Below are 288,358 nucleotides of genomic sequence, written 5' to 3' on the forward strand. Positions count from 1 at the left end.
AGCCTGCTTCTCCCTCTGCCTATGTCTCTGCCTCTCTCTCTCTCTCTCTCTCTATCATAAATAAATTAAAAATTAAAAAAAAAAAAATTCAAGAGGAGCAGAAACAGTATAAAGATGGAAAGGTTCAACTTAGGCTGTCAGAAGTCCTGTGTACAGCCAGGAATATACTGTGCAGAGAAGACCAGGTAAGACAAAGAGATTTAGAAGTCATTAATACGACAGGCAGCAAGAGTTCTTAATTACTGTGTACTTTCTATGTGCACGTACTGTGTGAAGCATTCATTTATTCATCAAAACCTGATGAAGAGAAAAATGATCCTCATGTTACAAGTAAGTAGTAACTTAACTAAACTGAAATAATTTGCGCCAGGTTAAAAAACTAGGAAGTGGCAAAGCTAATCTTCAAAGGCAGGTTTGACACCCAAGTCTATATTCTCAAACACTTAACCTTCCTTCTACCTAAAATGTACATGGTGAAAAGGCCAATACAGACCCTCGGAGAACACCAATGTCTCTGAGTAGTTAGGTCTTCCGGTAAATCTAAGTACAACTCCAGAAAGACCACACCATAGGATGAAGACTGCTCTCTTCTTTGTTTCAGAGAAAGCCTGATAGTTTATCTTACCTTATATGATGACACTCTGTCTCAACTCACTCAATCCTGAAAAGTGCCACTAAAAATTCATCTGGATCTATGACTGTGGTTAAACAAATGATGATTTTGATAGTTATTGTTTTATTGTAAATAATCTTTCATCCAGAGTAAGCAGCTATTTTTTAGCTAGAAAGCCTAATTTCTTTGTACTTAACCTAATAAGGATTTGACTTCAACTAAAGTTTCTCCAAACACACACAAATGCCAATGACCATTTGGTAACGGTACAGTAGGAACTTACCCACACGCTGCAGAGCTAGGCGTTGGTGTGGAGACTTCAAATACACACTGTAATTTTTTTCTTGGCTACCGATTTCTTTTTCATAGGGTCCACTGTCCCTAAAGGATGGATATGAATTATGGATATGAATGTGGAAAGATGGAAAGGGAACAGAGTTGGAGAGAAGTGGTACAACGAGTACCACGGAGTAGAGGCAGCTTCATACACAGTAGTCAGGGGACGTGGGTCTCGCTGCCCCTTCAACACCATTCACTGAATGACTGGGGTAATTTTCTACTTGTTTTATAAAAATGGGGCCAATAATAGAAGCTACATCATAGGTTTGGTGTGAGGACTAAGTAATATATTAAAGCAGGCAGTGTACTCTGGTATAACGTCATCAATAAGGTTGAAAGTTACTAGAAAAAAATTAAGAGGCTGTTCTGTCCAACTAGACTGTCGTTTAAACTTAAAACTTAAACTGTTCTAAAAAATTGTGAGAATAACATAACTTGTCGCTAAAGCCAATCTAATTTTACCGAGAGAGGCTCAGTGGATTGGCTACCGGAGGCCACCATTTCTTTTTCCATCCTAATCCTCTTTAACTTAGTTCTTTCAAAAGTGAAAGGTTTCTCTGAGGATGCAGTATACATGGTCACTCCTATTTAGCAAAACCAAAAAGATAAACAGGTTAGTGTTGACTCAGCCCATCATCTATGGGAAACCAGAATCTAAGAAAACAAACCTTATTATTATTTGTCAAAATCTGGTGGCAAAGGCTTTAGAAAAGGAACATGCAATGTTGGCAGAGTGTGGGTAAAGAGGCTATTTCAGACCAGACTGATAAAATTTTCTGGAGCAATTTAGCAGTGCACATCAAAGGTCTTTAAAAAGATGCTTAGGTTTTGGGCACCTGGCTAGCTCGGTCAGTAGAACATATGACTCTTGATCTTATAAGTTAAAGCCCCATAGTGAAGGTAGAGTTTACTTAAAAAAAAAAAAAAAAAAAAAAAAAACCTTATGTTTTCATCCAGTAATTTGGCCCCCAAACTTAGGAACAATACATTAAATTATTAATACAGAAACCAGAAAAATCAGAAAATAACAATAGCAATAACAATAGGACTTAGAAAAATATAAACTGAAATCGATAAAATGGCAATAAGTATATAACTATCAATAATTACTTTAAATGTAAACAGTCTGAAGTCTTTTAAGCAAAAAGATTAATCTTTTTATCTTTTAATCAAAAGACTTCAGAGTGGCTGAGTGTCAGATAAAAAAAACAAGACCCAAATTTATGCTGTCTATAAGAGATTCACTTCAATGTAAGATAGACACAGATTGAAAGTGAGGGTATAAAAATATCTTCCATGTAAAAATAAACCAAAAGAAAACTGAAGTAGTAATACTTATATGAAACAGAATAGACTTTAAAATAAAGACAATAAAAATAAATAAATAAATAAAATAAAGACAATAAAAAAAGACATAGAAGGGCATTATATCATGATAAGTGGGTCAATCCAACAAGATGACATAATATTTACAAATAAAATTACGCACCCTACACAAGAGCATCTAAATTTATAAAGCAGATATTAACAGACCTAAAGGGAAAGAAAGACAAAACAATACAATGCAACATGATAATAGTAGAACATCAATGAATAGATCATCCAGACAGAAAATCATTAAGTAAACACTGGCTTTAAACAAAACATTAGACCAGATGAACTTACTGGATATATACAGAGCATTCCCAAAGCAGCAGCAAACATGTTCTTCTCAAGTGCACATGAACCATTCTCCAGGATAGATCATATGTTAAGGTCACAAAAACAATTCTTAATAAATTTAAGAGAACAATTCAATTCATATCAAGCATCTTTTCCAACTACAAGGATATAAAACTAAAAACCAGTTATAAGAATAAAACTGAAAATTCACATGCAACTGTGGACAACCAATGTGCCGATAAGGAAATCAAAGGAGAAATCAAAAATTTATTAAGTTAAACAAAAATGCGAATGCAACACACCAATACAAACATAAAATAACAAACCTTTAGCTAGACTTCTAAAGAAAAAATGAGGGCTCACACAAAATCAGAAGACTTTACAAAGATACCTCAGAAATGCAAAGGATGTTAAGAGACTATTATAAACAATTATATGCAAATAAAATGGACACTCTAGAAGAAATGGATAAATTCCTAGTGACATACAACCTGCCAAGAATGAATCATGAAAAAAATAGAAGATCTGAATAGACTGATTACTAATAAGGAGATTTAATCAGTGACTGAGACCTCCAACAAATCAGTCTAGGACCACCACATGGCTTTATGGGTGAATGCTACCTAACATTCTAAGAATTAGTATCAATCATTCTCAAACTCTTCAAAAAAAACCTAAAAAGTAAAGAATGATTCCAAACTCATTTTATGAGGCCAGCATTACCCTAACAAATATCAAATAAGGACATCACAAGGAAAGAAAATTACAGGACAATGTCCCTGATAAACATAAATGCAGAAGTCATCAAAAAATACTAGGAAACCAAATTTAACTATACATTAAAAGAATCATACACCATGATCAAGTGGGATTTATTCCAGGGATGCAAGGATGGTTCAGCAACCACAAATCAATTTCATATACCCCATAACAAAATGAATGATAAAAATCATATGGTCATCTTAATATATACAGAAAAAGCATTTCACAAAATTCAACATACATTTATGATAAAAACTCTCAACAAAGTATAGAAGCAACATACCCTCTATAATAAAAATGATACTATGACAAGGTGATACGTGACAAGCCCACAGCAAACATCATACACAATAGTGAAAAGCTGAAAACTTTTTCTCTAAGTTCAGGAACAAGACAAGGATGCCACTCTCACCATTTTTATTCAAAACGGTATTGGAAGTCTTAGCCAAAGCAAGAAGGTAAGAAAAAGACCGAAAGCTATCCAAATTGGAAAGGAAGAAATAATACTGTCACTATATGTGGATTACATAATTTTATACATAGAAAACCCTGAAGACATCACCAAAAAAAAAAAAAAAAAAAAAGCTAGAATAAATGAACTCAGTAAAATCGCAGGATACAAAGTTAACATTCAAAGGATCTGTTGTATTTCTAGACACAACTATCTATCACAAAAAGAAATTATGAAAACAATCCCATTTACAATTGCATCAAAAAGAATAAAATAAGACACGAAAGAAATAAGAGATGACACAGATGGAAAGATATTCTCTGCTCATGGATTAGAAGAATAATGCAAAAATGTCCATATTACTCGAAGCCATCTACAGATTCAATCCAATCCCCACCAAAATTCAAATGAAATTTTTCAAAGAAATAAAATAATATGAAAGTCTGTATGGAACCACAAAAGATTGAATAACCAAAGAAAACTCAAGAACAAAATTGGAAGCATCACACTCCCCAATTTCAAATTATATTACAAAGCTATAATAATCAAAACTGTATGGTATTAGCATAAAAGCAGACAGATCAACAGAACACAACAGAGAACCCAGAAAGAACAGTGTCTTCAATAAACAGTGCTGGGAAAACTGGACAGTCACATGCAAAAGAATGAATGCAAACCACTATTTCCTACCATACACAAAAATTAATGGATTAGAGAATGGAATGTAAGACCTGAAACCATAAACTCCTAGAAGGAAACATAGGTGGTCAGCTCCTTCACATTGATCTTCGCAATGTATGAATCTGACTTTAAAAGCAAAGGCAACAAAAGCAAAAATAAATAAATGAGACTACATCAAACTAAAAAGCCTGTGCACAGCAAAGGAAATCATCAACAAAACGAAAAGACAACTTACTGAATGGGAGAAAATATCTCCAATATGTGCATTTGAAATGCTGGGATATTATTCAGCCCCTGCCCCAAATGGAATCTTGCCATTGCAACGTGATGGAGCTGGAGGGCATTATGCTAAGAGAAATAAGTCAGAGAAAGACAAATACTGTATGATCTCATTTATATGCAGAACCTTAAAAAAAATTTTTTTTTTCCAAAACAAAATGAACAATAAAACCTAAGCTCATAGATAAAACAGAATGGTGGTTGCCAGAGGTGGGAGGTGGGATTGGGGGTGGGTGAAATGGGTAGAGGGAGTCAAAAGGTACAAAAGTCCAGTATTACTAGAAGTCAGTCTTGGGGATGTAATGTACTGCATGGTGACTACAGTTAATACTATACTGCATATTTTAAAGCTGCTGAGAGAGTAAATCTTAAAAGTCCTCATAAGTTTTGTTAACTATGTATGGTGATGGACGGTAATTAGCGATTATTTTTACAAATGCTGAATCATTATGTTGTATACTTGAAAGTATTTTAATGTTGTCAATTAAACTTCAATAAAAATTAAATTAAAAAATAACATGAAAAGTGCATATAAAGGTCCCTATACAGGTATTACATGTTCTAAAAATATACTCAGAATATGAAAACATATAGTCATATTATAGTTGAAAAAAGATTACAAGCCACTTAAATTCTCCTTTTAAAATCCTTCTTTTAAAAGTAACAGGAAACCAACTCAAGATAGCAGGAAGAGGGACGCCTGGGGGCTCAGCCGTTGAGCGTCTGCCCTCAGCTTAGTGCGAGATCTCCAGATCCGGGGATCAAGTCCCGCATCAGGCTCTTCTCCCGAGGGGAGGGGAGCCTGCTTCTCCCTCTGCCTGTGTCTCCGCCTCTCTTTCTCTGTGTCTCTCATGAATAAATAAATAAAATATTAAAAAAAAAAAGAAACTATACTAAGAGTATTATTGGAATAATGGGATGAAAGATGAGTGAGCTGCTGGGCTTCATACAGGAAATGGAAAGCTACTAGGATATTCTTTATGTGCTTCATCCTTGTGCACTTTTGTCATTTGATGAGCCAAGTGTAAGTCCGCTATGGCTAGATGACATCTTTGTCCTAGCGTGATCTTAAGGAGCCCAAAGAAATGAGGCTTGTGAATGCAAGATAAATACCCCCACAGGACCTATTCAAGAATGTGGAAACATATTTTTTTAATTTTAGGATAAAAGTTGTCTTCCTAGAAAATTAATAGAAACATGTAAGCCAAATTTTAACAGCAGTTATTTATTGGTATAAAATTTTGAGGAACTTTATCTTCTTTTGCTTATAAATATTTTCTATAATTTATGTTGAGGGATATGTTAATTTCATAATTAAAAATCAATCTTAGAAGCTAAACTATCAGGCCATTACGAGATAATGCTAAATGAGGGAAAACAGGATTTAAAAATCCACACTGTTGAGAGGGCGGGGCCAGATGGCAGAGAGTAGGGTCCCCAGTCCCCTGTCCCATCAACTTACCTAGATAACTTTTAAATCAGCCTGAAAACCTACGGATTCGACCTGAGATCTAAAGAGAGAACAGCTGGACCTGCAGAGAGAAGGGTCTGCGCCTCTAACCCGCTAGGAAGGCGGAAACAAAAATGAACCCAGTGGGGGCGGGCCCAGCCCCGAATTCCTCCTGGAGGGAAAAGCTCTTGCCAGGGGTGGGGCACCCGGGCGAGCACGGTCAAGGGTGGGGGCGCCGGCGGGGACTCGGGAAGAAGCCGGCCGGTCAGGGGGGCCCTGGAGCCCAGGGCGCCGGGGGACACAGCCGGGATCCTGTGCTCCCCCGGGTCCGGCGGAGGCTGGGAGGACCCAGGGCAGCGCGGATGCTCCCCTGCCGGCGCCCTGAGCTCTGCAGGTCAGTGCCCCACGCCCCGGAGCACCCAGGCCCCTGCGGACCCGGAGCTGCGGGAGTTCCTCCGGGACCTGACTCCAGAGCTGGAGGGCTGGCTGCCGCCAGTGTGGTTGTCCCTCCTGGTGTCACCCTGTGCCTGGGATGGAGCTGGGCCACCAGGGAACAGAGGCCTCATGGGGTCAACAGCTCCCACTGAGCCGTGCACCTGGTGGGGGGGGGGGGGACAGCTCCCCCAGGTGCACACACCTGAGCATCAGCACAGCAGCCCCTCCCCCAGAGACCAGCTGGAAGGGCGGGAAAGGGCAAGTTCTGGACAGAGCAGCGCTGGAGAGCTCCAGGGGACGTTGAGGGTCTTAAGGTATATAGAACCAGAGGGTGCCTCTTTTTTTTTTTTTTCTTCCTTTTTCCAGTAAACTTGTTTTTCTTTTTTTTTTTTTTTTTTTTTTTTTTTAAACTTGTTTTTCTATCAGACTGTAAATTTCCAATTTTTTCCTTTTCCCACCTTAACTACAATATTTCACCACCTCTTCATTTTTAAGATTCTTCCATTTTGAGTTTCATACTTCTACAATTACAGGTCCTAGATATATTTTCCACTCTCAGATTCCCTTGAACATATTCAACTTAATTTTGGGAGATATACAAGATATGATTTTTTTGTTGTTTTTTTGTTTTCTCTGCCTCATTTTGTTCTACAATGGCAGACATTAATACCTTCTAAACATGAACAGCATGCACTCTGAACCAAGTGGTTTGCTGTGCTCATTCAGTGAGATTCCTCATTCCCATTCAGCCCCCCTCTTTTATCTCGTTTATGTTTTGGTGGTCACTGCTGGGGCTCTCTACAAGTATTGCTGGTTTATATAAATTTGGGACTGAGCATCTTCTAACATACAGAACTTAATATACTGAGAAACAAGAGGATAACCGTCTAGGACCCCTCAGGTAGACTACATTCTCCCTCCACTACAACTTCCTCATCACAACCATCTCCCAGTCCCCCCCACTTTTTCCTTTCTTTTCTCTTCTTCTTTAGGATTCCTGGCCTTTTATTTTTTACTACTATGTTTTAAAATTTGTTTTTCACTTCAGTGGCCCTTTTGTATCATTTCGTTTTGATCTTTGTTTTCAATTTCTGGTCTCTGACCTCATCAGAAGGTCGTGGTTGATATTCTTGACTCAGCCCGCTCATACAGCTACTGTGCACTGAGCAAAATGACGAAAAGGAAGAATTCACCACAAAGAAAGAAGCAGAAACAGTGCTCTCTGCCACAGAGTTACAGAATATGGATTACAATTCAATGTAAGAAAGCCAATTCAGAAGCACAATTATAAAGCTACTGGTGGCTCTGGAAAAAAGCATAAAGGATTCAAGAGACTTCATGACTGCAGAATTTAGATCTAATCAGGCTGAAATTTAAAATCAATGAAATGAGATGCAATCCAAAATGGATGTCCTAACAACAAAGGTTAATAAGGTAGAAGAAAGAGTGAGTGACCTAGAAGACAAGTTGATAGCAAAGAAGGAAGCTGAGGAAAAAAGAGAAAAACAATTAAAAGACCATGAGGAAAGGTTAAGGGAAATAAATGACAGCCTCAGAAGGAAAAATCTATGTATAATTGGGGTTCCAGAGGGTGCTGAGAGGGACAGAGGACCAGAAAGCTATTTGAACAAATCATAGCTGAGAACTTCCCTAATTTGGGAGGGAAACAGGTATTCAGATCCAGGAGATAGACAGGTCCCCCCCAAAATCAATAAAAACCATTCAACACCTCGACATTTAATACTGAAACTTGCAAATTCCAAAGATAAAGAGAAAATCCTTAAAGCAGCAAGAGACAAGAGATCCCTAACTACTATGGGGAGAAATATTAGATTAACAGCAGCCCTCTCCACAGAGACCTGGCAGGCCAGAAAGGGCTGGCAGGATATATTCCGGGTCCTAAATGAGAAGAACATGCAGCCAAGAATACTCTATCCAGCAAGGCTCTCATTCAGGATAGAAGGAGAGATAAAGAGCTTCCCAGATAGGCAGAAACTGAAAGAATATGTGACCACCAAACCAGCTCTGCAAGACATATTAAGGGGGACCCTATAAAAGAAGGAAGTCCAAAGAAATAATCCACAAAAACAGGGACTGAAGAGGTATTATGATGACACTAAATTCATATAGTTACTCTGAACATGAATGGGCTACATGATCCCATCAAAAGACGCAGGGTTTCAGACTGGATAAAAAAGCAAGACCCAGGGCAGCCTGGGTGGCTCAGCGGTTTAGCGCCACCTTCAGCCCGGGGCCTGATCCTGGAGACCTGGGATCGAGTCCCACGTCAGGCTCCCTGCATGGAGCCCGCTTCTCCCTCTGCCTGTGTCTCTGCCTCTCTCCCTCTGTGTCTCTCATGAATAAATAAATAACATCTTTAAAAAAAAAAAAAAAAAAGCAAGACCCGTCTATTTGTTGTCTACAAGAGATTCATTTAAGACCTAAGGACACCTCCAGCCTGAAAATGGAAGGTTGAAGAACCATTTACCATGCAAATGGTCCTCAAAAGAAAGCAGGGGTAGCAATCCTCGTAGCAGATAAATTGAAGTTTATCCCAAAGACTGTAGTAAGAGACAAAGAGGGACACTGTATCATACTTAAAGGATCTATCCAACAACAGGACCTAACAATCATGAATATTTATGCCCCTAATGTGGGAGCTGCCAAGTATATCAATCAATTAATAACCACAGTAAACATACTTAGATAATAATACACTTATACCAGTAAACTTCAACACGGCACTTTCTGCAAACGACAGATCTTCTGAGCACATCTCCAAAGAAACAAGAGCTTTAAATGATACACTGGACCAGATGGATTTCACAGATATCTACAGAACTTTACATCCAACGCAACTGAATACACATTCTTCTCAAGTGCACATGAACTTTCTCCAGAATAGACCACGTATTGGGTCACAAATCAGGTCTCAACCACTACCAAAAGACTTGGATTCTCCCCTGCATATTTTCAGACCATAATGCTTTGAAACTTGAACTCAATCACAAGAAGAAATTTGGAAGAAACTCAAACACGTGGAGGTTTAAGAGCACCATGCTAAAAGATGAAAGGGTCAACCAGGAAATTAGAGAAGAATTAAAAAGATTCAGGGAAATGAATGAAAAATGAAGATACAACCATTCAAAATCTTTGGGATACAGCAAAAGCTGTCCTGAGAGGGAAATACATCACAATACAAGCCTCCCTCAAGAAATTGGAAAAAACTCAAATATACAAGCTAACCTTGTACTTAATGGAATGGAGAAAGAACAGCAAATAAAGCTTACACCAAGCAGAAGAAGAGAGTTAATAAAGATTTGAGCAGAACTCAATGAAATAGACACCAAAAGAACTGCAGAACAGATCAATAAAACCAGGAGTTGGTCCTTTGAAAGAATTCATAAGACAGATAAACCAGTAGCCAGCCTTATTAAAAACAAAAGAGAAAAGACTCTAATTAATAAAATCATGAATGAGAGAGGACAGATCACAACCAATACCAAGGAAATACAAACAATTTTAAAAATATATTATGAGCAGCTATATGCCAATAAATTAGGCAATCCAGAAGAAATGGATGCATTTGTGGAAAACCACAAACTACCAAAACTGGAACAGGAAGAAATAGAAAACATGAACAGGCCGATAACCAGGGAGGAAATTGAAGCGGTCATCAAAAACCTCCCAAGACATGAAAGTCCAGGGCCAGATGGCTTCCCAGGGGAATTCTACCAAACGTTTAAAGAAGAAATAATACCTATTCTACTAAAGCTGTTCTGAAAGATGGAAAGGGATGGAATATTTCCAAACCGTTCTATGAGGCCAGCATCACCTTAATTCCAAAACCAGACAAAGACCCCACCAAAAAGGAGAATTATAGACCAATATCCCTGATGGACACAGATGCAAAAATTCTCAACAAGATACTAACCAACAGGATCCAACAGTACATTAAGAAGATTATTCACCATGACCAAGTGGGATTTATCCCCGGGATGTAAGGCTGGTTCAACACTCATAAAACAATCAATGTGATAGATCATATCAACAAGAGAAAAAACAAGAACCATATGATCCTCTCAAAAGATGCAGAGAAAGCATTTGACAAAATGCAGCATCCATTCCTGATCAAAACTCTTCAGAGTGTAGGTATACAGGGAACATTCCTCAGCATCTTAAAAGCCAGCTACGAAAAGCCCACAGCCAATATCATTCTCAATGGGGAAACAGTGAGAGTTTCTCCCCTAAGATCAGAAACAGGACAGGGATGTCCACTCTCACCACTGCTATTCAGCATAATACTAGAAGTCCTAGCCTCAGCAATCACACAACAAAAAGAAATAAAAGGCATTCCAATTGGCAAAGAAGTCAATCTCTCCCTCTTCGCAGATGACATGATACTGTACCTAGAAAACCCAAAAGACTCCACCCCAAGATTGCTAGAACTCATACAGCAATTCGGCAGTGTGGCAGGATACAAAATCAATGCCCAGAAATCAGTGGCATTTCTATACACTAACAATGAGACTGAAGGAAGAGAAATTAAGGAGTCAATACCATTTACAATTGCACCCAAAAGCAGAAGATACCTAGGAATAAACCTAACCAAAGAGATAAAGGATCTATACCCTAAAAACTATAGAACATTGGGACGCCTGGTGGCTCGGCGGTTGAGCACCTGCCTTCAGCCCAGGGCGTGATCCTGGGGTCCCGGGATCAAGTCTCACGTCGGGCTCCCTGCATGGATCCTGCTTCTCCCTCTGCCTGTGTTCTCTGCCTCTCTGTGTCTCTCATGAATGAATAAATAGAATCTTTAAAAAAAAACAAAAAAAAAAAAACACTTCTGAAAGAAATTGAGGAAGACACAAAGAGATGGAAAAATATTCCATGCTCATGGATTGAAAGAATTAATATTGTGAAAATGTCAATGCTACCCAGGGCAACTTACACATTTAATGCAATCCCTATCAAAATTCCATGGACTTTCTTCAGAGAGTTGGAACAAATCATCTTAAGATTTGTGTGGAATCAGAAAAGACCCCGAATAGCCAGGGGAATATTAATAAAGAAAACCAGAGCTGGGGGCATCACAATGCCAGATTTCAAGTTGTACTACAAAGCCGTGATCATCAAGACAGTGTGGTACTGGCACAAAAACAGACACATAGATCAATGGAACAGAATAGAGAATCCAGAAGTGGACCCTCAACTCTATGGTCAATTAATATTTGACAAAGCAGGAAAGACTATCCACTGGAAAAAGGTCAGTCTCTTCAATAAATGGTGCTGGGAAAATTGGACCGCCACATGCAGAAGAATGAAACTAGACCATTCTCTTACACCACATACAAAGATAAACTCAAAATGGATGAAAGCTCTAAATGTAAGACAAGAATCCATCAAAATCCTAGAGAAGAACACAGGCAACAGCCCTTTTGACCTTGGCCACAGCAACTTCTTGCAAGATACATCTAGGAAGGCAAGGGAAACAAAAGCAAAAATGAATTATTGGGACTTCATCAAGATCAAAAGCTTCTGCACAGCAAAAGAAACAGTCAACAAACCTAAAAGACAACCTACAGAATGGGAGAAGATACTTGCAAATGATCTATCAGATAAAGGACTAGTATCCAAGATCTATAAAGAACTTATGAAACTCAACAGCAAAGAAACAAACAATCCAATCATGAAATGGGCAGAAGACATGAACAGAAATCTCACAGAGGAAGACATAGACATGGCCAACAAGCACATGAGAAAATGCTCCGCATCACTGGCCATCAGGGAAATACAAATCAAAACCACAATGAGATCCCACCTCACACCAGTGAGAAGGGTGAAAATTAACAAGACAGGAAACCACAACTGTTGGAGAGGATGTGGAGAAAGGGGAACCTTCTTGCACTGTTGGTGGGAATGTGAACTGGTGCAGCCACCCTGGAAATCTGTGTGGAGGTTCCTCAAAGAGTTAAAAATTGAACTGTCCTACGACCCAGCAATTGCACTGCTGGAGATTTACCCCAAAGATATAGATGCAGTGAAACGGCAGGACACCTGCACCCCGATGTTTATAGCAGCAATGTCCACAATAGCCAAACTGTGGAGGGAGCCTCGGTGTCCATCGAAACATGAATGCATAAGGAAGCTGTGGTCTATGTATACAATGGAATATTACTCAGCCATCAGAAACAACAAATACCCACCATTTGCTTCAATGTGGATGGACCTGGAGGGTATTATGCTGAGTGAAGTAAGTCAATCGGAGAAGGACAAACATTGTATGGTCTTATTCATTTGGGGAATATAAAAAATAGTGAAAGGGATTAAAGGGGAAAGGAGAGAAAATGAGTGGGAAATATCACAGAGGGAGACAGCACATGAGAGACACCTAACTCTGGGAAATGAACAAGGGGTAGTGAAAGGGGAGGTGGGCGGGGGAATGGGGTGACTGGGTGACAGGCACTGAGGGGGTTACTTGGCGGGATGAGCACTGGGTGTTATGCTATATGTTGACAAATCGAACTCCAATAAAAAAATATACAAAAATATCCACACTGTTTATATCCCTTATTTCTAAAAAATTATGCATAGAAAAAGGATGGTAAAATACAGTAAAACATTAGCAGTGATATCCCTAAATGATAGAATTATATATTATTTTTTTCTCATTGATTGTTTTCCAATTGTCCTCTAACAGGTATATGTGACTTGCAAACTAGTAACAATTAGTTTGAGGAATGTGTATGACCAGTGGACTGAGTTTTTTTTTTTTTTTTTTTTTTGGACTGAGTTTTTGTGTGGAGTATCATACTACAGGAAATACTATGATGACCAGATAAAAGACAGTGATTTGGGGATGAAGAAATAGCTGAAGAATACTATAAACTGCCACCTGTAACAACTACTCACAACTAGAATTTATCCTGAGAATCACTGGCCTACAAAATATTAAATGAGTTCTGGAAGAATTCTAGGATTACATGTAAGGGCTATCAACAACTAAAGAATTAAAAAATAAAATTTCCATACTATGATTCTACAAATTGTAACTGTAGAGAAAATAATTTCATGGTAATCTTATACAAGTGTATGAAATTTTACTAGGTTGAAGAGGATGTCCTATTGGAGAAAAGATAAAATTGGTTTTAGTGGCAGGAAGGTTTTAACTACACCAATTAGCCATACAAAGCCCAGAAAGATAGCTGATGGGTTGCCTGGCTGGCTCAGTCTGCAGAGCATGCAACTCTTAATCTCAGGCTCCTAAATTCAAGCCCCACATGAGTTGTAGTGATCACTGAATAAAAAAAATTAAAGAAAACTTAAAATAAATTAAAGAAAAGTAAGCTGAAAAACAAATCGATTTAGATAAACATAAAATTTAACACTCACTGCACTGCTCCATGGTGGCTCCCATCTCCCTTGCCATTTGAAAACATAAAGAGTGCTAAAGAAAATTTTACACATTGAAGGCTTTGTCTTACCAAAACCACAAAGTTAAACTATAAATATGAAACCAACACAAAGGGTAAGAACACTAGAGAAGAGTCTTTCCCTATTTTCCCAGAATCTTTAAAGATTTAAATTAAATTAAATTTTTAAATTAATCTTTAAATTAAATTAATCTTTAAATTAAAGACTTAAATTAAAAATATACTAATTACCTAGTATAGATTGGTGGCAACGTCTGGCTTAGAAAATTTCTACAGATTTCTTTCTAGCTCTCTATGTACTGTGATAAGGCCCTAAAGTAAGGTTTGCAAACAATCGTCAATACAAATAGCATGCAGTTTTATAAAGTGTATCCGAAAATTCTAGTGGAAATACTTCACTTTCTAAAATATTGACCATTGAGATTTAACTTTTTAGTTTAATAAACAAGTATTTAAAACAACTCTAATGTTTTACAATATATTATTCTACTCTAAATAAATGTATATTATGGTGCTTGAAAATCTATCAAAGTAAGGCATTTTTTAAATTCTTAACCATCAATTATTTTTACATTAACTACTTTTATTTCACTTCTAAAGGTCTTAATCACATAGAATCAAAAAATCTCTCTACACATTTTTCTTAAAGGAAAAATGGAAGGAAATACAGTGAAATGGTGTCTGACGGCCACGGTAATTGTAACAGGGGAAAAATGTGCAAAACTGTAACAAACTCTCATATAAACAGTCTAAACATAGATTTTTACCAATAAAGGCATAAAATTAAATGCTAATATGTCAGCATTTTCAGAAAAAGATATAGCAGTAAGTATAAAAGTATTATGCTAGTACAAATAAATTACAGAAACTAATAAACTCAATTTAACAGATTCCCTGGAAATGTAAATCATATATTAGCTCAACATGATTTACAGAAGATATATCCAATTAAAATCCACTCACTGTTTAGATAACACCCAGAAAATTTTAAATGCTGTTCCTATTTTAACTTAACAGTATTTCTTAAAATAAGATTCACATGAACATTTAAGATTTTTACATCCTCTTTAGATAACCAAGTGAAAAATCCAACAATACACAAATAGGTACTCTCATCGGTACATAAAACACAATGACAGGTAGCTAGGTTAGGAACTAGAACACAAGTCTAAGCTAATCAATACAATACTAGTACAGAGCATCCATTTTAACCCCCAAGGAAAAACCTGAGCCACAAAACAGGTTTTCCAGTTTGAACCTCCCAAACTTCTAGATAATATGTATATTTTCACCTTAAAGTGATCAAAATATATGAGGGAAGCTCATGTTCCACCACCTAAAAGGTCTAATAAAAAAAAATGTCATTTTATGCTGTTCAGTTTTAAATGAAGTCTTTTATATTATTTATTTTATTCAGCACATGATAGAGCTATACAGACTCTTTAAAAATCAAAGGTGAAATTTCTATATACATTAAACCCACAGCATAATCTCTAACTCTGAAATGCTAATATAGGTTTTTAAAATTAGACAAACTAACATCCAGTAAACAGCATTTTATTTTATGACACTCTGTGTTAATACAATAAATATACAAAACTTCCAAACCACTGAAAACATGCAACATTAGAGGGACAGATGGAGAGCATTTATATAGAACCATGACGCTCACTATGATGGCAGCGCAGTATTATTCATTGACAAAATATACAAACATCCCTAGATAAATAATCCAAGTCCCAAATTACAAATCACTGAGCAATCATTTTCCAGTGTTCAAATTTTAGTTTGAAATAAAACAGCCACAACTTAATATATTGCAAACTGAAAAAGGACACGAATGCTTACAACAATGAAGACCATTTCATGACTATGATACTGGGTCATGTTAGTATTAAATATAAAAAATTAACAAATGTCAATCTCTTGCTGGAAAATGTGACCATTTACTATTGTTAGAAGAACAGTGAATATTAAGAATTTAAAATCCCTATGCCTTATCAAACTGTTAGTATTGCCATCATTTTAATGCACATTTATGTTTTTAAAAAACAATTCTCTCATAAGCTTGTATTAACCCAAGAAACTGGATTTTAAAACATCTTCCCCACCCACACACAAAAAGGTACTGTTGGTTTTAATTATTTGCTATTTAACAAAGCCACCTTTGGGGATTTCTGCAAGACAGAGAGAAGCCCTCCTATTCTTGAAGGAAAGTATCTCAGTATTTTTCAAGTCTCTATATTCATTTGTAGTTGAAAGAAAAAAAGAAATGGACTTGAAATATAAATTAATGATGAACATAAGCATTGTATTTTGTGGTTAATGTTTTGAATGTCTGTTAAATACACACTCATAAAGCACACTGTGATAAAACAGATTTTCAGTAAGATTATAGAATCTGAAAAACTTGAACTGGCTTATTTGTTTGAGAAAGTAGGGAGATTATCACTGATCAGAAATATTCATAAAAACAGCTTTAAATTCATATTCTAAATCCTATTTTAATCAGAATAAAAGAAATATCTTCCAAGTATATTACTTCAATATATCCCAACTAAATCAAATGTAAACACTATCTAGATGAACCAAAGCTTCCCTCATAGTGAGAACTCATCATCCCACCCCCAATATGAAATTCATTTATCTCCAGATTTGGGGAAAAGAATGAAAGTGACTTAACCATTTATGTGCCCATTTGATTCTTTTTAGAAAGGATCTGCAGTCTCAAATAATATAATCCAATAGACTATCCTTACTTAAAGTCAAGTTGAAGAAATCACTGATTATTCTGCAATCGTAAATTAGCTAACAACTTCCAAAACATAGTATATAATGACTTTACAAATGTCTTTGGGTCATTTAATCACTATTAAAAATGATTTAAAGTTTCAAACCAAGTATACCTTAAGAATGAAATGCTATGCTGCATAGTAACAATTTTAATGTGGTTATATTTATAATTAATGCGTTTAACTGTATTTGTATTTTCTTGCTGGGTGCAGGTTAAATATTTTTTCTATTGCTGAAAAATTTTAATGTATTCAGTCTGTCTCAAAAATTGAAAGACTGAAGTGCATTAGGGATTCAAGTATATGTGAAACAACAGCGTCTTTTTATTTTTAATCCCACTACAGCTGAGAGGCTAAAAGAAAAATCCCTGAAATACTGTATGTTCTTTTTGGACAAGGAGTTAGTCTAGACTTTAATGCCTCTGTTAAAAATTACACACACACTCCTCAAAAAAGAGCTGCCAAACACAATCTCAATTCAGTTAAAATGAGTAGCCACAAGAATATACCAAAGTTTCCATACAGTAATATTCTACTATGAAACGAATACTGAAAATTAAAAAAAAAAAACAGTATTATCATCACTACATTCTATTCCATTGATTATCTACCCTTTTTTGGATAATGCACTGCATATTATGTTCTCAAATTGCATCCCAATAAATTTTTATTTAAAAGAAACTAATGCAGAAAACCACTTCTTTGATTCTACCAGCAACTCCCTAATCTTAAAACCATAAGCAGTGCAGAAGCCAAAATACAAATTATTTTAAGAAATGTGGTGCCCATGCAAGATCAGAGATTGATATCAAAATATCAACTACTCTAAAAAGAAAAAAAGGAACAAAAATAAAAGGATAAATTTACATGATCTACTACAAAATGCACACAGGCTCTTCACTGGTGACTAAAACTGCTAAAAAGCAAGCCAATTTTAACACCCCTAAGTCCCTGATGGCCTATTTCTTCCAATATAAATGTGGAAAACAGAATGAAATATCATCTTAATGCTCCAATATGTAATCCTTTAAGTCTAAGATTCTTGAAAGAAAGACTGCAGCTAGTACTAAATGCATTTTTAATCATAAGTATCATATTAATTTCAGTGTGTCACCACTGAAATAATTTGCTGAACATTCATCCCCCAAAAAATATGGAGAATATTTATTTAGCATGTGATTTTTTTTTCTGCAGGGGGCGCCAAAATATTAAACTGCTAGGTAAATAATAAGACAAGGAAGTTTTTCTGGTTTTAGCCCATGCACAAGTGAACAGGAAATATACATGCCATGTGTACTGTGTTTTGAACATAAAAATATTTATAGAATACAGTAACTGGAGAAAAAGTACAGTCAGAAGATACCAGTGTATTGTTGGAGGGTTCTCTAAATCTGGTTACCCTTGAAAGCATTCTGGGCTGCACTAGTTGCTGCACTTGAAGCTGCATTTGCAGCTGCAGTCTGGACAGTTTTGTTGGACATCACACCTGTTGCAAATTCTTGTTGGGCTTTCTCAAAACTAGCACCTGTTGTGCGGTATAGTCCGTGTACCTATGGAGGCACAAAAAAGTGGGACAAAGTAAGTGGTAATCTATACATTCATTTTCAGCAACTCTTCAATTAATCTCAATTTTACGCAGAGATAAAATAGACTATAGCCATGATTCCTAAGGTCAAGAACATCAGCCATGACACCAGTACACAATCTTGTATTTAAATATTTTCCTAACAAAGACACTTCCATTTTATCTCCAAAGCACAAGAGATACTTATGTTTATGCTAAACCAACTGTAAAAACTTCTTAACCAAAAGCAAAAGGCTATGTTTCCTGCTGTTCCTACTTATTTATTACAGAGAATGGTTTAAATATAAGAAGAGATATTCAGACTTTGATATATTAATTGACTACCTTAGACAATTCGGAGAGAATAATACCTTATCTATTTCTATGTTGGCTACATATAAACCACTAACCTTATTATAATCAAATGCTATCATTTTATCATTTAATGTACCAAATACTATTTATATTCTTAGAGATGCTGCTGCTATCCTCTCTCACTCCATATACCATTTTACTTTTTGTGTATGGTCAAGTCCTAAAGGATTTACAAAGGAAAAGTTTTGGGAACTGTCAACCCATACTGATTTATCACTTAAATCTTCGGGATTTATTTGCAAGAGCAAGGTTCAAAAATAACTCTATTAGCATAAGTTTCAAGATGCATAAACTATGAAGTGCACCAATACATAACATCAGCCAATTTAATAGACATTTGAGAAAAGAAGTAATAAAACAAATTAGATGTTTATTTATTACATGCTTACAAACTTAGGGGGAGGGAGGAAGAGATAGAAAGGGAACTTATACTACATTTTGATGAGGTCTAAATAAAGCCGGCCTTGAATGCAATCAAAGCAGATCTGGAAGATTGGGACAGTGCACCCAAGTCAGTCTTCTTCCCAGTCCTGTATAGGTAGAGACTGATTACTTGTGGAATAAATATGGAGTAAGGAAACATAGAATGTGTCAAAGATTTTTAAGTCAAGCTTGGATACTGGGAAGTTGTTTCAAGAAGACAGAATAGAAAATATAGGTTGGTTTAGAGGGGAAATGAGATGCTAAGTTCTAAATATTCATATATTCCACAAATGTCTACTGGATACCTGCTCTAGACCTGCTACAGCAGGCAGCTGAAGATTTAGTCTGGACCTCAACGGAGGAATGGGCAGGAAACGGACTTGAAAAGCAATGGCACAGCAATGGTAGCTGCAACTCTAACATAAATGAAATGGTCCATGGAGGGAAAAAAAAGGGTCAAGTACCAAAGACTGTTAAGATACCAGTATTTAAGAGATACCCACAACAACAGGAATAATTAAAAGAGAAACGGGAAAAGCCAGAGACTTTTCACAGATGCCTAGGGAAGAAAGCCACATTAAGGAATGAAGAGCTGCCCAGGGTGAAGATAAAAATACTCCAACAGCCCTGATTTCTTCTAACACAGTGGCGAAAGCAAATGCCATTTTATAGTGGAACAAAGTGTAAAAGGGTCAGGGAGAGGAAGAGAGTGCTAACAAGTACACTTTAGGTAAACCCTAAAGTTCTATTCTTCTAGTACTAGAGCCCTATCATAATTTAATTCTTTTAATACTTTGAGACAATGATGAGAAAATGACTTTTTCACATGTTGGTTAACTGAACATTAAAATGTAATGCATAGTCTCACAAAGCAGGTAGGCAAAATAAAGGTAGGTGTGTACACAGTACTCAATAGTACAAATCTATATAGACTCAGAGAGCCACCTAGAGGGAAAAGATTACATATGTATTCAGTGCATAATGCTCAAATACTGTATGAAACCCATTAGATCCATGTGAAAAGAATGATTCTTTGATCAGTGCTCCAACATGACAGGCTAATTTTAAGTATCACTATCTTGAAAAGCCCATCATTTCCCTGCTGTGTTTCAGAGTGGTATCTATTGATAGCTCATATTCCTTATGAAAACAAGGACAAAGCTTTACAATAAAATATTACAATTTTTAAAAAGTAGACAGCTTAAATACTTGCTATCTCTTCCAGTTATAAATATTGCATTAACCTAAATATTTTGTTCTAGGAGCAACAACAGAAAGAACACTAGATTTGGTATCTACTTACTCCACTACTTTCTACCCAGCTGGTCACCACTCGAAACCTCAAGTTTAGAACACCTGGGTGGCTCAGTCAGTTGGGCATCTGCCTTTGGCTTGGGTCATGATCACAGAGTCCCAGGATTAAAACCCCAGGGCTCCTCACTCACCAAGGAGTCTGCTTCTCCCTCTGATCCTCCCCACTCTCATGTTCTCTCTTTCACTGTTTCTCTCTCAAATTAATAAATCTTAAAAAAAAAAAAAAAAACCTCAAGTTTACTTCCCCTGAAACAAGTATTTGTTGCCCTGTCTCGCAGAGTTTTTCTAAGGATCAAATGAGAATTATGTAAATATTTAATATGTAAAATGTAATAAAAATTAATTTTTTAAAAACTGTAGAAGTGTCACAGCCAAGATACAGCTCCAGAAGGAATCTTGCTTTCTTAATGTATCTTCAAAAATATATCAGTGTATACTGTGCTGTTATATGACACAAAAATTATATACTATATACTATGGAAAGTAAAGAACCATGGTACAGTACTTAAACAAAATAATCCCAAACATGTATTTCCATTAAAGCTTAAAGAATACAATTTCAAGAAATGATGCTTTTATTAGTATAAGATGCCTGTTATACCAAAATTATTTTAACTTTTTTAAAACTGGGGAAAAAAACAAAGATGAATTTTTGAAATTTCGATTTTTGAGTTTTTTTTTTTTTTTTTTGATTTTTAAGTTTTTAAAAAAAAACTTATGGATCTCTTAGCCTAACATTTTCAATTAAACATTTCCTATAAGCCATCTGTGAACTGTCTATAGATCTGGGTCAGATACCTCTTCTGTAACCTCCTGATTAATACTCTAGTTTCACACTATTGAAATCCCACTCATCTTTAAAGGCCTATCTCATATACTGCTGTCCTCTTTCTGCCTGACCAAGTTGTGGCTCTCCCTATTGTGAGCACCTCCAATACCTTGTACATCTTTTATGGATATATACCATGCTTTTTTCATTTGTAGGGTTTGTAGGTATACATTTCCACTCATTGTTATATCCCATTAGATAGACATAGTAACTTGCTAAGGTACCTGTCTTGCTCTGTCCCAGAGCATGCAACTCTTATATATATTTTTTTTTTTAACTCTTTTTAAATTTAATTTTATTTATTTATTCATGAGAGACACAGATAGAGAGGCAGAGACACAGGCAGAGGGAGAAGCAGGCTCCATGCAGGGAGCCCAACACAGGACTCGATCCCGGGTCTCCAGGTCAGGCCCTGGGCTAAAGGTGGCACTAAACCACTGAGCCACCTGGGCTGCCCGAGCATGCAACTTTTGATCTTGGGATCACGAGTTCAAGCTCCATACTGGGTGTAGAGCTTACTTTAAAACAACAACAATAGGGCATAGTGACTTGTTGTAGAAGCCACTATATAATTAATTGTTTATCTATTAGGGACTTTTTTCTTTCTTTTTTTTTTTTTTTTTTTTTTGATCCCTGGGATTCCTGGGTGGCTCAGCGGTTTAGCGCCTGCCTTCAGCCCAGCGCGTAATCCTGGAGACGTCGGGCTCCCTGCATGGAGCCTGCTTCTCCCTCTGCCTGCGTCTCTGCCTTTCTTCCTCTCTGTGTCTCTCATGAATAAATAAGTAAAATTAAAAAAAAAAATTTTTTTTTGAACCCTGCTTGGGATCCATTCCATATATACATATATTTTTATTCAGTGAGCCCAATGTGGGACTCGATCCCGGGTCTCCAGGATCATGCCCTGGGCTGAAGGTAGGTACTAAACCACTGAGCCACCCGGGCTGCCCTCTATTAGGGATTAAACAAATGGCCCAAATGCTCTAGCAGACTGTATCTGTGTAACAAAGTAAATTGCTTAGTTTATAATTACTTTACAGGTTGTTTTAAAAGTGAACATAACCAGGGAACTTTAAACTGACATCAATAGATAGGATCATTCAGGCAGAAAATCAATCAATCAATCAAGGAAGGAGTGGCTTTGAAGGACACATTAGGCTAAATGGACTTAATAGACATACACAGAACACCACATCAAAAACAGCAGAACACACATTCTTTTAAACTACACATGGAACACTGTCCAGGACAGATCACATACTAAGCCATTAAACTCCATAAATTTAAGAAGACTAAAATTACATTGAGTATCTTTCCTGACCACAATGATATTAAACTAAAATCAATTACAAGGAAAAAACTAGACAAAAACACAAATACAAAGAGGCTAAACAACAGGTTACCAAACAACCAATGGGCCAACAAAGGCATCAGAGAGGGGAAATAAATACATTTGGACAAATGAAAATGGAAACCCGACAGTTCAAAATCTTTGAGACAAAGCAAAAGACGACCTCAGAAAAAAGTTTAAAGCAATATGAGCAACCTCCAGGAAACTAGAATAATCTCAAACAATCTAACCTTACACCTAAAGGTACTAAAAACCAACCAAACAACACCCACTGTAAGTAGAAGCAAAGACATAATAAAGATCATAATGGAAACAGACAAAGTAGAGACAAAAACAGAAAAAAAATTAATGAAACTAAAAACCAGTTCTTTTAAAAGATAAACAAAATTGATAGATAAATCTTTACAGATACATCAAGCAAAAAAAAGAGGACTCAAAATCCGAAATAAAAAAGGACAAATTATATCCAACACTACAGAAATACAAAGGATTACAAGAGACTACTATGAAAAATTATATATCAACAAACTGGACAACCCAGATGAAATGGATAAATTCCTAAAAACATACAAACCTTCCAAGACTAAATCAGGAATAAATAGAAAATCTGAACAGACTAAGTACTAGTAACAAAACTGAATCAATAACACAAAAAACTCCCAACGAACAAAAGTTGAGGACTGGGTGGCTTCACTGGTGAGTTTTACCAAACATTTAAAGAACAGCTAATTAATACCTATTCTTCTCAAACTAGTCCAAAATATTGAGGAGAAGAAATGCTTCCACATTCATTCTATGAGGCCAGCATTACTCATTTAGTATCCCAAATCAAAGACACTGAAAAAGGAAAGGGAGAAAGGAAAGGAGAAAGGAAAGGAAACAGGAAAGGAAAGGAAACAGGAAAGGAAAGGAAACAGGAAAGGAAAGGAAAAAGGAAAGGAAAGGAAAAAGGAAGGGAAAGGAAAGGAAAAAGGAAAGGGAAGGAAAAAGGGAAGGGAAGGAAAAAGGGAAGGGAAGGAAAAAGGGAAGGGGAGGAAAAAGGGAAGGGAAGGAAAAAGGAAAGGGAAGGAAAAAGGGAAGGGAAGGATAAAGGGAAGGGAAGGAAAAAGGGAAAGGAAGGAAAAAGGGAAGGGAAGGAAAAAGGGAAGGGAAGGATAAAGGGAAGGGAAGGAAAAAGGGAAAGGAAGGAAAAAGGGAAGGGAAGGAAAAAGGGAAGGGAAGGGAGAAAGAGAAAGGAAGAGAGAAAGAAAGAAAGAAAGAGAGAAAGAGAGAAAGAGGGAAAGAAGAAAGAAAGAAAGAAAGAAAGAAAGAAAGAAAGAAAGAAAGAAAGAAAGAAAGAAAGAAAGAAAGAAAATAAACTAATTAATTCCAGGCCAATATCCCTGATGAACACATATGCAACAATCCTCAAAATAATTAGCAAACCAAATTCAACAATACATTTAAAGGATTATTCACCATGATCAAGTGAGATTTATTCTAGAGATGAAACATGGTTCAAGGTCTTCAAATCAATCAACATGATACACCAGATTAGCAAAATGAATGATTAAGAATCACATCATCATCTCAATAGATGTAGAAAAATCACTTCACAAAATTCAGCTTCATGATAAAAACTCTCAACAAAGTGGGTAAAGAGAAAGCATACTTCAACATGATAAAGTCCATATATGACAAACCCTCAGCTAACATACTCAGTGATGAAAAAGTGAAAGCTTTTCCTCTAAGATGAGGAATAAGACAAGAATGTCCACTCCTGCCTTTTTTTATTCAACATGGTACTGAAAGTCTTAGTCACAAAAATCAGACAAGGGAAAAAAAAAAGGCATCCACATCGGTAAGGAAGAAATTAACTCTGTCACTATTCACAGATAACATGATAATATTCCTAAAGATTCCGTCAAAAAAACTGAATTCGGTAAAGTTGCAAGACGGAAAATTAATATACAGAAATCTATACACTAACAATAAACTAGAAGAAAGAGAATTATGAAAGTAATTCCATTTACAAATACATCAAAAAAAGAAGAAGAAATACCTAGGAATAAACTTAACCAAGGAAGTAAAAGACCCATATAATAAAAACTATAAAACACTGATGAAATGAACTGATTATGATAGAAAGTAATGGAAAGATATATCATGCTCATGGAGTCAAAGAATATTGTTAAAATGCTCAAACTTTCCAAAGTAATTTACAGATTTAATGCAATCTCAGAATTTTTCAGAAAACTAGAATAATCCTAAAATTTATACAGAACCACAAAAGACCACAAATAGCCAAAGCAATCTTGACAAAGAACAACAAAGACAAAAGTATCACAATTCCAGATTCAAGCTCTACTACAAACCTATGGTAATCAAAACAGTACAATACTGGCACAAAGAGAGACACACAGAATAATGGAACATCATACAGAGCCTAGAAATAAACCCATTCTTATATGCTTAATTAATCTGTGACAAAGGAGGTTAAGAATATACAGTGAGGGAAAGACCTTCTCTTCAATAAATGGTACTGGGAAAACTGGACAGCTATATACATAAGAATGAAACTGGACCATACATAAAAATAAATTCAAAATAGATTAAACACATAATGTAAGACTTGAAGCCATAAAACTCCTAAAAGAAAACATAGGCAGTAAACTCTTGGACATTAATTTTAGCTATATTTTTTTGGATATATCTCCTCATACAAGTGTAACAAAAGCAAAAACAAACAACTGGGACTACATCAAACTAAAAAGCTTTTTGCCAGTGAAGGAAACCATCAACAAAATGAAAAGGTAATACATACTGAATGGGAGAAGATATGTGCAAGTGATACAAATGATAAGAGACTAATATCCAAAATATATAAAGAATCAATACAACTTAAAAAACCAAATAACAGGGATCCCTGGGTGGCGCAGCGGTTTGGTGCCTGCCTTTGGCCCAAGGTGCTATCCTGGAGACCCGGGATCGAATCCCACGTCGGGCTCCCGGTGCATGGAGCCTGCTTCTCCCTCTGCCTATGTCTCTGCCTGCCTCTCTCTCTCTCTCTCTCTCTCTCTCTCACTATCATAAATAAATAAAAATTTAAAAAAAAAACAAATAACAATTAAAAAATGGGAAGAACTTGAATAGACATTTTCCCAAAGACAACATACAAATAGCCAACAGCTATGTGAAAAGATGTTCAATATCACTAATCGTCAGGGAAATGCAAATCAAAACCACAATGAGATACCACTTCACACCAGTCAAAATGGCTATCCTCAAAAAGACAAGACATAACAAGTGTTGGCAAAAATGTGGGGAAAAGGGAACCTTCCTGCGCTGCTGGTAGGCATGTAAACTGGTATAGCAACTACGGAAAACAGTATGGAGATTCCTCAAAAAACTAAAAATAGAAGTACCGTATGATACTGACAGTCATTCCACTTCTGGTTGTTTACCCCAAAATTTGAAAAGATATATGCATGCCTATGTTTGTTGCATATTATTTACAATAGCCAAGATATAAAAGAAATCTAAGTATCTGCTGATAAATGAATAAAGATGTGAGAGATATATATATATATAAAAACACAATGTAATATTACTCAGTCAAGAGAAGATTGCAATCTTGCCATTTTCAACAACATGGATGAACCCAGAAGGTATTATGCTAAATGAATTAAGTCAGAGAAAGACAAATGCCATATGATTTCACTTACATGCAGAATCTAAAAAACAAAATACATGAGCAAACAACAAAAAAAAAAAACAGAGACTCATAAATACAGAGAACAAATTGATGGTTGCTGGGGTCCTGGGAGAGGTGGTACAGAAGTGAAAGGATGGGCAAAATACATGAAGGGGATTAAGAGTACAAATTTCCAGTCACAAAATAAGTATGTGTAACTTTGTATGCTGACAGAGGGTAACGATACTTATCATGGAAAGTACTTCATAATATTTACCTTTTTTAAAAAAAGACTTTATTTATTTATTTATTCATGAGAGACACGGAGAGAGAGAGAGGCAGAGACACAGGCAAAGGGAAAAGCAGGCTCCATGCAGAGACCCCGATGCAGGACTCAATCCCACGGGGGACTCCAGGATCACGCCCTGGGCCAAAGGCAGGAGCTTAACCGCTGAGCCACCCAGGGATCTCCATGGAAGATAATCTTAAGTAGGCATCACATCCAGTTCGGAGCCCAGTGTGGGGGGCTCAAACTCACAACCCTGAAAATCATGACCTAAGCCAAAATCAAGAGTTCAGTATTTAACCAACTGAGCCACCCAGGAGCCCCCTAATGTTTACAAATGTCAAATCACTATTTGTACACCTGAAACTAATATAATACTGTATGTCAACTATAATTCAGTTAATAAAAAGTAAAAAGTATTTAGAACAAAAATTTTTAATGTCCTCAACATACTGTTTAAAAATATGACTATGCTTATTTATATTTATTTATATTTATAAATATTTATTATATTAATTTATATTTATTTCATTGATTATAAGTTTCAATGTTGAGTGCTCTCTCTTCTTTATGATTTAAGTATATATTAATATATATGATTTTATACAGATGATTAGATATAAATAACTGTAGTGAGTAAGTTTAGAAGATAGTATAATCTATTTGTGAAAACTGAATTTTTATGTAATCATATGTACCATATTGAAGTAATTTCAGTTTTGGAAAAAAACTAAAAATTAAAAGTGATCATAGTATATTTCACACCTACTAGGATGGTATGAAATATACTATGGAAAATATAGCATATGTTTCCATAGTATATTGGAAAATATACTATATAAAATATATAAATATAGTAAAATATAGTATATTGCTATATTGCTGATTGGGATGCAAAACAGTATGGCCACTGTAGAAAAGTTTGGTAGTTTCTCAAAAAACTAAACATAGAATTACCATTTGACTACCAAGCAATTCGTCTTAAGTATATACCCAAAAGAATTCAAAGCAAAGGGACTAGCACAGGCTCTTGTACACCAATATTCAGCGTAGCATTATTTACAATAGCCAAAAGGTAGAAACAACCCAAGTACACATCCACAGATTAATAAAAGCAATATAATATATACGTGCAGAATATTTAGCTATAAAAAAGAGTGAAATTATGATACATACAACATGGATGAACCCTAAAAACTTTATGCTAAGTGAAATAATCCAGACACAAAAGGAAAATATCCAAAAATTCCACTTATATGGAATATCTATAATAGGCAAATTCATTGGGGGCAGAAAGTAGATTAGAGCTTGCCAAGCAGGGTGTAGGGGGAAATGGAGGGCTATTGCTATATGACTGCAAAGTGCTGCTTGGCATGATAAAGTTTGGGAAATAATGGTTACAGTTACATAACAGAGTGAATATAATTAATGCCACTGAATTGTATACTTAAAGATGATTAAAATGGCAAATTTTATATATATTTTGCCACAATTTGAAAAAATAATGTAATATCAAAAACAATGAACTGCGTGCTTAAAATGGATAAATTACATATGATTATCACTCAACATAAGTTGTTAAAAATGAACATATAAAGATTAGATAAAAATGTGTACAGCATTATAAATACTACCAGAGCTAACAAATTTGAACATGCCTAAGTAAAGATGATTTACAATAATTTAGACATATTAATCTTGATTTGGGATGTATTAAGTAAGCTTAGTACTTACAGAAAAGAATAACAAAATAAAAGTAGGGGGCAGTCAGAAAAAAATGAACATACTAAGAATACCACTTGAGGACAGGGTATAAAATACTTGCTCAGAGTGTCAATTTTTCTAGGGTCTCAAAAATATTACTGTACCTACTGTGTGTCCTCTGAATGAAGAAAACAAGCATGTGGACCCACATTTAATGCAGGCAATGTGAATCATATGAAATTGATTCATAATCAGGAAAATTTGTAGTGCTGGATGATTCAGAGAAAGAGATCGAGAGACAAAGTAAGCATACTATTTGTGACTATAAAAAAAAAGTTACTCGCATCCTGTCCCAGATCCAAATAAAGCAGAAAGAAAGAAAGAAAGAAAGAAAGAAAGAAAGAAAGAAAGAAAGAAAGAAAGAAAGAAAGAAAGAAAGAAAGAAAGAAAGAAAGAAAGAAAGAAAGAAAGAAAGAAAGAAAGAAAGAAAGAAAGAAAGAAAGAAAGAAAGAAAGAAAGGTTTTCAAAGAAAGTGAAAGTATCACTTTCAATCTAAAGAAGACTATTACCCAAATATAAGAGGATATGTTCACAAAGCATTTACTACAAAACACCAATTTAACTAATCAATGAGACTTGTCATTATTCTGGTTCATACACCCAAGTTCTGTACTCTCACACAAAAGTATTTCCAGAATGGATATGCTGTCATTTTCAAAAAATTTCAATCACTTAAGGAAACTTGTTTTTTTAAAAAGTGAAATCAGTTTTTTTCTTTTTTTTAAGATTGTATTTATCTATTTGAGAGAGGGATTGAGAGACACAGGGACAGTGAAGAGAGAAAGCACAAGTAGGGGCAGGGGCAGGGGCAGAGGAGGAAGTCAACTCAGCTGGGATCACAGGAGCCGAAAGCAGATGCTTAACTGACTGATGTACCCAGGTGCCCCTGAAATAAGTTTTCTTCTAAAATTCTCTTGCAATGCTTAAAAAACTACGTTATTAATTACTTTATTACTGTGAACACAAATGTCTATGAACAGTTTTTAAATTTAATGGGAAAAATAATCATTCAAAAGTAAGTCCTAGGGCAGCCCCGGTGACTCAGTGGTTTAGCGCCACCTTTGGCCCAGGGCCTGACCCTGGAGACCTAGGATAGAGTCCCATGTCGGGCTCCCTGCATGGAGCTCGCTTCTCCCTCTGCCTGTGTCTCTGCCTGCCTCTCTCTCTCTCTCTGTCATGAGTAAATGAATAAATTCTTTAAAAAACGAAAGTCCTAAAAAGGAATACAAATTATGTATCATCTGTCTCTTCCATACTAAGTTATTCTGACTCCTATACCAGTACCAACTAAAAGAAAGAAATTTTTGGATTCCTCTGGTATGATCCATTGAAAATACTTCCCCCTTAGTCCAAAATTTACTCAATTCTATTTGTTTACTATAAAAAGACCTTAAAAAAAAAAAAAAAACCTTTTAGAAACAACCTAAGTGAAAGCTTAAGAAATCTATCTGCGAAAGGCAAGAGCTGAACTGTTCCCTTATCTGTGAAGAAATAGATATTCTTGGATTTCAATTTTCCAAATTTCATTTATAAAGTGACAGTAGGAGGAAACAGAGATACACCATAGCATTTACTGGGCACTTTATATAGCAATGATTACTTACTCAATTATGCAAGGCTTCAGAATGCCAAAAGAATTCTTAAAATTGTATTCATTATAATTTAAATAAATATATACCACCGAGCATGTTTAGCTGGGCTGGAGACACAGAGTAGTCTAAAAACATGTGATAATATTCTAGAGGCAAGAAGTGTGCATTTGGGAATTTTGGAGGGCATTAACTGTTTATGAAGAGCCTGACCCCTAGTGGTTAGCAACTATGGCTACATACACACAGAGGAAAGCCAGTTTTAAGCAAGCGTAGAAAAAGAAAATTAAAAATTAGACATTTTTACTGGATCTCAATTTCTATCCACAGTAAGAGAAATCCTTGACACTACAAGTATGAAATGTGAGCCAAAATTATATTTGAGCCTATATTATCCCCATGAATTGTACTTCATAAAATCATACAGAAAATCATCTCATCTAAATTCGTATTTCACTAGAATATGAGATTCAGAGAAGCTCAGGGACTTGTGTTGCATTGACCAACAGTGAACACATATAAAAGTAGTTAACTGGTAACTTCTTCAATTATGGGGCAAAATAATAATAATAAATAATAATAATAATAATAATAATAATAATAATAATGTCAACCAAAGTGGAGTATGCTGCACAATTCCCATATTAATATATTTATTTGGGAAGCAATCGTATTTCTTTTGAATGCCCTGGCATACAATCAGCACAACTAAAAATTTTCCTTTAATGGGCTGGATCTTAAAGAATTAAGTATTGGGGGCAAAGCTACTGGTCAAAGACTTTGGAGTGCTGCACATAGCAGCTGCAGAATAAACACTTTCTCCACACTCAGACTGTATTAATCGTCTGTGCCACATACTCCACCATCGCCACTGGTTAAAATTCCCTCCACATTCTTTCCTCAGCAGATGTGCAGTGTGTTCTAACCTGGTCTCACTACCTTAACCCACTTTCTAGGCTTCATTTACATCAAGAAGTCATTACTTTCCAAGTCTAGAAATCCTGCCTAAAGCTCTTTCCTTTGCTCCCAACTTAAATATCCAAAGCTTACCATGTGTTTATACTTTGGTGCCCCAATGTTATTTTAAACCCTCTGGATTCAATGTTGAAAATAAATTGATGGGCAGCCCGGGTGTCTCAGCGGTTTAGCGCCGCCTTCCACCCAGGGCCTGATCCTGGAGACCTGGAATTGAGTCCCACGTCAGGCTCCCTGCATAAAGCCTGCTTCTCCCTTTGCCTGTGTCTCTGCCCCTCTGTGTGTGTGTGTGTGTGTGTGTGTCCCACATGAATAAATAAAATCTTTAAAAAAAAAAAAAGAAAAGAAATTGATGCCCATATATCTCCTAAATACATAAAATATTTATGTATTTATATAGGCTTCCACCCAATGTGGAACTTGAACTCATGACCCTGTAAGAGTCACATGCCCTAACAACTGAATCAGACAGGTGCCCTGATGCCCATATATCTTTCCTTCTTCTTGTACTCTCTTCCTGAATGACCCACCATCGAAAAAGCCTTCGTGTCTTCCTTGAGTCTTCCCTCAACCTACACTTCCAGGCCCAGGTCCAATCAATCACTAACTGCTCATTTTCCCTTGATATAGTCAAGGGAAGTATCCCTTGAAGTATCACACTGCCACTTCATTAGTTCTGGCCACCACCATGACTCACCGACTTCCTACCTTGTCTCCCAGGCTTCTTTTCTTCCAGTACCATATATCCTGCCCCACAAATGCCAAATCTATTTGAGAATAGTCTTTCTAGAAATTGAGGAAGACACAAAGAGATGGAAAAATATTCCATGCTCATGGATTGGAAGAATTAATATTGTGAAAATGTCAATGCTATCCAGGGAAATTTACACATTTAAAGCAATCCCTATTGAAATACCATGGACTTTCTTCAGAGAGTTGGAACAAATCATCTTAAGATTTGTGTGGAATCAGAAAAGACCCCGAATAGCCAGGGGAATATTAATAAAGAAAACCAGAGCTGGGGGCATCACAATGCCAGATTCAGGTTGTACTACAAAGCTCTGATCATCAAGACAGCGTGGTACTGGCACAAAAACAGACACATAGATCAATGGAACAGAATAGAGAACCCAGAAATGGACCCTCAACTCTATGATCAATTAATATTCGACAAAGCAGGAAAGACTATCCACTGGAAAAAGGTCAGTCTCTTCAATAAATGGTGCTGGGAAAATTGGACCGCCACATGCAGAAGAATGAAACTAGACCATTCTCTTACACCACACACAAAGATAAACTCAAAATGGATGAAAGCTCTAAATGTAAGACAAGAATCCATCAAAATCCTAGAGGAGAACACAGGCAACACCCTTTTTGACCGTGGCCACAGCAACTTCTTGCAAGATACATCTAGGAAGGCAAGGGAAACAAAAGCAAAAATGAATTATTGGGACTTCATCAAGATCAAAAGCTTCTGCACAGCAAAAGAAACAGTCAACAAACCTAAAAGACAACCTACAGAAAGGGAGAAGATACTTGCAAATGATCTATCAGATAAAGGGCTAGTATCCAAGATCTATAAAGAACTTATGAAACTCAACAGCAAAGAAACAAACAATCCAATCATGACATGGGCAGAAGACATGAACAGAAATCTCACAGAGGAAGACACAGACATGGCCAACAAGCACATGAGAAAATGCTCCGCATCACTGGCCATCAGGGAAATACAAATCAAAACCACAATGAGATCCCACCTCACACCAGTGAGAAGGGTGAAAATTAACAAGGCAGGAAACAACAACTGTTGGAGAGGATGTGGAGAAAGGGGAACACTCTTGAACTGTTGGTGGGAATGTGAACTGGTACAGCCGCTCTGGAAAACTGTGTGTAGGTTCCTCAAAGAGTTAAAAATTGAACTGTCCTACGACCCAGCAATTGCACTGCTGGGGATTTACCCCAAAGATATAGATGCAGTGAAATGGCAGGACACCCGCACCCCAATGTTTATAGCAGCAATGTCCACAATAGCCAAACTGTGGAAGGAGCCTCGGTGTCCATCGACAGATGAATGGATAAAGTAGATGTGGTCTATATATACAATGGAATATTACTCAGCCATCAGAAACAACAAATACCCAAAAAAAAAAAAAAAAAAAAAAAAAAAAAGAAACAACAAATACCCACCCACTATTTGCTTCGACGTGGATGGACCTGGAGGGTATTATGCTGAGTGAAGGAAGTCAATCGGAGAAGGACAAACATTGTATGGTCTCATTAATTTATATTAATTATATAAAAAATAGTGAAAGGGATTAAAAGGGAAAGGAGAGAAAATGAGTGGGAAATATCAGAGAGGGAGACAGAACATGAGAGACTCCTAACTCTGGGAAACAAACAAGGGGTAGTGGAAAGCAAGGCAGGCGGGGGGATGGGGTGACTGGGTGATGGGCACCGAGGGGAGCAACTGATGAGATGAGCACTGGGTGTTATGCTATATGTTGACAAATGGAACTCCCAATAAAAATATATACAAAGAAAAAGAGAGAGAGAGAGAGAGAGAGAGAGAGAGAGAGAATAGTCTTTCTAAAACTCGAATTGATCAATTCCATTATTTTCCTCTTGAAACTTCTTCTATGGCTCACCACCACTCTGGAGAAGATCCAAACTTCTTAACAAGTTTTCCCAGCTTACAAGATCCTGCAGAATATATCTTATGTGTGCAGCCTCCTCTTTCCCTGTCCTCCACAAACAACACCCCACATTCCCCCCCCCCCCGCCAATTCACGTACCAGGTTTATTTCCCGTCTATACTGAGCTACTTTTAAATATAGTATATATTTAAATATATAGTTAATATAGTTAATTATATATATATATATATGTATATATATATATAACCCTGAATATAGTTAATTTCTGCAACTAAATATAAAAAAGGCACCCCTTCTACATGGTATCTACTTACCCTCTCCCTTCTCCCAATTCCTTTACTTAGATAGCTAAGATACCATGATGAACAGGAGTTAAGATAATACTTTTAAAAACCTCACTACTAACAAGATCTCCAAAACTTAAGTGTCTCTCCTCTATGATCTCTAGAGAGATCTAGATGTCCCTATAAATAGCCACCAAATCAGTAAATTGTGGTACCTAATCACTTGTTTCTCCTTCACACCAAAAAGTTAGCTCTTTGAACTCATAGTGCAGTACTTGACACATAACTCATCATCATAAATGGTTAACAAATGAATGGAATCTGCAACATATCACAAAACCCTCTACTGTATTCTGAACTTAGGGAATAATTAAAGCAATGTCCAAAGAGATGTTGTCACAGTCAAGTTTCTTTGGCTAGCTATAGTCCTCGGTTATCAATCAAACACTAATCTAGGTGTGCTGTGAAGGTATTTTGTGCATGTGATTACTAATCAGTTGACTTTAAGAAAATCAGAGTGTTCTGAGTTATCTAGGTAGGCCTGATCCAATCAGTTGAAAGACTTAAGAATAGAACTAAGGTTTCTCTGAGGAAGAAGAAAACTCCTACCTGCAACTAGAACTTCTGCTTCTGGTTGAGATTTTCCAACCTTCCCTGACTGTCTATGGATTTCAGACTAACCTAGCAAGCCCCCACAACCACATAAGCCAATTCCTGTCAATAAATCTCTTTGTTCTGTTTCCCTGGTACAACATTGATTGATACAGGCATTTACTAAACAAAAGTAGACACTAAGTCAGATCCTGCAATATAAACTGATAAAGGGGTCAAGAAGATCAGGGAAAAAAAAAAAAAGTTAATTTTAATTGAGAAAGCCCTGTGCTGTGCAACTCATGTTCCCTGTTTCACTTAATCCTCTTCTCAACACTATGGAAGTAGTTACTAGTCCCATTTCTTCCTACATTCAACAAATACTTTGAGTGCCTATCACATACAGTGACTCCAGATGTAAGAAACACAACCCAAAAAAAAGCAGACTAGGTCTCTGCTCTAATGGGGCTTAGAGGATAGGTGATGACACTGAACCTGAGTGGTTACAAAAGCCTGCCTCAGCTCACAAAGCTCTAAGTCAAGGAGCCAGAATTTCAATCTGAGTGTATGGTTCCAAAGCTAAAAGACATGTTCACCCAGAGGAACTTTAACAAGTTGAGTACCCAGAATGTAAGGTATATAAAGTGGCCTGTGTCCCAATGCTGCAGTGAGTAATACCTACAATAAATTCCCCAAGGGAAAAAAAAAAAAAAAAAGAATTACCTGATCCCTAACACATGGGTAATGAGAAAGATTCTGTGAAATAGACATGAAGACTTGAGCTAGATCTTGAAAGAACACTAGCAGGTCTTCAATTGACATAAAAGATGAAACAACCTAGGAGTCAAGAGGCATAGGATGAACATAAACTGGAACAAAGGAATGTAAGTAATATATATAAAGAAACTGAGAAATACAGTTTGACTAGAGGAGAGTCTGGATCCAGAAGCAGTAAAAGGTCAACACTAGCCCTATTTCGTACAACTACTAAAATCCCATTCCCAACCCAGTCCACTTCAAAAATCTTCAGAGTGTTGGGCTTGGTTTTTTGGGGTTTTTTTTTTTGTTTTGTGTTTTGTTTTTTGTTTTTTGTTTTTTTAAAGATTAAGATAGTAACTACATATAAAACTGAAGGAAGTTGGGAGTCTGAGTGACCTAAAAAAAATTTCTGGGCTAGTTGAGGCCAGGAATCAAAAAGAAGAAAAGATGAAAAAGATTCAAAAAAGTATCTAGGAAAGTGACTTAAAAAGTATCAAAACCGGGACGCCTGGGTGGCTCAGCGGTTGAGCATCTGCCTTCAGCCCAGGGCATGATCCTGGAGTCCCGGGATCGAGTCCCACATCAGGCTCCCTGCATGGAGCCTGCCTCTCCCTTTGCCTATGTCTCTGCTTCTCTCTGTGTCTCTCATAAATAAATAAAATCTTAAAAAAAAAAAAAGTATCAAAAGCAGTCAAAGTGCTGACATAAATTTAAACGGAATCATGAGAAAATACTTAGCATTACCAAATTTATAGTAGGGACTTAATAAATGTTCCTTTTTAAAAAACAGCTTCCCTGAGATAAAAATTTGCATAATATACAATTTACTCTTTTAAAGTGTAGAATTAAGTGGGGTTTAATATTTATTCATAGTGTTGTGAGTATATCATGTATAAATCTAATTTCAGAAATTTTCATCACTCCAAAAAGAAATTTTATTTTATTTTATTTTATTTATTTTTTTTTTTTTCAAAAAGAAATTTTATAACCATTAGCAATCCTTCTCCGCCCTACCTCTGGGCGAAGGCAACCACCAATCTACTTTCTATCTCTATAGATTTGCCTGTTTTGGACACTTCATATAAATGAAATCATGTATTATGTGGTCTTAATTAAGTTTCTTGACTATGAATCAGAACTTTTGGAAGAAGAGCTAGTTCTGAGAAGAAACTGATGAGTCGCTAATGCATTACTGCGAGATGATGATACCAATCAACTGGAGATCTAAACACTCACGTTAGGTGCTTAGGTAAGCCAGCAAGTTGATTTTTATACAAAGCATTATGTCTTCCAACTCCAACATTCTAGGTTACCCACAACAGAGAAGAGAAGGAACCCAAAAAACAATGGAAGATACTAACATCTCCAAAGAAAAAGATTATATGGCACAAAAAGCAGAGAGTTGATTGCATTTAGAAGACCTATACTTAGGAGCTGGACAAAGAAATGAGGGAGAAAGAACAGCCTCAAAGGCAGGAGAATCAGCAGACAATTACAAAGTCTGAGGAAAAGGAGCCAATTGTAATATAGAAGACTGCAGAGTTCAAGAAAAAAAGGTAATTGCAAAAGGCTACAGAATTTAGTAACTTTCGGAGGCTGAGTTTTGATAGTACGTGTGAGTAGTTCAGAAAAGAAATAAAAGCTTTTAAAAGAGAGAAAATGAATAGCAAAATATGGGCAGAAAGAACACAGCCTAGGCTTCACAGTTTTGAGAAGAATAAAAGACAAAAGTGTAAGTAAAATATTTCAGGAGTGCAAAGTGTTCTTAAATATAAGGCACAATTATTCTAAGTAAAAAAAAAATTATTATTCTAAGTATTCTTTGTACATATTCTCAAGTTACCAGATAGTAAAAAACAAAGAGAAAACTGTTCTAAGGGATTATCTTCTTTAAAATGAGACCCACCAAAAAATCTTTATCATCTTAAAGCAGAGAGGTTATTCCCAGGGTTTCTAGATCATGTAGAATCTACATGTTTGAACACATGTGGAATATAAAAAATACGTATCCAAGACACAATAAAACTTTATATAAACAAATAAAACCACTGATTTCTCTCTCACTCTATGTAATGATTTTTTTTAAGGCTATAAAAATAACCATGGGAATTTTATAGAGAGAAGTATAGATAAGATAATTGGGCAGTCACTAAAAATTAATTCATGTTATAATCCAGCCCAAACCTGTCACCAGCTTGCTTTATACTCGTAATTCATGTTTTTCAATTTTAAATATATGCAAAACACACATTCCACACAATTTTACTTCTATGTATTAATCAGGATAATATACTTTATATTAAAAAAAAGAAATTTTTTTAAAAACATTTAAGAACATATTTTTTAAAATATTTCATTTATTCATGAAAGACACAGAGAGAGAGGCAGAGACACAGGCAGAGGAAGAAGCAGGCTCTCTGTGGGGAACCCGATGACAGTACTCAATCCCTGGACCCCAGGATCACACCCTGAGTTGAAGGCAGAGGCTCAACCACTGAGCCACTCAGATGTCCCAAGTACATATTTTCTTAAATTCCAAAATATTTTAAATGAGGTAGACTCTTCATCAAAGAAGACCTGAACTAAAAGGATTTTAAAATATTCCCTTTTTACAGAAGTTAAAAATGTGATGAAATTTTCTTTATGCTTAACTTCTAATTGTAAAAAGCTTAATCCTCAGAGAGCACACTTGCATAAGAAGAACAACAAAACAGCCAGAGGTTACACTGAATCAAGAGCAAAATGGGAAAATGGAAACTAAACAGAAAATTATATAAATTTACAGATGTAAAATTCACTTACCTTTTTAAACATAACTAGCGAGATGACTGCTGATGCTGTAAAAAGTGCCGCTATGATTATCATCATGATTCCAACGGGAATACTTTGGTTGAGACCAGTAAGGGATGAAATCCAACCACTAAGAAGTAATTTTTTAAAAAGGTATAATTAGACAAATAAGTGAATGCATGCCTTTTCAAAAATAACATAGCAACCAATACACATTCAGCACTTAAAAGCCAGGTAATATTCACTTCTTTAACTCATTTAATTCTCACAGTTCCATAAGAGAGATGATATTTTAAATCCCTATTTTGCACATCATCCTCTGAGTCAGAGATATTCACTAACTTGCTCAGAGTCACACATCTAAAAAATGACAGTCTAAATTCAAATCCAACACTAAGCACCAAGCCTTAAGTATGTACCACCAGATTTTACTTTTGTTTTTAAATATATGAGCTCATTATTACTTTACGTTCACTTAAATTCTACTTAATTATGGAAGAAAATATTTGCAAACTTCATATCCAACCAACAATTAGCATCCAGAATATATGAAGAACTTTCAAAGCTCAAGAGTTAGAAAAAAAATTCACTTAGAAAATGGGCAAAAAGCATGAAAAGATGTTTCTTCAAGATGATATAAAGAGGCAAATAATCACATAAAAAGATGTTCAACACCATGAGTCACTGGAGAAATACAACTTAAAATCTCAGTGAGGTATCACTATACATCTATCAGAATAGATAAATTTTAAAAAGTGACAACACTAAATGCTGGTCACGAGTGGAGACTGAGTCACTCATTGTTGGTAGGAATGTAAAATGATACAGCCATTCAGAAAAAGTCTGTTAGGTTCTTAAAAATCATTAAACATGCAACTTCGGATGAACCAACAATTATACTCTTGGGTATTTATCACAGAGAAGTGAAAATGGATGTTCACACAAAACTTGTTCATTAATGTTTACAGAGACTTTATTTTATAATAGACTAAAACCAGAAACAGTCCAGAGTCCTTCAACTAGTGAATGTTTAAACAAACTGTGGTATATCCACAATTTTATTCTGGAATAAAAACGAATTAACTACTGATACAATGACCTAGATGAATCTCCAGAGAACTATGCTGAGCACAAAAAGACAAAAGTTACATAGCCTATGGTTCCACTTATATAATATTCTTGAAATGACAAAATAAAATAGAAATGATGAACAGATTAGTGACTGCTGGGGTTAAGAAGGAAATGACAGCAGGACAGAAGTGAATGTGAATGTGCTATAAAAGGGCAACTTTTAAACATAAACAAAAATTTTTAATTTTTTTTTTTTTTAAGATTTTATTTATTTATTCATAGAAACACAGAGAGAGAATGAGAGTCAGAGACACAGGCAGAGGGAGAAGCAGGCTCCATGCTGAGAGCCTGACGTGGGACTTGATCCAGGATCTCCAGGATCATGCCCTGGGCTGAAGGCGGCGCTAAACCGCTGTGCCACCGGGTCTACCCCAAAAATTTTTAATTTTTAAAAGAGGTTGAGGTATCTTAAAACAGGTCATTCTGTATGCCACCTCTCTAGTAGCCTCCTGTGCTATGTAGCCACTACACAATGTTATGCTCGGGGATCCCTGGGTGGCGCAGCGGTTTAGCGTCTGCCTTTGGCCCAGGGCGCGATCCTGGAGACCCCGGATCGAATCCCACGTCGGGCTCCCTACATGGAGCCTGCTTCTCCCTCTGCCTATGTCTCTGCCTCTCTCTGTGACTATCATAAATAAATAAAATTAAAAAAAAAATAAAAAAAACACAATGTTATGCTCAATTTTAACACATTTTTCTAAATTCGTGCTGAAAAACAAATTTCAATTTAATAAGAAAAAACTTGTGCTGTTAACATAAGCAGTATGTTTTTTAAACATTTAAAATATTTCTTTTCCCTCATTTGCCAAAGACTAAACACACTATTTGAAATGATAATGTATGCTTTTTTTTTTTTTTAGAACTGATTTAAAGTATCCATATAAATTCTCTGCATGTATACATGACCATTAGGAGATCACAAAGCTACCAATCGTCTGATTGCCAGTCTCCACTCTGATTCAGAAGTAGCATACTAAATTTAAGTCCTCAATATAGTCTAGTTACCTACTTATTTCATGTATACAGTGGAACAAAGTGGCCTTGTGCATGCTTTTGCTTATAAAAATTCAACTGAATGCAACTCAGTTATAATAGAAGAGAGGGAGAGATAATTTTAGAGATGTGTACTCTTCCACCTACTGTTTCATTCAAGGAATGTTTGCTCCAAAGCATATGAAGTAAGATACCAATCTGCTATTATCTCCTAGCCGAAGTCTAAATAATTTGTTTCTGAGGGTCTAGGAGGGAGCATTGCATTGCATTTTTTAAAGACAAGTATCCATGTGCATGTGTGTGTATTTGTGTGTGTATGGAAATATATGTTTGTATAGCTAAAATAGCACTTTAAACATAATAGCCTTTTCCTTAAAATCCTAGAAGTTCTTTTCTCTCCCTTCCACAATCCTTAGCCCAGCTATTTGATGACTCCTCAAGTCTCCTTTTCACTCTTCCTCTTAGTCCTCTTATACACACATTTAATGTAAACTAGCTATAGTATGCTGTTTTTAAAAATGGCAACATAATTTTCAGTAGAATGATGTGCCCAGAGGTTATGCCTTTGACATTTTTTTAAGCTACAGTTTTTACTATTTTTATTTTTGTTTACTTTTGCTAATCTGCCTTTTCTATGTTAACTATTTTTAGGAAGCCAAAAATAATACAGAGATAAACATATTAAACATATTACTAGATAAACATATTAAAACTAGAGTAATTAAAGTAAATGACTTACCAGTTGCCCCAATTATGAAATCCTGCAGCTTGGAGTACATGAACAGCAAACTGACAAATATAGACGAAGAAGAATACAAAGAATCTGAATGAACTGTCACTCCTTTGGAAAAGGAAAAAAAAAAAAAAGGAAGGGAGAGAAACAAGAGGAAGTGTCATTTTTCTCAATATCTTTATATTCCCATGTTGATATTCAAATACTGAGAAATAAAAATATTTTTAAAAATAACACTGGCAACTATTTAAGGGTATCAAAATAATATATGTGAACCCTTTTTCCAAATACTCAATGATGACACTGTAACTCCAAACTCATTTTTTGTCCTTTCAATTTTCAATGGTATCACAAACATCTTGGCAAAAAGGTTTTTGTTTTCTTTTAAATTACTCAATAGTTTCATTGAGTTTAATTAACATACAGTAAGCTGCAAGTATTTTACATATACATTTTGATAAGTCTGACATATATGCATACCCATGCATCTACTTCAATCAAAATACTAAGCATTTCCCAAAAGTCTCCTTGTGCACCTCAATAATCCCTCCCTTTTCATCCCACCCACTGCTTTGTCACTATAGTTTTCATATTTTAGAATTTTAAATAAATGAGATAATTTATTTATGAACAATAAAGTATATACTTTTTCTTTCAACACAATTATTTTGAGATTAACTCAGGTTGTTGCACATATCAAGACCATTCCTTTTCACTGACTAGTATTCCACTGTACATATATACCACAGTCTGTCAATTCATTGACCTACTGATAACCTTTTAGGTTATTTCTTGTTTTTTCACTATTACAAATAAAGGTGTTATTAATATTAACATTCATGTATAAGTCTTCACATGAATATAAATTTCCTCTTCTCTTGGTTAACTACCTAAAAGTAGAATGGCTAGATCACATAATAGGTATATCCTTCATTTCTAAGAAACTGCCAAACTTTTTTCCAAAGGGGTTATTTCATTTTAAAGTCACAGTGACACTGTAGAAGTATTGCAATTCCTCCACATCTCACCAACACTTGGTATGATCAATCCTTTACATTTTAGCCACTCTAGTAGGTATATAAATGCTATCTCAATTGGTTTGAATTTGGTTGAGCACTTTTTCATTGCCTTTTGCCATCAGTTTATCTTCTATGGTGAACTGTTAAAATCCTTTTCCAAGGTTTTACATGTTTTTTCCTCTTATTGTTAGGTTTTGTGAGTTTGAATATATCAGTTGTTCATCAAATACATGTTTGGCAGGATTTTCTCCCAATCTCCAGGAGAAATTAGCTCTCCAAATTTCTTCCCTTTTTCAAAGTTGTTTTGGTTATTCTAGGCTTTTACATTTCTATATGCCTTTTAGAATCACCTTGTTTACTTCTATAAAACAATCTGCTGGGACTTTTATTGGAATTGCATTGCATTTAAAGATAATTTTGAGATCACATCACTATAATATCAAGTCTTCTCAGCTATTAACAAGGTATATTTCTCCATTTCTATTTTCTAAATAGATGATCAAGTAATCTGCACATAAAGACAGTTTTACTTCTTCCTTTCTAATCTGGATGCCTTTTCTTTGTTTTTCTTGCCTGTTTATATTGGACAGAACTTCCACTAGAATGTTTTATGGAAGTGTTAAGAATGAACATCTTTATCTTATTCTTAACCTTAGGTAGAAAGATTTAGTCTTTCACCATTAAGTATGGTGTTAGCTGTTACAGTTTTTCATAGATATTCTTTATCAAGTCGATAAAGTTCTTTTTTAAAAAAGATTTATTTTAGAGAAAGAGTAAGAGCACACAGCTGGGAGGGGCAGAAGAGAGGGAGTGAGAGTCTCAAGCAGACTCTATGCTTAGAGTGGAGCCCAACACAGGGCTGAATCCCATAACCTTGAGATCACGACGGTAGCCAAAACCAAGAGTCAGTTACTAAACCAACTGCACCACCAGTGGCCCTGCTAAAATTCTTCTAAGTTTAGTGAGTGTTTTCATCATGAGTGACTGAGTGTTGTATTTTATCAAATGCTTCTTCTACATTAAGATAATCATATGGTTTTTCTATTCATAATATGGTAAAATATGCTAATTTTTAGGTGTTAAACCAACCCTGAATTCTTAGAAAAGTTCTACCTACTTGATAATGACATATGTTGGATTTGATTTGTTTGGCAAGATTTTTAACCATCCCAAATTTACTCCATTTTCTTTTCATTGCAGTGACCATTCTAACCCCAAAACACATTTTTAAGGCTCAGCATTTCAACTTTCTCAGTCTCAGAATAAAACTATTTCCTTCACCAGGGATGAAAACAGAAGCCAAAGAAATAAACCTCAACTTTCTTCTCCATACAATGACTTTCCAAGTTTATACATACCACCAAACCAACTTATTGTTTATCTATGAGGACACAGTATCACTTATTTCAAAATTAACACTTGCATAAAAATCTTCAATCCATCAGTCTAGTTCCTCTGGAGCACTCTACTTCAGTAGTTACTTATCTTCTTCCCTAATTTGTCTTCAGTTCTTCCACTAGGATCTTCCCCGTGTATAAACACATAATTCTCATCTTCAACTAGCCCTCCTTTTAATCCTGTCTCCCCTGCTAAATTTCTACCTACTCGATCTTCCTCCTTCCCATCAATAAGAAGTCTTGATTTTCCCCACTTCCCTTCTTCCTATTCACTTCTCAAACCATTGTAACTTGGCGTTTCTTCACCTATTTTTCCAGAGGTACTTCAAAGTCATGGGCAATCTATGAATTTCCAAATCAAATTTCTCAAGTCTCTATTTTTTTTAATGTCATCTCACTAAAGAGCTTTTTTTTTTTAAAGATTTTATTTATTCATGAGAGACACAGAAAGAGAGGCAGAGACATAGCAGATGGAGAAGCACGGTCCGTTCAGGGAGCCAGATGTGGGACTCGATCCTGGGACTCCAGAATCACGCCCTGAGCCAAAGGCAGAAGCTCAACCACTGAGCCACCCAGGCATCCCACTAAAGATCTTTCTTAATCACTCTTTGACTTTGACTTCTATAATATTACTCACTTCTACTTCTGTTTCTTCTCCAATCCCCATTGCTTCTCATCTCTTATCTCAAGATATACCTCCATGTCATACTATAAAATTGTCTTTACAGGAATGCTTCCTAGGTGGTGCTTACATCTTCTAATGTTTGACCCACTGAGAATCGAATGAAGTTCAAATAATGTAACCCAGCATATAAAAATTGCTTCATAATAGAAACTGGAAGAACATGTCTTGTTATCTCAATGCTTTTCTTTATACTATGTATAAAATGCCCAATACCATCCTCTTTTCTGCTTGGCAAACACATACTCAGCTTTTAAGATGAGTCACTAAGTCTACCCCACACTAAAATAGAGGACAATTAGGCTCTACCCCTTAGCAAGAGTAGAATTCACAATTATTATTTAAAATGCTGTAAGAAAGATTTGTCCTTTCAGCTCTGTTTATTAATCACTTGTTTCTATCAGTATGGACTCATGGATATTTATTTTATTCTTTAGGTTAAAATTAAACACTATCATTATTTTGTTGCTAAAACTGTTCCAACTTATTAGCCTTTTAGAATCTGTTTGCTTAAGCACTTGATCTCAATCCCACAACCCTGAGCTGAAATCAAGAGGCAGACACTCAAACCACTGAGCCATCCAGGTGCCCCACATTGCCTCATTTTTAACTTAACAAGCAGTCACTGAAAATATAGCTCTTTATATCAAATTGACATAAAAACATGTGAATCTGACTATGCTGTGAAAACAGTTTTAAGATAGTTATAATCCCTGCCAAAAGCCTAAAAATTAAATTTATATGAAAAAAAATTGAGCTAATCATAGAGTTAAAAAGTATATTAAGTATAAATAACTTCCCATATACCAAAGAGAGGAAGACTCTGTAAAGCATTAATTAATAAACTTGACCAATACAATCATCACATGAATATCAAGTTCATTTGAGATGCTTGAGGTAAGGCTAGAGAGCTATCAAAGTGACAGGTCACCCAGGTGAAGGGCTGTACCAGAGCTAAAATCCAAAGAAGTCCAGGAGAAAAAGACATTATCAGGGGTGTAGGACTTCTATCGGCATCCAGAACCAAAAGGGGTAGATCTTGTATATTGCAAAAGATTAGGAAATAAACTGTATAAATAACCCAGCTTGTATATAGCCATTTTAAGCCAAAGAAGGAAAAGTACAAGTATACTTGGGGAAAAAAACACCCTCAATGATTTAAGCTAAGCAGTTTTAAATTGTAACATGACTCAGTTTATAATCAAGTATTTATGGTATTGTGAATATATATTCATAATAAACCTACCTATATCATCTATTTCTTCATCAGAATCAATCAATAAATAATAAAAGTTTTCTACTACTTGCCATGCTAGCTCTTCCAGATCAAAGTCTACTGGAAAACTGAACCTCAAGCCAGTTTGTTTTGGCTTAATGTCTTCAAATAATATACTAGCAAGTTACAACACACCTTTTCTAAGATTTCTTTGAGAGAGAAAGAGAGAGCACGTGAGCAGGAGAGGGGAAGAAAGAGGGAAGAGAGAATCCCAAGCAGACTTCCACAAAATATAGAGCCCAACCATTGGGCTCAGTCCCACAACCCGTGAGATCATGACCTGAGCTGAAACCAAGAGCTAGACACTCAACTGACTGCACGCCCGGGGGATCCAGAGAGAGAGAATCTTGGGCTCCACACACAGTGGAGCCCCATATGGGGCTCAATCTCGTAACACTGAGATCATGACCTGAATCAAAATCAGGAGTCAGATGCTTAACCGACTGATCCACCAAGGTGCCCTGTTACTACACACCTTTAAACAAAAATGTTCTCCCCCGAATTTCCAGAATAAATTCTAAGAAAATAGATTTATATGATCTTAATAGTTTATTTCACATTACCTATCAGTATCCGAGATATTAATTACAACTACCATTTGGGGAAGCAGAGAAGAAAGGTATTTCATCATTTCAAAAGAGCTAACAAAAATCATACATTTGTAAAATGTATAAGGGAGTTCCCATGATAAGGGAGCACAGTATAACTTAACTAAAATACTAAATGTTTTATGTTCGTTAACTTGACATAGTAGTTAAGAGCATGTAGCTTTAGAGATAGACTTAGGTTTGAATCTAAAATCTCTCACTGAAAGTTGTGTAACTTCAAGCAAAATCTAAGTCTAAATCTGAGCTTTTCTATTTACAAAATGGGAGTAACATGGAATCTACTTTTATATGGATGAACAAGATGTGAAGGGCTTAGCAGGTAATATACAAGCACATAGTAAGTAACCAATAAATGTTACTTGTTGATACCTCTACAGCACTAGTAAAATAATACACTAAAAGTTTTGTTCACAGAATATTCTGGTTACACAAGTGACATTTGGCCTCTGACAAGATCTTCAGCGTTTTGGAGACATGGTAATTTCATTACTACCAAGATAACAAAGTAATACATGAAATTCTTACTGATATAAAGGCAGTAGAATAAAAAGAAACCTACAAAGTACAGCTACTTGCCTTAAGTTATTTTGGTATGCAACACTATCTAAACCAACCTCATTTTCCTTCTAATAATTTTGTGCTGAAATCAATTCTTTCTCCAAGAACAGGTGTTCCACGGATAAGCTTTAAAAGGAAACAGCATAAATCCACCCAAACTGTATATAAAATTTTGCATATGTGTGTTTTTCTTAAAAAGGGGACTCAAAAATTTTAGATTCATAATGCAGTCTGGGCCATAAAAACCATTAAGAAACCACTCACTAGATTAGTCTAAATGAAAAAGCATAGGACTGGGACGAAAGAATCCCTAGACTCCTAGGTTTTGTCTTCCTCCTGTCTGTGCTCTGCCAAGAGCAGAGGCAAATAAAAGGTTCACATGGAATGAAATTTTAAACCGAGACCTGGGTTCAAGGTCTATATCCTCTACATTTAACAGACCCTATATTTTGTAATAATAGCTAACTTATTGAATATTATGTATCAGTGACCATGGCAAACATATGCACTATCCATTTTATGTTTACAACATCCACTGTGAGGTAGGCAATAATACTGACTCCATTTTACTGATGTTTAAAATGATCCAAATGTAGAGCGGGTAATAGAAATGCTGAGACTTGTCTGTGTATCTGTGAAGCTAATATTTTTAACCATGGGATAAATATATCCCTAGGCTATTATTTCAATTCCATTTTGCCCAAGAAAGCCAATTATCTATCAAAAGGATACTGCTCTCCAAATTAAATTAATTTCAAATACTCAATGTAGTGTTTTCTACATAAGGGGAGATTATACATTTTCTTTTCATTTGTAGTAATTTAGATTCTTTAAAACATTCCCTTTTAAGGAGAGCCAGGGAGAATACAACTGACAAAATACTATTTTGTAGCTAATCAGAAAATAAGGATTGATATTTATTAAAACTTTTACTTAAGCAAAAATTTTCCTAGCAACTAAGATCTCACAACTGAATTGCCATTCAATTTAGAAAGCATAAACAGCTAAAATCACCCAGGAGTCAACCATTTAAACAACTTAATACCTTACTTTATAAGGCCTATTATTTCTACACTACAAGTTTCCTATTTAATCTATTTTGAAAAATCCTTTTACCCCAACTATTTCCTTAAGTGTTCACATATATTTAAATTCTAAATCAACTATTTTAATTTCATATCACAAGTTAGTATGTACTGCTTCTTACTTATAGTAAAATTCCATAGAGAAAAATAATACATCTCATGGAGTATTAACCAAAACAAATAACTTTTTTTATTAAATAAATTAAAAACTTTATCACCAATATCAATTCACCTTGAATTTCTTACTAAAGGGGCTTCACTTATTTTAATATAAATGTTTGTTACAAATATATTACATATATTTATATATACATTAATATATGCATATATATCATTCTGTTCTATACCTAAACTACTCTTAATTATACCATATATAAATGTTTCTTTCCTATTTTTGCCATTCAAGGAACAATGCTACTCACCTCATTTGTGTTTTCTTTTAATATCAGGTATGTGCAAAATAACCAGCTTAAAGAAGAATGTAGAACTGATCAAAAGATATTTTAAAAACATCTGTCTCATCAAGCTTAAATTACTTCCATATTTACTGAAAACCTCAACTACTGTAAAGTGCATAGGATTTTTTTAAAAAAGATTTTACATATTTGAGAGAAAGAACAAGAGAGAGCAGGAGCAGGGGGCAGGAAGAGGGAGAAGCAAGGTCCCTGCCAAACAGGGAGACCGACGTGGGGCTTAATCCCAGGACACAGGAGCATGACCTGAGCTGAAGGCAGACATCCTACCAACTGAGCCACCCAGGTGCCACAGTGATAGGGATTTTAAAACTCTACAGCTAACACCACCTTCTGCATCTCAGTGTACACTTGGAAGTACACTTGACCCTTGAACAACACAGGTTTAAATTCCGTAGGCCCACATATACATGGATTTCTTTCAATAAATGTACTGGAATTTTTTTTTGGAGATTTGCATCATTTGAAAACAGACAAACCATGTGGCCTAGAAAGATCAAAAAAAGAAAAAGTTATGTCATGAACACAACTATATGTAGATACTAAGCTATTTTGCGTATTTTATGGTAGTAAATGATAAATCTATTATAATAAGTTATTAAAACTTATGCATACAAACACCTAGACTGTGCATGACATCATTTATAGTCAAGAGACACATATACAAATGTAAAGATGTGGTATTAAATGATAATTGCATATAATTACCTGTAGTACATACTGTACTACTGTAATAGTTGCATACCCACCTCCTGTTGCTATTGTGGTGAGCTCAAGTATTTCCACTATCCACTTAAAATACCATGTGACATTAGTATCTCTGGGTAAGCAGTTCATCTCTCTACTAAGTTGTATATTGCAATAAAAAGTGATCTCTCGTAATTCCTGCATATTTTTCTTTGTGTTTAGTATGATATAATAAACCTTGAATAACACCAGAGGATTCATACAAACTGCCTTTAGTAATCCTAGAAGCGCTTCCTAGAACAGAGAAAAGTCATGACATTTCAAGAACTTGAATTGCTTGATATGTAGCACAAGTTGAGGTCTGTAGCTGTGGTTGCCCACCATTTCAAGATAAATGAATCCAGGGAAAGGACCATTCCATGAAAAGGAAAATCATGAATCCATCACTGCAGCTACACTAGCAGTATGAAGACCTTACACTTTTTGCTAAATACCTCATTATCCTGTACTGAAAATGCAACTTTTATGTGGGTGCAAGAATGCTACAATAAAGGCCTACCTATCTACTCTAATATGATCAAGAATTGAGGCCATTACATGACAACTCAAAGCAAAAGGAAGGTGAAGGATCTAAAGCTGCAGAATTTAATACTAGCAGAGGATGGTTTGATAATTTTAGAAAAAGGTTTGGCTTAAAAAATGTCAAGAAAATAGGAGAAGCAGCTTCTGCCAACCAACAGACAGCAGATGAGATCCCAGATGCTTTTAAAATCATTGAGAGGAAAAGATATTTGTCAGAACAGGTGTTTAAGGCAGATGAAAGTACTCTATTCAAGGGAGAAAAAAAATGCCATAAAAGACATTTATTAGTAAGGAAAAGAAGCGAGCACCAGGATTTAAGGCAGGAAGGGACAGGTTAACTCCATTTGTTTTGTGCAAATGCAGTCAGGTTTATAATTAAGACTTCCCTTATCTATAAAACTTCTAACCTCGAAGCCTTAAAGGGAAAAGGTAAACACCAATTGCCAATCCTTTGGCTATACAACAAGGAGGCCTGGACAATGAGAACTCTTCTTGTGAACTGGTTTTATTGATGCTTTGTCCCTGAAATAAGTAAGTATCTTGCCAGTAAGGGACTGCTTTTTAAAGTTCCTCTGACACTAGACAATGCCCCTGGCCACCCAGAATTCCATGACCTGAATACCAAAGGTGTCAAAGTGGTCTACTTGCCCCCAAATATAACGTCTCTAACTCAGCCTCTAAATCAGGGAGTCATGAAATTTTAAAGTAAAGGCTCATTACACATAGTATTCTATAAAAGCATTTTTTGGGGCACCTGGGTGGCTCAGTCAGTTAAGCATCTGCCTTCGGCTCAGGTCATGATCCCAGTGTCCTGGGATCAAGTCCCACATCAGGCTCCCTGCTCAGCAGGGAGTCTGTTTCTCCCTCTCCTTCTTCCCCTCCCCCTGCTTGTGCTCTCTCTCTCAAATAAATAAACAAAATATTTTTTTAAAAATCATAAAAGCATTGTTGATGCAATGGAAGAGAACCCCAACAGACAGAACATCATGGAAGTCTATAAGGTTTATACCATTTGAAAGTGCCACTGTTGTATAGAAAAAGCCAAGAAAGCTATCAAGCCTGAAACCATAAATTTCTGCTAGAGAAGACTGTGTCCAGGGATGCCTGGGTGGCTCAGCGGGTGAGCATCTGACTTTGGCTCAGGGCATGATCCCAGGTCCTGGGATCGAGTCCCACATCAGGCTCCCTGCAGGGAGCCTGCTTCTGCCTCTGCCTGTGTCTCTGCCTCTCTCTCTGTGTCTCTCATGAATAAACAAAATCCTTTAAAAAAAAAAAAAAAGATGACTGTGTCCAGATGTTGTGCATAACTTCACAGGACTTATGACAGAGCCAATCAAAGAAATCATTAAAGAGACTGTGGAAATGGGGACAAAAAAAAAAAAAAAAGGCAGGGAGGGAAGGAAAGGATTTCAAGATATGGATCATGGAGGAATTCCAGAGCTGATAGACATTACACCAGAGGAATTAACAGAAGATGACCTGATGGAGATGAGTACTTCCAAACCAATACCAGATAATAAGGAAGATAACACAGAAAAAGTGCTAAAAAAATATAGATGTTGGAAAACCTGACAGAAGGGTTCCAATTATTTAAGATTGGTTTTGACTTCTTTTATGACATGACATAGACCCTTCTATGATACTGGCACTAAAACTAATGCAAATGCTGGAAGAAAGACTGGTACCATAATAGAAATATTTTTGAAAAAAAAAAAAAAGAGACATGATAATATAGTTCTGTAAAGTTACACTAACTGTGCCTGCCTCTCTGGTCTCCCCTTTCACCTCCACCACCCCTGAGATAGCAAGACACCCTCCTCATCATCTTCCTCCTCAGTTTACTCAATATGAAGACAAGGAGGATGAAGACCTTTATGGTGACCCATCTCCATTTAACAGATTATTATAAACAATCATGCCATACAATTAATAAAGTTATCTGTTGTGTGTGTGTCTCTTTGTGTGGAAATCTAGTAGCTGTATGGCAAGAACTGTGTGAGACACTTTTGTGTCATCATCGTCACTGCCAGAATAGTAATCATACAGAACATGATAGGCAAGACTTGTATGGAAGTAGACAACCTATTCTTATCCAGGCTTAAGGTGAGTGATATTTAATACAAGATTAATAATATGTTAGGTTTTTTTTTTTCTGTTTTATAACTTTGTTTTCAAAGAACTATTATATCACTGTATATTATGCCTTTCTTATAATTGAATTAACTGCTTATCAGTTGACCACCACAGATAAGTGTTTTTTAATACAGCATTATATGCCAATACAGCATTATGACTATAATATTGTATTCCATAAAGATTTTATGATTCGTTCATTAGTGCATAGACTAGGCTACCATAAAGCAACCATACTGCTACTTCCTCAGTATCAATGCATGAATCATAATACCTATAAATATATAAGAATTTCCTTTTCATTACCTTTTCATTTTTGATTACTTAGTATTAGTAATATATAAAACATCTATAGAGTGTTTTTGTATCATGTGAATCAATATTGATGTAAATACTGACAGATGATTCACCTTAAAAGAGACAATGTAAACTCACGATATCAATAAATACAGTACAGTACTGTAAATGTATTTTCCTTATAAGTTTCTTAATAACATTTTCTTTTTTCTAGCTTACATAACATGCATAACATGCAAAATAAGTGTTAATTTGTTTATGTTATCAGTATGGCTTCTAGTCAACAGTAGGCTATTAGTAGCTAAGTTTTACAAAGTCAAAAGTTACACAGATTTTCAAACTGCACAGTGTCAAAGCAGTTCAAGTTTGTTCAAGGGTCAACTGTACTGATTTACTGTGACATACAAATTATGCCAAACAGCACAAAAGGACATCTTCACAACAGATTTGCCTTTAACATACTTAGCTTATTGAAAGAAGTAACAATAAAATGTTAAAAGAAAAACACAGTGAAAAGAAAACTAAAGTGCTGTTACAACTTCTTAAATACATTTTTAAAAGAATAATTTAAACACCTAAGACTTAAGTTTCCTGTCTAAGAAGAAAGTTTCCTATAACTCTCAAAACCAAAATGTAGGGGCACCTGAGTGGCTCAGTTGGTTAAGTAGCTGCTTCGGCTCAGGTCATGATTCCACGTGGGGCTCCCTGCTCAGCGAGGAGCCTGCTTCTCCCTCACCCTCTGCCTGCCGCTCCCCCTGCTTGCACTCTCTGGCTCTATCTCTGTAAAATAAATAAAATCTTTAAAAACAAAACAAAAAACCAAAATGTAATGGAGAAAGATATAGGATATAGAAAACTGAAAAGAGCATGGTTCTCAACCATAGAATAAAACCAAAGCTGGATAACATGCAAAATCATAGTTGTACCACAACTTATCAAAAGGCAACCAACCAGTTAGAAATCTAACTCAAGGAGAGACAAGAATCCAGCAGTTATATACATGAAGCAGACAGTGAATGACATAAAATCAGGAAAGAACTCAGCAAAAGCTTATAATGTATTACTAAAGCTTGAAAATTGGCCTACGTAATGAACCTCTAGGAGCCAAAAACACAGAAGAATTCAAATCCACGTATATAGCCTTGCTCCATACTTTCCCTAGGTGCTCAGAAGAAAGCCTGGAGGCAAGACTCACTTCAGGTTCAAGTCTGAAAGAAAGGAACAACAGTACCTGTAAATTCCTCTACCTTTTCTCAAAACAAAACACTTAAGTGGAGGAAGAAGAGGAGGAAGAAGAAAGAGAGTACCTACCTCAGGTCAGGTAGAGTTAGAGCATGTAAGGGAAAAAAAATCCTCTAACACTGGAGGAAAAAAAAAAAAAAACACTGGAGGAAAAAGAGGGATATGCCAGAGTCCAAACTATTACAGACATCTTACAGAGTAGAGAGGGGAAGTATCATTGGTAAAACTGAACCGCCCCACCCCACCCCAGAGATAAAGCCTAAGACAGAGGCTGAATCAGAACAACAGAGAATATCCCTTGGTCTTCAACTAGACCCCTACCCTTCTACCACTAGACCAGCAACCAGAAATAGTTTACTCCATTGGGGAAAAAAAGAGTGTGTAGAAGAAAGTCCTTCTCAGACAAAGTGAAGGAGCAGATGTTTAAAAAATGACTCTGGAAAACCAAGCCTCACTCCAGATATAAGGTAACAAAGGAATTCGAAGTCTGTGAGGTATCTAAGGACAACCATACCAACAAAAAAAATTCCCAAACTTCAACCAATTCTTGACTGAATTGCCTGAAATGTCCCCCCATACAGATATACTAAAAGCCAACCAACAGAAAAGACATGCCCATTTCCATATATAAACCCTATTTATCTATTGTCTTTGAAACTTATTCAGTTTTTAATTTTCTTTTCTCTCTTTTTAAGTAATTGTTACATCCATGGGGCTCAAACTCATGACCTGAAGATCAAGAGATGCAAGCTCTGTCTGACTGAGCCAGCCAGGCACCCTGAAACATATCCAGCTTTGACTAAGAAAATTATAAGACATAAAAAGAAACAAGAAAAAATCCAACATACCAACATGAGACAAAGCAATCAAAAGAAACAAACTCAGATATAGTTAGATGTTAGAACTATAAAGAATTTAAATTAACTATGATGAATATGTTCAGGACTGAAGTCAAAAAATCAAAAAGGTAGAAACAGGAGTGAACAAAAGAAGAATCTCAGCATATACATAAGCTATAAAAAAATAACCAAATAGATATGGCAAAAAGAGAAACGTGAAAGCAGACATAAAGAATACCTTTGACAAGCTCATCAACACACTCAAACAGCTGAGAGTGAACTTGTGGAAATTATAAAAATGAAATGCAGAGATAAAAATGAGTGGAGAAAAAAAAATAACAGAGCACCTAAAAGATGTAGGGCAGTATCAAACAGTCCAAATCATGTGTAGTAAGAATTCTGGAAAGAGAAGAAAAAAAAAAACAATTATCTGAAAAATAATAACTGAGAATTTTCCAAAGTTAACAAGAGACTCCAAACCACAGATCCAAGAACATTAGAGAACAGTAAGGATACCAACCAAAACACATACCACCACATACACATATGCACAGCACACACTATCACATTCAAAACGCCCAGAATTAAGGAAAAACTCTTAAATGCAGTAAGAGAAAAACAGGCATTATATACAGCATAAGACACATAAAAAAAAAAAAAGACTAAGAAGTACAGTACAGTAGAACATTTACAAGCCAGAACACAAAATGTGGTTAAAGTACTGAACAAACAAAACTATGAAGAATTCTATGCCTTTAATAAAATGAATGGAAAATAAAGATTTTTTTTCAGACAAAAACTAGAGAACTGGTTACCAGCAGTCCTGTACTAAAAGAAATATTAAAGAGAATTCTTCTGGCAAAATAACTGTGATATGAGACAGAAATGGAGATCTAAATTTTTAAAAATGAAAAGCAAAAAAATGGCATTAATGAAGGCAAATACAAAATTTATTTTTCCTCATTTTTAATTCTTCTAACAGAGAAATAATTCTCTGTAGCAAAAACAACAGCAATGTACTATATGTCCCTAGTATATGTAAAAATAAACTATTTAACAAAAATAGTACAAAGGACGAATAAGAAAATGAGAGTATCCTGTTGGGAGGTCCTTATAGTAAACATAAATTATATTATTTTAGCACATATTCAGATTAATTAAAGATGTATAAGAACTCAGGCATCACTAAAAAAAGATGTAAGAGGTAGAAACAATGAAAAAAAGAAAACAAAATCTTTTTAAAATAATTAATGCAGAGGAAGGCAAAAATGAAAAAGAAACAAAGAACAGCTGGAACAAACAGAAGACAGCTCATAAAAAGAAAGATTTTAATCCAACCAGATCAATTAATGTAAATGACACAAGCATACTAATTAAAAGAGAGAGACTGTCAACTTGGTTGCAAAATCAAAGCCAACTATGTTATCTACCAAAAAGAGATACTTTAAATGTAAACACATTGTAAGAAAAATAAAATAACAAAAAAATATATAACATGCAAACATGAATCAAAAGAAAGCTAGGGTGGTTGTAATATCAGATAAAATAGATTACAGAGAAAGCATTCTTAACAGGGATAAAGAGGGACATTACATAATGATAAAGAAATCAAAGCACAAAGAAAACTTACCATAAATATTTTTACCTAACAAGATGGTATCAAACTACATGAAACAAAAACTAATAGAACTAAAAGAAGAAACACAAAATCCACAATTAATTTCAACCTATCACTCTCAGAAACTAACAGACAAAAAATTATTATGGTTATAGAAGACCAGAACAACACTATCAATCAATATGACCACACCGATATTTACACAACATTCTTCCCATCTGTAGAATATACATTCTTGCAAGTGCACACAAAAAGAGGTGTTCACTTCAGAGTTTTAAAATCCTTAGCACTGCTATATTCTATATGAGTTGTCATAGTAGCTTCTGCACTCAATCTGTTACATGACATGCTATTTTGGTTGAAAATTAAGAAAATGAACTTCATACATATAGTTAGAAAGGGATAACCCTTAAGCTCCCTGAAAGAGACCCAACGGTCTTTACACGACACTTAGAAAAACTACTATGAAAGCTCCATAAAAAGTAACAGGTCAGTTTTCTTCTCCACCTCTCAACACTTAGCTGACACAGACAGACCTTTATAATGAATAGTAAGTTTTTAACTGCCTTCAGTAAAAAATTTCAAGAAATAAGCACTGCTAGTCAATATTCTAAAAAAAATTAACCCAATGAGTAGAGATCATTGAAATACCTGTATTCACCACAAATTAAATGATAACGTAAATGTAACAAAGTAGGAAGGAATACATGAGTCCTATTTAGTCTGAAGGCCTAGGTGAAGAATCTTTGCAACAACCCATTCAAAAGCTTGTAAATATTAAACAATATCGAGTACTAGACATTACTTGTAGACTCTAAAGCACCATGTTCACATACACATGTAAGAAAATATGATAAATAGTAGGTTCTCCCTGCAGATACAGAAAGAATATTATCTTTCCATCAGATAAGTTTAATGTCAAACTTTACTTTGGTGCCAAAAAAGAAAAATTTTCAAAAAAGACCCAGAATAGCCAAAGTAACCTTTAAAAAGAAAAGCAAAGCCGGAGGCATCAAGATTCCAGACTTCAAGTTATATTACAAAGCTGTAGTGATCAAAACAGTATGGTATTGGCATAAAAATAGACACATAGATCAATAGACTAGAAAACCCAGAAATGAACCCACAACTATATGATCAATTAATATTCAACAAAGCAGAAAACAATATCCAATGGGAAAAAACCCATCTCTTCAACAAATGGTATTGAAAAAACTGGACAGCAATATGCAAAAGAATGAAACTGGACATTTTCTTACACCATACACAAAAATAAATTCACAATAAATTTAAGACCTAGAGATGAGATTTAAAACCATAAAAATTCTAGCAGAGAACACAGGCAGTAACCTCTTCGACATCAGGCACAGCAATTTCCTTCTAGATAAGTCTCCTGAGGGAAGGGAAACATAAGCAAAAATAAACTATTGGAACTTCATCAAAATAAAAAGCTTCTGTGCAACTCCTTTTGCTCTACAAATTGCTATGGCTTGAAAGTTGGCCCAAAAAGTAATTCAGCTATTTCTGTTTCCATGGGACAGGATAGGTCTCTGAGGTTCTTCCTACCTGATCTTTTCATCTTAGCCATTGAACTGTTGCTCCTGTCCTGTTTTTATCATGTTTTACTACTCTTTAGCCCATCTTTGTTCACTGCCACCTTCTGTGATTCCACCACTATTTTTATGCATTCCCACTGTTCATGTCTCCCAATTGTCTTGTCAGCACTGCTACTGTCAGGCAGCCAAGTTTGCTCTCTACTTCTATTTGAAGACTAGCATAACCTTCTGAAGTTGGAGGGCGGCCCTAACACTTCCCCCTAAGCTTGACCTCCCCTCTAGCCATCATCTTCTGCACATCGATATCCACAAATTCCTGCCTTCTCCCTCAAGGATAGCTTTACTTTCAGCAATAGAATTCTTCTGAGTATCTCTAAACAGAGGATTCCAGTTCAACTGGTCTTATAGAGAGAAAGGCTTTTATTCCCATTGTCCAGGCATCATCAAACTATGACTCAGGGGCCAAGCTCAATGTCCATCTGTTTTTGTAAATAAACCTTTAGTGGAACACATATATCCACAAAAAAAAAAAGAAAGAAAGAAAGAAAAGCTTCTGCACAGTGAAAGAAGCAATCAACAAAACTAAAAGGCAACCTACAGAATGGGAGAAGATATTTGCAAGTGACATAACTAATAAAGAGTATCCAAAATACATAGAGAACTTATAAAACCCAATACTCCAAAAATGAATAATCCAATTTAAAAATGGGCAGAAGACATGAAGAGGCATTCTCCAAAGAAGACATACAGATGACCAAAAGACATGAAAAAGATGCTCAACATCACTTATCAGGGAAATCCAAGTCAAAGCTACAATTAGGTATCACCTCACATCTGTCAGAATGGCTAAAATCAACAACACAAGCAACAACACGTGGCTGCAAGGATGTGGAGAAAGGGGACCGACCGCTCTTGCACTCTTGGTTGGAACGCAAATTGGTGCAGCCACTCGGGAAAACAGTATAGAGATTCCTCAGAAAGTTAAAAATAGAACTACACTATGATCCAGCAATTACACTACTAGGTATTTACTCAATGAATACCAAAATGAGGGGATATATGCACCCCAACGTTTACAGAAGCATGATCTACATTAGCCAAATTATGGAAACAGCCCAAGTGTCCATTTACTGATGAATGGGTAAAGATGGTGTGTGTGTGTGTGTGTGTGTGTGTGTGTATCACATCTTCCTTACCCATTCATCAGTTAATGGAATAGCAGCCATAAAAAAGAATGAAATATTGCCATTTGCAATGACATGGATGGAACTAAAGAGTTTACTGGTAAGTGAAATAAGTCAGTCAAAGAAAGACAAATACCATATGATTTCACTAATATGTGGAATTTAAGAAACAAAGAACAATGGGTAAAAGAGAGAGAGAGAGAGAGAGAAACCAAGAAACACTCTTAACTACAGAGAACAAACTGATGGTTACCAGAGGGGAGGTAGGTGGGTGGGGGATGGGTGAAATAGGTGATGGGATTGAGGAGTATACTTGGGATAAACACTAGGTATTGTGTAGAAGTGTTGAATCACTATATTGTACACCTGAAACTAATATTACACTGTATGTTAACTGATATTTAAATAAGAATTTTTAAAAATAAATACTCTGTAAGTAGAAAAAAAAGAAAAATTCTCTTTTTCTGGTTACATAGAGAGGATGAAAAAGAATAAGTTAATTACAAAAGGCAGCATTTCAACTTACATTAAACTCAACTGAAAGACTTTAAACAGCATATAATTAATATCAATTACTGAGCTTTGAATATGTTTTTAAGCTTAATATCAACTATAAAGTTATCTTTTTAGAGAAAAAATTAAACTTTTTGGTTCATTCTCTATTAAAATGTTTTTCAAGATGTTAAAATAGTGTTATAGTTCAATTATATTTAGTTTCTAATTACAATGAGCAAAATAATTCAACATAAAAGGTGTAATATCCCCATGTATCCATGGGGATGGATGTAAGAAAAGAAAGCATGTTAGAAAAAAAACAAGACAAAAAAATAAAACAAAAACCCTGACTAATTCCCAGAGACAGCTTACTTTTAATATACTTGGAAGCAGGTTAGAAATAGGCAATCCATCCCACCAAGTAAACATTCATAGTCTGAATGATAAGAGAATACTCAGAGTCTCCTTTACACACAACCCTGGTAACAATAGTAGCCAGATTAAAAGAGTAAAAAACATCACTCTGAAACATTTGTTTCTGAGGAAAATAAATCACTGGAAGGGGAAAAAAGAAAATCACCTACCAACCCAGCACCACATGAATGGAATGAATGGCCCAGCTGTATCCTACTTTACAAAGGCTACTCAAAGGTCCTACTCACACTCAAAAGATCTTCCAATTCACTTCATAGTGCATATTTCTTAAAGTTTTACTTTTTTTATATAATAGTTTAAAGAGTCAAATAGTTCCCCATGGTTGTTTCAAAAAACAAGTTATATTCCACACCCCCACAATTCTTCCACCATCCATTGCCATTCTTGAGATGCAACCATGTTTAATTCTTAACTGATTATTTAGATACTTATCTCCATAACCTTGAACAATATGCTTGTATTACGACTTCTTGATTTTTCATTTGAACATTAAAGAGCAATTTACCATTCCAGAAATAAGGATTTTTCTTTCCTTTAAATCCTTCTTCCCTAACTCTAGCCCTATAGCTATAATTTTGGTCAGATGAGTAGTGTTGAATTTTTATCACTATGTAAATGTCATTCACAGCTGAGACAAGAAATAGAAATTTCTACTCCACACAACCATCTAGATTTCCCTAGAGTTAGCAACTCTCATATATACATATGATATATATATATCAAATACTGATATATATATATATATATCAGTAATTGATCACTAATCTTCCCTTAATTTGTGAAAATATGCTCTTACACATTCAAATTCATTAAGAATTCTATCAATCCTATCTTCTTGAAAATGTTTCTCTTAAAATCTTCTAATCATCTCAAATCTGAATTAATAAATCTCTGGGACAGCTACCAACTTGTCATCTTGAGACCTCTTGTCAACATTATCCTGAGAATAAACTGGGCCTCTCCTGTACCAGAAGTTCATGGTTTATCCTCTCATCTTGGCAGGGATCATTTATTCTAGTAGAGTCCTGAGAAATGATACAGGAAAGGTATACTTTGTGAAATTCTGTTGTCTGTCTTATCTGACAATTTGATAGTTTGAGTATATGATTCCAGGTTAGAAATGATAGATCCTTCAAATTAACAGTACTACACAACTGTCTTCTAGTTTTCAGAAGATTAAGGTCATCTTCTTACAAAGATTAAGGTCATCCTTCTTACAAAATGAGTTGAGGAAATTTTCTAGAAAGTAGAATAAAACAAAATGATGGAAAATACAAAGAAAAAAGATATGAACATTACATTTCCTCAAGAGTTCCAAAATCTGATTAACAAAGCATATTATTTAAAAGAACACAAAGAAAACAAAGGAAAAAATAATCAATGAAACAATACAATAAATTTTCCCAGAATTAAAGTATCTAAGTCTCCAGAGTAAAGGAGTTCAGACAGTGACTAGTGTAATAAATGAAAAAAAATATCTACATCAAGACCCATTTTCATTAAATTTCAGCACACCAAGGATAAAGAGAAAATCTTTGATAATTCCAAGAAAAGGAAAAAAGAAAACGAGCCACATGAAAAGATTAAGAATCAAAATGGTATTGGATTTCTCTATAGAAAAATGATGCTAAAAGCCAAAGGAATGATGCTTCAAAATTCTGAGGGCTATAATTTCCAGCCTACATTCAACCAAACTATAAGCTGAATGTGTGGTAATAAATAAGCATTTCCAGATGTGCTAAGACTCAAAAAAGAAGACTCTCTCTTCTACCCTTTTCTCTGATGAGAATCCACACACAAAAAGATGAATTTAGACCCTTATTCCATCACACAGATACACACACACACACAGAAATGAACTCAAGATAAATAACAGCTTAAACTATAAACCTCTAGAAGAAAATACAAGAGAAAATCTTTATAATCTTGGATTATGTGAAGAGTCTGTAGGTAAGACATTAACAGAACAAGACAGAAAAAAGTGATAAACTACATTAAAATGAGGGTGCCTGGGTGACTCAGTCAGTTAAAGCATCTCCCTTTGGCTCAGGTCATGATCTCCAGGTCCTGGGATCCAGCTTCCTCCTCAGCAGGGAGTATGCCTCTCCCTCTACTCATGGTTGGTCTCTCTCTCTCTCAAATAAATAAAAATGTTTTTAAACTTTTTTTTTTAATTTTTTATTTATTTATTGATAGTCAGAGAGAGAGAGAGAGAGGCAGAGACATAGGCAGAGGGAGAAGCAGGTTCCATGCACCGGGAGCCTGACATGGGATTCGATCCTGGGTCTCCAGGATCGCACCCTGGGCCAAAGGCAGGCGCTAAACCACTGCGCCACCCAGGGATCCCGTTTTTAAAAACTATATTAAGATGGAATGTTTTGTACTTCCTAAGATACCACTAAGAAGCCACAGACTAGAAGAAGGTATCTGCAAATCATATCAAGGACTTGCATCCATAATATATATAACTCTTACAACAGTATAACAAAATAGAAACTTTTGAAACCTAATACTAAGGGCAATAAACCTGAACAGACATTTCAACAAAAACAGCACATATATAGTTAATAAATGGATAAAAAGGTGGTCAACAACATTAGTAACTAGGAAAACACAAATTAAAACCACAATAAAATATTACTACATATGCACCAGAATGACTATAGTAAAAAAGACATAATAAGAATTGTTTGGGCATATGGGTGGCACAGTTGGCTAAACATCCAACTCATGGTTTCACCTCAGGTTGTGATCTCAGGGTAATGGTATCAGTCCCCATGCTCAGCACAGTCTCCTTGAGATTCTCTCTCCCTCCCTCTCCCTCTGCCCCACCCTCCTGTGCACGCGTGTGCTCTCTCTAAAATCAAAACAAAAAAAAACAAAAAGAAAAGAAAGAAAAAAAGGTTTCATAGTGTCTTAAAAACTTAACCATGTTAAGGAAAAGCTACAACTCAATAATACTATCTTTAAGAATCAGCCCAAGAAAAATGAAAACAAGTCCACACAAAAACTCGTCACAAATGTTTCTAACATCATTTATAAAGCCAAATACTGAAAAGAAGACAAATGTCCATTAACTGGTGAATGGATAAATGAATGTGGCACAGCCATACAATAGAATACTATTCGGCAATTAAAAATAAATTCCTTATACATTTTATAAGCTAAATGAACCTTAAAACCATTATTCTAAGTAGACTACATATTCTGATTCCATTTCCATGAAATATCCAGAAAATAGAAATGTTAGAGACAGACAACATATCAGTGGTTATCTGGAGCTAAGAGTAGGAATGGGGATTGATTGCAAATGAAATTCAGGAAAATTTTTAGGGTGATGAAAAAAGTTTTAAACTGATTATGGTGATGGTTATACTACTCTATAAATATACTTAAAAACCACTACAAACAGAACCACAGAGTGATCTAGATACAAAGTGTGCACCTAAACATATCAATAGAATTTCACTAGGGAATATTTAAAAGGTTCATGTATGCATGATAAAATTGAGAAAAAAATAAAATAAATAAAATAAAATAAAATAGAGAAAAACAAAATTAAGAATTAATACATGAGTTTACACTCCCACAAATTAACACAAATAAATTCCCAGAAACATACCAACTACCAAATCTGAATCATGAATATACAGAAAATCTGAACAGACCCATTACTCATAAGGAGATTGAATCAGTAATCAAAAACCTACCAATAAACATAAATCTAGAACAACATGGCTCTACTAGTGAATTCTAACAAACATTTAAAGAAGAATCAATTGATATCAATCCTTCCAAAAAATACCAAACTCTTCCAAAAAAAGAGAAGAACACTTTCAAATGCATTTTATGAGGTCAGAATTACCCTGATACCAAAATCATACAAGTATACTATAAGAAAACTATAGACAATATCTCTGATATTGGGATACACAGGGGCAAAAATTCTTAACAAAAAGTAGTAAACCAAATTCAACTATACATGAAAATAATCATACACCACAATCAAGTGGGATTTATTCCAAGGATGCAAGGATGGTTCAACATCCACATATCAAAGTGATATATCACTTTAACAAAATGAAAGACAAAAATCATATGATTATCTTAATAGTATTTCACAAAATTCAACATATATTTATGATTAACAACTCTCAACAAAGGGGTGCCCGGTTAAGCACTGACTCTTGGTTTCAGCTCAGGTCATGATCTCATGGTTGTGAGATCAGCCCCACTTCATAGTCTGTTTAGAGTCTGCTTGAGACACTCTGCCCCTATTGCTCTGCCTCTCTCTCCCTAAAAATAAATAAACCTTTAAAAAAAAGAACTCTCAACAAGGTGGATATAGAAGGAATATACCTCAACATAATAAAGGTCACATATGACAAGCCCACAGTTAAGAAAATATTTAGCAGTGAAAAGCTGGAAACTTTCCCTCTAAGACAAAGAACAAGAAGGGATCCCCAGTGTCGTCACTTTTATTCAACACAGAATTGGAAGTCCTAGTCAGAAGCATCCACAACAGAAGGAAGAAATAAAACCATCACTGTTTGCAGATCACATAATTTTATATGTAGAAAACCCTACACACTCCACTGAAAAACTGTTAGAAATAATAAATTCGGGCAGCCCGGGTGGCTCAGTGTTTAGCGCCACCTTTAGCCAAGGGCGTGATCCTGGAGACCCAGAATCGAGTCCCATGTCAGGCTCCCTGCATGGAGCCTGCTTCTCCCTCTGCCTGTGTCTCTGCCTGTCTCTTTCTCTCTGTGTCTCTCATGAATAAATATTTTTTTTTAAAAGAAATAATAAATTCAGTAAACTTACAGAATACAAAATCAATACACAAAAATCTCTTGTTTCTCTACATTAACAACAAACTATCAGGGGGAGAAATTAAGATAACAATCTGGGGCGCCTGGATGGCTCAGTCAGTTAAGTGTCTGCCTTTGGCTCAGGTTATGATCCCAAGGTTCTGAGATCAAGCCCCATGTCAGGCTCTCTGCTCAGTAGAGAGTCTGCTTCTCCCTCTCTCTGCCACTCCCTCTGCTTGTGCTCTGTCAAATAAAAAAATAAAATCTTAAAAAAAGAGAGAAAGAAAGTGATCTTATTTACAATTGCATAAAAAAGAATAAAATATCTAGGAATAAATTTAACTTAGAAAGTGAAAGACCCTTACAATGAAAACTCTAAGACAATGATTAAAGAAACTGAAGACACATAAAACTGAAAATACAAATAAATGGAAAGATACATCATGCCTGTAGATTGGAAAAATTAATACTGTCAAATATTAATTTGCTCTACAGCAATCTTAAGATTCAATAAAATCCCTATCAAAATTCAAATGGCATTTTCCACAAAAATAAAACAATCCTAAAATTTGAATAGAACCACAAAAGACCTTTTAAGGTATCACAGGTGTCATAATATCTAATTTCAAACTATTCTTATAAAACTACAGTAATCAAAACAGGACGGTAATAGCATACAAACACACAGATTAATGGAATAGAGAGCCCAGAAACAAACCCATAGCCAATTAATGTACTACACAAAGGAGCCAAATACATACAATGGAAAAGAGTCTCTTCAATAAATGGTTTTGGGAAAACTTGACAGCCACATGGAGAAGAATGAAATTAAACCACTATCTTATACCATACACAAAAATTAACTCAAAATGGATTTAAGACTTGAATGAAACACTTGAAACCATAAAACTCATATTAGAAAACATAGGTAGTAACCTCCCTGACACTGTTCTTGGCACTAATGAGATAGGATGCTAAAAACAAAAGTAACAAAAGCAAAAAAATCAACAAGTGGGACTACCTCAAATAAAAAACTTTGGCATAGCAAAAGAAACCATCAAACAAATGGAGGAGATGGAGGTGTTAACCCAAATGTGGGAATTCTCTCACAATGTGTATGATTATTAAATCATCACATTATACATTTCAAATGTATTATAATTTTGCCAATGATACCTCAATAAAGCTAAAAAAAATGAAGGTGAAATGAATACATTTTGAAACAAAAAAAAAAATCTGAAAATTCAATGCCAACAGACCCATTTAAAAACAAATGAACCACAGGGGCACTTGGATTGCTTAGTTGGTTAGGTGACCAACTCTTGATTTCAGTTCAGGTCATGATCTCAGGGTTGTGGAATCAAGTCCCACATTAAAGATAAGAATGTAATTCATTCTTTCTCTCTTTCTCTCTCTCCCCCCCCCTCCCTCCACCCAATCCCATTCTCACTCAAGTACACACTAATAAATCCTAAAAAAGAGAAAAAATATATAATAAAAAATAGAAATAATCTAAAAGGCAAAGAAAGAAAAATGTATATAACAGATGTTTTATATAGTAAGTACTATAAATAGAAGGCAGATATAAATCCATATAAAATCAGTAATTACATTAAATATAGACAAAAACTCCAATTAAAAAACTAGATTTTCATACTAGACTTTTTAAAGTTTATTTTTCTCTCTCAACACAAAGACCTACATACACCTTAGCATAAATTATGACTTCCTGTAGCTCAGACTGAGGTACCAGAGAACAATGAACTAAAAGCAGCAAAAAAGATAATTTATAACAAATAACAGCTTTATGGATCAAAAGGAAATGACAAAACTTAACATGAAAATAAAACATTAATTCAGCTACCATTTGTTGACAGCTTATAAAACCTAGTATTTTGCATATACTAACTCCAATCCTTTTATCAACTCTGAAAATATTATCCCCTATTTACATTCAACAAACTGAGGCACTGAAGTTTTATACTACATTTTCCTAGGAGCTTAACACTTTTAAGCAGAGAAGCCAGAACTCTTACTCTTTTTCAGCAAAGAAAAATTGTTATTTCCAATTAATAAGTTTTTTTTAACAAAACAAGCTTTTTCAACAAAACACTGCCTCAATGATGACCTAACATCTTAAAGTATTTACATAATTCTTAGTCATTTGCAGAAGCATAAAATTAAGAACAAAGTTACAACCCTTTAAAAATATATAAATGACAAAATGACAATTCCAGATTTAATTTTGATAGCTAATAAACTTAACTTTTAAAAGCACATATACCTGACACTCCTCTACATTGTCCTTCAAATTCAGGTGGAGGGGTAACCATATGAAGGATAAAGTCCTAAAAGTATAACAGCAAACCAGTTTCTTGGCGGAAAACTAAGATAAATCATGTAGAACTGTATTTTACACAGTTTGAAAACCATCTTTTCCTGAATATTCTGGTATTTCAATGGTGCCAATATAAGCAGAGTTTTATCCCCTGACCTCAGAGAAAAATATTTATTAAAAACTTAAATCTTGGGGGATCCCTAGGTGGCGTAGTGGTTTGGCGCCTGCCTTTGGCCCAGGGCGCGATCCTGGAGACCTGGGATCAAATCCCACATCGGGCTCCCGATGTATGGAGCCTGCTTCTCCCTCTGCCGATGTCTCTGCCTCTCTCTCTCTCTCTCTCTCTCTCTCTCTCTCTCTGTGACTATCATAAATAAATAAAAATTAAAAAAAAAAAAAAAAAACCTTAAATCTTGGGAGCACCTGGGGGGCTCAGGTCATGATCCCGGGATCAAGTTCTGCACCATGTCTCTGCCTCTCTATCTCTCATGAATAAATAATTAATAAAATAAAAAATAAAAACTTAAATCCTCATAAAAAGCCTAATTTAAAAATAACTGATCTTATATCTTGAGACACACCACAAGATAGATCACCAATATTAAATTCTTTTGGAATTCAAATATTTTGGGGGTATCCAAATATCACCCAATTTTTGTATATAAATTTTACTAGCCTAAGGTTCAGAAAAGCCTACTTTCAAATCACTTATATTATACATGCAAGTACCATGTCTTCTTTATATCTCCAGCTTAGTATATGGTCATCGTTCAATGAGTGATTCATTTAATCTTAGGGATACTTCACAATTGTAAAGCAGCTGGAAAATATAAGTTATTTATCTTAATATTATTATCTCCCTGAAAGGTTTCAGTGAATTCAATAAGAAACATGCAAATAAAATACTGAAACAGGGCAGCCAGGGTGGCTCAGTGGTTTGGCGCCGCCTTTAGCCCAGGGTGTGATCCCGGAGACCCGGAATCGAGTCCCACGTCGGGCTCCCCGCATGGAGCCTGCTTCTCCCTCTTCCTGTGTCTCTGCCTCTCTCACTCTGTCTCTGTCTCTCTCTCTCTCTGTATCTCATGAATAAATAAATAAAATCTTAAAAAAAAAATAAAAATAATAAAATACTGAAACAGAAACCCAGATGACACTGGAACACCAACTTCTCATGGATAATAACTAATTAAAAATTGATTATTGCGGGGATCCCTGGGTGGCGCAGCGGTTTGGCGCCTGCCTTTGGCCCAGGGCGCGATCCTGGAGTCCCGGGATCGAATCCCACATCGGGCTACCAGTGCATGGAGCCTGCTTCTCCCTCTGCCTGTGTCTCTGCCTCTCTCTCTCTCTCTGTGACTATCATAAATAAATAAAAAAAATTTTTTTAAATTGATTATTGCTAAATAGTCTACCTTTAACACATTTTAAAATTATGTTTATCATTATGATGTGTTATATATGATTATTGGATATAATCACTCAAATGTAGATTTAAGTTTTCCATTGAGCTTTAAAAGTATTATCAGGGATCCCTGGGTGGCGCAGCGGTTTGGCGCCTGCCTTTGGCCCAGGGCGCGATCCCGGAGACCCGGGATCGAATCCCACGTCGGGCTCCCGGTGCATGGAGCCTGCTTCTCCCTCTGCCTATGTCTCTGCCTCTCTCTCTCTCTGTGTGTGTGTGACTATCATAAATAAATAAAAATTTAAAAAAAAAAATAAAAAAAATAAAAGTATTATCAAATAGTTTAATTCAATCTAAAGGCATTTAAGAATTCAGTTAAAACAATTATATTTTTGTTCTCAAATTAGTTAATATAGAAAAAGTTTACACAGCCATCATATTATTAAGCAAATTACAACAAATTCTTTTGTGGTTTTTTTTAATTAAAGATTTTTATTCATTTGAGAGACAGAGTGAGCAGAAACAGGGAGGAGAGACAAAGGGAGAGGGAGAAGCGGACTCCCTGCTGAGCAGGGAGCCCAATGTGGAATTCAATCCCAGGACCCTGAGATCATAACCTGAATCAAAAGTGGACGCTTAATCAACTAAGCCACCAGTGCTCTAAATTACAACAAATTCTTGATAACAAAGTTAACTCTTAACCTTTAAAAAGGAATTTCTTGGGAACCCTGGGTGGCTCAGTGGTTTAGTGCCTGCCTTCCGCCTGGGGCCTGATCCTGGAGGCCCAGGATGGAGTCCCACATCAGGCTCCCTGCATGGAGCCTGCTTCTCCCTCTGCCTCTCTCACTCTATGTGTCTCTCATGAATAAGTAAATAAAATCTTTTAAAAATATATAAATAAATAAATAAAAAGGAATTTCTTGAGATACTGAATTTATTTACTTTTAGTCTGTGAGTCAACAGGGAGGCAAAAGAGATAAACCATATATGGCAATTAAAAATGCAACTCCAGGGATCCCTGAGTGGCGCAGCGGTTTGGCGCCTGCCTTTGGCCCAGGGCGCGATCCTGGAGTCCCGGGATCGAATCCCACATCGGCTCCCGGTGCATGGAGCCTGCTTCTCCCTCTGCCTGTGTCTCTGCCTCTCTCTCTCTCTCTCTCTGTGTGACTATCATAAATAAATAAAAAATAAAAATTTATTTAAAAAAATAAAAAATAAAAAATAAATAAAAAAAAATGCAACTCCAAATGACTAAGATATAACAATTTCCATTGTACTCTAGAAATGAAGACTTCTGATATTTTTATTTATTTTTAGCACTCCACCACAAAGCTAACAGCTATTCTAGACTTGGAATTACCACCATCTACAAGAAAAAAAAAATAAGTTCACTGCACAACTAAAAAGGAAGAATCTGATGAACTTCTCAAACCTAGTACCTCCCCTCTAACTTCTATGTTTACAATGACTAATTTATTCTATCATCAATCCTTGCCATGTTTTTCTTACCACTTACTATCTATATATATGTATATACATACACACACACACACACATATTTTTTTTTCTTTTTTTTAAGGAGGGAGGATGCAGAGGGAGGAGAGAAAAAACTTAAGCAGGCTTCATGCCTAGGACATGAGCTGTGAGCTCAACGTGGAACTCCATCTCAGGATCTCAGGACTCTGAGATCATGATCTGAGCCAAAATCAAAAGTTGGACGCTTAATAGACCGAGCCACCCCTTACTACTTACTAGTCTTTTCTTCAAATCTAGGGGGATATCTGGAGAAATAAAATTCAGTAAATAATTAAATTATCTTATGGCAGAAGAGGCAAATAGACCATTAGCCAGAAAAGAGTAAAACTTCAAAACACCTCAGTGCCCCAGGGGCTCCTTCTCTCCCTTTCTCTGCCCTTCCCTCTGCTTGTGCTCACTCTAAAATAAGTAACTAAATCTTAAAAAAAAAAAAAAAACCTGAAAAAATTTACAAAGCATATTAGCTTCACTCCAGAGTCTGATTAATACAAACTAAATACTTTCAATAATAACTTCTCTCAAGAAACCTGTGAACCTGGCCTAAAAGGCTTTAGCTACTATGTTCAGATGCTTGTTTTCATTTCTTAATCATTGGTCTTGAAACAAAATATAGAACACTTCCATATCCTGAGTCTGTCCTTTCTCAAAGGCAGTAAATCCTACCAAAACTGATCTAAAATAAAGCATTGATATGAATTAGTCTATTTAAAGTCCTATATTTAGTATCAAAAAACACATCCAATGTATCTGTGTTTGAGATTTTCATATTTAAGGGAAAAGCCACCATCAATATAGGTTTAATAAACTACTAGAGACTACAGGAAAGACTGAGGTTCAGAACCACTTGGCAATGTGGATAAAAGAAATGCCAAAGTTACATACTGAGAAGGTATAGTAATGATGTAAAATACTTTAATTTCAACTTTCCCCATTAAATATTATTCCTCTCAGTTCTGCTCTGAACATAGAAACCCAGATAATTAACGTATTTCGGATAAACTCTAAAGGACTGAGATGCAGCTAAAAACTTAGCCTACAGATTAATAATGACAGAAGTAAGAAAATGTTCCACAAAACAATTTTATTTCAACTGGCAAAGAAAGGAAATAAAAGTGACTTCAAGTAATAAAAGGCAGAAATCTGGCTGCTAGTGGTTTGTTTTAGCTACATTAGCCATCGAAGGTTTAAAATCCAAAGTCATTAGCCTTGTGTCACTTTATTTTTTTTTTTAAGATATTATTTATTTGAGAGAGAGCACAAGAATACAAGAGGAGGGGGAGGGTAAGATGCAGAGAAGAAAAGCAGATTCCCTGGTGAAGATAGCCCAGGATCTCAAGATCATGACCTCAGCTGAAGGCAGATGCTTAACCAATTGAGCCACCCAGGTGCCCCCTCATGTCACTTTTAAAGTCTCAAAGACAACCCCATTCCTACTCACCAGCATCATTATAAATATATTAATAATACAATGGAAGTAGGCAGGCAGAAGCTAAAGCCAGATGTTAAAAAAATAAAAAACATTGTGAGCCAGGCTTAGGATAACAAGGAAAAGAGCAGCATTAACCCTCTTCCTAGATCATGGAAAGAGTAAAAGGTCCTTTTTATTCCTCTCGAAGCCACATCCAGAGGGGGCACCTCTCCCCATTCCTTGATAAATAACCTCCATACTCTAATCTAGCCAAAGATTCTGTCCTCCTTTTCTTCCATCCATTTTCTTCTCTTCATTCCAATTCTAATGAATTTAGTTTTCTGTCGTGTGACTTCTTTTCTCTCCAAATTCCTTTATCTTTTCCCTTTTCCTTCTGGGTTTTTTTTCCTCCATCTGTTTACATATCTGGGTTTCTAATTCCACAAGGCAGGCAAACACACTCTGGTTAATCAAATAAATTCTATGTTGAAATGGAAACAACAAAATGTGTCCCTCTAATTTCCCCAATATAACACTTGCACAATACATACCTATTTCCTAGTAATGCTGCTGCCTCTCACTCAGAAGAGCTTAAAAAGTTTAATTACTAACAAATGAGTTTACTAAAAATAAATTGATAAATAATTGAATATATGGACTCATAGAGAACTATTATCTAAATTGGCACTTCCCAACATTTATTTCTTAAAAGCAATAGTCCAACAAGGTGTTCCACAAAAAAAAATAATGGTGTCATGGTCAAATCACAAATTACACTAGGCTCGTAAAAGAATCTAAGAAATCTTGAAGTGAAGAAATTTAACTTTATTATCCAGCTTTTCCCAAACAAACCTAAGCTAATGAGTCCCTTTTTCTGCAACATCTATTAATACCTCACAGAACATGCACTTAGGAAATATTAATCCTAACCACTGATGAAAATATATCATGTAAAATATTACTTAATCTTATAATCTTAATAGTTCTCAAATGTGAGAACTTTTGAAAAGCAAAAATGAATTTACAGAGAAAATAATTAGCCTGCTAGGTGAAATTTACCCTTGGTAGGTTAAAGTGACGCACTTTAAATATCACAAGTATACTGACCTCATCGAGATTCATTTAAGAATTATACTGAAATCGGGCAGCCCAGGTGGCTCAGCGGTTTAGCACCGCCTTCAGCCCAGGGCCTGATCCTGGAGACCCGGGATTGAGTTCCACGTCGGGTTCCCTGCATGGAGCCCACTTCTCCCTCTGCCTGCGTCTCTGCCTCTCTCTTTCTCTCTCTCTCTCATAAATAAAATAAAATAAATAAAATAAATAAAATAGAATAGAATAGAATTATACTGAAATCACCACTTGTGATTTATTTTTTTGAAAGGGAATGAGGAGCAAAATTTTCCCTAATGTCAAGTGTTATCACATGGAATATTCTACAAATATTAAGATATAAGACTATCCTCATTTCTCCTTCATTTATTTTTATGTTTGATCTTCTCAAGTGAGAGAAAAGAATGAGATTTTGTGACTTACAAAACCTAATCACTACATAGACATGTTACATATTTATTGGAATGCATGTTATACAAAATAAAAAATTTTATGAAAATGTGTCAATTTTCCCTTTAAGGTTAATTACCAATTATTTACTTCACAGGTTTTAAAGAGTATATGTTAAAGTACACACATTTTACCTGAAAGCTCCGTAAAGTGGTCTGTACCAACAGACAAATGAACAAGGAGTAAAAAGCAAGAACCACAGGATACTCAATCCAAAATCAACCCCTCTTGTAGGATCAACACAAAACCAAGCCAAGCATCCGAAGATATTTAGAAACAGTGTTACAGCGTGGACTGTGGAATCAAAGAACAAAATAGAAAAGAAACATTTATATTCAATTTATGAATTCATTCAACAAAAATTGTAAATGAAAAAATTCTTCCTAAGAACCAATGTACTCTACCACATTTCCAGTTAGTATCTTTCAAAACATTGCTGTTTCTTACACGTTTGATTTGAAAATAGTATATACAGGAAAGAGTCCTAATACACACCCTGTTTGGCAAAAATTCTTTTGGCCCTCTCCTAATGGGCAACTACCAGAGAAGCGGTGCCTTAGGAGATTCTTCCTGGGGAAGAAAACACCTGATGTGTCTCCTGATCCAAGATCCTGCCAGGAAAAAGAACCAGGTCTTGGAGGGAAAAGATCCCACATTTTGAGTTACCTTTCTGCAGACTAGACCTACAAACCCCCCAGAGTAGACTATACAAGGAGGAGAAAACTGCATTATAACATTTTTAAGCAATAAAATTAACTAGAATCACTGAACTGAAAATACTAACAGTAGCAACTTGAGGGACTATATATAGTCAGTCTCTAAGGATTTCATCTTCTTAAGGTTAACATTTTTTAAAAATGCTGCAATAAAAACGGTATTTTGGTGGAGGATTAAACTTACTTTTAAAGAAAGGAAATAATGCATTTCAGCTGCTGTGGCAGACCTTTCTTTTAATTAACACAGTTAATGGAAAACTCTTTATATGACTCTTTATATGTTGTTAATAATTATATACCCAGAAAGGCCTAAAACAAAAAATCTGAGTATCATCTAACTATACTTTGATCCTAAAGAACTACATTTGCCCATTTTAATTAATAACTTTTTTAAAGGATTTTTTAATAATGTATTCACAGGCTGAATTAAAAGAAATACATTTTTTCAAAAATTTAAATCATATTCAATATAAATTATTAGTACAACAAAAATATACCAACTACTAAATTAAAAATTAATACAAAACTTAGTAAATCCAAACACAAAAATCCCAACTTACATTAAAAACTTTATAATCTTTTCAACTTATTATTAAATAAAACCAGTAATTAACAAAACAAGATCAAAACATACATTAAAGGATGTCTCTAAATTTGCTTTACAAACTAGATAAATATACAAACTCTAGAATAAGAAAAAGGGCACCAGAGGAAGAATAAAATGAAAACATGTGGGTTATAGAGATAAACCACTGAACTAATAAACCTCTACATTTCAATTTTTAGCTATAAAAATACAGGAGCTATTCCATGTTGAAATCTCCATTCCATTCTGTTACACAAAGAAGACTGACTCTTCCTTATTAACTTTATGACCACTAGGATTTCAAACTCTCATGAAGACTAGCTTCCTAAGAAATTTACTTATGATCTTTTGCCTCAAAAAAAGGAATTCTGTCAATGGCTTAAAAACAGATTTCAAAAGACCGTGAAACAGAGTATTATTATTTTTTAACACTAAATAGCATCCAACTGCCTAAAAAAGTTTTACATATTCACAACATTATGATTCAAATTTCAACCTTGAGAGAATTTTTAAAGGTCTATCTTCTAATTTGCCTAAGAAAGAATATATGGGTATGTATATTTAAAGTTCATTAAAAATTCTTTCAACTATTGATAAAAATATCAATTTAATTTTGTGTAATATATTAAAATTTCTTTCTAAATGTTTTCATAGTAATGAAAAACCATGACAATAAGTCATTTATTTCTAGAAAAAAATAAAACGTTCAGGCCTACTTACTAAACAGTCTACTTATACACAGATCAAGAAATATACAGAAAAGCAAGGCACGTGAAATTTGTGATTCTGTGTTGCTGATTTCAATTCCATTACAATCCACTTGGTGGATTCCAGCTATCCATACAACACTAAAGATATTTTTAGGGCATTTTGTTTACATGATTTGTAAGTTGAATGACTCAACTTCATATAAAATTTCAATTGCTTTATTAAAGCACTCAAATCTGTTATCACTGAACCTAAATTTGCAACTATCCCTACAATATTCTTCTTGATAAGCTTTGCATTCCAACACAGACACCTAACATATGCAGATTTTAAACGGTATAATTATCTTCTTTACTAACTGATCTTTAAATGGCTTCTTTTCTTTTTTTTTTTTTTAATTCAAGAATATACTCAAAGAGGTTAAGATTCATTTCACAGTAATAGTTCTAATTGCTTCAGTTCCTTTATCAAGTAAATTATTTCAAGTAAGGTATCTTTGAAAGTATATCTTCATCTTATTTGGGTTTGGTATTTTGTAGGTTGTATATAACATGGAAATCTAGACTCTGGGTTCTGGAGTCAAGCTATCCATTCCAACCCTAATTGTTGTGTATTCTTGAACAAATTACTCCAATTCTCTCTGCTTTGGCTTCCTTATCTATAAAACTAAGTATTATAGTACCTACTTCATAGGGTAGTTAGGAGTTAACAATATCATGTATATAAAGCGATTAGTACTATATCTGGTACAAATAAAGCCTCAATAAATGTTCTCTTTCATTATAATTATTATTAGAGTATGAATAATACTTGCACTTGAATAATAAGCACTTGTTAACTCTGAAATCATTAAGAGGTTGACACTTCTTGAAAATAACTTATTAAAACAATCTCCATTTTATGAAATTTACAAATATCACTGAGCTGGTATTAGATCTTACCTTATCCCAGTACTGTTTTTTAAAATATTGAGATCTCTTTATATATAATTAAGAGATCTGTCAATTCAACCGAATTAAGAAAAACTATATTCTAAACACCTCAGAAAGTTATATATTTATAAAACAAAATAGACCTATTTTGAAACAATTAGCACAAGTAGCCATTCAGTTAAAATTAACCATCTTTTCCATTCAATCTCTATATACTAAATTCCTTATAGAATTTTCTTACAACCCCTATCTCCCCCATCCAAAATATGTTTTTCCACTGAATCAAAGAACTTATACTTAAAATTCCAGGCCAATTTCTTCCCATTAAAAAATAATTTTTACATATACGCATATATGTTGATTAAATAAAATATATAGGTTGTTTACATGTACACATACAAAATCAAAACCTTTAATATTAAAAGTATACAATACTACTTTCACTGGTGATTTAGCAAGATACTAGGTCAACAACAAAATCTCAAAGAGAAACTAAGAGTTAATGTACTTATCCATAAGGAATTGCTACTCACATTGTAAAATAACTTTATATATACGAAGAATGCTCCTAAAAGATTTTGAGGAAAACCGTCTCATTTATTTAGGAGGGGGAAAAAACAGCTCCCTAATTTTATAATAACATGCATAAATTTCTCCATCAAGAATGTATATTACAAATTATCCATTAGTCCAGCAGTTATGCAGGTGAGAAGTCATGACAGCTACACCCTCTAACTAACATACTAACATTAAATGGTGCTGAGACTACTGTTTGGAATAAAAGTAAAACAGAGAATAAGTGGGAATTCTGTGTATGTAGAATAAACTCTTAACAGCTTGACATTTTATTTTAGTATTACATGAGTTGAAATTATTTCAAAACAAGGCAAGTACCACAGCCTAATAAATGTGTGTCCTAATGTTCTATTTAGTAAAATATCCTACATTAACTAGGTACTTCCAATAATAAAAGTACTTATCAACCACTTGAAAGTGAAAAGTAAATTATGCTCAAAGCTCTGAGAAAAATGATATTTTGTAGCCCCTTTAAAAAGTCATAATGCTTTAATAGAATTTTTTAGACAGCCTTCATATGTATAAAAATAGTGCAATTTTTTCAAAACAAATATAACCTAGATAGTATTTTACAACTATTCCTTTTTCCTCAAAAAATACATTATATGTGACAGAGAAGTCCCTTCCTCAAAAGAATGCCAGTTCTCCTTTGTTTTCCTCAGCTTAGATTGTCATATTCAATATAATTTTGCAGTACCTAAATATGTTCCACTCCGAAAATTAAGAGCTATACAAAAAGACCATTTGTGATACTATCCTTGATATCTGAATTCCAAAAAGGAGGGTTTTTAACAATAAAAAAACTCTGTTGAATATACACATTTTATACTCACACATCCACAAGTAGTACATAATCTTTACTGTCTTCTGGAATTCTACAGGAATGTCTACAGAAAAATCCTGGTAAAAACAAGGTCCCACAGGAAAATTGCCAGGAAGAGGTGGCCAATTATTTTTTCTGCCTGCAAATTTTAAAAAAATTATATTAGGACCAATATGTGCTATTCTTATTCTTGGTTTCATAACAAAGAACATTATTTGTTCTTTTAATAGATGTTTTATAAATCAAATACTGTATCTCTACATTCCTATATATGTATAGCTTTGAAAGCTAAGCTTTGCATTTTTAAAAATTTTCCCAAAGTAGGGGCACCTGGCTGGTTCAGTCAACAGAGCATGAGACTCTTGATCTAGGGTTGTGGGTTCAAACTCCATGTTGGGTATAGATTACTTACAAATAAAATCTTAAAAAAAAATTTCCCCAGAGCATCTTTAGAAAACATTAATATATGTACAGCTGATATACAGACACAAAAAAAAAAGAGCACAAAGACATACCCTGTGACTCTACCCTAAAAACAAATCTATTTCTCCAAGTCCTAAGCGTCTGGCTGTCATGTGAATGCCATGCAGTTTTTAAATATCTACAACTTCCTCCTCAGCATCTTAAGTCTTTGAATATAATTCCTAGTCAATGTGAAGAAGGAAGACCAGCGTAAAATCTTCTGAGTTTTCTACTGTTAACTCCATGAAGAAACAACACAATTAACTAATACCAAAGACTCAAATTTGGAAATCTCAAAATCTGACAAAAATAATATTCAAGGGATCCCTGGGTGGCGCAGCGGTTGAGCACCTGCCTTTGGCCCAGGGCGCGATCCTGGAGACCCGGGATCGAATCCCACGTCGGGCTCCCTGCATGGAGCCTGCTTCTCCCTCTGCCTATGTCTCTGCCTCTCTCTCTCTCTCTGTGTGACTATCATGAATAAATAAATAAAATCTTTAAAAAAATAATAATAATATTCAAAATATACATTAAGAAAGCCATAAAACTAGGAGAAAACATGAAACAGGAGAAGGAAGCTAAGGAATTATAACACCTTCAAAAACCTAAAGGAAAAACAAATTCAAACTATGAGGAGGGAAAATGTGTCTACATAAAGACATGAAACTGAAAATAGAGATTGGGAAGTGATGGGAACAATAAAAACACTAAAATTAAAGCAAGAAGTCAAAACATTAAAAACAGAAGGTAAACACAAAAAAAAAAAGGCCACTTCTCATTTTAGAAATTTTTGCCACAATTTTTGAAAATTCGATTTTATATACTTTATATAGACTAAGAAAATTTTACAGTGGAAAACAAGAATGACCTATGTCTGATTCTTTCCAACATGTCTCTGCTATTTATAATTCTTTCCAAATTTTATATTCATTTTTCTTACAAGTCTCATAATATTTGAGAGGAGGAAAGAATAGTAATGTTAGAAGTAGGATCTGAGAACAGAAGTGCCTAGCCATTTATTGGCTAGGGGGCTTTGAGTACCTTAAACTCTTGAAGACTGTAAAATCTGAAGACATCTGTAAAATCTTATGTTTCTTCATAAATTTAAGAGTAGAAATAACAAGAGAATAGCAACTATATCACCCTTCAGAGAACTGTACTAATAATTAAATGAGTTAGTAAGTACTTACATGAATTTCCTACTCTGAATTTCCTACTCTGTTACTATCTTTACTAAAATATCTCCCATAGAGATAACTTATATTAGTCAATACTAAGGACATAGGACAGGTTTTATTACAGGTATTTCAGAAACACTGATCTCAAATAAACCTTTAATTTCTCCTTTTAAGATATTGTCTCCAGTGTCACAAGCAACAAAATGGCCAAGGATAAATGTGTCCTCAGAAGGCCCTAGGCTTACATGCTTTTTTTTTTTTAATAATCTTTGAATATATAAATTTTATTTTTAGTTTTTAAATTTGTTAATTAACACACAGTGTAATATTATTTTTAGGTGTACATTATAATGGTTCAACACTTTCATACAACACCTGATACTCATCACAGCAAAGGTTCTCCTTAACCACCATTCTCACCCACCTCCCCTCTGGTAACCATAGAGTTTATTCTCTATAGTTTTCCACAGTGTTTCTGGATTTGTGTCGCTTTTTGCCCCCTATGATCAGTAGTTTTATTTAATTCCACATATGAGTGAAATCATATGGTATTTTTCATTCTCTGACTTAGGCTTACACAGTCTAAGATATGGAAGAAATAGTTCAGTATATTGTTGTGGACTAAGCCCCGTCATTCCATCACTATCTTAGACATAGTAACAATGACTTGTCTAGCTCTTTATCCCTTCTAGGCCAGACACTGCTACCTTTCTCTAAGATACTCCCTTGAAGTGCCCTTTAGTAGTCACAGTCTGCACAGATTTCATAGCAAATGATCAATTCAGTACTTCTTTCTTTGGCATCACTGAGAAGGCTTCCCAGAGTCATGCCACACATTTTTTTAACATGATTTGGCAGGTATGTTATAGTTTTGAGGACAAGGGCAGATAATTAGAAACTGGGCTGAATAAACAAAAGGTAAGAGTCAAATTTAGGGCACCCTCCCATTGTACTCTTAAAGCTTCAATAGATTCAAAGAGGGCCCAAGTGCAGGATCAAAGACTTCTGGCCAAAATCTAAAATTATCATATGCACATTTACTTCCTGTGTTGATAAAGCTAACATTGTTTTAATCAAAAAACTATGCAAATCAGCCAAGATCAGAGAGCTACAGAGTAACAAGTTGGAAATCTGCTGTCTGATCTTGCTAGAACAGGAAAAAAGGGCATGGCCTTGTCCATAAACCAGAATGACTTAGAGCTAGCATAGGCATAATTTAAGTGTTTCAAAGTTATTTTTATTTCAAATTTCTTTGGATACTACCATGTTGACTGAGATTTTGCATTTCTCGTTCTCGACGATCTAATTCTGCTGCTTTTCTTTCTAGCTCTTCTTGGCGCTTAAGAAGCTCAGCTTGGGCCAAGGCATGTTCCTTAAACAAACAAACAAAATATCAATGCATGAATAGGTTGTCAGAGGTAGAAAATCCTGTAACACTACTATACTATCTACCTTTTTTTAAGTTAATTCATTTTTTAGTCATCTCTACACCCATTATGGGGCTCGAACTCACAATCCCAAGATCAAGAGGCATACAATATTCAAAACTTAATTCAAATGCTCTTCCAAAATACAGGAATTCACTTAAGATTACAGTTTCAAAAGATAATATGGAGATATTTGACTGATTTTGGCTTTTTTGTTATGAAAACTGTCAGTGAGACTATTGGGCATATTAGAACAGAACAAAATTCTATCAGTAAGAGTAATCAGAGTCCTAATTGGGAAAATAAAATCAAAGTGACCTCTGTGCATAAATGAGAATGAAGAACAGAGGGAACAACTGAGGCAAAACAGACAAATGGAGAAATGACCACTGAATTGCCTCTTAAGAATTGGCTTGAACAGTACCTAAGGTTTCCAATGCAAGAATATATAGTATCTTCTATTTTAGAAGACAAGGAGATGAAGGAGGATATGATTAAGAAATTCTGGGGATGCCTGGGTGGCTCAGGAGTTGGGTGTCTGCCTTTGGCTCAGGGCATGATCCTGGGATCAAGTCCCAAATGAGGTTCCCTCTGAGAAGCCTGCTTCTCCTTCTGCCTGTGTCTCTGCCTCTTTCTCTGTGTTTCTCATGAATAAATAAATAAAATCTTAAAAAAAAAAAAAGAAGAAGAAAAAAAAATTCTGGTCTGTAACTCCATCTGCCTTTATGTAATATGAGATATCTTCTTCATCTCCTTTATTCTCATATTTTTGTCATCTGTTACTTCTTACCACTGTCCTTTCCTTAGCCATTACAACTCTTTTCCAATAGTTTCTATTATCCTATCATTGGTTTTATAATAGCACTATGCATTAAACAGTGAAACCAAAGTAACAAAGATTTCCCTCAACAACTGTGCATCAGGAAGATATATGAATTCAACAGCTGCTAATAATACAGTGAAGCAAATATTATAAGCTGAAAAGAGAACTGTATTATAGGGTTGATAAACTAGCTAACCCAAACTCAAAAAGTAAATTAAAAATTAAATAAAGAAAAGAAATCAAGCCAACTTATAAAGAATTCTTTGAAGATGCTATTTATATTGTAATTTCCAATACAAATCTACCCACATAACATGAACTAACCTTTGCAATCTGTGTATAAGCTGGATGTTCCTCCGTTGGTTTCATTATTGCTGGTTGTGTACTGGGGACGTTAGGCATTTTCACAGTGCCTGGTGGAGGCTAGGAAGATTAAGAAAAGGACAAATTATGTAACACAGAGATCCAATTTTAACTTCTTTAAAAAGGCCTAACCCCAACAAAAAGCAAAATGCCAAGAATTCCTCTCTTCCTCCTCTAGTTTGTGGTATAGTGCTGCTTCAGTTCTCCATCTCTATCTCTATTTTCCCAAATTCATTCTTCAACTCTCCTCCCGGATGCTGGATGCCAAGCGTAAAAACACAAAACAAAATCTTTAGGTATTCCTTTTTAGTACAACACAGATAGCACCAAACTGAAGAATTTACATTAAGGTTAACTCTTTCCACTAAAGAAAGGTACATGCCTGGCTAGAAAGATAGCAGAGTAGGAGGAACCTAAGCTCAGCAACTCCCACAGATACAACTAGATTTCCACATCAACAGAAATAATCCAGAAACAGTCCAAGGACTGGCACAACAAACTCCACAACTAGGGATGCCTGGGTGATTCAGTAGTTGAGCATCTGCCTTTGGCTCAGGTTGTGATCCCAGAGTCCTGGGATCAAGTCCTGCATCGGGCTCCTTGCGAGGAGCCTGCTTCTCCCTCTGCCTGTGTCTCTCTCTGCCCCTCTCTCTGCGTAACTGTGTGTCTCTCATGAATAAATAAAATCTTAAAAAAAAAAAAAAAACTCCACACCTAAGGCAAGGAAGAGGCCATATCAAAGAAGGTATGAAGGGTGAAGATGCAGTCTGATAGCAAAAAGGACCACAGTCAGCCTCGGTGAAGAAGGAGCCAGGGGCACAGAAAAGAGCGGAAAACAGACTTTCACACTGGGGAGCCTGCTAACAGGAAGGATGAATCTCCGTAATATCTGCCTTTTAAATTTCATGAGTTCTTAAAACCAGCAGGACTAAACCCAGAATTTTAAAAACCAGCATGCTCAGCTCTGGAAGAGCCCAAAAGATGTTAGGAAACAAGAGTCCCTCATCTTAATGAGACACCATGAAAAATAGCCTATGCAGATGCAGTACAGAACCAGCAGTTTGAAAAATGCCATGGGCAGGTAAGAAGGAGAATAATTTGCACATCTCAGAGCATGGCCTGAGGAGACAGGGATTATGGAAAGATCTCTCCAGGAACAAAGGAGCTGAAAAGGTGACATTTTCCTCCCCTGCCCCTAGCATAAGTAACAGTCACCTAAGGAAACCAGAGCTGTGTGGATACATGCTACTTAACTTGCTTATACCAAGCCCAGCCACCTGTGTTTTGGCAGATCAGCCCTTCCCAGTTATGCGCCCCACCCCCCCCACCCCTCAAATCCTGGTGCTATGGTGTCTCTCCCTGAGAAGACCAGTGCAAACCCAGCCAAAACCACATCTCCTGACCTGCTTATTTTGCAGGACTCAGTTCCAGCAGGGGCAGATATCATTTCACAAGTAGACCACTGCACACCTTGCTACTCAACAATAGGTAAAGAAAGCAACAGCAAATAAATGGACTAAAGGAAAAAGATGCTGAAACTCAACAGAGCACATGCAATACACATGCCCTAAACCACCACCCTGGGGAACAATGACACTGCACTGCAGGGCACTATAATACCTCTTCTTCAAAGGCTATTAAGAGTAAGATAAGTAGCTGACTTCTAACACACAGAAACAGACACAGAGAGTCAAAGTAAGACAGAGTAACATCCTCCAAATCAAAGAAAAACACCAAACCACAGCAATAGACCAAAGAAAAATGAATAAGATATCTGATAGAAAATTTAAAATAGTGATCATAAAGATATTCACTGGACTGGAGAAAAGAGTGGAGGACTTCAGTAAGACCCTTAACATAGAGATTTAAAAAGAACTAGAAGTCAATAATACAATGAGTGAAATTAAAAATACACCTGATAAGAATAAATAGCAGGCTAGATGAAGCCAAAGAATGAATTAGTGATCTGGAAGATAGAGTAATACAAAGTAACCAAGTTGAACAAGGGAAAGAAAGTATGCAAATTGAGAATAGAGAATTCAGCAATTCCATCAAGCATAACAACATCCACATTACAGGGATCTCAGGAGAGAGGCAGAAAATTTATACTAAGAAATAGTAAATGAAAACTTCCCTAATGTGAAGAAGGTAACAGATATCCAGATCCAGGAAGCAGAGATACCCCAAAAACTTCAACCCAAGGAGGTCCACACCAAGACACATAGCAATTAAAATGGCAAAAAGTAGAGATAAAGAAAAAATGTTTAAATCAGCAAGAGAAAAGAAGACCATTACATACAAGGAAAATCACATAAGGCTACAAGCGAATTTTTCAGCAACAACTTTGCAGGCCAGAAAGGAGTGGCATGATACATTCAAACTGCTAAAAGGGAAAAATCTGCAGCCAGAATGCTCTATCCAGTAAGGCTATCATTCAGAATAGAAAGAGAGACAAAGAGCTTCTCAAACAGACCACTAAACCAGCCCTATAAGAAATTTTAAAGAGGACTCTGAGTGGAAACAAAAGATCGTAAGTGAAAGTATGAAAAGTAAAAAACACAAAAGCAGTAAAAATAAGTATTTCTGTAAAAATCATTCAAGAGATTAGTAAAATAAAAGGATATGAAATATGACATTATATACCTAAAAGGTGGGAGGAAGAGGAGTAAAGAATGGGTTTAACCTTAAGCAACCATCAACTTAATATAGACTGCTATATGGAGAAGATGTTACATACAAAGATAATGGTAACCACAAATCAAAACTCAGTAATAAATATACAAATACTAAAGAGAAAGAGATCTAAGCATATCATCAAAGAAAGCCAATGAACCTGAAAGACAGCAAGAATCAGAGAAAATCTATAGAAACAACTACAAAACAAATAACAAAATGGCAATGATTACATATCTATCAATAATTACTTTGAATGTAAATTGACTAAATGTTCCAATCAAAAGACACAGGATGACAGGGTGAATATACAAATAAGACCCATCTATATGTTGCCTACAACAGACTCATTTCAGACCAAAAGGCACCTGCAGATTGAAAGTGAGGGAACAGAAAAACATTTATCATGCAAATAGATGCCAAGGAAAGCCAGGGTAAACAATATTTATATGGACAAAACAAAGAACACAAGAGACAAAGAAGGACATTATGTAATAATAAAGGGGACAATCCAACAATAAGATACGACAATTGTAAGTATTTATGCATCCAACACAGAAGCACCCAAATACATAAAATGGTTAACAAATACAAAGGAACTAATTGATAGTAATACAATAATGGCAATAGTAGGGGGCTTTAACACCCTACTTGCATCCATGAGATACAGAGAGAGAGAGAGGCAGAGACATAGGCAAAGGGAGAAGCAGGCTCCATGCAGGGAGCCCCCAATGTGGGATTCAATCCTGGGACTCCAGGATCACGCCCTGAGCCAAGGCAGATGCTTAACCACTGAGTGACCCAGGCGTCCCTAGGAGCTGGTTCTGTGACAAGATCAACAAAACTGATAAATTAAAGACTCATTACAAAAAAGGGGGAGGAGCTGCCCAAATAAACAAAATTACTAATGAAAGATGAGAAATGACAACCAACACCAAGGAAATACAAACAATTTTAACAGTATATTATGAAAACCTATATGCCAAAAAACTGGACATCTTAAAAAAAATGGATAAATTCCTGGAAATATATAACATGCCAAAAATTAAAGCAGGAAGAAACAGAAAATTTGAAGAGACCAACCTCCAGCAAAGAAATTGAATCAGTAGTCAAAAAACTCCCAAAAACCTAAGTCCAGGACCAGACAACTTCACAGGAAAATTCTACCAAACATTTAAGGATGAGTTAAGACCTATTCTTCTCAAACTTTCCCAAAAAATACAAGAGGAAGGAAGACCTCCAAATTCATTTTATGAGACTGGTATCCCCAATACCAAAACCAGATAAAGAGAACTACAGGCCAGTATCTTTGATGAATATAGATGGGAAAATCCTTAACAAAATATTAACAAATTAAATCCAACAATGTATTTTAAAAAATAATACACCATAATCAAGTGGAATTTACTCCCAGTATGCAAGCGTGGTTCAATAATTACAAATCCATCAGTGTGATACATCACATCAATAGGAGAAATGATAGAAACTATATGATCATTGCAATAGATGCAGAAAAAAGCATTTCAGAAAGTACAATATTCATTCACGGACAAAAACCCTCAACAAGGTAAATCTAGGAAGAACATACCTCAACATAATAAAGGCCTTATACTAAAAACCCACAGCTAATGGGGAAAAACTGAGAGCTCTTCCTCAGGTTAGGAACAAGAAAAGGATGTCCACTCTTACCACTTTCATTCAACATAGTATAGGCAGTCCTAGCCACAGCAATCCTACAATAAAAAGAAATAAAAGGCTGGGGGACCTGGGTGGCTCAGTTAGTTGAGTGTCTGACTCTTATTTTGGTTCAGGTCATGAACCAACCAAGGTTGTGAGATCAGGCCCCAAGTCACACTCCGTTCTCAGTGTAGAGTCAGCTTCTTTTTTTTTTTTTTTAAAACAACTGTTTCCTTTTTTTAAATTTTTTATTTATTTATGATAGTCAGAGAGAGAGAGGCAGAGACACAGGCAGAGGGAGAAGCAGGCTCCATGCACCGGGAGCCTGATGTGGGATTCGATCCCGGGTCTCCAGGATCGCGCCCTGGCCCAAAGGCAGGCGCCAAACCGCTGCGCCACCCAGGGATCCCATAGAGTCAGCTTCTGATTCCTCTCCCTTACCCTGTGTCTCATGTGGATGCATGAGGCCATGTCCATGTTCGTGTTCTTGCACTCTCTCTCTCTTTCTCAAAATAAGTAAAACCTTTAGGGGAAAAAAGGGAAATAAAAGGTATCCAAATTGGTAAGGAAGAAGTAAAACTTTCACTATTTGCAGAGGACATGATACCCTATATAGAAAACCCTAAAGACTCTGCCAAAAACTTACTTAAACTGATAAATGAACTCAGTAAAGCTGCAGGATACAAGTATCAATGTACAGAAATCTGTTGCATTACTCCTTTTTTTTAAGAGAGGGAGAGTGGGAGAAAGGGCAGAGGGAAAGGGAGAGAGAGAATCCTAAATGGGCTCTGGGGGATTATCTCACAACCCTGAGATCATGACATGAGCTGAAATCAAGAGTCAGTCACTCAACCGACTGAGCCACCCAGTGCCCCTGTTGCATTTCTATATACTAATAATGAAGCAGCAGAAAAAAAAAGATTAAGAAGACAATCCCATTTACAATACACCAAAGATACTAAGATACTAAGATACCTAGGAAAGGTAAACAAAGGTTTTTCACCTAAACAAAAAGGTGAAAGAGTTATACTCTGAAAACTATAAAACACTAATAAAAGTAAGTGAAGATGACACACAAAGAAATGGAAAGACATTCCATGCTCATGGATTAGGAGAACAATTATTGTTAAAATGTCTATCCTACCCAAAGCAATCTACACATTTCATGCAATCTCTATCAAAATACCAATAGCATTTTTCACAAAACAATCCTAAAATTTGTATGGAACCACAATGACCTCAAATAACCAAAGCAATCTTGAAAAACAAAACTGGAGTTATTACAATCCCAGATTTCAAGTTATACTATTAAGTGTTAGTAGTTAAAACAGGATCCACTGGCATAAAAACATATAATACATCAATAAAAAGAACACAAAATCCAGAAATAAACCCACAAGTATATGGCTGATTAATCTCTAACAAAGGGGAATGAATATATACAATGGCAAGAAGACAATTTCTCCAATAAATAGTGTTGGGAAACCTGGAGTGCCACATGCAAAAGACTGAAACTGGATCACTTTCTTTCACCATACACAAACTAAACTTAAGATAGATTAAAGATCTAAATATGAGACCTGAAACAGTAAAAATCCTAGAAAATAGCACAGGTAGTAATTATTCTAACATCAGCTAACAATATATTTCTAGATATATCTCCTGAGGCAAAGGAAATAAAAGCGAAAATAAAACACCTGCATCAAAATAAACTTCTGCACAGTGAAGGAAACAATCAAAAAAATTTTTTATTGGAGTTCAATTTGCCAACATATAGCATAACACCCAGTGCTCATCCCGCCAAGTGCCCCCACTCAGTGCCTATCACCCAGTCACCCCAACCCCCCACCCACCTCCCCTTCCCCTTGTTCATTTCCCAGAGTTAGGTGTCTCCCATGTTTTGTCACCCTCACTGATATTTTCACTCATTTTCTCTCCTTTCCCCTGGAGGGTATTATGCTGAGTGACATAAGTCAATCAGAGAAGGACAACCATTATATGATCTCATTCATTTGTGGAATATAAAAAATAGTGAAAGGGAATAAAGAGGAAACAATCAACAAATTTAAAAGGCAATCTATACAATGGGAGAAGATATCTGCAATGACCTCAAATACGTAAAGAATTTATACATCTCAACGCCAAAAAAACAAGTAATCCAATTAAAATGGGTGAAGTCGTTAACAGATACTTCTCTAAAGAAGACATCCAAATGGACAAGAGATACATGAAACAGTGCTCAAAATCACTCATCAGGGAAATGCAAATCAAAACTACAAAGAAACCACCTCACACAGATCAGAATGGCTAAACTCAAAAACACAAAAAACAATGTTGGCAACAATGTGAAGAAAAAGAAACCTTCTTGCACTGTTGGTGGGAATGCAAATTTGTGCTAATTTCCACTGTGGAAAACTGCATGGCAGTTCCTCAAAAAATTAAAAATATAACCACTCTACAATCCAGGAATTAACACTCCTGGGTTATTTACCAAAAATACCTAAGCACTAGTTCAAAGGGATACATGCACCTCTATGTTTACTGCAACATTATTTTCAATAGCCAAATTATGGAAGCAACCCAAGTGTCCATCCATAGATGAAGAGATAAAAATGTATATACATATACATAGACTGCAATATTATTCAACCATGAAAAAGAATGAAATCTTGCCATTTGCAACAACATAGATAGATCAAGAGAATATAATGCTGAGTGAAAGAAGTCAGAAAAAGACAAATACATTATGATCTTATTTGTATGTGGAATTTAAGAAACAAATGAGGGCAGCCCCGGTGGCCCAGCGGTTTAAGCGCCACCTTCAGCCTGGGGTGTGATCCTGGAGACCCAGGATGGAGTCCCACGTCGGGCTCCCTGAATGGAGCCTGCTTCTCCCTCTGCCTCTCTCTCTCTCTCTCTGTCATGAATAAATAAAATCTTAAAAAAAAAAAAAAAAAAAATGAGCAAATGAAAAAAGAAAGATCAACCAAGAAACAGACTCTTTACTATAGAGAACAAACTGATGGTTATCACAGAGGAGGTGGGTAGAAGGATAAGTGAAATAGGGGATGGGGATTAAAGAGTACACTTATCATGATTTTTTTAAAAAATGATATCCCAAAAAAGTAAATAGGAGTGCTTTTGACAGAAATCGATCAATGCCCTTTGAAAGACTAAGAAAGGAGGCTTTAGGGAGATAGAAAATAAACTGCACAACCTCCACTTCCAATGAGGACCAGTAGTATTTGAAAGCAGCTGCAAGATAAAAGAGCAAATAGATATTTACAAGACCATCAAAGGGGAACTGGCCAACTTACTGTATAAATATACCATGCAGTCATCAAAAGGAATGAGTTAGAGATACAGAAGACTGCCTTTTAAATAATAAATGAAATAAAGTGAACTATAGAATGAATGCATATAACTGTTTTTTTGCTTTTATAAATACACACTTGTACACACCCAGAAAAACAGATGGAAGCTCTCAGCAAACTGGTATCAGGGGAATTTGTACATTTCGCTTTATATACTTCTCTATTATTTGCCTCCCCCCTCATAATATACTTTTTTTAAATTAAAAAATTTATTTTTGGGATCCCTGGGTGGCGCAGCGGTTTGGCGCCTGCCTTTGGCCCAGGGCACGGTCCTGGATATCCGGGATCGAATCCCACGTCAGGCTCCCAGTGCATGGAGCCTGCTTCTCCCTCTGCCTGTGTCTCTGCCTCTCTCTCTCTCACTGTGTGCCTATCATAAATAAATAAAGGTTTAAAAAAATTATTTTTAAAGTACTCTTTTAAATGGCCATAGGAGGAGGAAAAGAGAAAGAAAGCACACAAGCAAGCAGCTGCAAAGAGAAGCTCAAAGTTCAGAACTATCAACACCAGAAGACTGCCAACAATGTACCGGGATACTATCCTGACGCAGCAAGTAGCAGTCCTAAAAAGGAAGCCAGGCACAAGAGAAGAAATAACTGAGAATACAACTAATTCTTAAATTCATATGAAAAAGCCAAGGACTAAAAATAGGTCAAAAAATTTTGAGAAAGAGGAGGGCAGATCTATGATATCAAAGCTTATTATAAGGAGATAGTAATTAAGAAGGTGGTACAGATGGCAAAGATACAGAAATCCACCAATGAAGAGAAGGGACACAGAAATAAACCCACACAAATGCAGAAACTTGATACCCAACAGAGGAGACACTCTAAGTCAGTGGAGGAATAACGTAGTAGTCAATAAATGATGCCAGGAAAACTGGCTACCCCGAAATAACAGTTAAACTAAATTTCCTATTTCATATCACACAAAAATAAACTCCAGGTGGATGATCTAAAAGTGAAAAAGCAAAACTTACACGTTTAGGAAAAAATATACGCGAATATTTTTATGAACTTAGGGTACATAAGAGCTTTTGAATGTAAGTGAGCTCTAGAAATTTCTGTGTATTTTGTCTATGATGTATCTCAAGTGCCTAAAACAATGCTTGGAACACAGCAGATCCTCATTAAGTACCTGTTAAATTAAGATTAGAAAAACACACAAACAAGATAGACAAGTTCAACTACAGTATCCGCCGCTTTCTGTAAGTTCCCTTTATATCACTTATAAAGTAACAGCTTTTTTCATAAAATTGAAGAAAATCAGATTTCTTTAGATTAGTGAAAACAGGTACTAATGTAGGTCTTTTGTAAAAGTAGTGTAACATGAAATTTCAGAAAGCACTTTATGCCATTTTGGTTTACGAATAGTTTCATAGGTATGCTCTACTTTTCAAAGTAGGGAGAACCTGTATATTCAAACTTAACAAGTGAAAAGCCAAATCACAGACTAGAGAAAATTGGTTATAATGCATATATAATGCTACCCAAAATACATAAAGAATTGCTACAAATCCACAGAACTATTAACTATTAATAGAAAAATGAGCATAAGATCTGGACAGACAATACAAAGAAAGAAAACAGGAATGGTCAATAAAAATATTAATAGTTCAAACTCACTTGGTAATCAACAAATGAAAAAAATAGTGACATATTTCACAATGATGAGGTTGAAAAACATCAAGTCCAAAATATCAAAATTTGGAATTCCAGTATAAATACAATGACAGCATATATAAAAATTAAAGCATATAACCAAGACAGCATTTCAAAAGCAATGAGAACAGCCAAGATTATCAAAATGGTGCCAAAACAATTATTTAAATAAATGGTTTTTGGGGAAAAATCAGTTTTCTGTACCACACCACAATAAATCTCAAGTGGATATTTTTTTGTTAAACTATTAAAACAGAACATAGCATAGTACATATAATATAGAAAACTTTTTGATCTTGGGTTGGAGCAAAGGTATTCTAAATATTTTAAAGGGATGAGGGGGAAGAAATCATAATGAAAAGGCAATATATCTAGTAAATATTTAGAAGTTAAATGATATAGAATATTTCATAACCACGATTAAAAGGCAAGATCTAATAAGCAACACATGTAATGGTCAATTGGTTAAAACATTTCATTACATACAAATCAATTTTAAAAATGGATGAATATCCATTTTATGTAAGATCTGTATGTATATAAGTTACTGAGAAAGACTACATTTTAAAAAGCCCTTAACAAGCAGCTTACAAAATACATACAAAAAATAAACATATTAAAAATGTTAACCCCTCATTTGTAATCAAAAAAATGTAAGCTTCATCTAATTATTTTTTAGATCATTACTACCATACAATTATCATGTTTTGGAAAAGATGTGGTAAAGTGAGTATTCTTATACATTGATAATGAGTGTATAAATGAGTTTATATAATAATCTTAGAGCTTAATTTAGTATTATGTGCAACAGCCATAGAAGTATTTATATTCTATGACTCACAAATAGCCAGTTTTTTAAAAATATCACAAATAGCCAGTTTAAAAAAAATAATGGCCCTTAAGTCTCACTCTCTTGGTTTAATATGTAGAGACAACAGAACAATGACCATATAAAACGACTAGCAAAGTTAGTGTGGCAGAAAAATCACATAAGAAATTATCCAAAAATTCACCCAAGGTGAAAACTTATTTTAAATTCTTTACTGCTTTAAATAACAAATGAAGCATCAAAGACAATTCATAAGATAAAGATGAAGACTCGATTAGAGCTAATAACTTGATATATGTGAGATGTAGAATAGCAATGAGAAAGATTGGAGAGACACAAATATCTGAGAGCAGTTATATTAATCTAATAGCTATTATGCTAATAATTTCTTCAAATCTGTACATGTTAGCTAGATCACCGTCCTGTTCTGGGATTCAGTATTTTAGCCACCTCAAAACAAGTAAAGCTCTGGCCACAATCTTTAAAGACCTATATTGATGATGGCTTCTAATTCTACTTCAACTTTTCACCTTTGCACATGCAGTAAAAAGAAAACTAATGAAACTATCCACTCAAGACTTCCATTCCTGCAAAGGCATCAATATTGGAAAGGAAGAGGGGATCCCTAGGTGGCTCAGCAGTTTAGCGCCACCTTCAGCCCGGGCCTGATCCCGGGTCCTCAGATGGAGTCCCACATTGTGCTTCCTGCATGGAGCCTGCTTCTCCCTCTGCCTGTGTCTCTGCCTCTCTCTCTCTCTCTCTTCTCCCTCTGCCTGTGTCTCTGCCTCTCTCTCTCTGTGTCTCTCATGAATAAATAAATATTTTTAAAAATTGGAAAGGAAATATAATTATCATTTTTTATTGATCTTACATACATAAAATCCTAAAAGTCTGTCAAAAACTGTTAGAATCAATGATTTCTATAAAGTGGCAGGATACAAAATCAACACAAATAAATCAGTTGCATTCCTTTACATTCATGATGAAGCACTGGAATAAGAAAGCCATACACGGAAGAATCAAAAACAATAAAATAGGGCAGCCTGGGTGGCTCAGCGGTTTAGCGCAGCTTTCAGCCCAGGGTGTGGTCCTAGAGACCCAGGATCCAGTTCAGCCCAGGGTGTGGTCCTAGAGACCCAGGATCCAGTCCCACGTCAGGCTCCCTGCACGGAGCCTACTTCTCCCTCTGCCTGTGTCTCTGCCTCTCTCTCTCTCTCTCTCTCTGTCTCTCATGAATAAATAAATAAAATTTAAAAAAAAATACAATAGGTGATGGGGTAAAAGAGTACACTTATCACGATGAGCCAAACAACGTGTGGAACTGCTGAATATTGCACATCTGAAACTAACATAACACTCTATATTAACTATCCTGGAATTAAAACTTTAAAAACCTCAATTTTTAAAACTTGGCATTTTAACTGGGATTCCATCAATATAAAAATGTTTTGTACAACAAAGGAAACAGTCAACAAAACTAAAAAGCTACAGAATAGAAGATATTTGCAAATGTCTTATCAGATAAAGAGCTAGAATCCAAAATCTATATAAAGAACTCACCAAACTCAACACCAAAAAACAAACAAAAAAACAGTCAAGAAATGGGCAGAAGATGCAAACAGACATTTCTCCAAAGACGACATACAAATGGACAACAGACACATGAAAAAATGTTTGAAATGTAGAGACAACAAATGAAAAAATGACAAATTTGTCAAAAATGACAAATGAAAAACATTTTTCATTTCAAAATACACTCTGGCTCAATATAATTAAGAACATTATAACAATCAAGGTAACACAGTAATATAGAGATTTTTCTATCACCTAATGAGCTCTCTGCACTGAAAATTCTAAAGATGTTTCACTATTAAATAAATAATGCAGAAGATCTCTTCAAGGCTCTGGTCCATGAGTTATCTTTCTGATGCGCAAATATATGTTCTCCTTCCTGATTTTCTTCTATATTCTAAACACACCTATTCAAGAAAATTTCTCCTTGTTTTTTCCTGTTCTCTTCCATCAGTGAACCAATAAAGTGTAAGTTTACTCAGGGTCTAAAGCAATGGTTCTTAATGTGTTTATAGATACCCTGCATCTATAAACCCCTGATACTTTTTGAATATGCAAAATCTGGGGCGCCTGGGTTTGTTGATTAAGCATTTGACTCCTGATTTCAGCTCAGATCATGATCTCAGGGTCCCGCGCCAGGGATCCATGCTCAGAATGGAGTCCGCTTGAGATTTTCTCTCTCCCTCTCCTGCCCCTTCCCCCATCCCCCAGCTTGCTTGCTCACACTCTCTCTCTCAAGCAATAAATAATAAATAAATCTTTTAAAAACGCAGACTCTGGTCCCCACTATGAACACACAGATTCAAAAACTCAAGGGGATGAGGAGAAAAGGTTTACATTTTAAAAGAAGCTATCCAGATGGACTTTTAGAAACCTTGAAATTTGAGAACACCTCTCTAAGGCAACAAAGTTCAAGAGACTGCCAAAAGAAACCTAAAACTTTTGCAACTTTCATTGACTTTTTCAGTCTCTGAGCAGACAGGAACTGACTGTGGCTATGCTTAACATATAGATCCTCTTGTTATGAAGGGTGGTGGAGGGATCCCTGGGTGGCGCAGCGGTTTGGCGCCTGCCTTTGGCCCAGGGCGTGATCCTGGAGACCCAGGATCGAATCCCATATCAGGCTCCCGGTGCATGGAGCCTGCTTCTCCCTCTGCCTATGTCTCTGCCTCTCTCTCTCTCTCTCTCTGTATGACTATCATTAATAAAATAAAAGTTTAAAAAAATAATAAAATAAAATAAAATATGAAGGGTGGTGGAAATTACACATATTAATGTCAGAATCAAGACAAATAGCAATAATTTTATCAGAATAGATAACCATGTTAAAACAAGGCTTTTAAAGATTGGAATACTTGGGGGGAAGAGGTGCCCAATAGGATGAAAGAAGAAATATACATGAATGGGAGTTTCCAAGTAAAGAAAGGCAAATGCAAAATAAATAAATAAATAAATAAATAAATAAATAAATAAATAAATAAATAATAAAGATAAATGAATGGAAGAGGCATGACCATACATATTCATACATACATGAATCAAACATTTATTGATCAACTACAATGTCCAACAGTTAATAGACATTTGAGATACGTTAATGAACAAAACAAGTAGACATCCTATTCTCTTGGAGTTTACATTCTAGCAATGGAAGATAAACAATATACATAATAAATACATTTTAGAGTATCTCAAAAAGCAATACATTTGATGGAACAACAATAACAAAAAACAGGTAAAGGTATCGTGAATAAAGGTTGAGTGGATTTAATTTTATAAAGGTGGTCAGGGAAGTCACTATTTGAGTAAATAAATACTTTATGCAAGTGAAGAAGTCAATCTTGCAGGTGTCTGGGGGAGGACCATCTTAGAAGGAATGAATAAGCCAGTGCAAAGTGAGAAGAATGCCTGACGTATTTAACCAATACCAGTGTGCTGGATATAGGAATACATGAGGGAAAGAGTGTAAAGAGATAAAGAACAGAAAGGTGTTAGGAACCAGATTCTTTTAAGGAGTCTTGATTTTACTAGGAAGAAAATTAAAAGCTACTAAAGAGGGCAGCCCGGGTGGCTCAGCGGTTTAGTGCCTGCCTTCGGCCCAGGGTGTGATCCTGGAGTCCAGGAATCGAGTCCCACATCTGGCTCTCTGCATGGAGCCTGCTTCTCTCTCTGCCTGTGTCTCTGCCCCTCTCTCTGTGTGTCTCTCATGAATAAATAAATAAAATATTTTTAAAAAAATAAAAAATAAAAGCTACTGAAGAGTTAACAGGAGACTGAAATAGTCAACTTTAAGGGATCTCATGATACTGAGTTGAAAAGCACCAAAATGAGGCAAAGGTGGAAGGAGAGAGATTAGCTAGGAAACCACCACTGCAGTAATCCAGGCAAGGGATGATCACATCTCAAGCCAAGTGGTGGCTATGGAGAAAAAGAATCAGATTTTGATGTATTTTTAAGGGAGAGCCAACAGGATTTCCTGAAAGGATGATGTAATATACAAAGAAATGAAAATAGCAAAATTCTACCAAGGTTTTGACCTAAGCAACTAGTAAGACAGAGAAGAGAAAGACTGAAAATGTGTAGGTTGATAAGCAAGGGATTCAGTTCAGTTTTCATTTTGCTGAATTTGCAATTTCTAAGACACTCAGATATGTCTAGTAGGCAGTTGAAAATACAAACCTGGTGTTCATTAGAGAGGTCTGTGCTGCAGATGTAAATCTGGGAGTCACCCACATGTATTTAAAGCTATAGATAGGGGGATCCCTGGGTGGCACAGAGGTTTGGTGCCTGCCTTTGGCCCAGGGCGTGATCCTGGAGACCCGGGATCGAATCCCACGTCGGGCTCCCGGTGCATGGAGCCTGCTTCTCCCTATGCCTATGTCTCTGCCTCTCTCTCTCTCTCTCTCTCTCTGTGACTATCATAAAAATAAAATAAATAAATAAATAAAGCTATAGATAGATAGTAGTTAAAACTATAAAACTGGATGAAATCACCATTAAGTGAGCACAGATGGAGTGGAGAAGCAAAGCCTAATTCCAGGTGCCCTTCAATACTGTGGGTAAAGATGCAGGGTGAAGAGACAAACCAACAAAGGAGACTGAGAAGGAAAAACTTCTTTGCTCTAAGAGCCAAATGAAGAAAATATTCTAAGAATGAGATAATGATCAACTATCAGTGCTGCTGATTAAGATTAAGACTAAAAATTTACCACTGAATTAGCAATGTAGAAGTCAATGGCTACCCTGACAAGTACATTTTGGTGGAGTGTTAAAAACAAAATCCTGGGCAGCCCGCCTGGCTCAGCGGTTTAGCACCTGCCTTCGGCCCAGGGCGTGATCCTGGAGTCCTGGGATTGAGTCCCACAGTCGAACCTTGAAAATACTATGCACAGTGAAAGAAATTAGTCACAGAAGACCACATATTCCATAATTCTATTTATATGAAATGTCCAGAAAGACCAATCTAGAGAACCAGAAAGTAAATTAGTAGTTGCCTACAGCTAGAAAGGGAAGGTATGATATGTGAAGCGACTGCTGAAAGGTCTGACTTTTTAGGGGTGAAACAAAAATATTCTAAAATTAGAATCTGATAATGGTTGACTACACCAGAAAACAGTGGATTATACACCTTAAATGGACATATTAATTTTATCTCAATAAAGCTGTTAAAGTAAATAAATTTTTGAGATTTTTTGTCTAAGATGGGAGAAAACACATATTTTTATGAAGATATGAAAGATCCAGTAGAAGGAAAAAACTAATGATGTAGGAGGTGGCAATTAAGCAAAGTTCTAAGGTGAGAGTGCAAAGAATATAGTGCAGAAATAGAGGAAATGACATTAGACAGAAGCACAGAAAGGTAGCTCATCTACAAATGACAGGATAGCAGAGACTATGGGTATAAACAGTGATAGGTGGATACAGTGATGGGAGTCTGTGAACATTCTCTACTGACTGCTTCCATTTTCTCAGTGAAACAAGCAAGGTCATCATCTGAGAGTGAGCACAGGGGAAGAGACTTTACAGAAGAGGAGAGAGGAAGAAGAAAGTGGACAATTATATGACTAGAATATTCAATATTCTAGTATTCTACTGAGCCAGCCAGTAACTGAAAGTGAGATGGCCTGGCATGCTTTCTCCAGCCATATTTAGCTGCTGGGGCAGGGGCAGAGAGTAGAAGTAAACAAAATTGTGTATAACCAGCACTTGGGTTATAGCCTAGAGATTATGTCAAAGTAAGGGAGAGAAGGGAAGGCAAGGGAATGACTATAACGAATGAATGTGGAATTTAAACGGAGAGGAGAGAAACTGGAGATAGGTAAGTACTATTTCACCTGAGTACTTAAATTAGGAGAGTTTAGTAGGAAGGAAAAGGACAGACAGGTCACATTTCCTGGAGATAAAAGTGTCAGAAAAAAAAAAAAAAAGTGTCAGGATGTGGCAAATAATTAGAGAACTGGTCAATGCATACCAGTTCTCGAGGATAAGTCAATTTTTCTAGTATCTTATTCATTAAATTTTAGAAAGTAGGCCAGGGAACCTACCCACCAAGCCTAACAATTTTTGGTAGGAAAATGAATTTTGAGTTCACACAAAAAATTATTTTGGAAGTCAAGACTACCTTCCATTTTTATAGCATTTTCATTTCAGACTAACCACATTTCAAGTGCTCAACAGCCTTTCATTACACTGTCAACACACTGGCCTAGTCTATATTATAACGTGTCTTGGGACAACTCCTTTCTCTATATTTGTAATATAAAGTGAATATGTAAATTATTACTAAAATATTTCATTGCTGCCTTCAATTTTTAAATACCTTAGTTTTCTTTCAAACATAAAACTAAATATAAAAGGAAACCTAAGTAGGAAACAAAAAACAGTAACTTTTTCTAAATCTCAGTTTATACACTCATTCTGCTGATGGATCTTCTCACTTGACCTTAAATATTTCATCATACCCTTATACAACAATTCAGAAGCTTCGTTTTCATTAATGTATTTCTTTTTCTTCTTTTTTTTTTCACTAATGTATTTCTAAAATAAGTATGAGTATGAGTACCACCAATCAACTAAAACACTACTTGGATGAGTTCTAACATATCACTTAAATCAATTATCCAAATGCACCTAATCTGTTTTGGAAAACAGTCACAACTATTTAAAAAAAAAAAAAAAGTTTCTGATACCATAGAGAAAACAAAGGAATTTTTATTTTTTGGATTATTTCAACTATGATTTCGATTACGTAAAAAAAGTACAGTGGAAAATGCACGTTACAATAATTTGCATTTTCCCTGGTTCTGACACTCTATCAAATCTAAATGTTTTGGGGTTTTTTTTAAGATTTTATTTATTTATTTGACAGACTGAGAGAGCACAAGCAGTGGGAGCATCAGAGGGAGAAGGAAAAGTAGGTTCCCTGTTGAGCAGGGAACCCAATGTGGAGTTCGATCCCAGGACCCCATGATCATGACCTGAGCTGAAGACAGATGCCTGACTGACTGAACCATCCAGGCCCCCCTAAGTGTTTCATTTTAAATTGCCTTGTCCATATTGCCTACATACCTAAATAAGACTATTCTCTTTCAGAAAATCTTTTCTTGACTGCAAAAATTCTGTTTCAAACTATAATTTACACTTTTACGTTTTATTTTTCCTGGATCTATCTTCTTTATATAACTGTTTTAACTTCCAATTAGGTGAGAAATTTTTCATATACCAGGACTGTACCTTCTATTCTTAAGCACCTATCTCTAAAGAAGAACTAGCAAAATGGAAAAGGCAAAAGCTTTACAGATAACAGATGAGTTAGTTAAAACAATTCTGTCACATACTCCCTGGAAAACCTGTGTCTCAGATCCTTTATTAACAAAACAGAAATTTGGGGGATCCCTGGGTGTCTCAGTGGTTTAGCACCACCTTCAGCCCAGGGCATGATCCTGGAGTCCAGGGATCCAGTCCCACATCAGGCTCCCTGCATGGAGCCTGCATCTCCCTCTGCCTGTGTCTCTGCCTCTCTGTCTCTCATGAATAAATAAATAAAATCTTTTTAAAAAAAGAAAACAAATTTTTATAAATCCATTCTGAATTTTGTAAGAATTCAGTAATGACAGGTAAAGCACATGACACAAAGTAGACAACTTGGTAAAGAGTCTAATACTACTGATAAGAATCATCTAAAACTACTTTTAAAAGGTTTACCATAGTTCTTGCTAGTAAAATCTTCAAAAAGTTATATGAAAACATCTCTTCATTCCTCACCAGCAAATATTAAGGAGACTTGTTCCCATCTCTATCCCTACCTGAAATCATATTAAAAGAACTACATGTAGCAGAATAAAATATACCAGCTCTTCTTCTTCTCCCTTTCAACAACAAATGCACTCTTATACATACATTCCTAGCACTAATTTATTGTAAGACTGAATCATATGAAATTGCCATTTTACATGTCAAAATAAAACTATCAACTTATGGCCATCTTCAACGGTTCAATCTGAAATTTACTTGTTCAATGAACACCTCAGTAATAATCCCAGGCTGGTTTATAGTTGCTACATGTAAGCAAAGTCTGTTCAATAAGGGCTTTGAAAAAAGTGAAGTGTAAAAGTTAATTCTTGTTTTAATGCTTTTATTTTGTACACAGTTCTTCCTAACCCCAAAATGTTAATATAAAACATCTTGAATAAATTTCTAAGCTAAAACCTACAATATCTTTGAGAATTATTTTTCGAGTTTATAGAAAAAACACACCAGGAAGAGATGATTGAGTAATGATCATTACACTGATCTGTAAATCCAAGCATACAACTGAAGAACTTCAATATCTTCACCAGAATGACTTATATTCCAAAAACCAACAGTGTTTAATTTAACTAAGACACCTCTTGAGTATAAGAATTACTCTAAATTACACTGTAAGACTCAAAACACAGGAAAAAAAATTATTTGCCAGAGAAATTTGGGGGAAGAATTCTCAACAGAACCTACCTCAATAGTTCTCAAAATTGGTTCAGAATAAAATCACCAAGAGAACTACAACAAAAACCGTAAATGCCCTAATTGTAAAAGAGCAGGGCCCTAATGAAATATGTAATAAAGTTCTGCAGGTGCTTCTAATATGCATCCAGGGTAGATAATCCCTGTTTCTTATGGCTTTATTTTTTCTTCATACATCTACATAAATCAAGACTAAATTTTGAGGAGACGTGGTTGGGAGGATGGGATAAATGGGTAATGCACTTTAAGGAGGGCACGTGATGTGATGAGCACCGGGTATTACACACAACTGATGAATTATTGAAAACTATATCTGAAACTAATGATGTACTGTATGTTGGCAAATTGAATTTAATTTTTTTAAAAAATCTATGAAAAAAAAAGACTAAATTTTGAGGAGAATATATTCCCTAAGCCAAGCAAAATTCCAGAGAGTAGAATGTTTTGTTTTGTAAAAAACCATCACCCCTCCACTACCATGAACACAACACTTATACCGAAAAGCACTTCCATCTCCTGTTCAAAGAACTGTACTAAGACATACTTATTAGAGGAATTAGTAGCAAGGTAGAACATAAAAGAAAATCTGTAGTATTTCACTAGGACCATTATGGTAATATGCAATTATTACTGATATCCCTTTCTGTTTAAAAAAATTTAACTTTCCAAATTATAAATAAAACACTAACAGCTTATTTTAAACAAGTTTAATGAATCAACTAAAAAAGAAATCAGAAAAAAAAAGAAATCAGAAAAAAATACAGAAAAAGAAAAAATGAAAAAGAAATCAGAAATTAGAGAAGAATTAAAAAGATTCATGGAAACTAATGAGAACGAAGATACAACCGTTCAAAAATCTTTGGGATACAGCAAAAGCAGTCCTGAGGGGGAAATACATCGCAATACAAGCATCCATCAAAAAACTGGAAAGAACTCAAATACAAAACCGAACCTTGCATCTAAAGGAGCTGGACAAAGAACAGCAAATAAAACCTACACCCAGCAGAAGAAGAGAGTTAATAAATATTCGAGCAGAACTCAATGAAATAGAGACCAGAAGAACTGTGGAACAGATCAACAAAACCAGGAGTTGGTTCTTTGAAAGGATAAGATAGATAAACCATTAGCCAGCTTTATTAAAAAGAAGAGAGAAAAGACTCAAATTAATAAAATCATGAATGAAAAAGAGATCACACCAATACCAAGGAAATACAAACGATTTCAAAAACTTATTATGAGCAGCTATATGCCAATAAATCAGGCAATCTAGAAGAAATGGACGCATTTCTGGAAAACCACAAACTACCAAAACTGGAACAGGAAGAAATAGAAAACTTGAACAGGACGATAACCAGGGAGGACACTGAAGCAATCATCAAAAATCTCCCAAGACACAAAAGTCCAGGGCCAGATGGCTTCCCTGGGGAAGTCTATCAAACGTTTAAAGAAGAAAACATACCTATTCTACTAAAGCCGTTCGGAAAGATAGAAAGAGATGGAATACTTCCAAACTCGTTCTATGAGGCCAGCAACACCTTAATTCCAAAACCAAAGACCCCACCAAAAAAGGAGAATGATAGACCAATATCCCTGATGGACACAGATGCAAAAATTCTCAACAAGATACTAGCCAATAGGATACAGTACATTAAGAAGATTATTCACCATGACCAAGTGGGATTTATCCCCGGGATGCAAAGCTGGTTCAACACTCGTAAAGCAATCAATGTGATTGATCATACCAACAAGAGAAAAAACAAGAACCATATGATCCTCTCAATAGATGCAGAGAAAGCATTTGACAAAATACAGCATCCATTCCTGATCAAAACTCTTCAGAGCGTAGGGATAGAGGGAACATTCCTCAGCATCTTAAAAGCCAGCTACGAAAAGCCCACAGCCAATATCATTCTCAATGGGGAAACACTGAGAGCCTCTCCCCTAAGATCAGGAACACAACAGGGATGTCCACTCTCACCACTGCTATTCAACATAATACTAGAAGTCCTAGCCTCAGCAATCACACAACAAAAAGAAATAAAAGGCATTCCAATTGGCAAAGAAGTCAAACTCCCCCTCTTCACTGATGACATGATACTGTACCTAGAAAACCCAAAAGATTCCACCCCAGGATGGCTAGAACTCAGACAGCCATTTGGCAGTGTGGCAGGATACAAAATCAATGCCCAGAAGTCAATGGCATTTGTATACACTAACAATGAGACTGAAGGAAGATAAATTAAGGAGTCAATCCCATTTACAATTGCACCCAAGAGCATAAGATACCTAGGAATAAACCTAACCAAAGAGATAAAAGATCTATACCCTAAAAACTACAGAACACTTCTGGAAGAAATAGAGGAAGACACAAAGAGATGGAAAAATATTCCATGCTCATGAAGTGGAAGAATTAATATTGTGAAAATGTCAATGCTACCCAGGGCAACTTACACATTTAATGCAATCCCTGTCAAAATAGCATGAACTTTCTTCAGAGAGTTGGAACAAATCATCTTAAGATTTGTGTGGAACCAGAAAAGACCCCGAATAGCCAGGGGAGTATTAATAAAGAAAACCATAGCTGGGGGCATCACAATTCCAGATTTCAGGTTGTACTACAAAGCCGTGGTCATCAAGACAATGTGGTACTGGCACAAAAACAGACACATAGATCAATGGAACAGAATAGAGAACCCGGAAATGGACCCTCAACTCTATGGTCAACTAATATTTGACAAAGCAGGAAAGACTATCCACTGGAAAAAGGTCAGTCTCTTCAATAAATGGTGCTGGGAAAATTGGACCGTCACATGCAGAAGAATGAAACTAGACCATTCTCTTACACCACACACAAAGATAAACTCAAAATGGATTAAAGATCTAAGGAATCCTTGGGTGGCGCAGTGGTTTGGCGCCTGTCTTTGGCCCAGGGCGTGATCCTGGAGACCCCAGATCGAATCCACATCGGGCTCCCGGTGCATGGAGCCTGCTTCTCCCTCTGCCTGTGTCTCTGCCTCTCTCTCTCTCTCTCTCTCTCTCTCTCTGTGTGTCTCTCATGAATGAATAAATAAAATCTTTATAAAAAAAAAAATCTAAATGTGAGACAAGAATCCATCAAAATCCTAGAGAAGAATACAGGCAACACCCTGTTTAACTTTGGCCACAGCAACTTCTTGCAAGATACATCCAGGAAGGCAAGGGAAACAAAAGCAAAAATGAATTACTGGGACTTCATCAAGATCAAAAGCTTCTGCACAGCAAAAGAAACAGTCAACAAACCTAAAAGACAACCTACAGAATGGGAGAAGATACTTGCAAATGACCTATCAGACAAAGGGCTAGTATCCAAGATCTATAAAGAACTTATGAAACTCAACAGCAAAGAAACAAACAATCCAATCATGAAATGGGCAGAAGACATGAACAGAAATCTCACAGAGGAAGACACAGACATGGCCAACAAGCACATGAGAAAATGCTCCGCATCACTGGCCATCAGGGAAATACAAATCAAAACCACAATGAGATCCCACCTCACACCAGTGAGAAGGGTGAAAATTAACAAGACAGGAAACCACAACTGTTGAAGAGGATGTGGAGAAAGGGGAACCCTCTTGCACTGTTGGTGGAAATGTGAACTGGTGCAGCCACCCTGGAAAACTGTGTGGAGGTTACTCAAAGAGTTAAAAATTGAACTGTCCTTTGACCCAGCAATTGCACTGCTGGGGATTTACCCCAAAAATACAGATGCAGTGAAACGCCAGGACACCTGCACCCCGATGTTCATAGCAGCAATGTCCACAATAGCCAAACTGTGGAAGAGCCTCGGTGTCCACTGAAAGATGAATGGTAAAGAAGATGTGGTCTATGTATACGATGGAATATTACTCAGCCTTTAGAAATGATAAATACCCACCATTTGCTTCGATGTTGATGGAACTGGAGGATATTATGCTGAGTGAAATAAGTCAATCAGAGAAGGATAAACATTATATGGTCTCATTCATTTGGGGAATATAAAAAATAGTGAAAGGTAATAAAGGGGAAAGGAGATAAAATCAGTGAAAATATCAGTGCGGATGACAAAACATGAGAGACACCTAACTCTGGGAAACGAACAAGGGGTAGTGGAAAGGGAGGTGGGCAGAGGGTTGGATTGGCTGGGGGACAAGAACTGAGGGGGGCACTTGGCGGGATGAGCACTGGGTGTTACACTATATGTTGGCAAACTGAACTCCTAAATAAATAAATAAATAAATAGTAAAAAAAATAAAAAAGAAATAACTGAAATATAATTCCTATTTAATTTCAATTTTAACATTTAAAAGTAGTCTAATTAAGAAAATCTTACTGTTCTAGAATCCGAGAATGGATTATATTCATCAAGTCCTGGTGGAACATTTCTTGTCACTTGTGTAACTGATGGGTCCTGGAATAAAATTCAGAGGAAAAAAAGATTACTTATCCTTTAAAGAACAGTTTTTATATTTACAAAGCATCTGCTCTATCTGCACTGTTAGTCACCCAGTGAAGCTAACAGAGAAAAATAAAGATTAACAGATTTACTCAGTCCCATTCCAACAAAGTTGACATTTATACCCACAGCCCTCACATCCTCAACGAAAAAACTAGGTTAGATGCAAATCAGCTGCTATTATTTAAAAAATGAAAACAGCTATGTAGAACCTACTGCGCAAGAGCACCTTAGCAAATCTTGGGCAAACCCACCCATTCTTTCCTTTGGTTCCACAATAAGTTGCTGTTTCTCTCTCACTCTCTCTCTCTCTTTCTCTCTCTCTCTCTTTTTTTTACAATATCCTCCATCAGTTTCTCTACTGCAGATACAAGTACCACATTACAAATCAATGTCATGTACAGACAACATCTAGAGCACCCAAGATTAAGCACCACTTACTTGTATGCTACTCCAATAGTTTCATTTGACTATTTACTTAGTCCTGAACTGTTTCCGCTTTTCCAAGTACATTACCACCGTAGCCCAGTTTTTCAAATCTCTTCATGTTAGGCTTTGAAATAAATAAGTCCCAAAATCCCAGAGAGTTCATCTACTTCTCTTGTGAATGAATGTAAGACACAAACATAATAAACATCTCAACAAAAACCAACTACATAATTAACATAAAAAAGCACTGCAAACTGTAATATAGCCTTGTCAACTTTTATATTCCTAGTCCCAAACTTTGGTATGCATTAGAATCAAAACACAGATTACTGCACCCACCCCCAGGGTTCTAGGATGGGGCAACAGACTCTGTATTTCTAAAAACTTCCCAGGTGATGCTGCTGCTGGTTGGAAAAGCAATGCTCTCTCATCTACATTGTACCTTCTCTAATTCATCTTCGACACATTAATCAAAGTTACTTCTCAAAAATGAAAAGACAACCTTCTCATTTCCCTTCTCCAATACCTCTCGCTCTATTCCTCATCCATTTCAGATTTTTTAGAGGCTCTCCACCAAAACAAAATACAAATTCCTCAAAGTGAGATAAAATACTCTGACCATCTAGTTTAGTCCCTGCCTACCTTTCCAGATTCAACTCTCTCACATGGACCTTTCCCTTGCCAGATCTTCACTCTCTACCAGGTCAAACAAGCTATTACATAAGAGCCTTGAACTTGACAAAAAGCAAAAGATAAGGTTAAATTAAAAGCATAGCACAGACAAAAAATAAAAATTTTAGGTTTGCTCAACAATGAAAAGGAGAGAAGGGAATGAAACCTCTCTATTTCCCAGGGTTCTCTTCCCAAATTTATTCAAAAATGAGAGGAGCAAGGGCACCTGGGTGGCTCAGTCCATTAAGCATCGCCCTTTGGCTCAGGTCATGATTCCAGGGTCCTATGATTGAGCCCTGCATCAAGCTCCCTGTTCAGCGAGAGCTCTCTCTCTCAAATATATAAATAAAAATCTTTAAAAAAAAAAAAAATGAGTAGCAGGAATGTGTGCCTCGGGGACAAAATTAATAGAAACATGAATATTTTAATTCAAGTTTTCAAGTTGGCACTGCTGTAGTTATCTTATTAACATAGAAGTGACTGGCTCAGTCAATGGAACATGCAACTCTTGATCTCAGCCCCATGTTGGGTGCAGAGATATTTAACTTAAAGAAGAAATTGGTTTTAAAGAGACTCTTCAAGATAGCCTAGCAATCTTCTCTTCTGTAAAGACTCATTCTGAGGAATACTTCATATGCTATTAAAATTTCTGATACCCAAGACATTACATCCCAGGCTTAGTGCTTCCACAGAGCTTAGCATTTATTTCCCTGAATCATAATGATCTTCGTACAAGTTCCTTTTCCGAATTAGGATGTTACATCTCTAAATACAAAAAAATACATAAACAGGTCATTTTTATTTAATCATACATGCCTGGTAATACTACTTGAGTGATTATTACCACTCCCAAAGAGAAAAAAAAACCTAAAAAGTAATTCATCAGAATAGTAGCACCAGAAATAACCAAGAAATACTTCCTGAAAAAAAAATGTACATAAATATGAAGCTAGTTCAAAAATTTACGTGAGAAAATGTTGATCTCACTCATAAGGGAAATACTAATTAAAACTACCCTGACACAACCATTTCCCACCTATCAGATTAGCAAAAATCTTCAAGTCTAACATAGTCTAGTGACAAAGGTGTAAGGAAATAAGAGTTCTCAAACATTACGAATGGGAAGAGAAATTGTTACAACCTCTATGGAGGGACAGTTGGTAATAGCTAGGAAAATCATATCTACATTTATACTTTGACCCACATCTCACTTCTAGGAATTTATTCCTATGATGTACTGACAAAATACTATTTATAATGGAAGACTGGAAAAAACCTAAATGTCTATCAATAGAATATAGTTGAATAAACTATGGTATATGTACATGATAAAGTACTATACAGCTGGGTATTACACAGTTGTAAAATACTATAAGAAAATCTGTACACTACTAGGGAATGAGTGAAAACCCTGCAAAATATAAATGTTACCTCTTATTCAAAGAAAAAAATTAACATGTGCTTACTTAAATGTTTAACAGGATAAAACAAACAACTCCAGGCGTGCCCAGATGGCTCCAGTCTGAAGAACATGCAACTCTTGATCTCAGGGCTCTAAGCTGGAGTCCAGTGTTGGGTGTAGAGGTTACTTAAGTAAAATCTCTTTTTTTTTTTTTTAAGATTTTATTTTTTTATTCATGAGAGACAGAGAGAGAGAGAGAGGCAGAGACACAGGCAGAGGGAGAAGCAGGCTCCACGCAGGGAGCCCGATGTGGGACTTGATCCCGGGTCTCCAGGATCATGCCCTGGGCTGAAGGCAGCACCAAACCACTGAGCCACCCGGGCTGCCTACTTAAGTAAAATTTTTAAAAAAAAAATTTTTAAATAAAAAATGAAGTAACTTAAAAAATCCAAAACCTAGTAAGAATGATTACCTATGGGGAGATGAAGAGAATAGTGATAAGAGAACACAGGCTTGGAAGATGGACTGCTGAACATACCTTGTTTTAACTTTTACTTTGGAACCATGAAAATATTATATAATTTTTTAAAAAGTAAAATGTAGAGTGAGAAAGATGGATCATGGTTAGCCAACATTCATGCCATCAATGTCTTCTTTCAACGCTAGTTATGTACGAATCCAATGAGTCCCAATTCTCAGTGTATTAATATATAATATACATAGCAAATTATCAAGTGTCCTTAAATTCACATTAAACTTTTTTAAAGTTCTACATAAGGTATAATAGCTCCAAAGAGATACAGAATGAAATCATTCTTCCAATTTTCCACTTTTAACTACAATAACAGAAATGTACTTGGTTTCCTTCTAGATCCTAAAAGGGTTTAATACAGCCTGAGAGTTAACTGGCAGTTTAACAAAATCATTGTATCAAGTTAACTGAGTTCACTTCTAGTTGTTCTGGAATTTCTCCTTAATGAAGTATTAGGTGACAAAGCAGTGGACTATGTACAGGATTTGCCAAGAATGATTTAGGAAGATAAAGAATTGCTATCTCTGAATTATTACATAATTAACATTTCAAATCAGTTTTAATAAGCAAATAGTATTGAGGAAGCTGTAGTCTCTAAACTGAAAGAAAACAAAGTTTAAGATTTAATAATCTTTGGGATCCCTGGGTGGCGCAGCGGTTTGGCGCCTGCCTTTGGCCCAGGGCACGATCCTGGAGACCCGGGATCGAGTCCCACATTGGGCTCCCGGTGCATGGAGCCTGCTTCTCCCTCTGCCTGTGTCTCTGCCTCTCTCTCTCTCTGTGACTATCATAAATAACAAATAAAAAATTAAAAAAAAAAAAGATTTAATAATCTTTTTAAGATTTATTTCATTATTACTCCAAACCAAGAGTCGGACGCTCAACCAACTAAGTTCCCCAGGTGCCCCAAAACGAATAATCTTTTAAAGCCTATTAACCGTCTAGCACTTAGATTACTTCCAATCCTTGCTATAATCCTCCCTGATGGATGGTATTATTCTATTTTTCAAAGAATCTATGGCCTTGAAAAAGGTCAAGAATCTATGGCCTTGAAAAAGGTCAAGAAACTTCCTGTGTGTTTGAGACAAAATATAAAGCAACAACTTTCCACTGCCTATATATATTCTTTCCATCAGATATACTAAAAATAGAATTTACCACAAGCACAGCTTTATCAAGAAAAGACATTGGTCACAGCGCTTAGGTGGTTCAGTGGGCGTCTGACTCTTGATTTCAGTTCAGGTCATGATGTCAGGGTTATGAAATTAAGCCACAGGTCAGACTTCTCACTCGGCTTGGAGCCTGCTTAAGATTCTCTCTCTCTCCCTCTACCCCTCTCCCTGCCTTTCTCTGCCCTACCTAGGGGGAAAAAAAATAGAAAGAAAAAGACATTAGTTGAGCTAATTGTTTATTAATGATTCCAAAGCTTTGGCAGGAAAATACTATACTTTCTTCTCAACACAACAAAATGAAACTGTTTCAGGTGCTAACTTGGTTACTTCTATGCAAGTGGTTCTCAAACTCAGACACTGGAATCACCTGAAGGGCTTATGAAAACCCAGGTTACTGAACTCTACTCTAAATGTACCTTGATACCTGGGATGGTATCTGAGAATGTGCATTTCTAACAAGGGAAATACCACCCCCCCAAAAAAAAATAAAAATTTTAAAAATTTTTAAAAGAATTTAAATACCCCTTGGGACACCTGGGTGGCTCAGCGGTTTAGCGCTTGCCTTTGGCCCAGGATGTGATCCTGGAGTCCCAGGATCGGGTCCCACGTCGGGCTCCCTGCATGGAGCCTGCTTCTTCCTCTGCCTGTGTCTCTGCCTCTCTCTCTCTGTCTCTCATGAATAAATAGATAAATAAAATCTTTAAAAAATAATAAAATAAATTTTAAAAGTAATAAAACAGGAATAGGTGGAATCAGTGTTCTTTGCTATTTCACGTTCATTAAAACTATGGAAAGACAGTTTACTGCTATTATATTTAAATAAAACCTGCTGTAAAAGAAAGAGTTTTTACGTATGAACATTTACTGATTGCTAGTATACATGGCTCTTGAAATGTAACTAGTCCAAATTAAATATGTTGGAAGTATAAAACACACCATGTTTCTGATTTTAAAGATCTAGCACAAAACAATGTACAATATCTCATTAATGACTTATTTGATGATTATATGCTGAAAAGATATTTTGTATATATCGGGTAAGATAAAATATATTATTAAAATTAGTTTACCTGGGTTCTTTCCATATAGCTACTAAGTAATTTTAAATTACACCCATGACACAAATTATACTTCCACTGGACAGTTTTTTTCCTAGAGCACTCACTAGAATGTGTGCCAGTGCAGGGAGGGGCAGTGGGAGAGAAACAGACTCCCTGCTGAGTGGGGAGCATGATGTAGGATGCTCTTTCAAGACCCTAAGATCACAACCTGAGCCAGAATCAGGAGTCAGATGCTTAACGTACTGAGCCATCCAGACACCTCACCAGATAGTTCTGTTTGCAGCAGTGCAATTTATTCAAGACTGGCTTATAATTTCACTTTCACTCATTTGGACAAATTCAATTGTATTAGCCAAAGGGAAAACAACAAACTAAGACTTAAAGCTGAATTTCCTCTAGTTTTTCAAAATTGCAAAAGATGACAAGAGATCCGATCAGAAGCTTCTCAACCCATTGTCTTCACATAACACAGTAGCAGACGTTTACTATACTTTTTCACTTACCTCATACCTTTTTACAGGAGATACTAGAAGACAATAATTTGAGTATTAAAAACATTTACTACTGAGGGGGGCACTTGGCAGGATGAGTACCGGGTGTTATGCTAAATGTTGGCAAATTGAACTCCAATAAAAAAATTTTTAAATAAAAATAAAAACATTTACTAGAAAAGGCATGTTTAGTTCTATGAAGCATGCCTGTGAGAAACTGAAAGCTAAAGCAAAGACAGATTCAAGAAGAGAAAGAGAATTCATCTATTTTAGCACAATACTATTTAATTATGTCTTGTAATCCTCACAACAACCATATGACTTAAATTCTTTATCCTTTCTTTCACTGCTGAGATTACCTCCCACATGTTTAAATAATTTGCCCAAAGTCATATAGAGTAAGTTGACGTGGTAGGATGCAAATTCAAATCTGATCCCTAAGACTGAGTTCTTATAAGAAAATATAATAAAGAAACCAAATTTATGTTTAAAACAATATCTCCTCAAAAGAAAAAGGCTGAATTAAACAAGGCATTGCTCCACAAAACTTAATTAAAATACTCTTCAGTAGCTCTACTTAATCCAATCAATATTACACACTAGACTAGGCAACTTGATTAAATAAGAAAAAGTCCCCGGCTTGAGGCTATGAGAGGCCCTATCTTCAGAGAGTTAAATTTTTCCTCTACTTTTATACCTCTTAGAGCTACTATAATCACAGGAATTTAATAAATACTGAGAATTTCACTTACCTGGAGAATTACTCATTTCTAAATGCCCCAATTATTTTTAAAAAACCGAAGGAACTATGAGAAGCCATTAAAAATCTCAGCAAGTAAAAAAAAAAAAAAAAAATCTCAGCAAGACTCTAAAACAACATGTATTTAGCAAACCTTTTATAATAGATTGAAAGAAGTGCTTAACACTAGAAATTATTCAGTAAATCATGACTTTTAAAAACTGGTTTTCAGGGACACCTGGGTGGCTCAGTGGTTGAGTGTCTGCCTTTGGCTCAGGGAATGATCCCACCATCCTGGATCGAGTCCCACTCTAGGCTCCCTGGGGGAAGCCTGCTTCTCCCTCTGCTTCGTCTCTGCCTCTCTCTCTCTGCCCCTCTGTGTCTCTCGTGAATAACTTAAATATTTTTTTTAAACCGGTTTTCATTTTCATTATAAGTCATGACAGCCTTACTAAAACCTAAAAGCAACTCACAGACTAATTTTTGTGAACCGAAATTAGTACTTAGTAAATTAAAACTAAAGCAATCACACCCAAGCAGATTTAATGAGAAACCACTTCACACCTACTAGAATGGCTACAAATAAGAAGACAGAGACAACTGTTAGCAAGCATATAAACAAACTAATCTGCTGGTGAGAATGTAAAATGGTAGTCATTTTGGAAGTTACAAAATTACCTAGCAGTCCAATTCCTAGGTATATATCCAAGGGAATGAAGGCATGTCCCCACACAATAATTTGTATGCAAATATTCATAGCAACACTATTCCTAACAGTCAAATAGTGAAAATAACCCAAATTTATATCAACCGACAAATAAAATGTATATCCATACCATAAAATTGTTATTTGGCAATAAAAAGAAATGAAGTCCTGATACATGCTACAACATTCATGAACCTTGAATACATTATGCTCTGGAAAGCTGCCAACCATCAAAGACTACATACTGCATGACTCCATTTACATGAAATGCCCAGAAAGTATATTAGGGGCTGCCCAGAGCTGGAGGAACTGGGGAAAATGGGGAATGACTGCTGCTAACAGGGTTTCTTTTGGGAGTGATGAAACGTTTCTAAAGTTGATAGTGATGAATACACAACTGCAAATATACTAAAAACCACTAAGTTGTACACTTTAAATGGGTGAACTGTGCAGTCTGTTTATTATATCTCAAAGCTTTTTTTTTTAAGATTTTATTTATTTATTCATGAGAGACAGAGAGAGACAGGCAGAGACACAGGCAGAGGGAGAAGCAGGCTCCATGCAGGGCCAGATGTGGGACTGGATCCCAGGTCTCCAGGATCACACCCCGGGCCAAAGGCAGGAGCTAAACTGCTAAGCCACCCAGGGATCCCCTCAAAGCTGTTTTTAAAAAAGAAAATCTGATGTAGTATTTCTTGGAATATATGTTGCCAACCAGCTATAATACATCTCTAAGTCTTCAAAATCTAAATACCACCTTAGTCATTAAAGAGAAACACTCATTAGGCAAGAAGTAAGGACAGAGGGGGCAGGGTATTAGCTATCAAGGATCATGACGACACCAAAACTTCCTATATACTCAATCACCAAAATTTCTTTTTGGGATTTGAGAAACTGGATAGCTAATACAACTACATGCCCCACTACTAACACAATGAAATCTAAAGACATAAGAAGAAAAAGAGTGGGATCCCTGGGTGGCGCAGCGGTTTGGCGCCTGCCTTTGGCCCAGGGCGCGATCCTGGAGACCCGGGATCGAATCCCACATCGGGCTCCCGGTGCATGGAGCCTGCTTCTCCCTCTGCCTGTGTCTCTGCCTCTCTCTCTCTCTGTGACTATCATAAATAAATAAAAATTAAAAAATATATTTAAAAAAAAAAAAAGAAAAAGAGTAATCATGAAGAACAGGAAAATAATTGGTCATATGTCTGTCAATGACCTGCAAGTTCAATCACTTTTGACAAACCGTGGAAATGGTATCCTAGGAATCAGATAACAGTAAGTCTTCCCACGTAAATATCACTCATTTTTAGTGAACTGTTAGGAAATTTTTGTATAGAAAAGGTTGTTTCATCATACAAAGTAGTTCTTCACCAAGATTAATTACTTTTTGATCTTTCTCCTTTAAGATATTAATACTGAGGGGCAGCCTAGGTGGCTCAGAGGTTTAGCACCGCCTTCAGCCCAGGGCATGATCCTGGAGACCTGGAATCAAGTCCCAGGTCGGGCTCCCAGCAAGGAGCCTGCTTATCCCTCTGCCTGTGTCTCTGCCTCTTTCTTTCTCTCTCTCTCTCTCTCTGTATCTCTCATGAATAAATAAATAAATCTTTAAAAATATATATATTAATACTGAAATTACCAGAACAATTTACTCTTAAACATGACAAAGACCTATGAACAAATTTTAAAAGGTCTTTTTTTGTCATGAACAGTGAACTTTTTTTTTTTTTAACAGTGAACTTTTAAATGTAGTTTTTCCATCTGAGAATAAATGTATATATACTTAATACAACATTTTCTTATGAAACAAAATCTGGCTAAATGAACTACTCTTGCTAACTTGGTAGTTAAAATCCCCAGGCCAGTACTTAAGATCAAAAGCACCACCAAAGCCAGGCATTCTGTACAACAATATATACCCATCAGGGGGAAAATGTTCAGAATTCCAATTGTGACAACGGGGATTCATCTCCTGCTAGCTTTCCATGACTTTGAAAAGTAATCATAAACTTTCTAAACTATTAGGCTATAATGTAATAATAATTTTTAAAAACCAGAGGTCCTTTCCAAAAACCATCAACATTTAAATGACCAAATGTACATCCTTCCAACATTTAAACAAAACTTACACCATAAAAATACAATGACCTATCCTTATTACTCTCATTCTGATCTATAACAGCTTCTAAAATACCCAAGCTTTGTAAGACAACCAGCAATTTGTATGTTTTCTTTTTGTTACTATTTCTGTTAAAACCAAAAAAATTAATAGTAAAAATTACAGTCTGATAAAATAGAGGCAATTTAGGGATAAAATAAAAGGAGAATGATCACATGCTCTAACCAAAGATAATCTTGCACCATTAGTTCTCTGGTATTTTAAGAGCTTCCCATCTTTACCTTGATTCAAAAAATATTCCTATAAGAAATATAAGAAAACAACAAATAATGAAGGCAGAAAAATTCAGTAACTTGCCTAAGGTCACTCAAGTAAAGAAGTAGAGAAGGAAACCTAGACAGCCTGGTTCCAGAGACACCCTTTTAACTATTCCCCATTACAAGTGAGGATAAACCTCTGCAAACTTCATTTACCCCTTCCTCTAATCCCCCTAATATCAGGCTAAGAACACAGAAATGCCTGTCTGTAATATACATACTTCACAGAACATTTTCTTATGAACTCAATGCTAAATGGTGATTAAGTTCCCTTGAGACTCAAATACAAACATCTCCATTAAAAAAAATTTTTAATCATATAGAAAAAGTATACAGTACATGTCTTTTAACCTTGGGGAATACATTAATTTGCATTTTTACAATACACCACTGACTTATAAGCAATTCACTAAAATTTATGACTATTTGAGATGCCAAAAATTAAGCATGCTACACCATAAATAAAACCACAAGACTGACTAAATCAACCTAAGACAAGCTTCAATAGCTTTAGGAAAATTGTTAAATGGTGGTAAAATTAGACTAGGAAACAAGCCCCTGGCCATCTCTGGCCAATAGTCCTGGTGCTCTTTTCCTATCACCTCCTACTTTCACTTCTCACCACTTTCCATATGTATTCCAAATCATCACACAAGGATTCTAAACACCATTAGAAGACAGCCATAAGAAGGGGCACATGGGTGGCTCCAAAGTTTAAGGGTCTGACTATTGGTTTGGCTCAGGTCATGATCTCATAGGTCATAGAAGGAGCCCCACACTTAGCGTGAAGTCTGCTTGAACATTCTCTCCCTCTGCCCCTCCCCCATTCGAGCTTCCTCTTCCCTCTTACTCTAAAATAAATAAATATATCTTTAAAAAAAGAAGAGATAAGTAAAATGGCTACCAATAGCACGCATACAATTCCGCCACTGCTTGTATCTCTGAGAAAGTAGAAACTTCCAATATTTATTTTGTATATATTGTTTCTACAGTATGCATTCTTTTGACTAATTGTGAAGCAAAAACTTTTAATAATTAAATAAACTAATTCACTTGCATTCAAATGTCTGATTTTTTCTTCTATTATCAGTTAAAATTATCATTGTATAACCATCACAAATCCTTTCTTCCTAATTTAATCTCACCAATACTCAAAATGCATTATATCACATACATTCCCTGCTTTATTAAAGAACTTCAAATATTTTTGCTTATCTGCAAAAATATATTCAATAATTCATCTATATTCTGTAAAATAAATGTAAGAAAAGGAAAAGTATCAAGTTGGTAATATTGATAATGTGTTCATAATTGCATTCTAAAAAAAGTATAAAACTCATTATTAAACTTTGATAAAAATATATTGATGCAAGCACAGATTTACAAGCAAATGTAACACCAGCTCTGGCAACTTTGGAAGGCAGGTAAGTTAATATACTTTAGGGACACTCAGGTACTTGGGAGCCATTTTCCATGAAATATGAAGGCTTATTTATTTACTTATTAAAGATTTTATTTATTTATTCATGAGAGACACAGAGAGAGGCAGAGACATAGGCAGCAGAGACTTAGGCAGGCGGAGGAGAAGCAGGCTCCCTGATGAGGAACTCGATCCTGGAACTCCAGGATCACGACCTGAGCCAAAGGCGATACTCAACCACATGAGCCACCCAGGTGTCCCAAGGCTTTTTTTAGATAAAAGTATTTCTTTTGCAAAAACAAAAGATTAAAAGAAAGAATACAAAAATTTTTGAAGAGGGTGCCAAGATCATTCCATGGGAAAAGAATAATCTGTTCAGCAAATGGTATTAGAACTGGATGATACATTAAAAACAATTAAGTTCAACCTTACTTCACACAATATATAAGAATTAACTCAAAATGCATCACAAACCTAAATTTAAGAGCTAAAACTGTAAAACCCATAGAAAAAACCATAAGGGTAAATCTTCATTACCTCAGATTTGCAAAGGATTCTTAGACGATATCAAAACACAAACCACAAAATAAAGATAATTTGGACTTAATCAAAATTTGTAACTTTTGTGCTTGGATGGACATTAACAAGAAAGAAGGTAATTGACAAAATATGAGAAAGTATCTATAAATCAGATACACTTGACACTTGAGCAATGCAGGGGTTAAGGGAAGACAGACACCGCCCCCCCAGGGGCAATAGAAAGTCAGCATATAACTTTTGACACCCCAAAAACTAATAATAGCCCACCAGTATAGAAGCCATACTTGGTAACAGTCAACTAATACACATTGTGCATGTTATATGTATTATAAACTATATTCTGACAATAAAGCTAGAAAAAAGAAAATATTAGGAAAATCATATGGACGAGCAAACACATTTACAGTAATATACTGTATTTATTGAAGATAAGTGAACCTATGTAGTTCAAACATGTTCTTCAAAGATCAACTGTACTTGGATAAAAGACTTTATATCCAAAATATATAAAAATCTTACAGTTCAATTAAAAAAGACAACCCAATTTAAAAATAGGCAAAGGATCTGAATATATGTATGTATATGTATGTATGTATATCTGAATATATATATATCTGAATTTATATATGAACATATCTTCTCCAAGGAAGCTATACAAATGACCAATAAGCACATAAAAATATGCTCAACACCATACAGCCATCAGAGGAATGAAAATCAAAACCACAATATTTCATATTAGGATGCCCAGAATCATAAATAGGTAATGAGTATTGATGAGAATGTAGATAAAGCAGAACCCTCATATGCTGCTGGTTCAAATATAAAATGGTGCACCAGCTTTGGAAAACAGTCTGGCAGTTCTTCAAATAATTCAACATAGTTACCATAATGACCCAGCAATTCTGCGCCTAGGTATATACACAAGAGAATTTAAAACAAGTGTCAAACAAAAACTTGTACTCCAATGTTTACAGCAGCATTATTTATAATAGTCAAAAGTGGCAACTACCCAAATACCCATCAAATAATGAACTGGGCAATACTAATTCTTAAAAGCACTCAAAGCCAAATGCCAGGGAGATTACTGCATTGCTCTCTTCATACAGGTTTACAAAGAGTTCTTGTGGCAGTTCTTACACAAAGGAAGGAAACACAGAGCTCCAACACTTGTCTACAATGTGAAGGCAAAAGCTATAGGGCAGTAATGTCTCAGGAGGAACAAATGAAACGGAATAAAAGTGATAGTGGGCTTGGTACAAAGTCAAATCCAACCAATCTCTACACATCATCTTTTAGTTTCCTCACCTACTGAAAGCTGGAAAATTTCCCTGTTGTGATTTAAAAACATCTCCTTGTGTTTGGATTTTCATTACCCTGTCACAAAAAACTAAGCACAGATTTAATTATATCATGCAGACCTGTATTCTTTCATTTAGATCTATAATTGATCTAAATACAGGTTTAATTCTATCATGGTTTTGTCAAGAAAATGTAACTTTGCAATTACCTTTTGGCAATTCCAGCTGAACGAAAGACTCAAGTCACCTCAAATGCTGGGGGAAGGGAAGATATTTTAAAGATACATACAGAAAGAAGGATGCCAGGTTTCAAAAACTAGCATTCTTCAAAATGTGACAACATATCTTGTAGTTCAAGAGCAGCTCTGTTAAGAAACAGGCATTACAGGGATCCCTGGGTGGCGCAGCGGTTTAGCGCCTGCCTTTGGCCCAGGGCGCGATCCTGGAGACCCGGGATCTTCATGTCGGGCTCCCGGTGCATGGGGCCTGCTTCTCCCTCTGCCTATGTCTCGCCTCTCTCTCTCTCTCTCTCTCTCTCTCTCTCTCTGTGACTATCATAAATAAATAAAAATTTTTTAAAAATCTTAAAAAAAAAAAAAAAAAGAAACAGGCATTACAGAAACTGACCCTCAGAAGCTCTGGTCAAATAATTACTACTCCAGGGCTTTGTGATTAGATAATTTGGCTCTTTCCCCTTGTCTTTCCATGGTACTCCCACTGTAACTACAGGACTTTTTCTGTGTGCTTTCAGTTTATGGTCCTGAAAAAGATAGCTCACTTAACTATCACTGTTACTATTGGAGCAAAATTTTGCACCAAACAATCTTATCTGCTCCTGATCATCTCAGAGAATGGCTTTCCTTGGACTAAGTAACTTTGATAAGAGTCAAATGGGGACAGCAGCATGGTCACACAAAAGAGGCCATGATCATCTATCACATAAGCAACCACTCAGGACACCCTCAGCAGACTTTGAGGCTCAGCACAGCAGGCTCCCAAAATACAAAGCCTCCTCTCTAGCTTATATGATCAGATGCAATCCCAATACCTAATAGATTACAACAGGATAGAATTTATGCACTCACAAAATGGTCAATACAGGTAAAAAAGAAAAAGAAAAAAGCAACAATTACACAGTTTAAAAGTAGAAAAAAAGAAAAAAAAAAAAAAACCTGGGACAAAAGTCTCTATCTTAGCATCTCTGGGATATCACTCTAATTCTGCTTTAAGTCCTTCAACTGCTGGGGAACTCCATACCAAAAAAAAAAAAAAAAAAAAAAAAGGGAGGCATTGTCAGGCTATCCTAACAGATCTTTAAAAATCTTTAGGTTAGGTGCACCTGGGTGGCTCCGTTAAGCATCTGTCTTCTGCTCAAGTCCTGCTGGGGGGGCAGGAGAGGGGGGGTGTTAGAGTTGGGGGGAGTTGGCTTCTCCCTCCCCTCTGCCCCTCCCCCTTCTCTCTTTTTCTCTCTCTCTCTCAAGTAAATAAAATATTTTTTTAAAAAGTCTTGGGCAGGGGACCCCTGGGTGGTGCAGCGATTTGGCGCCTGCCTTTGACCCAGGATCGAATCCCACGTCGGGCTCCCGGTGCATGGAGCCTGCTTCTCCCTCTGCCTGTGTCTCTGCCTCTCTCTCTCTGTGTGTGTCTCTCGTGAATAAATAAAATCTTTAAAAAATAAAAAATAAGTAAAATAAATAAAAAGACTTTGTGGGGGATCCTGTTGTGCCCAAGATTGCGAATCCAAGAAACCACCAAGGAGCCGACACCGATGCAAACACAAGAGGGTTTATTTACAAGCTCGAGCTCAGGTCCAAGTATACCCGACACAGCGGAACAGGGACTTGGACCCCGAAGTGGGTTACAGCTGGGTTTTTTTATAGGCTGGTCTAGGGATTTTCAGAAGGGATGGAGGAATTTCTCAAGTTCTGTTTACATTTTGATATGGGGCTTTCAAGGGCATTGAGCTCTGTTCTCATTCTAATATGGGACTTTCTATCACAGGTGTGGGCTCTGTTGTCTTTCGGATATGGGATTCTCTGCCGAGGGCAATTCTGAGCTCTGTTGTCTTTTTTTTTTTTTTTTTTAATTTATTTTTTATTGGTGTTCAATTTACTAACATACAGAATAACCCCCAGTGCCGTCACCCATTCACTCCCACCCCCTGCCCTCCTCCCCTTCTACCACCCCCAGTTCATTTCCCAGAGTTAGCAGTCTTTACGTTCTGTCTCGCTTTCTGATATTTCCCACACATTTCTTCTCCCTTCCCTTATATTCCCTTTCACTATTATTTATATTCCCCAAATGAATGAGAACATATAATGTTTGTCCTTCTCCGACTGACTTACTTCACTCAGCATAATACCCTCCAGATCACTTGCCATCAGGGAAATACAAATCAAAACCACAATGAGATACCACCTCACACCAGTGAGAATGGGGAAAATTAACAAGGCAGGAAACAACAAATGTTGGAGAGGATGCGGAGAAAAGGGAACCCTCTTACACTGTTGGTGGGAATGTGAACTGGTGCAGCCACTCTGGAAAACTGTGTGGAGGTTCCTCAAACAGTTAAAAATAGACCTGCCCTACGACCCAGCAATTGCACTGTTGGGGATTTACCCCAAAGATACAAATGCAATGAAACGCCAAGACACCTGCACCCCGATGTTTATAGCAGCAATGGCCACGATAGCCAAACTGTGGAAGGAGCCTCGGTGTCCAACGAAAGATGAATGGATAAAGAAGATGTGGTTTATGTATACAATGGAATATTACTCAGCTATTAGAAATGACAAATACCCACCATTTGCTTCTGTTGTCTTTCTGATATGGGATTACCTGCTGAGGACATCGAGGACATTCTGCAGTTTTTCCTATAAAGTTCAGCTTTTATTCACAGGGGCTTAAGATGGCTGTACTTGTGCTAATGCTAAACTTGAGGTGGAATGGCCTTGATTTTTCTCAGCCTCCACAATCCCTGGGTGGCTCAGCGGTTTATTTATTTATTTATTTTGGTTCAGCGGTTTAGAGCCTGCCTTCGGCCCAGGGTGTGATCCTGAAGTCACAGGATCGAGTCCTGCATCAGCGTCCCTGCATGGAGCCTGCTTCTCCCTCTGCCTGTGTTTGCCCCCACCCCCCTGTCTCTGTCTCTCATGAATAAGTAAATAAAATCTAAAATAAAAAATAAAAAAGTAAAAAGTCTTTGTGTTAGGACAAAATCTATTTTCATATAAACTGTCAATTAGCCTTTATTTTTTTTTCTGAAGCAAAAACAGGTTTATTCACTCCAGCAAGAAGCCTTCAACTATGTGAATATCTCACTTCTCCTTAGCCTCCTGTAGATTATTAACCCATTGAAGAACTTAAATCATTCTTCCTAAGGCTTGATTCCAGACCCACAGCCATTCTGACTTCTTTGGGCACATCTTGTTTTGTTCAAACCACTCTTTAAATACACACTTGGAACTGAAGACAGTACCAGTGGGTCAGACAAGAACAGAATATTATAGATTCTTCTTTAGGAAATCGCCACTAATTTCATTAATCCAATATATATTTTTCAAGAACTATATCACTCTAGTGATTCATATTAAATATCCCATAAATTTCCTGGATCTGCATTGAGCACTACTAAATATTATTTTTTTAAAAAAAGATTTTTTGGCAGCAATACCAGCAAAAGAATAGTTTACTTTCAAATTTTTCACCATCATCTCAATTATGATTATTGTTAAAGCCATGATACCAAAGTAAAATCAAATACTAGTTCTGTCATGTAGCATCTGTAAGAGGTACTCCACCACACTAACAGCCTCCCACTGTACTTGACTGAGAGCTTTCAAAGGTAGCCACAGGAGATGCTCAAGCTAGACAAAAAGTTTTCTACATACCTTTTTTTTTTTTAAGATTTATTTATTCATGAAAGAGAGAGAGAGAGTGAGAGGCAGAGACACAGACAGAGGGAGAAGCAGGCTCTATGCAGGGAGCCTGATGTGGGACTCGATCCTGGGACTCCAGGATCACACCCTGGGCCGAAGGCAGGTGCTAAACTGCTGAACCACCCAGGGATCCCCTACATATCTTAATAGTACTGATCCGGAGCACCCTGGAACTCTACCTTAGGTAAAACACATGGTCTCAAAGTGAATTACAGATGCATTTTAAGGGATAGTTTGAACTCTGGTAAAATTAACAACAACAACAAAAAAAATTTTAAGAGAATTGGACTAGCCTGGACTAAAAGGAACAGAGAATATTTCAACATGAAAAGAGGTTTCTGGGCTCCCAACTTTCAGTGGCTAGGAAGCCGGCTGAAAATGTTACTCCGCTGCAAAAAAAAAGAAAAAAAAAAGAAAAAGAAAATGTTACTCCGCTGCAAACATTGCTTACAGAAAAAAAGGACTTCTCAGAGGGAGGAACCAAAACCAAAAGAAAGTAATAGATTTGGGAAAGACTTCCAGGTAGCAGCTGGCCCTACTCAAGGAACACCCATTGCCCCAATTAGGGACCCTGACAAATGGGCCTGACTGGATTTCAGACTTGATACAGACCAGCAACTGCTACTCCTCTCCCTTTCCTCCCCTATTTGAATAGAAATGTCTATTGGGGTTATATTGTACTTGTCTCAACATCTTATGCTGGGTGTATCTTTTAAGCTTGTAGATCTGCATCAAGAGAAACATAGCTCCTCCTAACAAGTGATAGACTCTAATCCTTCCCACTCTTTTTTTTTTTTTTTTTTTTTTATTCATGAAAGACACACAGAGAGAGAGGCAGAGATACAGGCAGAGGGAGAAGCAGGCTCCATGCAGGGAGCCTGATGTGGGACTTGATCCCGGGACTCTAGGATCACGCCCTGGGCCAAAGGCAGGGGCTAAACCGCCGAGTCACCCAGGGATTCCCCTTCCCACTCCTTTTTGAGTTGGGTCTGGCTTTGTGTTTTGACTAAGAATGCAGCCAAAAAGAAATGACTCAAGAAGCCATTAACTTCCCCTCTAGACCTCTTGGAACACTACTGTGACTATGTAAAAAGCCCAAGTTATTCCTAGAAGAAAGCCCATGTGGAAGAGAGGCAATTGTTGCCACCCCATGACAGCCCCAGATAATTGCCAGATACTTGAGTTGAGGACATCTTAAACCATCCAGTCCAGTCAAGCTGCCAGAAAACTAAAGAGACAGAAGTGATTCCAGGCAATAGCATCCAAAAACAAACTACCCAACTTAGGCCAGATCAAATAACAGTATAGTGAGCAAATAATTGTTTTAAGCTACTAACTTTTGGGACTGTTTGTTACACAGCAATAGGGAACTGAGACTATGATAAATAAAATAACAATGCATCTTAATCTGATGAAATATAATCAGCAGCTCAATACATGCTTTTTTAAAAATATCAACTTGGGGAAAACAGAGTATAAACTTACACAGTTGACATGACCATAAAACACCAAAGACCACCAGTTACTACTACTATGTCCCAGACAAATGCTGAAGGAAAGTTTGCAATGTTAGACTATCACAGAAGAAATCCTCAAGATTCTTTCCTAGTGCTATCCAATCTCTAGGCACAAATGCTAAATGGATAAGGGAGGAGTGACATCAACTAACTAGATGAAAACAAAATAGATAATATCCTTGAATTATAGGTAATTTTTTAATGATGAGGTTTTCAATCTCTAACTCCAACTAAACTCTTAGGATACCACTGGTATTAATGTAATTTAAGTATCATAAATAAGAATGGTGAATTGTAGCCCATTTTTAGAGATTATTCTAAAAGAGTAGGATTTTTGAGGCCCAAAATAAAAGAATAGTTAGTTTATTAAGGAGGAAGCCTTTGTAGTGTCAAAGCACTAGAATTCAGACAAGCTGGGTCAGGTCTAGCAGGGTGACATAGGGCAAACCACTTGTTTGGCCGTGATTTCTCAACTTTGACCTGCCAAACACATACTACATGAACTTTTATTCAATGAGTAAGTCTTGGGGAAAACAGCATAGGGAATGTAATCGATCATATTATAATAGTGTTGCATGGTGACAGATGATAGCTACACTTGCAATGAGCATAGTACAACACACAGACTGTGGAATCCCTATGTTGTACACCTGAAACTAATGTTAACATTGTGTGTCGACTATACATCGATTAAAAAAAATGAACTTCACGAAATTAATAAGCTAAGAATATAGTTAACTGTAATTAAATGCAATTTCTTAAATTACTATTAATACTACTTATAATCTAATTAAAGCCACCATGCATTGAGTACTTATTACAAGCTAAGTATATGTTCATCTAATCCAATTAACAACCCTATAGAGAAGGTCCTATAATCCTATTTTACAGAATAGTAAACAGATGTATGGAGAAGCTAAGTAACATTCCAATATCTTACAGCTATTACTGACAAAGCCAGGATCAAATGCAGGGTTTTTTTTTTAAACTCTTGAGCAGAAACTTGTATGAGAACCTCAAGTCTAAAGTCTCAAAACAAAACAAGAATTTGGTGTCAGAAATGCAATCAACAAGCAAATAGAGCGTCATCAGCAACAGACCAGGAATAAGATTTAAATTCTAGTACCAATTCTGTACCAACACCTGGATATAAGATAATGAGCAAGTCAGCAATGAAAATTAAATAGTTTTTAATCAAGAAGAAATTAAGATATTTCACATTTGGCAATCATCCTATCTCTGGGCTTTTTTTCATTCATAGAATGGGATCTGAGGGGATCCCTGGGTGGCTCAGCGGTTTGGCGCCTGCCTTTGGCCTAGGGCGCGATCCTAGAGTCCTAAGATCGAGTCCCAGGATAGAGTCCCACGTCGGGTTCCCGGCATGGAGCCTGCTTCTCCTTCCTCCTGTGTCTCTGCCTCTCTATGTCTATCATAAATAAATAAATCTTTAAAAAAAAAAAAAAAAAAAGAATGAGCTCTGAATAAATCCATTATAAGATTTTCCTTTCCAAAGCTATGAAAGTTTGATTCTATTTTTAAACACTACATAAAATGTTATTTCCAAAATGAATTTTCCAGTCCAATCAATAAACATATTAATATGCTACAGCATATCAAAAGGTATGAAGGTTTTCTTATCACTTACTAATTTTTCTCTCATTTGAATAAACTGCACTCATTCTGGCACTTATTCATACTCTTACCCTGACTTATAAGAGCCCTACTATATTACTAATTTCTGATGGTTTTATTTTATTTTTATTTTACTGTATTTCTGTCTACATGTGAAATTAGTAACCTTAAGGATATATATTTCTTCAATATCTACTGAATAAATGAGTAAGTGAACAGAACAGGGGCATAAAATAATTAATACACATTGACAATGTGGAAACTAATTTTTCCTCCCTAGCTGTAAAGCCACATTATAACAATTCGAGGGGATTCTCAAAAACATCTACATAATACTCTATTTTTCAGATCACTACATATTTTCAGTTACTCCAAGTTTCTTGATGCACAATAAAAACTATTCAAATTTCATAAACTCTTTCACTGAGCCTATCACAACCACTAGAATCAAGCAGGGGCTCAAAAAAATGAATCCAGCAAATAATTTTACAACAGCTAGTAAAATCAAGTAAGCCATTACAGTTCCATTATCTAAGAAGATCATTCTCAGAAATTATTTTCATGACAGTTCAAATGAAGATGCTGGCAAAAGCGCTCCTAATATAAAAGGGGGAAAAAATGCTGAAGAACTTAAAAAGTAATAGAATCAAATAATTTTTTATCATTTCCTTCATTCTGCCTATGCTATGAGATGGGGTGTGAAGCGCCCCTGGTTGAACCTGTGGAGGCATTACAAGGCAGGCATGTCCGGACATTGGCTCCTCACACCTTGCCCTAGGCATCTCCTCCGTTGGGCCATTCCTGAATTGTAGCCTTTATAATGAACTGATAATCTGGTCATTCTAAAATGGCAGAGTAGTTACGTGGATCCTGAGCTCACCTGGTCCTTGAACTCAGCCATGTAACAAATCATTCTTAACACCAAGAAACCATTCTGAGATTAGAACAAACTACACAAATAGAGAGAGATAAGAGGCCACATCATGGAAGGTAAAGATAGAGAGACATGATTTGGGGGAGAAGAGGATCATGGTTTCGCAGAGGGAAGGCAGCCAGGTCATGGAGAAAGGTGAGAGAGAGGAGAAAGACAGAGAGAGGAGCACACAGGGGATCACACAAGGAAGACATTTCCCCAAAGCCACTGACTGGGAAAACGAGAGGAACTGATTTTTGTGAGTTTTTACAACCACAGGGAATAAACACTAAAATTTTAGAGGTCCACAGCACGGCAGGTGTGGAGCCCAGCAGGTGTTGCAGTGCTCCTGCTGAAAGAAGGAAGGCAGATAGGCCAGGGCAGACAGTATAATCTGAGGATACCCTAGGAGACACAGGGAGAGATGATCCCCCCTCTTCTTGGAGTTCGTGTAAAAGAAGTGACATGCCTCTCTGGCCAACAGGCTGGCAGTTGTCTGCCAACAAGCTGGCAGGTGCCATTACTCTCCCCCTACCATAAACTAACTTCAATGAGCACAATGAGTGCCAACAGTGGCATAAACCACTTATATCAAGCTCTGCTCCCGTGCTGCTTTTTTCGGGCATATGTGCCTGTGAACCAACACAGTGGGCCTCTCCACCAGGGGCTAGCACAGCCTACCCCCAATCCCACTCCTCAAAACACATAACACACCACATCTACAGACCATAGAATTCTGCAAAGCTTCAGCTTGAGTGGAAGTAACATCAGGTCTCTCTTAACAGGCAGACCAGAGCACAACTAGTTAAAACTTGCCACATTCTGGCCAACATCCAAACACTCCCCACTGCAGGCAAGGAGATACTCTGCAGAGGACTGACCAGAAGGAAACAGCAGGCAAAACACAGCAGCAGAGTGCACACGGCATACACCAGACACTTCCCTGAAATGCCAGGTCCTGAACAGTATATGACCTCTTCTTTATAAAGCTGATACTCTCAGTAACAGGATATATAACAGGCTTTCCTAACACACAGAAGACAGAAACCTAGACAAAACGCCGAGACAGAGGAATTCATCCTGAAAAAAAACAAGAAAAGGTCACAGCCAGGGATCTAACAAAACAGACATAAGTAAAATGCTTAATCCAGAATTTTTTTAAAGATTTTATTTGAGAGAGAGAGAGAGCAAGCGAGCTCGGAGGGGGGGAGGGGAAGGGGGAAAACAGACCACACAGACACAAACACACACAAACACACATACACACACATGCTGAGCGCAGAGCCCAATATGAGGCTTGATCCAGGACTCCGAGATCACGACCTGAGCGAAAGTCAGACGCTTAAATGACTGAGCCACTGAGGAACCCCTTGATCCAGAATTTAAAGCAACAATCATAAGGATACTAGCTGGGCTTGAGAAAAGCATAGAAGACACCAGGGAGTCCCTTACTGCAGAGACAAAAGGCCTAAAAACTAGTCAGGCTTAACTAAAAAACACTATAACCAAGATACAAAACCAAGTGAGTGTAATGGATGGAAGGATGCAGAGGATGGAAGAAGCAGGAAAATGAATAAGTGATATATAATGTAAAATAATGAAGCTAAAAAGAAGGAAAGAAAAATATTGGATCACAAGTGCAGACTTAGGCAACTCAGTGACTCCATCAAGCACAGTAGCATTCATATCATAGGATTCCCAGAAAAAGAGAGGAAAAATGTGGCAGAAGGGCTTTTTTAATTGAAATTCAATTAATTAGGGACACCTGGGTGGTTCAGTGGTTAAGCATCTGCCTTTGGCTCAGGGCAAGATCCCAGAGTCCTGGGATTGAGTCCCACATCTGGCTCCCCACAAGAAGCCTGCTTCTCCCTCTGCCTAGGTCTCTGCCTCTCTGTCTCTCATGAATAAATAAATAAAATCTTTAAAAAATAAATACGTAAATTCAATTAACATTTAATGTATTATTGGTTTCAGAGATAGAGGTCAGTGATTCAGCAGTCTTATATGATACCCAGTACTCACTACATCAGGTGTCCTCCTTAATGTCCATCACCCAGTTACCCCATCCCCAAACTCCCCTCCCCTCCAGCAACCCTCAGTTTGTTTTCCATGACTAAGAGTCGTTTATGGTTTATCTCTCTCTCTGATTTCATCTTATTTTTTTCCTCTCTTCACCTATGATCCTCTGTTCTCTTAAATTCCACATATGAGTAAGATCATATAATTGTCTTATTCTGATTGAGTTATTTTACTTAGCATGATACCCTCTAGTTCCATCCATGTCATTGCAAATGGAAGATTTTATTTTTTGATGGCTCAGTAGTATTCTATCATATATATGCATACATATATGTATATGTATGTATATCTATATATAGATAGATAGATAGATAGATAGATACCCCACATCTTCTTTATCCATTCATGTGTCGATGGACACCTGGGCTCTTTCCATAGTTTGGCTATTCTGGACATTGCCACTATAAACATTGGGTTGCAGTTGCCCCTTTGGATCACTACATTTGTATCTTTGGGGTAAATACCCAGTAGTGCAATTGCTGGATCATAGGGTAGTTCTATTTTCAACTTTTTGAGGAATCTCCATACTGTTTTCCAGAGTGGCTGCACCAGCTTGCATTCCCACAACAGTGCAAGAGGGTTCCCCTTTCACTGCATCCTCGCCAACATCTGTCCTTTCCTGACTTGTTAATTTTAGCCATTTTGACTGGTGGTTTTGATTTGTATTTTCCTGATGCCAAGTGATGTGGAACGTTTTTTCATGTGTCTATTGGCCATTTGTATGTCTTCTCTGGAGAAATATCTATTCATGTCTTCTGTCCATTTCTTGATTGGATTATTTGTTCTTTGGGTGTTGAATTTGATAAGTTCTTTACAGTTTTGGATACTAACCCTTTATCTGATAAGACATTTGCAAATATCTTCTTCCATCAGGCAGAAGGTTTGAAGAAATTATACCCGAAAATTTCCCTAATCGGGGAAAGGAAACAGGCATCCAAATTCAGGAGGTAGAGAGAACTCCCATCAAGATCAACATAAGCAGGTCAACACCACAACAAATGGGTTAAATTTGCAAAATACAGAAATAAAGAAAAAAAAATCCTAAAAGCAGCAAGAGAAAAGAAATCTCTAACTTGCAAGGGAAGACAGATTAAGGTTAGCAGCAGATCTCTCCACAGAAACTTGGCAGGCTAGAATAGAGTGGCATGATATATTTGACATGCTACATGGGAAAAATATGCAGCCAAAATACTCTATCCAGCAAGGCTGTCATTCAGAATAAGAGAGATAAAGTGTTACCCAGACAAACAAAAACTAAAGGAGTTTGTGACCACTAAACCAGTCCTGCGAGAAAAATTAAAAGGGACTCTTTGAGTGGGAGACAAAGACCAAAAACAACAGACTAGAAAGGAACAGAGAAAATCTCCAGAAACAACTTAACAGGAAACACAATGGTACTAAATTAATATCAATAATCACTCTGAATGTAAATGGACTAAATGGTCCAAAAGACATAGAGTATCAGAATGGATAAAAAACAAGGCCCAATTATATGCTGTCCACAAGAGACTCATTTTAGATCTAAAGACACCTGCACATTGAAACTGAGTTGAGGGAGAAACATTTATCATGCTAATGATGTCAAAAGAAAGCTGGAGTAGCCATCCTTCTATCACACAAACTAGGTTTTAAACCAAAGACTGTAACAAGAGATGAAGAAGGGAACAATATCATAATAAAGGGGTCTATCCAACAAGATCTAATAATTATAAATATTTATACCCATAATTTGAGAACACTCAAATACATAAAACAATGAACAAATATGAAGGAACTCATTGATAATAGAATAATAACGGGATTTTTTTTAACATCCCACTTACCCAATGAACAGATAATCTAAGCAGAAAACCAATGGCATTGAATGATACACTGGACCAGATGATCCTAATAGATATATTCGGAACACTTCATCCTAAAGCAGTATACAGATTCAAAATACACATGGGACATCTTCCGGAAGAGATCACACACTGGGTCACAAATCAGGCTTCAACAAGTACAGAAAGAATGAGATCATACCATGCATATTTTCCAACCACAATGCTATGAAATTTGAAGCCAACCGCAAGAAAAAAAAATTGGAAAGCACCAATAAATGGAAGTTAAAGAACATCCTACTAAAGAATGAATGGGTTAGCCAGGAAATTGAAGAAAAAAAAAAAATACATGTCAACAAATGAAAATGAAACCATGATAGTCCAAAACCTTTGAGATGCAGCAAAAGCAGTCATAAGAGGGAATTATATAGCGACACAGGTCTAGCTCAAGAAGCAAGAAAAATCTCAAATATATAGCATAATACCCCTACAAGAGCTAGAAAAAGAACAATAGATGAAGCCTAAAGCCAGCAGCAGAAGGGAAATAAAGATTAGAGCAGAAATAAATGATATAGAAACAAACAAACAGATCAATGTAACCAGGAGCTGATTCATAGAAAGAATTAATAAAAGTGATAAACCCCTAGGCAGACTTATCAAAAAGAAAAAACGACCCAAATAAATAAAATCTCAATGGGGTGCCTGGGTGGCTCAGTCAGTTAAGCATCCAACTCTTAATTTCGGCTCAGTTCATGATCTCAGGGTCATGGAATCAAGCCCTGTGTCCATACTCACAGTAGAGTCTACTTGAGATTCTCTCTCTCCTTCTCCCTCTGCATCTCCCCCTGCTTGTGCTCCCAATCTCTTTCTCTAAAATAAATAAAATCTTAAAAAATATAAAACCACAAATGAGAGAGGTCACAAACACCACCATAGAAATAAAACAATTACAAGAAAATATTATGAAAAATCATATGCCAACAACTTGGGTGAACTAGAAGAAATGGATAAATTCCTAGAAGCATATAAATTGAGCCAGGAAGAAATACGAAAATTAAACAGACCGATAACCAGCAAAAAAAAAAAAATTTGAATCAGGGCAGCCTGGGTGGCACAGCAGCTTAGCACCATCTTCAGCCCAGGGCCAGATCCTGGAGACCCAGGATCGAGTCCCACATCAGGCTCCCTGCATGGAGCCTGCTCCTCCCTCTACCTGTGTCTATGTCTCTGTGTCTCTGCCTCTCTCTCGAGATCTCCCTCTCTCTCTCTCTCTGTGTGTGTCTCTCATGAATAAATGAGTAAAATCTTTTTAAAAAATTGAATCAGTAATCAAAATCTCCAAAAAACAAAAGTCCAGGACCAGAGAGCTTCCCAGGGGAATTCTACCAAATATTTTTTTTAATGTTTTGTTTTGTTTTTTTAATTTTTTATTTATTGATGATAGTCACAGAGAGAGAGAGAGAGAGAGAGAGAGAGAGAGGCAGAGACACAGTCAGAGGGAGAAGCAGGCTCCATGCACCGGGAGCCCGACGTGGGATTCGATCCCGGGTCTCCAGGATCGCGCCCTGGGCCAAAGGCAGGTGCCAAACCGCTGCGCCACCCAGGGATCCCCCAAATATTTAAAGAAGAGTTGATACCTATTCTTCTCAAATTCTTCCCAGTAATACAAATGGAAAGAAAACTTCCAAACTCATTCTACAAGGCCAGGACTACCTTGATTCTAAAACCAGACAACAACCCCACTTGTTAAATAAAAATTATTAAAATAATTATTCGCCAATATCATTGATGAACATGAATGCAAAAATTCTCAACAAATTGAATCCAACAATTTATCATTTATCACAATCAAGTGGGATTTATTCCTGGGCTGCAAGGGTGGTTTGATATTTGCAAATCAATCAATGTGATACATTGCAATAATAAAAGAAAGAGTAATAACTATATGATTCTGTCAATAGATTCAGAAAAAATATTTGACAAAATATAGCATCCTTTCCTAGTAAAAACTCTCCACAAAGTAGGGATAGATGGAATATGCCTCATCATCATAAAGGCCACACACAAAAGACCCACAGCAAAATACCATGCTCAGTGGGGAAAGACAGCTTTTCCGCTATGGTCAGGAACAAGACAAGGATATCCACTCTTACCACTATTATTTAACATAGTACTGGAAGTCCTAGCCTCAGCAATCAGACAAAAAGAAAGAAAATGCATCCAAATCAGCAAGGAAAAAGTCAAATTTTCACTATTAACAAAAGACATGACATTCTATGTAGAAAACCCAAAGGATGCTACCAAAAAGATTGCTATAAGTGAAACACAAATTCAGAAAAGTTGCAAGAGACAAAATCAACTTACAGAAATCTGTGGCATTTCTACACACCAATAATGAAGCAGCAAAAAGAGAAACCAAGGAATCAGTCCCATGTACAACTACACCAAAAACCCTAAAATGACTAAGAATAAATCTAACCAAAGTGATAAGAGGTCTGTACTCCAAAAACTATGGAGTACTTCTGAAGGAAATTGAAGACACAAAAAATGGAAAAACATCCCAAACTTATAGATTGGAAGAACTACTTTTAAAATGCCTATGCTACCCAGAGCAATCTACACATTTAATGCAATCCCTATTAAAATACCACCAGCATTTTCCACAGAGCTAAAACAAATAAACCCAAAATTCGTATGGAACCACAAATGACCCCTAATAGCCAAAGCAATCTTAAAAAAGAAAAGCAAAACTGAAAGTCATCAGAATTCTGGACTCCGAGTTATAGAACAAAGCTGTAGTGATCAAGACACTACAGCATTGCCAGAAAAATAGACACATAGATGAATGGAACAGAATAGAAAACTGGACCTACAACTATATGATCAACTAATTGACAAAGCACGAAACAAGATCCAGTGGAACACAATCTCTTCAACAAATGATGTTGGGAAAACTGGACAGCTACAAGCCAAATAATGAATCTGGACCACTTTCTTACACCATACACAAAAATAAATTCCAAATGGATGAAAGACCTAAATGTGAGACATGAACCATCAAAATCCTAGGAGAACACATGCAGCAATCTCTTTGACAACTTCTTATCAGATACATCTCTAGAGGCAAGAGAAACAAAAGCAAAAATGAACTATTAGGACTTACCAAGATAAAAAGCTTCTGTACCAGGGAAGAAGTTCATCCACATAAAAAGCTTCTGTACAGCAAAGTAAACAGTCAACAAAACTAAAAGGCAACCTTCAGAATGGGAGAAGATATTTGCAAATGACATACCTTATATAAAGAGTTAGTGTCCAAAATCTATAAAGAACTCATAAAACACCCAAAAAAACAAATAATCCAGTCAAGAAACGGGAAGAAGACATGAATAGACATTTCTCCAAAGAACACATCCAGATGACTGACAGATACATGAAAAGATGCTCGACATCACTCATCATCAGAGTAATACAAATCAAAATTACAATAAGGGATTGATTACCTCACACCAGGCAGAATGGCTAAAATTAAACAACACAAGAAACAACAAATGTTGGAGAGGATATGGAGAAAGTGGAACGCTCTTGCACTGCTGGTGGGAATGCAAACTGGTGCAGCCAACTGTGGAAAACGGTATGGGGCTTCCTCAATAAGTTGAAAATAGGGACGCTTGAGTGGCTCAGCGGTTGAATGTCTGCCTTCAGCTCAGGGCGTGATCCTGGGATCCAGGATCCGGTCCTGCATCAGTCTCCCTGCAGGGAGCCTGTTTCTCCCTCTATGTCTCTGCTTTTCTCTGTGTGTCTCTCAAGAATAAATAAATAAATCTTAAAAAAAAAAAAAAAGTTAAAAATAGAACTACCCTATAACCAAGCAATTACACTACTATTTATATAAAGGATCCAAAAATATTGATTGCAAGGAACATATGCATGCCAATGTTTATATCAGCATTTTCAACAACAGCCAAGAGAAAGGAAGTGCCCAAATGTTCACTGACTGATTAATGGATAAAGAAGATGGGGTGCATATATACAATGGAATATTACTCAGCCATCAAAAAAATGAGATCTTGCCATTTGCAACAACATAGATGGAGCTAGAATGTATTATGCTAAGCAAAACAAGTCAGTCAGAGAAATACAAATACTATATGATTTCACTCATATGTGGAATTGAAGAAATGAAACATTACCATGGGGGGAAAAAAGAGACAGGCAAACCACAAAACAGAATCTTAACTACAGAGAATAAACTGAGGGTTGCTGGAGGGTAGGTGGGCAAGGGGATGGGTTAAATGGCAGATGGGTATTAAGGAGGACACTTGGGGTGTTGTACTTAAGTAATGAATCACAAAATTGTACTAATGAAACTAATTTGACACTCTATGTTAGCTGGAATTTAAATAAACTTTAAAAAGTCAAATAGGTTTGTTGTTGCTGCTTTTGTTTTTTTAGAGAGTGAGAGAGAGGAGAGCTGGAGGGACAAGGGAAGAGGGGAAGAGAAAATCTTAAGCAGGCTCCACACTGAGTGTGAGCCTGACGTGGGGCTCAATCCCACCACTCTGAGATCATGACCTGAGTGGAAGTCAAGACTCAGACGCTTAAGTGACTGAGTCACCTAAGTGCCCTAAAAATCAAATAGCTTTTAACCAAGAAGATATTAGGATGGTTGCCAAATGTGAAATAACATGTTTTGAAAATATGAAATTTTTCAATACTGAAAATTAAAACATCTGAAAAAAAAGATGATCACAAGTTATCAAAAAGATAAATCCAAGAACTTCTGTATGTAAGTAGAGAGGACCAGAAATGCTATTTCAAAAATCACACATAAAAGGAAACTGAAAAAAGAATAGCAATAAAGCTTCACTTTAGGAAGCAAGGCAGGTGGACACAAATGGAAAGATAAAGGGTCACACATGCAGTGCTGTGACAGTCACCAAAAACAGAGTAAGGCCATAAACAGGAACATGTGTACAGCCAAATGTTCTTTAGGCCTAAATTATCCATCCCTTGAAACATTTTGTGGACTTGAATAATCATCGCTCTCTGGGTACATCCACTTATAAGCAACAAAAAAGTTTTATAATTTTATGCCACAATGATTGAGTATTTAAAACTACTTCTGGGGGGATCCCTGGGTGGCGCAGCGGTTTAGTGCCTGCCTTTGGCCCAGGGCGTGATCCTGGAGACCCGGGATCGAATCCCACATCTGGCTCCCGGTGCATGGAGCCTGCTTCGCCCTCTGCCTGTGTCTCTGCCTCTCTCTCTCTCTCTCTCTCTCTCTGTGACTATCATAAATAAATTTAAAAAAAAAATAAAAAAAAATAAAAAAAAAAACTACTTCTGGGGACACGTGGGTGGCTCAGTGGTTGAGAGTCTGCCTTTGGTTCAGGGCGTGATCCCCGGATCTGTGATGGAGTCCCACATCAGGCTGCCTGCATGGAGCCTGCTTCTCCTCTGCCTGTGTCTCTGCTTCTCTCTCTGTGTCTCTCATGAATAAATTTAAAAATCTTAAAAAATAAATAATAAAACAAAACTACTTCTGGAGGGGCTCCTTGGTGACTCAGATGGTTAGGTGTTCAAGTCTTGATTTTGGTTCAGGTCACGATGTCAGCGTAGTGGGAATGAACCTCACAACAGGCTCTACTGAGTTTGAAGCCTGCTTAAGATTCTCCATCTCCCTCCCCACTCGTACATGCTCCATCTCTTTCTAAAAATGAGTAAGTCTTTAATTAAAACTACTTTTGGGAAAAAATTCAAAAAATAAAACCAGTTTTGGGTTTAGAATTACTACAACCACCATACATATGGCAGAAAAATCAAACTGTCATGGCAACATCAGATGTCACAAAAGAGCAGTCTAGGTTAAGAAGAAAACAACGTCTTGCCTTAAGAGAATCGGCTATGTAAAATGAGCCACAAAATGGAATGACCAACTAGAAAACAGGCCAATTGTCATACGCTGAATAAATGACACCAATGAATTACCTGAATTAGGAAAAGCTAACAGGTTCATACTGTCATGCCTTCAAAATATTTTAAAAGTAATACCTATTTGGCAAGTCATGAAATGTGTGTTCAGAATGTCTGTATGATTTAAGAATAATCTGATTTTCCACAACATGGAATGATGGAATACCAACTACTAAGTGCATGCGGGAGTGAGGAAGGCATGCTCCTTAACGTGCAATCATACGGCCTCTAAAAGCCTGTAAGTTCCGGGCTGGTTACAGAGTTTTCTTAAAGGACACTAGTTAGCAAAGAAATAGCAGACTGAGTCCCTTCTACATTCCCACACAGGGTATCAAGTTGTCGAAAACCAGGATCATTTAATTATAATAATCCTTAACGAAATTAAAAGGCCAATAATAAAAAAAAAAAAAAAGGATATTTTCCCCTTCTAGGATCTTTTTTTTTTTTTTTTTTTTTTTTTTTAAGTAATTTCTACGCCCAACATGGGGCTTGACCTCACAACAGCGAGATCAGGAGTAGCACGCTCCACGGATGGACTGAGCCAACCAGGGGCCACCCCCTGCCCGGATTCTTAATAAGAGACAAAACCAGGAGTAATGAGACGTAAACTCAGAGGTGACACGTGTGTAACCACAAGATAAAGTTAAGTCTTTCATTTTGCGTGACTACACATGAAAGCTACTATTGCACGTATCCAGGAAAAAATTAATACACTTCACCCAACAGTTGGCAACAAATCACACGTGGAAGCGGCTGAGCTCACCAAGACGCCTGCACCGTCACTCTTCCCGGAGACGCTGCGCGCTGGTGGCAGCACAGGTCACGCGCGCCTTCACCTGCCTCGCCGCCCCCCGCCCCCGCCGCCGCCGCCGCCGGCCCCCACCAAGCGGGTGACAGGCGCCCACGGAGGAGGACAGCTCTGCGGGAACCGCCGCGGGCGCGGGCGCGGGCGCCCCCCCGCCGGTCACCGTCCTCGGAGCCCTCCGGTGGGAAGGCGGCCGTCCACGTGCACCTTTGTGTCCAGGTGTGTTTATATTTGACTTCTGCCTGGCTACCGGGCCCCTCACGCCTCGGCCAGGCGGGCGAGGGGGGAGAGCAGCGCCGCTGGTGGCATGTGGGCGCAACACAAGTTTAAAAAATAAAAACATAACCTTTTTTTTTTTTTTTTTTTTTTTTTTTTTTTTTTTTTTTAACTGCAGGGTAGTGGGTGCCCTGGCCGGCCTGCCGTCACCTCACGCACGCCCGGCCGCCGCCGCCCCTGCCCGTCGGGGGACGGCTCCGCCTGCCCGGGCGCCGCTCGCCTCGCCGCCGAGACTCGGGCGAGGGCACGACCCGGCCGGGCGGGAAGGGGGCGCGGGCGCGGCGGGGGAGCGAGCGCAGGGCCCCGGCCGCCGCCCCCGAGCCGGGCGGCGCGAGGCCCGGGCGCGACCCGAGGCGGCTGCGGCGGCCCCGGCCCGGCCCGGGCGGCTGAGGGGCGCCGCGGAACTTGCCGTTCTCCCGGACAACGACGCGTCGCGGCCGCGGGGCCCGCGGGGCCCGCACGCTCACCTTGAAAGGGTTGTTGAGATCCGGGTCCGCAAACGGGTTACTGTCGAAATCCGACATCACGCTCGCGCTCGGCGTCAGCCACCGGACCCAGGCGCAGACCGGGAGACGAGGCGAGGCCGCCGCCCCCCTGCGCGCTCACGTCGCCGCCGCCGCCGCCGCCGCCGCCGAGCAGATCCGGGTGCAGCTCTCGGGGCCACCCAGCCGGCCGCGCCACTGAGCATGCCCGGTGCCACGGGCTCCCGGCCGGCGGCGCCGCTCCCGTCCGCGGTCGCGCTCTTCCGGGCCGGGATCCACGTTCCGGGCTTTGGCTTCGACCGCAGGGACCAGGGGCGGAGGGAGCCGGGAGCGGCGGGCCGGGCTGAGCCCCCGCGTGCGGCTGGACTCCATCCCACCGCCAGCCGCTGCACGCTGGCTCCCTGAGGTCCAACGTGACGGGGGGGGGGGCACCTGTGAGCGGGGAGGACGCGCGCGGACCCCGCCTCCCAGGCCCGGCAGGCGGCCGGACGCGCAGGCTGCGCACCTGGGCAGGGGGCGGCGACTCAGCCGCGCTCCGGGCCCCGACCTCGCCGCCGAGCGCGGCGCACGCGCCCCACCCGCCCCACCTGCCCCCGCAGCCCCTCGTCTTCCGGTCCCGGGACGCGCGGCTGCTGACAAATCACGGAGGCCGGCCTCGCGGTACCGACCCGGGCCGGCTCCGCCGAGCTTCGGGAGCGAGCGGACGGCCCGCTGGGGGTCCGGCCCTGCTCCCATTCTCCGGAACCTGCAAAATGGCTACTTCTCGGCAAATGAATGGGGCTGGGTGAGGGTGACACGAATCCAGAAGTTAAGGCCCTAAGTTACTGTTGGTGGCTAGTGGATGACAAAAGGATGCTTCTTTTTTTAACTTTAAGACATTTGGGTGCAAAATACACACCCCTGATTTTTTTTCCTAACGGTCCCCAACACCAGGGATGAGGTCACTGGAAAATGGGTACGCGTAAAGAATTTTGTACCAGCTGTTGTCCTGCTCCTGCACTTAACCGGAGGGCACCTCTATCCCCACTTTAATCTGTCTGCTCTAACCGGAAAGCACTTAGCAGAGGAAGCGCTGGAGAGCCAGAATTATTCTCACCTGGTAGGTGCCTAAGAATCGTAAAAACTAGAATTAATCTGCTTCGCCTGAGGGGGTGGGGGATCCTTGCACAATGCAAAGTCACCGGCAGTGATGCTCCTTGCCCCCTGTGAAAGCACTAGCTCTAGGGTTGATGGACACCCCCCCCCAAAAAAAAAAGCAATACATTAACTATAATCTCTCTTTGGCAGGATCCAAGTTGAAATATAGGACAAAGAAGCTGCTTCTAGGCAGCTGACTAGGAGGGTCAAGGAATAAGTGATGACAGAAATGATGATGGCACAGCCTCAAGATTCTAGACGTGGAGAAGAGCTAACTATGTACTCACCACCCTATCCTCCGCTGCTGCCTGGTGCCTGGTTCATTACGTTCATGCTCAAAATATGTGTTGGGTTCAAATCCCACTTCTGATACTGGTACTACTCACTTCCTATCTTTGAATCTCTAAAGGGTTATTTACGAATTATGTAAGATATAGAAAAGTGTCCTGCGTGTACTCGGTGCCTAACAAATATGGGTTGAATGTCTGAAAATGGCAAGGGGGCCCAGCGCATTGTTGTTAGATACTTTTGTCCTCATCTCTCCTGAGCTTGACCTTGCCCACCTGATCTGCTTCTCCAGCCACTTTGGCCCTCCATCCCTCCACCTGTCCTCCAAATGACTCATATAATCAGAAGCTATTTATTATGCATCTACTATGTTCCAAGACAATGAGTACTAGCTTAGCCTGCATTGCAGGATGGAAATTTCCAATACACTGTGTTTACAGCTAATGATATTAGCGCCTAAAGTCTTACTGACTTTACTGTTACAGAATCCTTTGGAATACTTGTTAATGATGCAGACGCTCACCTCTGTACATCTCCTTTTTTTTTTTTTTTAAGATTTTATTTATTCATGAGAGACAATGAGAGAGAGACAGAGACACAGGCAGAGGGAGAAGCAGGCTCCATGAAAGGAGCCTGATGTGGGACTTGATCCCGGATCTCGGGATCATGCCCTGATCCGAAGGCAGACGTTCAACCGCTGAGCCACCCAGGTGTCCCTCCTATCTTTTAAATTCTGCTTAAAAGAATCTAAAGTAGGGGCCCTGGATCTGCATTTTTAATTTTTTAAATGTCTTTATATACAAATACATTACATAAGTCCATACATGGATTCACAGCATATACTAATGTTCTCACTTTTTATCTCTTTATTCTTTGCTTTCCTTTCTCTCTTCCTCTACTTTAACAACCTAGTATTATCCTTTCAAAATGCTCATAACACTGTACATCTACGTGCACATAATATACAATCATGCACAAATACATAATAAATAAATACATAATACATGTTCATGTAGACATATTACATATACAGAGTTTTGGCATTGACTTGAAAATAGATATAATACATATTGTCCTGCAACTTGTTTTTCTTGTTCAATGATACTACTGGCAGTTTCTTAGTGAAATGTGTGTTAGCAAAGAGACCGTATAAGCTTTCTGACCCAATATACCACATAAAAATTACCACTTTTTAAAGTTTTTGTGTATATTTATGTAATTTCTGCCTGCAATGTAGGGCTTGAACTTACACATGCTCTTCTGACTAAGCCAACCAGGGGTCCCAATATTTTCACCTTTTATGTGTACCTAACTATAGAGGTGAAAAGAGTCGGGAAGCATGGCCTGTGTCTAATTTATTCTCTTTTAACAGTTGCGAGATCAGCATATTTATTTTTTTCCTTTTTTTAATTTCATTTATTTTTTATTGGTGTTCAATTTGCCAACATATAAAATAATACCCAGTGCTCATCCCATCAAGTGCCCCCCTCAGTGCCCCGTCACCCAGTCACCCCCACCCCCCACCCAACTCCCTTTCTACCACCCATTGTTCCTTTCCCAGAGTTAGGAGTCTCTCATGTTCTGTCTCCATTTCTAATATTTCCCACTCAATTTTACTCCTTTCCCCTTTATTCCCTTTCACTATTTTTTATATTCCCCAAATGAATGAGACCATATAATGTTTGTCCTTCTCTGATTGACTTATTTCACTCAGCATAATACCCTCCAGTTCCATTCACGTCAAAGGGAATGGTGGGTATTTTTCATTTCTGATGGCTGAGGAATATTCCATTGTATACATAGACCACATCTACTTTATCCAATCATCTTTCAATGAACACCGAGGCTCCTTCCACAGTTTGGCTATTGTGGACATTGCTGCTAGAAACATCGGGCAGGTGTCCCCCCATTTCACTACATCTGTATCTTTGGGGTAAATCCCCAGCAGTGCAATTGCTGGGTCGTAGGACAGTTCTATTTTTAACTCTTTGAGGAACCTCCACACAGTTTTCCAGAGTGGCTGCACCAGTTCACATTCCCACCAACAGTGCAAGAGGGTTCCCCTTTCTCCACATCCTCTCTAACATTTGTTGTTTCCTGCCTTGTTAATTTTCCCCATTCTCACTGGTGTGAGGTGGGATCTCATTGTGGTTTTGATTTGTGTTTCCCTGATGGCCAGTGATGCAGAGCATTTTCTCATGTGCTTGTTGGCCATGTCTATGTCTTCCTCTGTGAGATTTCTGTTCATGTCTTCTGCCCATGTCATGATTGGATTGTTTGTTTCTTTGCTGTTGAGTTTAATAAGTTCTTTATAGATCTTGGATACTAGTCCTTTATCTGATAGATCATTTGCAAGTATCTTCTCCCATTCTGTAGGTTGTCTTTTAGGTTTGTTGACTGTTTCTTTTGCTGTGCAGAAGCTTTTGATCTTGATGAAGTCTCAATAATTCATTTTTGCTTTTGTTTCCCTTGCCTTCCTAGATGTATCTTGCAAGAAGTTGCTGTGGCCAAGGTCAAAAAGGGTGTTGCCTGTCTTCTCCTCTAGGATTTTGATGGATTCTTGTCTCACATTTAGAACTTTCATCCATTTTGAGTTTATCTTTGTGTGTGGTGTAAGAGAATGGTCTAGTTTCATTCTTCTGCATGTGGCGGTCCAATTTTCCCAGCACCATTTATTGAAGAGACTGACCTTTTTCCAGTAGATAGTCTTTCCTGCTTTGTCGAATATTAGTTGACCATAGAGTTGAGGGTCCATTTCTGGTTTCTCTATTCTGTTCCATGGATCTATGTGTCTGTTTTTGTGCCAGTACCACACTGTCTTGATGACCACAGCTTTGTAGTACAACCTGAAATCTGGCATTGTGATGCCCCCAGCTATGGTTTTCTTTATTAATATTCCCCTGGCTATTCGGGGTCTTTTCTGGTTCCACACAAATCTTAAGATGATTTGTTCCAACTCTCTGAAGAAAGTCCATGGTATTTTGATAGGGATTGCATTAAATGTGTAAATAGCCCTGGGTAAGCATTGACATTTTCACAATATTAACTCTTCCAATCCATGAGCATGGAATATTTTTCCATCTCTTTGTGTCTTCCTCTATTTCTTCCAGAAGTTTTCTGTAGTTTTTAGGGTATAGATCCTTTATCTCTTTGGTTAGGTTTATTCCTAGGTATCTTATGCTCTTGGGTGCAATTGTAAATGGGATTGACTTCTTAATTTCTCTTTCTTCAGTCTCATTGTTAGTGTATACAAATGCCACTGACTTCTGGGCATTGATTTTGTATCCTGCCACACTGCCAAATTGCTGTCTGAGTTCTAGCCATCCTGGGGTGGAATCTTTTGGGTTTTTTAGGTACAGTATCATGTCATCGGTGAAGAGGGGGAGTTTGACTTCTTTGCCAATTGGAATGCCTTTTATTTCTTTTTGTTGTGTGATTGCTGAGGCTAGGACTTCTAGTATTATGTTGAATAGCAGTGGTGAGAGTGGACATCCCTGTTATGTTCCTGATCTTAGGGGAGAGGCTCTCACTGTTTCCCCATTGAGAATGATATTGGCTGTAGGCTTTTCGTAGATGGCTTTTAAGATACTGAGGAATGTTCCCTCTATCCCTACACTCTGAAGAGTTTTGATCAGGAATGGATGCTGTATTTTGTCAAATGCTTTCTCTGCATCTATTGAGAGGATCATATGGTTCTTGTTTTTTCTCTTGTTGATATGATCAATCACATTGATTGCTTTACGAGTGTTGAACCAGCTTTGCATCCTGGGGATAAATCCCACTTGGTCATGGTGAATAATCTTCTTAATGTACTGTTGGATCCTGTTGGTTAGTATCTTGTTGAGAATTTTTGCATCTGTGTCCATCAGGGATATTGGTCTATAATTCTCCTTTTTGGTGTGGTCTTTGTCTGGTTTTGGAATTAAGGTGTTGCTGGCCTCATAGAACGAGTTTGGAAGTACCCCATCTCTTTCTATCTTTCCAAACAGCTTTAGTAGAATAGGTATGGTTTCTTCTTTAAACGTTTGATAGACTTCCCCAGGGAAACCATCTGGCCCTGGACTTTTGTGTCTTGGGAGATTTTTGATGACTGCTTCAATGTCCTCCCTGGTTATCGTCCTGTTCAAGTTTTCTATTTCTTCCTGTTCCAGTTTTGGTAGTTTGTGGTTTTCCAGAAATGCGTCCATTTCTTCTAGATTGCCTAATTTATTGGTGTATAGCTGCTCATAATATGTTTTTTAAATCGTTTGTATTTTCTTGGTATTGGTAGTGATCTCTCCTTTCTCATTCATGATTTTATTAAGTCTTTTCTCTCTTCTTTTTAATAAGGCTGGCTAATGGTTTATCTATCTTATTAATTCTTTCAAAGAACCAACTCCTGGTTTTGTTGATCTGTTCCGAAGACAGTTCTTCTGGTCTCTATTTCATTGAGTTCTGCTCGAATCTTTATTAATTCTCTTCTTCTGGAGATCAGCATATTTAAAGGACTCCAAGTGATTCTGATAGAAGTGATATGCTGACAACATTTCGAGAACACTGGTAGAAGGTTGTTCACACATAAGGTCCATGGGTGAGCTTACTGATTAGCTTTCATGAAATCTAGACTCCTAGGACATGAGAAATGAAAGGAAGTTAGCTGTTTCATTACAGAAGAAGAAACTGACTTTGGACAGGTTAAATAATTTGCTTCAGGTTAAGTGGCAAAGGGAGTGAATAGAGGAACTAGGAACAGAATTCCATTCTCTTGACTCACATTTCAGACATTAAATTGAGAGATTTGGTTAGTAATATTTCATAAAAGAAAAAAATGCTATGTGGAAGATAGAAAGTCAACATATGGGAATGTTTGGATGCCATTTGTTGGGTGCTATTTTCCAGGGGCTGCCTCCTAAATTTGATAGAACAAAGAATGAAGAATCAAAACTAGTTCCTAAATGCAGCTCTGCCATAAACCAGTTGTGTGACTTTTATCAAATCAATTGCACTCTCTGATCTGAATTTTCACACTAGTCATTCAATAAGTATTTATGGAGCATCTACTAACTGATAAACAGTGTTTTGGATGTTGAAGGTAAAGCAGTGAATGAGATAAAAATGTAGAGACTGTTCTCAAGAAACTTCCTAAAAGGCGTAGAACATAACTAAATGATATTTTGGGTCCTTTGGACAGCTCTAACATTTTATTAACCCGTGACCATGTCTCTTCCCCCTCACTCTGGTTTCCCTGCCTTACGGTATGCCTCACAGTATTATCATGCTTCTTCTCCGTAAGTCTAACAAAGTAAATTTGAGAATCTTTTGGGCAGTGGTTGTAGGCTGAAGTCCATGTTTTCAACATTGGCTAACATGTAGCCAGTAAACGTTGAGAAAATGTCAAGATAGAAATTTACATTTCTTACCTCAAAAAGTTCATTGGACTAGGGGTTCACTAATGGGTTAAGGTAGAAATTCATCATCTGTCACAGTGGACCCTGTCTCAAGCTTTGCTGCTGCTGCTACTAATCCCCACAACACCCCAACAGAAGTATATGTGGCCTTCTGTTTTGCCAGTGGCTCCATTTCCAGGACGTAGGAGACAAAAGCACTGTGGTTTGGCCAAATAAAGGTCCCCCAAAGATGTCTACACTCTAGCCCCTGAAGCCTCAGAATATGTCATCTTACGTGGCAAAAAGGGACTTTGCAGGTATGACTAAAATTGAGATGGAGAGAGTATCCTGGATTTTCCAGAGGGACCAAGTGGGATCAAGGAGTCCTTAAAAGTGGAAGGGAAGGGCAGAAGGCTTGCTGGTTTCGAAGATGAAGGAAAGGGAACATGAGCCACGGCCTATGTGTGCCTCTAGAAGTGGAACAGCCTTCAGCTAACAGCCAGCAAGAAAATGGAAACAAAAAAAAAAAAAAAAAAAAAAAAAAAAAAAAAAGAAAATGGAAACATCAGTCTTAAAATCGTGAGGAACAGAATTCTGCCAACAACCTAAATGAGCAAGGAAATAATTCTCCCCTGTCTCTAAAAAGGAGCCACGGCCCAGCTCAGACTGTGATTATACCTCAATGAGACCCCTAGTAGACTCCCACCACCGCTCCCCAGCCAGCTCACCACCTAAGCTAACCCTAGCCTAACCAAATGTCACAGAATTACCTCTTCCCATATTATATGCTGTTGAAGAAGCTGCATGGTCTGAGTATCCTTTAGACAATGACATCATAGTGGCATTCTTCTATGATTCACTAGATGAAAGTATTCTATAGCAGTGGAATACAATAAACATCACAAACGTGTATTTTGAGTCTCCACTCAGCCACAACTATATACATGTATACATAGTCGTGGCTACCAAGAATGTCCTTCCTCTACTCGATTTCACTTAACAAAAGTCCAATCGATCCTTCATGGCAAATTTCCAATAATATGTCCTGAATAAATCCTTACTGGCTATCCCTAATCCAAAGATGTCTTTTCTGTCCCACAGTATCCAAAACAATTCAGTGTCTTTATTATAGAATTCATAATATACCATCTCCTATGAGAATAAAATTATTAGCACATGTTCAGCATATATGGTGGCTCTCGATACTTGGAGCGAATGAATGTATGTATCTCTCCATGATGTGAGCTTCTGAACTCGGAGAAATTTCCTGTTTATATTACTCACAGAGCCTTGCGCAAGATCCTGCTCAAAGAAGGTAAGTATTCAAGAAATGATTGTTTATTGTTAACATTTTTAGATTATAAAAAAGAATCCCGCATAACATCCTTGCTCAGAATAAGCCCAAATATAAGGTTAAGAACAACCATTTTAGTAGTCAATATAAACAGATTTGTGCAAGTACAATGATAAAATCTTCTGGATTGAAACTCTGAATTCCAAACAGTGACATCATAGAAACCTTGTAAATGGTACAGGCCAATGAGATGCAAGAACTACCTCTAGGGATGCCTAGGTGGCTCAGTTGGTTAAGCATTAGGGGACAGCCTGCTTCTCCCTCTCCCTCTGCCCCTTCCTGCCTCACATTCTCCTTCTCTCATTCTCATTCTCTCTCCTCTCTCTCTAAAATAAATTAATAAATAAAATCTTAAAAAAAAAAACTAACTGTAGAGTTCATTTTATTGGCTAGAATGGTCTGCATAAGAACATTATGATTGGGATGCCTGGGTGGCTCAGCAGTTGAGCGTCTGCCATTGGTTCAGGGCATGGTCCCGGAGTCCCGGGATTGAGTCCCGCATCAGGCTCCCTGCATGGAGCCTGTTCCTCCTCCTCCTCCCTGTGTCTCTGTGTCTCTCATGAATAAATCTTTAAAAAAAAATTATGGTGAAATTACCCTCATTTTGCAAGACAAAAAGACATTATTATACATACATATGTTATATACATACACACATAACTATACCTAAATATTGAGGCATTTATCAGTGATTATATTTAAAATATTATAAAAAAGGAAAATAAGGTAAAATAGTGTCATAGTAAAATATATAAATTATATAGTACATTATATAGTACATAATACACACTGTATTATATATGACAGAGTATATAGCAAATTATACTTACAGTAATTATACAGTAATAGTAAAATATATAATATATAGTAATATGTAATATATATATATATAGTAATAGATATAGTAGTAGTAAAACAAGTATTACAGTCCTGTAACTAGTTTGGACACTACATGTGAGAAGCAGGAGGAGGACTACTGTTATTTTTATCTAGATACGTTTTCAGAAAATTAATTTTGACTTTTTTCATGAACCATAAATTGTATAATCATACTTGATATTACCTAATGTCTGTGTAGTTTCATAAAAGTCTTCAAAGAAAGACAATTTACAATTCTTTTTTTTTTTTTTAATTTTTTTTTTTTTTTTTTATGATAGTCACAGAGAGAGAGAGAGAGAGAGAGAGAGACTCTCTCAGAGAGAGGGGCAGAGACATAGGCAGAGGGAGAAGCAGGCTCCATGCACCGGGAGCCCGACGTGGGATTCGATCCCGGGTCTCCAGGATCGCGCCCTGGGCCAAAGGCAGGCGCTAAACCGCTGCGCCACCCAGGGATCCCACAATTTACAATTCTTAAACTGCAAATTAGGCGTAAATCTTCAGGGAACTCTTATAAGAGAGGAAATAATCACAGCAAGCTAACCCATTTTCTAATCTCCCAAAAGAAATACCCCCAAATCTGACTAGTGGGTTTTTACAGAAAGAAAGTTTAATTTTCTCCCTCTCTAATGCTGAGGATTTGAAAAAGAAATCAGTTTTATTTAAAATAGCTAAAAAGGGAAAAGAGAGTAAAGATAGTTAAAATTTCTTGCATGTCTGACATGTGTCAGCCCCTGAAATGCTTCAGGCTCAACATACACTTTCTCCTTACAGTGTACCTTTGGGAAGCAAACATTATTATCTTCATTTCACAAATGAGAAAATGAGAACTCAGTTGAAGTGAACCTAACAGTTATTTTAGGAATTATGTGAAATGGAGGTCTCATATCCGGAGTTTCGTATTGTTTGTCCTTGCATTCTACATTAGGCTTTATTGTATTGCACAAGAAGAGAATTCTATGTTGGGTTGTTTTGTTTTGTTTTGTCTTGTTTTGGTGTTTTTGTTTCTTTGTTTTTGTTTTTTTTTAAAGAGAAAAGTGGCATCATCTTCTTGGTTCGTTAAGGATGCCATTGTAACCCAATGTCCAACTACCAGATGGCTGGGGAGAAATATTGACAGGGATGTGGATAACTATATCCATGGTCTCTGGGTCTGAAAACCAGAGCTTCTCCCCCCGCCCCCCCGCCATTCCCCCATCCCTATCACATCACCTCCCTTCATTGAAGCGGTCCTTGGAGCAGCTGCCACAGTTGGTTTCCCTCCATTTGCACCTCAGGAATTTTCTGCCTGTCTCTTAGCATGGTCTTAGGCTGTGAGGCTAAGGGGGAAAATTTTTCCTCCCACGAACACCAGTATAGTCCTGCTCAAAAGGGGGGAAATTTTTCCTCCCATGAACACCAATATAGTCCTGCTCACATCTACTCTGTTTTTTTTTTTTTTTTTTTAATCTACTCTTTAGACATCTTAGCCAAGGCACTGGGTTCTGGTGGGGGATGGGCCTTACACAGGGAGGTTTTCATGATTTTAGGTTTGTTTACAATGCTTTGATGAATCACAACTTTATCTTTTGTCCCTCTCTTTACATTTTCACGGCCTCTGTCTTGTGGAACCTGGCACATCGCCCTAGGAGCTTGGTTACAAAGCCATAGAAAGCTACCACACAGTGTTGCAAGCAAACTGTCCTTTTATCTTTAATCACACTAATATCCCTAGACCAAGCCTGGCCATCTTGACATTCTCCTACCTTGAGCCACTGTCACTAATCAAGAGATGGTTTCAAAGGTCAAAGCATAGATTTGTTCATATTCTTGGCTCTAAAAACTGCTTAGGGGATCCCTGGGTGGCACAGCGGTTTAGCGCCTGCCTTTGGCCCAGGGCGTGATCCTGGAGACCCGGGATCGAATCCCACGTCAGGCTCCCGGTGCATGGAGCCTGCTTCTCCCTCTGCCTGTGTCTCTGCCTCTCTCTCTCTCTCTCTGTGACTATCATAAATAAATAAAAATTAAAAAAATAAAAATAAATAAAAACTGCTTAGCCTGAGTACAGGGCATTAGCTCCAATTTGTCTCATTATTGACTCCTCCCAAAACCCTATAATGTCTTAGGCAAATATGACTAATTCAAATAACAGGGGATATGTAATTTAGCCCCCATTGTATCATCCCAGGACTAGATATCTCATATAGAGCAATAGTTAAAGGAATTGGAGAGCTTTATCTTTCAACTATCAGTTTCAAACTTCTCCCCTTTTGTGGCTCCTGCAATTGACCTATATAGCCTTTCCTGGTGACTCCTACTCAAGGAATTAATTGATCCATCCTCTATAAAACTGGAGAACTCTATTTATATATTTATATTTTTATTTATTTATATTTTTATATTATTTTATATTTGTAATGCAAATATAAAATTGGTAATATTGGTAATGCAAAAACTCGGTTCTGCCAAAAGCAGGACCTCGGTTTGGGTGAAAAGTGACAAGTAACTTGGGTATAAGTAGGTTGTTTGAGTGGCATTCCCAGGAAGCCAGAGTGAGGGAAAAACAAGAACGCTAAAGAGGAAAATCCAATAAATGAGTAAATTTTTTAAAAGATTGATTTTATTTATTTATTTACTTATTTACTTATTTATTTATTTATATGAGAGAGAAAGAGAGCACAAGCTGGGGGAAGAGCAGAGGGAGAATCTTTACCAGACTCTGAGCTGAGTGTGGAGCCCAGTGTGGGGTCCAATCCATGACCCTAAGGTCAAGAGTTGAGCCAAAACCAAGAGTTGGACACTTAACTGACTAAGCCATTCAGGCATCCCTCCAATAAATGAATTATTAAGCAATTTACAACAGTAAGTAACTGGGGCTTATTCCCAGTGAGGATCCTCTGAGAAACCATGTAGAATGTTCCTTATAATTGTCCTTTGAAGGACAGAGGCATTTATCTACCACCTCCTTTTCCTTATTGGTAGGTATCTTCCGGGGCATGTTAATTACACACACACACACACAAACACACACACACACACACACATACACAGAGGCAATCCCTGAGGCAGTAGCTCAGAAATTCAGTGAACATTAGTAGTAAGGAGTCATGAATGTACATGGTTACTGTCTACCAGAGCTCAAGTCAGAGGTCACCAAAGGAATGTGACCTTGAGCTCCAATGACGTCTCTCACCCCTCTTGGAGTATTTCTGTCCTCCTCCAGATTATATATACCACTAGACACACCACACCTTTGTTATTTTCACATCCTTGATACCCAGCATAGCATCTGGCATAACACTGAAGCTGAGTGAGTTCATGGATGGGTATAGTTAAAGCCAAAGAAATTTCTTTCACATCAGATTTGCACTCACCTAACAGTTTTCTAATGCCTTTTTATTACTTGCTTTGTTAATAGCCGTTTTTACAATATAGTCTGAATTTTTGCCGTATAATGCCATATTTTATCATAGTACATAAAAGCTATAGTAAAAGTTTCTAAAAAGATATTTTAAGAACAATGAAATTTCTGTATAAAAAAACAAAATTGAAAAACAATTTGCCTTCCCTTTGCCTGCTTTGTCACCCACTTTTCACCATAAAGAGCACAAGAAGATCAGTAATGGCAAAATAAGAATAGAAAACATCTTCATTGTCAGGCAAGATTCTGAAGAAATTAATCACATTTTCACAAGGATATCAGACCAGTTTCTTGATTAAATTGTAGGTTGGTACACAAATGAATTTGAAACATAAAGTCAATGGAGATTTAGTGATGTGAAATTTTTAAAATTAATGTCAACACAAAAATAATCAAGTCCAATAATTTCTAAATCAATGGAGTGAGGGTCCCAGAGCATTAGCTCAGGTTAAAATGTTGAGAACTCAGACAGGTCTAAACATGTCAGGGTAGCCTGCTGACAGACTCACCAGAGCACAACTGTAATAGGACCAAGAAACATCATGGGAGGGACAATGGGAGATGCTGAGAACCAAGTCTAGGCCTGAAGCCCTGAAGCCACTGGGGAACAAAAACTCTTCCTTTATCCTCTCACAAACAAAGTGGTTGGTGGGAAAAGAGTTCAACCCCAGAGGAGGAAATGAGAGAACCCAGGCTTGTTCTATGGACAGGGGCTAAGGAGTGAGAGACAGGATAATTCTAAATACAGCATAAAATGCATCACTCGTTTGCATTCTGGCCCAGCCCTCAGAAACTCATGCCAAACGTCTAGGGACAGGAAGGCTGCAATAGAGAGGAAAGTAAATAAAGAGCTATTATCATTAGAAGTACAGCGAGGAATTGAGAACAGATAGCTCTGCCTCAGGTGAGGAAAGAAATAGCTCACTTCACAACCAACAACTGTGCCAATATTTGGAGAGTACAGAGAAGGGATTGGGCTGAGCAGCAGCGGGGCAACATCACATACTTCTGGGCTCTGGGCAGAACAGGGAGGTCATGATGGAACCGACACAGAACAGTAGTTACATTAAAGGGAGAGGTTAGAAGCATCAAGGCCAGTGCCAGCTAAGAGACAGGGCTGAGGCTAAAACCACACTTCATGGCTCTAGGTCAGCAGAATCATAAAGGGCTGATTCTTTAACCAGTGACTGTACATCTCAGGCCAAACCACACTGAGACAAATTTCACTGATCCTTACCAGACAATACTGATTTCTGTTCCTTCCTCGTGTGCAAAGTTTCTGGAAATTCCATCAAACGTACAAATGAGACATAGTATTAAATATGTCATAGTATTTGTCAAGGTAAAGAAAATTATAAGTAGAAAAACTTTTATGAATAAATTATTAAGGTTTATTCATATATAAATGCATGTGTTTTATGATACAAGCCACTGACATCTGTTAGAAGAAAGGTTCTGGAATACCCTGTCAACTTGTATAAATTTGAGAAAAAGATTTTGGAATAATATTCTGGTACTTTACCCTATCGAACAAAGAAGCACAAACATTAATTGAGAAAAATACAGAAAAGTCAAATGGTTATCAGCAATCCAATCTAAATCCATGCAAGGATTATTATATAACCATTAAATAATATCTTTTTAAAATGTATAATAAGTATAACATGAATGGGGAGACGCAAGATACCTAGAGTATAAGGAATAGAGGCGTAAGGATACTTGGCTGGCTCTGTCAGTAGCGTATACACCTCCTGATCTCAGGGTTGTTAGTTTGAGCCCCATGATGGGCATAGAGATTACTTTTAAAAAGATGGAATAAAATATTAAGAAAAAAAGTACAACTTTTTTAACTTTTTAATCCAAAGGTAGATGAGGCAATGGACTATTTTTTTTCTACTTTAGTTTCCATTTATTTAATGACCATCCATTACTTTCACAACTTAAAAATAAGTTTAGAGGAAAGAACATGGCTTAGTCTTGACTTAAATAATGTGTGTAAAAAAAACCCAAAATCTTTATGGGGCTTAGAATTAAGATAATTGACTTTACAGACTAGAATAAACTGTTTCGAATCAAAGGAATCTGTTCTTTTGTTTATTAATCACCTTTGTTTTCTCTCGTGGTCTGGATTGGATAAGTGAAACATTGGAGGACTGTGTGCAGAACAGATACCTTGTGGAAAGGAGACCATTAGTAAAAATTTATTGACAATACAATAATCCCCTTACCACTGGCTCCAAAATTTAATCACCCAAATAAAACAACATTCAAAAGTTCTTAAAATTTTGTTCCTAGAAATTTTATTTATTTATTTATTTGTGAGAGAGAGTGAGCAAGAGAGAACACATGCTGGAGGAAGGGCAGAGGGAGAAGCAGACTCTCCCCTGAGTGAGGAGCTGGATGCAGGACTTGATCCCGGAACCCTGGGATCATGACCTGATCTGAAGGCAGATGCTTAACTGACTGAGCTGCCCAGGCACACAAGATTCAGATGTTGAAATCCAACCCTAGCAAGAAGATCCCCTACATATTATCCTTTTTCTTCCCAGTATATGATTTGTTCATGAATGTCTTAGGACTAAACATTGACACTGATTTTAATTATATTTTAACTTTGTAACTGACTTATTTTTGATCCACAGGTACAAAAATGCTTCTGGCAGGTGATCTCTGCCATAAATAATAGGAGTATCTTGGTTTATAGTGCAGACTGGCCATACCAAAAGACCAACTATGGGATTTAGGGTGGGGGCTTTGGGTCACATGGTGTCAGTTCACTGGAGATTGAGTTCAACTTTCTGGGCATTCATTAAATCAATCAGTTATTCCTAAGGCATGAAACTTCAATAAAACTCTGGACACCAAAGCTCAGGTGATCTCTGGTTGGTAATAATCTATACACACTGTCAAACATCACTTCTCAATGATAAATGGGTCATTACTCTATGGGAGAGGATGACGAAAGGTTTGCCTTTGGAACTTTACCTGTGTTCTGTGTGTTTCTTCCTTTGGCTGATTTTGATCTGTATCATTTCTCCATAATAACCATAATCATGAGTATAACTTTCAGAGAGTTCTGTGAATCCCTCTAGTGAATTACCAACCTTGAGTGTGGTTCTGGGAATCTTCCTAACTTACAGGTGGTACAGAAGTGATAGCAGTCTTGGGGAAGGTGCCCTCAAACTTTGCAGTCTGACTAACTCTGAGCACCGAGATAATATGTAAATGAACTGGTATGGTAAAATTGAGTCTTCAGGCCATGGTTTGCCAACCCCTGTTCTAACTCATTAAAATATCTGTACAGCATAAGTACACATAAAATTTGTTGTAATGCGTGCAAAATTCATAATTGTGTCCAAACAACTTGTATTATTATTATTTACCAATCAAAATAGAATCTAGGGATCCCTGGGTGGCGCAGCTGTTTGGCGCCTACCTTTAGCCCAGGGCGTGATCCTGGTAGACCCGGGATCGAATCCCACATCGGGCTCCCGGTGCATGGAGCCCTCTGCCTGTGTCTCTGCGCCTCTCTCTCTCTCTGTGACTATCATAAATAAATAAAAATTAAAAAACAAAAACAAAACAAAATAGAATCTATAATTGTCAAATTTTGCAGACCTTTTATCTTGTTTTATCCTTTGGTGTTTACATATAATTTGTTACTGTTGGTATTTTTGAATGGGCTATTTTCAGGCAAATTTCAACCTAAAACTGCACTACTGCCTAATAATAGTGGTAGTTTCTTAATTTCTCTCTCACTCTTTTTATATCTGAATTTTCTTTTTTTTTTAAGAACCAAGAGTTCTTTTTTTTTTTTTTTTTTAAGATTTTATTTATTGGGGATCCCTGGGTGGCTCAGCGGTTTCGCGCCTGCCTTTGGCCCAGGGCGCGATCCTGGAGTCCCGGGATCGAGTCCCACGTCGGGCTCCCTGCTTGGAGCCTGCTTCTCTCTCTGCCTGTGTCTGTGCCTCTCTCTCTCTCTCTGTGTATGTGTCTCTATGAATAAATAAATAAAATCTTTTTTTTTAAAGATTTATTTTTATTTATTTATGATAGACATAGAGAGAGAGAGAGAGAGAGAGAGAGAGAGGGGCAGAGACACAGGCAGAGATAGAAGCAGGCTCCATGCAGGGAGCCCAATGTGGGATTCGATCCAGAGTCTCCAGGATCACGCCCTGGGCTGCAGGCGGCGCTAAACCGCTGCGCCACCGGGGCTGCCTGAATTTTTTTTTTTAAGATTTTATTTATTTATTCATGAAAGACAGAGAGAGAGAGGCAGAGACACAGGCAGAGGGAGAAGCAGGCTCCATGTAGGGAGCCCGATGTGGGACTCGATCCGGGGAACTCCAGGGTCACGCCCTGAGCCCAAGGCAGATGCTCAACTGCTGAGCCACTCAGGCGTCACTATATCCGATTTTTTTGTTCAAATATAATTAACATAGTGCTATATTAGTTTCAGGTGTACAATATGATGATTTAACAATTCTGTGCATTTCTCAGTGTTCATCAAGGTAAGTGTACTTTTGATCCCCTTCACTTGTTTCACCCATCCACCCATCCACCTCCCCTCTTCAACTACTCTTGTTCTGTTTTTAAGAGTCTGGTTTTTGGCTCTTTTTCTTCTTTGTTTTTTTAATTTTTTTTTCTTAAATTCCACATATGAGTGAAATTCTATAGTGTTTGTCTTTCTTTGACTAATTTCACTGCAGATATTTTATATATACATAGAATCAGTCCACTTCAATGAACTGCAAAATTTTTGTGACAAATTCAATGCAGAAAGCAAATATATAGGTGTGTGTGCTTCCCTCTTTGTTGCTCATCTCCAATTAGGTGTTTTGAATGTTTGTGCCTTTGAAGAACTACAGTACTTTGTAAGTCAACCTAAGTATCCCACAGTGCTATTGTAGTAAGCAAATAATCCCCTCAGCATGGGTTTAGGACTATGGAGCAGCATAATAGGAATCTTAACATGCCACTAAAAATCACAGAAAACACTGTGATTAACAATTCGAGATTAACAATCTTGAATGCTCCAGATTTTTCCCAGGAAACAGGAGGAATTTGTGCTTTTGGCCTGTAAACAAAGAGATGCCAAACAACATCAGTTTTTAACATATGAACCTTTGTCTCCATGTCTTGATGGTCAACATGTTCCTCCAATCTTATCAAAGAGATTATAGGGAAAACATCACATGGGAAGCCTGCATTTACTTTGAATCTGATTTTCTTTTAGTATAAACTCAATTTTCTGTTCTTATCATATTCCACTCAATGTTAGACATTTTTAAGAAGATAATTTTTTTTCCTTTTAGATTTTATTTATTTATTCATGAGAGACAAAGAGAGAAGCAGAGACATAGGCAGAGGGAGAAGCAGGCTCCATGCAGGGAGCCCGACAAGGGACTCGATCCCAGGTCTCCAGGATCACGCCCTGGGCCAAAGGCGGTGCTAAACCAGAGCCACCCAGGTTGCCCAATAATCTTTTATTTTATAATTAATTATTAACCACGGGTAATTTATTTCTTTAACTGAATTTTTCTGTGCTTGTTATAAAGGACCACAAGCTACCACAATTTAATTGCCAGGTTATCTTAGCTGGCACCAATGACTCTTTCTATGTGACTGACATGCTATAACAAAAATATCTATTTATCAGATTGTTCCATCTATAAAATATCAGAATATGTCTGATCACCTAACCAATTTCCTCTCTTTGGAATATTGGTGGGAGAGCTGCATCATGTTGGAAGTAGTGTCTACTTGCACTCAGCTCTTGGCGTGGGACAAATACTCTCTCCTCAGCCAGGATGTCCATTCAATTTTCTGACATCTACCACCAACCTGACCTCACAGGAGAGAACAGAGTGGGGAAAATTTACATTCCTACACTACTTTGTTTCAGCTATGTACACAGGCCTGCCGATTCCTAAGCCCCCAGAGCATGGGTAACACTGGACTGTAGCAGTTAGAATTTACTGAAGCCTTGAAAATATTAAAGAAGAATTGGAACATACAAAAGAAAAAATATAAAATGGAAATTTAGATATTGGTCCTAGAGCCACTCATTGCATTCTACTGAGGAGCCCCTGAATAAAAAGTCTCAGCTTGTAAAAACAATTATTTTTGAATTAGTAGAAATATTTCTCTCCTTAACTGTGTTAGAAAGACTTAACACAATTTTGATTGCTAAACAAAATTTAATATTTCAGTCAGATAAAAAAATATTTCAGTCAGATACATTTGTATTGGTTCAGGGTTTTTATAAGAACAATGGCCTGGGGATCCCTGGGTGGCGCAGCGGTTTAGCGCCTGCCTTTGGCCCAGGGTGCAATCCTGGAGACCCGGGATTGAATCCCACATCGGGTTCCTGGTGCATGGAGCCTGCTTCTCCCTCTGCCTATGTCTCTGCCCCCCCCCCCCCCGCCCTCTCTCTCTGTGACTATCATAAATTAAAAAAAAATTTTTTTTTTAATTAAAAAAAAAAAAAAAAAAAAAAGGACAATGGCCTGGTCCCAGTTTACAACAAAATGATTGTAAAAGTTCAGCACAGTAGCCACACCCAGAAATAAAGAAAAGAGGTTCCAGGTTCAAGGACAAATTCCACTGACCAAGAAGCAGAAACTGCTCACTCCTATGGCAAATGGTTTTCTAGTTTCAACAATTTCCCTGAGGCACTGATTACTCTGGTGTGCAATATGGTCCAGCTTTGCCCTGGTTGGCTGAATTCTCTGGTGCTTTATCCAGAAGTTCAGCTGGTCTTACAGCTCCAATGTCCAGAAACCTCAGTTACATGGAGAAACATTTTTTTTTTTTCAAACACTGTTTCTTTCTTGACAGTATTTAACTCATTCTGCTATAGAATGAGCATAATTGTTCATAAACACACCTCCAACAAGAGATGGCTGAGAATAAAGGCACACTGACATTGTATGGGTTATTCAAACAACATCTGTGTGAATGAAACGGAAATGCTATCAAGTAGAAGCTATTAAATATCAAGCATTGTTATGTTAAGGAGAGCAATTATAGTAGGATGGCCTACGTAAGGCCTTATATAGCCTAGTTTGTCTATGAAAGAGCCACTGGCCCAAATATTCTGATTTTATTAGTCCTTGTAAAGCATCATCTCAAAAATCAAAAACACAAAATATAATTTTTAAAAAGTACATTTTGGGGTTTACAGATTGTCTTTTTTTTCTAATTCACTAATGTCTATAATTTTTATTAATTCTATGTTTTTTGTTTTTTTGTTTTGTTTTGTTATGATAGTCACACACAGAGAGAGAGAGAGAGGCAGAGACACAGGCAGAGGGAGAAGCAGGCTCCATGCACCCGGAGCCTGACGTGGGATTCAATCCCGGGTCTCCAGTATTGCGCCCTGGGCCAAAGGCAGGCGCTAAACCGCTGCGCCACCCAGGGATCCCATAATTCTATGTTTAAAGTTTATTTTGCATTCATGTTCTTAGATTCTTAAGATGGATGTTTATTTTATTTTTTTAATTTTTAAAAAAGATTTTATTTATTTATTTGAGACAGTGAGAGAGAGAAAGGGCACATGTTGCGGGGAAGGATAGAGGGAGAGGGAGAAACAGACTCCCAGCTGAGCAGGGATCCCCACCTCCTCCAAAGCAGCGCTGGATCCCCAGGATCTGGAGATCATGACCTGAGCTGAAGGCAGACACTTAACCAACTGAACCACCCAAGCCCCCTAAAACATTTTTAATGATAAAATTATTTATATATACAAATTTGCCTCTAAATATGGGAACCACTCCCATGTGTTTTCAGTTTAGTATTCCCATTATCATTAATGTTTAAATGATCTTTAACCTCCGTTTTATTTATTTATTTATTTATTTTTGACCCAATAGTTATTTAGAAGAGTGCTCTTTAATTTTAAGTGGTGGGACACCTGGGTGGCTCAGTGGTTGAGCATCTGCCTTTGGTCCAGGGCATGATCCTGGGGTACTAGATGGAGTCCCGCATCCGGCTCCCTGCACGGAGCCTGCTTCTCCCTCTGCTTGTGTCTCTGCCTCTCTCTCTCTCTGTGTGTTTCTCATGAATAAATAAATAAATAAATCTTTATAAATAAATAAATTGCTTTTCTTCTCCTACTTGAATTAAAAGGCAATCACATAAAGCAATTATGTGTTACTTTATACATGAACCATTGAACAACCGTAGGTAGAATTTGGGGGGTTAGTGAATGAAGGATGGAGAACTGGAAGGTAAGAGAATGAAAGAAGGCAGGACAGAGGTGAATGATAACTAGTTAGGGAAGATAAATGAAGAAATAGAGAAGAAAAAAAAGATGCCCAGATATTTCTTCATCATGATGTCTGTTTCCTATACTTTTCTCACACATGTAAAGGGATATTTATACATTTAAAGAGTGAAAACATAATCAAAAGGATGAAGCTAACAGGCTCCATAACTCTGTGGCTGTTCTTAATCCACACTTGGTGTTAACATACGAGATACATTCTCACACTTTTTGTTTAAATAAACAAACTAGGGCAGCCCATGTGGCTCAGCAGTTTAGCACCGCCTTCAACCTGGGGCCTGATCAGACCCGGGATCAAGTCCCATGTCGGGCTCTCTGAATGGAGCCTGCTTCTCCCTCTGCCTGTCTCTCTCTCTCTCTGTCTCATAAATAAATAAAATCTTTAAAATAAACAAACAAACTAGCTGTTTATGGTAGGTATGAGCACGTAGCCAGCCAGCAGACAGCGCCAGCAGACAGCGTCTCCCTATGAGTTTTTGCCAGAGAACTGCTTGGCCTGAAGGCTTTCTCTTCCCAGGGGGGCCGGGATCTGGAGATTAAGCAAGGTAGGGCCAGAGTCTTGGCCATCTGGGACACTACTCTTCCAGGGTTCCATGCCATGTAGGATGTAGTCTTTGAACCTGCTTAGGGGTTCCACTTCTCTCCCTGCCCAGTCCTGTCACCTTCTCAACTTTTTGTAAGTATTGATCCTAATGAAACATCTTGCTCCCAAAGCTCTACCTCATCTTTTGCTTCTCCAGAACATAACCTGTAACATCATCATTTTCTTTTACCTTCATGCACGAGGGAGAAGAGGAAAAGCCAATAGTCCTCTTCTGTTCAACAAAGAAAATTCACAAGTATTTATGTCTTCTGGAAAACAGGGATGTCAACTTAAATATTTATTACTAGGCAAGACATTATTAAGTAAGACAACCAGTTTATGGCCTTTTAAGGATTAAGGATTACTTTCACAGGGCATAGCAACAATCTTTGGAACCCAGAAGTCTAATAGGGGTTGGCAGGTAACTGGGTCAGCAAACAGACTACCCAGTCCAACCTCCTTTTTTTTTGTAAATAAAGTTTTATTGGAACACAGCAATGCCTTCATTTGGCTGAGGTCACGCTCCAACAGCAGAATTAAGTAGCTGCAACAAAGACCACAAGCCTGCAAGCCTAGAGTATTTACTTTCTAGCCCCTTAGAAAAAGGAGATTCTTTTGATGGAAATAACTTCTGCAAGAATAGTTTTATCATGCAAAGTACCATTTACTTTTCTCTTCAGCTGCAATGAGTGGGAGGAGCTCTACAGGCCCCCAGGTTTTAAAGGCCCCTAGGATTCCATTAATTTTGGCACCGAAGGGAAAAAAGGCAATTTCAAGAAACCTAACATAATATTGAAAGAATAGGGCAAAACAATGCTATTCACAAATGAAGTAAGGAGTGTATAGTATCTTGAATTCACATTGATCACAAGTTAAAAATATGAATAGGGTTTTAAGAGTCTCAGGTCCAAGTCTGACAAGATCAGTTTTGGGAATAGAATAATAAAAAGGAAATCTACACATCATGATTTGTTCTGTCATAAATTTTATCAAAAGTCTACGTGAAATGCAAGCAGCATAAACAAAAAAATCCATCTGAGTGAGCCAAACCTTCCGGTGACTTCTTTCTGATCCTCTTTGAGATGTGCCAAGGTGGAGACACAGGTGAGGAATCCTCTGGCTCCAAGGTGGCCCTGATAAAGAAACCCTAAGGAGAATTATGGTCTCCCTGCCCACAGAGCCACATCCGTGCCTGGAAACAGTCAATACCACATCCAGGATCCATGACTGGCCTTTCCACGTTCTGAAGGTCTTGCTCCTCCACACTTATTCAATGCCTCCTGTTCCGCTCCTTTACTAAGGGACCTACAATGTTCTACGCGTAGCCCATTTAGGGTCTTCACCACTGCCAGGTATCATAGGAAGAGAAAATTAGGGCTTGCAGCATGTTCTGAAATCTCTTTCACAGACTCTTTTTCTTTCACTCAATTGCCGTTCTTTTGTGGTCCCCCAACTCCCTTCTTGATCTAGGACCTGAGTCATCTGTTCTCTGTCAATTGCTCTTTGCAGATACAGGGAAAAAAATACATCACTCATTTATTTTCTTCAACTAATAGTTATTGCAGACAAATTATAGTTTGACACTTGGTACAAGACCTTTGGAATACTTTTAAATCATACACATAGCTGTCCCTACCAACTTTCCTGTGCCTTCCCGTAACCACTGAGCTTTCAGTCTGGGCAAAGCAGATTACCAAATACTATGTCTTAAGTGTGCGTCTTTTCTGAGACATAGGGTTAAAAAATATTGATTTGACATGTGACCAGTGCCTCCTCAGTAATGTCATATTTTCCTGACGTTGCTCTCTTTTGTTTTTTGAGATAGTGTTTATCCACCATTTGTAATGATCTCACTTTTTAATGTTATACCTTCCTTTTCCAAAACCTATTTATATACTACTAAATCACGCTGTGATAAGACACCACTTTTTCATTCCATTCTGATTCTACATAATAATTTCCCATTTGAAACAACAATTATTTTATCAAGATGAAACAGCTGTAAGCACAGCAATTCCCCTGAACTACCATTAACTGAATGTTCCCTGCTGTCAAGCCAGATGTTTAGCTCTGAATACTGAGCTTTCTGTTTAAACGGGTAGGAAGCCCAGAAATGAGTAGATACTGGCTGCGCTCCTCTGAGAGGAGGGTGTGGCCCCTCCGCCAGGCTCCCTAACACTGGAAAAGATGCCATTCCCTACCAGTCCTTGCCTTTTAACCCTATTTTCCTTGGAAGTCCCGCCCTGACTTCCTCCGGAAGTTCTCAGAAGCCAGTTGTACCCTCTGAGTTCTACTGTTCACATCTGTCATTCCAGAGAATTCTAGTGTTATAAAAAGTCATAGTCAAAGTTATTAATGTATAAGTGTTCATATCCTCTTTCTGCCTCCCCACAAGCTAAGTAAGATTCAGGAGTTGTTCATTCTCTAGGCATTTTCTCACTTGTTTTTCCTCTTGGGCCTTATTAGAGAGATGGGAGAGGAAGAAGAAAGTCTAGAGCCTTTAATGAACAAGCTATATGGATGTTTCTGGCTGGAAACTACAGCGGGGGGAGAGTTTTCAGGAGCAACTGCTTCTATGTTTGAGAATGACAGGGGTATAGATGGAGGATTTTTTCATACATTAGCTGGACCTGCTAAAAATTTATGAAAATTGTGACTATAAAATAGGAGGTGACTATTTTCAACTGACGGAAGGATGGAGAGATGAGTAGGAGTGTGATGATGCTAATGCTCGCATCTTTCAAAGCAGGGAGTCATTGATGACATATACAATCAAAATAAATTATTTTTAAAAAGCACATTGAATACAGCCTTTTAATATTTTAGAGTATTTAGTATCCTTTAGGAAATAATATATCTTGTGCTAGAGAAATGTTTATTTGGAACTCAGCCAGTCCTTCAGTTTCCTCTTCACATTCCTTTTTTTTTAATTCAAGTAAGTTGGGGTGCCTGACTGGGTCAGTCGTAGGGCATGCAACTCTTGATCTGGGGGTTGTGAGTTGAGCCCCCTGTTGGGCCTAGAGCTGACTTTAAAACATTTTTTAAATTATATTTTAAAAGTTTCATATATTTAATATAGTGTGATCCCTTGCTTATATAAGTATTCTATTCTGTGTATACTTAGAAAGACATACATAAATATTAATCTAAAGCTAATAAAGGTCATTTCTGAGAATCAGATTTGAAGTGACTTTTGAGGAACACCTGGGTGGCTCAGCGGTTTAGCACCTGTCCTCGGCCTGGGGCGTGATCCTGGGTCCTGGGATCAAGTCCCACATCGAGCTCCCTGCATGGAGCCTGCTTCTCCCTCTGCCTGTGTCTCTGCTTCTCTCTCTGTCTGTGTCTCTCATAAATAAATAAAATCTTTAAAAAAAATTAAGTGACTTTTGAATTTTTATCTTTGTGCAATGCTGTTCTTGAAATTCTTACAATAGTATAAGAATAGATTAATTTTTCTTTTTTAAATATGGTGAGAAAACATGCCAATATGATAATAGAGTTTAGTTCTGGGTGGTGGGAATATGGGTGAGTTTTTTTCATCATGCTTATTTTAATCTTTTCAGGTTGCTGTCACAGAATACCACAAACTGAGTGGCTTATAAACAACAACAATCTTTTTTTTCTTGCAGTTCTAGAGACTGGAAGTTCAAGTTCAAGGCACCAGCATGGTCATCTTCTGGTGAGGCTCTCTTCCAGGTTCATAGCCAGCACCTTCTGGCTGTGTGCTCACATGGGGGAAGGAGTGAGGGAGCTCTCTGATGCCTTTTTAAAAAGAATCCTAATTCTCTTCATGAAGGCTATACATCACAACCTAAGCACTTCTCAAAGGCCCCACTCCTGATACCATCACCTTGAACATCTGGAATTCAACATATAAATTTGGTGGCAGACACAAAGATTCCTATGTTAGTATTTCTTTACTTAGTCCATGGCCATTTTATGAAAATGATAATGGCAAAGCATGATGTTTTTACGCAGAACCCTTCAACCAAAGATGTTTTTTTTTTAATGTTTTTTGTTTGTTTGTTTGTTTTTATGATAGTCACACAGAGAGAGAGAGAGAGAGAGGCAGAGACACAGGCAGAGGGAGAAGCAGGCTCCATGCAGGGAGCCCAACGTGGGATTCGATCCCGGGTCTCCAGGATCGTGCCCTGGGCCAAAGGCAGGCGCCAAACCGCTGCGCCACCCAGGGATCCCCAAAGATGGTTTTGATAGACATACATTAAAAAAATTACCACTGATTCCTTATCTAAGGACCGTTGTGTACAGATTTAAAGAAATAACAGCAATAATTGCTGCATCTAAGAAAGAAACTCTGAGGAGGGCAAGCTTAGCCCAGGAGAAAGAGAAATGGAATGTTAGAGGATTTCAGAACGTCCATACAAATTACCCCTGCAATCAAATAAATGACTAATAATAAATAGCTAAAACATTTTAATATCTAACTGGTAACATATACAAGCAACCTTTTCATGTCTCAGGACTGCATTCTATAAAATAAGGATAATGATTTCTTTTCAGATTAAATAACAGGAGGTTAAGGGAGTACTACAAGGGAGAATTCAGGTTCTCAAGAGAAATTAGCAGCAGTTAACAGTCACTTGGAGATTTTATCAAACATATAGCTCAGAATCTACAGTCTCCCATGAATTAATGCTCTATTTTTAATATATTATTTTCAAAGCTTAATGCTAATTATGTAAAAAAATATTTAAAAAATAAAAAATTAAAACCCTCAGTTTTCCATTCATACTTTCATCTACCTCCTTTTCTTTGTCCTTCCTTCATCCATTTTTAAAAATATTTTTATCGGGGCACCTAGGTGGCTCAGTTGGTTAAGCGTGCCTTCAGGTCAGGCCCCACTCAACTGGAGTCTGCTGCTCCTGCTCCCTGTGCCCCTCCCCCCCCACTCACGACTGCCCCCACACCCAGTCCCTCTCTTTCTGCTCTCTCTCTCAAATGGATACATAAATCTTTTATTTTTAAAAAATATTTTATTTATTTATTCATGAGAGACACAGAGGCAGAGACACAGGCAGAGGGAGAAGCAGGCCTCATGCAGGGAGCCTGATGTGGGGAGCCTGATCCGGTCTCCAGGATCACGCCCTGGGCTGCAGGCAGTGCTAAACCGCTGTGCCACCGGGGCTGCCCTCTTTTAACATTTTTTACAAGGCAGATCTGCTGGCAACAAATTCTCCCAATATTTTGTTTGTCTGAGAAAGTCTTTTTTATCTTCTTCATTTGAAGGATAATTTTGCAGAGTACAGAATTCTAGGTTGGCTTTTAATTTTATCTCTCATTATTTTTTTAAACATTTATTTATATATTTGAGAGCGAGCGAGAGAAAGCAACTGAGCAGAGGAGAGGGGCAGACTGCAAACTCCCCTTGAGCACAGAGCCTGGACATGGGGCTCAATCTCACAAACCTGAGATTATGACATAAGCTGAGGTCAAGAGCCAGATGCTCAACTCCTGAGGCACCCAGGTGCCCCTTTCTCTCTCCATACTTTAAATATTTTGCTCCACTTTAGGGATCCCTGGGTGCTCAGTGGTTTAGCGCCTGCCTTTGGCCCAGGGCGTGATCCTGGAGTCCTGGGATCAAGTCCCACATTGGGCTCCCTGCGTGGAGCCTGCTTCTCCCTCTGCCTGTGTCTCTCATGAATAAATAATTATTTAAATAAATAAAGTAAATATTTTGCTCCACTTTCATCTTGCTTGCATCATTTTGAGGAGACATTGGACTTAGTTTTTATCTTCGTTCTTTTTGTAAGGCATTTTTTGCTTCCTCCTCTGGCTTCTTTCAGGATTTTTTTTCCTGAAGTTTGCATACGATATGCCCCTGTGCAGTTTTTTTAGGGTATCTATCCTGCTTGGTAAACTCTGAGGTTCTCAGATCTGTGGTTTGGTGCCTGACATTAATTTGGGGGAAATTCTCAGTCGTTATCATTCCTAATACTTCTTCTGTTCTCTTCTCCTTCGTTATTCCAAGTATGCATCTGTTACATCTTTTGTAGTTGTTCACAGTCCTTGGATATTCTGCTCTCTTTTCAGTCTCTGTTCTGCTTGCTTTTTAGTTTTGGAAGGTTCTATTGATATATCATCAACCTCGGAGATTCTTTCCTCAGTTGCGTGCACTCTATGCATAAACTCATCAAGGGTGGTCTTTATTTCTTTTACAGTGGCTTTGATCCCTAGCTTTTCTGTTTGGTTCTTTCTTAGGATATCCATCTCTCTGCTTATAATGTCAATCTGCTCTTGCATGCTGTCTATTTTTATCCATTAGAGCCCTCAGCATATTAATCACAGCTGTTCTAAATTCTTGGTTTGATAATTCCAATATCCCTGCCATATCTGGTTCTGATGCTTGCTCTATCTCCTCAATTTTTTTTTTTTTTTTTTGCCTTTGGGTATACCTTGAAAGTTTTTCGATAATTGGACATGATATGCCTGGTAAAAGGAACTGCTGTAAATAGGCCTTTCATAATACTGTGTTCAAATGTGGGGGAGAGGAAGCATTCTATAGTCCTAGGCTTAGGTCTCAGTCCTCAGTCTTTTATTGAGCATGTTTCTGAAGTGCGAAATTCACACGTGTTTCTCAGGATTTTTTTCTCGCCTGTTAAACGGGACAAGATAGCTAGAGTGGGCCACAGGTGGCTCTTTCTCTTCCTCCAGGTCAGTTAGGCTTCGATAAAATCCCAGCAGAATAGGGATTAGGCTACAGTTAATTAGATTCTCCTGAGGGAAGGGGCACCTGAGTGGCTCCATGGTTGAGCATCTGCCTTTGGCCCAGGCTGTGATTCTGGGATCCTGGAATGTGGGACTCGATCCAGGGACCCGGGATCACACCCTGAAGGCAGACCCTCAACTGCTGAGCCACCCAGGCATCCCAAGAAACACATTTTAAATATAAAGACACATAACGATTAAAAGTAAATGTATGGAGAAAAATACACCATGCTAATACTAATCAAAAGAAAGTAGGAATAGCTAAATTAATTTCAGACAGAGCAGACTTCAAAGCAAAGAAAGTTATTAGGAATAAAGAAAGGACCTATACAATCACAAAGGGGGCAATTCTCTAAGAAGACATTTAATCCTTAACGTGTATGCACCCAACAATAGAACATCAAACTACATGAGACAAAAACTGTTAGAACTGCAAGGAGAAATAGATGAATCCACTTGGTGTGAATCATACTTGGACACTTCTATACCCCTTTATCAGAAATGGACAGATCCACAGGCAGAAAATCAGGAAGGACATAGCAGAACTTAACAACACCATCAGCTGGGATTTCTTTCACAAGGTGGACATACATCAAACCATCGTTGTTTACTTCAAATACATTACAATTTTATTGGCTCAAAATAGCCAATGCCATGTTGAAAGTAAGTGGAAAACTACAGTAATCAAGACAGCATGGCATTGGCAAAATAGATCAATGGAATAGAACAGAGAACCAGAAATAAGCCCACATAAATGTAGTTAAGGATCTTTGACAAAGAAACAAAGGGAATAATACAATGGAGCAAAGGTAATCTTTTCAACAAATGGTGCTAGAACAAACAGACATCCACATCCAAAATAAAAATAAGTAAAATAAAAAATGAATTTAGGCACATACCTTATGCCATTCACAAAATCAGGAAAAAATTTTTTCCTTCTACCTTCACCTATTCCTTCTTCGATGCTTTTCCTTTCTTTTTGTAGATCCATGTTTCTGACCTATGTTGTTTTCCTTCTCTCTAAAGATCTTCTTTTAATATTTCTTGCAAGATAGGTGTACTGGCAACAAATTTTCTTAATTCTTTGTTTGTCTGAGAAAGTCATTTTTCCCTCCTTTACTTTTGAAGGATAATTTTTTAGAGTACAGAATTCTAGTTGAAAAATGAGCCAAAGATCTTACCAGATACTTCATTAGGGAAGATATGCAGATGATAAATATACATATAAAAAGTTGATCTATATCATATGTCACTAGGGATTGGAAATTAAAACACCAATGAGATACCATTACATACCTACCAGAATGGTCAAAATTCCAGAGCACTAACAACCCCTAATGCTGCTGAGGCTACAGAGCATCAGGAACTCATTCACTGCTAGAAGGAATACAAAATGGTACAGCCACTTTGAAAGATAGTTTGGCAGCTTCTTACAAAACATACTCTTACCATACAATCCAGAAATCACTCTTTTTTTCATAGTATTTGCCCGAAGTTGCTGAAAACTTATGTCAACACAAAAACTTAAACTAGGGACCCCCGCCTGGCTCAGCGGTTGAGCATCTGCCTTTGGCCCAGGGTGTGATCCCAGGATCCAGGATCCAGTCCTATATTGAGTTCCCGCAGGGAGCTTGCTTCTCCCTCTGCCTGTGTCTCTGCCTCTCTCTCCGTGTCTCTCATGAATAAATAAATAAAATCTTTCAAAAAAAATTACACCAGATGTTGACAGCAGGTTTATTCATAATTGTAAAAAAGATGTTTTTCAGAGGGTAAATGGATAAATTGAGGTACATCTAGACAATGGAATATTATCAGTGCTAAAAAGAAATAAGCTGTCAAGCCATAAAAAGACTGAAGGAAACTTAAACGCATATTACTAAGTGAAAGACATCAAGCTGTTAGAGCTACATACTCTAAGATTCCAACTATGTCAACTGATAACATTCTGGAAAATGCAAAACTGTGAAGACAAAGAGAAAGCTCAGTGGCAGTTGTGATATGGGGAGGTGAGGATGAATTGGCAACGAACAGGATTTTTAGGGCATTGTAAGTACTCTCTGTGTGATACCATAATGATGAATACATGTCATTATGCGCTGTCCAAACCCAAACAATTTACAACACCAAGAGTGAATTCCAATATAAGCCACAGACTTTGGGTAATTATGGTTTGTCAATGTAGGTTCATCAGTCATAACAAATGTACCATTCTGGTGAAGGATGCTGATAACGGGTAAGGTTCTGTACGTGTGGGGGTAGGTGTTACATATGGGAAATCTCTGTACTTTCCTCTCAATTTTGCTGTGAACCTAAAACTACTCTAGAAAAATAAAATATTTTCCTTAAAAACAGATTTACAATATTCTCAAAGTGGTAAAAGTGAGGGGAAACAAGCAGTCTTCTACCAAGTTGATGTATGTACATATTACTACACATGTTTTAGAAGACAATGTGACAATATTCATCATGATTTTAAATTAATTATTCCACTGTTAGGTATATGGTCTATAGAAATACACGTGTCTAAAAATGTTTGTGGGTGCTCATTTCAGTATTTGTAATAGTGAAAATTTTGAAGAAAAATTTAAATCCATAAAGGATTGGCTAAACAAATACAATAATCCCAACTTTTGGATTTTATTTTATTTTATTTTTTAAATTTATTTATGATAGGCACGCAGTGAGAGAGAGAGAGAGAGGCAGAGACACAGGCAGAGGGAGAAGCAGGCTCCATGCACCGGGAGCCCAACATGGGATTCGATCCCAGGTCTCCAGGATCGAGCCCTGGGCCAAAGGCAGGCGCCAAACCGCTGCGCCACCCAGGGATCCCAACTTTTGGATTTTAATACAAAAGTACTGTAATAAAAAATACCCACAATAAATTGTTAAGTGAAAAAACTAATTGAAAAACAATATTTATTTTACCATTTGTATATGATTATACATGCATACATGTATGTACATGTATATATGCAAATATAAATATGCAGAAATAGTTCTGGAAACATACATACGGTGTGTTAAAAGTGCTACCTCTTGGGGTGCCAGGGCAGCTCAATCAGTTAAGTATTCAGCCCAGGTCATGTTCTCAGGATCCTGGAATTAAGCCTCACCTCTGTCTCTGAATCCACACTTCCACCCTCGGGGGAGAGGGGTGTCTGACTTGTCCTCCCTCTGCCTCTCCCTTCTCATGAGCACATACGCTCACTCTCTCACTCTCTCTCAAATAAATAAATAAAATCTTTTTCTTTTTAAAAAGTACTACCTCTAAGTAGAAGAGTAATAGGGAGCAGGGTGGAGAAAGACTTCCACTATTTAAATATTTTTGTATTACAATATTTTAAAAAATTGAAATGCATTCATATGTAACTGGTTAAGAAAATATGTACATGATTTTTGAATTTTTTATTTAGGATCCTGGAACTTATTATTATTATTTTTTAATTGTTTTTTAGAGAGGGAGGGTAGAGGGGCAGAAGGAGAGAGAATCTTAAGCAGGCTCCATGCCTAGCATGGAGCCTGACATTCGGCTCAATCTCACAACCATGAGATCATGACGTAAGCCGACATCAAGAGTTGGATGCTTTAAGTGACGAGCCCCCCAGCTGCCTGTGTACATGATTTTTTAAAGTTTTGAGCAAATTTTAATTTTTTTTGTTTTTTATTTATTTATGATAGTCACACACACAGAGAGAGAGAGAGAGAGAGGCAGAGACATAGGCAGAGGGAGAAGCAGGCTCCATGCACCGGGAGCCTGACGTGGGATTCGATTCTGGGTCTCCAGGATCGCGCCCCGGGCCAAAGGCAGGCGCTAAACCGCTGCGCCACCCAGGGATCCCCTTTGAGCAAATTTTAATCAATGGAGAAGTGAAGGAAGGGTATCTTAGGAGGAAGGAACAGAATGATAAAAGGGGACAAAAAACCAAAGCTCCAGCCATTACTTCTCTATAGGGTTTCTACTCCATTCTCAAACATTGCCTCATTCTCCCTCTCCCCTCATGCTCCGCCAAAGCCTATAGGTACTTGTAACCCAGAAGCTATACAATAGTGGCATTCAATTGTTTACGAATGTGTCTCCTCCAACAGACCATCAACTACTTGATGATGGGGACCTTATCCTATTTGTTTTTATAACCCTGGGTCCTAGGTCAGTGCCTGGCGAAGAATAAGTGGATTTCCAGGGTTTTGATGAATGATCAAATGAATGAATGGATAAATAGACTGATAGAGGGTCTCCATCCAGGAAAGTTTGGTTGTGAGAGTACAAAATAATTTTGATATAAGGCACTTCTTTTCTTTGCATTGAATGATGATAAATAACACAAGTTTCAATCATTTTGGTGGGAAAAATATTCTGGGTTAATTCCAGCGCAAAGCTATGGTATTCAGTCACAGAAACTCAGAAGGAGCAACAATCTAATGAAGAGTCGAATATAATATTAAACACGAGCACCCTCTGGCACACTTAACATAAAGTATGGGCTTGTGAATTACACACAGCTTTCAGTGGGCTTTTTACTTCATTTATTGCTGCTTCTACCACTCTATTATAGAGAGAACTAGCCTCTAAATTGCACTTACATGTTCTCAAAGCTATTCTGAAATTGTAGTAAAACTGCTTTAATATTAAACATCTGAAATTTTATTTTCTAAAAGTATTTTTTTGCTCACTTAATTAGTTTAACCAGTGGAGCTAATTACCACTTGGTTTTCATTATAATCTTGATAATTATTGTCCTGAAGTTTTCCTCTCAGGCACATGGCTTGTTCCTCTTTCACTATTCATTTCCCAATAACCCTGGAGATAAATTCACCAATGATTTACATCTGGAAGTCCTTGTGTTCTCTTTGACAAATGGTAGCTTAAAATCCCCTAAAACTCAAGGATAGTACTGCAGAAAGACCTTTCGTGGCTGCTATGCTGTTATTCCATGCTTCTCTAAAAGCTGCTGTCGCCATAATAGGTAAGTTTATTTAGGATGCTGTTAGGTGAAAATACACTTAGCATTTGCATGTTAAAACAGAGGGAAATATAAAACAATCCCACCTTTTATAATTATGAAAACCGTGGCATCGGAAGATGAACTTTTAAGGTTTGGTATTGTAGCCAAGATTAAGTCAGCTTCGTTTGGTCGTTGCGGTTTATGGAACCGCTATGAATCCAGGTATGGGCTTTGCTTACCTTTCAGCTTGGCACTTTGTCTGGCAGTGGGAGCACCGGATTCAAACGATAGTTGTGCTCACAAGAGAATTATTTCCGGGGATCCCTGGGTGGCGCAGCGGTTTGGCGCCTGCCTTTGGCCCAGGGCGCGATCCTAGAGATCTGCAATCGAATCCCACATCGGAGTCCTGGTGCATGGAGCCTGCTTCTCCCTCTAACTGTGTCTCTGCCTCTCTCTCTCTCTCTCTGTGACTATCATAAATAAATAAAAAAAAAAGAGACATAATTATTTCCGCTTGAAAACTCGTTCACTCATTTTGTATTTAGATTTTTGAAGGACAAAATGTGGTCAGCTCAAGAGGCAGTTCCAAGGGGGCAGGACTCAACTAGACCATATATGAATACAAATCCTGTTTGAAGATTTTTCTCTGGCTGGTGCTTCGGGGAGAGAGGTGACTGAAAAAGTGTTTTCACTCCAATCTGAGAAGCTAGCTGTTGACAAGAGTGAGCAATTCAAGTCTTCTTTTTTCAGCAAAGTCTATTCCAACTGTGGTAAGTCTCCTCTACTCCTTTGGGGCGTAGCAGTGATGTCCAATACAACTTTCTGCTAACGGGACACACTATATAATTTGCCAGTTATGACGCAAAAGAAAACACAGGGCCCTTTGTTTAAAAAATTTGGGGCGCCTGGGTGGCTCAGTCAGTTAAGCGTCTGCCTTCCACTCAGGCCTTGATCCCAGAGGCCTGGAATCAAGCCCCACATTGGGCTCCCTGCTCAGTGGAAAGTCTGCTTCTCTCTTTGTTTTAGCCCCTCCTCCCCACTTGTGCACATGCTCTCTAGAGCTCTCTCAGATAAATAAGATCTTTACAGAATATTAATAACAGCAAGACAGCAACAATAAACTATTGAGCCGAACACAGACCCTTTTAAGCTTTGAGTCCCCTACGAGTTGCACAGGTTACATGCCCATGAAGCTGGTTGGTCTCACCTGTAATGGTGGAACCATTTTGTATGTACTGTTGATTATGGCAGCCATGAACCACAGGTGGCTTTTGTACACTAATGTAATATAGCTAAAGCAAAAGTGGAACTGAATTTTACTTAATTTTAATTAACTTCAGTTTAACTACCTATAGTGGCTTGAGGCTACCACATTTGACAGTGCAGCACCTAAATATTATAAATTATTTTTGGCAAACTATTTAATCTCACTGTTCAGGTTCTGTCTTCTGTAAAATGAATGTAATAATAGTACCTATCTCCCAAGGTCATTTTGAGAATTCAATAAATTAACTTATCTAAAGCTCTTACAACAGTGCCTGGTATATAATAATTAGCTTTTTAGATTTTTTTATAAGATTTATTTATTTATTCATGATAGAAATAGACATAGAGAGAGTGAGAGAAAGAGAGAGAGAGAGAGAGAGAGAGAGAGGCAGAGACACAGGCAGAGGGAGAAGCAGGCTCCATGCCGGGAGCCCGACATGGGACTTGATCCCAGGACTCCAGGATCATACCCTGGGCCAAAGGCAGGTGCTAAACCGCTGAGCCACCCAGGGATCCCCGATAATTAGCTTTTTAAAATAGATTTTTTAGGGATGCCTGAGTGCCTCAGCGGTTGAGTGTCTGTCTGCCTTAGGCTCAAGTTGTGATTCTGGGTCCTGGGATCAAGTCCCACATAGGGCTCCCTGCATGGAGCCTGCTTCTCCTCTGCCTGTGTCTCTGCCTCTCTATGTGTGTCTCTCATGAATAAATAAATAAAATCTTTTAAAAAATTAATTTTAAAGTAATCTCTATACCCAATGTGGGGCTCGAACCCAAGATCAAAAAAATCAAACAAACAAACAAAAAACAACCCCAATATCAAGAGTTGCACACTCTTCTAACTGAGCCAGCCAGGCGTGCTAGCTTTCTTTTTTTTTTTTATTACAGCACAATTAATATACAGTGTTATATTTGTTGCAGGTGATATAATGATTCAGCAATACTGTATATTACTCAGTGCCCATCAAGATAAATGTACTCTTAATTCCATTCACTTATTTCACCCATCTCTCCATCTACCTCCCCTCTGGTAACCATCAGTTTGATCTTTACAGTTAAGAGTCTGTTTTCTGGTTTGTCTTTTTTTTTTTCCTTTGTTGATTTGCTTTGTTTCTAAAATTCCAAACATGAGTGAAATCATATGGTATTTGCCTTTCTCTGACAAGCTTATTTTAACTTAGCATTATACTTTCTAGATCCAACCCTATTGTTGCAAATGGCAAGATTTCAATTTTTTTATGGCTGAACAATTTTTTAATACAATCTTCCACTGTATATATACTACATCTTCTTTATCCATTCATCTATCAATGGACTCTTAGGTTGCTTCCATGATTTGGCTATTGGAAATAATGCTGCAATAAACATATGAGTGCATATATCCCTTCAAATTAGTGTTTTCATATTCTTGAATAAATGCCCAGGAGCACGATTACTGGATCATAGGATAGTTATTTTTAATTTTTTGAGGAACAGCCATTCTGGGAAACAGAAGCACCAGTTTACATTCCCATCAACAGTGCAAGATAGTTCCTTTTTCTCCACATCCTGACCAACACTTATTGTTTCTTGTGTTTTTCATTACAGCCATTCGATTGGTATGAAGTGATATCTTATTATAGTTTTGATTTGCATTTCCCTGCTGATAAGCGATGTTGAGCATCTTTTCATGTGTCTGTTGGTCCTCTGGATGTCTTCTTTGGGTAAATGTCTGTCATACAGTGTTATGCTCATTTTTAAAATTGGATTATTTGGTTCTTGGGTGTTGAATCCTACCAGTTCTTTACATATTTTGGATACTAAACCTTTATCCAATAGGTCATTTGCAAATATCTTCTTCCATTCAGTAGGTTGTCTTTTAGGTTTTTTTTTTTTTTTTTAAGATTTTATTTATTTATTCATGAGAGACAGAGAGAGAGGCAAAGACACAGGAAGAGGGGGAAGTAGGCTCCATGCAGGGAGCCCGACATGGAACTCGATCCTGGGACCTCAGGATCAGGCCCTGGGCTGAAGGCGGCACTAAACCACTGAGCCACCTGGGCTGCCCTGTCTTTTAGTTTTGTTCATTTTTCCTTTGCTGTGCAGAAGCTTTTTATCTTGATATAGACCCAACAGTTTATTTTTGCTTTTGTTTCTTTTTCTTTTTCTTTTTTTTTGCTTTTGTTTCTCTTGCTTCAGAAGACATATCTGGAAAGATGCTGTTACAGCCAATGTCAGAGAAATTACTGCCTGTGCTTTCTGAGAATTTTTATGGTTTCAGGTCTCACATTTTGGCCTTTTATCCATTTTGAGTTTGTTTTGTGTCTGATGTTTAGAGAGTGGTCTAGTTTCTAAAAATTGCTAGGTTTAAGAATATTTTTATTATCAATATAACCCCCCTTTTTTTTTTCAAGTGTTTGTTCACCTCAAGTAAATCCAGCAAGCATAGTAATCCTATAACCCTTGTCAAAAACTGGTTTGGCCAGGGCGTAAACTGAGGTCTGCTGGGGACTTGGGGAAAGGTTTTGAAGATCTTTGTATTTCAAATAATTTGAACAATATGGAATTGGATAAAGCAAGGAGTAAAAGTGCCTGGAAAGTAACACCACCTCACCTCCTCAAGACACACAATTAATATTTTACCTTCTTGTGTATGTAAGATTGCCAGGTAAAATATAGGCTGACCCGATAAATTTGAATTTCAGATAAACAATGAGTAATCTTTTAGTCTTGAATATCGCATGGGACACACACTAAAAATTATTCATCAATGATCTGAAATTCAATTTTAATCCCGAGTCTGTATTTTTCTTTTTTGGCCGGTCTAGATATATGGCTTTCTAAACCAATGATATTGTCATTTCTCTGAATTCAGCTAGACTGGGCTAATTCATAAGCCACATAAAATCTGAAAGGGAAATTATCATTCCATTCTCCCTTATGTAGTATTGAGCAAAGAACATGGAGCTGGATTTCTAGTGTAAGGCGTTTTATCTCTCTGGACTTCAGGCAGTTTGTTTCTAAAATGGATGTTAGGGGCCCCTGGGTGGCTCAGCAGTTGAGCATCTGCCTTTGGCTCAGGTCCTGATTCTGGCGACCCGGGATCAAGTCCCACGTTGGGCTCCCTGCATGGAGCCTGCTTCTCCCTCTGCCTGTGTCTCTGCCTCTCTCTCCTTCTCTGTGTCTCTCATGAATAAATAAGATAAATAAAATATTTTTAAAAAATAAAATAAAATGGATGTTAGATCAAATTGCCCCAGAGGATTAATATAGGGTAGTAGTTAGCAGCACAGGCAGGAGAATCAGACTCTCTGATTATTAACTACCAGGGGCTTTGGTTTCTTCATCTCTAAGAAAGAGTCATTATAATCCATACATCACAGGCTGCTGTGAAAGTTAAATGAGTTAGCATACTTAAAGTTTTTAGAACAGAGCCTGGAACATCATAAATGCCCCCATAAATGTTAGTTTGCAATATTCCCAGTCTGGCTTCCATTGTTTCTACAATGCTGAACAAACTTCCTAAGACCAGAGACATAAGATGTCAAATCTAGGTAGAGAAAATGCTACCAAGAGGAACACTGAGTGTGAAGCCCAACTAAACTCTTAAGTTACTATTTGCCTGGAAATAAATTTAATTGAGAGTATTATAAAAATTACATTAGGGGACCCCTAAAAAATTATACAATTTTTTTGTATAAAAATTACATTAGGTGGCTCAGTGGTTTAGCGCCTGCCTTTGGCCCAAGGCATAATCCTAGAGACCCAGAATCGAGTTCCACGTTGGGCTCCCAGCATGGAGCCTGCTTCTTCTCCCTCTGCCTGTGTCTCTGCCTCTCTCTCTCTCTCTCTCTCTCTCTTTCAAGAATAAATAAATAAATAAATCTTTAAAAAAATTACTTTAGAAATGTTTAAGACTGGAGAGTCTAAAGTATTGCTACTGAGGGTTGAACTAGCTAGACATTACTGGAAGGCAGCTTTGCCATTGATCTCAACATGAGGATTTTCATCAGAATGTGTTTTCTACCCAGAAAGTGAGCATAATTTATGATCCAGGTTATTACACAGAAGGAGGATTAATCTTCAGTTATGGAAGGAACTACGCAAATAAGTATATATAAGGAATGAACAGTGTTTGTATGGTCTATTTTTCTAGGTAGGAGAGAGAGCTATAAGCCATTGGTTTAACCCTGGAAAAGAACCCAGATGTCAGGATTGAGAAATTATTATGTAATCAGTAATTTGGAGAGGCTGCAGCCTTTTGTTTGGTTTTCAAAAGCTCAGATTCAAAGGCTAAAAATTCAGCCTTTATTTTCCTTTTATGGTAGCTGGTTCATTTTCTGTAGAGGTTCAATTTGTTGCCAGAGAGAATCGTCGCTAATTTGAATAATTACATACTTAACTGTAGGGTAGAACTGAAATTGGGGTTGATTGAGAGGGTTAGAAACAGAGCAAACTCCTTCCTGCCATAAGAATTAGAGATTCTACATAGCAAAACATGGCCGTACAAGCAAGCATTCTCAATGAATTAAATTTGTTTTGTAGGAAATAGGCAAGAAACAAACAAACAAAAAAACAAACACAACCAATTCAACTTCACTCATAATAGGAGGGCAACAAATTAAAACTACACCAAGGTATCACTTTTTATATCTATCAGATAGAATTCTACAAGTCTGACAACACAGCTGTTACAAGGCTATGGGGGAAACAAGACCTTTTATACATGCTGATGGGAGTGTAAACTAGCGCAACACCTGGAGAAAAACTCAGCAAAAATCTGTGAAAATTACAAATTAAAATGCATCTGACCATTGATCCACCAATTCCACTTCTGGGACTTTTTTTTTTTTAAGATTTTTAAAATTTATTTATTCATGAGCAATACCGAGAGAGAGAGAGAGAGAGTTAGGTAGAGAGAGAGAGAGAGAGGCAGAGACACAGGCAGAGGGAGAAGCAGGCTCCATGCAGGGAGCCCGACGTGGGACTCGATCCCGGGTCTCCAGGATCACTTCCTGGGCTGAAGCCAGGCGCTAAACCGCTGAGCCACCCAGGGATCCCTACTTCTGGGATTTTATCTTATGAAAATACCCACACTCAGGGTGCCAAGTGGCTCAGTTGGTTAACCATCGACTCTTGCTTTTGGCTCAGGTCATGATCTCAGGGTTGTGAGTTCCACCCTGGATGTGGAGCCTGCTCAGGATTCTCTCTCTCCTCCTTCTGCCCCATTCCCTGTGTCCCCTCAATCAAAAAAAAAAAAAAAAGGACCCATACTCATATGAAATTATTTATGTACAAAGTTATTTTTTTAATTAAAATGCAATTCACATGCTATAAAAATCAACATTTTAAAAAGTGTATAATTTGGTGATTTTTTTGGTATATATTCACAAGTTTATGCCACCATCACCATTATGTATTTCTAGGACAATGTCATCACTCCTAAAATAACTCTGTGCCCATTAGCAGCCACTAATCTATTTTCTGTCTCTATGGACTTGAAAGCAGTTCTTTGACACTAATCCCTGTGGTCTCTTGACTATGTCAGGCTGTCTATTTACCAACAGGAGCATTTCCCAAAATATCATCGTTATATTTCAAACTTGATTGGTCCACACCTAAGTCGGCTTACTAGGGCCAATTTTCATAATGTTTTTACCTAACCTAACTTTTTTTGTACCACTAAGCTGGATAATAGTAGCTATCTGGTATTTATATATATCAACATCAAACAATAGTATATTTCCAACATATATTAGAGCTTACTATTTTTATTTTTAAAATTTCTTTAATTTTTTTATTTTTAAAAGATTTTTATTTATTTATTTATGAGAGACACACACAGAGAGAGAGGCAGAGACACAGCAGAGGGAGAAGCAGGCTCCATGCAGGGAACCTGATGTGGGACTCGATCCTGGAATGCCGGGACCACGCCCTGAGCCAAAGGCGAATGCTCAACCACTGAGCCACCCAAGCATCCCAAAACTTGCCATTTTTAAATATCTAGAAGAGGCGTCCTCTCAATCTGAGCCCACAACTGCAGAAAGATGCTCATGAAAGAGTGAGGTTGGGGAAACTGTCTATGAAACCAAATTAACCCTTATGACTAATAGGGAACAAGTTTTGTAGAAATATTCTTCATTATATAATTATGTATTTGTTCATGTTTGCAATTTTTTATATTAAAAAACTAAAAAAGATCATTATAAATGTCTGGCAACTTATTTGAAATTCACCATACAGAAAGTGGTAGTTATGGAATTCTTTATAGACAAATTGGAATTTTAGTGAAATTTTAAAGGAAGGAGATTAGAGAAGCCACACAAGAGAGTGTTGGGGGTTGGGAGGTAGCTGGCTGACTCAGTTGATGAAACATACAACTCTTGATCTTGGGATCATCAGTTCAGGCCCCACATTGCATGTAAAACTTAATTAAAAAGAGAGAGTGTGTCAGGCAAGAGGAATCAAATTTAATTTCATAAGATACTGAGCATGATGTACTATGTCTAAGAGTTAGGAGTAAATTCACCTAGCTTCAAGGAGATGGAAGGTTTTTTTTTTAAGATTTTATTTATTTATTCATAAGAGACACACAGAGAGAGGCAGAGACACAGGCAGAGGGAGAAGCAGGCTCCCTGTGGGGAGCTTGATGTGGGACTCGATCCCAGGACTGGGGGATCATGCCCTGAGCCAAAAGCAGAATTCAACTGCTGAGCCACCCAGGTGCCCCTGGAAGTTTACTTCTTGATCATGTAAAAGAAGTCTGAGACTGGGCAGACCAGAACTGGCTGATATCTCCATGATGTACTTAGAGAACATTAGGATATGCTCTTCCAAATCCATCTTTGACATGCATCCTCGAGATCATCTGATAGGTCAAGATAGCTGCTAAAGCTCCAGGCATTATACCTATATTTCATGAAGCAAGAGTGGAGTAGGGAGGAAGAAATTCTATGAAGTATTCTATTTGCATATTACCTATTGTATATTTTATATGCTTTCTAGTCACATGCTCATCCTTAGCTGCAAAGGAAGCTCAAAAGCAGCTGAACAACATGTTCAGCTAAAATTCAGGTTTCTTTTGCAAAAAGGAAGAGAAAGAGAATAGATATTTGGTAGGCAAAACAGCCCTTGTCACATCATGCTTTGTAGAGAGTGTATCATAACAGGTAAGAGTGCTGCATGGTGTAACAGAAACCAGACTTTGAATCCAGGACCTGCAACTCAATTAGTTATGTGACCTTGAAAAAGTAGTAACTAAAACTCCCTAAGCATCGAATTTCTTGTCTGTAAATAAAATGCAGTTTGTTAATAAAAGAAGGCCATGTGTATAAATTACCTGGCACGAAAGAGGTACTCAATAAATCACTGTTATTTTACCTGTGATTTGTGATTTGTTAGAAATTTAGTGATTTTAAAAAAGACTTTCCCTGTCCCTAAGAAGTTAGCAAGACTGTCGTAATGGAGAAAGAAAAATATACCACGGATAAAAGCTGATAAGATTATAAGTTGTTTTTTTCCCTCCAGTTTCATTAATATACAAATAATACAATGGTCAGCTATATTATCTTCAAATACGAAATAAAATAGAACTTTATTGCAGTATTTACTGTCTCTGCAACACCCTTAATACATAGTCTACAGAATTTAACAGGTATTAAATCAAACTCCATTCCCTCTCAATCCACTTGCCCAAATAAAGTAGAAATAGACATATTCCCCATGGAGTTAAGAGTGAGATTTCCAAGATTTGGTCTTTTGAGAAACCATAAAACAAATCCTGAGAGACCACAACATTCTAGATTAAAATAAATGTGGAAAGGAAGGTATTTCTAATTTATTTATTTTTTTGATGGAAGTGAGGGCAAATAGTGGAGTTGCCAATAATGTGAATTCAACTTTTTCTATTAGGAAGTTTAAAAGGAAGGAGAAACTGAGATGTGTGAGAAATTCAGGTTGTAATGAGTTTCACTCTTGTCTCAACTCAATGAGCTTACTAGTCAAACTACTGCTTTTTCCAACATATTTTCAACTCTACTGCTCTCCTTTATAGATTTGCTTCATGTGAATTTATTTCTGAAAATGAAAGAGGACAGAATAAAAAGTGAATGTGAAAGCAATGACAAAACTTTTGTGTTTTCATTGGATTTAACTCATCATAAGCCAGATTTAATTTTCTCTTTTGGGATTGTGATGACTATCATAGTTATTTTTATTAAGGTGAGAATTAATCTTAGATTCTCCAAAACAGAGTAGACTCCAACATTACATAGTCTGTTTTTCCAATGCTTGAAATCATCTCTGTGTGATTCCTCCCTGTCCTCTTCCCATCCCCCATTCCCCAACCCATGACCACATACTTCAAATGCCATGGCACTTACTCTCTGTCAAGACAAACCATTCCATGCTCTGACATTAGAACACTCTGCATTTGTCTGCTCACTTCCACTCTCAAATTCCCAATCGCTTGTCCTGATTCTCCCTACTATAGCTCTGCAGAGAAAGCTTAATCCTTCTCCTACCTGAAAGTCTTTAAAATATTTAAAGACATGCAGTTACTATGTATCCAATGTCTTATTTCCTCCAAGCTAAACATATGGACCTAGTTCCTTTAACTGTTCCCCTAAGCTCTTCTTTTGGACCCTTTGCTTTGCCAATGGCTCTTCCAAGGGAACTCTTATTTGTCCATGTACATAGATTTGTTAGAGCCCTCTGCTCCATGTATACCTACTTCTTATCACACATAAAATGGGTCCCAAGCTTAGGGATTTGAGGTAGATCTGGAGATGTGCCACCCAGATATCCCTTCAAGGAACGATTTGTTGCCCCAGTAGCTGGCAGTATGGTCTGCAAACAGTCTTGAGCAGTCAACTCTTTGAGAGATTGCCTCAGAGGTAGGAAGCTACCATGCCTAAGTTCATGTCCTTCCTCAGGAGACTGACATCCAATGACTGATCAAGGTAAGGGTATAGGTACTAGGCCACTTCAGCTCAAAGTAGAACAACTTTTACAGGCCATTTTTCTTCCAAAACTCGTGGTATTAGCAGTGTTTGTCATTGGTCCTACAATGTAACATGACTTCTCCCTCTGCCTAATAATGCTTCCATCCTTTTCCTTCCATAGTGGCTGATCACAAAGGCACTTCCTAATAAATGTTCTGAACATGAAACTCCATTTCTGCTAAAAAGAAAAAGAAAAAATAAAAAACTCAACCTGCAAAAGGACCCCCAAGTGCTTCTTCCTCACTTAGAATAAAGCATGTAATCTTAATCTTGGTCTTGATATTATACAGCAGTGGCGGAGAGTTGGGGAGTGATCATATCCTAGATGTGCTTTATAAGTAAAACCTATAAGATTTGCTAATGGATTGTATATGAAACAAAAAAGAGGAGACAAAAATGAGTTTTTTGGCTTGAGCAAAGAATATTGCCATTTATTGACATAAGAAGGCTATAGGAAAAGTAGGTTGAGGTGATTGGTAAAAAAAGATTTTATTTTGTACACTTTTGAGATGCCTATTAGAAATTTAAATGGAGATGTCAAGTAGGCAGTTAGATATCCAAAGGTGGATTTTGGAAGAAAGGTCAGAGCTAGAGATATAAATTTGAAAATTGTCAGTACATAGATGTCATTTAAAACCATGAGACAGAATGAGACTATTTAGTGATGGACTGCAAAAATAAGAGGGCTGATCCCTGAGACACTTAAGCATTCATATGTTGGGGGTATGGGAGGAAGTAGCAAGGGTGCCTCAGTGGCTAAGCTGGTTAAGCAACCAGTTCTTGATCTCAGCTCAGGTCTTGATCTCATGGTCGTGAGTTTAAGCTTCAAGTTGGGCTCTGCACTGAGCACAGAGCCCGTTTAAAAAAAAAAAAAAAAGAGGGAAAGAGAGAGAGAGAGGGAGAGAGTGAGGGAGGAAGGAGCAAAGGAGACTAAGTAGGTAAGTATATTGGGTGAAAAACCAAGAGAGGATAGTGGGCTGAACGTTATGTGAAGAAAGTGTCAAAGAGAAGAGAATGATAAGCTCTCAAAGTTAATCAGAAGGCTTATAGGTGTGACAAAAGGTGGTGTTGTCCTCTCAAATGAAAAAGGACAAAGGGGAAAGGGTCACAAGGGTCACACAGTCCCTGAAATGTTCTTGGGACCAGTCAATCAGGCAATGCCAAGATCCTGGGTAAACAAAGTGATTTAATTTTTTTTTTTTTTTTTTTTTTTTTAGATTTTGTGTATTTACTCATGAGAGACATAGAGAGAGGCAGAAAGAGGCACAGGGAGGAGAAGCAAGCTCCGTGCAAGAAGCCCGATGCAGGGCTCGATCCTGGGACTCTGGGATCACGCCCTGAGCCAAAGGCAGACACTCAACCACCGAGCCACCCAGGTGTCCCAAACAAAGTGATTTAAAAAAGAGGTGGTAGGCTCTGGAGCCTGCAAAGGGAGGCACAATCAGAGGAAGACCAGAGTGAGGCTGTTCTTGCCCAAATCTAAGAGAAAGAACCACATCTTGTAAGGATTAAGTGGGTTGATGCATGTAAAGAACTTAGAATAGTGCCTGGCACAGGATAATCACTCAGTCAATATTTATTGGTTGCTATTATTATTTATATTTCCTGGAGTCAGCATAGTAACAGTTGTATAGCTGAAAATCAACACATTTTAAATTGAATTTTAACACATTTTAAAATGAATATAGATTTATTATTTTCTCTGCTCTTTTACATGCTCAATTGAATAAGATTGAAATTTAAGATTTTGACTAGAAAAAAGAGTTATGCTATGTTTAAAAATCACTGTTGCAGTGTTTATGTGTGTGTGTGTGTGTGAATCTGATGATCAACATTTTTTTTTTTATGATCAACATTTTGATTCATTGATGGCTCTTCTAAGGAATCATAGAATTTTTGATGGCCATTGACCCAAACTGCCTAATAGGTTTACTGGAGCCTCACCAAATTAATTAGCCTGTGGATTGGGAATTAGGAACTAATGTTAATCATCCCAAGAGCAAATAAAGAAGAGGGAAATGCAACAAAGGCATCGTAGTTACACAATAAGAAGATAGACTTTAGTCTCTCTGTATATCCCTATCCTCAGCCTTGCCAAGAGAGCATTTTGAACTCCTTTGGTACAAAATACTGCTTGTCAGTCACACTTGTCTAATGTCTTAGCAACACAAAAGGAACCTAAGGAAAGCCAAATGTTACAATTTGATTGTTCATGATTTGATTGGTACCATGATTTAGTAAATTACTTTTTTTTGAGGGTTCTTTTTTTGGTTTGTTTAAAGCCAAGGACTAAATGTAGCAATAAAAATTTAAATTACCTTGGCTCCTGCCCGAAATGCTCAATATTCCAATCTCCATGCTTCACTGTAGTGCCAGGGAGAAGAGCAGAAATAGTTCACAATGATTCTGCATTACTGATTCACTCTACTCATTAGACTATATTGAAATGTTATGATTTGCTGGGCTCAGAGAGTAATTCCATTTTTGCCTCCAGTCATTTCAAGTAATTTTTTTGCTACTGCATAACAAAATACAAAATTATTTGGAGTAAGACTTTCTAATTGGAAATAATAATTTTTAGATAGGAAATTAAGCCCTTTACTGAACAATGTTAAATTATCATCAAAATTACATTTTTATGAATAATTAACCAATACTACTTCAGCTACTTAGCTATAGGATTGTTGAACTCTAGTGATTGTTAGGTTTAATTGTATTTTCTTGAGTTCAGGAGGAAAAATAAAATTAGGTCATATGTTTTTCACTGTAAAATATTATCTTGTTAGGCAAAAAAAAATTACTGAATAAAAATATTCCAGATAAGTATGCTTTTGGTAATCATATGCCAAAATGTTATACTTATGTTAGTCTTTGCTACTTCAATTTTTGTAGAATTCCTTTACTTTAATTATGACAAAGCAGAGGTTTTCTCCAAAACAGTCCCAATATAGCTTCCATGTTGTATAATCCATCAATTTTTCTATATTTATTTATTTATTTTTTTTTTTAAGTTCTTATTTGTCTATTTAAGTAATCTCTACACCAATATAGGGCTCAAACTCACAACCCCGAGATGAAGAGTCACATGCTTTTTTGACTGAGCCAGCGAGGTGCCCCTACATCTATTTTTAATTGAACTCGTGATCAGCGTAACAGACACCAGGTTTTGGTTGAATTATTTATTTGTTCTCTCTGCTAAAAGAGGGTAAGAACAATAGGCTATTCTTACTGACTTGCCTAGGGCTTCAAAGATATGAAGATAGGACACACCCATATCTACTTTAGTGTAATAAAAATGTTACAATTCATCATGAATATGGTAAAAACAAACACAACCTAATTAAATAAGTCATTATCACCATTTCTGGACTCTTTGGCAATGTCTTAAGATGGTTCTTACCATACTTAAAGTGATTAAAGTTGTTTGTTTTCTCTTAGGAATTTTGCCCAATTTTCCACATATCAGAAAAATTAAATATGTTAAATTGCTATTACTATTATTTGTGTCTTTGCTGTCAAGGCACCATCAAAATTATTCCTTTACTAAGTTTGTGTTCTTTGTTGTGTTATATCTCCAAATTTTTCAAACAGCTGAACTTTATGAAAGTAGGGTACTCAGTGGGAAATGAGACTTGGTATTCTGGGATTCTCAGAGTAGAACAGGGATTGATGAGTGATGAGAGGAAGGGGAAAGGACATAAATAAAAGAAAATGATCTGGCATTAAAGCTTCAAAGTCAAAATCTTAATGGTGGCAGCTAGAATTATCACTGACATCAGCCTAGTATTATCATTTATCTTTGCTCTACTGCCTTGTGGTCCAAAATGTGGACATTCCAGTCTGATAGTTGTGCTGTTGGGAGACATTTAGAAAGAGAATTAAGAACTATTATTTATTGAGCACCTATAGATGCCAGCTACAGTAGAGATACTTTCACATCCCATCTCACTTAGTCACCAGTATAATTTTCTAAAGTTCATCTGATTATCTTCATTTTACTGTTGGAGATATTGAAGGTAAGAATAGTTAAATAACTCACCCAGAATCCCAACTAATTATACATTAAACAGAGCTAATTGCTGTAGCAGGAACATGAGTGGGGGAGAAATAAAGTAGTAGAAGACAGGTCAACATGGTTTGGTCCTGTTTGTTTATTTATTTATTTATTTATTTATTTATTTATTTTAAATATTTTTTTCTTTATTTATTTATGATAGTCACACACACACAGAGAGAGAGAGAGAGAGAGGCAGAGGGAGAAGCAGGCTCCATGCACCGGGAGCCCGACGTGGGATTCGATCCCGGGTCTCCAGGATCGAGCCCTGGGCCAAAGGCAGGCGCCAAACCGCTGCGCCACCCAGGGATCCCTGTTTATTTATTTATATTTTATTTATTTATTCATGAGAGATACAGAAAGAGAAGCAGAGACATAGGCAGAAAGAGAAGCAGGCTCCATGCAGGGAGCCCGATGTGGGACTCAATCTCCAAACCCCAGGATCATGCACGGAGCCAAACGCAGATACTCAACCACTGAGCCACTCAGGTGCCCCAAGGTCTTGTCTATTTAAATGTTGATACTAGAGTCTCATCTCAGGACACTATGTCCCTAAGATAGAGAAGATTTGGGATGAAACAGTTTTCAGAGGTTAATGTCTTGTATTCATTATTCACAGACTCTTGCTTTAGACCTCTTGTGTTAGGGCAGGCATTTGTTCATCTTTATTTTTCCCATGCCACCTTCCACAGTACTTTGTACATTGTGATTATTCAATAAATATTTGTTACATTTAATTTAAAATCTTCTTATGTGAGCAGCAAGAAACAGTTTGTTTTTTTTTTTAATATTTTATTTATTTATTCACAAGAGACACACAGAGAGAGGCAGAGACACAGGCAGAGGGAGAAGCAGGCTCCATGCAGGAAGCCCAATGTGGGACTTGATCCTGGGACTCCGGGATCACTCCCTGAGCCAAAGGCAGATGCTCAACCACTGAGCCACTCAGGTGTCCCAAGAAATAGTAATTTTTAATAGTGGTATAATTATAATAGTGTCCACCCTGGGCTATTTATGCTTGTCATAGTAATTGAGGACCTCAATTAGAGAGTTAAAAATTGAATAAACAAAAAATACTTGATAGTCTTGACCTGTATAACAAAATACACTTGCTGAAGGAAGGGAAAAAGAGAGAGAGAAGGAATTATAATAATTAAGATCAATAATTTATAATAGTTTAATATTTGAAATTATAAATAGGAGAGAAATGTAAATATGAGCAATTAGTACCTTGTGTTTTCTGTAAAAACAACTACCTCTGCTGCCTACAAATGGAATTATCATTTATATCAGACAAGAGCTTCTCTTACTAATTGGGTCAGATTATATTTTTAGTACCATTTTATTCTAATGAATGCAGGCCCTTTCTATTAACCTTAACAGTCAAGAAACATGGAACAACGGAAGAATATATCATTTGGGACTTCAAACTAACTGTATATGCTAATGTGACAGGAATGACTGCTTGAGGACAATTTTATCATATCGATTGCAATTATAAAGGGAAAATAAAATCTTCTCAAGTGTTCTTCACTCTCTCTGAGTTAATTAAATTTTATAACATTTTCTAAACTCTTCAAACAATAGAATCTTATGCAGGTAATATGAAATAATTATGAAGAACTTCATTATCTTCCAAAATTCCACTGGGCTGATAGATTTAGCAATTTCCTTTATTTTTATTGCAAGAAATTATCATCAACATCATCACTGATGCAAACATGATCACCAATAGCATTTACTGATTGTCTAGGGCACTGTGCTACGTAGAGACATCAAGAAGTGTAAGATACAATCCTTGCCCTTGAGAAATTTATAATCTATTTTTTTTAAAGATTTTATTTATTCATGAGAGACACAGAGAGAGAGAGAGAGAGAGAGAGAGGCAGAGACACAGGCAGAGGGAGAAGCAGGCTCCATGCAGGGAGGCGGACGTGGGACTCAATCCTGGGTCTCCAGGATCAGGCCCTGGGTTGAAGGCGGTGCCAAACCGCCGAGCCACCCAGGCTGCCCAAGAAATTTATAATCTAAATGAAGACATTTAGTTTTGTTAAAGATGGTCTAAAATAATTTATTTAATCCTGTGATTTATTAGAATCATTCAATGGGGACACATATGAGAGTAACATTGGACTCAGTTATGTTAAAATAAATTCTACCTTCTACCTTTACTAAGAGATACACATAAGTTTTGAAAGATAATGCAGATGTCATTAGTTACCTTTTTGCAAGAAATGAAATCCTTGATCCCTAGAGGATAAAACACTAATTTTTTGACCATTTTATTTGGGTGACTTGGGAAAGCAGTTCAAGTCCCATCTCTATAACTGATTGGCAGTGTGACTATTGCTTGTAGCACATTATTGCTCCAGCTGCTACACTAAAGGAGAGGCTCTCAATGTCTTTGGCTTGAGAGAAAGCCTGTATCATTGAATAGGGTGGTGTAGCAGTAGTAGGCCATAGTATCTCACCTTCCTTTCTTCATAACTAACCTTGCCAATAAATAATGCTGAAATTATAGTGGACTATATGTCTCTGATGCATTTCTAAATCAGTTTTATGTGTGAAAAATTACTTAACATTTCCATGATGTACACATCATGTACAAAGTTGAAGTTTTCTAATACATTATACAACAGAACTCATCCTATGTTAGTATAAAAAAGTATTTAATATCATGAGATGTTTTACCTTGATTTTCAGTGCTTGAATTTGAAGAAGATGAAGGAAAAGCTTTTTTTCTCTCCTACTCTGGGTATATGGAAATAAGCAGTGGGGATAATTGGGCAAATACTCTCCCTAGAATAGTGCTGTAAGTGTATCCTTCTGGTTTATTTTGTTTGCTTGGTAATACGGCCTTACATGACTACCAAATTTCTTTTATAATCATATTTAATTGAAAGTTAATAATCTATTTCCTTCATCAATGGTATTAGTGGATGACTTCTACAATATAATGTGCATTCACATAGATCAGTGGTTTATGTGGGTGAAGCAGGTCATTTGAGGCTTTCCAATTCATACTGCAATCTATTTTCAGTTAGGTTCATTGAAGAAGTTAGTTAGAACTTTTGGAGACTTTACAACCTTGAGATTCTAGATATAGTGTTTTTTCTTTATTCATTTTGTTTTCACAATAAATTCTCAAACTTATAGAAAAGTTGAAAGGACAATGAATACATATATGTATACTCTTCACCTAGATTCACCAAATGTTAACATTTTGTCATATTTTTCTCATATATATACATATATATGGTATCTACTGTGTGTGTATATGTGAACAGTGTATATATATATACAGGCATATTTATATATGTATATACTTTTGAGACTTTCTTTTCCTGATCCACTTGAAAACAAGTTGCATATATCATTACACATTACCCATAAATGTTTAAGCCCTCATCTCCTAAAAACAAAGACTTTTTCCTATGTAACCACAATACCATTACAATATCTAAAAGGTGATATTAATACAATAATATCACCTAACATACTGTTCCTATTCACATTTCCCTTATTGTCTCAAAGATATCTCTTAGGTTGGTTTTTTGTTTGTTTTAAATCCAGAATCTAATCAAATTTCACACATTGCATTTTGGCTTTGGCTCTTCAATCTTTTTTATTTAAAAGTAGCTCCCTTGCCTTTTTACATTCATATCATAGAATTTTTCCAAGAGTCCAGATTTATCTCTAGACTTCTTTCTTTCTTTCCTTCCTTCCTTAAATTTTATTTATTTATTTATTTATTTATTTATTTATTTATTTATTTATTTATTTATTTTTATTTTTAAGTAGGCTGCACACCCAGTGGAGAGCCTAAAGTGAGGCTTGAACTCATGACTGTGAGATCGAGACCTCAGCTGAGATCAAGAGCCAGATGCCCAGCTGACTGAGCTACCCAGACACCCCATGTTTTTTCTTAATAAAAAAAATTAAAATTTTGAAAAAAGAACACTGATAAATGGGCTGCGTGTTACTATTTTCTGTTGTCAATGCTAGGAAAGAGCCTAAATATTGGGCCTAAATTCTTTAGTCTTGCAATGTGACTCATTTTACACCAAAAATGTTGATTAAAAGAAGACCTCCTTGATCAAGACATGATTCTGGTGTCCCTGGGGTCAAGCCCTGCATTGGTGTCCTTGCTCAGCAGGGAGCCTGCTTCTCCCTCTCCCTCTCCTGACACTCCCCTTCCTTGTGTTTTCACTCTGTGTCAAATAAATGAATAAAATATTTAAAATAAAAAAAAAAATAGGGATCCCTGGGTGGCGCAGTGGTTTAGCGCCTGCCTTTGGCCCAGGGCGCGATCCTGGAGACCCGGGATCGAATCCCACGTCAGGCTCCCGGTGCATGGAGCCTGCTTCTCCCTCTGCCTGTGTCTCTGCCTCTCTCTCTCTCTCTCTCTGTGACTATCATAAATAAATAAAAATTAAAAAAAAAATAAAATAAAATAAAAAAAAATAAAATAAAAAAAAATAAATCCTATATGTGTCCATGAAAGCAAGGGATACCACTAGTCATGAATACACAGATCATTAAAACTTGATTATCTTTTTCCTTAACTATCTAAGAAAATGTTAGAATTTTTGGGCTGCAAAAACCTCAGAGGCAAGTTAACTAGCATGATTCCTTATATCACCAGTGAGGAAACCACAAACTCAAAGAGTCTCTGATTTGCCAAGTTCATACTGCCAGTTATTTGTAGAGCTAGGACGAGAGATACGGTATCTTGATTTTCAATATCCTGTGTCCCTGATTCTTCATCATCTTTTCTACAACCCCCTTTCCTTTCCTTTCCTTTCCTTTCCTTTCCTTTCCTTTCCTTTCCTTTCCTTTCCTTTCCTTTCCTTTCTTCTTTTTTCTCCTTCTTTCTATTGAACAAACAACAGAACTTTTTAAGAAGACAAATCACTTCTGTTTCATGCCTGCCAGAAACTTCTGTTTCTCAATAGTTGCATTATTGACATTTTGAGCTAGATAATTTGTTGTTGCGGAGGCTGTATTGTAGGATGTTTAGCAGTATCATGACTTCTACCCATTTGATACCAGTTACTTCTCCATTTGTGACAATTAAAAATGTCTCTAAAGATTGCCAGATGTCCCAGGGTGGAGGTAAAGGTGCAGGGGTGCAAAATTGCTTCTGGTTGAGAACCAGTGCCAAATGGTTCTTGTTTGGGCAATAGTTCTTGTTTTATATGTCAGCTTTTCTTTTACTCCAGGTAAATACAAATTCAAATTTTTGTATAGTTAGAATCACAACATAGATATAATTTTTATTCTATCATTACTTAACATTTTATAATGAGTATTTTCACTACTGTTAAATGAGATAGACATGTATTGTTTTTGCCTACCTAGCATCCCTGCTCCCCCTTTTCCTTTTTTTTTCCTGCTCCCCCTTGCAGTAGCAGCAGCCCTTTGTCCCTTCTGGAACTGTTCCTCCCTTACCCCCAATCATTTTTTAGGGTCCTTCCTTCTGACAAAGTATGAGCAAGTGATCTAGACCTAAGTAGGCATAATTAATCTCCATAGCCACAATAATTACTTTTAGTGATAGGCACGTGACCCAAGTTAGGCCAAGCAGTATCCTTGGAAATTCGTTTTCTGGGAATTTCCAAGCAGTATCTTTTCCTGGGAATTTGCTAGAGTAAAGGTTCTACTTTGTTCACATTGCTGAAGTGTGATGTTGTACAGTTGAAGTTCCCTATAGCTATGTCCTTAGCTTACCCACAGTTTAGGAGAATAAAGTCAACACAGACAAAACCAGAGCTAAGTGGGGAAACAGGAAATCCTAGCAGTTCCATTTGAGTCACTAGACTCATTCATCTCTGAGGGCAGTGCAAGCGTTGTCAATAAATTTCTTCCCCCACATCCTTTTATTTTTTCATTTATTTTTTGTTAAGTGGTTTGACAGGTGTTCTTTTACTTGCAACAAAAAGAGTCTTGAATAAGAAACTAGGATTTATGGTATTTAATGGCTCATATGTCCTCAAGTTGTATTGCTGTGGTTTTCTTAACTGTTCTGCTAACATTGAACTTTAAAATGATTTGAAATATTTTCTATTTTAAATGCAGTTTTCTTTTCCAGTGCCTTTTGAATGACTTCTAGTAAATTTTCCATTAGTTTCCTCAAACATAGGCCTTGGTTTGAATTCTAAACTACAAGATTTAAAATTGAGTGATTTACCGTGTAATTGAAGGCCATTTGGTTTTTACTTTATCCCCTTTTGCTTTTTTACTTCCATTATAATCATTCCATCTGCGATTATACCAACTGCTGTAGCTCCAGCTGCATGGGCACATTTGAATGCATTAGTGTGTATGTCAGTGGTTTAGGAAATTTTTTATGGTATCATGAAGATTTATTTCCTACTCTTGTAAGGCCTGCTTTATGATATCTTTTAACTATTATCCTCAAAAACAATATTGTTCAATTTTAAGCCTTCAGAACTTTACATTCACTTAAGATATAGAATTACTCTGTCATCCTAATGTCTGTGAAAAATGGCTCCAATTGTTTTACTACCATGAAGTGTATATATACTTCATTTATCTGCATATGTTACTTTTCCATATTTATTTGTTTATTTATCTTTAAAATCTTTTTATTTATTTATTTTTTAATTTTTATTTATTTATGATAGTCACACAGAGAGAGAGAGAGAGAGAGAGGCAGAGACACAGGCAGAGGGAGAAGCAGGCTCCATGCACCGGGAGCCTGACGTGGGATTCGATCCCGGGTCTTCAGGATCGCGCCCTGGGTCAAAGGCAGGTGCCAAACCGCTGCGCCACCCAGGGATCCCTACTTTTCCATATTTAAAGATCTAGTTCAAATATTATTATCTTACATATCTTATTTCTTACACTTTGTCCACAATTTGTTTTCACCTCTTGTTATACTTACTAATCTATTTCATATCTATCCAAGGTGATACAAAAGTGATACAATAAAGGGAGTGGTGCCACGTTAGGGTCCTATTGTAGCTATAGGCTCACCTTTCAGAGACTTATAGGTAGCAATATAATATAAAATATATTAACATCATATATAAAATATATATAATATATAATTATATATAAAATATGTATTAACAGCAATAGTATAAAATATATTAATATCAAATTATTTATAGAAGCATAATTTTTTAAAAAAGATTTTATTTATTTATTCACAAGAGACACAGAGAGAAAGAGGCAGAGACAGGCAGAGGGAGAAGCAGGCTCCATGCAGGGAGCCCAACGCGGGACTCGATCCCGGGCCTCCAGGATCACACCCTGGGCTGAAGACGGCGCTAAACCACTGAGCCACCCGGGCTGCCGTAGAAGCGTAATTTATAATAGCAAAGTAATAGAAACAAATCAAAAGTTCATCATTAGGGGTCTAGTTTAATGAATTATGATGCAGCCATGACATGGACTGCTATGACGTTATAAACAAGAAAAAGTGTGTATATATATTGATACAGTATTATCTCCAAGATATATTATTAAGTATCTCCAAGATATATTATTAAGTATCTCAAGAAGTGGTATAGCAGATAGTTAGAAGTGTGGACTCTGATGTCCAGTCTAGGTTTGAAGACAGACTCTGCTATTTATTAGCTGTGTAACTTGTCTCAAGCCCAGTTCCTCATTTTTTCCACCTGTGAAATGAGAATGCTATGAGGATTCTTTTTTTTTTTTTTTAAAGATTTATTTATTTATTTATTCAGAGAGAGCGAAAGAGAGGCAGAGACACAGGCAGAGAGAGAAGCAGGCTGTACGCAGGGAGCCTGACGCGGGACTCGATCCCGGGTCTCCAGGATCACACCCCGGGCTGCAGGCGGCGCCAAGCCGCTGCGCCACCGGGGCTGCCCGCTATGAGGATTCTATGAGGATCCAATGAGTTGATACATGCATAGCACTTAGAAGAGTGCCTGGCCCATAGTAAAATAATTGAACTACAACAATGAGATGTGAATAAATTATATTTAAATTATGCAATATAATTCATAAAATGAAAAATTAAATATCTTTTAATGTATTGACATTAAATTTTTTCACCATTACTGCCTTGGGTTGTACTTTTAGGCATATTCATGTAGAGCATTATCTTTTCTATTATTTTAATGTCTTTGAGGACAAGCTTTCCTTTGCATGATCTCCAGCATGTGCCATGTTCAAAGCAAGTTCCACAGGTATTTCCTGACAGAATTTTTTTTTTATAAAGATTTTATTTATTCATTAGAATACACAGAGAGGAGAAAGAGAGAGAGCGGCAGAGACACAGGCAGAGGGAGAAGCAGAGGGAGAAGCAGGCTCCATGCAGGGAGCCCGACGTGGGACTCGATCCCCGGTCTCCAGGATCACACCCTGGGCTGTAGGCGGCGCTAAACCGCTGAGCCACCAGGGCTGCCCTCCTGACAGAATTAATAAAACATTCAGATTCCTCTTTGCCTATAAATGTAATTTCAGAGCTTTAATAATTAGTAGTTTTAGATGTCTAAGAGAGTATATGAGTATACAACACCTATAATTTCAACATTTAGGGGCAAGTCCAGAAATTTTGTTACAGTAGAAGTTAGGTAGTTTACTCCTACCTGGAACAGGATTCTGAAAGTGTTATTTTTCTTTTCCTTTTTTTAAAAAATAGTTTTATTTTTAAATGAGAATTAATAATTTTTAGAAGCTTTGAGTCTCAGAAAGGTTAAGAAATCGTGTGCCTTCATTGATCTAGCTAGTGACATAGCTGGGAATCAAACCTGGATCTGGCTGTTGTTCGTTCAGCCAAAACAGTGTGGTGGAAAGTAAAGTTATATTTCACTTTGTAAGGAGTCTAACAGACAGGACATAAAGGAGGAGCTATCCAGTGCACCTGTCCTTCAGCGGTGCTTCACTTTGCTGAACATATTACCTAGTTATTTAACTTTCTTTCAAAACTCAGGACTCGGGCAGCGGGTGGCTCAGCGGTTTAGCGCTGCCATCGGCCCAGGGCCTGATCCTGGAGTCGCGGGATCGAGTCCCACGTCGAGCTCCCTGCATGGAGCCTGCTTCTCCCTCTGGCTGTGTCTCTGCCTCTCTGTGTCTCTCATGAATAAATAAATAAAATCTTAAAAAAAAAAACCAAAAAACAGAACTCAGGACTGAGTAAAAACGTTCAGTGTATTAGGAATATGAGAAAAAGTATAATAATAAGATAATTTTGTATAACCTAAGCCTTTGCCTCTGAGATTAAGGCCATCTAAAATTCTTTAAAAAATTAAGAGAATTATAAGCGGTTTTGAATGTTCTCTTTGTGTTATTTGGCGATACACTCTTTCCATACCTAAATCATCATTTTTAATATATATTAATCATTATCTAATGTAGGGTTGATCACAATGCATTTTTTCTGGATCAATTTCATTATAAAATACAATAATGAAATCATGGCATTCTCAAGGCAGAAGTTTGCAGGTATGTACCATTTTAGAAAACCTGAAGTATGAAAATCCCCAAATGCTTGGTAAATTGGAAGATTGCATAAATTCAATTACAGAAGCATTCTTCTTGTTCCAAAATAATTAGTCATGGGGTTTCTTTAAATAGGAAGGCATGACAACTGACATTCATTTGGTGAAGGAAACTTCATACTCTATCTGGGAATATTGTCCTCTTTAACATGCAAACCTTCCAGAGGGATATGTATCAGAGAGTGATGAATAACTAATTAGACAAATCAGCTGTCTTAGTCAATTCGATAACCAATGAGGATGGGGACTGTGAGGAGATGCCATATTAGATTGGGTGAGGACATTAGAGAGAAGACATCTCCGAATAGGCGATATATGAGCTAATAGCTGAATGAAATAAAGCTTGGATAAAGCCAAAAGAGTCAGCTTTTGGAATACCCATTGGAAGACTATTCCCGGAGAAAACTCAGCAAGTAAGGTCTCTCAGATTAGAGCAAGCTTGGTGGAACAAGGAACAGGAAGACCAGACTGCCTGAAGTATAGTAATTCAGGGAGAGTGTGTCTCAGTGAAGGCAGGAGGTATAAATGAGGGCCAGATGAAGTAGAACCATAGTAAGTGCATGTAAATTCCTTAAGTTGGAACTTGAAACATTTTAAGAGTTCAATAAATGAAAACTCATAGTTATGAGAGCTCATATTACTGTTTTATTTATAATTCCAATTTGTTTTTTAAATAGGGATAGAATTATTTCTTAAATTCAAATAAACAGAAAAATTTGTGAAATTTGGGCTTCATATCTTTGCCAACCTTATAAAATTTAAATTTCATTTAAAACCATGAGAAGAGTAATTTTCTAATTGTAAAGGGTGATAAAACTATTTGTATGGAATTTATTATATGACAAATGCTTGTTTGTGCTGAGAGTCTTTCTCACCCCATTCCTAAGTTTGTGCTGAGAGTCTTTCTCACCCCATTCCTCGGATTGATATTCTTCCTTCAATCCTGAAAACATTTTCCTAAAATTCATTCAATTTGTGTGGTTTATTTTTAACCATCTTGGAAGTTATTTATAGGTATTGTGTTAATTAGATTGTGATAGACAGAATGATGACTCCCAGATCTATACAAGTCCTAATTCCTGTAAATTGTGAAGCAGAGGGAATTTGACACAGATTGGGAGAAGGCAATGTGAAGACAGAGGAGAGAAAGATTTGAGGATGTTATGCTGCTGATTTTGAAGATGGAAGAAGGGGCCAGTAGCCAAGGAATGAAAAGAATGCAGTTCCAGAAGCTGGAAAAAGGCAAGGAAGGGCTTCTCCCCTACAGCTTTTGGAAGGAGTGGCCTGTCCATACCCTAGATCGTGTACCTTGATTTCAAACTTCTGGACTCCAAAACTGTAAGAGAATAAGTTTATGTTGTTTCAAACTACAAAATTTGTGGTAATTTGTTACATCAGTCATTGGAAAGTAATACAGACATCTAATTTTCCTTCATGATGCTGTACTTTTTCTTTTCCAATTTTTTTTTTTTTTTTTTTGCTTTAAGCTGGTTTTATTTTTGCAGAGGAACTTTAGATTCAATTTGTCTAGTAAAAAATTTGAATTTTGATTGAAAGTACATTAAATATGTGGATTCATTTGAATATTTCAATTCGGAAATATAGACTCTCTATAGCCCCCTATCCCCCATAGCTAAACAATACAATTTTATAATTATTCTCTTTTTTATAATTATTCTTAATAATAAGACTTAAGTCTTATACATTTCTTAAGTCTTGTTTCTTAAGACTTATTTGTTGCTGCTGTGAAATGCGATATTTTTCAAATTCTCTTTATCTATTTTACCCATCCTCCCGCCTACCTCCCCTCAGGCAACCACTGGTTTGTTCTCTGCATTTAAGAGTCTAGTTTTTTTTTCTTTTTTCTTTGTTAATTTGTTTTGTTTCTTAAATTCTATCTGTGAGTGAAATCATTTGGTATTTGTCTTTCTTTAACTGACTTATTTCACTTAGCATTATATCCTCTAGCTCCATCCATGTTTTTGCAAAATGCATGATGTCATCCTTTTTTATGACTGAGTGATATTCTATTATATATGTTTACCACATCTTACTTTATCCATTCATCAGCCAGTGAACATTTGGGTTCTTTCCATAATCTGGCTATTACTGACAATGCTGTTATAAACATAGGAATGCACATATCTTTTTGAATTAGTGTTTTTGTTTTCTTTGGGTAAATACTCAGTAATGGAATTCCTAGATCATATAGTAACTCCATTTTTAATTTTTTGAGGAACCTCCATCCATACTGCTTTCCACAGTGGTTGCAACAGTTTGTATTTCCACCAATAGTGCAAGACAGTTCCTTTTACTTTTTCTCTATATCCTCACCAACACATGTTGTTTCTTGAGTTTTTTATTTTAGCCACTCTGACAGGTGTGAGGTGATATCTCATTGTGGTATTGATTTGCATTTTATTGATAATGAGTGATGTTGAGCATCTTTTCACATGTTTGTTGGCCATCTGGATGTCTTCTTTGGAGAAATGTCTGTTCAACTCCTCCTCTCATTTTTAATTGGATTACTCATGTTTTTTGGTGTTCAGCTGTCTCATTCTTTATATATTTTGGACACTATCCCTTTATTGGACATGTCATTTGCAAATATCTTCTCCCATTCAGTAGTTTGCTTTTTCTGTTTCAATGATGGTTTAATTAATTGTGCAAAAGTTTTTTATTTTGATGTAGTCCCAATAGTTTAATTTTGCTTTTGTTTCCCTTGCCTGAGGAGATGTATCTTGGAAGAATGTTGCTAAGGCCAATGTCAAAGAGATTACTGCCTAGAGTTTCTTCTAGGTTTATTATGGTTTCAGGTCTCACATTAAGTCTTCAATCTATTTTTTAAAATATTTTTATTTTATTTTTATTTTATTTTTGAGAGAGAGAGAGAGAGAGCGAGAGAGCACAAGCAGAGGAAAGGGAGAGGGGGAAAGGAAGGTAGAGAATCCTAAGTAAGCTCAATGTCCAGTGCGGAGCTTAACAGGGGGCTCAATTTCATGACCTTGAAATCACAACCTGAGCTGAAATCAAGAGTTGGATGCTTAACAGACGGGCCACCTAAATGCCCCAGTCTTCAAGCCATTTTGAATTTATTTTTGTGTACGGTGTAAGAAAGTGGTACAGTTTCATTTTTTTTGCATTTAACAGTCCAATTTTCCTAGCATCATGTTTTGAAGAGATTGTCTTTAACCTATCATATATTCTTGCCTCCTCTGTTGTAGATTAATTGACAGTAAGTGTGTTTTTATTTTTGGGCTCTCTACTCTGTTTAGAGAGTCTGATACTCTTTTCTTTTGGTATAAAAAAAATTCAGGCTTGGATATTAGTCATGCTAGTCTTACAGAATGAACTTGAAAGTGCTTTTTCTTTTTCTTTTTTAAAAAGCTAATAATAGTTTAAAAAATAACAAATAGCAAACTCCTTATAAGCCTAGTAGAACTGTATTGGCTTAATCCCTTTTTGGTTGTAGATTTCTTTTTTTCCAATTTTTCTATAATTATTTAGTCTATTTGAGTTTTCTACAAGTTTTGGAACCAACTTTTATAACTTAGATTCTCCTAGAAAATAATGAGAAAGGTTAACATTCACTATTTATAATAATATAATGTGTCTATAAATCAAAAACATGGATAACCTACTTAAAAATAAGCAAATATCAAGTCTGCATAATTAATAGAAGAAAAATTTGGATGGCCATTTAATATATGCTTTAGCTCCATCATATCTAGGGAAACCATATATCCATTTTTACTGGAAAAGTCCTGGTTTATATGTGCCCTTCCAGCAAAATTATGGTTTATGTCACTTTTTAGTCTTGAAGTTTCCTATATGGACACTAAATTATATCGTTCCTTACTTAAATAAATGAGATGAAAGTTTAAATAATAATGAGGGTTTTATTTATTTTTGTCAATCAGATTAACAAACATTAAAATAAGATTTATAATATTAATCACTGGAAATGGTATAGTATACCAGAGGAATATTAATGGGAAAGATAATTGGTACCCTCTTTTTGGTTATAAATTTGGCAATATCTATTAGAGTTTTAAGTGTGCATATCATTTGATGTAACTATTGGACTTGTGGATTTTTAACTTCTGCAAATATTGATGGTATTGTGCAATAACATGTAAGGGCAAAGTTGTTGTATAGGCTGCTGATTAAATGCAGTATAGAAAGATTTCCATAATATATTAAGAGAAAAAAGTCAGACACAAAATGGTATTATAGTTTTAATTGACATTTGGCAAAGTATACACATATATAGTTTGTTTTCCCATGCTTAGAAAATAAGTTTGAAAATATATGCACCAAACTTGATACCTATTATCATGAGATTTTAGATGAATAGAAACTAAAATGAGAGAATTCAATAAAAATTTTGCTAAATGTTAGGGGAAAAATCATTTTTGAAAAAATATAGCCTATGCAACAATAATCTTGAAGTAATATATATGCTGGTAGAAAACAAAATCTGGTTTTGGCTTGGTAGCAAACATCAAATAATAATCCTTTGGTTCTATTAGAGCTGATGTTTCTTCTGGTTGGAAGCATGACCTTTTTCCTCTGTCAAAAATCTCATGACTACATAAACGTTTTTGAATTCTGAAGAGACAGGAAACATTAGATCTCAAACTATGTGGTTACTATTTTTATATTTCTAGAATATATTAGAATCTTTTGGCAGGAAGTACTGCAAGTCTTTCTTGTCTACTCTCTAATTTATTTTTCAAGTCATAAAAGAAAGTTTTATCTGTTTTCCCAAGGAATATCTGCTTTGCTATACATAATAATCTAGAGAAGAGATAAAGAAAGCTACCCAATCACCATTTTGAGGAACTTACAACCATAATTCCTACACCATTCGAGGGCAAAGTAAAAAATATTGTAGGTCAATCTAATGCATGAATAAGTAAAATGTCAGCAAATAAAATCAACAAGTGAATTAAAAATGACAAAGTTAAGAATAAAGACCTTCAAATCTATAAGAAAAGCAAACTACTCAATGTAATATTGGGTAAGTACGTTCATAAAATGCAAATGTAACAAAATTATATTTAAAATGCTCAAATTCATTATGACCATGAAAATGAAAATTACAAAAATAATACTCATACTTATCATGTTGATGACAATACAAACTTTTTATAAATCCAAGTGTTGGTGAGGATGTGAGGAAAGATTTTTTTTAAAGATTTATTTATTCATTTATGATAGGAGAGAGAGAGAGAGAGAGGCAGAGGGAAAAGCAGGCTCCATACCGAGAGCCGGATGCGGAACTTGATCCCGGGACTCCAGGATCGCACCCTGGGCCAAAGGCAGGCGCCAAACCTCTGAGCCACCCAGGGATCCCCGGAAAGATTTTTTAAAATGATTTATTTATTTTAGTGAGGGGAGAGTGGCAGAGGGAGAGGGAGGAGAGTCTTAAGCAGACTCTATGCTGAGCTCAGAGCCTGAAGTGAGGCTGGATCTCACAACCCTGAGATTGAAACCTGAGCTGAAACCAAGAGTTGAACCTTTAACCGACTGGGACATCCAGATGCCCCAGGAAAGATCTTTTATACACTGCTGTGGGAAGGTGAACTACTAAAATTGTATTAGAGAACAATTTAGGCTATTCAGTAAAGGTGCATGTAATCTACAACCAAGAAATTCTACACCCAGATATATATGCCAGAGATTCTTTAGGGTATGTATCAATCTCCTCATTTTACAGATGAAAGAAACCAAAGCTAGCTTCTTTTACTATTGAATCAATTATATATGCAAATCACCTATGTGCTTAGTACATATTAAGCCATCTGTTAAGTATATCTACGATTATCATCATCATGAATAATCAGCAATACGTAAGATTTCATAAATTGATCAATATCCATATTGATGTATAATAAATTTCATCATTGCTTCTCTGGAGAAGTATTTTTACAACTGAAATAAAAACCTATCAAGTTAAAACAACAACAACAACAACAACAACAACAACAACAACAAAACCTATCAAGTTTTAAACAGACGATGAAGTTGGGAGGATGTTCCCTTCTCTCAAAGTAAAGACTCAGTCATGAGTGTTTACACAGTAACGGTGTGGCCTTTATTTTTTATATTTGTTTTCATGTATTAAATTAAGACTTTATTTTTTTATTTTGAGCATTTTTTTTGGTGTAGAGCAAAACTGAGAGGAAAGTACAGAGATTTCCTATATACTCCCTACCCCTACACAGGAATAGCCTTCCCGATTATCAACATCTTCTACTAAAGTTGTACACTTGTTACAGTTGATGAACCTATACTGATGTATCGTTATCACCAAAGTCCATACTTTACATTTGGGTTTACTCTTGGTGTTGTACATTCTATGGCTTGGACAAATGTATAATGAGATGTATCTATGATTATGGTATGGTACAGGATATTTCCATTGCCCTACAAATTCTTTCTTGCTCTGCTTAATTTATCCCTCCTCTCCCCTCTCCAACCCCTGGCAACCACTGATGTTTTCACTGTCTCCATAATTTGCCTTTTCCAGAATATTATGCAGTTGGAATCACACAGTATATAGCCTTTTCAGATTTGCTTCTCTTATTTATTAGCGTGCGCTTAAGTTTCCTCTAGGTCTTCTCATGGCTTGATACCTGCTTTCTTTTTAGCATGGAATAATATTAATGTCTGAAGGACCACAGTTTACTTATTCATTCACCTACTGAAGGACATTTTGGTTGCTTCCAGGTTTTGGCAATTATGAATAATGCTTTTATAAATATCCACGTGCAGGTTTCTGGGTGGGCATATTTTTTTAACCCCTTTAGGTAAATGCCAAGGGATGCTATTGCTGGATTGTATGATAGGAGTACTTTTAATTCTGTAAGAAATTGACAAATTGGCTTCCAAATGGCTGTCCCACTTTGCAATCATGCCAGTAATGGGAGTTCCTATTGTGTCACATTTAGTGTTTTAAGTGTTCCAGATTTTGGCTTTTTTTTTTAAATTATTTTTTTATTTTAACAGGTGTGCAATGGTATTTCATGATTATCTGTGTGGTCTTTGGAGGAGTGGAGCCTTGAACGGCCCCACCTCCTCCTGGGGCGGGGGTGGGGGGCAGTTGGTGTTTCGCTGAACTTCTGACAGTCTCCGGCTCTGGCTCTCCAGGGTTCAATGCGCGTGCGGAGGGGAAAGAATAAGGAAAGAGCGAAGGAGCTCAGATCTTGCGCCGGCAGCCTGGGGAGCTTTACGGGCCGCTCCCGGCTGCCGCGTGGCTCTGTCTTACTCGCCGCTGGTGGCCCGGTGGCCCGGGGCCAGCAGGAAGCACCCGCTTAGCCCCGCGGACCGCCCCGGGAGCAGCGCTTCTCGGGGGACCCAGAGGCACGGCGGGGAGGGGCTGGGGCTTCGTGGGGGCGGCTGCGAAAGGAATACGGCGGGCAGGCGCGGGAAGAGCGGTGGACAGCAGCCCCCGAAAGGAAAGGCGATCGTCGCGGATTTAGGAAACCTGATAGGGTGTGTTGGAGGGCACGGCGGAGGAAATCTGAAAGCCACTCGTTTACTACTCGTTTTACTACTGAAGTCAAAGCGCCCGGGCTCCCGACACCTGCTTCAGGCATCAGACCGGGTACAACCGGTTACTGCTCTTCAAAAAACCCTGAAAAGCCGAGCGGCCCTGCAGGCCCCGCCCCCGGCCTCCCTGGCGCCCCGCCCCACCCCACCCGCAGCCCTTCAGCCGCTCGGAAAGCCCGGAGAAGGGAATCCCGGCGCGCCGGGAGCGGCCGACGAGGGCTCCGGCCAGCCGCGCACTGGGCATGCGCGCGGGGGGGCGGAGGGGCGGGGGGAACGCCAGCCGGCGGAGGGGCCGTGACGAGCCCGGAAGCGCCCGCGCGCCGCTCGGCTCCACAAGTAGTTTCGTCCGGCGCCCCGGGTCGGGAGCCCTCGGAGAGACCCCCGGCGGCCCCTGGCCGGACCCCAGCCCGCGCCGCAGCGATGTCCGGCAACAGCTTCGCTTACAGTGAGCAGGCCGGCGGCGGGGAGGCGACGGAGCTGGGCCAGGAGGCGACCTCGACCGTTTCCCCCTCCGGCGCCTTCGGCCTCTTCAGCAGCGATTTGAAGAAGTGAGGAGAAAGGTTTGGGGTGTGGAGGCGGGACGGAGGAGCTGGGGACCCGAGGGGCGGGCGGCGGGCCTGGGCTCCCTGCGGGGGCGGGGCGGGGCGGGTGTCCCTGAGCCCTCCGGGGGTGGCCGGGTGAGCCCTCCGGGGGTGGCCCTGAGCCCGCCGGAGGGCCCGGGTGAGCGTGTCGGGGGCTCTCGGAGGCCTGACTTGAGTGAGAAGAGCTGTTCGCAGAGCTCAGGTCTCGTTCCCAAGATCCGACGGAGTCAGCCTGCGCCGGGGCGCGGGAATCCGAGTTGTGAACGGACACCTCCTGCTAATTTAATATTTACTGGACCAGACTTGGGGGATTGCGCGTTGTGAGGGTGAAAGAGGCGCTCGCAGAGCCGCGGGCGCGTTGGAGCGGTCGTCCCCCGCCGGGGGGAGGGGGGGCCCTCCGCGAGCGGCGGAGACGCAGGGGGCCGCCCGCCCTCCCGCGACCTTCCGGGCCGGGGCCGTCGCCTCACGGGGAGAACCCCTCAAGCCCAGACAGAGTAGTGAGCCTGTGAGTAGAGAACAGTGTGCCTGTGAACAGATTCTAAAGTTTTACAAGTTAATAACGTGAATCGTACTTTATTATTTTATTTTTAAAAGATTTTACTTTTTCGTGAGAGAGAAACGGGGCGGGAGGGGGGGCCGGCTCGCTGCGGAGAGCCCGGCCGGGGCTGACCCCGGACGGCGCCCTGGAGCAGCAGGCGGGGCGCTCGGCCGCGGAGCACCGCGTCCCGTAATGTGAATTTTATTTTATTTTTATTTATTTATTTATTTTTCGTAATGTGAATCTTAAAGACAAATACTAAACCGTGTAGAGTTTTTTTTTTTTTTTTTTTTTAAGTAAAGATATTATGTACCATCGAAAACTGGAGAGAAAACCTCCCCAAACTTTTTGGTTGGAGGGGTTTTAAACTTAGAGAATCCTGGTAACTTTATATTTTATTGTAATCATTTTTATATTTTTTCTTGTTTTTAATGTCTTATTATTAGACTGTGGTCACATCATAGGCCGTCACTAGATTTATGCTGAATTAAGTGAAAGTAGCCGTGCTGATGGCTTTGCAGGTGTCAGAAGAGTATGATTCAAATCCAACTTAAATTTTACTAACAAGATAGGGCAGTCTGGAGAGTTGCTAGTAGTTGCAGTGGGGTTTAAATTTTGTTTGTACCAAGCTGACCGAAGTCTTCTATACAGCGTGTAGAATCCAGTTTTCCGTCCCCGCCCCCTTGTTCTCAGGTAAGGTAACGGATTTTTTTTTTTTTCATTTTTCATTCAGTGCATTTAGATGATGGATTGTTCTAATAGGAAGTTTGCTGCAGCTTTACACTTCTTTTAGCAAAAATGTTCGGCTGTTGAATTAACTCTGTAAGTCTGCCTCTGTTTTGCATGTGATTTACTTGCAATTAATTTACGTGTATGGTTTGTTACCTTTTTCTTAGAGCTTCTGATTTCCTATCTTGTCAGATCTGGGTGTAGTTTGGAGAAAGATGTATGGCTTTGACTAAGAACAGTGCTGTTGAGGTGTCAAGCAGGTTGGAGTTAAAATAAAAATAGCTTACATTTGGCAGCCCCAGTGACCCAGCGGTTTAGCGCAGCCTTTGGTCCAGGGCGTGATCCTGGAGACCTGGGATCGAGTCCCACGTCAGGCTCCCTTCATGGAGCCTGCTTCTCTCTCTGCCTGTGTTTCTGCCTCTCTCCCTCTGTGTCTCTTACGAATGAATAAATAAAATCTTAAAAAAAAAAAAAAAAGCTAACATTCATGGAGTGCTTGTGTGTTTGTGTTCTACATTTATTATCTTACTCGATCCTCACAACCTCAGTGGTTTGTTACCAGATACTTATTTGATTCCACTTGCAAATGAAGAAATTAGAGCGCAAGTGATTACCTTGTCCAAGATCACAAAGCTACAGTGCTGCACTTTGAATTTGAATGCAGACGTTCTAATCTGAGAGCCCATTCTTGAACACTTGGATATGCTACTATTTGATGAAATTTATGATGCTTTTATTAGAGAATGCACACATCTCATTAAAAATGTAAAACTTTGAAAAGTAGTTGTAGACATTATATTACCTTGAAGCTTCCAGGAACATTTTGGTTATTGAACTGCAATCTAGTGAGATTGTATAGGAGCAAGGGGACACCTGGAAGTGGTCTTTTAATCTCTCATGAGTTTACATTCTTTTATAAAATCATAATATTTCTTGCCTTTTTTTTAAGCCAAATGGTAAAATTTATGTAAAAAAATTTAAAGCTTACCCTGTTTCTCTGCTGTCATTTTTTTTTGAGGTGTACTTGACATGTAACATTAATTTCAGGTATATGACAATGATTCAATATTTGTACGTATTCAGAGATGATCACGACAATAAGTCTAGTTAACATCTAGTTAACACCATGTCTCTTAATTTTTCTTTCTTGTGATGAGGACTTTTTTTTTTTTTTTTTAAGATTTTATTTATTTATTCATTCATGAGAGACACACACAGAGAAAGAGAGAGAGAGAGAGGCAGAGACACAGGCAGAGAGAGAAGCAGGCTCTAGTCCATGCAGGGAGCCCGATGTGGGACTGATCCTGGGACTCCAGAATCACGCCCAGGGCCAAAGGCAGGCGCTCAGCCGCTGAGCCACCCAGGCGTCCAGTGATGAGGACTTTTAAGATTTACTTTCAGCAACTTTTAAATATGCAGTACTATGTTACTGACTATAGTGGCATGCTGTATCCCATGATTCACTTGTTTTATAACTGGAAGGTAGACCTTTTGACTCCCTCCATGCATTCATTCATTAGCTCTGCTCTAATTTTTGATGGTTGAGTCTGAAGTATTTTCAGATTTCCAAAAAAGTTGCAAGAATAGTACAGAGAACTACCCTTTATGCAGATTCACCAATTACAAAGTTTTTTGCTACCTTGCTTTATTTCTTTCCACCTCCATGTATACTTAGACACACATATACATTCATATTGTGTTTTCTGATCCATTGTAGAATAGGTTGTATACATCATATCTTTTTACTCTTAATACCTTGGTATGTATTTTTTTAAGAATTGATATTTTCTTAACCAACTGTAGTACCATTATATTCAGGAAATGTAATATTAGTACAATTTTTAGTCTGTAATTCAGTGTTGTGATTTGTCCTGGTAAATAATTTATTGTTAGCATTTTTTTTTTCTGTCTAGTACAGCATCCAATCCAGGATAATGTACTTGATTTAGTTGTTGTATCTCTTGATCTCCTTTAATCTGAAATAGTTCCTCAACCTTTGGTTGTTTTGTTTTTTCCTTTTTAAGATTTTACTTATTTATTTGAGAGAGAGAGACAGAGCATGAGTGAGGGGAGGGGAGCAGAGAGAGAGGGAGAAGCAGAATTCCTGCTGAATGGGGAGTCTGATGCAAGGCTGGATCCCATGACTCTGAGATCATGACCTGAGCTGAAATCAGGAGTTAGATGCTTAATGGACTGCGCAACCCAGGTGCCCTCTTAACCTTTGTTTTTCACATACTATGGCACCTTTGAAGAATACAAGTGAATTATTTTACTCATGGTAATCACTTTGGATTTACTGGTGTTTCCTCATATTTAGATTCATGTTATGCATGACTGGTTAGAATAATATCATAGTAATGTGGCTTTCTCAGACTTGCTCCTGGAAATGTTCTGTTAAAATGTTGTCCATTATATTTCCCCCAGTAATCATTCTGTGAGGGATGATTTGAGGGCAGTGCAGATATCTTGCTCCTTATTAAATTTCACGGACTCTTAGATATAGCAACCTAGATAAATCTTCTGAACCATTCTTTTTTTTTCTTTTTCTTTTTTTAAGATTTATTTATTTCAGAGATAGAGTGAGCAGGGGGAGGGAGAGAGAGAGAGAATCCCCAAGCAGACCCTCGACTGAGCACAGAGCCCAACTTGGGGCTTAGTCCCGGGACCCTGAGATCACGACCTAGCTGAAATCAAGAGTTGGCCGCTTAGCCACGGAAGTGCTCCTCTCTTGAACCATTCTTAATCACAATGGCTGCAAAGTGTTGATTTCCAGCTCTCTGACTTCTATTCTGCTGTTTGGCATCTTGTCCTAAAGCTTTATGTCCTTTGATCCTTCATTGACCATCTCAAGGATGCCTAAATACTTCCTAGGGATGGGATCATCGATAATTTGTTTTTTTGAATTTAATCTTATTTATCAACCTTTTTTGTCCCTTTCTCCCTTTAAACAAAACCAGAATTAGGGAGTTTTAGATCATTTTAGAAAAGCAGGTCATTTATTGGTTAATTAAGACTGTGTATTTGATTATTGGCCTCAAGATTTTCAGTTTTTTCATTTAGTAAAGAGATATTTTTTCTGTATTCCTTTTGTGATTTTTGTCGATTTTTTTGCTTTTAGTTTTTTTCTGAATTGCTTCCTGCTTTGTCTTAAAGAAGTTCTTTTTTTTTTAAATAAATTTTTATTTATTTATGATAGTCACACAGAGAGAGAGAGAGAGAGAGAGGCAGAGACACAGGCAGAGAGAGAAGCAGGCTCCATGCACCGGGAGCCCGACGTGGGATTCGATCCCGGGTCTCCAGGATCGCGCCCTGGGCCAAAGGAGGCGCCAAACCACTGCGCCACCCAGGGATCCCAAGAAGTTCTTTTATCTTAACCAGTTTGATTCTGTGTGTGTAATTTAAAGTAATTTTAATAATTTTATATCTAGATTAAACATTTATTTCTGGAAAGAAACAGAGAAGACTAATTTTTCTTAACAATAATGAAAGTACTAAATTTCTGTGTTCTTTTTTTTTTTTTTTTTTTAAAGATTTTATTTATTTATTCATGAGAGCGAGAGAGAGACAGAGACAGACACAGAGGGAGAAGCAGGCTTCACACAAGGAGCCTGATGTGGGACTTGATCCCGGGAATCCGGATTCATGCCCTTAGCCAAAGGCAGACACTCAACCGCTGAGCCACCCAGGCATCCCAAAAAGTACTAAATTTCTGAATCTCCCCTCTTTTGAGAGTATCATGGTGTATTAGGAAGAACATTGGACCTAGAGTGAGAAGACATAAGTTTAAGTTCCTGTTTTCCACTAGTAATAATCTCTTCAAATTTAAGGGTCCTCTTTTCTAGAAATGATATGATATTCGCGTATTTTGTTTTTTTTTTAATAAATTTATTTTTTATTGGTGTTCAATTTACTAACATACAGAATAACACCCAGTGCTCATCCCGCCAAGTGCCCCCCACCCCAGTGCCTGTCACCCATTCACCCCCACCCCCCGCCCTCCTCCCCTTCCACCACCCCTAATTCCTTTCCCAGAGTTAGGAGTCTTTATGTTCTGTCTCCCTTTCTGATATTTCCCACACATTTCTTCTCCCTTCTCTTATATTCCCTTTCACTATTATTTATATTCCCCAAATGAATGAGAACATATAATGTTTGTCCTTCTCCGATTGACTTACTTCATTCAGCATGATACCCTCCAGTTCCATCCACGTTGAAGCAAATGGTGGGTATTTGTCATTTCTAATGGCTGAGTAATATTCCATTGTATACATAAACAACATCTTCTTTATCCATTCATCTTTTGATGAACACCGAGGCTCCTTCCACAGTTTGGCTATTGTGGCCATTGCTGCTAGAAACATCGGGGTGCAGGTGTCCCGGCGTTTCATTGCATCTGTATCTTTGGGGTAAATCCCCAACAGTGCAATTGCTGGGTCGTAGGGCAGGTCTATTTTTAACTGTTTGAGGAACCTCCACACAGTTTTCCAGAGTGGCTGCACCAGTTCACATTCCCACCAACAGTGTAAGAGGGTTCTCTTTTCTCAGCATCCTCTCCAGCATTTGTGGTTTCCTGCCTTGTTAATTTTCCCCATTCTCACTGGTGTGAGGTGGTATCTCATTGTGGTTTTGATTTGTATTTCCCTGATGGCAAGTGATGCAGAGCATTTTCTCATGTGCGTGTTGGCCATGTCTATGTCTTCCTCTGTGAGATTTCTCTTCATGTCTTTTGCCCATTTCATGATTGGATTGTTTGTTTCTTTGCTGTTGAGTTTAATAAGTTCTTTATACATCTTGGAAACTAGCCCTTTATCTGATACGTCATTTGCAAATATCTTCTCCCATTCTGTAGGTTGTCTTTTAGTTTTGTTGACTGTATCCTTTGCTGTGCAAAAGCTTCTTATCTTGATGAAGTCCCGATAATTCATTTTTGCTTTTGTTTCTTTTGCCTTTGTGGATGTATCTTGCAAGAAGTTACTGTGGCTGAGTTCAAAAAGGGTGTTGCCTGTGTTCTCTAGGATTTTGATGGAATCTTGTCTCACATATTTGAGTATTTTGTGAGGTTTTCATAAGATGGTAGAGTTGAAAGTTTGAAAAACCTGGTGGAAGCTTCACTGAGGTGCTGATATTATGGGTCTTAAAGCCCCAGTTTTTTGCCAGGTGAGGAAAGGGGGAGTTGCTCAGAGTTGCAAAAGAAATGCCTGTTCAGATGAGACAAAATGTTTACATTTTTAACTGTAGGCAGTATTTAAAGCATGGGACTAGGCAAACAATCCCTACATCCCCTTGCCCTGGGAGAACCACTCTTATTTAGAAAAGAAGGCAGTTTAGACAAAACCTGAGAGAACACTAACATTTAGAGTTAGATGTAAGAACTAAAGAAAGAGACTCAGAGGGCTAGGAAACCAGAGAAAGGTTTAAAAAAAAAAATGATGAGGGGGATGGGAACTGAGAGGATAGTCAATAGGAGGAAATGGTCAATATGTTAGGAGTTGCATAATGAGGATAATCTAAATGCAGGCTGACTAGAGGCAATTGGGCTTAACAGTAAAAAGTGACCTTAGCAACCAGGAATTTAGCAATGCAGTACCTCCTTAAACACATTGAAAGGTAGCATTTTTAGTTTCTGCTGAAATTGGGGTGGCTTTTCATTTGTTTAGATTCACATAGCTGATTTCAACCCAAACAAGGGGCTGCAATGCATTGCTGTGGTCATATTATGTCACGTAGTACGGGGTAGTCAATGTTACATCAGTGTTTTTGTATTTCATTAATGAAGCCTAGCTTACTTTTTAAACTTGTTTATTTATTGTCAATTTTACAACATCAGCCATGAAAATTACATATAATCCTTTAACCTTTTGTATCAGTGTTTCTCAGTGGAGTCTCCGAGGAAGAGTACATGGGTCTGTGCTTTCTGTGTACAGTAAATCTGCTTCTCTGCTACTTGTTTTCTCATTCAGGATAGCATATGGAAGTGCAGCTGAATGAGAGTAACCTTTTTATAGGATGTTCTTGAGTTCACTTTATTAAAAACAAAGATAAACCAGTCCCAGATGTCAGTACTTTATAAATAGTAACCTATTATTTTGGAGATGCTTGAAAGAGTCATTGTGTCTCCTAAGAGGTTCTAAACTTTTTTGTGTGATTGTTTCCATTTTTAATTTTTATTATTTAATTTTAATTAAGGTTTATATCATAGTTTTGTTATTTTTTTCATTTAATGCTTTTTTATAGTTAAACTTGTTCAAAGCTTGCTCTGCATTCTTTCACTTGTCCCAGTATTTCATGTTGACAATTTTATCTCATTCAGTCATATTGTATTTTCAGGTTATATAGTTACAAAATGAATATTTGTTGAATATTGTATAAGAGAATCTATTTGGGGCACCAGGGTGGCTCAGGCAGTTGAGTCCTGGACTCCTGATCCCATGGTTGTGCGTTTGAGCCCTGTTGGGCTCTGTGCAGGGTGAGGAGCCTATTTAAAAAAAACAAAAAACAAAAAACTTCATAAAGATGGTGTAATTTATGTGAAGGAATATATATATATATATATATATATTTTTTTTTTTTTTTCTGAGAGAGTGTACACAGGTAGTGGGTGAGGGGCACAGGGAGAGAGAGAATCTTAAGCTGACTCCGTGGAGTCCACCATGGAGCCCAAGCCTTGCATGGAGCCCAAGCCTTGCATGAACCCCAGTGTGGAGCTCGATCTCACAACCCTGATTATCATGTGAACCAAGATCGAGTTGGAGGCTCAACCAGCTCTGCCACCCTGGCACCCCTCTGAGAAGGAATAATACCTACCAAGAGGTATTTATTTTAAGCCTTTACTTAATGTAAACAATGCTTTTCTGAAGAAAATGGAAATGCTGGAATTTTGAAATGTCAAACATTTTAGTTTGAGATTCTGAGAGTGTTGGAGCTCTGAGCTATTAGCATATTATGAAGAGGTACAGGCTTCTCATTGTTAATTCTCTTGTTGCTCAGAAGTCCAGAGTTGCAAGTGAGAAAATACACTCCACTAATGATTTCTGTAGCATATTGTTGTTCCTCAAATATATTTGAAGGACATATGTGCAAGTATATTATTGTCTTTAACAACATATTTACCATGTTACATATATAAGTTGGATTCAATTTTTTGTTTATAAAGGGCACGTAAAATTCTAGGCAATTTCAGTATTCTATTGATCTTTGACTTAGTTAATTTCGTGTGTTCCAAGATGGCTATTAATAGAAGAAGAAAGTGTAGAATGGTATCTGTAGTGCATTCCCAGCTAGATGAGCTTATTGTTTTGTCTTTGCATAAATAACATTTCTAGTTTTATAAAAGGCCAACTCTTAAGGATTGTCACTTCAGTGGTACAGTAGGGTTTCTCTAATTCTTGAAATATACTTCAAATCAAGTAAAATTTTACCACATTGAAGAAAATGATGAAATACTGCCTGTAAGCAGATTCCTGCTTTGCAACAGATTATAGAAGTGTTCCATTTTGTTTGTTTGCATTTCTTCTACGAGGAGTCAGTTCTGACTTTCACAATCTACCTTAATAAATGTTCAGCCAAGAAATATTCATCTTTTTTTTTTTTTTGAAATATTCATCTTTTGCTACAGGATGTTATTTTAAGATCACTGATCTGGTGAAATCCAAGGAGAATATCTCAAATACTTAAATTTCAGCCTTATGGTTGAATCCCAAGATGTGACATATTACATTATTTCTAGGCAGGTTTTTGTTTGTTTGTTTAAGTAAACACTTTCCGAACTTGGGGCTCAAGCTCAAGACCCCAAGATCAAAAGTTGGATGTTCTACCAACTGAGCCAGCCACTTGCCCCTTGTTTCTAAAAAGTATTTAGAATTTAGAGCAACATTACTAGAAGGAATGATTAAAACAAAGGAGACAGATGGTTGGTTGAAATGTTTTTTACTGCATGAAAAGTTACAAATGATCATGGAATGACAAATGTATTACAGTGAAATAATTTGACAGTATTGTAGTTGTGCGTAGAGATGAACTACTGACAAAAACAAATTGCTTGTAGTCCAAATTCAGAATTTAAAGTGAGGCACCCAAAGTAGAATAATCAATGGAAAATGATTTTCCTTTATTTCATATTATTATGAATAACGTTCATTGGTTTGTGTATTTGGGGAAGACTTATTTAGCATATCAGCTGGAAAGAGCTTGTAGGTAAAGAGAAATGAACAATTTATAGTCAGTGTCTGCTATTGATGGGCTGATTTTTTGTATTGCTGATAAGAGCTGATCTAATTTGAAGGTCAATGTCTTCAGTTTTTCAGCTGAGTTGGCATGGCAGCTGGACAAGAGAGAGGTGTGTGAATAATGCTAGTTCCAAAATCATGAGTTGGTAGAGGTACACATTACTCAGCTTTACTCTAGGGATGGGGTTTCTCAGAATTTCTTAAAGCCTAGGTTAGAATGAGGTCCTGAAGAATTAGGGGGAATTAGTACTATAAGGGCAAAGAGGTAAGGAGCAGAGTAGAAGGTGGGGGGCTAGATAAGTGTAGGGCCTTTGGATTTTACTTTGAGTCAGAGGAGCAGAGCAGCCTTTGGAGGGTTTTGAGCATTATGGGCTTTTAGAAGTCATTCAGTTACTATTAAGTGCCTGTTTGTACCAGTTATATTTCCTGCTTCAAAAAGATGTTAGTCTGTGGGGTGCTTAGGACCTGCTAATTCATTTCCAGTGTTTATTCAGTAATTTAAAAAAATTATAGAAGTAGGGGGCCTGGGTGGCTCAGTGGTTGAGTGTCTGCCTTAGGCTCAGGCCGTGATCCCGGGGTCCTGGGATCAAGTCCTTGGTTGGGTTCCCCATAGGGAGCCTATTTCTCCCTCTGCCTGTGTCTCTGCCTCTCTATGTGTGTCTCTCATGAATAAAGAAATGAAATCTTAAATTATAGAAATAATTTATTGATTTAACAAAAATGAATGCCTTTCTGTAGGCTAAGCATTTTTTAAATAAAGATTCTTCCCTCCTTCCTTCCTTCCTTCCTTCCTTCCTTCCTTCCTTCCTTCCTTCCTTCCTTCCTCTCTCTCTCTCTCTCTCTTTCTCTCTTTCTTTCTTTCCTTTTGACATAGAAAGAGAGGCAGAGACACACAGGCAGAGGAAGAAGCAGGCTCCATGCAGGGAGCCCAATCCCAGATCTCCAGGATCCCACCCCAGGCTGAAAGCGGCGCCAAGCCGCTGAGCCACCAGGGCTGCCCTAAGCATTGTTTTTGATGCTGGGGATTAAGTAGTGGACAGAATGCCTACTTTTATGAAGCATATATTCTAGTGGAGGGAAGACCATCAATAAAGAAGTTGGTACATAGTTGGTCATTTGATGATAAGTGCTGTGGAGAAAAATAAAGCAGAGAAAGTGGACAGAGGGTTAGGATGGAGATTTGGTTGAAGTTTGAAATAGCAGGGTCAGGAAAATGTCCTTGAGAATTTGTTAATGGAGTGGATACCTGAAGGAAATGAGCAAGTGACATGCAGCTGTCTTGAGGAGAGTATTGTCAGATGAAATAGCAAATGCCTGGGCCCTGACATGGGAGAATTTCTGACCCGTGTGAAGATCAACAGACAGGCCAATATAGCTGGAATAGAGTGAATGAAAGAAAAAGATACCAAGGAGAGACATAGGTTTTTTGCCTAAACAATTGTAAGTTTGGAATTGCTTGTCAACTAAAATCAGGTGTGTGAAGAGGAAGTTTGTTTGTTTATTTATTTAAAAGATTTTATGTATTTATTCATGAGACACACAGAGAGAGGCAGAGTCACAGGCAGAGGGAGAAGCAGGCTCCCTCCAGGGAGCCCGATATGGGACTTGATCCCGGGACTCCAGGATCATGCCCTGAGCTGAAGGCAGACACTCAACCACTGAGCCACCCAGGGATCCCCTGAATAGGAAGTTTTTAAAGGGAAGAGGAATCAAGCGCTTGAAAGCATATTAAGTTTGAGATGCCTATTAGATATCCACATGGAGATATTAGATAGGCAGTGGAGTGAATGAGTCTAGAGCTTAAGGGAGGTGTCAGATTGGAGATACATATTTGAGAGTCATCAGGTTATAGGTGGTGGTAAACACCATGGATTGGATGAGACACCAATGGGGTGAATCTAGAAAGGAAAGATAAGAGTAATAAGCCCTGGAGCAATTGCCCTGGAGCAGTTGGGTCAAATAGTGCCAATAGTGTCAAGTAAGATGATTACTGACAAGACAGTTTTGGATTTGTCATTGTGGAGGATTTTGGTGATCTTGACAAGCAGTTCAGATGCAGAGGTGGGGCTGAAAGCCTGACTGAAGTGGGTTTAAGAGAAAAAGGAGAGGAATCTCAGTATGTATTAGGGTATAGGGGAGCAGAGAAATGGAGTGGCACCTGGAAGGGAAAATTAAATCAAGGGATTTTTTTTTTTAAGGATGGGAAAAACTGTAGTATCCTGTTTGCTAATAGAACCATCTGATATAGAGGAGGAAAAGTTGATGATGTAACCAAGGTGAAAGAGTCACTGGACTGATTGATACTTCTCTTGTTAGAGAAAATTTAGCAAATACAGATTAGTTAAAAAGATAACGACCCTCATTTCAGCACCAAGAGAGAATAATTTACCATAATGTAGATCTTCCCTATTCTTGTTCTTTTGCATATATTGTGTATTTTGAAAGCAAAGCTGTATGCCTTTGTAGTATAATAGGCGTTATAATTTGTACTTTACATTTACTAATATATGGAGTCTGTTCATTTCTTAAAGTGGTAGTCCTTTTAGGAATATTATATTTAAGCCACAAACTTGGAAGAAGCACCAAACTTTTAGAAAAGTGAACAACTGTGATAATACAATGAAATTATATAGCTAGCTCCACTGAAGATTTTATTTTATTTTATTTTATTTTATTTTATTTTATTTTATTTTATTTTATTTATTTTTTCCACTGAAGATTTTAAATTAGTGTCTTGTATAGAGTGGAACCTTATTAATTATTAATCATATAATTAAAGGGAATTATCTAACAAAAGAATCAGTACTTGTGATGTTAGATGGTAGCAGTGACCAGGGCTTTCTGCATATACCTGTGTATACTAGGTAGAGGGAGTAGTATATACATAGGTTTATAGCTGTGCTGTTCAATACGGTAGCCACTAGCCAAATTTAAATAATTATAATTTTAAAATTCAGTTTCTTAGTCACATTACCCACATTTTTATGTGCTTAATGTAGCTAGCAGTTACTGTATTGAATAGTGAAGATAAAGAACATTCCTTTTATCACAATATTTTGTTAGACACTGGTTTAGAGGCTGAATTTAGGGCTTATTTAGGAAATAGGAAAGAGTTCAATATGTTTGGAGCACAGTTGGAGGGAAATGAGGGACTGGTGAAAGATGATTAATAGGTTATCAGGGTCTATATTATGAAGGGTCTTGTGTACTATGCTCAGGAATTTGGACTGTGCCCTGGAGGTGTACCCACAGTAAGGAGCTCCAAAGGATTTTAAATAGAGGAGCAACATAGTGATACATTTTAGAAAAGTCAGTCTGGCTGCACTGGGTTTTGGGAATTGGTCAACTATGTGAATGGTGATGATGTTCTGTGATACTAGAGGCACAGAAGATAAAGCAATCTTGGAGTGAGGCAGGAAAGTGTTGAGTTCCAATTTGGATCTATTGAGTTTGAGATGATAGTTGGGCATCCATTAAGCAGTTATGTACACGGAGGTGGCACTCAGGAGATATACCTGGGCTAGAATGTGGATATGGGAGTCATCAGTTAGTAGATGATTTTGGAAGCCATTGAAAGGAAGGTATGTGGTATGAGGGGAAGGCCAAGGAAGAATCTTTAGTAAAGTCAAGAAGTGGGAGAATTGAAGCTTAACTTAGAAGACCAAGAAGAGAGAATGAAGTTTGGGGAAACTCTCACTGTTTGCACAGTGACTGCTAGAAAATTTGAAGCAAAATTTGAGGTGTATGACTAGCAAGTGTAGGGAGCTTTGTGGCGTATTAGCCTTACTCTTCTATTTTGATTTCCTTATTTTTCCTTTCCCCATTAAAATGATAAAATGTTGCTCTCTGTTATGAATAATTGAATATCTCCCTTAAAGTTGGGGAACAGAACAGTACATAAATATACCTAAGTAATTGTGGGAGACAGTAAGTGTTACTTTTGTCCCTTGTGGCTCCTACTCCATGCTACCATCACCATAGTTGTCAAACCTTTATTGAGTGGTTTCTCTGTTTTGCCTCTTCTTAGATTGGGAGACACAAACCAGCATTATAATAGTAATAATAGCAGTAATAATACCTTACATTTTTATAGTACTTTCATTTTTTGTGGCTTTCTAGCCATCCATCTCATATGTCTCAAGAATTCAGAAGTCCTCCAGTCTTCATGGTAACATACTAGTCCTGTCTTCTCTCCTGCCTGTGGAACCTTGGTGACAGAATTAGGTCTAAATTCTTTCTGTTCAAAACCATCCATTGTCGAGTGCCTGGGTGGCTCAGTGGGTTCAGCGTCTGCCTTCAGCTCAGGTCATGACCAGAATCCTGGGATCAAGCCCCACATCAGACTCCCTGCTCTGTGGGGAGTCTGCTCCTCCCTCTGCCTCTTCCCGTCCCCTTGCTTGTGCTCTCTCTTGTGTTCTCTCTCACATAAATAAATAAAAATCTTAAAACCCCATAAACCAAATCAAAACCCCAAACCACCCATTGTTGATAGACTTGATGCTCTTTTTTTCCCATCCTTATACTTCATGCTGTAGACATCTTCAGGTCCTGCTTAACTCAGGCCTCTTTTGTCTTGATTTTTTTTTTTAAGATTTTATTTATTTATTCATGAGAGACACAGAGAGAGAAAGAGAGAGAGAGAGAGAGAGAGAGGCAGAGACACAGGCAGAGGGAGAAGCAGGCTCCACGCGAGGAGCCTGACGTGGGACTCGAGATCTCGGAACTCCAGGATCACACCCCGGGCCAAAGGCAGGTGCTAAACCGCTGAGCCACCCAGGGATCCCTTCTTTTGTCTTGATTATTTGCAACAAAGGCATATAAAATTTTTCTGTTTACTAGTGTTATGGGTATGGATGCCCTTTTCACTCCATCTAACTTTATATCCTATTACCTTGTCATTCAAATGTTTTGAGGTGAGAGAGCAATTCATACTATGACTAAATGTACTTTTCATTAGATTTAATCAAATTCTGTCAAAAATCTCTTCTTGAGATATGTTTGTGGTATTAGGTCAATATAACATTGGCCCCCAAATTTTTGGGAATGAAAAAAGGGAAAAGCATAGTATCTAAAGAACATTAGCCCCAAATAGTGTGAGCAGTTAGATTACTAAAGAAATACAAATAACTCCTGTGCTGGTCATCAAAGGAATGCAAACATACTTCCTACTTTCACATATGAAATAATAGTGACCATAGAGAGTGGTTTTTGATCTATTTTTATGTATACACTAAACCGTGGGCAATTGTGTGTCATTGTGCAGAATTTTTGTTGAAATCTTACCTAGTCCTTGAAATCTAGGAGCATGGGACACTCATTCTGAGTATATGAACTCACAACCTTTGGGGGCAGTGAGAGTTTCACAAATACTTTTATGTACATTAATAAAATAAAAATAGATAACTTATTAAATAGTACATGTTGTAGAAATGCCAGGGTTAATTAAAAGTAAATTAAATAAAGTTAGATTCTGGCTATTTAACAATATCAATAATTATAAAATGACAGATTGGTTTTCTCAGGGTGATTGGATAGTTAAACACTTCTTTAAAGAGAAGATATGGTTAAGTGCCTGTAGTCAGAAGTGTTTTGGTTTACATACATTCACACCCACATACACAGAGTGCTGTGTATACTGGTACCTTGAATATTCCTTGACAAGTGACTTTGGATGATAGTGACTACAAATGATTTTTTCTTATTTTCTTTAGCATTCTTAGTATTTTGAAAGTTTTCATTAATGTAGCAAAAAGTTATAAATATTTTCAATATAATTTGGTCAGTAGTATGTTTTATATTTCAAAACTTTAAAATCACATGTGGAAATAATATTTTGAAAATGATAGTTTTAGATGACGATCTTTTCAAAAGATGGCAGAACTTAAAATAATCATGTAAATTTAGTGTTTTTAGATTCTATTCCTGTCAAATAGGAATTTGTAAGACATTTTTTCTGTTTCAGGGCCTACACAGCCAGCCTCAAGATACAGGACTTTTTAAAAAAAGGTGTAAAAAATGCATAGCATTGAATTTGCATCTTAACCACCTTTAAGTTCAGTAGTGTTAAGTGTATTCACATTGTCATGTAATAGATCTCTAGAACTTTTACATCTTGTAACACTGCCATGTGAGTTTTAAAAACTGAATTTTTTTGGTGAGATTCTCAAGTGCTTCAGGGACAAAGCTTATCTCAGGTAGAGATTGCATATTTGTTTCCTCAATTCCCTACACAGAAGGCTGATCCAAACTCATCAGATGGAAAACTTGCCTTCTGTGGCCTTGGAAAATTGTGTGTCATTTTTTTTAAGAATTTAAAAATTAATCTAGCTTTGAATTGGCATATCTTATTAACACAGTTGTAGAACACTTATATTTATTCTGCTATAGTTTATGAATTTCTTGGAGGAAAATCTAATACTAATACTCAAACTTGATGTACATACTGACTCTTTGGCATGTCTGTGTTTATGCCCATCTGTTACTGTGGCACCATGCCCGTTATTGTGGTGGCATGCCAATAGCAGTGAGGCATGTGAGCCAACAAAGATGAATTGTTTGGACGGAATGCACTATTCTGTAATACTAATTAATTTTGAGCTGATGAATCTACATCAGATAAAGTTAACCAAATACAGTGAAAATAATGTCAGTGAAAATAAAATTTATTTTGACTATACAGAAGTATATCACAGATGTTTTAGACTACTATTGAGAATAGTTGAAATTAGAGTTTATTACAGTTCCAGTGATGAGTTTTCTTTTCATAAAAATTGTGAATTTAAGAGAAAAAAATACAATAATTGTGGTAGATTATAGATTAGAGAGGAAGTACTGTAGCACTGTTATTGATTTTATTCTTACAAGATATTACTTTATAGTTCTTGAATTATAACAGAGGTTGACAGCAATGTGGTAAATCGGAAGAATGTTGAATTTCAAAGCAAGACTCAAATTTAATTGCTTTGCCATTTCTTAATTCTGTGGTGGTATACATAAAAGCTCTGTGAGTTCAGAATTTCTTATGTCTGTATAATCTTCTGCTTGTATGTTGTCCTTGTATTTTGTGAGCTTCAGTTTCCTTATCTATAAAATGGGAATAATAAAGCCACACGTGAGTCACAGAGACTTAGTGGTTCTAAAATAAAATGGTGTTGTAAGTTCTAGAAAACAATACAACTATCAGGTAGCTAAATAAATTAATTACGCATTAGAAATGCAAGGCATATTAGTGGCAAGGTAGTAATGTAGAATATACATAACTCTCATTCCCATACCCCCAGAGATCACCACAATTAGAAAGTTCTTACGTATCCTTACAGAAAAAATTTTAAAAATCAAATGATAATATATATACTGTTCGCTTATGTATCTTGCTTTTCCTTTAATCATCTAGGGAGGCCTTTCCATATTAGCATATGAAACTATGTACGTTTTCTACTATTCCTTTTAATTAGTTTTCATTTTGAAGGGTATTTGATTGATTGATTTCACTTTTTGTTGAATATAAGCAATACTGCAACATAAGTTTTTGCATACGTGTGAGAATTTACCTATTTATAATAAAAATTCCTAGAAATAGAGTTGTAGGTCAAAGGTTATTGCATTTTAAATTATGATAGATATTGCTAAATTACCTTCCAGATGGGTTGCACCAGTTTTCTCCCTCCACCAACAGTGAAGTCTGTTTCCCTTGCACCTTTGCCAATACTGGGTACCATCCAATTTCATAATATTTGCCAATCTTATAGGTGCAAAATGTTATTACATGGAGTCTTCATAATTGTATGTATTAAGTCTTTTCCCCCCAATTTATTGGCTTATTATTTCAGTGAATACTTCTAAATATCTTTTATACATTTCTTTCTTGACCAGCTCTTATTGATTAGTTAAGGATTCTATATATTTTAAGGAAATTACTCATTTTTTGCCCTCATTTATGGCATTTTTTTTAGTGTAAAGGTTTTAAAACCTTCTGTGTTCATATTTTTCTTTTCTTGCTTCTGGGACTCCTTCAATCTTTATCTTTTATAGAAAGTGACATTTTTGGTTTATAGTGCTTTTCAGCAATGAATCAACTTTCCCTGTGCCAACCAGTTTTTTGTCTCAGCACATATAAACTCAGTTGGCTCAGTGCTCTGTGAGATTTTCTTTAAAACTTTAGGGATGTGACGGGATCCCTGGGTGGTGCAGCGGTTTGGCGCCTGACTTTGGCCCAGGGCGCGATCCTGGAGACCCGGGATAGAGTCCCACATCGGGCTCCCGGTGCATGGAGCCTGCTTCTCCCTCTGCCTATGTCTCTGCCTCTCTCTCTCTCTCTCTCTCTCTCTCTGTGACTATCATAAATAAATAAAAATTAAAAAAAAATTTTAGGGATGTATTGTCATTTTCTAGAAGATATTCCTAAAATCCTGAGCAAATGGAGAACTTCCTTTCTGCTGCCTGCCAAGAAAGCAGGTAGCTGAGATCATTGATAAAAGGTTTGGCAAACATGGAGACTTCTTGTGGTAAACGTATGGCATCGTGGTTTTTAAAACTTGTATGCATGGGATGTATATCTGGAAGATGTAATCCTAGTTTTTAACCTTTATTAGGGTCATGGACCCTTTTGAGAATTTAGTGAAAGCTTGGAGTTTTTCTGTTTCCCTCTAAGGAACATGTTAGTATATGGTCTATATTCATTTATTCTTTGAACTGATATTTATTGTGTGCCTTTGTGAGCCTGTAGGAGTTCAGCGTGCTTGAGAAAACAACCATATCCTTCATTTACAAGTCCTTTGTAGATCTTCTGTTGGATCCTCATATATCCAGGTTCATTTCTGCCATAATGTCTGCAGAGTTCCTTTGGGTGGCTCCTTCTCATCATTTGAGACCTCTGCTTACATGATGATTACCTGGAGAGGCCTTTTGTGATCAGTCTTTATTGCATTACCGTATTTTAATTCTTTCAGTATTGCTGTCCGGTCTTTCTATCTACTTTTATGTTTTTCTTCCTTCTTTCTTCCCTCCCTTTTCTTTCCTTCATCTGTCATTTCTGTCATTCCCCTGACCCCCACCTACCTGCATTCAACTTAGAATGTAAGTTCGGCGAGGTCAGGGATCCCTGTATTTTGAACACTATCTGACATATGTGGATGTTGAGTTAATGAACTTACTAGTCATGGTAATAAGTGCTTTACAATAATCTTGTTAAGTCGTCATTGCAATCTATTCAAAGTAGATACTAACCTTAAGTTATTTGTTGGTTTTTCTCTGTAGTTTACTTTCTATTGACTTCTTCTCTTATCCTTTCTTACTTGTTCTTTGAGTTTAATTTGGTACTCTTTTTCTTGCTTCTTGAGAAGGAAACTTACATTTTGATTTACATTCTTTCTTCTTTTATGTTGCATTTAGAAATAAGGATTTACTTCTAAATACTGCTTTAGCTGCATCTCATGAGTTGCAGTATCATTCATTAGTCACTTAATATTTTTTTCTACTTTCCCTGATGATTTTAATTTCTTTGGCCCAGAGGTCAAAACATGTTGCTTTTTTTTTTTTCCCCAAACAACTGCATATTTTCTGGTTATTTTTCTGTTACTGATTTCTAGTTAGGTTCCACATACTCTATATGATTTGTAGACCTTTGAAAATTTGTTTATATCTATCATACAGTCTATTTTGGTAAATATTCTATGTGCACTTAAAAAGAATGTTTATTCTGCATTTTTTCTGTTTAGTGTTCTGTGCACGTCAGGCTAAGTTGGTTCTTCTGCTCGATTTTCTATATCTTTATTAAATTTTTTGTTCTTTCAGTTACTGAGAAGTGTGTTAAAATTGCTAGTCATGATTGTGGATGTGTATTTTTTTTTCTATTCTGTCAGCTATTACTTTATAAATGGAAGCTTTGAATTCAGAATACATATTAATTGGATGTATATTTGAAATTATTTTATCTTCCTTTTGAAAAGATGCCCTTTTATGTTCTGATAGCAGATCCTCAGCTTTTATTTGTTTGAAATTCACTTTATTTTCACTTTCAGTTTTGAAGGATGTTTTCAGTGGGTATAGAATTGTATGTTGTCTTTTTTCCCCTCCCTTTCAGCCCTTTAAAGGTGCTATTCCATTGTCTCTCCTCTCTAATGTCTGTCAAAAAGCTCGCTATCAGTATTATTGTTGGTCCTTTAAGTCAGGGGTTAGTAAACTATTGCCTGCCTCTTTATATAAAAGTAATGTTTTGTTAGAACCTAGCCATGCCCGTTTATGTGTATTGTCTGTAACTGCTTTCATTCTATAATGGTAGAATTGAGTAGGTACATCAGCGATGGTGTGGTCTGTAATGCCTAAATTATTTATCATCTGGGGCTACCTGGTTGACTCAGTTGGTAAAATCTGTGACCTGATCTTTGGGTCATGAGTTCAAGCCCCATGTGCAGTATAGAGTTTACTTAAAATAAAAAAAAACAAAAACAAAAACAAAAAACAGAGTTGCCTGGGTGGCATAATCACAAAGCCCACAGTGACCACTGAGCTAAATGCAAGCAAACTCATTAAGCAACCCACCTTGAAATAGCCATAGGCCCTAAATAATGAATGGGCTACTTACAACTAGGTATAGTTACTAAAAAGGAAAAATTCTATATGTTCCCATACCTCCTCACTCTGCCTGTAACTGTGGCCTCTCACCACCACCTCGTGGCAGAGTCTTTCTTTTGCTGCCTTGTCCACTGCTCCCTTGCAGTGTATTCCGTAAACTTCTATCTCCTTTATTCTGCTTTGGGTGAATTCTTTTACTGCCTGGGCTGCCAGCCTCCACCTAACTGGGATACCCTACAGTTTTCTCAAACTCCTAAGATACTATCCTTACTCTTCTCTTGTGGCCCTTCTGTGATCTTAAATTGAAAGTCTGGGATATTTGTACTTGGGAGAGACTTGAATTTCAGCTTCTCTACATAGTGGTGCCTAGTTACTAAAATCCCTGCATAGGCATTTAACCTCTGAACTGCTATTTTCTGTTGGGTTTCCAGGAATCATGCCCTGAGAAAATGTAGACTGAGTACTTGAAGGGATTTTTATGTGTACCTTTTCATTGATTCTCTTTTGTATTTTGCCCTTTAAGTTCCATTCCCTCTATTAGCTATGAATTTCAACACTGTCTCCTTAGTGTATTAAAACTGTCATTTCCTGTTGAGTTCTCATCTCCCAAATGGTAGTTGGGGAAATATACTCAGGGAAAAAACTGGCATGAACCAGGAGCTCACTTTGTGTACTTCTCTCTTCCTCCTAGGATTTTAGCTCCATAAGTCCTGCCTGCATTGGTTGATCTCCAGTGCCTTCAGAAGTTACTTATTTCTTCCAGCTTCTATAGTTATTTTCTGTGGCAGTTTTAGTTTCTTACAGAACCCTGGGCAGATATGGAAGTCCCTACAGTATATTGTAAACATAGCAGCTGGAATGATTCCATCACATTGATTGATTGATTGATTGCCACATATATTTAGATCATGACTCTCCTCTAGTCAAAATCCTCCAATGGTTCCTATTTTCGTTTAGAGAAAAGGCCAAAGCTTTTAGTATACTTTATTCCCCTTTCATTGTCTCTTCTGCCTAGAGTGCTTCTCGTCTCTGCCCCTCACTCCCACTATCTGGCCAACTCCTTTACTAGGAAATCTTTGCTCAGATGTCTATTTATTTAGCTTACTCTGACTACCTTCTTTAAAATTGCCTCCTCTGTTCCTTCCCATATTCTCTTCCCTCTGCTCTATTTTTTTCCTCATGTATCACCTCAGGAATTTAAGATGGAGGAATAGGGGTCAATTGTATCAAATGTAGAGGAGTAATCTAAAAGTATACATAGGATTTTAATGGATTTTTAAATTTGGAAGTTGTTACCTTTGTGAGAGAAGTTTTAATGAAGAGTAAGGGAGAAAAAGATTACCAAGGGTTGAAGAAGTGGGGATAGCAATTGTACACTATTGCTTTTTTAGTTTTGTGAACAGTATAGGAGGAAAAGCTCATATTTATTTGGATACTTTATAGTTAGTTTTTTAGGGGATTAATAGTTGGATGATTAGGTAGCTGGAGTTTTCTGTTTTTACTTACTCTTATATTTATTAAGTCAGCACTTTGTGCCAAAAAACTATACAGTATTCTGAGTATCATCTGAGGGAAGGATAGGCCATAATTAAATTGAAAGTTCTTAAGCTTTCATATTATGTACATAAATGTATCATGAGGGCCATTCCCTTTAGCTTCTTAGCACTAGAACAAAGTGAATTCTGACTCTTGTTCCCAGGTGTTTTTTTGTGCATACCTATTAATGTGTACAATGTAACACTTAGAGTAGAAACATTTTTCATTTATGTGGTTCATAAAGCATGCAGAGGTGCCTATGTGTTAGGATTTTATTTTATTTTTTTGGCAGGGCTTGAAAAGGTCCACCTTCCTCTCAAAGATTGATATATCTTTTGGGGACATACCTCCAATTAGAAATTGCTATTCCATATCACTTTTCCTAGTGCATCATTCCTGGATTTAAGTTTCAAGTGTTGCTTTTTATGGTACATGAATTTTGTTGAGTGTTTTGAGGAAAAAAATGGTGATTGTGTGTATTGCAGTGCTTGCAAGCTGATGAAAGACCTATTTTTTTCTTTCAAGTTTTCAGTCCATCATGGTTGTATCTTCTGTAAAATACAGTAAGAAATAAATCACTAGAAAAATGGAATGAAAGAAAGCATGCAAATGCATTCTCCAGTTTTTTTTATTAGATTCAGAAGATAAAACATTATACTGTTGAGTTACTGTCAAATTTCTAACTTTGCTTACATATTTCATCATGAATTAGTAACAAAAATTTGTGAATACCATGGTGATGGTTCTTGGGCTGGACTTTCTTGGATCACACTTTGAGTAGCACTGATACAGTCTACAATGCCACATAGTCTTAATCATTCCCTTAATTTACGTTGTTTTTAAAAGAGGTGAAAGATTTTTTTTTTATTTAAGAGGTGAAAGATTTAAACGAGTTATGGATTATAGAGTTTTTATTTTATTATTTATTATTATTTTTTAATTATTTATTTTTAAAGTTTATTTTTTTTAGTACTTTCTACACCCAACGTGGAGCTTGATCTCATGACCTTGAGATCAAGAGTTGCATGCTCTTCTGACTGAGCCAGCCACATGCCCCTGGATTATAGATTTTTTTTTTTTAAGAAAAGATAATTAAACTATGTTAAAGCTCTCCTGAGTTCTTATGTATAACTGTTAACATTTTGCTTTTTGATTGTAGTTGATTTTTTTTTTTTTTTTTACTGGTGCTGAAATGGCAGTGACTTTCTGGTAATAGTAAGATTTTCTCTAATTCCAGTTACATATTTTCCTTGAAACTAAAAACATTTTGAACATGAAAAGCAAAGTTATACCACTTATCACCACAAGATGTCACTTATGTAAAAATAAAGTTGGTATTGTACTCAAAGCTGGAAAGCTACAGGTCAATAGGTAAATGAAGAAGTAGGTAAATTAACAAAAATTGAAACAAGTATTGGCTTTCAGCAGTCAGTGAAAGTATTGCCAATTCAGTATTATTTGAATTAACTCTTAATGTTAAGCAAAAATAATTTCTTAATTTCTAAAACTACTGCAGTGTTGCATGTTAATAGGCCACATTTGAATCCAGATAAGGAAGTAGACCTAAAATGACTCCATACAAGTGTACATATTTTGAGGGTAAGCGATGTGTTTGTTTTAACTCTCCCAAACCTTTACTGATTTGGCAACCAGCAAAGAGGTATTTGAGAAGACATATGTAATTTATATCAGAATTTTCAGTAGTTTTTATGACATACCTGTGTGAAGTTTGAATATTAGATCAGATTGAAACAGTGCCTGGTATATTTCTTTTATCTTCTCTGAACCTCAAACTTGCTAGCTATCTGCTGTGTTAACACAAAAGATATTTATATTTGTTGCTGAAGATTATGTTAAACATGAGCAGCAAAACCTTTGGCTTTAATAGTGGGATCTTGTTTTCTTATTTTTATTTATTTATTTTATTTTTTTTAAAGATTTTATTTATTTATTTATGACAGACACAGAGAGGCAGAGACACAGGCAGAGGGAGAAGCAGGCTCCACACAGGGAGCCCGATGTGGGACTCGATCCCGGGTCTCCAGGATCATGCCCGGGGCTGAAGGCAGCGCTAAACCGCTGAGCCACCTGGGCTGCCCTTGTTTTCTTATTTTAAATTTGAGGGAGTGGGTCAAGACCTAAAAGTGTTTGGGAAGGGGATTCTGGCATCTCAAGCTTAAAAGGAATAAGCCAAGTTTCCATTAGGCCATGAATAAAATTACCCCTAGGCTTGGAGAGGTTGGGTTGTCCTAAAAATTGGCACTTTGTTATTCTTCATTGCTTACTTCTTTAACACTGATGGAGAAGAATGGTGGAAAGCTCTTGGGGAAAGGATGAAGGGGTCAGACGTAAGAACATGAATTTTCTTTTTTCTTTTGATATTTGTATATGTGATTACATTTTCTATTTATTCCTTACCTAATTACTTCAGGTTTTTTTTTTTTTCTTTCTTACCCCAATAAGATTTTTAAGGTTTTTTGGGGGAAGTATTTAGATTTTTCATTTATGCCAGTAACATTTTGCTTTTTGATGTTTTTTACTGGTGCTGAAATCGGGAGTGATTTCTGGTAATAGTAAGATTTTCATTAAGTAAAATTAAGTCTTTAAGTAAAATAGAAAAATAAAAAGTAGAAGGAAAATAACAAAAACTAGATAGGGGAACAAAACCCCATTAGTTTTAATATTCCCTTTTCAGTTACCTTTGCAGTATGGAAGAGTGAGAAGTTTTAAGAAGGGATTCTTTTTTTTTTTTTTTTTTTTTAAGAAGGGATTCTAAATGGAATCCAGGGAACATTTATAGTATTTTAATATTCGGTAGCTGTATATCCTCAGATATAGGGTGTTTTTTTTTTTGTTTTTGTTTTTTTTTAGATATAGGTTTTATGTATTGCTTTCTCTACTACTTGTATATTTTCTAGCTGTATGTTTAATTAGAGAAAAGTCAGTGTTTCAGTTATTTAACTATTTTTGTGTCCCACTAGTGGTCACCATTGTATTCAATTTTGTGAGTTGCTTGGAAAGGAAGAGTCTTTTTTTTTTTTTTTTTTTTCATAATAGATTTCATTGCTTCTACTCTTTTTGGAAAAAAATGTACTTAGCTTTCATTTGTTTATTTATTTATATTTGTTAAAGATTTTATTTCTTCATGAGAGACAGAAAGTCAGAGACATAGGCAGAGGGAGAAGCAGGCTCTATGGAGAGAGCCCTTTGTGGGACTCATCTCAGAACCTGGGATCACATCCTGAGCCAATGGCAGATGCTCAACCTCTGAGGTGCCCAGATGTCCCTCGTTTGTTTATTTAATTAATTATTTACACAACGACAGTTGGCAACGTTTACCTTCTGTATCAGTTTGCTATGGCTTCTATAACAGAATGCCACAGACTGTGGTTTGTAAGAAATTTATTTTCTCCTGATTTCTGGAGGCTAGAAGTCCAAGACCATGGTGTTGGCAACTTTGATTTCTTCTGAGGCCCCTCTCTCCCTGGCTTGCAGATGGACATTTTCTTGCTGTGTCCTCACCTGGTCATCCCTTGTCTTTGTGTGTCTGTGTCTTACTCTGCTCTTATAAAGACAGTCATGTTGGATTAAGGTCCACCCATATTGACCTCATTTTGGCTTAATTACCTCTTTAAGGGCTCTGTCTCCAAATAGCTATATTCTTGAGGGTTAGGACTTCATAGGAATTTTGGAAGGTTTAAAACAGCCTGTAATAACACCTGATTGATCATTCGTTCCTGAGAAGTGCTTACTGCCTACATTAAGCTTAAATTTGTAAAGTGTGAAAAAACTAAAGTTAGTAATTTTGTGTCAGGGCTTTCTATTTGTAGTTAAAGATTTTCTGATCTCCTCTTAGGCCTAAGCTGAGATGAAGGGGTTGCTGATACTTTTTGATGATTGAACTGTTTCATGAAGGAGCCATTTGTTTTCTTTTTTCTGCAGTTTGTTGTAAAAAGTATGGGAGGTTGCTAATTATAAACTAATAACTAATGTAAGTAGTTAATTACAATTTGTAATAGTATAGTTTTAGTTTCCTGTTAGTTTCTTTGAGAGGATTTTGCTTTGATGTACTAAAATATAATATTTAGTGATTTATATTCTTGAGGAAGCACAATGAAGCTTAAATGTGATATCTGATTTCTAAAGATGTAAAATGGTGGCTTATCTGATCCCTCATAATGTTTTTCTCAGAAATAGATGTATGTCTTTTGGTCTTCTTTTGGATAACTCGGCGTCTTATTCAGACATGTGAGTAAAATATTATGAATGTTTATAATATCAGCTTTGTAGAGGTATACTTTGCACATAAAAAAATTATTCACCTGAAGATTGTAATTGTAATTAGATGTTGTGACAGATGTATGGGTCAGTGAAATCACCACCACACTCAAGAAGCTATAGAGCATTTCCATCATCTTATGGAATAAAATTTTCTTAGAATCCTTTGCTGTCTTTTTTTCCCTGTGCCCCATGGCCCCAGGATACCACTGATCTGCTTTCATTCTCGATTAGTTTGTCTTTTCTTCCATTTTACATGAATGAAGTCATTGCTGTTTTGTGCCTGATGTCTTTCAGAATAATTGTTTTGAGAATTCATCCACTGTGTTGCATATGTCAGTAATTAAGCTGTTTTCGTTGCTGGGTAGTAGTCCAGTGTATGTTACCTCACATTTTACTGAGGGATATTTATATTTTTTCTAGTTTTTTACTCTTAGGAATAAAGCAACTGTGAATGTTCATGTAAGTTGTTATGTGGAAATTTTTTTTATTTCTGTGGGGAGCGGAATGACTGAGTTTATATGATAGGCTTATGTTTAAATTTGTAAAAATCACCCAATTTTCCAAAGTGGGTGTGTTTGTGTATGTGTGTGTGATGGTTTTTTTTTTTTTTTTTTTTACACGTTTCCATGAATATGTGAGAGTTCTAGTTGCTCCAGAGCCTTGGCAACATTTGCTATTGTCAGTCTTTTAATTTCAGCTATTCTCATTTAATATGCATTTACCTGATAGTTAATTATCTTAAGTGTTTTTCATGTGCTTCCTGGCATTCCTGATCTTTTGTGAAATGTCTTTTCACCTATTTCAACCATTCATTTTTTCCTTTTTAAGACTTCATTTTAAGTTATCTCTCAACCAACATGAGGCTTGAATTTATAACCCCTAGATTAAGAGCCACATGCTCTACCCACTGAGCCAGCCAGGTGTCACTTCACTATTCTTTTTTTATTTTTTAATACCATTCATTTTTGATTGGCTTGTTTCTTATAAATCATAATTGTTATATAACTTTTTTTAGATTAAACTTTAGGCTTTGAAATAGTTGTAGGTTCATAAGCAGTTTTAAGAAATAATACAAAGATATGCTATTATGCTGTTTACCCTTTACCCAGTTTTTTTCAATCATAAACTATAAAATAATATCATGGCAGGATGTTGACATTGATACATAATTGATATAATATCCACACTCATGTCCAGATTCCCCAGTTTTATATATAGTTAATTGTGTTTGTGTTTCACCTCTTCTGTTTTGTGTCATGTTTAGTCATCACAACAGTTAAGATAACTATTCCATCATTGCAGGGATCTCGTTTTGGCCTTTTATATCCACCTTCCCTTTTTTTTAATTTTAGGATTTTATTTATTCATTCAGGAGAGACACAGAGAGAGAGAGGCAGACATAGGCAGAGGGAGAAGCAGGCTCCCTGTGGGGAGCCCAATGCAGGACTTGATCCCAGGACCCCAGGATCATTCCCTGAGCTAAAGGTGCCCCACCACCTTCCCTTTCTTGATCTTAATGTGCAACAGCCACTGACCTTTTTCCGTTTCTATAATTTTGTTATTTTAAGAATGTTATATACATGGAATAATACAGTATATAGCCTTTTAGAATTAAATTTTCCAGCATATTTCTCTGGAGATGAATCAGAGTTGTCTTATATATCAATAGTTTATCTTCTCTGCTGAATAGTATTCCATGCTCTGGATGTACCAGTTTGTTGAACCATTCATCTGTTGATCTATATGTGGGTTGTTTCTGTTTTGGCTGATAGGAACAAAAGCTGATAAGAATACCTGTGTGCAGGTTTTTGTGTATCAATTTCCATTTCCCAGAGATAAATACCCAAGAGTAAAATCACTCAATTGTATTGAAATTGCAGGTTTAGTTCTATAAAACTGCCGAAGTGCCAGAGTGGCTGTAACTTTTAAAATTCCTACCAGCAGTATATGAGTGATCCATTTCTTCTCTGTCCTCATTATCATTAGGTGTTGTTGCTATTTAAAAATTCAACTTTTTTCTTTCTTTCTTTGCATGTGAGAGTGGATGGAGGGGCAGAGGGAGAGGTAGAGAGAGAATCTTAAGCAGGTTCCATGCCCAACTGAGCCATTCCGGTGCCCCATTATTTTTTTTATTTTAGATGAGAATCATTCTGATATATGTGTAGTTATGTCTTGCCGTGGTTTTAATTTGTATTTCTCTAATAGCTAATGAAATGAATTATCTTTTCATATGCTTTTTGCCATTTGTGTGTCTCCTTCAGTTAATTGTTTGTAGATGTTTATATTAGTTTGCTAGGGCTGTCATAACAGAATGCCACAGAATCGGTGGCTTGATTAACAGAAATTTATTTCCCACTCTTGTAGAGGCCATCAGACTGAAGGCAGGTTTGGTTTCGCCTCAGTCCTCTCTCCTTGACTTACAGGTGGCTGCCATCTCTCTGTGTCCTCACACTGTCCTGTCCTATAGAATCCAGAAATCTGGACAGACTTTCTTCATTTTGTTCCTTCTCTCCCTTTTACTCCAAGCTGACAGTGTTTCTGCTGTATAATCTCACCTCTCTTTCTGGCTTCTGCTGTCAAATCTGATTATATTCATGAGTTGGTACCTATGATTTCTTGATCATTTTTCAACCACATTTTTGAAAAAAGTCTAGCAATGAGTTCTTGTATTTTGCAATATGGATAGACTGCTAAGTTTCCAAATCTTCAAGGTCTAGTTCTTTTTTGCTTAACAATTCCTTCAACTTATTTTTCTCATTTCATCATTAGGAACAAGGAGAAACCAGGCTATCTTTACCTTCGGTACTTTGCTTAGAAATCTTCTGAGCTAAATATCCAAGTTCATCACTTTTAACTTCTGCTTTCCATACAACACTAGAAGAAAATTGAGATAAGTTCTTGCCACTTTGTAACAAGGATTGCGTTTCCTCCAGTTTCTAATAACGTGCACCTCCTTTCCATCTGAGATCTCGTCATAATTGCCTTTAGCATGCATATTCCTACTAACATTCTCTTCAAGGCAGTCTAGGTTTTTTTGTTTTTGTTTTTAAATATGCACCTCCAAACTGTTCTATCCTCTACACATTACCTACTTACAAAGCCACTTTCACATTTTTAGGTGTTTGTTAGAACAGCATTATACTTCTGGGAACCAAAATATATTGGTTATAGCTGCCATAACAAAATACCACAGACTGTGTGGTTTAAACAACAGAGATTTATTTCTCACAGTTCTTCCAGGAGACTGGAATTCCAAGTTTGGTTACTCTTGAGGCCTCATTGCTTGACTTACAGATTATTGTTTCCTTGCTGTGTCCTTACTGACCTTTGTCCTGTGGAGGTCTTTCTCTTTCTTCTTAGGATACCGGTTTTACTGGATTAGAGCTCTACTTTTATGACTTAACCTTAGGATACCAGTTTTATGGATTAGAGCTCTACTCTTATGACTTAACCTTACTGATATTTTTAAAGGCCCTAGTAAAGTCATCTTCGGGTTTGAGGAAACCCAGTTCAATCCATAGCAATGTCTTTGTCACTTTCCTAATTGAATTTTTTTTTTGTTAACTGTTGAATTTTGGAGTTTGAAATATTTTCTGGGTATTAGTCTTTTGTTTTATATGTGCAGTATGGTTGCAGATATTTTCTGCCAGCTGCTATTTTTTTTCTTTCTTTAAGAGGGAGCAAGAGTTTTAAATTTTGATGAGATCTAGTTTATCTGTGTTCCCTTTTAGGGACTGTACTCTTTGGTGTCAAGTCTGAGAACTCTTTACCTAGCTATATAACTGTTTTAAAAATCTGTTCCTCTATGTTGAAGGAAAAGTGATTAGAGTTTACGAATTATAAGTTTTCTTTTGCTGGGGCAGTTTTGTGAATACACTAGGAGAAGGTTCACTTAGAATAGGAGCAGATCAGTTGTGAGCAAAGTAATTTGTTGGGAGATAGTTTACGTTTTCATTTTTTCACTTCTGTGTAAAGCGTTGTTATAGTTTTTGCTCTGTACTGTCTTTTAAGGATGTTTGTATAGCAGCTAGCTTTGGAAAATAGCAAATGTCTGTTTTATCTTATATGGTAGCATTGTCATCTGCTTGGTCAATCTAAACTGGAAATGCCGGGCAATCTTACTGAGTGCCTTGGGCTCATTCTTCACAGTCACTGCATCTCATTGATTTCACTTCTAGGTAGTTCTTGTGTCTGTCCTGCTTTTTCATCCTTATAACTAACTGCTCTGGTTCATCACCTTATCTTCTTATTTAAATGTTAAAGTTGCCTTTACATAATTCTTTGATTAAGGAATATCAGTGGGGGTTTCCCTTCTTGTTTATGTTCTTTTTTGTGGCTGGGGAGAGGTAGGGAGAAAAAAATGACTGCCTTTCTTTAATGAGCGGTCTTTCTTGAAAAAAGAAAATTCTTACTTTTTGGCTTATGAAAACATTTTAGTGGTGACTCAAGAAATTTTCTTGTTTTTTATGATTATGCAGAGATTTTGAGATGAGGGAATCGGCATATGCCTTTGTTCACATAGATATTTTGCCTAGAATTGTACAATTTTATATTTTTGTATGATTGATGGGCTTTATGACAACACAGCACTTTAATATTTGTAGAGTAGATGAAAAATAAATATTTAATTGTGTATAAGAATGCAGTTTTGTGATATTATTCATTATTTCTAATTTTTAAGAAATATTTTAATAGCTATGTAATGTAAAAAATCGTAAAATGGAATTTTCTTTTGTATAGGAATGAAGATCTAAAGCAAATGTTGGAGAGCAACAAAGATTCTGCTAAATTGGATGCTATGAAACGGATTGTTGGGGTAGGTAAAATCATTCAATTTTGGAAAAGGGACACATAGTGATTTTATTAAATATATGTTAAATAATTACCAAATTAAACATATCAATGTCCCTTTATATTAGTATTTCCTGTTTAAAATGTTTTGGAAGGAGTTTGGAGTGTCACAATTCAGACATTTGAGTTTTGTTTTTTTGTTTTCAGAATTTGAGTTTTAAACCTATCTTTTTTTGTGTTCTAATTTCCCTTTCTCTAATATCAAGATATTTCTCCTCTGAGATAGAAAGAACTAATCATTTTGAAGACAAAATAAGGTTATATACAACAATATTTTGATTTCCTACCAAGAGGGATTTAGTTTAGCTAAATAATTTCTTTTGTGTCATTTGACAGCCTAAAAATTGTGACCATTCTTCTGTGTTTCTATTCATTCATTCACTCATTCATTCATTCATTCATGAGAGACACAGAGAGAGAAAGGTAGAGACATAGGCAGAGGGAAAAGCAGGCTCCATGCAGGGAGCACTAGGTGGGACTCATCCCAGGTCTCCAGGATCACACTCTGGGCTGAAGGCAGGCGCTAAACTGCGGAGTCCCATAGGCATCTCTCTTCTGTGTTTCAGATTCCCTTCTACCAATAGCAGTGCTTTATTCAATTTGGTATCTTAGAAGTTCTAATGAGTTTCAGTTGTAATGTAAAATTCAAACCGTTGATTCCTATGTTATTGGAGGCGGTCAGTTGTCAGGAAACTCAAAATATAATGCAATGCTTACATATATATAAAATTTTTAATAAAATATTTTCACAGTTCTGTATGGACTCTGGGTTTTTTTGCATTTGATTTTTTTATACATTTACAGTGAAACACTGGTTTATTTCAGTGACTGCCTAATGCTAAAGAGTTTTGATTTTGTCTCAGTGGAATTCATAAAATGTGTCTTTCTCATTGCTACTACACTGTTTGTTCATCACTACCATTGCTGATTTTATTTCCCACATATTTTATCTGATGTCAGAATGTAATACATTCGCATAATTGCACAAATAAACTCTTGTAATAAGGTGACAGTGCAACTGAAACACTACTGTTTTCCAGCAGGAAATGCTACCATATGAGAGTTTGAAATCTCCTTTCTTTTCTTGATATATTAAATTCAAATCCCATTTATGAAAGATTATTGTGGGTATCAATATGTTCTGTTAAACGTTGACTTGTTATGAAAATCAGATTTAGGGATCCCTGGGTGGCACAGCGGTTTGGCGCCTGCCTTTGGCCCAGGGCGCAATTCTGGAGACCTGGGATCGAATCCCACGTCAGGCTCCTGGTGCATGGAGCCTGCTTCTCCCTCTGCCTGTGTCTCTGCCTCTCTCTCTCTCTCTCTCTGTGACTGTCATAAATAAATAAAAAAAATATATTAAAAAAAAAAAAGAAAATCAGATTTATAAAAGTTGAGTACTAACTACCTGTAGAACACCTGTGGGTTGTTGATTCATACATTCGGTTTATGTCATTTGTAGGTGATATGTTCAAGATTCTTTGTAAATTTTTCAGTTGTTAATGGTAAGCTGTATAATTACATTTATGGACAGGTAGTTCTTGTTTTGATAATACAGATTTCAGTTAACACAATTTAAATAACACCAATCCTTAACAACATGGTTCAAATATCAGTTACCAGGGCATATTAAGATAGTAATTGCATAATGCACAAACTTCACCACTAACTCTTGAGTTCACAATTCTCTGTATGGATAACAAATATGCCTCATGGTCAGTGACCAGTGATGTCGCTTCTTCAAAGTCTTTTATTGATTGGTCACTATGTACATTATTTGGTTTATGTACAGACAGCAAAGCATGTAGTTGTGTTCCCTCCTTGCTTCCCAGTGAGAAACCTATATGACATTTTACAGAAATAGAAAATGAAAGAAAGATTTAGTCAACAATGATGAAAATACAGCAAAGAAATAAAAAGTGGTAACACTGAAAGTGAAAATCAGGTGGAATGTAAATGGAATTATAGAGAAATAGAGAAATGGTGTCATGACCATTTTTCGAGAGACTATATATGTAGCTGGAAAAATGTAGTAAAGGTGAGCTTTTCAAAATAAATAAGGAAAATGATTGTGATGAAAAGATTGAAGATATGCCAGAGGAAGAAATGGTGCCAACAAAACTTTACTTAAAGGAACTCTGGGGAATAATTTACAATATTGAAAATACCAAAGATTAAATGTTGGAAGGTGATGTAAACTTGGACAGGAGTTTGGTAATTTTTAAGATACAGAAAAGATGATTGTTCTGAATCTTATATGGTGAGAATAGGCAAGCCTATTTAGACTACTCTTGCTAAGTTCATTTTCAATGTTTCTAATGTTCTAAATCATAGTGTACTATAAGTAAATTTAGTTTTACTATTTTTCTGTTTTGTATACATTTATAACTGACAGAATTTTAATATTCTTACAAAATTTTTAAAAGTCACAGATTGATTGCAAGATTCCTACTTGATTATCAGGATTGCTTTGCATGGTTTTAGCTTGCTTTCCTGCAGGTTACAATTGTGCACTGCAATGTAAAGCAAACACTGTTCTTAATTTCATTAAATTTTGGCTTTACATTCCATTTAGGTAAATTATTTCACTAAATCTGAAGATACTGTGGAAATTCTGAAATCTGAAAACGTAGCATTTGGTAGTTTTTTAAATTCCTCTTTCAAACTGATAAATAAAAATGGATATTCTCATAATCTGGACTATCATAAATGTAATGTAGGTATAAATTATCATAAATATAAATATAAAAAATATAAATATAGCCATATATGCCTAGTACTTATAGATTGCCTCTTATTAGGAAGTTTGTATAAAGGTAACTTTCAAATTTATTTTTCTAACTTACAGGTAAATGACCAGTAATTAAAAATTATTCTTTCACTTTGTTTAATGCCCTCAAGATCTACCCATTTTGTCAAAAATGGCAGGATTCCTTCTTTCTCTTGGCCGAATAATATTCCATTATATCTATATATCTGTATCACCTTTATCCATTCATCAGTTGACAGATTCTTGGGTTGTTTCCATATCTTGGCTACTGTGAATAATGCTGCAGTGAACATGGGAGCACAGATATCTCTTTGAGATACTGATTTTATTTCCTTTGGATATATACCCAGAAAAGGGATTGCTGAATCTCATGATAGTTCTGTGTTAATTTTTTGAGCAAACTTCATACTGTTTTCCATAGTGGCTATACCAATTTACATTGCCACCAACAGTAGAAAGGATTCTCTTTTCTCTATATCATTACCAACACTTATCATCTCTTGTCTTCTTGGTGATAGTTATTCTAAGAGACTTGAGGTTAATACCTCACTTTAAATGTACACAATGTTATATATTAATCATATTTCAATAAATCTGGAAAACTTATTCTTCATTATACAAGTGATGTTAATACGAATGTAAATTTTAAATAATATTGGGGCATAAAAAGTTTCATCTTCTAGATACATTTTAGAACCAAATTCGCAAATTTTGTTAAAAATTGTTTTTGAACTTTAAGTAGGATAATATGGAATTAATATATTCCCTTGTTTTCATCCTTCTTTCCCTTTCAATAGCATTATACTTATATTTTGTGGTTTTTATCTTAGAGAGCTTGTGTATTCCTTGTTAGATTCATTTCTGTGTATTTTTAAATCTTGGTGACCATTATGAATGGTCCCCTTCATTAATTATATTGTTAACATTAATTGTTACTGGTATATAGGAAAACAAATGTCTTTTCTGTGTTCTGCATTTGGCATCCTAATTGAACTTTCTTCTTAGCTCTTATAGTTTTTCGTTTCCCTATGCCTGGATTTTCTGGATAATTATATCATTGGGAAGGTATGAAAGATTTAGATTTTATTTTCAAATATTTTTAACCCATTTTTTTATATGGAAAACTAGCCTATTGCGCTCTATGCTGGAATTGGATTAACTCCATAGATCAGTTTTGGGAGAATTAGCATTTTAACAGTATTTGGCTCATGACCCATGATCATGATTCTATTTCTTCACTTGTTTAGGTCATCTATAATTTCTCTCAACAGTGTATTATTTTGGTAATACTTTTTCTAAATATTTTGTTTTGAATGCTATTTATTGAGTGATACATTTCAGTTTTCAAAGAGCAATTGTTTGCTAGTTCTACCTTTTATTAAGTAACTAATAGTTATTTTACTTGAAATTTTTTCAGTGAGCTGTTACAGCAATCATTTGTTCACACTTTTCCTTTTGTTCAGTTTTTAATTTGATTTCTAGGTAGTACCATATTTCTCTGTGGAAGCTTTTAAAATCATTAAAAAATTTTTCTGTTCATGTATGTGTGTGTGTGTGTATCATTTGACAATGCCTTTTGGCTAGAAGTAGTTTGCTGGAGGTCAGTCAGAATTTTACATTGGCTTCAAAGTTTCTTTTGTTTTCTTAATGTAATTTTTAAATTTAAATTTCCCTTTATTTTTCATGAGCCCTGAAAATGAGGTTTTATCACTTTGTACAGTTTCAGGGTAGTTTTTGGGTCTTTTTTTTCATAGTTAAAAACATTTAAAGATTTCTGAATTTAATCTGCCAGAAGTTAGAATGTTGGGTATTTTACCACATTATTTTTTATATATCAAAGTACTGGCAGTGCACATCTGACTATCATAGTTGGTAGTCCTATGATTCAGTAGAGAATCTTTTCAGCAACATCTACCTGTGAAAAACCATAATAATAGTCATAGTTTATTTTATTATCTTTGGTGATATCTGAGACTTAGATTCATGGGGTAATGTTTCCAGTGTTTCATATATATATATATTTTTTTTTTTCCCAATGTTTCATATGTTGAATAAAGTCTTATCTATGCTATAGAATCCTTAGGGAAGAAAAGCTACCTACTTCAAAATCTGTGGTCACTTATTACACAGGGACTCAAGTTGAAGCACTCACATATTATTTCTCTTAATATTTCTGAAAAATACATGTCTAATGTTGATAGCACATATCCATATTTTATCTTGGGTTGTGAAATGTGGTGGACTAAGGAGCATTTAGTTAAAATACTGTATTTTAGTATTCAGTATTTTTAGCTAAAATTCTGAGGAGTTGACTGCTTGGAGTTTGGAGGAATGGAATATTTGTATTTAAATCTTTGGTGTTTTGAATCTTTGATGTATTTTCTTTTAGCAAGTATTAGATGTTGAAGGTCTTTCTCAGGTAATTTACTTGGCTTTTAGCAAACCTGAACCTTTCTTTGATGAGAGTCTTAAAATTCTTAGAGTTATTGCTATATCTTATTTCATAGGCATACATATTACAAGGTATTGAATATTGTTTACCCTAAGAACATTAAAAGTAGTTTCAAATTTCCAAGTATTATTGTAAATAGTTTTTAAAAGATCTTAAACCAAATGCCAGTAGTACATTATTGTTGGTTAAATGAGAAAGTTCATATAAGAAGAAGAAACTAATGTATAATTCTTACTGTCTCCAGTTAATGTATAATAGACATTTTCGACTAAACCTAGGCATTGCTCATTCCTCTCTTCCTTCCCTCCTTCAACAAGAATGTTTCATTTGTGTACATACTTTAAAAGGATTCATCTTGTGCCTGATGCTGGCATCTTTTCATTGTTTTTGGGTTGGAAATTGCTTAAAGGGTGAGGATTTTTCCGCCATGTCGATATTCATCAAAACCAGTTCCATAAGCAGGCATGTATTTTTAGTAGTGATAGAGCGCCTTAGTGAATTTTCTCTGTTTTGCTCCACTGTTACTCTCTGAGATATAAATCAAAGATCAATTCTTTTTCCATTTCTTCATTTATTCTTGATTGCTGATTTTTAAGAGTTGCATTTGGGTCTGAAACTCTGCAAGATCTATCTCTTTGCTTCTCTCCCCTTCCTTTCCCTTCTTTTCCTTCCCTTCCCTTCCTTCCCATTTCCTCTTTCCCCTTTCTCTCTTGCCCCTCCCTTCCATCTTTCCTTCTTTCCTTTTAAATTAGCCAGTATTTATAAATTGAAAATATTGAACTTTTAAAAATAAGCCATCCTTATAACTGAAAAAAATGAGGACAGTTAAATTTAGAGAAGCACAATTTCTCTTTTCTTCCTGACTTAAAAAATTAATATGGATTTTTGGATCTGGATTATTCATTACTTATAGAAGAACAAGAACAACACGAAAGTCAGTCATTTGTTATACACCACAGTAACAGAACGAAGAGGCGAAAAAATCCCACATGATCATCTCAATTGATAGAGAAAAAGAATTTGGCACAATTCAATACTCTTTCATGATTGTAAACATTCAACAAACTAGGGCTAGGAGGAAACTGACCCAACATACTACAGGCTGTTTATGAAAAACCCACAGCTGGCATCATAGTCAGTGGTGAAAGACTGAAAGCCTTCAATAAGGAAACAGACAGGGATGCTTGTTTTTGTCTCTTCTGTTCAATATAGTATTGGAAGTTTTAGTTATAGTAGTTAGGCAAGAAAAAGAAAAGGCATCCAAATTGCAAAGGAAGAGCTAAAATTATCTTTGTTCACAGACAAAATGATTTCATATTTAGAAAACTAAATATTTTACCAAAAACTTTTAAAAGTAGTAAACAATTCAGCCAAGGTGCAGTATAAAAAAACAACACATAGCAATTCGTTGCGTCCAGCACAAACAATGATAATCTGAGAAGGAAATTAAGAAAATTGTCCCATTTACAATAGCTTCAAAAAAGAATAAAATACCTAGGAATAAACTTAACCAACGGGCAAAAGACTCATACCTTGAAAACTGCAAAATATTGCTGAAAGAAAAGACACAAATGGAAAGACATCCTCTCTTTATGGATTGGAAGACTTGATATTTTTAAGATGTCAGTATCAAAGTGATTTACATAATCAGTATGTAATCAGGGACCATCAAACTCCCAGTGATGTTATTTGCAAAAACAGAAAAATCTATCCTAAAATTCATATTGACTCTGAATAGCCCAAACATTCTTGAACAAATTTATTTATAAGTCTCGTACTTCCTGATTTGAAGACTTAATTCAAAGCTACAGTAATCAGGGGATCCCTGGGTGGCGCAGCGGTTTGGCGCCTGCCTTTGGCCCAGGGCGCGATCCTGGAGACCCAGGATCGAATCCCACGTCGCGCTCCCGGTGCATGGAGCCTGCTTCTCCCTCTGCCTGTGTCTCTGCCTCTCCCTCTCTCTCTGTGTGACTATCATAAATAAATAAAATTAAAAAAAAAAAAAAAGCTACAGTAATCAAAACAGTGTGGTAGTGTCACAGAGACAGACATATCTACCCAGTAGAGCATGCAGAAGTAATACCTTATGTATATAATCAAATGATTTTTGACAAGGGAGAGTGACCATTCAATAGTAAAAGGATAGTCCTCAACAAATGGTGTTGGGAGTCTAGATATCTACCTGGAAGAAAATGAATTTAGACCTCTTCCTCATGCTATATATAAAATAAGGCAAAATGAATCAAAGACCTACAGGTAAGAGTTAAAACTTATAGAGGAAACACAGGACTAAAACTTAATGACATTAGATTCATCAAAGGTTTCACTAAAATGTGAGCAACAAAATAAAAAAAAAAGGGTGTAATTTGAGCTGTATCGAAATTAAAATCTTTGTGTATCATATGACATCAGCAGTGTGATGAGGCACCCACAGAATGGGAAAAAATATTTTGAAATCTATAAAAAACCATCCCTTCATCATATAGGAATTAATACCTAGTGTATGTAAAGAACTCATACAATTCAATATCTAAAAAGCAGCCCGACTGAAAATAGGTAAAGTATTTGGACATTTTTCTTGTTTTATACTTAAGTAGTAGGTAATATTAGGGCCATTTATGGTTAGATGATAAGTTATGCCAGGAAAGGAGGTCTTCTATATGCACTTACTCCCCAGTAGAAAGTAATGTGTAATTTTTTTCCAGAGTATATGACTTGAACTACATCACATAGAAATACTTTGGAATTGCTGTCATATCTGAAAGAATCTGGTATGTCTTTTTATCGTATCTGAAATAAAAAATGTCCTGGATTAATTCAGTAGCAAAAAGAATATAATAGAAGAAAGAACCAGAAGTTGAAGACAGATCATTAGAAATTAGTCAATTTGCAGAGTAGATTAAAAGGAAAAGAAATGAATACAGCCTCAGGGTTTTGTTGGATAATACCTAAAGACCTAATATATGTTTAAAAGAAGAGAAAGAGATTGGGACAGTGAAAATATTTCAAGAAATAATGGTTGGTAACTACCCAAATTAATGAATGACTTAAACTTAGGGTTGAAAAGTTCAGAATATCCCAGTCATAATAAACTCAAAGAAAACCATGCCTAATCGCAAAGCAATTGTACTGTATAAAACCAAAAATAAAAAGTAATCTTGGATGTACCTGGGGAAAAAAATGATACATATAAGGACCAGTGATTTAAGTAACTCTGTATTTCTCATCAGAAACCGTGGCAGCCAGAAGACAGTGGAACTTTTTATTTATATATGTATGTATGTATGTATGTGCGCAAGCAGGGGAGGGGCAAAGGGAGAGGGAGAGAGAATCTTAAGCAGACTCCATGCTGAGGCTCCATTCTCAGCATGGAGCTTGACACTGGGCTTGATCTCACAACTCTGAGATCATGACCTGAACTGAAATGAAGAGTCAGATGCTCAATTGACTGAGCTTCCTAGGTGCCTCTGGAGCATCTTTTAAGTACTGAAAGAAAAAAGAGGTGATACTTGAACAACACAGGTTTGAATTGCATGGGTCCACTTATGCGTATTATTTTTATAGTATAGTACTGTGTATTTCCTTTTCCTTATGATTTTCTTAATATTTTCTTTTTTCTAGCTGTATTGTAAGAATACAGTATATAACACATATAACATGCAAAATATGTGTTAATAGACTGTTTATATTATCAGTAGGGCTTCCAGTCAACAGTAGGCTATTAATATGAGGGGAGGAGTCAAAAGTTACATACACATGGATATTCAACTTGGCAGGAGGTTGGTGCCCCCTAACCCCTGCATTGTCCCAGGGTCCACCATATTTGGTAAGCATAAAGGACTAATTTTATTCTTCTTACATTATACTGAGAGGTTTTTAATGGCTATAGATAAAATATATATGGTAGCTATAATATAAAGGCTAGCAGGCAGGTAGGATTGAAAGGGCCTATCTGGTAAGGTTTCTACATTTTATTTGTCCTGATTCAGTATTAACTCAAAGTAGACTGTGAAAGATAGACTTCTCTATCTATCTAAATAATCCCTAGGGGAAGAACCACTAAAAGTTTTACAAGAATATGCAGGCAAAATAAATCAATTTAAAAGTTAAAATAGTAAATACTTAAATGCTCCCAAATAATGGGAATGACAGGGGTCAGGCAAAAACACAGGCAGTAACAAGAAAACAGGTAGTAAAACTGTAGACATGAATCAAACCACATCAAAATTACATTAAATGTGAGTGATCTAAAATTACCAACTAAAATAGATTGTTAGATAGTTGAAAATATCAGGATGCAACTCTATGTTCTCTAGGAGAAACCAGCTTTTATTTATTTTTTTTAGAGATTACTCATTTATTTAGTTGAGAGAGAGAGATAGCAAGAGAGAACCTGAGTTGTGGGGAGGGACAGAAGGAGAAGCAGACTCCCTGCTGATCAAGGAGCCTGATGCTGATTAGGGAACTCGATTCAGGGCTTGATCTCAGTACCCTGGGATCCTGACCCAAGCTGAAGGCAGTCACTTAACTGACTGAGCTACCCAAGTGCCCCAAGGAGAAACCCACTTTTATTATAAAGACATAGATAAATTAAAAATGTAAGGATGGGAAATTTATACTAGGAAAACACTAAACATTAAAAAGCAGCTCTCACCCCCACCTTAGCACTTTCATTTTTCATATAGTCCTTTTGTTTCTCATAGTACTCTCTTTTACCATCTCACGTATTATCTTTGTTTATTGTCATTCGCCTTCATTAGTAGTTAATCTTTAATGGGCAAGTGTATACTGTTTACAGTTGTATCATCAAGGTCTACAATAGTCCCTGGCATGTAGTGTTCTCTCAGCAAATATTTGTTAAATGAATTTGACTCAAGGATTTTTTTTCTTCCCTCATCTGTTAGCATCTTTATATATGTAGAACAGCTGGGGAATCCTTGGAATTGTATATAGTAGGACAGGTTGTTATTGAATAACTGAAACAGTGGACCCTAGAGAACATTTGATCCCTGTCTTCTTATTTTACAAGTGAGGAAATTGAGGCAGGTGTAAAATCATACAAAGATGTTTTAGGTGCAGTATTTTGTGAACTTCTGTACTACTCAGCAGGTTTATAGAATATTCAAATCAGGATACCTAGGCAGCTCAGTCAGTTAAGCGTCTTTCAGCTCAAGTCATGATCTCAGGGTCCTGGGATTGAGCCCTGTGTGGGGCTTCCTGCCCCATAGGGAATCTGCTTCTCCCTCTCCCTCTGCCACTCCCCCGCTCCCTGCTCGTGCTCTCTCTTGCTCACTTGCTTCTCTTGCTCACTTGCTTTCTCTCTCAAATAAATAAATAAAATCTTAAAAAAAAAAAAAAACACAAAATACTCAAATCATAATATGACATGTAAGGAAATAGAATATAAAAAGACTAGCTTGTATTAGAGTATTATTAAAGCTATCCTATAGAGAGGTCTTTTTTTTTTTTTTAAGACTTTATTTATTCATGAGAGAGAGAGAAAGGCAGAGACATAGCAGAGGGAGAAGCAGGCTCCCCACGGGGGGCCTGATGTGGGACTCGATCCCAGGACCCTGGGATCATGACATGAGTCTAAAGTATAGGCTCAACTACTGAGCCACCCAGGTGCCCCTGTAGAAAGGTCTTATTGAGAAATTGTTAACTGGGATTATTATGCTTAAAATATCACTTATATATTGTAAAACATTTGTTATACATTTTTAAAACTAATACTCTATTTTTTAACTAGTTTCTTAGATTTAATGTGTAATTCATAAAGAACCCCTTTTCAGGAAGTTATCCTATAGTTTAAACTTTATTTTGTAGCTACCAAAGTCTTGACTACTAATAGACCTGAAGATATATTCTGGTAATAAGAGTAAAGGAAATGGGGGTATAGGGAGACATACAATTAAAATAAATAGAAATGAAACATAGCACATAGAAAATTCCAGATGAAAAGTGTGAATTAAAAAATTCTAGAGGAAATTAGAATTGGATGACATAGTAGGCTAAATATTAGAAGATGGTTCTAGGAAGGGATAATGATTAAAGTTCGAGAGAATGTGTAAAGTAAAAAGAATTGATTTGGTAGTGTGATATGAGTATAGGCATAGAGGGACTAGAGAATGTTCTGGTAGTAGTAGGTCAATTTACTTTGATAATTACATAGTGTAAAACAATAATGATTGATGTGCTTAAAAGAAATGTTGCAAATTGTGAGGGCGTTTAATATTAAGTGAAATAGTTTGGATTCTTAGACAGTCAGGGGCTTTTGAAATCTTTGATAGAGGCTGACAGTGTGCATGGAAGTGTTTTAAGCTTGTGAAACTGTCAGTGATGTACATTATGGACAGGAATCAGAGACCATTGGAAAAGTCCTTTGTGAGGTCATAGTGACCTATTTTAGGATAGTAACAGTGAGAATTAATGTGATTGTACAAATAAATTACAATGGGACTTAGATATTTTGTAGATTTGAGTAATTCTGTTGGTTTCTGGTATCTGGGAAAACTGGTGGAAATAGGAAGTTGTAGCATGAATGCCATTTTATTATAAGTGGTTTTAGACAGCAAGTTTGAAATGAGAGGACATCTAATAATGTCCAGTTACAGAAGTGGAATTAGGGCTGAGAGTTAAGGCTAGAGTTTGGAGAGTTGATCCCCATACTGGTGAGAGTTAAGTCATGAAGGTGAATGAAATGTTAGAAGTTTCAGAGATTGTAGAGTAGTATAGCTTGAAAAGATGGTGGTGCACAGAACTTTAGTGGGCAGAGAAGAGGACTTGGTGAAAGGAACTTTGAAGAGTAATAGTTGGAGAAGTAGGGAAACCCATGATGAGAAGGCCAGGGGAGAAATAGTTTGTCCCAAATAACATTGATTTCACACACCCCTGGCCATCCCCATTGCAAATGCGGTATAACTTTAAGAACCTGGAAAATAAAGAACAATGTAAATATTTAAAAGTATTTATAGTCTCATTAGCTATAAATGAAAACTATTGTAAATAAATATCTTATTGTGTCTTAAATTACTGTATATTTTTTCTTTAATGTGTCTATATATTTGTATATTAATACACAAGTCATTATTTGTTCTTTGATGCAGATAGTTGAGATAAGTAATAAGTAAGATAACTCAAAAAGATTTCAGCTTGTTGGGACGCCTGGGTGGCTCAGTGGTTGAGTGTCTGAGTCCTGCATCAGGTTCCCTGCATGGAGCCTGCTTCTCCCTCTGCCTAGGTCTCTGTGCCCACCCCCCCCCCCCCATCTCTCTCATGAAGAAATAAATAAAATCTTAAAAAAAAAAGATTTCAGCTTGTTAACATCATAGCTTATTTGCTGATTCAGTTTTCTAAATATTTAATGTATGTAGAATTTGTTTTTTTTTTCCAGAATACTAATTTTAAAAAGATTTTAGCTCTAATACTCCACTTTTATTCTTCAGATGATTGCAAAAGGGAAAAATGCATCTGAACTGTTTCCTGCTGTTGTGAAGAATGTGGCCAGTAAAAATATTGAGGTACCTTTTTTTTTTTTAAGATTTTATTGATTTATTTATTTTACAGAGAGTGTGCCAGTGCGCACGTATGTGCTGAGTGAAGTTGGGGGTGTGGCAAGGGAAGAGCAGAGCGGGAGGGAGAGAGAGGGAGGAGGGGAAAGAATCTCAAGCAGACACTGTGAGCAATCCTGGGATCATGACCCCAGCTAAAACCAGGGGTCTGACACTTAACCACTCAACTGGCTGAGCCACCCAGGTGCCCTTGGGATACTATTTTGATTCATTATTTTCATGATTCCTTTTGTTGTAAAAGAATCATGTATTTTTCAGTTACTTTGAAATGCAACAAGATCCGTAAGTATCACTAGATTTTTTTTGTTATAGTTAAGATATCCATAATCTTTTTTTTTTTTTTTTTTTTTTTTACTTTTCTGACACCTCCTGCTTAAAACCCAAAAGGTCAGAAGGATTGTGAGGCCCCGCTTTCACGGTCTGTATTCGTACTGAAAATCAAGGTCAAGCGAGCTTTTGCCCTTCTGTTGCAGGGGAGGTTTTTGTCCTCCCTGAGCTCGCCTTAGGACACCTGCATTACCATTTGATAGGGTTGCCCCCCGCCCCCAGGTGAGACCCTCAGGGCTTGCCCCCCTCCCCCACCAGGTCAGTGAAAAATACGATAAGAGTAGTGGTATTTCACCAGCGGCCCCGCAAGGATGGTGGCCCCCGTCCCACCCCCTCATGGGGATGGAGGGGCACCAGGGGCCTCCCACTTAAGGATATCCATAATCTTAAATTAATAAACAGTATTTGGATTTTTGGGTGGAAAATGTGAAAAGTAAATTGAGATTAATTCACCTGGGTGAATGATGATCATATTCTTAGAAGCCTGTGTACTTTAAATTCTGCTCTAGGTATTTAATTTTGAGATAGCACATGTCCAGTGAAACAGACCTAAGTTCATGCAGTATTAGGCCAGTGTTTGAACCCAAGTATTATCTCTCCAAATATAGTGTTCTTTTTGAAACATTTTAGTTTTGGTATACCCTGCCTCTGTACAGCAGGAGGTGGGCAAAAGCAGGATGTGTCATGAGCCTTTGATTACTTTTCTCTGTGTGCATTTCTCAATGGTGTTTGAAACAGAAAATCAAAGAACTTTGAGGCCAAGGTAATGTTGGGTCAAATGGACGAATGGCTTTTGATAGAGTGCGAAAGAAAAAATAAGAGCCTGTGTAGAAACCATTGAATAAGATGAGTAGGATGAAGAGTTCAGTGAAGGGGATAAGAGATTGATTTGAGCAAATGGCTTGTTTTTAAAAGAATAAAAGGCAGTTAGGAAGAGGATTGAATGATCATGTCTCTCATGCATCTCACTGTCAACTGGTATGGTAGTGATTGTCTGGAGGATATGTTTACTCAGTAGGAAGTAGTGATATATGTATGAGAATGAAAATGTCAGCACACATGCTTCCTCTTTGCCCATTGCTAACAACTGTGAACATCCACTGTGAGGAATGTGCTTGGCTCTGTTTTTGGGTCTGGAAAGTTTGACAGAAAGAGCACTCTCCATTGAAGAATATTTTCAAGGACTTAGTGACATCTGGGCAGATGTTTTAGGAGGCGATAGATGGAGTATAAGAAGCAGAAATTAAGGATATAAGGAAGTTTTTCACTTATAATCAAGTATTAATATTGCTGTTAAAGCTGTATCTCGGGGCAGCCCCGGTGGCGCAGCGGTTTAGCGCCGCCTACAGCCCAGGGTGTGATCCTGGAGACCCGGGATCGAGTCCCACATCAGGCTCCCTGCATGGTGCCTGCTTCTCCCTCTGCCTGTGTCTCTGCCTCTCTTTCTCTAGCTGTGTCTCTATGAATAAATAAATAAAATCTTTAAAAAAAATTAAAAAAAAAGCTGTATCTCTGTTTTATTTAGTAGGTGTACAGTGTACATTTTTATCTTATAACAGTCTACCGCTAGGATTTACAATATCACTGCTTTCAAGGAACATAATAACACTTCACATATACTTTGAAAACCTTAGGACAATATAATTCCATTTCTTCCTCCTAAATTTCCCATGATATCATGCATTTTACTTCTAAAAATGCTAAAACCGCCTAAAAATAAATGGTTATTTTTAGTCAGTCATCTTTTTGAAAGATTATTGAAGGATGCCTGAGTAGCTCAGTGGTTAAGCATCTGCCTTTGGGTTGGGACATGACCCTGGAGTCCCGGGTTTGAGTCCCACATCAGTTTCCCCTTGGGAGCCTGCTTTTCCCTCTGCCTATGTCTCTGCCTCTATTTCTCATGAATTAAAAAAAAAAAAGATTATTGAAATATAGTTAATATGCCAAAACTTTTAAAGCGTGCTGTTCAATGACATGTAGTGTATTTACAGAATTATACAAGCATTACTACCATCTACTTCCTCTACATTTTTGTCACCTCAAAAAGTAATCCTGCTTTCATTAGCAGTCATGCCTTTTATACCCCATCCCTAGGCAGCCAATAATCTACTTTCTGTTTCTATGGATTTGGCTATTCTGGGCATTTCATATAAATGAAGCCATATAGTATGTGATGTTTGTGTCTGGCTCCTTTTACTTAGTGTGATGTTTTCCAAGTCCGTCCATGTTATAGTGTGTATCAGTACCTCATTCCTCTTTATTGCTGAATAATATTCTGTGGTATGGATATAGTGAGTTTTGTATATTCATTCATCAGTGGCACTTGGGTTGTTTTCACTTTTTAGCTATCGTGAATAACATTACTTTAAACACGTTGTACAAGTTTGTGTGTGGACCTATGTGTTTATTTCTCTTGTAGTGATTTTATGGTTACTATATGTTTTTTTGAGGACTTACCAAACTCTTTTCAACAGTAGCTGCATCATTTTATGTTTCTATCAATAATGTATGTGAGTTATAATTTCTCCACATCCTCAATGATACTTTTCTTTTTTGAAAAAATTACTTTCTTTTAGATTATAGCTATCCTAGAGGGTATAAAGTGGAATCTCATTGCTGCTTTTGCAGTTTTTGATTTGCTTTTCTCTAGTAAAAAACCGTTGAGCATCTATTGGCCAGTTCTACATCTTCTTTGGAAAAATGTCTATTTAGATTCTTTTAACATTTTGAAATCGAATTGTCTTTCTGGGGCAGCCTGAGTGGCTTAGCAGTTTAGTGCCACCTTCAGCCCAGGGCCTGATCCTGGAGACCTGGGATCCAGTCCCGTGTTGGGCTCCCAGCATGGAGCCTGCTTCTCCCTCTGCCTGTGTCTCTGCCTCTCTCTCTCTGTATCTCTCATGAATAAATAAATAAAATCTAAAAAAGAAAAAATAATTGTCTTTCTGTTTATTGTTAGAATTCTTTATATATCATGAACACTAGACTCATATCTGGTGTCTAATTTGCATATATTTTCTCTTGTTGTATGGATTATCTTCATTTTCTTGATCATGTCCTTTGAAGCACATTTTACATTTTCATGAACTCCAATTCATCTCTTTTTATTTGTTTGCTTATACTTTAGGTATTATACTTAAGAAATGGATGCTTAATCCAAAGTCATGGAGATTTATACTTGTCTTTCATAAGAGTTCTGTAGATTCAGCTTTAATATAGTACTGTGATCCATTTTTAATTCATCTGGGTGCTTAATCCAAGGATCCAATGATTTATACTTGTCTTTCCTAAGAGTTCTATAGATTTAACTTTTATATATATGGCTGTGATCCACTTTGAATCTCCAAGAAACTACTTATCTGCTTTCTGTCACTATAGTTTTGTCATTTTTTGAATTTCTTATAAATTAAACCAGATAGTATGGTATCTCTTTGTTTGATTTCCTTTACTGAGGAGTCTTGAGATTCACCTATGCTGTTTCATGTTGTCACATTTTGTTCCTTTTTGCTATAATCTGATGTTTCACAATTTTTACATTGACTTGTTACACTGCACTTGAATAAAATGCTATATGTGGTCATGTATTTTAATTTTTCTTGTATTTTAATTTTTTTTTCTTTTCTAAATACCTAGATCAATTGCATTGTCTGAGAAATGGATATTTAGTTTTAAGAAAATAGTGTATGGAGTTTTCCAGAGTGGTTGTACCATTTATATTCCCACCAGCAATTGTATATGAATTCCAGTTGGTTCACATCGTTTCTGACTTGATCTTATTAGACTAGATCTTATTAGACTCAACATTAGCCACTTTGGTAGGTGTATAATGTTATTTCGTTGTGCCTTTCTTTGCATTTTCTTATATTTAGTGATGCTGAGCATCTTTTTATGATTTATTGGTTAGTTGTATCTCTTCTAAACTATTCAGATCTTTAGCTTGTTTTTAAATTTTTTTCTTATTTTAAAGTGTAAAAATTCTGGTACCAGTCTTCTGTCAGATAGTTATTTACTCTTATTTATTTTCTCTTGGTCTGTGGCCTGCCTTTTTTGTTTTAATATCTTTTTAAAAAAACAAACATTTGATTTTTGATAAAGTCCATTTTATCTGTTTTTTTTTTTTTTTCAGTTATACTTCTTGATTTTTTGTGACTTGTTTAAGAAATCTTTGCCTAACCTAATGTCAAAGATTTTCCTGGTTTGTTCTAAAAGTTTAATAGTTTCAGCTATTGTATTTAGGTCTGTGATCCATGTCATAAGTCTGTGATCCACAGGTTCTGTGATTCACTGGGAGGATTCATAAGACTCAAGATATAGTCATACTGATAGCTATGATTTATTACAGTGAAAAGACACATAGCAAAATTAGGCCCTGAAAGAGGTATGTGAGGTGAAGTCCAGAGGAAATTAGATACAAACTTCCAAGTTTCCTTTCCCAATGTTTTTCCCAGTGACAGTCAATTCCTCCAGCATCAATTGTGACAAAAAGTATGAAGTGGTGTCCACTGGGAAAGCTCATTAGTGACTAAGTGCCCACGTCTTTCGGGGCAGGGGTGGGGCACTGTTCATATAGGCATTAACTGTCTAGCAAGTGCCAAAATTCCAGACTCCCTGAAAGAAAGCAAATGTGTGTTTGTTTTTGTTGAAGATTTTTTTTTTTTAACTTATTCATGAGAGACACACACAAAGAGAGGCAGAGACACAGGCAGAGGGAGAAGCAGGCTCCATGCTGGAAGCCTGATGTGGGACTCAATCCCGGGACTCCAGGATCACACCCCGAGCGAAAGGCAGATGCTCAACCGCTGAGCCACCCAGGCGACCCAAGAAAGCAAATGCTGAGCATAAACCATATTGTTTGTATGTAAACCCTCTTTCTCAGTTAGAGAATGTGGAAATTACCCTTGAAATTCAAGTTCCCAGATGCCATCAGGCCAACTTTGTAAGCAGACTTTCTAAGGATAGCAATCTCTGGCCTACTATATTAATTCTTTACTGTGCACTACATTTTAAATTAGATATTGTGTGTGATATGAGTTAAGATTTGAGATTTCAAAATAATTTTTTTTCCAGATATTCAATTGTTCTGATACCATATTTAAGAAGACCAAATCTTTTCACCCTTTGAATTACCCTGCCTTCTTGTGAAATATTGTTGATCTGTTTTGTGCCATTGATCTGTTTGCCATATCACACTGCCTTGTTTACTATAGTCTTATTTTGAGTCTTGAAGTCTGGTAGCATAAGCACTGCAGTCTTGTTCCGTTTTTAACATTATTTTGGGTAATCTGGGTCCTTTGTCTTTTTATGTAAGTGTTAAAATTAGCATGTCAGTATCTTCAAAAGCCTGTTAGGATTGATTTTGTTTACATTGAATTTATAGATCACTTTGAGAAGAATTACTATCTTTACCGTATTAAGTCTTCCAGCCCGTGAATGTGGTCTTCTGTAATTTCCTTTTGCAGTATCTTGTAGTTTTTGGTATGCAAGTTTTGCACATGCTTTAAATTTAGTTTTTAGGAGTTTTGAGTGCTATTTTAAACAACATTGTGTTTTTGATTTCATTTCCCAATTGGTTATTGCTAGCATGCAGAATTGACTTTGTATATTGATCTTGTGTCCTTGCTAAATTCACTTATTAGTTCTGAAAGCTATTTTATAGATTTCATCGGCTTTGTTACATAAATGATAATATCATGTACAACTATAATTTTATTTTTCTATTCCTTTTTTCTTCTTGTCATATTATATTGAGCACAGCGTACATTACGATGTTGAATAAAAGTGATGAGAATGGTTATCCTTGTCTTGTTTCTCGTTTAGAAAGCACTGAGCCTTTTACCATTGATTATGATATTAGCTATAGGGTTTTTTTGCAGCTGTCTGTAATCCTGTTGAGGAGTTCTTTCTATCCCTACTTTCCTGGAAGTTTTTATAGTGAATGAGTTTTGAAATTTTTTCAAGTGCTTTTTCAGTAACTACTGAAATTATCATGATTTTTCTCTATTCTCTTAATATGGTAAATGAATAGGATTGATTTTCACTTACTAAACTTTTTTATTCATGGGGTAAACCCGTCATAGTCAGGATGTATTAAACGTTTATACTGTTAGAATTGATTTCCTAATTTTTTGTTAAGGAATTTTTCATCTGTATGTTATTGAAGGATTTTTTTTCCCTTGCAGTGGCTTTTGTTTTGATATCATGGTAATCAGGTTAATACTGGCTTTATAAAATGAGTTGAGACTTGTTTCTCCTTTGTTGTAGAGTATGTGTAGGGTTATTTTATCTTAAATGGTATTATTTTATCCTTACTATGAAATCATCTGGGCTTGGAGTTTATTTTATGGGAAGGTTTTAAATGATGAATTCAAGTTGTTTATTGAGTATAGACCTCTGTGGGAAATAGTTAACTCAGTAGGCTTGGGTTGCTCAAACGCTGTATATTCAGTAGAAAGATGTTCTCATGACTCTCCCTTGTCTGTCTTGGGCAGACTGAGCTAGTGGACTATTCTCTCTGATAAAAGTGTTTAATGTCTCTGTTGTCTTGAGCCGTGGTGTACTAGTTTGTCCAGATAATGTATACTAAAAATGCAATTTATGGTAGACACCTGCTTTTTCTTTTCCTGTTCTGAAGCTTCTGTTACTGATCTCATACGTAGTGATGACAGTGATCGTAGTTGTACGATATGTATGTGACTGATCCCTAATAAATGCTTTGGACAATCTTTCTCAGTCAAGTTTCCTGGTTGGCAATATTTTGTACATGTCATCACACACTGTTGCTCAAGGAATTAAGCAGATCTTATGCTGATTCCACTGGTGAAAGGACTCTTGGAAGCTTGTGTCTGGTTTCCTCTGGACTTCACCCATGTATCTTGTCCTTTTGCTAATTTTTTACTATGTATGCTTTTGCTGTAATGAACCATAACCCTGAGTGTAACAACTTTTGGAGTCTTGTAAATCCTTTTGGCCAGTCATCCAGCCTGAAGATGGTCTTGGTGGACCTCCAACACAGGGCTATTTAGATTTTCTATTTCTTATTGGACTTGGATTAGTAATTTGTCATTCAAGAAATTTATCCATTTCATTCAGGTTGTCAGTTTATTAAAGTAAGGTTGTTAGTAATATTTCCTTAGTATTAGTGTCTATGCCTTCTGTAGTGATATTTTTCTCTTTTCTTCCTGATATTGGTAGTTCTTATCTTTTTTCTTGATTAATTTAGAACCTAATCAATTGTATTGACCTTTTGAAAAATAGCTTTTGATTTTATCAGCTTACTTTTTTCTGTTTTCTATGTTATGATGGGTTTTTCATAATTAATGACTTGTATTTATCTTTCATATTTCAGGCTTATACATAATTTAGGGTTTGTTCTTTTTTTAAATATCTTGAGTTGGGAACTAAGATAAAATCTTTTTGTTAACATAAATTTTTAACACTATTTCCTTCTAAATATTGCTTCATTAGCATTTTCCAAATTTAATGTTATGCATTTTTGTTGTTTAGTTAAAAATATTTTTTATTTACTTTATGATTTCTGTTTCGACTCATGGATTATTTAAGAGTACATTGTTTAATTTCCTGACATTGGGGGTGGAAAGGTTGTCTTAATGATTTTATCCTTGATTGCTTTGGAACATGATTCTATTTTAGTCTTAAAGCATACCTAATGTTATTTCATTCTTAAACTTTATAGGAACTTGTTTATAGATCATCAAAGTTTATTTTGGTGTGCATACCATGCTCAAAGAGAATGTATATTCTGCTATTGTTGGATATGTGTTATTTAAATAAATGTGGTTAATATTGGTTAGATTTTTAAAATTATTTTTACTGACCTCTTGTCTAGTTGTTCCACTGATTGCTAGTAGAGGGATTTTGAATCTCCAATAAAAAAAAAAAAAAATATATATATATATATTATAGTTAAGTACTCCCGTCAGGCATCACTCTTTTTATGTCATCATGATAAATTGACCCTTTTATCCTAAAATAAGTCCTTCTTTATCTCTGGTAATACTTTTTTTTTTAAGTCTATTTGATTTGTTATTAATACTGCCTCTCTAGCCTTCTCCTCTCTTTGTATGGTGTATCTTTTCTTCATCTATTTGCTCTCAGCCTGTGTCTTTGTATCTAATGTGCATCTCTTACTAACAGCATGTGGCTCCATTTTTTCTCCATCCATTCTGTCAAACTGTGTCTTTAAATTGGATTGTTTATTCTTGTAACACTTAATATCCTATTGATGTGTTCAGATTTGAGTGTACTGTTATGTTATACTGTTCCTTTTTATTTGCTTCATTTGTTTCTTTTTTCTTTCCTTCCCTTGTTTTGGAGGAAATCCCATTTTAAATGTTCTTGTTTTTATTTTTACTGTGTTTATTTTTGCATTATTTTTACTGTTGACTGTATTTATTCTTTTTGTAGTCTTATTTAATATTGCATCTGTTCACTTAAAATAAAGAAATCTTACAGCTGTATACATCCATATTCCTTCTATCTTTTATATTTTAGATATTATACGTGTGAGATTAAAAACATCATGACATCATGAGACAATGCAAAAAATTTTTTTTAACAGATTTTATTTGTTTAAGAGAGAGAGAGCACAAACAGGGGGAGTGGCAGAGGGAGAGGGAGAAGCAGACTCTGCTGAATAGGGAGTCTGATGAGGGGCTTGATCCCAGGACCCTGGGATCATGACCTGACCCAAAGGCAAATGCTTAACCAACTGAGCCACCCAGGTGCTCTGCAATTTTTGTTTTAAATACTCATGATATTTATTTACTTGTTTGTTTATTTAATTTAAATTCAGTTGGCCAACAACTAGTATAACACTCAGTGCTCATCTCATCACATACCCTCCTTAATGCTTATCACTCAGTTACCCTATCCCACCCCCACTTTCCCTTCTGCAACCCTTAAATACTCATGGTTTTTTAAAGACAAAAACCTAGAAAAAAGTATTTATCATTTATTCAGATATTTACCATCCCAATGTTCTTTGTGTTGTTAAGATCCAAATTTCTATCATTATCTTCCTGCCTTAAAAAATACCATTAGCGGGGATCCCTGGGTGGCGCAGCGGTTTGGCGCCTGCTTTTGGCCCAGGGTGACATCCTGGAGACCCGGGATCGAATCCCACATCGGGCTCCCGGTGCATGGGGCCTCCTTCTCCCTCTGCCTGTGTCTCTGCCTCTCTCTCTCTCTCTCTGTGACTATCATAAAAAAAAAAAAAAGATTAAAAAAAAATACCATTAGCTTTTACTGTGGTGCAGATCTGTTGGTGATGAAATCTCTTAACTGAAAGTGTTTCCATTTTACCTCTATTGCTAAAGCATCATTTCATTGGTTGTAGGATGCTGAGTTATGTAGATGTTGTTTTTCTTTCAGTGCTCTAAAGATACTTTAAAGATCCTCTTTAATTCCTTATGCAATGTCCCTTTTAATTGAATATTGATAACACTTTTGTAATTTGTCCTTTTTCTCTTGCAGCTTTTTTGCTTTACTATTTATCTTTGACTTTTCAGTTGTCTTGGTTTGAGCTTCTTTGCGTTCATTTGTTTTGGGGTCTGTTAAGTATCTTAGATCCAAGAATTTTTGCTTTTGATCAAACTTAGGGAAATTCTGGCTGTTTTTTCTCTTCTTTTTATTTTATTTTTTTTAGTTTCAGGTGTACAGTATAATAATTCACTCCCAGACATCACCCTGTGCTCATCACGACAAGTGTACTCCTTAATCTCCATCACCTATTTAACCCATGCCCCTACCCACCTCCCCTGTGGTAACCATCATTTTTTTTCCCCTATAGTAAGAATCTGTTTCTTGTTTTTTCTCTTGGTTTGTTTTGTTTCTTAAATTCCACATGTGAGTGAAATCATAGGGTATTTTTCTCTGCCTGACTTCGAAATTTTCACTTACATTGTGTTTTCTAGCTCCATGCATGTCATTGCAAATGGCAAGATTTCATTCTTTTTTTATGGCTGAATAATATTAAACACACACACACACACACACACACACACACACACACCCCATCTCTTCTTTATTCATTTGTCAGTCGATGGACACTTGGGCTGCTTCCTTATCTTGGCTATTGTAAATAATGCTACTAGAAACATCAATGTGGCCATAATGTCTTCATATAGTATTTTGGTCCATTCTTTTCTTCCGATATTTAAATTACATATGTATTATATTTTTCATATTGTCTAATAGTGTATGAAGCTTTGTTTTGGTTTTCTTATGTCTTTTTTGTTTTCGTCACACTGGATTTTTATTCATCTGTTTTCCATTCCAATTCACTTATTCATTCTTCTGCCATTTTCATTTGATTGTTCAGTGCATTCAGTGAGGTTTTTTTCATTTTAGAATTTCTAGTTCTTTTTTTTTTTTTTTTGCTGAGCTTTGGTTTATTCATTGAGAGCACATTTTCTTTTACCTAAGAGTAAGTGTTATAGCAGTTTTAAAATCATTGTCTGCTGGTTCCAGTACCTTGTTTATCTCAATTTGCATTTCGTTGATTTTCTTGTGTTTATGAATATGTACACAGTATTCCAGTATTCCGTTTCTTTAGTTTTTCTTCTTCTTCTTCTTTTTTTTTTTTTTAAGATTTTATTTTTATTTATTCATGAGAGACACAGAGAGAGGCAGAGACATAGGCCAAGGGAGAAGCAGGCTCCCCGCAGGGAGCCTGATGTGGGACTGGATCCCAGGACCCTGGGATCATGACCTGGACCCAAGGCAGATGCTCAACCAGTGAGCCACCCAGGTGCCCCTCCTTAGATATTATTATGTTGGGTAATTTCGAGCTCTGTTCTTGACGTTATATTAAATCACAGAGATTCTATATTCTTTTATTTTTCCTCCACAGGTGGTATTTTTGAAGGTAGTTACCTTTACTGGGTTCATATTGGAAATTCTATTAAGTAGCAACTTCGGCCTCATTTTGTATTTTTTGTCTTTTGCTGAGCTGCTTTGAGTCTATTCTCTGCTTGCATGATTCAGGAGTTAGACAGAGATGTGGGTAGAGACTGCTTGAGGAGCCCATCTCTGGCTCTCTCCGTGGTGGGATTCCCCTATTTTTTTCAGGGGCCATAATTTTCCTAGGTTCAGTTTTTTTGTTCCTTTGGCCAGAGAGACTGGTTGGACACATCAGTGCCTCTACTTGGATTTCATCCAATACTCATTTTGCCTCATCAGAAAGCCATGGGAATGGGATTTTACACAGCCCTCTTTCTTATCACCTTTGAGCATATACTCCTAACCAGAGTCTATCTGCTGCTGTTTCACCACCAGGGCCCACACTACTTTTGTAATAAGTAGTTTTTTTAGTTTTCTGTGGGAGATTGTTCCAGTACAATTTTATTCCAAAATTACCAGAAGTGCAGTTATCTATTAAAGATAGAACTGCCCACTCCCTGAAGGTCTTTTTGTATTCTTTCATGTTTACCATTTGTGACCCTCTTCATCCCTTCGAAATACCACATTTGATATTATTTTCCTTATGACTAGAGGACATTTCTTGTTTTGCTGGTAATGAATTCTTTCAGGTTTTATTTTAAAAAGTCTTTATTTTGCGTACATTTGAAAATGTTTTGCCTAGAATCTAGAATTTACAGTTCTAGATTTGCAGTCTTTTTTGTTCAGTATTTAAAAAATATTTCAGGGATCCCTGGGTGGCCCAGTGGTTTAGTGCCTGCCTTCAGCCCAGGGCGCGATCCTGGAGTGATCAGGCTCCCTGCGTGATGCCTGCTTCTCCCTCTGCCTGTGTCTCTGCCTCTCATGAATCATGACAGAGTCTCTCTGTCTCTCATGAATAAATAAATAAATAAATAAAATCTTAAAAAAAATATATATTTCATTGTTTTCTGTCCTGCAAGTTTCCTGTCATTGTTAATCTCCATTTCATTGTGTGTATATTACACACACAATGTCTTTCTTTTCTCTTGTTGGTTTTAAGGTTTTCTCTCTAGCACTGGTTTTAAAGTTTATTTTGATATGCCTTGGCATTTTTTCCCCCTCATCCTCCTTCAGGTTTGTTGAGCATCTTATATTTGTGGGCTTATGATTTTTTAAAAATTTGGTAACATTTCAGCCATTGGTTTTTTATTTTTATTATTTTTATTTTTTAAAGATTTTATTTATTTATTCATGAGTGTCAGAGAGAGAGAGAGAGAGAGAGAGAGAGAGAGAGGCAGAGAAGACACAGGCAGAGGGAGAAGCAGGCTCCATGCAGGAAGCCCGATGTGGGACCTGATCCCGGGACTCCAGGATCATGTCCTGGGCTGAAGGCAGGTGCTACACCGCTGAGCCACCCAGGGATCCCCAACTGTTAGTTTTTTAAAAATATATTTTGTCTCCTTTCTCTCCTGGCACTTCTAGTACACATGCAGACTAATTGATGTCCTATAGGTCACTGATGGTTTGTTCTTTTCCTCCAGTCTTCTCTCTGTGCTTCATTTCTATTGCTGTATACTCAAGTTAACTGACTTTTCCTTTTGTTGCGCCTAATTTGTAATCTCTTCCACTGTATTTATCATGTTAGCTCTTATATTTTTCATCTCTAGTTGTTTCATTGGATCACTTTCATGTCTTGCAGTTCTTTTACTATACTCATATTTTCGTCTGCTTTCTTGGTCATATGGCTCATATTTATAATAGTTATAAAATCCTTCTGCCTTTTTTTAAAAGATATTATTTTTATGTAAACTCTATTGCCAATGTGAGGCTCAAACTCATGACTCCAAGATCAGGAGTCCCTCTGCTCTTTCTGTTATTTTGAGTCTTTTTCTGTGGATTGATTTTTCTCATGGTTATAATTCATATTTTCCTATTTTTTTAATATCCTTAGTAAATTTTAACTACATGTTAAACAATATGAAATTTATGCTATCAGTTGCTGGATCTTGTATTCCTTTAAATTGTGTTTTTTTTTTTTTTTTGGTGCACAGTCAAGTTATATGGAATCATTTCATTCTTGCAAAGCATACATTTAAACTTTATTAGGTAGTACAGAAATATTTTTAGTCTAGGTTAATCCCACTCCTAAGGTAATACTTTTTTTTAGGATTCTATTAAAAAATTCATGTATTTATGAGATATTTTCTCTGTGGCTGTTAGGAACATTAATTATTCCTAGTTCTTTGTGATCGTTGAGATCTATTCTGCCTACCTTTTCCCAGTGTTTGTTTTTGGTGTTCTGTGTTCTTTGTGTTGGCCTTTTTTTGGGGGGGGGAGGGGTCCGGCCTCAGGTAGTTTCATCTCACTCTTATACATATCAGTGCTTAGTCTAAGACTTGGTGGAGGTCCTCTGCTGTGTGTGTGCTCTCTATCTCTGAAGTTTCCTTCTAGTTGTTTTTCTGCTCTGCAAATTCTAGCAGCCTTGGCCTCTAAACTTTTGATATCTGTCTCCTAAGTACAGGGAATCTTCTGGATTCTGTTTGAGTTACCCTTTGTGTGCTGGTAGGTTTATTACCCTCTGTGGTAGCACTCCCCTCAGCTTTTCCCTCTGAGGATTCACTGTGCTGTGCTGCTTATTGTCCAGCATATGAAAACTATTTTTTCTCTTGATTTTCTGTTCAAGGTAGGAGAGTAAATGAGGTCTCTCAGTTATTATTAAATTATAGCTTGATATAAAAATCTCTTAGCTGTTTCTAAAGCCTTAAAAATATATGAAACATTATTGAACAAATGAAACATTTGTTCCAGTTTTCCCTACTTTGATTGTGGAATTGTCAGTTTATACCTGACAATTGTATATACCTATACATACTTGAAAATTCACATCATCTTTTCCAACTTCTACATCAAACTTCTATAGCAGAGTCTTAAAGTGCTTTATGGCCAGAATATACTGAGTGAGCCATATATCTTTAGCAATTTTATAGTCAATGCTTACGTATTTTTAGTTTTAAAAACAAAGCATTTTTAAAATGAAAAGATTGCGTAGGTACAGGAAAAAATAAGAGTGACTAAAAATAATCTTTTTCTTTTAAGACGTTTATTTATTTGAGAGAGAGATGGAGAGTGAGAGAGCACAAGAAGGGGGAACAGCAGAGAGAGAGGCAGAAGCAGGCATCCTGCTGAGCAGGGAGCCCCATGCAGGACTCTATCACAGGACCCTGGGATCATGACCTGAGCCAAAGGCAGACACTTAACCGACTGAGCCACTGAGGCGCCCCTGAATAAAATAATCTTGACTTGAGAATGATGGTAGAATTTTTTAAGTAGAGCAATAAGTCAGTGTGGTCACACTTCAGTTGTTATATAATATAAATACAAGATTGATGTGAAGTAGACTCTTAGTTATTATTTTAGCACTATGACAGTAGATTAGATGTTAGTATGTCTCTAATGTCAATTAGTAGTTTAAATAGTTTTTTCTCATATAAGTTTTGTTTATATAATCTTGGATTTATGTATTCAAAATCTGGAAAAGTAAAAGTGGGAGTATATGCAATTTCTAGAGTACACATTTCCATATATAGAAAAAAATTCCCATCACCATTTTAATTTTATTAGAATAATTTGTTATAGCATTTTAGAGATAAGTACTTTAAGCCCATTTTTAGATACTTTTAAAAGTATACTTAATTTTTGTATTAGATAATGCATACATTATATATATATATATATTTTTTAAATTTTTATTTATTTATGATAGTCACACAGAGAGAGAGAGAGAGAGGCAGAGACATAGGCAGAGGGAGAAGCAGGCTCCATGAACTGGGAGCCCGATGTGGGATTCGATCCCGGGTCTCCAGGATCGCGCCCTGGGCCCAAAGGCAGGCACCAAACCGCTGCGCCACCCAGGGATCCCACATTATATATTTTTGATAGGTGAATTTTGCTACTTAAATGATTAGCCATCAATAAGCTCACTAACTTGGGTCAATTAAAATCAAAACACTCAATTCATTTAAATTGGACTTAAATAACTTGACAGACCATTCCTTCTAAGAGTCCAATTAATAAGAGAAATGTAGAATAAACATGTAATCTAGTATTTGCAAATTTGAGTCATCATTAATTTAATATTTATTAAGCACAATATGTGCTTGTTACCATTTATAATTCTGAATTGATAATTTGAATAGGTAAATACTCTTTGATGTATCATGGTCATGCTGTCTGAGCTGCTGCTTTTTTTTTTTTTTTTTTTAAGATTTTATTCATTTATTTATATGAGAGAAAGAGACAGAGAGAGAGAGCCGAGGGCAAATGCTCAACTGACTGAGCCAACCAGGTGCCCCTGCTGTCTGGCTTCTAATTTGATGTAGCTTTATGGCCTCTAATATAAGTGCAGATATCTGAAAAAAATTGAAATTTGACTCAGAAAAATTGTGTGAGATATAGGTAAAGCTATTGTCTTAGTATTTTAGGAATAGTCTTTTGGTAGCAACAATGATTGCTAACACTTAAAAGAAGCTGTGTGTACATATATTTTCATTTTATCCTCACAAATAACTTGTAGGGTTAATTTTGTCGTTTCCCATATTTTATATACAAGGTCAGGGTAACAGAGAGGTAAAATTAATCTGACCACAGTCACACAGCTATTAAGTTTAAGAGTCAGAATCCAAAGTCAGGAGTCTTAGCTTCAGAACCCATCTTAGACCATTCCCCTTTCAAAGCCATTCTTATTTGAGGCTTCCTTCCTCTTCCTTTTGCCTTAGTGATTTTGGCCCCATGTCAACATCTGGTATTAGCTATCCTTTGGGAGGTATCTGGCATTGGTATAAATATTTTTATGTCTTAGAGATGGATAGAAATGAGCAAGTCCTTAGAAATTGGCAATAAATTAACTAGTTCCCCCTGGACATCTAGTCTTCTTGTAAACAGAAGATTCTATATTATTTATTTTTCATTCAAAGCTGTTTGTACTGTTTAGTAGTTATAATAGTAGACCTTCCCTATTTGTTCATCTTTCCCCTTTATACTCAGATTCTCATATACTGCCTAATGTTCTGCAACAAAAATATCACTATAAACATAATTAATGGTCTATTTGTTGGATTTCTTTTGTTCTTGAAATACCTTATTTTTTGAATATGCTTAATCTTCTAATGTGAGAAAACTGACATAAGCTTAAAATTTATGTTTAGAGAATTGATGTTTCATTCCTATCAACTGCAAAATTTCATTTTTATTAGTACATGCTGCCTTAGACACACAGTTAAGCTGTACGTCATCTTCCATTTGATGTCAAATGATACCAAAAGTTACCTAGTAAGCAATCACTGGTTATAGTGCAAAAATAATCAAAGATTTAGTCAATAACTCATGAAGTTTGATGTACTAGTATTGATAAACTAATTAAACAGATCTGCCTGTGTTCTTCCAGCCTACTGGGGCTCTGCTATGATTAGCTTTACAGCAAGGAGTGTTGTAACATTGAATGAAGGTAACTGATCAGAGAATGGTGTAGTCACGGAGCTTTAAGTACTCCCATTTCTGGTCACAGAATGGTTTCAAGGAAACTAGGCTTTCTCTGCACACCTGCAGCCAGTCGGTGCATAGGCCTCTTGTGGTCAATATTGATTGATTCTTATAACAGAACTAGAACAAATTTGGTGTTTTGCAACCTTCTGTGATTTAATATTGTTATGCTTTTTGCTATAACAGTCACAAAAATCCTTCTCCAATAGTGAGTAATTATAGCAATGCCTGCTAGCTCAGCTGTGGATCTGAATGTTTCAGTATTGCCAATATAAACCCCTGGATATATTCTGGAGTTCATAATTCAGCTTTAAAAGTTGGCTGTACAGTTACTTGGTAAATAAAGGTGTTGCTGAGAAATAAATCACAGTAGGATGAGGGGATGGGTGCATTCTAACCCATTTTCTTTGGAAACTTTTCAGAGAACGGTAGCCTGGATCTGAATGTAATTAGTAAGGAGAAAGAATACTTTAAATGGTTAATTAAAAAAAAAAACAAAAACCACAAGTTAAAGACTGGAGGCAATCCTTGTAATACCCATCATTTCTTCATATGTTGATGTTTTTTAGGCATCTATTTGGTGAATTATAACTATTGGTAAAGTAGATTCCTGATGTTGCAATTTAATGGAAAATGTCTTATTACATTTTTTTAGTGTACCATTGGGCTGTGATGTTTTTGTTCAGCTAATTATTGAAATCTTACTATATATGCCAGGCATGTGATTAGTCCTGAGCATAGACAGATGACTAAGGAATGGTTCCTGTATTTAAGTAACCTCTTGTTGATTCTAAGGTGAATTTGAGAAATATCTTAACTTAAAAATGCATCTGTGTATTGATTTGATTTATTGAAAATGCTATAAATCAGTCAGCTAGCAAATGTTAATTGCTTTTTGGCACTGTTATAATCCTAAGAACTTAAAAATTTGGTTGTGGAGAAAGCTGTCTATATCTCAATTAGATACATGTTTCTTGAACTGTAATGAAAAACTTTATATTTCCATTTAAATATAATCTAAAACATTGGGTAGATTTTGGATCATATGGTTGCCGTCTTACATAGTAGTATCCATAGTTTTGGAACCTGCGTGTATTCTTGTGTAAGATTGCTTGTTCTGAGTGAACATTGAAAGGGTTTGTGGACTTTCAGTGGCCTTAGTGGGTTGATATCATCTGTAGTTATGTGATCACTTGGGTGAAACAGCTGTTGATTGATTGGCACTCAGAGGTATGTTTTTTTTTTTTTTTTTTTTTTTTAAGAGTGTGTTTGTTCCTGATAGGCTAATGTTCCAAAGTAAGGGACTGTCACAGATTGGTTGACTGGCAGTTTGTTCATTTAGCTTGGGCTTTTTGTTGACATTTTGAAGAGGTTTAAAACAGTTTCAGTGGCTGCATCTTATCAGTGATATAGAAAAAGCTGTCTTTATAGAAATATATAAACTTAGACATATTTTCGGTTTGAGATTTTTTTTTTTATAATGAAACAGTTTAAAATACTTTTATAATCAGAGAAAGTACCATTCTACTGTAGAGGAGATCTGGAAGAGGAGATTCACCCCGAAGTAAAAATGTCTTTATTGTTTTATCTGAACACAAAATTAACATTCATTGTAAAAAAATTAAATAATAAAGATGTAAAGAGTGAGAGTGACGGTCGCTGGATAATATTACCACTCAAGTATAGTCACTCTTAACATTTTAATAAATAGATTTCTTAACTTATGCTTAGGTTTGAATCTGGTTCTTCATTTAATAGATGTGCTTTCTTGGTCAAGTTACTAAACCTTGTTGTGTTTCAGTTTCTTCATGTGTAAAATAGGAGTAATAATACCTGCTCATTGAATTGTTCATTTAAAATGAATTAATTGCACATAGTTAGTGCTATATATGTGTATTTTTTATTAATATAGAAGTGAGATCATATAATACATACTGTTTTGTACCTTTAAACATTTTACAAAGACATTTTTAATGTCAAGTACAGATTTACTTAAATCTATTTAGGGACTGCCTAGTATAGTGTTATATGGGTGTCCTGTAATTTATTTTACTATTCATCTTTGATGGACATTTTATTGTTTAATTTTTGCTTTTTTTAAAAAATATTTTATTTATTTATTCATGAGAGACACACACAGAGGGAGAGAGAGAGGCAGAGACACAGGCAGAGGGAGAAGCAGGCTCCATGCGGGGAGCCTGACGAAGGACTGGATCCCCGGTCTCCAGGATCAGGCCCTGGGCTGAAGGTGGCACTAAACCGCTGAGCCACCTGGGCTGCCCTCATTTTTGCTTTTTGAAGATATGATTATCAGAACTTGGGGGATTGAGACAAAAAATTTAAGTTATATTTGGGCACTGACTATTCCTCTTTGACTGGAAAGGAATTTTGGGACAGATTCTAGACTGCATTGGGTACTGAGTTTTAATATTTTAAGAGTTTTTAAAAAATATTTTATTTTATTTACTCATGAGAGATAGAGTGAGAGCGAGAGCGAGAGAGAGAGAGAGAGAGAGGCAGAGACACAGGCAGAGGGAGAAGCAGGCTCCATGCAGGGAGCCTGACGTGGGACTCCATCCGGGGTCTCCTGGATCAGGCCCTGGGCTGCAGGCGGCGCTAAACCGCTGCTCCACTGGGGCTGCCCTATTTTAAGTTTTAATTTTAAGACTTAATTGATCCATTCACTATGAAAGAGTATTTGGAAATAAATGTTTTGTTAACTTTCACTTATAACCCTGTCCATACAGTGTAGAAGAATGGATTGGTATCAACTTAACATGGTATATTTAGCTATTTAAATAAATATTAATGCAGATATAGAAAGTATGCTCATTAAGTTTTCACTTGTACTTATAAAATTGTAAAGAATATCAAAATAGATTGAAATACAAGTTAAAATCTAAAATTATCCTAAGAGGGTGCCATGCTATATTGAATTTAAGATGTTGACAGTTTTTATAGATAAATGTTAGATCTTGCCTTTTTTTTAAAAGAAAAAAACCTCACCAGAACATTTACTCAAGTATGGTTTGAGTAAATGGTTACATTTAGAAAAGATGTATTGTTATGTTTAAGAATTAGTTGTATCAGTGGAAGCCCCTCACATGGAACATGGCCTTAAACTTGTTTGTTCTCCTTAAACTTCATTTGTAGTTTGAAGTACTACACTGAAAGTATATAGACAAATTGGAATAAGTTCAGAAAGAACAAACAGGATAGTGAAGTAACTCAAAACTATGCTGTTAGGGTACATTGTTGGCTTAATTGGTAGAGCATGTGACTCTTGATTTTGGGGTTGTAAGTTCAAACCCACATTGGGCCTATAGCTTACTTAAGAAAAACGAGACAAAACTACACTGTGTCAAAGGAAATTGGTGTATGAGGGAAGGGAAGGGAAGGAAGGCCATGGCAGTTATCCTTATAGAAGTTCAGTTTTGATTAGTATGGCATAAAGTATGGCCTGGTTAGTACTCTCTTTCCTTTCCAGAATCAATTCCTCCTATTTCCAGCTATTTCCCCTAGTTCCTGTGCTCTTTGAACATCCCGTAAACTTTTAGATCTACTGAGACATACACAATCAGGCGCTGGTATCTAAAGATACTGAGAAGGAAAAAAAAAAATATAAAAAAATATAAAGATACTGAGAAGGAAGAGGCTATGAGCAGTTGATGAATTTCAACTGAAATTCTAATTTTTATTTAATTTTTCTGTTCATAATTCTAGTATAGATTTAGCGATTAAATTGCCATTTATAACCATTTTTAGAAGACCCTTCCAATCTTGTAGAATTTTTATTACATTAAATTGGTATTATTGTAATATCTTATTCTTACTGAGCTAAAAATATCATGTAATATATATTGGAATGTAATATTACCATACAATCAGAGTTGGGACTCCAGCACCTTTTGATTGATAAGGAAATTTTTTGATTGATAAAGAAATTAAATTCAAATACTATATAGTTAGTGAACAGAACCCAAATTATTTCTAGTATTTGTATCCCTCATTTTGAAAGTATTTTTACAATTCAGTTATATTTTAATATTCTTGTTTGAGTTTTGCTCAGGGATTTTTTTATTTTCTTCAGGAGGTAGTGTTACCAGACCACTGGTTCTGAACTCAGGTTCACCTGCTTCCCTGCTTGAAAATCAATAGAGAGACAGTGATGGTTGGAAAGGAAAAGTTGTTTTATTCAGGAAGCTGGCAGCCTGGGACTGTGGTGGACTTATATCCCAAAGACTGTCTTTCCTGTCCAGACAAAGCCAGAAGGTTTTAAAGGGGGAAGATGTGGGACATTGAGGGCTGGAGGTGGGCTGGCTACCTGCAGGGGAAGGTGGTGCCCAGGTGGATAATCATGGACATGACCTTGAACAAATTTGATGGCATCAGCAGCGATTGTATACCAGTGTGGGCAGGACTCCTCTCCTGGGGAAGTCTGGTCCTTCCCTCCTCAAGGCCGGTGGTCTGCAGATCTGAAGGAATAAATAGGTTAGTTTATCTACAAAGGGACTTACTTAAGTCGGCAAGCAAGGAGTGCATAAGCTTGAAACAAGTTAGCCCTTAAGACCTGTTGGAGTTACTACAGAACACCTTGATAGGATGTTGCTATTATAGATCAGATTATTAAAATGCTTATTTTACAAGCTTTTTCTGTTGCCATTCATTATCCTACAATATGTTATCTTTATATTACAATATAAGCTATTCAGTTATTTACTTTAGGAAAGTTGAGAATGGATTTGGCATTCAAACCATTCAATTTTTAATTTTCACTCTGGCTAGGATTAAATTATTATTATTATTTTTTAACAGATCAAGAAGTTAGTATATGTTTACCTGGTCCGGTATGCTGAAGAACAGCAGGATCTGGCACTCTTGTCCATAAGCACTTTTCAGCGAGCTCTGAAGGTAAATAATAGAGTGAACCAGCAAATAGCTACCGAGGTTTGTGGAGAGTTGAAGGTGTGTTACTTAAAGAAGTAGAGTAATAATCTAAATGACACAGTAGTGTTTTGAAAAGAGTTGAAAGGTCTCTCACTTTGCCTATTCAGTGTCCTTAGAAAATAATATATATAACTAATTAAACCTTTCCCTGTGTTTCATTTTCTGTATGTTCCTTTATGTCCTATTTAATCATTATCGTGCATCAAAGAACTCTTCATCATTATACCAACTAGTTGTTGAAAGTGTATAATGAAGGGACATGACTTTAAAGATAAAGTTTATAACCTGTAGCATTTTATGATTGTGAAACTCAAAAAACCCATTACTAAAACATGTTTAGTAATGAATGATCAACTAGAATTATAACCGTTACTTTTTTTGTTCAAACATTATTCAGGGAAATAAAGATTTACTTAACTCTTTTTACTTACCCATTTTCCATATACTGATTCTTTAAATTAAGTAGCTTTTTCCTATTATTATATTGTACCCTGTGCATACCAATTAATTTTGTCATAAAAATATCTTTGAAATATTGAACTTGAAATCTTGATGAATATTTTTATACTGTTTTTAGGATCCAAATCAACTAATCCGTGCAAGTGCTTTGAGAGTTCTGTCAAGTATTAGAGTACCAATTATCGTACCCATTATGATGCTTGCTATTAAGGAGGCTTCTGCTGATTTATCACCATATGTTAGGAAGAATGCAGCCCATGCAATACAGAAATTGTACAGGTAGGTGCTCTGTTAATAATACCAATGATCTCTAATGGTATGTGGAATGTTACAGCCTATGGAGGCTTATTTTATTAGTTCTTACTGTCAGTCTGTCCTCATACTAAGTAAACCCAGTGACAGTTTTTCTCCCCACAAACATTCTTTAGACATCTTTAACTTTATTTTGGTTATAGAGACCCTATGCTGGTTTTTACTTGTAAGCCTTTTAGGGCCTGTGATAATTTACAGATGTTATAACTTAAAAATGAATGGAATTTGAATTCTCATTTATATAGTATATCTCTCATGTACACATACACGTATTTTACTAGAAAATGAAGATTTTTTTTCTGTTTATTGTATGGTAGAATCTTAAGTGTATTAGTCTCTGAACTTTGTTCTTTTTAAATTTATATTCTTTTATTTTTTAAAAATTAATTTTAAAAAAAATTTAATATATTAGTTAATTAACATTATTTTCAGAGGTGGAGGTCAGTGATTCATCAGTTTTATGATACTCGGTGCTCATTACATCAAGTGCCCTCCTTAATGTCCATCACCTAGTTACCCCATTCCTTCCCCTCCTCCTGTCTAGCAACCCTCAGTTTGTTCCCTATGATTGAGTCTCTTATGGTTTGTCTCCCTCTCTGATTTCGTCATTTTATTTTTTCCTCTCTCCCCTATAATCCTGTTTTGTTTTTTAAGTTCCACATGAGTGAGATCATATGATAATTGTTTTTCTCTGATTAACTTATTTTGCTTAGCATAATACCCTCTGGTTCCATCTACATTGTTGCAAATGACAAGATTTCTTTCTTTCTTCCTTTCTTTCTTCCTTCCTTTCTTTTTTTCTTTTCTTTTCTTTTCTTTTTTCTTTTCTTTTCTTTTCTTTTCTTTTCTTTTCTTTTCTTTTCTTTTTTCTTTTCTTTTCTTTCTTTTCTTTCTTTTTTCTTCTTTTTTTGATAGCTGAGTTGTATTCCGTGTGTGTCTGTGTGGGGGGTATACTACATCTTGTTTATTCATTCATGTATTGATGGACATCTGGGCTCTTTCCATAGTTTAGCTATGGTGGACATTGCTGCTATAAACATTGGGGTGCAGGTGCTTCTTCAGATCGCTACATTTGTATCTTTGGAGTAAATACTTATCAACTCACTTTGTTCTCCTTTCTTCCAATCTTGGCCCTGATGTTCCCTCCCTTGTCGTCTTTTATAGAGCTATTTTAATGAATTTTAAAATACAGCACCATACCATATTTGTATAATATTTATTAAAATATCCTACAGTGGCTTAATCCTTATGGAAACCCTAAATAAAAAGCCTAAATAAAAGCCTAAATAAAAAGCCTAAATAAAATAATTCTCTATAATAATTTAGTGTTATTTTCTGTTACCATTGATTCCACAAGCTTTTATCAAGATCATTTTGTGTTTTGGTGTTGGATCGTATGTGTAAGATGTATGAAAATGGTAGAGGATGTATTATCATATATTTGAGGAAAAAAATCAAACCAATGCCAAATAATTAAAGGCAAGTTAAATAAGATACTAGCATATGCGTTTCTATAAATATAAGGTGTTCCCTCTTTTTCCCAATTGAAAAAGACAGTAAAATACAGGTGTGCTATTCCCAGCCATTCTTGCTCATAGTTGTAATACTTACGTACCTATTTGCCTGTCTCTCTGTCCACCCACTTGTCTATCATTCTCACTGTGCACTGGCACGCTGGATGGCGGCTGGCACCCAGGGCTGTCCTGTGGCAGAGAGGAAAGCACACTGTCTTCTCTGTGGTGCCAGCTTTGCCATTCTTGCCATGTGAGTTGCCAGCAAGTCCCTTGGCCTCCCTGGGCCTCGGTTCCCTTATCTGGGAAGTGAGGGAGATGGTGATGTTCCTTCTAGCCCTTAGGCTCACTGAGGTGAGATACATCAGTAACTTTTCTGAAATCCTTAGGAAGATAATTACAGAAAACTCTTCAGAATAAACGATAATGAAAGGTTAAAAACAATCTATAAATATAGAAATGCATACTAACCATGACTGATAGGATGTGGCTGAAAGATTATTGTGTAGGGCTTCATAATGTAAAGATATAATGAAGGAAGTGGGATTAGTTAGGAAAAGACTGCTGGGAGAAGGGAGACTGTAGCTAGAATTTGAAAGAATTAAAAAGTTTGTTCAGATAATTATAATGGTCAGCAATAAACTTATATAAGTGTGTAAAAAGTACATTTTCTTAAGTTAATTGTCAGATATGCTTTTCACTCACTATCTTTTTTTGCTGTATACTTGCAGAATAAGATCCAAGCTCGCTGTGACAGATTAAAAGTCCATCACTGGGCCCCACTTTACCTCTCCAGCCCCAGTCCTTACTCTCCTTGCCTGGAATTTATAATCTAGTAGCTCAGTACTGCCTCTTAGTCCTCTACAAAAAAAATTTTTTTAAGATTTTATTTATTTATTCATGAGAAACAGAGAGAGAGAGAGAGAGAGAGAGAGAGAGGGAGGCAGACATAGGCAGAGGGAGAAGCAGGCTCCCCACACAGGGCCCAAAGTGGGACTTAATCCCAAACCCCGGGATCACGCCCCAAGCCGAAGGCAGACACTGAGCTATCCAGGCGTCCTTACATAAAATGTTTTTAACTTAGAACTGTCTGTTTAGTGTTAACCTAGAAAAAAATCTCTTTTCTTCACTTAAAGCTGAATTGTTAAATTCATCTGAGATGTCACTTCCTCTGAGAAGTTCTCCATAATCCTTCTGCCTCCACTGGTGCTTTTTTTATTCTTGTCCTCTCTTACACATATTTCTACTATAGGGTATGATTGTGTTTGGGATTTCATTAGACTGTCTTATTTGTCTTTGTATTCTTAAGCTTCACAGTAAATGGACAGTAGTTGAATTCCATTTTACGAAGAAATTATATTGTTACCAATATTTCAGTGCTTAGAGCTGCTAATAGGATGCATTTCTTAATTCTGTATATGTAAGCCTTTGCTTATATTGTTTTGGTTTTAGATGGCAGGTTTTGTAATGCGTGTCTCTATTACTGAACTGAAATGATACCAGATTTTTACTTGGGAATTCTCTTTATTTGTTTTTGACCATTATGTATCCATAGTAAAAAAACATTGCTGTCCTATTACTTTTTTTCCTTAGTTAAAAACAGAATTCATCATTTATCTACTTGTAATTACTTTTTAAAGATTTTTCCAACTATTTTTTAGAAGTGAAGTTGATATTTAAATACTTCTTTAATGGTATTAGTGTCTGGGTTAAATTAATATGAACTTTGAAGGGAAAGATAGGACACATTTGGGAGTAAAGCGTCCCATTTTATTTCAGAATTGTTTTTTTTTTTTTTAATTTTTATTTATTTATGATAGTCACACAGAGAGAGGGAGAGAGAGGCAGAGACACAGGCAGAGGGAGAAGCAGGCTCCATGTACCGGGAGCCCGACGTGGGATTCGATCCTGGGTCTCCAGGATCGTGCCCTGGGCCAAAGGCAGGCGCCAAACCGCTGCGCCACTCAGGGCTCCCTGTTTCTTTTTATCTTTATGTAATTCTTGCTCTCCCTCTCCCCTAAAAAGTTTTCTTAATATTCTTGAAATGATTTACTTCATTTAAAATTAGAATTAAAGGGAAAAAACTTAATGTATGTCCTTTTCTTTTTATGTTTTAGCCTTGATCCAGAGCAGAAGGAAATGTTAATTGAAGTAATTGAAAAACTTCTAAAAGATAAAAGCACAGTAAGTGATAACCTTTTTGTGTCAAAATAAAATTGTGTTTTCTTTGCATAGTATTTTGCTGTTGTATATGTGGTATAATTATTCTTACTGACTTTGAAGTGGTATAAGTATTAATGGAGTTCATTAAATCTTTGAATAAAAATATGTTTATAAAGAGAAGTATTGTATTTAGAATTTTAGACTGTTACATATTTCTTCATTGGAGTCTGAAGAAGAACAAGTTGGGAAAAAAATCTGTGGCTAAATTGTTAACTACTTTGAGTGCAAAGTTTTTATTTCAAGCAACGATTTCTTAGGATTTTTATTTATTTATTTTTTAAAAATATTTTATTTATTTATTCATGAGAGACACAGAGAGACAGGCGGAGACATAGGCAGAGGGAGAAGCAGGCTCCATGCAAGGGGGCTGGATGTGGGACTTGATCCTGAGACTCCAGGGCCACACCCTGAGCCAAAGGCAGACACTCAACCACTGATCTGCCCAGGCGTCCCTCTTAGGATTTTTAAAGGCTGAATCACTTGGGAACAAATAACTGTTTTTAAAATAAAGTATTAGAAATTATTAAAGAGATTAAAAACTTAGAGGAGTATGTTTTGGTATTATAAATGTGTTTTTAAAAAATATTCTAAAACACTTTTATCTGTAGGACTTTTATTCTGGTAAGAGTGATCATACTGGTTGTATGAGTCATCTTTTGTGAATGTACTTATCTCCTCCTCCCTTCCCCCCTCCCATTCTTTTTGTATAGTGATAATGAAGTCTAGGAGTAGTGATGACACAAGGGGTCTGTGATCAGACGTCTGGAGGATCTGGTATAATGGTATCTCTGATAGAGGCTTCTGTACCCCCATTATGGCTCACACTCTTGAGGAAAAGGATACCTACCCATCTTAGGGTGCTGTCCCCACATATCAGATATCAGCATGTGTGTTGCTCAGTAGCAGCTCCCCAACAGACTAGCCACTAGGTTCATATAACTATTGTTGTATGGTTTAGTATATGGTTTATTTTGAGGAATGTTCAGTGTGCACTTGAGAAGTATGTGTATTCTCCTCTAGGTAGGTGGAGTGCTCTATAGATATGTTAGGTCTAATTGGTTTATAGTGTTGTTCAGGTCTTCTGTTTTTTTGTTGATCCTTTTCATTCTGGTTCTGTCCATTATATAAAGTGCAGTATTGAAGTCTCCTATTATTGTAGGGTAGTCTGTATCTCCTCTTCATTTCTGTCACTGTTTAATATATTTAGGAGTTCTTTTGTTTGGTGTATATATAATTGTTTTTTAATTTTCCTTTTGTCATAAATGTCTATCTCTAATAACACCTTTGTTTTAAAGTCTATTTTGTCTGATATAAGTACAGCTATTTTGCCTTCTTATGGTTGCTGTTTACATGATATATCTTTTTCTTTGCTTTTACTCTCAACTTGTTGGTAATTTTGAATCTAATATGTGTCTCCTGTAAATAACATATAGTTGGATTTTTTAATTCACTATGACAACATGTGCCTTTTGATTAAATTGTTTAATCCATTTACATTTAGTATTATTGATTGAATTTATAGCTGTTTACTTGTTTTTCTGTTTCATGTCTTTTTTGTTCCTCATTTCTCCTTCATTGCTTTCTTTTTGAATGAAGTGAATAAATTCTGTTGAACATTTTACTTCCTTTAATGAGTTTTTCAATATATACTCGCCCTCCCACTATTTACTTAGAAAATGTTATATTACACATGAAATTATGGTTGAAGATTTCATTCCTAAGCCATCTGGCAAATTTAGTCTGTCAAATAGCAGAAATCTTCATTGCATTTCTTCTATAGTATTTGATGTAATATAGGAAGTAAGTAAACATAGATTTGGCTAATAAATGAAGACAGAAAAAAAAATTTGCTTTCTTTTTGTCTTCTGCATGGCATACTTGTTATCTGCTTCTAGGACCCAGATGTGGAATCAGTATTATTGGTATTATGGTTAACTTGATTTTAGTAATAATACAAAAACATTTAGTTTCTTTGATGTGCAAGACATTTGCCAAGGACTGTGGAGAATAAAATAAGATCTATAAGAAACAGATCCTTTATTTTAATGTAGTTTACCATGATTTCTGTTACATTATAGACTAACAAATTTGTTGCATGGCCCAGGAATGAAATCTGCATTTATAGTGTGTGCATGTCTTCCCAAACAAGATATGTCATAGGTGAAAATTGTAGTGTTTGGAATTAGAATTGGGTTTGTGTCTGAACTTCTGCCCCTTGGTAGCTATATATTAAGCCTTCCTAAGTTTCAGTTCCCAAATATGTATGGCTTGTAATTTCTAATGATAAAGTGTTATTTGTGTTTAAAGAGCTGTTGTATTATAAAACCCTTGTCATAGTGCCGGACACCATAAAAGGGGATTAATACATATTCCAAGTAAGCTATCAGGGACTGAAAAAGGAATGTAAAGGATAATTTCTTTGTAAATTTGCAATAGTTGGTTATTAATTTCTGACCATTTATTTCCAAAACACAGAAAACATTGAGTACTTGTTCCTGGTAGATATTTAATGTTTGTCGAATGATTGTGGAATTAATTTGTTAATTTTTTGGTGATTGTAATTAGGTGCTTACTATCATTTTTAACACTTTGCTTCCCAAATGGTGTATATCCTATTTAGTGTTTGCAGGTAGATGTTTTGGGAGCTTTGATGGTCTGTCACTTAAGAGGCACTCATTTTTCCCAAAGTGTTTCATGTTTATATATTTTTTAACTCAAAAGACATCTTTATTTTTCTGCCTGTATTAAATGGCAGTATTTTATACTGATATGTCTTACAATAGTATAGGGTTCCTTCTAGCCTCCTACCGTTTCAGCTTCCTTATCCAACATTAAAAAATGTGGCTCTCATTATCCTCAGCATATTTACTTGTTCAATCCCAAGATAAGAGCAAGTGTTTCAGAATGCTAGCACGTACATTTGTGGGAGTGGTGAGATGAGGATTGCTGATTGAGTTAAATATTGGTTTAGAGTTGTATTAATATGTAGTTTGACCTCTTTGATATTACTGTAAATTGAAATTGCTTCACATTGAGCTTGTTATATTGGCATATAAAAAAGTTCTTGATTTTCTGTATGGTAATTTTATATCTTCTTAATCAAGTTCTCTTATTGTTTGATTTAGTTATATCATTTTTTCTCCATAGTTTATTCTAGAAAATATATCATCTGCCAATAGAGTGATTTTACTTCTTCTTTTCCAATTCTTATGACTATTCATTTCTTTTGTGTAATTATAGACCTGTATACCAGTAGTAGTGGAGATGGTGAGCATACTTGTTTTGTTTCAATCTAAAGGAAGTGCCTGTAATGTATCTCTATTAAGTAAGATGCTGACCCTGATGATTTTCTCTTTATCTTTGAAATTTAATAGCTTTAAATGGTGTCTCAGGGTTACGTGATGTGGGTCAATTTTTTCTGGTACTCTGTGAACATTTTAAAAATGTAGATTCAGAACTTACATTATTTCTAGCAAAGTTTTTTTTTTTTTTTTTAAGATGATGGTTTTAAACAATTTTGTTTGTTACTTTTATTTCTTCCAGGATTTCAATTTTATGTATGTTGGATCTTCTTTTCTTATCTACATTTCAACCACTGTCTCTCTAAACCTTTTTACTTCTTTCTTTACCTCATTTTTGTTCACTTGGTTTTTTACCTTTCTTTAATTCCCCTTACTAAATTTTCATTCAACTGTTTTCTTGCAGGGGCACCTTGCAATTGAATGATCATGTTGACTATTTTCTTCCCTTTTCAGTTCTTTCTTGGGTTCAGTCAACCTCTGTTTTATTTCTTCCTGATGTCTTTTGTTTATTTCTGTTCTCTTTTATGAATTTCTGATGCGTGTTCATTTTTCTTATCTTCAGATGCTTCTTTGAGGATGCTTATTACTTCAATTTGGAGTGTTGTGTTAGTTTTCTTATGCTTCATCATTAATTTTTTTGTGGTTACTTCTCAGCAGTTGAATTGTTGATTTTCACTTTCTGTTTTCAATACATGTAGATTACTTACATCTTTACATTTCTTTGGATAGGGTTAGTAGTTTGAGTTTGAGGTAGTTTGCAAAATTGCTAGTGTATGAGCACCCTTTCTGTTAGAATAGCAAAATAATGCTTTTCTATTAAATGGCTTTTTTGAGGGAGAGCATGGAGTGTATGTCCTAAAGTTATTTTGATTGATTTTTTTTTTTTCTTTTTTGGTCTTCTAGGATCCTGAATTTCCTCCTCTGGTTTCTTTTTTCTGTCACCTTATAGTTTATAAGGAACTCCTTTTCCTCTATCTCTTTTTTGACTTGTTCCAATTCTTGAAATTTTTCTTTACCCAGATAGCCTCATTGAATCCTCCCTCCACCTGCTACCCTCTTGAAATTTCTTCTTTGTAATTTGTTGGATCTACCAGGAATCTTATGCACTGTTTTTACACTTAGAGTACTCTTTTTCTCCTGTCGACTTTATTTCCCCCTTTTGTTTACAACCAACTCCTTACTGCTTTGTTATGGGCAGTTTTTTCTAGGCTGCCATAGATCTTTGTGAAGTTTTATGATACAAGCTTGAAGAATAACTCTCTGGGATTTGGGACTTAGTTTTCTACTTACATATAATATGAAATTTGGATATTCCCTGTTTTTTAGTTATGCTTAAGGCATAGGTTTTCATCTTTAATTTTTCTGGGTTTGTTTTAGGAGGTTGAGATTTACCCAGGTACTGTAACTTGCCTTCCTGTTATTTAAATTAATTATGTTTTGAGAACATTTTCTGATAATTTTTCCTTTGTGTGATTATAATCTATTGTAGAAAGGTTTAAAATATTCTGATATTTATGGATCTTAGCTTTATTACTTACCTTTGTCTCTTATATTTCTTTACTGAAAGAAGACAGCTGTATTTATTTCCTTCCCCAAATTAATAATGTCAGTATTGACATTTAAACCAGTAAGAATCCGGAGTGCATGGGTGGCTCAGTTGGTTAAGTGTCTGCCTTCAGAGCAGGTGATGATCTCAGGGTCCTGGGATGGAGCCCTGCTTTTCTGCTTTGGGTTCCTTGCTCAGCATGGAGTTTGCTTCTCCCTATCCATCTGCCCCTACTCTATTCTTGCTTGCTCTCACTATCTATCAAATAAATAAAATCTTAAAAACAAACAAACAAACAAACCCAGTAAGAATTCCAAATCATTTTTGTTTAAAAATTTCCCAATTATTATTATTTTTTAAAATTTCCCAATTAAAAAAAATTCCCAATTAAGTGAACAGTGCATGTCTAATTTATTTCCACATTTTGAAAAATAATTTATTTGTTATCAGCAAGAACTTCTTGGGATCATTATGATGTTAACATTGCTATAGTTGCTGATAAGTATAAATTTGAAAGATGTCAATCTGTTTAAAACTTTTCTTCACTTAACCTTTTGACTTTGAGATATACCTTCTGTTACTTCTTTTAGTCCAAAGAAAGACAGTTCTATAATTACATTTTAAGGAAAGGTGGAAGTATAAACATATTAAAATAGAATACTTTTTCCATACAACTAGAGTAAGACTAATATTTATCATTAAAATAGTCCTTTTCTAAAAATACATCATGTAGGGTTAAGGAATATAGTAATGGTAAAATAACCAGAAGAACATTTTAGGGTTACTCAGGTAACTATTGTCTTAAAGTTATCTGTAAATTTTGAAAGACATGTATCCCACAACTATAGTCAGTGAAATTAAAAGAGAATATTTTATTTATGTTGCATTATCCCCAATCAACTATTACAAGTTTTCTTTTTATAATTTCATTGTATGATCCTAGATTTACTGTTGTCATCCTATATTCTTTACTTAACATGTCCTAAATGCACGTTTTCTGATATTCAGTTACAAATTCATTTTTTAAATTTATAATGCTTTCTCTGGCTTGTCTTTAAAAGGTAGAAATCCATATTTGTTGAGCAATTTAAGCATAGCAGCCTTATTTAGAACATCTCAAAAGCAAGGTGGTATTTATTTTCTGTTTCTTTCAGGTTAATTTTAAAGAAATCCTTTGTGTATAGCATTTAGCTTTCTAATAGAAAACAGAATTTCTTAAGAAAACAGATTAGTTCAGTCCTTACTGAAAAACTCAGTTGTTTATTTTTTTTTTTAGTGATAAAGTTTCTCCTTAATTTAGCTACAAAATGGTGTTTAATGAATATATTGGTAGTTCATAACTAAACTATGGTGCTAAGACACCATTTTATGTTATTGATTTAATGTTGGTAAAAGCTTCACTGTTGTGGGCAAAAAAACCCCCACACCTCTGATTTTGTGCAGATGTTTTATTGTGATAGATCTATTATCCAGCTATTAGAAGATAAATGACTGATCTTTCCCATTTTCCATGCCTCAAGAAAATTGAAATAAGAAGGGGAATATCATTTGGGCTGTATGATTAGGGCAGGTTGGATGGCCATTAATTTAAGAGAAGAAAATCTTGGCAGCATTGGCCAACTTATACCATATTATCAATCAAACCTTGATGCACTTCTTGTGATGACCCAGCACTCTCAGGTTTTTGCAACGTTAATTAGAATTCATGACAAAATAGATGCAAGGAAACGTTTTGTACCCTTCATAATTTTATAGAAAATTTATTGTTATTAGAGGAACCATTTGCTTAGTGTGATTTTTTTCATTACCAGCTTGTCAACTAGCATAGATAATCTGGAGAAAATATGAACTCCATAGATGGGGTGTCACTTTTGTTGATGGTTCATGTAGTTTACCTTGGAGCACAGCTAATGGCTGAAGTTCATAGCAACAGCACAGAAAAACGTGGCAACCAAGGGAAGATAAATGAACCATGTTTATAGCTTTAATATAAAAAATACATAAATGGAAAACTGCATTTGAATTTGATGAGCTCATTGCTAGTTTTGTTGGAGTGATTTATTTTTCCCCTTATATAAAAAGCTACTATTGACACAGTGAGATGGAAATTAACTGTCTGTTTTTGGGAAACCAATATTTTTGGTTTTAAAATCCGAGTAGATCATTTTATTTTAATTCTGGAAGTTTTATAGAATATTGAATGTTTAATAGACCAAAATTATCAATTCTGGCATTGTTTAGCCTAGGGTCATTTTGTTAAATGCATACATGGAAATATCTAAAATGGTCAGTTTTATTTTGTGAAGGTACATTTCTTTATATTCTAATTATTTTTGTGTTTCCTTCAATTATATTCATACTTAAAGTATTTTCTGTTTTTCATGTTACCTCTTAGTACTTTAGAATTATGTTGTACCTATAGCTCTTGGTTTAATAAATTTAATAACATTTAATAGCATTTGGTAGCTGATTTTTCTTTTCATTGTTTGGTGTCTCTACTAAACACTTTGAAAAAAAATCCTCTAGGCTTAGGCAAAATAACTTGATTTTGCATAGTATTTCTTGAATTGAAACTTTGATGAATTGCTATTTTAGTTTCATGGATTATTTTATTCTAGTATTATTTATTTTTGTACCTTAATGTCTTATCAATTGATATTATATCTTCTATTAATGTAAGATTGGCATTTATATAAAATATATGTATGGATAGATATATTTCACAAATACTAAGTTATTCTTTGGTTTGATATCTTAAACTTTAGTTGTTTTAAGAGATTTTTAAATGATGCTAAATCTTAATCGTTTAGAAATATGGTTATCACAGAATATAATTTTTGAAGAGTGATTTGTGCAGGAGATATCAAAATGTGGAGATGAAAACATGAACTTAACTTCCTTTCCATATCAATAGCAAATAGGAAATTATACGTATAATACATTTTTTATTTAGTTCACACAAATAATCAATTCTTTGCTTTTTCGATTGAAGTGCATTCATGCTGGGACCAGCAGGCACCAGTACATGGGCAGGGCTGGAGTCAATAAATGCGGCTTCACGTTTATACTGATTGGTAATTCATAAAATCCCCACAGGACTGGAAACTTGTTTAGCATAATAGCAAGTCTATATTCTGAGCTGTTTTCTTTCAATTGTATTGTTGGTTGCATATTAATAAACTAAATGTCAGCCAAGTAGAGGGACAAACACTAAAAATACAAATATCATTGTATCTAATATTTTTCAGAAAGTACCATTTCAGTAAGTTACATTTCTATTTAATTGCTTATTTTAAGTCATTGGGGAAATTTTAGACACTAAAATGAAGATCCCTAGTGTTTAGAAAGAATATGATATTAATTTATTTTTCAACAGTATTATATTGTTGGCTAACTGCACAGTGGTACATATATAGAAGTATTTGTATATTATGTATTCTGCTTAGCTTGTATCTTTATACCAAAGATAGCTTAATTTCACTACTTTGCCAAAGTATGACAATTAAGCAAACAGCATTTATAGTTCATTAATTGGTCTTGGAGAGAGCTGACTTTTGTTGGTAATACATTATTTCACCTTGTACACATCGTTACATCAGTTATTAAATGCTAAAATCTTAGCCTGTGTGTTTTCTTTGTAAATAAAATAATGGTAAAAATTAACAAATGGGTTAAAATGTTGAAGATTTGAAAGTGTTTTACACCAGAGACACTTAAGAGTTCCTCACACACTTTAAAATAAATTCATTGTTGTTTTCATTTTAAACTGATATGATGTGGTCTTTGTTATAGTCTTGATTATTTTTCTGAATGTTATATACTAAATGATGGATCTTTAGATTGGAACTTAGGTTAGCTTTAAAAATAAAAAAATGTATGTGATGAATATGTTGAGTCATGTATGAACAATTTATTGAAATTTAGTGTGACAAAAAAATTGGTGGAATTTTTAATACTAATTGTAATATTTCAGGAAGAAGCTAGCTTTTCAGACATGTTACAGCTATAAAAATTATTCTTTGAGGGAGTGACAGTTAAAATTTGTTATTTAAACATTAACAATCATTTTTTAAATAACTGAATACTTTAAATATTGATTGTCATAAATCTGATTGTATCTCTGTAATGCCTGAGTAGAGTCTTTGATGGTAAGAAAAGTTTTTTAATGAGTTACTATTTCTTCCTTTTCTAGCTGGTAGCTGGCAGTGTTGTGATGGCATTTGAAGAAGTATGCCCGGATAGAATAGATCTGATTCACAAGAATTACCGCAAGCTCTGTAATTTACTAGTTGATGTAGAAGAGTGGGGACAAGTTGTCATAATCCACATGCTAACTCGATATGCTCGTACACAATTTGTCAGTCCTTGGAAAGAGGTAAGTGTTGAGTGGTCTTCCAATTATAAAGTATACTAAGAAAATGGATGAGCTTTTAAAAATGTGTATAGTTGTAAAATATAGAGATCTGCATATTTATGGAGGACTCCTTTTATTTATGTTCTTTTGGAAAGCAGGGAAAAATAAATTGAAAGGTAATTTTTCATTATTTTGGCACTAATTGATATATACTGTATGACTTAAGGTATAAACTCTTAGGGTATAAACTCTTGTTAGGAGTAACAGTCTGGTACAGTGTTAGCAGTGATACTGCCAAATCATAGATTTCTTTGGTGATTAGTTGCTTTCATATTTTTAAGTCTTGACTGTTATGTAATTCACTTGTACAAGTAGGTAATGTGATTCTAGCACTTGTGAGTTTATACTTGAGATTTCTTGCCTTTATGAGAAATATTGCTAAACTTTTAAACTACATTTTCAAAGTTTTATATTTTAAAATGTTTTGTTTTCCATTTTTCACTTAAGCTGATAGAATTTTAGTGAAATTTATAATTAAATAAACTTTAAAATAGTTTTCTTTATGCATATTAGCATTAGAAGCATAACTAATACCTTTTTTTATTTTATTGACAATTGAGAAAATTTTATTTACATAGCTTGCAATGGAGATCCTTTTGTGAATATATTCAATATTTAAGTATAAATTTGAAACTCGTTTTAAAAAAGAAGTTAAATATTATAAGAATAGCACATTCATTCTAATATTGTGATACTTCTTTTTTTGTCTTTTTAAAAAGCCAGTGGAGGAGGATGGGAAGATGGGCAAAATGGGTTAAAGGGAGTAGGAGATACAGGCTTCCAGGTGATGGAATGAATAAGTCATGGAGATGAAAAGTACAGCTTAGGGAGTATATTCAGCCATATTTTAATAGTACTGCTTGGTGATGTTAGCTACAGTTGTGATGAGCTAGCATAATGTAGAGTTGTTGAATTGCTATGTTGTACACCTGAAACTAATATAACATGTCAACTTCAATTAAAAAGGAAAAAGTAGTATTATAGATTTTTAAAATCAACTGCTTAAAAAGTAAAAAACCAAAAATACCCCAATTATATCATAATGGTTTATGTACAAACTTACACGTACATACACTTTTGTTGCTCAATACATTTGTGTTCAGTACATTTTACTTTTGTTAATTAGAAATAAAGTGAGAGGAAAATGTATATAAAATGGAGGAATGTTCATAATACTGTAGATGACATGTTTAGCTTTCAGATGTTTAAGGGGTTTAAATATTTAAAATATTCATCAGTGCTTTTTACAGTGATAGTATTATTAGTATTAAAAATTATTTTAAATATTTAAAAATATATTTTTATCCATAAGACTTTATAGTACTGACTCCATTTTTCATTTTAATATTAAGAAAGTGTTTAGGTGATTTAAAATTGAAATATGTGGGGATCCATGGGTGGCTCAGCGGTTTAGTGCTGCCTTCAGCCCAGGGCGTGATCCTGGAGACCTGGGATCGAGTCCCACATCAGGCTCCCTGCATGGAGCCTGCTTCTCCCTCTGCCTGTGCCTGTGCCTCTCTTTCTCTCTCTGGGTCTCTCATGAATAAATAAAATCTTAAAAAAAATGAAATATGCTTTGAATTATTTATATATAAAAGTCTCATGCCATATAGACTCTTACATAGATGATTATTTTTTTTTATAAAGTTGATTTTATTTATCACTGAACAGAGTAAACTCTTGGTGGCACTTTTGCTGGACTTAAGCAACAACATGCCCATGCTGCAACTGTCTTGACTCTCTCATGTAAATGGTAACTTTAACAAGAGATTTTTGTTGCTAATAATAAGTTGTTTGATTTCAGCCAATTCTTTTCCAGAGTGGCTATTCACATTTTTTTTTCCATTATAAGGTTGCAAAGTAATTTTTTATGTTATAAAGTAATTTTGCGGGATCCCTGGGTGGCGCAGCGGTTTGGCGCCTGCCTTTAGCCCAGGGCGCGATCCTGGAGACCCGGGATCGAATCCCACGTCAGGCTCCCGGTGCATGGAGCCTGCTTCTCCCTCTGCCTGTGTCTCTGCCTCTCTCTCTCTCTCTCTCTCTCTGTGTGACTATCATAAATAAATAAAAATTAAAAAAAAAATAAAGTAATTTTGCCACTATTTAATAAGATTTTAAATCTTACTTTCCTGCCACCATCAAATCATTTTGAGTATCCCTATGCAAATAATCCTTTGCTTTGTTATTATGTAGAAATTAGAATTAAATACATCTTCCTTGCCATAGCTTCTAAAAATGTCTATTTTAAAATCTCTGTTTTTGTAGTCTATTTATTTGTGTTTTTGTTCCTTGAATTTTATTTCATCTTATTTTTAGATAAAATTCAGGTTGAAAGCTATTTGTAAAGCTAGCAGGTTAAATTTTGTACTACCATATATATTTACTTTTTTGATAAGTAATTTAAAAAGTTGAGGCTACATGTATTTCTTCTGTTTTCACATGTAGGTTCTTTGCACATTAATTATTACAAACATGAAATGAAGTCTGGTCATTGTCCTGGGTACGCTGAAACTGGGCGAAGTAATTTCTTACCTTGCACTTATTTGCAATCTAACCTTGGCATTGGTAGTATTCTAGATTATGTGGTTAATAGACTAATTCATTAGTTTTCAAATGTGCAAATGTGCATCTTAGGCCTCGCAGATGCTGTAACACTGCCATAGAACAACCACGGGAGGTAGTGGTGCTCTAGATTCTGCAGCTCTCTGGGTTCTTGCCTCTGATCCAGAGCAGCCTTCATCTTTGTCTGCCTTTCATATATATCTATGAATATGATTTCCTTTGAGAAAGATTTCTTGGCTTAAAGAAAGAAAAGAAGAAAACCTCAGTCAAATAGAAGATTTATCCGAGTTTAGCGAACTATAGTTATAACTTTTTTTTTTTTAAGAGGAAATTCAGGCACATGGTAAGATAAAAGATAAATCTTCCTTCTCATAACCTCTAGGTTGACCCCTTAAAGGTATTTCCTGGTAACTAATTTCAGTTTTTCTAGTGGTTATAAATTTTACTTTGGATAACACATTTCACTTTATTTATTAATTTAAAGTGGTATCAGTTGATTCCCAAATCATCAAGATAACAGGCCTTTGTCTCTGTATACGTATGTCTTCTGTTCAGTACCAGCAGGATAGATTTGGAAGGGTCATCCTTTATTGCAGTATAGAAGTTAGGGATTGTCCAAGATGTTAGACTTTTGGTACAAATACATTTAAGGTTCAAGTGGATTATCACCATTTAGACCATGTTCATGCTTACTCTGAGTTTACTCATCTCAGACTTTCTGTATGGCTTGTTAGAATTCTGTTTTACTAACTTTTCAGTGAGCAGCCCAGCCACTTGTAATACTGTAGGCTTTTTGGCCTAGACTTTAAGTTGCATCCAACTTTTTAGGACTACGTGTGGTAATTTTAATTTTAAAAATTAAAAATTTTAATTTTAATTAAATTAAAGGGAGTACTGGGGTGGCTTAGTTGGTTAAGTGGCTGCATTGGGCTCAGGTCATTATATCAAGGTATTATCCCCCTATTCTGGATTGGGCTCCCTGCTCAGCAGGGTGTCTGCTTTTCTCTCTCCTGCCTCTCCCCCCTAGCCCGTGTGCCCTTGCTTTCTCTATCAAATGAATAAATCTTAAAAAAAAAAAAAAAAAAAAAGTTGAGAAGCTCAGTCATCAAGCTGAAATAAATTTAGAGGTATTTTGCATTCTTGTCTGCTTTCATTTTTCACTCCTTAAGTTTGTAGAAAGCATACCATATAGTAAAGAATTGCTGAGAATAATATAGGATAGAAAGACAAAGTGGAACAGTACTCTATACCTTAATCCGTGCTTGTTACAATCCTGTTTTATCCTTACCATCGTGTCTTGAATGTATTTCTGTCATGAAATTAGCAGTGTAAAGGTGGACGTTCTAGCATCTCAGCCCCTTCTACGTACAGGCGGAAGCCACTTGTATAAATGCTGTATGAACACCATTTTATGATATATAAAGCACCATTTACCTTGAAGTGAAAGATTTTACAAGAAAACATTCTCACTAAAACAATATATTGATTTAAAAGTTAAAGTAAAAAACTGCCTATATGTACCAAATTCATTAAAATCAAGGGAATTCTTTCTCAGGTGCGAAGATAATATGTGAAAAATAACACCATAATACATTAAATTCAGTAGTTTCTTATTTTGCTGTACTTAAGTAGTATTTTATTTGAGATGGGATAGTAGTGATTATTATACCCGTTTTATAAATGATGACATTGAGGCGTGTAGATTTTAACAACTCACCTAAGATAATATTGCTTGTACATGTGGAGCCAGAAATATAAACAGAAAGATCTGATCTCTAGGTTAGCATTCTTTTCTTTGTATTCTATCATCTCATGACTTTTTTTTTATGACTTTTTTTTTAACCTCATGACTTTCAAATTAAACTGTCTTTCTGCTTACTTTAATAAGTTTCTCTGTGTTTACTTACTATGTTCCAGTTGAAGCCATTTTTGAAGCTCCCCCTCCCTAATCCATAGTGCTTAGACATCGCAATTAGGTAACAACTATAATTAAATTTGCTTTTCAGAAAGAAGAATCATGTTTCTCATTGAACTTTTAAGACATTTGTTTATGTTTATATGCTTGAAAGGTAACAAAATTGTTTTTATGAGGAATTGAAAATCAGTAGAAATACTTTTTGAGATGAGCTGATGTAACATACTTTTGTCAATAAATTCTCAAATGAACACATCATATATAAACAAGCTTCTTTAGGGCAGAAGATATTTTTAATTTAGTTTATTTGCATCATTATAGATCAGTATTTAGGCTGTTTATATGTAAATGTATGATTTGAGGAACAATTAAGTGTTGACAAAGTAGATTGCAGTCATATCAATTGCAGTGCATTTTCCATAATTTTTCTAACTGACATCTTTGATGATAAATAGTGGATGCCAAGTCAAAGCCGATTATACAGTGCACTAGGAATTCATGGGGCTGTCAGGGAGAAGACCGATTGACTTTAAATTTACATATTAATGAGAAGATTTGTTAAGAGGGTGCTTGACTATAGAAAATAACAGCGTATTTATAGGGCACGACATTTTATAAATAAAGCTGATGCAGGAAAATGGAAATTAAACCTTTTAGGTTAATAAATTCAAGAGACTGCTAAAATGCATATTTGCATTTTTATTTTCTCAAATTTACCTTACTCTTTGCACTCCATGTAGGGTTTTTTTGTTTTGTTTTTTTTTATTCTAGGTCAAGTTTGTATAATTTTCAAGGATATAAAATTACTTAAATATTTTCTTTGTGTCATTCAAGCGTGTTATGGGAGAATACTCGAAGCATAAATGTAAATCTCTAAGACTAAAGTTGCTTTGGTAGAAATAATGGATTTTAAAAAATAAATATTATAAAATACCAAGTTAATTTTAAGAGTATTACAAAAACAAAAAACAAAAAAACCCCTTTACTGGTGTTAATTATCAATTGAAAGAAAGCTCATGAACGAGGACCTGACAGAAAGGTTGTTAATTTTATGAATCTAGTTCTTTAAAAGTTAAACTTTCTCTAGGAGATGACAGTTTTATAAGAATTATCAAAATTTTTTACTTTCATGATTTAGAACTTAAAACTTTATGTACTCACAAAACTCACGTTTTGTTTATGAATCCAGGTAATACAATTTTAGTGGCAGTATGCATTCCATTTTGAAATTTGGAGTGATGAATTTACTTTTATTTCTCTGAATAGATCTGTACTTCAGTTATAAAACCTTAGGTGTAAGAAAGTTCCAAGATTAGAATATTGTTTAAAGTATTTTGAGATCAATTCCTGAAGTTTTTCAGGAACAGCTATAAAATAACTCAGTAGAACACAAAATTTGTATATATAGTTCTCGATTAGCTGTTTTCTGAAAATACAAAGGTATTGTGAAAATAGTATACCATGTCCTGTCTTCCAGGACCTACATGGTAGAGATTATTTTTTATTGAACTTTTATTTTCTTTACAGGTTCATATTCTTTGTAAAATAAATTTTGTATTACATTTTAATAATGGACTGTTTTTGAATCTCACTATTGTGCTAAATTTTAAAATAACAGTAGTGGGGAGTTAAGGTGGAATCCATGCTTTACATACAAATACAGAAGTTTTTGTGCACTTTGTCAGGCACTTATTATTTTTTTTTAAAGATTTTTATTTATTTATTCATGACAGATGCACACACAGAGAGAGAGAGGCAGAGGGAGAAGCAGGCCCCATGCAGGGAGCCTGATGTGGGACTCGATCCCGGGACTCCAGGATCGCGCTCTGGGCCAAAGGCAGGCGCTAAACCACTGAGCCACCCAGGGATCCCCTTGTCAGGCACTTATTGATGAAGGGTTCAATGTGCACTAGTTACTGGGAAACTGAACAATATGCGGATATTGAAATAGGGTCTCCCCTCCCTCTGTTAGTTATGAAGCATTTATCTTAGAGTCCTTATTTTTCTTGTTCATGGTTTATTTTTGATTGGATTTTTTAACTCATGAAGTTTCTTTTAAAAATATTTTAAATTTTATACAAGTAAACATGTACATGGTTAAAAAAAAGAAGTTAAATAATATGTGGATTCTGAGAAGTGACATTTTTCTGTTCCATCCTTCCCCTCGCCTGAATCAGCTACCTCAAATTCTTTTAGAAATGTATATATTTAACCTTCTCTATTTCTAAGTAATATACATTTTTTTGTAATATGTATATATTGCTGTTTCTTGGTTTATGAATTTTAGACATTTTATATTGACTTCCTGTTATAGAAATGGAAGATTGGCATTCTTCTGTATTGTCTCATGCTTTCATTATTCCATCTTTGCTTCCCATTATTCCATCATGCTTTCATTATTCCAAAAAATACTGTTTTATTATAATTTTTTAATGTGTATTCATTTAATTGTGACTTTTCAAATATTTCTGTATAGTAACATTTTCATCTCCTTTCTTAAGGAATCAATATTCTCTTAGGTATTTGAAATGTCATGTTACTTTTATACATGACATCTTGGTTGCATATAATACTCTTGGGTCAGGACAGCTGGGTGGTTCAGTGGTTGAGCATCTTCCTTTGGCTCAAGGGTGTGATCCCAGGGTCCTGGGATCGAGTCCCACGTGGGGCTCCCTGCAGGGAGTCTGCTTCTCCCTCTGCCTTTGTCTCTGCCTCTCTCTGTGTGTCTCTCATGAATAAATAAATAAAATATTAAAAAAGAAATACTCTTGGGTCACACCTTTTTTCCCCTTCTTCAGAGAGCTCTCCCAGTAGCCACAGATTTTTCTCCTTTGCAAGTAACTTGTTTTTGTTTTTTTGTTTGTTTGTTTTGTACCCCCAGAAATCTGTTTCTCTTTTTAAAAAAAATATGTAAAGATTAGTAAGATTTCATCTCAGAGTGGATCATTCCATATATATTCATTCTATTTTGTAGTATTTGAGTTCTTTGATCTTCCAGGGTTTTTTTCCTTGCTTCATTTGTCATTTATATGCTTCAGAAATACTAGTTATTCTATTTTACAATCTTTCTCTGTTTTTCACCTTTTAAAAAAATTGCTTTGGGACGCCTGGGTGGCTCAGTGGTTGAGCATATCTGCCTTTGGTTCAGGTCGTGATCCTGGGGTCCTGGGATTGAGTCCCACACCGGGCTCCCCATAGGGAGCCTCTTTCACCCTCTGCCTATGTCTCTGCCTCTCTCATGAATAAATAAAATCTTTAAAAAAAAATAAAAATAAAAAATTGCTTTAATGTTTGTCTTTTAATTTGCATTTGTATTATCTCAAGTCTTTATATCAATAATTTGATTTTCATTGATCTAATCTGTCTTTAACAGTTTTTACTTATTTTGGTAATGATAGTGCTTTGGCTTTTATTCACTCAGGTTTCAATCTGATATTTCCTTTATTATATAATTTTATCATCTCATATTTAAACTTGTATTTTCTTGAGTTCATGTTCTTAGTAACTTCTTGGAGAATTTACTTTTAATACATGTACAATTATAGGGATTATTTTTTTTCAGAATGATTTGTCTTCTGCATTTTTTAATGTGTGTTGTGAATATGT

The 288,358-nt window shown here is 36.5% G+C and overlaps 2 protein-coding genes and 1 long non-coding RNA gene across 15 annotated transcripts in view; 2 read left to right on the forward strand and 1 right to left on the reverse strand.

Annotated features, from left to right (window-relative positions):
* Positions 1–15,646: 15,646 nt before the first annotated feature.
* On the reverse strand, positions 15,647–136,606 carry SCAMP1 (secretory carrier membrane protein 1). 3 transcript variants are annotated; one of them, XM_072794028.1, is made up of 9 exons: positions 136,371–136,606; positions 103,927–104,004; positions 80,749–80,847; positions 79,438–79,546; positions 76,545–76,673; positions 72,328–72,487; positions 40,979–41,080; positions 38,128–38,245; positions 15,647–18,447 (listed from the first exon to the last, which is right to left on the reverse strand). In XM_072794028.1, exons 1-9 carry the CDS (start codon positions 136,425–136,427, stop codon positions 18,283–18,285), a joined length of 1,017 nt encoding a protein of 338 aa, XP_072650129.1. In that variant the 5' UTR covers positions 136,428–136,606; the 3' UTR covers positions 15,647–18,282. The 3 variants fall into 3 exon arrangements, with proteins under 3 accessions (XP_072650129.1, XP_072650146.1, XP_072650139.1); XM_072794045.1 differs by lacking the exon at positions 76,545–76,673 and having other exon boundaries at positions 136,371–136,548; XM_072794038.1 differs by lacking the exon at positions 103,927–104,004 and having other exon boundaries at positions 136,371–136,545.
* LOC140614787 (uncharacterized) lies at positions 136,599–179,857 on the forward strand. Of its 4 annotated transcripts, XR_012015568.1 has the most exons (8): positions 136,958–137,484; positions 137,673–137,897; positions 143,361–143,493; positions 144,278–144,491; positions 153,260–153,317; positions 161,306–161,581; positions 169,891–170,115; positions 179,711–179,857. It is a non-coding gene; the product is annotated as an uncharacterized lncRNA (long non-coding RNA). The 4 variants fall into 4 exon arrangements; XR_012015565.1 differs by having other exon boundaries at positions 136,599–137,484; positions 137,673–143,493; XR_012015564.1 differs by lacking the exon at positions 143,361–143,493 and having other exon boundaries at positions 136,961–137,484.
* Positions 179,858–200,953: 21,096 nt separating this feature from the next.
* Positions 200,954–288,358, forward strand: part of AP3B1 (adaptor related protein complex 3 subunit beta 1) — a 265,515-nt gene continuing 178,110 nt past the window's right edge. For 5 of the 8 annotated variants that reach the window (XR_012015574.1, XM_072794100.1, XM_072794111.1 and 2 more), the window contains exons 1-7: positions 200,954–201,242; positions 231,897–231,972; positions 244,675–244,749; positions 266,377–266,472; positions 267,086–267,246; positions 270,908–270,974; positions 280,054–280,236. Coding sequence is in view for 7 of the 8 variants with exons in the window: in XM_072794100.1 (XP_072650201.1) it covers positions 201,115–201,242; positions 231,897–231,972; positions 244,675–244,749; positions 266,377–266,472; positions 267,086–267,246; positions 270,908–270,974; positions 280,054–280,236 (786 nt within the window). In the remaining variant the exon portion in view is untranslated. Of the gene's footprint in view, positions 201,243–231,896; positions 231,973–239,934; positions 240,001–244,674; positions 244,750–266,376; positions 266,473–267,085; positions 267,247–270,907; positions 270,975–280,053; positions 280,237–288,358 lie in introns of all 8 variants that reach the window. The other 3 variants (XM_072794104.1, XM_072794118.1, XM_072794101.1) reach the window with 3 other exon arrangements.

This window comes from Canis lupus, chromosome 2 (genome assembly GCF_048164855.1).
Source record: "Canis lupus baileyi chromosome 2, mCanLup2.hap1, whole genome shotgun sequence".
In the NCBI taxonomy this organism is placed as follows: domain Eukaryota; kingdom Metazoa; phylum Chordata; class Mammalia; order Carnivora; family Canidae; genus Canis; species Canis lupus.

Coding starts and splice junctions, on each gene's coding strand:
- SCAMP1 (XM_072794028.1), bottom strand. CDS start 136,427: ATGTCGGATTTCGACAGTAACCCGTTTGCGGACCCGGATCTCAACAAC. Junction 72,488..76,544: donor TATGTACTACTTGTGGATGT/GTGAGTATAAAA, acceptor TTGATTCCACAG/TCCACGCTGTAACACTGTTT. Junction 18,448..38,127: donor CGCTAGTTATGTTTAAAAAG/GTAAGTGAATTT, acceptor GTGCCTCCATAG/GTACACGGACTATACCGCAC.